This window comes from Dipodomys merriami, unplaced genomic scaffold, assembly GCF_024711535.1.
Source record: "Dipodomys merriami isolate MVZ:Mamm:240054 unplaced genomic scaffold, mDipMer1.0.p SCAF_62, whole genome shotgun sequence".
NCBI classification, from domain to species: Eukaryota; Metazoa; Chordata; class Mammalia; order Rodentia; family Heteromyidae; genus Dipodomys; species Dipodomys merriami.
This window is the reverse complement of record NW_027206202.1, coordinates 1,226,580-1,501,107: the sequence shown is the minus strand read 5'-3', so window position 1 is coordinate 1,501,107 and position 274,528 is coordinate 1,226,580. Positions and strand designations below refer to the sequence as shown.

The window sequence follows — 274,528 nt, the reverse complement described above, 5'->3', positions numbered from 1 at the left end:
CTGGCGAGTAGACAAGCTGGGTAGGTGCCTCTCAAACTTTATTAAGGGAGACTTTATGTTTGTATTGTGCATTAAGAGAATAGATGTTCTGGACAATGACAGAACTCCAGTTCAGACCTTGATTTTGCCATTTAGTAGCACTAAAGCCTTGGCTTGCCAGGTAACTTTTTTCTTTTTTTCTCGGTTGTGGGGCCTGATCCCTAGGCCTGGGCTCTGTCCCTCAGCTCTTCAGCTGTAGACTAGTGCTCTACCACTTGAGCCATGGCACCACTTCTGGCTTTTTCTGCTTATGTGGTGCTGAGGAATCGAACCCAGGGCCTCATGCATGCAAGGCAAGCACTCTACCACTGAGCTACCTTCCCAGCCAACTTTTTTCTATCTCAGTTTCCTCATTTATAAAATGGGCAAGATAGCTAACACAAAGGATTGTGATTTCTTTCTGTTTGTGTATATGCCAGTCCTGGACTGGAAATTAGGGCCTGGGCACTGTCCTTGAACTTTTATGCTCAAGGCTAGCACTCAACACTTGAGCCAGAGCTCTACTTGTGGCTTTATGGTAGTTAACTAGAGATAAGAGTCTCATGGACTTTCTTGCCCAGATTCACTTTGAACCTTGGTCCTCAGATCTCAGCCTCCTGAATAGCTAGGATTACATGTTTAGACAGTTTCTCACTATGTAGCTCAGGCTGGCTTTCAACTTTTAAGGGCAGGGGTTACTGGTGTGTGACACTGTGGAAATTTTGAATGAGTTTTAAATGAGACCATTGTTGTGGGAAATGAATGTAGCTCAATGGTACAGTGGTTATGTACTATGAACAATGCCCTAGGTTTTATCCTCAGCAGGCCCACAAAAAAAGGTGTGCTTTTATTATTTACTTATTATTTTGCCAGTCCTGGGGCTGGAACTCAGAGCCAGGGCTTCTTTTTGCTCAAGGCTAGCACTCTTAACACTTGAGCCACAGCACCACTTCTGGCTTTTTCTGTGTATGTGATGCTGAGAAATCGAACCCAGCGCTTGGTGCATGCTAGGCAAGCACTCTACCACTAAGCCACATTCCCAACCCAAGCTCTTCAACAAAGGAAAATAAGAGGAAAAAAAGCACTTAGCACACAGTTCCTGGAACATAGTGAATACTCAAAAAATGGAATCAATTATTAACAATTAGAAAAGTAAGCTGGGCACTGGTAGCTCATGCCTGTAATACTAGCTCCTCAGGAGACTGAGATCTGAGGATCATGGTTTGAAGGCATCCTGGGCAGGAAAGTCTATGAGACTTTGTCACTAACCACCAAAAAAGCTAGAAATGGAGCTGTTGCTCAAGTGATAAAGTCCCAGCCTTGAACAAAAGAAGTGCCCAGTACAGTACCAGCACACATACATACACACAAGTAAATTAGAAAAGTAATGGCTAAGGATGCAACTAGGATGTTGACCATAGTTACAAGAATTTAAGCAAGAAGACAAAAATTATTCATTTCTTATTCCTGGATTGTTACTGTACTTAATTCTCCCTCTATAGTGCCCCATTGTTGCAATTCAGATATTTATTATAATTTTTAAGTCTACTAGTTGTAGAATATAAGACACCCACAGGCCTTTAATGATAGCCTGCACTGGTATTTGTCAAGTTTCTGTTGCATGTGTACTATCTTATTCACGGTATTCTATTAGTGCTCTTAAAATGGATTCATAATGTTTTGTTAAGTAAATTTACCTTCATCTAAACAACCATATTGGTGAAATTGTGAGTTTCGAGTAATCCATGGTTTTTCTAATGTCCATGAAATAAACACATAATGATTATAAGAAGATAGAAAATTTCCCACACACGACCTAGAATGTTATTGTATCTTACACTGTGGCCACCGCAAATTGGGAAACTTTGAACTTATGTCCTCAAGACCTTGAGACAGGATAAACAAATGAGTAGCCCAGAGTCTTAGTAAGCTAGAATCAGCTTCTAACCAAGATTCTTCTTCAAGCACCAAGAATCAAGATTCTTCTTTTTTAAAAAAAATTAAATTAAGCTGGGCACTGGTGCCTCACACTCATAATTCTAGCTACTTTTTTGCCAACTCAGGCAAAAAAGTCCTCACGAGACTCTTACCTCCAATTAATCACTCAAAAACTGGAAGTGGCTGGGTGCTGATGGCTCACACCTATAATCCTAGCTACTCATGAGGCTGAGATCTGAGGATCGAGGTTCAAAGCCAGCCTGGGCAGGAAAGTCTGTGAGACTCTTACCTCCAATTAACCACCAGAAAAATGGAAGTGGCACTGTGGCTCAAGTGGTAGAGTGCTAGCCTTGAACTGAAGAGCTCAGGGACAGGGCCTGGGCCCAGAGTTCAAGTCCCACGGCCTACAAAAAGACATAAAACAAACAAACAACTGTATGTGGTGCTGTGGCTCAAGTGGTAGAGCATTAGCCTTGAGCAAAAAGAGGCTCAGGGACAGCACCCAGTCCCTAAGTTCAAGCCCCCAAACCAACAAAACATAAATAATTAAAGTTTTGATATTTAAGTAGTTGTACAAAGGGGTTACTATTCAACAAATAGGTTGATAAGTATAATACATCTTGATCTTCGTGCTTATGTGAAGAATTTATTTGTTGTCCATGTCAGTGAAGTCAATAAGAAGTCCCCAGGGTGCACCAAAGTCACCTTAAAGAAGGGTGCCAAGGGAAAAAAAAAAAAAAGGGCCAGAAAAATATCAATGTAATGAAAAAAGTTCTCTTCACAATGGCTGAAGTGTTGGAATAAACCCTGCATGTCAAAACCAGGCCAAGACTGGCAAGTGTGACCTTGCACTGAGGCTGTGCCAGACCTGCAGTGGGGAGTTTCTTGATTTAAAGTATCCAGTTTTATTTTAACTTGAATCTCTCTTGGAGAAAGTCAGGGACTTGGAGTCCAGCCTATTCCAGCTTAGTGGTGTCAATTCAGGGAAGCATTGTCTCCTGGTTGCCCCTCGATTATGAAATTTGCTTCCTTCAGTCTCAGGCTTCTCTACCAAAAAAGAGGTAACACCTGACTAGGAGAGTGAGTGCAATAATGTACATAGAGTAGTGTTGTCAAAGCTTAATACTGTGGCATTAATGGCAGTCCCCTCCCCACCTTATGGATATATTCCAAGACACCTCCTAGTGAAACCCTGAAACTTTACATATACTATGCTTTTTTCCTAACTATGCTTTTTTTCCTAACTGCATATCTATAATTACTTTTTCTGTGCCAAAATTGGGGCTTGATCTCAAGGCCTTGCTCTCTCATTTGGCTTATTTGCTCAAAATTGCCACTGTAGTTGGGCACTAGTAGCTCACATCTATAATCCTAGCTACTTAGGAAGCTGAGATGTGAGGATCAAGGTTCACAGACAGCCCAGGCAGGAAAGTCTGTGTGAGACTCTTATCTCCAATGAACCACCAGAAAACCAAAAGTGGCACTGTGGCTCAAAGTGGTAGCCTTGAACAAAAGAGCACAGGGATAACACCCAGGCCCAGAGTTCAAGCCTCATAAAAAAAAAAGAAAAAAAAATGGGGAGGGGAACTGGCACTGTACCATTTAAGCCACATTTCTACTTCCAAAGTTTAATTTATAAATTAAAAAAAGAGATTAACAACCACTAGAACAATAGAACAATTATAACAGTATGCTGTAATAAAAATTACTTGAAACTTACAGATTGATTTTTTTTTTTTTTTTTTTGGCCTGGAATTTCTACTAGATTTTTTTTTTTTTTTGTCTATTGTGGGGCCTGAACTTTGGGCCTGGGTGCTGTCCCTCAGCTCTTCAGCTCAAGGCTAGTGCTCTACCACTTGAGCAACAGCACCACTTCCGATTTTTTCTGCTTATGTGGTACTGAGGAATCGAACCCAGGCCTCATGCATGCAAGGCAAGCGCTCTACCACTGAGCCACCTTCCCAGCCCCTCCACTTGGTATTTTCTGATCATGCTTGACAGCATTGAAATAGGAAAGTCAAATCACGCATGAAGGGACTGTTGAATTATTATTATTATTATTATTTTATTTATTTATTTTGGTGGGTCGCGGGGCTTGAACTCTGGGCCTGGGCGCTGTCCCTCAGCTCTTCAGCTCAAGGCGAGCACTCTACTACTTGAGCTACAGTGCCACTTCCGGTTTTCTTGTGGTTTATTGGAGAGAGGAGTCTCACGGTCTCTCCAGCCCGGGCTGGCTTTGAACCGCGATCCTCAGATCTCAGCCTCCTGAGGAGCTAGGATTACAGGCTTGAGCCACCAGCGCCCGGCTTTATTATTATTATTATTATTAGTAGTAGTAGTATATGGTTAAAATTAGCCATTTGCTAATTTTTCAATTTATTTTGATTCCCAGTTTGAATTCAAAGTTAATTTTTTTCCCAACTTTTTTTTGTGCTGACCGTGGGACTTGAACTCAGGCCCTCAAACTCTCACTTGGCTTTTTTTTGCTCAAGGCTGGCATTCTTACCATTTGAACCACACCTCCACTTATGATTTTTGGAGGTTAATTGGAGATAAGAGTCTCATAGACTTTTCTGCCCAGGCTAGCTTTGAACCAAGATTGTCAGACCTCAGCCTCCTCAGCAGCATGGGCCAGAGGTACCTGGTACTCTCTGATCTTGATCTGTCCATCTGTAGCTTCAGAAAAGCAGTTAATTATCCTCTTTTACCATGTTTCATCATCTTTAAACAGGATAACAACAGAAGGAATACACCAGGTGCTGGTGTCTCATGCCTATAATCCTGGCTGCCCAGGAGACAGATCTGAGGATCGCTGTTCAAAGCCAGCCTGGGCAGGAAAGTTGGTGAGATTCTTATCTCCAATAAACTATCCCAGAAAAGCCAGAAGTGGAGCTGTGGCTCAAGTGGTAGAGCACGAACCTTGAACAAAAGAAGCTCAGGGAAGTGCCCAGACCCCAACTTCAAGCCCCAGGTCTGGCACAAGGGAAAATTTAAAAAAGAGACTGGATATGAGAGATGCTAACACAGTCTTGACCTTAATATATGCCAGAGATTTCCTTCAGTTATGAATTAGTGCTCTTAATTGCTTGACCCACCCTAGATACTCATTACAGTTTTCCTGGGCTGAGCATTCTTTTGAGCCACAGCTCCACTTCTGGTTTTCTGCTTGTTAATTAGAGGTAAGAGTCTGGAGCCCTTTCCCAATCAGACTGGCTTTGAACCATGATCCTCAGATCTCAGCCTCCTGGGTAGCTAGGATTACTGGTGTGAGCCTGCTCCCAGCTGAGCATTCCCTTTTCTAAGGAAGCAGAGCCTCATCATTCCGATTTGCTGTTAATACAAAATGTTTCCTTTTACCCACCTCCTACAAAGCTATCCTTTTTCTTTCTTTCTGGTTTTATCTCTCAAAACTCTTAGCTTCATGAAAGTGGCTCATTTCCAAATATTTTCATTTTAGTCCTCAGAATACCAGTTGTTTTTTTTTTTTTTTTTAACCATTGCTCTTTTCTTCACAGCTTAAAAAAACAAAAGGTGCTTACTCTTAAAAGTCGGTCAAACGTCCTGGCCCAGGATGTCACTGTCCTTGTTTCTTCTCAGATTTGGTTGCTGGCTGCTTATCTTGCTGTCCCAGATTTTCTGTGCCCATTCTCTGGGTGATCTTCTCTCATCTCAAGGCTTTAAAAACCACCTGGAGGTTGACAGCTTCTCAGTTAACATCTCCAGTCCTGAGCTCTAGATGTGTCAAGAATTGACTGTCCACAAAGCCCCAAACAGATCTCACCTCACAACCTGCTCTTCCCATCATCTTCATCTCTATAAATGACAGCTTCTTCAATAGTTGCTAAACCCACCCCCCAAAAAAACCTTTCATTATTCTCTTTATATACCACTTCGAATCCATTATTATTAAATCTTCTGTCATAAACCACAGCCAGAATCCAACTTCCCACCAAATCCACCTTCCACTTTGGTTTCTTGGATCTAAGCTATGTCATATATGTCTGTGTGTGTGTATACATATATATATATATATGTTGTATATATACATACATTTACATATATATGATACTGTAAAGAGGGGTTACAGTTACATGAGCAAGGTAATGAGTCTTTTCCTATAAAGCATTGTTACCCCCTCTTGGTTTTTCCCTACCATCCCTTTCCTCCCCACAGCTATGTCTTCTTTTATCACTGACTAGCCTCCTTATGGAACCCTTCTGCGCCTTCTGCTCTCCATTTTCTTGTGGAGCCTGTTGATCTAAGGGTGATCTAGTTAGCCACTTCCCTGCTCAAAACTCTTCATCCCTTCTAATAGATCCCCACCTTTAACCAGGCCCATAAGGGTCAGGGCACACTCTCCCTTAGATTTTTTTTTTTTCTTGCTCAAGGCTGGTGGGCTACTACTTGAACCAAACTCCACTTCCAGCTCTTTGCTGGTTAATTGGAGATAAGTCTCTGCAGATTTTCCTGCTTGAGCTAACTTTGAATTGTGATCCTCGGCTCTCAGGCTCCTGAGTAGCTGGGATTACAGGTGTGAGCCACTAGCACCTGGCTCCCCATCTAATTTACACTAGAAGCCAGTCAGTACTGTGGCTAATTTACTCTTCTGCCTCCATCTCTCCATTTTTCTCTTCTCCCCTGATGTTACTCTATCGCTAAGGTGTTTTGACAACCCTATTTAAGTTTCCAGCATCCCTCATCCGTTCTTCCTGAAAGGAAGAAATGTTAAAATGCTGTCTTCTTACTTAGTACTGAGTCCTCAGTGCCCATGACACATTCTGGGACATTTCAACTGCCCAATAAGTATTTGCTGCATTAGTACGAATAGCTGGAAAGCCAGCAGGCATGGTGATGTGTTCCGTATGCAGCGAAGACACACAACCCCATTTACCTATCCTGCTGGCACGGCTGTGTCCTCAAAGAGGTTGACCCGGGTGTCCGGCTCCCGGGGGCCTGTGGGTCAGGGCTGACACGTCCTCTCCTCTCCCCGCAGGTCCCGGGCGAGATGCCAGCGCCGTCCGCCGACCCCGCGCGCCCCCACGCGTGCCCGGACTGCGGCCGCGCCTTTGCGCGCCGCTCCACGCTGGCCAAGCACGCGCGCACGCACACGGGCGAGCGGCCGTTCGCGTGCACCGAGTGCGGCCGGTGCTTCTCGCAGAAATCAGCGCTGACCAAACACGGCCGCACGCACACGGGCGAGCGGCCCTACCAGTGCCCGGAGTGCGACAAGCGCTTCTCCGCCGCCTCGAACCTGCGGCAGCACCGACGGCGCCACACGGGCGAGAAGCCGTACGCATGCGCCGACTGCGGCCGGCGCTTCGCGCAGAGCTCCAACTACGCACAGCACCTGCGCGTGCACACGGGCGAAAAGCCGTACGCGTGCCCGGACTGCGGACGAGCCTTCGGCGGAAGTTCGTGCCTGGCGCGCCACCGGCGCACGCACACGGGCGAGCGGCCGTACGCATGCGCCGACTGCGGCACGCGCTTCGCGCAGAGCTCGGCGCTGGCCAAGCACCGGCGCGTGCACACGGGCGAGAAGCCGCACCGCTGCGCCGTGTGCGGCCGGCGCTTCGGCCACCGCTCTAATCTGGCGGAGCACGCGCGCACGCACACCGGCGAGCGGCCCTACCCGTGCGCGGAGTGCGGCCGCCGCTTCCGCCTCAGCTCGCACTTCATCCGCCACCGTCGCGCACACATGCGGCGTCGCCTCTACATCTGCGTTGGTTGTGGCCGGGACTTTAAGCTTCCAGTCGGCGCCACGGCCGCCACCGCCACCGAGCGCTGCCCGGAATGCGAGGGCAGCTGAGCCGCCCTGGTCCTGCCTCGGCCCGGGGAGACTGCGCTGCACCGACCTGGACGTGTGGCTCCTCCCGCGCCCCTGCACCTGGGCCCGGGAGAGGATGGGGCCGGCCGGCCTGGCTGCTCTGGAACTCGGGGTCCCTGGGAGCCGTGGCCCACCCCCATCACTACAGTCCCGTGGCCTGTGTTAGTGAATAAAGTATTGTCTTCACGAGGATGGGATGATCTCCAGCCTGGGTGTTAGAGAGCTGGGTGGGGCCAAGCCTACAGTCTGGAATTGAGTTATGGGTGTGGCCATCCTGTGTGTGTGTGTATATGTATGCACGCGTGTGTGCTGGTGCTTGAACTCAGGGCCTAGATGCTGTCCCTTAGCCTTTTCTCTCAAGGCTGGCATTTTACCCCCTTTTAACCAACACTGCACCACAGTTTCTAATCTCTTTATAGATCTAGTGGGAGGTTTGCCTGAAATCCCACCGAGATTTTTGCTAGAACCCAGACTCTACCCTGCAGGTATGAGGCACAAGGATATGTGGGAACTGGGAATTGAGGCACCCTCTCTGGCAGCACCTGCTGAGAGAGAGCCTCCTTGGCTATACAGGAAGAAATCTGGAGGTTACACAAAACCGTTTATTGGGAGAGAAAACACTTGGGAGGCAGCTGCAGAGGTTCTGGGCCTCAGACATCTGGAAATAGAGCTCGCAGGCCCGTTGTTAGGAAAGGGGGAGATGGTTCCATGTTGAGATGTAGGTCCCAGTCCTGTATTTCTAGGTTGAGGGTTCATCTGCAGGCCTCACATTTTGGTCTTCAGAGATGGCTCCATGAGGCAAGTCTGTATACTTGCAGGCAGAGCCACGGGACAAGTGAACTGGGTACCGTCGCCGGTTGGTGTCCATTTTGGAGAGAACTGCTTGGGGAAGATCGACATGACAACGGGCTGCTAATGCTACCAGATAGATGAGGACATCACTAAGCTCTTCTTGAAGGGCTGCTCGTTCCTTCGGGGGCCAGGCATGGGGGCCAGGCTCTGCATCAGACTTCCACTGACTGGGGACAGAACATGACAGATAGAGATTGCTACTAAATAGGACAATGGGCCACACCTCCCTTGGTAGTGTATAAGTGTGGGGGAGAGACCCCATGGATAAAAGCTATACCTCACCAGGTGCTGGTGGCTCATGCCTGTAATCCTAGCTACCCAGGAGGCTAAGATGAGGATCAAGGTTCAAAGCCAGTCCAGGCAAGAAAGTCCGTGAGACTCTTATCTCCAATTAACCACCAGAAAACGGGAAGTAGCACAGTGGCTCAAGTGGTAGAGCACTAGCCTTGAGCTAAAGAGCTGAGGGACAGTGCCCAGGTACAGAGTTCAAAAAAAAAAAAAGCTATACCTCTGTGTTTCTACCTGAGTCAGGGGGTGGCCAAGAGAATACTTTACTTGTTGGAGCTTTGGAGTCTTATTCTACTCTCTAGCCCAATCACTGGCACTCCAGAGCAAACCTCAGACCTTGAGCATCACAGAAGCCTTTTAATTCATCTTCCTAATGCACTCCTCTTTCTCATTGTCCACCAAGTCACTGATGACTTTGCCTCATAAACAAGCAAAATTGTCACAAGGACTTTGCACTTAGTGCTCCCTCTGCAAGCCTTTTCTCCTGCTCTTTTTATTTATTTTTGGTCAGTCATGGGGCCTGAACTCTGGGCCTAGGCTGTCCCTCAGCTCTTTAGCTCAAGGCTAGCACTCTACCACTGGAGCCACAGTGCCACTTCTGGCTTTTTCTACTTATGTGGTACTGAAGAATCGAATCCAGGGCCTCATGCAGGCAAGGCAAGCATTCTACCACTGAGCCACCTTCCCAGCCCTCCTGCTCTTTTTAGATTCTTCCTGGGCTGGCTCCTTCTTCTTTGGGTCTCAATTCAGATGTCACCTCTTCAGAAAGCCTTCCCTCTGTTACTTCCTCACGTCCTGTGTTACTTTATAAAATTGTCACAGTGTTTTGAAAACTCTCACACAGTTAATGCCAACTGATCTATAAAAAATGAAGAGCCTAGACCAAACTAGTAGCTGAGATTTGAGGACTGAGGTTTGAAGCCAGCCCAAGAAAGTCCACGAGACTCTTATTTCCAATGAACTCTCAAAAGAGTTATAAGTGGAGCTGTGACTCAAGTGGTACAGCGCTAGCCTCGAGCAAAAAAGATCACAGATAGTGCAGACCTTGAGTTCAAAACAAAAACAACTAAGGGGCAATGATTCAATCTATCCTGTGACAAAGTGGTCTTTGGATCACCTGTCCAAACTCCAGGGTTCTCTTATCCATCCTTTCCCACCCTTCTCCCCCACAGCACCATCTCTTAAGGAGTAGATGCCTCCACCATTACACTCTAACAAAAAGCCTGCATTTACTCACAAGAGTTCTGCCAGCTCTCCCACTTCTCCCACCAAGGCCAGGAGGAGGTTCCGAGGTTGGTGGAATTGGTTCCAGTCCCGCTCAGCAGCAAACTCTGCATGTAAGCGTCGGCTGGAAAAAAATAAACAGGCAAGCAGAAGTACAAGCTCAGGATTATGGGGTTAAGCAGCAGGTACCCCAGTGATATTTAAAGGGGGTATGCGCTAGGAAGCCAGCAGTATACCCCTGTAATTTTAATTACTCAGGAGGATGAGATCTGAGGATCAAGTTTCAAAGCCACCAGGGGCAGGAAAACTCTGTAAGACTCTTACTCCCAATTAACCAGCAGAAACCAAAAGTGGGGCTGTGGCTCAAGTGGTAGAGTACCAGCCTTGAGCAAAAAAAGTAAGGTACAGTACTCAGGTCTCAAATTCAAGCTGAAGCACTAAATAAATCAATGGGATTAAGGATTCTGTCAAGTAGTTTCTTTTTTTTTGGGTCCGGTCGTGGGGCCTGAACTCTGGGCCTGGACACTGTCCCTCAGCTCTTCAGCTCAAGGCTAGCGTTCTACCAACTGAGCCACAGCGCCACTTCCGGCTTTTTGTTTATGTGGTGCTGAGGAATCGAACCCAGGGCCTCATGTATGCAAGGCAAGCACTCTACCACTGAGCCACCTTCCCAGCCCCTGTCAAGTAGTTTCTTAGATGCTTTGAGCATGTCACTGCCTCTTTCACCATAAGCCAAGCCTAACAATAGTATTGTTTATTATGCCATCTCCTGCCTCTAATATTCTTGTTTCCTCTACCCAGAATGTCCCTATCTCTGCGCATTGGTTTGTTTTATCCAATGCTACAGCCACTTCCTCTAGGAAGACTTCCTTGATTTCCTCCAGTAAGAAGTAATGTCTCCCCGCAATGGACGGTCCATCTGCCCCTGCCCAACACCCCCCCCAACTCCAGATGGGCAGAGGCAGTATCAGATCTCGTTAACCGCCCCCAAACTGGGCATCACCCCACTTCGTCCGCTTCAGTTGTGCACTGCTGAGCCCGTTTTGCACACGACAAGGTTCAGAGGTCAACAGGGAGTAGGCGGGGCCCGAGCACAACTGAGTTTTCTTCCCAACCACGTGGAGGTGGAGGGGCCCTCCCCAACAAGGGAAGGGGTCACCCCCCGACCTCAGGCTGCTTACATGTCCTCGAGCGTGGGCTCCGGGCTGAAGCTGAACGAGCCGGCAGCTGCAGTGCCATCCTCCCGCTCCTCCCCACGCGCATCGCCCCCGGCACGGGACATAACGCTCAACCCCTGGCAGACGCCACTACACAAAACCCCGCGCCACGCTCAGGGCCCGCCTCCGAGGCTCCTGGCCAATCACAGGCGTTCTCCATTCCTTCACAGGGCAGAACCGGAGGTAAAACCAATCATTGACGTGGGTTTTGGTACAACCCGCCTTTTACCCACACTGGACCAATCAGAAGAAGCTTCAAAGGTTGCACTATTAAACTCTCACCCTCGAATTCTTCCGCCTAAGCGGAACCTCTTAAAGGGAGAGGTACCAATTTGACTCCGGAAAGAGACTAGAGCGCAACGCAGAGCGCAGGCGCTTTACTTGCCTGGTGGCGTCAAGCTGAGCCCTAAGCCAAGCGGCAAGTGGGTTATGAACTGGATGGGAAAATCCTATAAATGAAGGACCTTACGCCTAGGGACAGGAGAAACTTTCTAAGTCTAGCTCGCATTCTATTTGAATGAGATTGAAGGAAAAGAGGAAGATGGTCAGCAAGGACTAGGACCCACTTTTATTTTCCTACCTCAGATGTGTCTTTAGTTCAAAGAAGTTACACTCCCTCCCCATCCTTGTCCCAAGGAAAAGAATCATTCAGTCGTCCTTGAATAAAAAATGGTTCTAGATTATCCAGATGCTATCCTATAGAGAGGTGGCATTCAGGTCTAAACTTCAGGATCCTGGTACTACTCTGTGGATCTGGAATTGGAAATTTTAGGTACCTCAACCCCCACCCTTCAGGAACTTCCCCAGGATTATTGTTGCTGATTTTTTTGGGGTGTGTGTGCCAGGCCTTGAAAATAATAGAATTTCACATTAGAAAATCACTTACCCTCGGAATTGTGAAAGCATTGTCTTTTAGCTCCCAGTCTTCATGGTAAGTAAGACAACGTCCTTAATCATAAACCTTTAAATCACGGCAATTAGAAGCATGAGCTCTGGAGTTAAGACTTTCTGTGTGACTTAGCACACAATGTTTTTCTTTTCTTTTTCTTCTTTTGCCAGTCCTGAGGCTTGAACTCAGGGTCTGGGCACTGTCTCCGAGCTTCTGTTGCTCAAGGCTAGCACTCTATCACTTGAGTCACAGGGCCACTTCTGGCTTTTTCCCTGTATGTGATACTGAGGAATTGAAGCCAGGGTTTCATGCATGCTAGGCAAGCACTCTACCACTAAGCCACATTCCCAGCCACATTGTTTTTCTTTTCTGGACATATTTCTTAATCTTCCAGCACCTTAACTTCATTTGCAAAACAAGGTTGTTGGAATTTTGAGTTAATACATCTAAAGCACTCAGTGCCTGGCACAGAGCATACTGTGGAACCATTTGCTGTTGTTTGGTAGTGTCCCTTTATCGCTGGCATATTGAAATTTAATAAAATAATATAATATGCTTCATTTTTTTTTTTTTTTGGTGCTGGTACTGGGGCTTGAACTCAGGGCCTAAATGCTGTCCCTTTGCTTTTTCCTCAAGGATGGTACTCTATTGAGCCACACCTCTACTTACAGTTTCTTGGCTAATTGGAGATGTGTTTCCTGGAGCTGGGTGCTTGTGCCTCAAAGGGTGTCTGTGGCTCAAACTTGTAATCCCAGCTACTCAGGAGTACTGAGATCTGAGGATCTTGGTTTGAGCCAGCCTGGGCAGGAAAGTCCATGAGACTCTTTTTTTTTTTAATTTTTTTTTATTTTTATTTTTTATTTTTTTGGGTCCAGTTGTGGGGCCTTGAACTCTGGGCCTGGGCACTGTCCCTCAGCTCTTCAGCTCAAGGCTAGCGCTCTACCACTTGAGCCACAGCGCCACTTCTGGCTTTTTTGCTTATGTGGTGCTGAGGATTCGAACCCAGGGCCTCAGGCATGCAAGGCAAGCGCTCTACCACTGAGCCACCTTCCCAGCCCCGTCTATGAGACTCTTAATTCCAGTTAACCTACAAAAAGGGGTAGGTGTCAGTGGCTCGCATCTGTAATCCTAGCTACTCAGGAGGCTGAGATCTGAGGATCGTGGTTTACAGCCAGCTCCAGCAGGAAAGTCTGTGAGACTCTTATCTCCAATTAACCCCAGAAAACCAGAAGTGGCACTGTCTCAAATGGTAAAGCACTAGCCTTGAGCTGAAGAGTGCAGGGACAGCACCCAAGCCCAGAGTTCAAGCCCTATGACCAACCAAAAAAAAAAAAAAAGCAAGAGCAAGAAAGGGACAGTCCCACGCCAAGTCTAAGCACCAGCATCTCCCCCCCTCCAACCCCCCTTCCCCCCACCCCCGCCCCATTCCCTGTGTGTGTTCACAACAGAAAAGGAATCTCATAGACTTTTCTGCCCAGCTGGCTTCAAACTACAATCCTTGGGTCTAGAGTTCTGAGAATCTAGGATTACATGTATGAGCCATCAGTGCTCAGCAGAATTTTTATTTTTCTTTAATTTATTTATTTTCAGGTCCAGTTGTGAGGTATGAACTCTGGGCCTGGGTGCTGTCCCTCAGCTCTTCAGGTCAGGGCTAGAGCTCTACCACTTGAGCCACAGCGCCACTTCTGGCTTTTTTTCTTTTTGCTTATGTGGTACTGAGGAATCGAACCCAGGGCCTCAGGCATGCAAAGCAAGCACTCTACCACTGAGCCACCTTCCCAGCCCCTCAGCAGGATTTTTATTTGTTCCTTCTTGCTACACTGGGCATTGAACCTGGGACCTTGTGCATCCTAGGTAAACACTTAGCTACCTTGCTCCACTTAATGGCTAAGTTGAGGAAGAGGGTGGGCAGTCTCATTTTTTCTTGCTTTGTCCTCTGCTGTGCCTGGTGTTCCTGACTGCCCCTTTCCCAGGCAAGAGGTGAGTCACCTGTGTAATGGGAGGAGTTTGAGAAGTATAAAGATCTAATTAAATTGCATAAAAGCTTTCAACTGTTTTCATCCTTAGCCCTGACCCCCTCACCTTTCTAAGCACCTCTGGAGCCTATCAGTTTACTTCCTGTTGGTCTCCCCTGGCAGCTTCTAAGGCTTATCCCTCTCCCAGCCCCTTCCACTTTCCAAATCTTTCCTTTGCTATTTTTCCTCCTGCCCTTGGATTCCTCAAGTATATATCCATTTTCAGTCCCTTTGTGTCATATCAGGAAGAAGATACAAATCTAAATCTGGGTATTAAACCTTCCGGTCCAGGATGAGAGAAAATAACTCTTTCCACTTTGCTGGATTCTAAATGTATCAACAAGTTTAGTTGATAAGGCCAAAAGCTTGAGAATCGCCAAGAAGCAAACATTAGCCAGACAAGTTTTCCAACAAAGTCCCTTTTATTTATTAAACCAAAAGAAATTAGTAATTAAATCACCAGGAATTTTTCAGCACAATATTTAACATCTTAATGACCACCAAGGCCTGGGCTCTAGAGCTTGCTCTGCCTCTCCCAGTCCTTACCGGGCTTTAGAGGGAAAGACATCATTAATAGAGACCAAGTCAGGTGGTTGCATGTCCTCCTTTCCCAGTCATTGGACAAGCTGCTCAACTCTTGTCCAGAGTAGGAAAAGAGACAGTTCCTCAGAAAAAAAATCTAATAAAAGAATTTGACATTGCATCATAAGATTTCTCTTAACAATTTAGACTTATCAATAGTATTGGTTCAAACTCATTTGCTTCTCATTTTCATGTTGCAACTTAGTTTTTGTGTAGGTAATTCTAATAATCTCACCCCCTGTGCAGAAATGAATCAACCCAGTGCAAAGACAAATCCATCAAACTGGAACAGCTTCATCTTCATCTTGCTTTCAAAAGAGAAAGCAGGTTTTGGCTTTTTTTTTTTTTTTCTGCTCCTCATCTATCTACCCAAGAGATGAACACATGTCCCTACCCCTCCCACCCCCAAGTTCAAAATGTTACTTCTGGCCTTGGAATGTACACACGGGCAGCTTTTGATGACTTGATTCGAATCACCTAGACAGGGCAGCTGGAACCACTACGCAGGCAGGCTTCTTTGGAAATTTCTTAAAATCAACACTTGAGACTCATCCATCATCGTGTACAAAGGCTTGAAGTTCCTAACAACTTCTGCTATTCCATCTCACGAATTAGGCTCAGAGGAAGCGTTGGAATTATCAGGAGCAGCAGCAGCAGCAGTGGCACCACGAGGTAGAACCTCAATAACTCGAGGCTTATCAATGATCCGAGCCGTCCTGTTTCCCTTTTCCACGATGCCGACAATCCAAGCTTGGTGACCCTCTCCATACTTTGAAGATTTGATTTCAGAACAGAAGCGGGCTGCCTGTTCTCTTGGCAGACAAATGAGCAGTCCTCCAGAGGTTTCAGATGAGGTTCCTTGGAGGAGTCCGAACCGCCCACTGGCCTTGCTGACGGCAGCCATCTTGGCGATGATTGGCAGATTATGAATGACAAATGACACCTCGTTTCTCTGCTGTTTGGCCAGATTCTGAGAGTGTCCCAAGATGCCAAAGCCTGTGATATCGGTGGCTGCATGGGCATTAAATGTGTGCATTAACCCAGCGGCAGTTCTGTTCAGGGTAGCCATATTGAACATGGCTTCCTGATAGGCCAGCTCGACTTCCTCTTTCGAGACTACCATCTTTATCTTACCCCACCTTTCGGGGTTATCCAACCATTGGTGGGCATTGACGGCAACCTGGGTTCCTAAGGGTTTGGTCAACACGAGCACATCCCCTACCACAGCGCTGTCAGGCATGATGAATTCATTGGGCTGACATACCACAGTGGCCACCCCACCGATGATAATCCAGGGGTTGACCACTGTCTGTCCACCCGTCACTGCGGTCCCTCCCTCCTCAGCAGCATCCCGAAAGCCTTTGACCATGAGCGGTGTCACCTTCTCTCGTTCCTCCTCACTCATACTCTGGCTGACGCTGAGTAACATTAGCATGTTGTCACATTCAGTAATGCCCATGGCGTAGAGATCACTCAGCACGTTGGCACACGCTATTCGCCCCATCATGTAAGGATCTTCGACCAAGGGGTAAAAGAAGTCAGTGGTCTGTATCAGCGACAGACCCCCGTGCCTCAGCGGGATGACGCACGAGTCCATCCCAATGCTCAGGGTGGGAAAGGCTGCGGCGGCTTGCAGGCCAGCTTCCTGGGCCACCTCATCGAGGCTTCCAACCAAGCCGGGGCCCAGCGGGGGCCGCATGGCCGGCTGCGTCAGTCCCTCCAGGAGTTTGAGCAGCGTCTCCTGGGGGACCTTGCAGCCTCAGCCCTTCATGCCGGAGAAGCCCGTCAGCCGCCAAGTCGGGCTGAGGCCCAGGGCTTGGGGCTCAAAGGGCCGGTAGCTCGAAAAGCCCCGGCCCAGAGACAAGATCGCCGGGCCCGAGGAGCCTTCCGCCGCCGCCACCACCATCGCCGCCATCGCCTCGCCGCTGGCGCCCGCGGCCGCTTCTGCCATCACTGCCGGCCTCGGCCGAGACAGGAGGCGGGGAGGAGAGACGGCTTTCAAAACAAAAATGCTACTCGAGTTAGCGTGAAGTAACAGTCAGATATTACCCGAAGAGCTGGCTCCCTCACGCGGCCCGCGCGGCACGACCACAACGCGCGACTCACGCCACACCGGTGCCTTCCGGAGCCAGAAGCCGCCGGCTTCCTCTATTTATAGAGACCTGGTGATTGACACATGCGCCATCCAATGAAGACGCTGCCCCCCCGAGAGAGGCGGGCGCTTTCACTCCGAAAGGTGCTGGCAACTGCCGGGTTGCAAAAGAAGATCCCGGCGGGGGTGGCGGGACGTCACGTGCGTCCCGTTCGCCCGGCTTGAAATTTAAATGATCTCTCGGGAGTGGCGGGGACCGAAGTCCAGAATTCTTGCAAGCGAAGGATGACTAAGTGATCTCGGCCAAGGTCGTTTGACCGCACACACGAAATCGATCGCGTAGAAAAACAGCCCTGGAGACACAACCCGAGAGATTAAGGCAGCAAATGGCGACATCCACACAGCGGAACCCGCGCGCAGCTCCGCGACACTTCGGGCGGGAAGGTCGGACCCCGGGCTGGGCGCCGAGGCTCCTCCTGCCACCCAGTGCTCTGTGTCACTTTCCCTCCCCAGCATCAATTCATTCCTCTGTGCAGTGGAAAACCTGACCTTATCTAGGTGCGCTCTTATTCAAGCTTCTGCATGTCTCTAAGTTTGATTTATTAATGTTTATTAAAAAAAAACACACCTGGGCTGGGAGCTGGTGGCTCCCACCTGGAATCCTAGCTACACAGAAAGCTGAGATCTGAGGATCTCAAGTTCAAAGCCAGCCTGGGCTGCAAAAGTCAATGAGACTCTTCTCTCCAATTAATCACCGCCATACCTGAAGTGGAGCTGTGGCTCCAGTGGTAGAAAGCTAGCCATGAACCAAAGGGCACCATGACAAAAAACAAAACAACAACAAAAAGAAAAACTCTGCACAAAGTACTTTTGACCCAACAGTTCCAGTTCTAGGATTGTATCCAACAGTTCTATGCATCCGTGTGGGATACTGTATTTATTGTTGTACTGATTGCATTATCATCTTAATAACACGTGAAGTGCTTATCAATCATGATTAAACTAAATGATAGTGTTAAGTGAAGTAGGATGGATAGAGAGATGAGGAGACAGGGAAAATATATTATTTTCAAGAAATAGCAAAAGGTCCAGATTGAGAAGTTAAAAAAAGGAGTGAACTGAAAAAAGCAACTAAGCTCGCTTCCCACCATACCTACCTCCTTGTTAAATTACAAGGTTAAGAGATATGCTTCTTTGAAATGGTAAAAATCTGAGAACTAGAGAGAAATATGGAAAGGGAGACACTGATCAAGATGCATTGTACTAACAGATGGATGAAGGGATCAAAAAAATGTGGCATATGCCCATCAGTATCTACTCAGGAGACTGAGATCTGAGGATCATGGTTCAAAGCCAGCCCAGGCAGGAAACTCTGAGACTCAGAAAACCAGAAGTGGCACTGTGGCTAAAGTGGTAGAGTGCTTGCCTTGAGCTGAAGAGCTGAGGGACAGCATCCAGGCCCAGAGTTCAAGCCCCACAACCAACAAAAAAAGAAAAGAAAAGAAAATGTATATACATACAATGGAATTTTACTCATCCATTAGAAAGAATGTTATTTGCAGAAAAATGGACAGACTTGGAAAAAGTATGTTAAGTGACATAAGTCAGACTCAGAGAGAAAAATGGCATGTTTTCTCTAATATGTGGAAGCTGTATCTAAAATACAAACATAATGATAACAAATACAGAGTTCTGTGCATATATACACAAACTGATGGTACACTTAGGGGAGGAATCAAAATGAATACCAGGTAGTGAAAACATGTTTAGGGGGAGGACAAATGGGAGACACACGAATAGAGGAATAGGCAGTCATTACAGCCAATGTCATTATGTAAAAACTGAACTATGGCCAGATGTTTGTAATCCTAGCTACACAGGAGGCTAAGATCTAAGAAACCTGATTCAAAGACGGCCCAGGCAGGAAAATCTGTGAGACTCTTATCTCCAATTAAACATTAAAAAGCCAGAAGCAGAGCTATAGCTCAAGTGGTAGAGTGCTTATCTTGGGCACCAAAGCTCAGGGACAGCAAGTTCAGAGGCCCCAAGTTCAAGGCCCAGGACTTGAACAAAACAAATACAACAAACACAACTCAACTATGTAACTTGAAGGTAGGATGGGAAGGGGAAAATGGGGGAGAACAATTAAAGGAGTAATGTCTATGAAGATGTAGTATACTCATAAGCTAACTTATGGAATTGTAACCTTTTTGTACAACTACCTAATAAAATAAAAGATGCATTGTACTTCTGACCTGTTGAATTTTTTTTTAACTTTTTTTTTTTTGGGGGGGGGTCCGGTCATGGGGCCTGAACTCTGGGCCTGGGCGCTGTCCCTCAGCTCTTCAGCTCAAGGCTAGTGCTCTACCACTTGAGCCACAGTGCCACTTCCGGCCTTTTTCTTTTTGCTTATGTGGTGCTGAGGAATCAAACCCAGGGCCTCATGTATGCAAGGCAAGCGCTCTACCACTGAGCCACCTTCCCAGCCCCTGAATTTTTTTTTTTAAACACAAAACCAAAATAAGTGGTTGGGTAAAGACAGATTGGAAAGTATGTCTTATAGAAGGAAGTCCTGCAGGCTACCTAGGTCTTGGATGGGATAAAGAGTCACTAGTCTGACATGACTATAGGTATTCTCCCAGCTCAGAAAGCAAAAAAGCTACAGATAGAGACTCTTGTTTCCTGTATGAGGAGCAAGAAATGTTTTTCTTTATTTCTTCTTCCTTTAGCTCTGTTTTTTACTAAAGCAAACCTTTTTAAAACTTTTTACCTTGTGGGCTGGGAAGGTGGCTCAATGGTAGAGTGCTTGCCTTGCACCCATGAGGCCCTGAGTTAGATTTTTCAGCACCACATAAGCAGAAAAAGCCGGAAGTGGTGCTGTGGTTCAAGTGGTAGAGTGCTAGCCTTGAGCTGAAGAGCTCAGGAACAGCGCCCAGGCCCAGAGTATGGGCCCCATGACCGACAAACAACAACAATAACTATAACAAAACAACTTTCTACCTTGTGATAGTCTCCTTTTTGTTAGACACCCTGAAATGCTTTTCAGGAGTGGATCTCAAGAATTTGAAGTCTTTGGGCTGGGAATGTGGCTTAGTGGTAAAGTGCTTGTCTACCATGCATGAAGCCCTGCGTTTGATTCCTCAGTATCATATAAACAGAAAAAGCCAGAAGTGATGCTGTGGCTCAAGTGGTAGAGTGAAAGCCCTGAGCAAAAGAAGCTCAGGGACAGTGCTCAGACCCTGAGTTCAAGCCCCAGGACTGGGAGCTAGGGGCCGTCATCTATCCTCTGGTAACTGATATAGCTCAGTGGTTGAGCCTAATATACAGAAGGACTCCAGCTCAATTACCATAACCGCAATAGCAAAATAATAAGAAGTAATTATGAGACTCTTTATACATTAGACATTATGTAACTGTAAAAAAGTAAAAATATGTAAGTTGAGAGATAATACAGTTTTAATAGGCACAACCTTAAATTCTTTTTTTCTTTTTTGGTCAGTCGTGGGGCCTGAACTCTGGGCCTGGGCGCTGTCCCTCAGCTCTTCAGCTCAAGGCTAGCGCTCCACCATTGGAGCCACAGCGCCACTTCTGGCTTTTTCTGCTTAGGTGGTGCTGAGGAATCGAACCCAGGGCCTCCTGCATGCAAGGCAAGCACTCTACCACTGAGCTATCTTCTGAGTAGTTTATTGCAGATAAGAGTCTCACAGACTTTTCTGCTCCAGCTAGTTTCTAACTGTGATCCTCAGACCTCAGGTTCCTGAATAGTTAGGATTACAGGTGTGAACCACTGGCACCTGGCTATAAATTTATTTTTAAAAGTAATTGAAGGAAATGAAAGATCACATCAAGCTTAGAGTCAAAACAGGAATTCAACCTGCTCCAAAGACCAACTGGGTTAGGTTATACTGCTTATTATATATATAAAGAGAAACAAGTCAACATTTGCATGTATGTGAACCAGTATTGGTGCATATGGCACCAGGTATTGTTAAGAGGTACAGTCTTAAATGATAAAATTTGTTCAAAAGCAAGAGAATTGGGGCCAGGAATGTGGCTTAGTGGTAGAGTGCTTGACTAGTGTTAGCGAAATGAGCTCCCTTCCTTAGTCCACGCCTTCCCTTCTCCACAGCTTAGCATGCTCCCTTCCTAAGCAATACTAGGCCCATGTAGTAAAGGCAGTAAATAATCAATTTCCAACCCCTTTTACCTTGGGATGGCACTTCTCTGGGGGCAGCTACCACAACAGGAGCCACTTAAAAGTGATCTTCAGGTCTAGGCAGCTGCAGGACCCTTATCTACTATTTAGATGGCAGCCATAGATCCAAGTCCGCCATGATGAAGCCCCTGGCCCACATGTCCACACCAGAGTCTCCGCCTTCTAGCCTCTTCTAGCGCCTCCTAAACCTCCTAGGTTATATAGGTCACCTCAGACAATAGCTTCTCCCTTGTGAGAAGGGGTCTTGCCGGCCCCCTTTTCCAGCAATAAACCTTTTTTTGTTCTCTGTACCTGGATGTCTGCGTGATTCTCTGGCAAAGTCTAATAATCTTTCATCTAGCATGAACGAAGCCCTGGGTTCGATTGCTCAGTACTGCAAAAACAGAAAAGGCTGGAAGTGGTGCTGTGGCTCAATTGGTAGAGCATTAGCTTTGAGCAAAAAGTTGAGGAACAGCGCCTAGGCCCTGAGTTTAAAACCTAGGATTAACGGGGAAAAAAAGAGAAGTTTTAAATAACAACTTTGTGGGGGGGGGGGGGAGGGGGCGTAGGCGGTTTGGTCCTAGGGCTTGAACTCAGGGCCTGGGTACTGTCCCTGAGCCTCTTTGTGCTCAAGTTTAGCATTCTACTACTTTAGTCACAACACCACTTCCAATGTTTTTTCTGAGTAGTTCACTGGAGATAAGAGTCTCACAGACTTTCCTACCCAGGCTGGCTTCAAACCATGATCCTCAGATTTCAGCCTCCTAAGAAGCTAGGATTACAGGTGTGAGCCACCAGTGCCTGGCTTTTTTTTTTTTTTTTTTTTTTTAAGTAACTGGTGGCTCACGCCTGTAATCCTAACTTCTCAGGAGGCTGAGGATCCTGGTATCAAAGCCAACCTGGGCAGAAAATGAGACTCTGTTCTCCAATTAGCCACTAAAAAGCCAGAAATAGAGCTGTGTCTCAAGTGGTAGAGTGCCAGCCTTGAGGGAAAAAATGCCAAAAGACAGTGTCCAGGCTCTGAATTCAAACTCTGGAACTGGCACAAAAGAAAAAAAAAGATTTATAGAATAAAATAACAGTGATAAAATAACAGATATAGGGACAAAAAACATCATATTATTATTATTATTTTCATTCTAGGTTCACACTTTACCACTGAGCTCTACCTCCCTCCCCTACAACCAACCTTTGGGATTTGAGCTGTGTCCTTGAGGAAATTCTAGTGCACGGAAGCTGCATTTCTATAAACTGAAAGGCCAAAGCCCCAAAGGCAAAAAACAACTTTGTAAAAATTGTGGCTATAAAGCACATGAAGGATCCTTCTCTCTCTAAGGGGAAGGTATTAATCTGTAATCACTTCACCTGAGTTAAAAAGTGACTAAATCAGATGTTGGTAATTTGCTCTTGGTTCTTTGGACTTTTCCCTCTCGATTACAACTGGTAATTATTTGTTTGTGTAATCTGCTCCACTCAGTCACAAGTTCCACCAAGCAGGGCTGCCTTGTTTTGTCCTAGCATTTTTGCATGGTAATAACCACTGGTGAATGAATACATCCTTTTACACAGTTTATACCATCTCGTCTACTAGCTGATGAGCTAGAGGTAAGCATTTTGCATCTATTTATGCCCTCATTCAATTCTCAAAGTAGCCCCAGGAAAATGGCTTTCTTCCTTCCTTCCTTCCTTCCTTCCTTCCTTCCTTCCTTCCTTCCTTCCTTCCTTCCTTCCTTCCTTCTGTGGTGTCACTATGTAGTTCGGGCTGACCTTGAATGTGGGATCCTCTTGCTCAACCTCCTGAGTACTTGTGAAAGCACAAAGAAAGGTCTGGGGTAGGCAATCAGGGGAAAAGCTCCCCTCCAACAGGGGTTCTGCATCCCTCTCCATGGCCCAAGACATCACATCACCATGACCTTGAGAAGTCACACACTGGAGGCCCTTGGGCATCATTTCATGGCCCATTTTTCCACTTGCATAGGAATACCAGGCTGATTGGATCCCTGAGGGGTGTGTTGGAATGGGCACCCAATCAAAAGGCATGGAGTGCTTGTACAGGCTGCATGGGGCCTCTGATTGGGTTTGTGGACTGCGTGACCCTCAGTCTGTCCAATGAAGGAACTTTAGCTCTCCCCTAAAGATACCTTATTTGCCCCTGTACAATGCACCCCTAGGTAATACCCTCCTTTGGGACCCCTCCAACTTAGCAGGAGCTCTGTTTATCTTTTTCTTCAATAAATCTTTTCCATTGTATTTTTTTCTTCTAGGTCTGGGGACTCATTCTTTGACACCAGAGAGACAAAGATTCCAGGTGTTGCAGTTTTTCAGTACCCCTTGGGATTTTAGGGGTGCACTAGCACACCCAGCCAGACTTCTGTTTTACAGAAAAGTAGGTCTGTGAGAAGTGAAGAGTCTTGTGTTTGTAAGAGGGGTGGGTAACAACTAGGATCACAGTGAGAATGCAAACTCAAGTCTGACAGACCTCAAGACTCCTGCTCTACCTCCCTCCTGGGACCACCCAATGATACTAACCACCCCACATCGTGGCCTTAACCCTTCCAGGGCTCTTCTAGGGTACAGTTTCATCCACCAATTCTTTTTTTTCCAGTCCTGGGCCCTGAACTCTGGGCCTGGGTGCTGTCCCTCAGCAATTCAGCTCAAGGCTAGTTACTTTACTACTTGAGCCACAGAGCCACTTCTGGATTTTTCTGCTTATGTGGTGCTGAGAAATCAAACCCATGGCCTCATGCATGCAAGACAAGCACTCTACCACTGAGCCACCTTCCCAGCCTGTCATCCACCAAATTTTTTTTATGGCTAGCTCATTGCTACTTGAGAGCAATGTTCACTTGATGAACACAAAGTTATGAATTTGTCTTGGCTAGAGATCAACTCACTGGGGCTTAGAGTTACAAGGTTATGTCCCTTTGGGCTGGTGGTCCATACAGGCCTCCCCAGAGGAATCTTAGTGACATCTCATGAGTATTGGAAAGAATCCCTTTAATCTTTATCTTGTTTCTTATTGAGATCCAGTGAGCTATATTTCTCATTTGGACTAAAGCATGTGAGTCAATGAAGCATGGGTTTAGATATGAAATCCCCGCCCCTTCCTCAAAGGCTCAAGTGTTGAAGATCTGGTGCCTACCTGGTAGATTCAGTCAGGAAGAGGTGATTGACCTGAGTTCATTGACCTTGGTGGTGCATGCCTGTAATCTTAGCTACTCAGAAGGATGAGTTCTGAAGATCAAGGTTCAAAGCCAGCTTGAGCAGAAAAATCTCTAACCAGCACAAAGGTAGAAGTAGAAGATGCACACGCATGCGAACGTGCAGGCGCGCTCACATACACACACACACGCACGCACGCACGCACACACGCACGCACACACACACACCCCACATAAGGAGGTGATTGAATCATAAGGGCTCTAGCTTAATCAATTAATTAATCCACTGATGGATTCATAATTTGATGACTTTATTTTTTAATGACTTTATTGGAATGTGGTAGAAACTAAGAGGTAAAGTAAGAATGTCACTGGTAGCCTGTTTTTTTTTTTTTAATTTCTCAGTGATTTAAATACTTCTGGCATATCTACATGTCATAGTCATATGAAACTCTAAAAACACTTATTATAAAAACCTTATTAAGATGGTTTGATCATTTGCCAGTGACATATCCTTATTTATTTATTTATTTATTAGTTGGTTGGTTGGTTGGTCATGGGGCTTGAGCTCTGGGCTTGGACATTGTCCCTGCACTCTTCAACTTAAGGGTAGCACTCTACCACTTGAGCCACTGCACCACTTCCTGTTTTCTAGTGGTTTTTATTGGAGATAAGTGTCTCAAGGACTTTCCTGCCCGGTCTGCTTTTTTTTTTTTTTGGGTCTGGTTGTGGGGCCTGAACTCTGGGCCTGGGCGCTGTCCCTCAGCTCTTCAGCTCAAGGCTAGCACTCTACCACTTGAGTCACAGCGCCACTTCCAGCTTTTTTCTTTTTTTGCTTATGTGGTGCTGAGGAATCGAACCCAGGGCCTCGAGCATACAAGGCAAGCGCTCTACCACTGAGCCACCTTCCCAGCCCTGCCCGGTCTGCTTTGAACCATGATCCTCAGATCTCAGCCTCCTGAGTAACCAGGATTACAGGCGTGAGCCACCAGTGCCTGGCTTGATATCCTTATTTTGAAAGTTTCCATTGTGGGCTGGAAAGGTGGCTCAGTGGTAGAGCGCTTGCCTTGTATGCCTGAGGCCCTGGATTCGATTCCTCAGCACCACATAAGCAAAAAGAAAAAAGCCAGAAGTGGCACTAGGGCTCAAGTGGTAGAGCGCTAGCCTTGAGCTGAAGAGCTGAGGGACAGTGTCCTGGCCCAGAGTTCAGGCCCCACGACTGGACCCCCCAAAAAAGAAAGTTTCTATTGTAATATCCATCAAAATGCATTCTTGCAGATAATCAGTAGTTGTGTGTATGTGTGTGTGTGTGTGTGTGTGTGTGTGTATTTGTGTCAGTACTGAGGCTTGAGCGCCTCTCGCTCTTGGTATTCTTCCTGTAATAATCTTTCTGTTATCATGGGAGAAAAACAAAAAAAGACAGCTTAGTAAAAAAAAAGGAAATTTAGAATAAGTTGAGATTCCATTTCCCAGAGAAAAGTAGAAGTACATTTACATTTTTAATAAGAAGTTATTTTAGATATTTTCTTGTATGTAGACAACATTACCTCTCACTGAACACTAGAGGGCACCCTAACACCTTCCACCCCATGTGCTCTGGGTATATACAATTTTACGTTGTTTTTTTTTCTTCCCTCAGCAAAAATAGCATAATCAAATTTGTTTCTACAGATTGAATGTCCTTTATTCAAAAGTCTTAGGACAATTGCATCTCACTAAAATATACAACTTCTATTGTGTGTCTGGACAATTGCATCTCACTAAAATATACAACTTCTATTGTGTGTCTGTATCTGTTAAAGATTAACTAATAATAAGCCAGACATTGGTAGGGCTTACCCTGTAATAATAATCTCAAGAGGCTGAGATCTGAGAATCATGGTTCAAATCCCGCCTGGGTAGAGAAATTCACGAGATTCTTAACTCCAATTAACCACTAAAAAGCTGAAAGTAGAGCTCTGGTTTAAGTGATAAAACACAAGCCTTAAGCAAAAAAGTTCAAGGATGATAGCTGGACAATGATGGTTCACACCTGTAATCCTAACTATGCAAGAGACTGAGATCTCAGGATCGTCGTTCAAAGCCAGCCCAGACAAGAAAAGCCATGAGACTCTTATCTTCAATAAACTACTCAAAAATAGGGGGTGGTGCTGTGGCTCAAGTGGTACAGTGCTAGCCTTGAGCTAAAGAGCTGAGGGACAGGGCTGGGAAGGTGGCTCAGTGGTAGAGCGCTTGCCTTGCATGCCAGAGGCCCTGGGTTCGATTCCTCAGCACCACATACGCAAAAAGAAAAAAGCCGGAAGTGGCGCTGTGGCTCAAGTGGTAGAGCGCTAGCCTTGAGCTGAAGAGCTGAGGGACAGCGCCCAGGCCCAGAGTTCAGGCCCCACGACCGGACCCAAAAACAAACAAACAAACAAAAAACAAAAAGAGCTGAGGGACAGCTTCTAGGCCCAGAGTTCAAGCCCCTACAACTGACAAAAACATATATATATATATATATATATATATATATATATATGTATATACATATATATAAATATAAATTTAGGAGTGTAATACATCTCCCATCAGTCTCCCTCTGTGTGTGTGTATGTGTGTGTGTGTGTGTGTGTGTGTGTGTGTGTGTGTGTGTGTGTGTGTGTGTGTGTGTGTGTGTATATAATTTTTTTGGGGGGGGTTCAAAACCTGGGCTGGCTTTGAACTGAGATCCTCAGATCTCAGCCTCCTGAGTAGTTAGGATTACAGGCATGAGCCACCGGCGCCCAGCTTCTGAATATATTTTTTTAATATTTATTTTTCCCTAGTTTGTTTTATTATTGGTAAAGGGGTTTGAACTCAGGGCCTTGCATATGCTAGTTGGTGTTCTACCATTTCAAAAACACCTCCAATTCTGGTTTTTGCTGGTTCATTTAGAGATAGATTGTAGCAAACCTTTTTACCCAACCAGGCCTCAAACCTCAGTACTCTAGACCTCAGCCCCCTAAGTAGCTAGAATTACGGGTGTCAGTGACCCACCAGCTCCTAGCTAAGGTTTATTTTTGGGGGGAAGGATGGGAAGGTTACCAGTCCTAGGGCTTGAACTCGGGGACTGGGTGCTTTCCCTGAGCTTCTTTGTGCTCAAGGCTAGCCTTCTAGCATTTGAGCCACAGTGCCACTTCCAGTGTTTTCTGCGTAGTTTGTTGGAATTAGAGTCTCATGGACTTTCCTTCCTAGGCTGGCTTTAACCAGGATCCTCAGATCTCAGCCTCTTGAGTAGCTAGGATTACAGGTGTGAGCCAGAGCCACCAGTGCCTGGCCTAAAAGATTTAGTTTTCTTTCTTTCTTTCTTTCTTTTTTTTCTTTTTTGTCGGTCATGGGGCTTGAATTCTGGGCCTGGGCGCTGTCCCCGAGCTCTTCAGCTCAAGGCTGGCACTCTACCACTTGAACCACAGCACCACTTCTGGTTTTCTGGTAGTGAATTAGAGATCAGAGTCTCATAGACTTAACTGTTTGGGCTGGCTTCAAACTGTGATCCTCATATCTCAACCTCCTAAGTAGCTAAGATTACAGACGTGAGCCACCAGCGCCCGGCTTCTAAGGTTTAGTTTTTAAATAAGCTAAGATATTGGGTGCCAAAGCAATTTGAGTCCTTAATTGACAGCTGCTGCTAGACTCTTCCCTGATGCCTCAGTTTCTTCCAGGGAAGGATCATATGCCAAGCAGCCAGCTGGATTGCTCCATGGACACCTTGAGGAAGCTACAGAGCAACCACAGCTGCTTGCTGCTGAAGCACATCTTTGGTTCCTGAAGGCAATGTTCAGCCTTAGCTGTTTCAAACAGCTTCCAGAGGTTTTCTTTTCCATCAGAAGATTCAGTGAACTCTACAGTACCCTGCAGCCTTTTCTACCTATGCCAGAGAAGCACTTCCCCTGATGGCCCAACTAGAGGCCTACGATTGGCTCAAACACAGTTCTTCATTTGCATGAGGGGCTGCTTTACTTGGTGCAAGGGTAGTCTTTCATGTGATCTTCATTTGCATGAAGATCAGGCCCTCTTGCCACACTCCTTTTCTATCTATATGAACAAGCTGTTCAGTTCACTTTGGGTGAGAGCAGTAGCATCTAGAGGGCAGTCAGAGCAGAAACAATGTGAATTGTGGGCCTAGGTTAAGTCCAGATATATTAGGCAGGAGAGCTGTAACCCTTGTTGCTTTAAGGCTGAGGTACCCCTACCAGAGGCCTTTACAAATGTGGTAAAACTAGAAGGTGCCATTTGCTGCTTCCTGTCTCCCTTGCTGCTGGAAGCTGAGAATTATACTAGCTGACAATTGCTGGGACCACTACTGATTAATGCCCTGAACAATAAACCTCCAACGTAACTGCCCAGAACTATAGTTCTCTGGTTTCTAAAGCTTAGAACAATAAGTCTAGTCCAGCCTCAGTTGTCAACCACACCACCCATGGGCCTTCCTGGAACTCTACCCTGGAGACTCGAGAGCTGACGCCCAAGGCCATAGCTCTCACCTTCCTTCAGTCACAAGTGACAGAAAGCTTCAGCTTGGTATATGGGGCAAATGTGAGAAGCCCTTGTGAGTCATCTCTTGCCATGACATTGAGAGAGGTGGGGGGGGGGGGGAGAGGGAGAGAAGAGAGGAGAAACAGTTATAGAAAAATGGCATAGATCTCAGGAAGTGGAAGATATATAGACAGAGAATGGCAGGATGGCTTTGAAGATGTAGAGGATGGAATTATGTGATAATTGGGGGGTGGGGGTGGGGCAGAGCCTTCAGGACAGAGCATTGACCATGGCCAAGACTCCAGTGGAGCCAACCTAATGTGGGAAAGAGGAAGTAGTACAGGATGGGTGGCAAAGGAGAAATGAGGGAGATCAGGGGCAAGCCATGAAGGACTAGAATGCGCAATGCCTTGTGGTCCCTGGGAAGGCCTTGGTCTTTGACTCTGAGTAGGAGAGGAATCATTAGAGAGAAGTGCCATGACCAGCCTGGTTGCAAGGTGAGGGTAGGCAGGGCGGCTCCTGAGGAAGTCTTGGGCACTGGTGGTTTGACTGAGTGTGGAGACACTGGAGAGGATGAGATCCAATGATGGCGTTTTAATTTTTTGTGCTGACACCAAACACAAAGCTTTGTGCTCTACTAGCACTTGGCATTTTGCTCAAAGCTGGCACTCTACTACTTGAGCCATAGCTCCACTTCCAGCTTTTTACTGGTTAATTGGAGCTAAGGATGTGCCAGACTTTTCTGGTTTCGAATCTTGATTCTCAGATCTCAACCTCCTGAATAGCTAGGATTACAGGTGTGAGCTACTGGTACCCAGTGAGATCTATTCACTTTGTGGCACTTTGAAGCAAACAGAGACAGGAAAGAATCTGGATCTCAAAATCTCCTTCAAACACACACTGTAAATGACCAACATGTCTCACTAGGCCCCGCCTACCAAAGGTTCCATTACTTCCCACAGTACCGCAGGCTGGGGACCTTTAGCATATAAGCTTTGGGTGGGGGGGTGGACATGTATGATCCAAACCACAGCATGGAGTAACACTGAGCTTCATCTAAGAAACAAATAAGCTTGGTGACCCGCCCAGCCCTACAGTCCCCATTTGAGAACTTCCTGATCCAAGCAAGATGGCCAGATGCTGGGTTCCTGTCAAGGACAGAGATAGGACTGGAAAGAATGCTCACCTAACATACAAAAGGCTCCCAAAGTTTTTTTAAAAAATCAAAATAACTACCAAAAACTAACAAACCTAGGGACTTGGAATGTGGCTTAATAGTAGAGTGCTTGCCTAGCATGCATGAAGCCCTGGGTTTGATTCCTCAGTACCACATACACAGAAAAAAACCGGAAGTGGGACTGTGGCTCAAGTGGTACAGCACTAGCCTTGAGCAAAAGCAGCTCAGGGATAGTGCCCAGGACCTAAGTTCAAGCCCCAGGACTGGGAAAAAACAAACAAAACAAAACAAAACCAACCAGCAGCGCTGTGGGAGTGAAGCTGAGACAGACTTCCTTCCTTGCTCACAAATAGGATGCAACACCCACTATTTTGTAACTTGTAATTTTCCAACTCTCGTTATCTTTATCATAATCTTTCTATGCTAGTACATGCAGGGCTATCATATTTTGTTAAAGTTTGAAAAAAAAGTTGGTATTCTATGATTGTGTGTGTGTGTGTTTGTGTGTAATTTTTTTTTTTTTTGGGTCCGGTCGTGGGGCCTGAACTCTGGGCCTGGGTGCTGTCCCTTAGCTCTTCAGCTCAAGGCTAGTGCTCTACTACTTGAGCCACAGCGGCGCTTCCAGCTTTTTTCTTTTTGCTGATGTGGTGCTGAGGAATTGAACCCAGGGCCTCATGCATGCAAGGCAAGCACTCTACCACTGAGCCACCTTCCCAGCCCTGTGTGTGTAATTTTTGAGACCAGTTCTCACTTCGTAGACTAAGATAGCTTGGAACTTAGGATCTTCCTGCCTCTACTTCCCAAGTGCTAGGATTACAAGTATGAGCTACTACACTCATTAAATGGATATATTGAATTGGTTAACCACCTTTTTTTTTTGTTGTTGTTGTTGTTGGTTTGGGGCCTGAACTCTGGGCCTGGATGCTGTCCCCTCAGCTGTTCAGCTCAAGGCTAGTACTCTACCACTTGAGCTACGGTACCACTTCCAGCTTTTTCTGCTTATGAGGAATTGAACCCAGGGCCTCATGCATACAAGGCAAGCACTCTACCACTGAGCCACCTTCCCAGCCCCCCAACAATTTTTTTTTTGGTCGGTCGTGGGGCTTGAACTCTGGGCTTGGACCCTGTCCCTTAGCTCTTCAGCTCAAGGCGAGCGCTCTACTGCTTGAGCCACAGTGCCACTTCTGGTTTTCTAGTGGTTTATTAGAGATAAGAGTCTCCCGGACTTTCCTGCCGGGGCTGGCTTTGAACCATGATTCTCAGATCTCAGTCTCCTGAGTAACTAGGATTATAGGCGTGAGCCACCAGTGCCTGGCAACAATTTTTTTTTTTTTGTATGAGTATGTAGTGCTAGGGATGGAAAGCAGAGCAGTGCATATATTAGGCAAGTACTCTGCCATGGAGCTATAGCCCATCTTCCATCTTCCTTCATTTAGTTTTTTAAAATGTATTAAAATAATTCCTGGGGACTGGGAATGTGGCTTAATTGTAGAGTGCTTGCCTAGCATGCATGAAGCCCTGGGTTTGATTCCTCAGTGCCATATACACAGAAAAAGCCAAAAGTGGTGCTGTGGCTCAAATGGTAAAGCACTGGCCTTGAACAAACAAACAAAAAAGAGCTCAAGTACTGTGCTCAGGCTCTGAGTTCAAGCCCCCAGGACTGGAAAAATAAAGAGATTTCCTGAGCCAGGTGCTGGTGGTTCATGTCTGTAATCCTAGCTACGCAGGAGGCTTGACTTGAGGATCCTGGTTCAAAGCCAGGCTGGGCAGTAAAGTCCATGTGACACTCTGATCTCTTATCTCCAATCAACTGCCAAAATCCTGGAAGTGGATCTGTGGCTCAAGTGGTAGAGTACCACGAACCTTGAGCAAAAAAGCTAAGGGTAGGGCTGAGAAGATGGCTCAGTGGTAGAGTGCTTGCTTTGCATGCATGAGGCCCTGGGTTCGATTCCTCAGCACCACATAAGCAGAAAAAGCCAGAAGTGGCGCTGTGGCTCAAGTGGTAGAGCGCTAGCCTTGAGCTTAAGAGCTGAGGGACAGCGCCCAGGCTCAGAGTTCAGGTCCCATGACCGGACCCCCCCCCCAAAAAAAAAAGCTAAGGGCAGTTTCCAGGTCCTGAGTTTAAGCTCCAGGATGGGGACATGTACACAATTTTTTTTTTGTCTTGGAAGACCCTTGCTGCATTGGAGCAGATCTTAGGAGGGAATTTTAAAGCACTTGAGGTTTTGTTTTATGGGGAACAGTAGATTCAACTTGATGTGTGAGTCAAGAAAGCATATTCTAGCCAGGGACCAGGGGCTCAGGGTTGTAATCCTAGCCACTTAGGAGGCTGAGATCTGAGGATCGAGATTTGAAGCCAGCTCAGGCAGGAAAGTCAGACTCTTATCTCCAATTAATCACAGAAAAAGCAGGACATGGTGCCCTAGCTCTAGTGGTAGAGTGTTAGTCATGAACAAAAGGAATTTAGGAACAGCCTCCAAGCAGAGAGTTCAAAGCCCAGGACCAGCAACAACAAAAAAGCATCTTCCCTTATGGGCAGAGCTGCAGGAGATGCCATGGCTCTGGCTGGGAATTCTGGTTCCTGGAGAACAGGTCTTGTAGTAGGAACATAGAAGGGCCTTGTGTGAGGTAGAGGAGGAAAATACTTTTGCTATTTGAAGGTTTTCCAACTCTGAAATGATGTTATTAGGCAAAGGTATGGAGAAAGATAACACAATAGACTGGAAGTGATGCCTTAGAGTTTTTGTTTTGTTTTGTTTTGTTTTGTCAGTCGTGGGGCCTGAACTCTGGGCCTGGGCACCGTCCCTCAGCTCTTCAGCTCAAGGCTAGCACTCTACCACTTGAGCCACAGTACCACTTCTGGCTTTTTCTGCTTATGTGGTGCTGAGGAATCGAACCCAGGGCCTCATGCATCCAAGGCAAGCACTCTACCACTGAGCCATCTTCCCAGCCCCAAGAGAATATTTTGCTGATAGAAGAATGTATACTTCAGGTCAAGGGGACAGGCTGATTTGAGAGACTGAAGGAGGAAAAGAGGCTAGAAGGCTAAAGAGAGAGTTTAGACCAAGCCATGAAATTATTAACTTTTGGGCTGGGAAGGTGGCTCAGTGGTAGAGTGCTTGCCTTGCATGCATGAGGCCCTGGGTTTGAGTCCTCAGCACCACATAAGCAAAAAGAAAAAAAGCCGGAAGTGGCGCTGTGGCTCAAGTGGTAGAGCGCTAGCCTTGAGCTGAAGAGCTGAGGGACAGCCTTCAGGCCCAGAGTTCAGGCCCCACGACTGGACCCCCCCCCCCCAAAAAAAAAAAACAAATTATTAACTTTTGTCACTGTAACAAAGTGCCCCAGTAATCAACTTAAAAAGAAGAGGGGTTTGGTACATTACTTGCCTAGAATGTGTGAGGCCCTGATTTCTATCCCCAGCACTAAAAAGAAAAAGAAATAAGAAAGAGTTAATATTTATTTTGGCTCATAATTTCAGAGGTTTCAGAACTGGATACTTTATCTTGGCAGGCAGAAGAAGTATATAATAACAAGGAAGTATAAGGTTCCCATGATTCTAAATTAGCTATGTATAGAGGAAGTCACTGAGATTGAAGAAATTTGTGTGTGTGTGTGTGTGTGTGTGTGTGTGTGTGTGTGTGTGTGTGTGTGTGTGTGTGTGTGTGTGTGTGTGTGTGTGTGTGTTTGGCCCAGGCTTGCACTCTTAGCTTTCTTGCTCATGACTGGTGTTCTACCACTTGAGCCACACATCCAGTTCAAGATGTATGCAGTACTGGCCTTGAACTCAGGGCCTTAGTCTCTCACCTAGCCTTTTCTGCTCAAGGCTGATGCTCTACCACTTGAACCACATCTCCACTGCTGACTTTTTTTTTGCCAGTCCTGGGGCTTAATCTCAGAGCCTGGGCACTGTCCCTGAGGTTGTTTTTTTTTTTTTTTCTCTCTCTCTCAAGGCTAGCGCTCTACAACTTGAGCCACAGCACCACTTCTGGCTTTTTCTGTGTATGTAGTACTGAGGAATCGAACCCAGGGCTGCATGCATGCTAGGCAAGCACTCTACCTCTTAGCCACATGCCCAGCCCCCACTTCTGACTTAGAGTAGTTAATTGGATATAAGAATCTCTTGGATTTGTCTGCCCAGGCTGGCTTCAAACCTCAATTCTTAGATCTCAGCCTCTTGAATGGCTAGGATTACAGGTGTGAGCCACCAGTGCCTGGCGATTTGTGAGGTTCATTGCAAGAATATTGTCTCTCTCTGTTACACAGACATACAATCAGCCACATGCCATGGGCTAGTCATGAAGCTCCTAGAGTAAGATCACCCAATAACAAGGGAGACCTAAGGGTTATTATCCTTGGAAAAATCCCTACCTGTGGTATGCTCAGCTGGGTTCTCCCTCAGAAAATCCAGGGTGAGTTTCTAGAACTTTAGAATGCCCACTTATCATGAGATCACAAGGGGCCTTTGGAAAAGGGTGGTGGTCCCCAGGTACTATGAGTCCCTTTGTGGGGGGCGCTCAGGGATTCCCTCTGCCCTGAGGCCCAGGTTCTTTCTCTGCAGGAGGGAAGACAGGGAAAGGGGCAGTGTGGTAACCTACATACATCTGTCACATCCATCCTTGCCAAAGGGCCTGTGTCACCGCACCAAAGAGGAAGTGGTGGGTGGGGGACCGGGGCAGAAGACAGGAACTGCATTGTCAGCAGCAAACTTGTGGGCATATGGAGAGAGAGTTTTAGTCCTTGGGTATCCTGGATTTGCAGGTGGTCAGGCCTGGTGACATGGAATGGGGAACTTACAAAGGGGTAGAGGTTCCTAGTGTTTTTCTGGTTAGAGTTTCGCTGCCCTCTACCTGTCCCTAAGCAAAAGGAGAAGTTCTATGCTGCCATGCCCTTGTTTTGTGACTTCTAAGAGCCACGAAAGAGAAAGTAGTTTTGTTGTTGTTGTTTCTTCTGGTCCCCAGGCTTGAACTCCGGGCCTGGGTGCTGTCAAAGCTGTAACTCTGCTACCCCTTAAGCCACAGCTCCACTTCTAAGAGTTTTACTATCAGCTTTTGTTGGCTGGAACTAGGGACTGCTTAGCAAAGGAGGGCAGCTCTATGAGTTATTGTTTTTCTGGTTTTGTAGAACTTAATTTCACGGAAAGGATGGGAAGGGGAAACAAAGGAGGAGGCTACATTGCTTGATAATAAATGTACTCATTATCTTGCCCATGTAATTGTAACCCCTCTGTATGGTATTTTCACAATAAAAAAAAAGAACTTAATTCCTCCCTGATGACATTTATTTCTCTGCATGATTCTGATCGTGTTTGTATGTGCACCAGTATGGGGGTTTGAACTCGGGGCCTTGTGCTCTTGCTTGGCAAGGCTGATGCTCTATGACTTGAGCCATAGTTCCACTTCCAAATTTTTTTTTTTGGGGGTGGTGTCAGTCGTAGGGCTTGAACTCTGGGCCTGGGCGCTGTCCCTCAGCTCTTCAGCTCAAGGCTACCACTTGAACCACAGCACCACTTCTGACTTTTTCTTTTCTTTTGTTTTCTGTTCTTTCTTTCTTTCTTTTCTTCTTTCTTTCTTTCTTTTTTTTGGTCATGGGACTTCAACTCTGGGCTTGGGCGCTGTCCCTCAACAATTCAGCTCAAGGAGAGTGCTTTACCACTTGAGCCACAGTGCCACTTCTGGTTTTCTGATAGTTTTTTTCTTTTCTTTTTTTTTTGTCGGTCGTGCGGCTTGAACTCTGGGCCTGGGCGCTGTCCCTCAGCTCTTCAGCTCAAGGTGAGCGCTCTACCACTTGAGCTACAGGGCCACTTCCGGTTTTCTGGTGGTTTATTGGAGATAGGAGTCTCACGGTCCCTCCTGCCCGGGCTGGCTTTGAACCGCGATCCTCAGATCTCAGCCTCCTGAGTAGCTAGGATTACAGGCGTGAGCCACCAGTGCCCGGCTCTGATAGTTTTTATTGGAGATGAGTCTCATGGACTTTCCTGCCTGGGCTGGCTTTGAACCGAGATCCTCAGATCTCAGCCTCCTGAATAGCTAGGATTACAGGCGTGAGCCACTGGCACCCGGCCTGGCTTTTTCTACTTATGTGGTGCTGAGGAATCAAACCCAGGGCCTCATGCACACAAGGCAAGCACTCTACCTTCCCAGCCTCCACTTCCAGTTTTTTTTTGTGGCTAATTAAAGATAAGTCTCATGGGTTTTCCTGCATAGGCTGGCTTGGAACTTCAATCCTCAGATCTCAGCCTCCTGATCAGCTAGGATTATAGACGTGAGCTACCAGTGCCTAGCACTTTTCCTTCCTTCCTTCCTTCCTTCCTTCCTTCCTTCCTTCCTTCCTTCCTTCCTTCCTTTCCTAATTTCTGCTGGGGAATGAATCCAGGGCCTTGCCCATTCTAGGCAAACACTTTACCACTAAGCCATACCCTCAGTTCCTCAGCTTTTGTTGTTTTGAAACAGGATCTCATTACATGGTTTAGACTGAACTCATAATCCTCTTGGCATTCCCTCCCAAGAACAGGGATTACAGGTATGTTTTCCTCTCCTGTTTCCAGGAGGGGCAGTACTGGGGTTTGAATTCAGGGGCCCTGCACTTGCTAAGCAAACACTCTGGCACTTAACCCTGACTTGATCACTGATGCCTAGTTTTCCTCCTAGTATTCTCAGAGGTACAATCAGATCATTTTCTCTCACAAAGGAGGGACAACTAGGTCACTGGCTCAAGTCTTAGAACAAGGATTCTGTAGACCTCTCATTTGTCATTCCCCTGTAAGACAACCCAATTGGGTCATTTTCATGATTGTGCCAGGAATAGAAGTGAAGGCAGGAATGATAAGTGAAGGCAGCCAGAAGAGGGCCACACCTGTAGTGTTCTGTCTGTGGCTACTGTCAATCAAGCTATCCCTGCTGTTGATTGGCTGTCACCAAGATGACATCATGCCCAAAGCTCTTACTGGGCTAATTTCCACAGTAGGAGGTTCTAGTATAACCCAGGCTTTAAATTTCACAGATTCTTCTCCAGGGCACTGACCTGTTTGAAGGTTTATGAGACATGGTTTGTCTAGAGTGTGACAGATAAGAGATGGAATGAATGAGGCCCCTGAGAGCCAGGCCCAGGAGTATGAGTGAACTTGATCTCGTGTGTGTGTAGATTCCAGGCAGTTGTCAGAGGGTTTGTATTTGTTTGTTTGTTGAGACATGGTCTCAGTAGGCAGCCCAAACTGACCTTAAACTCATGATCCTTGTGTCTTTAATAAGTCCTGGAGCCCAGAGTTGAAGCCCCACCACTGACAAAACAAACAAACAAAAATTAGTGCTGGAGTTACAGGCAAGTACCACCAAGCCTGACTTGTCAGAGATTTGGTTTGTTTCTTTTTTCTTTGCCTATCCTGGGGCTTGAACTAGGGCCTGGGTGCTGTCCCTGAGCCTCTTTGTGCTCAAGGCTAGTGTGCTACTCCTTGAGCCTCAGTGCCACTTCTGGCTTTTTCTGAGTAGTTATTAGAGATAAGAGTCTCATGGGCTTTCCTACCTGGGCTGGCTTCAAACCATGATCCTCAGATCTCAGCCTCCCGAGTAGCTAGGATTACAGGCGTGAACCACCGGTGCTCAGCAAACCAGGGTTTTAATGTAAGAAAACTGACATGTGCAGGTGTCTCAAGGTTAATTGGACGGTACTTGTAAGGAAGGAAACAGAGTAAGGGAAGAACTGTGGTCACGACAAATAGTGGTGGGAATGGAAAAATGTTGGAACGAAATGAATGGGAGTGAAAGACTTCAGAAGACCTGACTACTTAACAGGCTGAGTTATGGGGCAAGAAATGCATCTTTACTAAGAAAGCACGCTGTGTGTAGGTGACACACGCAGCCTCAGGACTTCCCCACGCAGTCTCAGTCTGAGAACTTGGTGGCTGAATTGTTCAGGGAAAGCACCAGTTTGCCTCTATTTGATCCCCTGACTTCTTATAATTCTTTTGGCTTCCTTGAACCTTGTTACTTCCTCAGTTTTATAGTTCTCAAACCAAAAATAGGAAAGAAACAAAAATAGGAAGAAAATGTTCTTTGCTATATTTCAAATAGATGGGTCCTTCCAAAACATATATGTTGGAACTTGTTAGGTTTTTAAAAAGAGGTAGCCGAGTAAGAACAGCACCACGCACGTGGTATTCAGGTAAGAGGTAGGTTTATTCAATAGACCTGCTGGGACCAGGCCAAGTTGGCACTCCATGTGGCTGGGAAAGGCCTGGGAAAGACCTGAGAAAGAGAGAGAGCTGAGAAAAGAAGTGGGAAAGAAAGAGAGCTGGGAAGGAAAGAGCTGAGAAAGAGCGTCTGGGCCTGGGCTAGGCCTTATCTAGGGTATGGGCAGAGAAAGGTGTGGCCACATCAAATTCAGATGTGACCTCAGCAGATGCAGATGTGACTTCTTCCAGGTGTGCCAGTTGCCTAGGTAACACAGGTACTAGGTGGAGACTTTGCTGCAAGAAGGGTGGAGTCTTTTTACCATCCCTGAGCGGACCTTACAGAACTTTAAACCTAAGGGATGGGATTAATGCTGAATAAAACATTATCTACTATCAAATTTGTTTTTTTTTGCTTTCTGCCATTTATGAACACAATGACAAGATCCCTTCTTTTCTTTTTTGTTTTGTACCAGTCCTGGGGGCTTGCACTCAGGGTCTAGATGTTGTTCTTGAGATTTTTTGTTCAAGGCTAGAGTTCTACCACTTGAGCTATAGCTCCACTTTTAGCTTTTTGGTGGCTAATTGGAGACAAGTGTCTCATGGACTTTCCTGCCCAGGATGACTTTGGACTGAGATCCTCAGATCTCAGCCTTCAGAGTAGCTAGGATTACAGGTGTGAGCCATTGGTTCTCAGTTGTCCTATTTTCTTTTCTGTTTGAGATTACAAAGCTGTGCCGGGCACTGGTGGCTCATGCCTGTAATCCTAGCTACTCAGGAGGAGATTTGAGGAATGTGGTTTGAAGCCAGCCTGGGCAGGAAACTCCATGAGACTCTTTTGTTTTTTGTCAGTCGTGGGGCTTGAACTCTGGGCTTGGGTGCTGTCCCTGTACTCTTCAGCTCAAGGCTAGCACTCTACCACTTGAGCCACAGCACTACTTCTGGCTTTCTAGTGCTTTATTAGAGGTAAGAGTCTCACGGGCTTTCCTGCCCGGAATGGCTTCAAACCTCAATCCTCTCTGCCTCCTGAGTAGCTAGGATTACAGGCTTGAGCCACCAGCACCCCGCTTCCAGGAGACTCTTTTTTTTTGGGGGGGGTCCGGTCATGGGGCCTGAACTCTGGGCCTGGGCACTGTCCCTCAGCTCTTCAGCTCAAGGCTAGCGCTCTACCACTTGAACCACAGCACCACTTCCGGCTTTTTTCTTTTTGCTTATGTGGTGCTGAGGAATCGAACCCAGGGCCTCAGGCATGCAAGGCAAGCGCTCTACCACTGAGCCACCTTCCCAGCCCCCAAGAGATTCTTTATCTCCAATTAACCACCAGAAAACTGGAAGTGGCACAGTGTCTCAAAGTGGTAGCATGTGCTAGCCTTGAGCAAAAGAGCTCAGGGATAGCACCAATGCCTGGAGTTCAAACAAAAACAAAAAAACAAAACCTACAAAGCTAAGTGTAAGGTCTGAACAGCGACACCTTTTGGCTAAGTTTCCACCCAGTATCTGTTACCTAGGTAACTGACAGATCTGGAAGCAGTCACCTTCCCCCCCCCCCCCAGGTCACATCCTGGGCCACCTCAGGTCACATACCTACCATCTGACCTTAGGGGTGTCCCAGACCCTGAGGTCACATCTAGATCCAGTGTGACCACAACTTTCCCCCACCTGGCCACACCTCTTCCTGTCCCTGGCCTAGATAAGTTCTGGCCCAGAGGTGGGTTCCCCCCGCCCTTTCCATTTTAGCCATGCTTCTCCACCATTCTTGGCTAGGGCAGTAGTTTGGTAAGTAAACTTCTGCCTGAATAGCGTGTGGTGTTCTCTATCTTTATCTATTTAATATACCTTACACTAAGGAAGCTACAAGGTTCTAGCTACAATCTGGGAAGGAGAGAGGGAGCCCTTACCAGGTACTAAACTTTGGGAGCTTGGTTTGATCTTCTTTCCAAACTCTACAACTAGGAGAAATAAATTCCTATTCTTTATAAATAACCCATTTGTGCCTGGGAATGGGACTTAGTGGTAGAGTGCTTGCCTAGCATGCATGAAGCCCTGGGTTTGATTCCTCAGTACCACATACACAGAAAAAGCTGCAAGTGGCACTGTGGCTCAAATGGTAGAGTGCTAGCCTTGAGCAAAAGAAGCTCAGGGACAGTGCCCAGGCCCTGAGTTCAAGCCCCAGGACTGGCAAAACAGCAACAACAACAACAAAGTCATAGTTCCACTCTCAGCTTTTTGGTGGTTAATTGAAGATGAAAACCACAGGAATGGCAGAGAGATCGTCAGTCTTCTAAGATACTATGTAAGGGTTTGTAATCGGAATATGAAAAGAAATACAGAATCAAGAGTAAAGACCATTCTGATGAGATCTTAGATGGAATTGAGGGAATATGTTATTGGAACTTAGAGGAAAAGTCACTCTTATACAAAGCAGTAAGTAGCTTGGCTGAACTGTGTTTGTGTCCCAGTGTTTTGTGAAAGGCAGAATTGAGGAACTATGAGTAAGGTATCTGATGGGAAAAAAAAAAAATCTCTAAGCAAAGTGTGAAAGGTCCAGCAGGGCTTATCTTGACTGTTCATGGAAGAGAGAAATGAGTGAAAGTCAGAATTTACAATCGAAAGGGAAGCAGAACTTTAAGACTTGGAAAAATTTCAGTCTAGCTAAGTTAAGGATTCTTTAAAAAGCAAAGGAGCTGGGTGCTGGTGGCTCATACCCATAATCCTAGCTACTCCAGAAGCCAAGATTTGTGGTTCCTAAAGCCAATCTTGGCAGGAAAGTCTGAGGACTCATATCTCCAATTAACCATAAGAAAACCAGAAGTGGCACTGTAGCTCAAAGCGGTAGAGCACTAGCCCAAGCCCTGAGTTTGAGCCCTATAGCCAACAGCAACAACAAAAAAGTAAAAAGGACATTTGGCCAGGTACTGGTGGCTGATGCCTGTAATCCTAGATACTCAGGTGGCTGAGATCTAAGGATGTGCAAGTAGAGCTGTGGCTCAAGTGATAGAGCACTAGCGTTGTACAAAAAATACTCAGGGACAACACCCAGGCCCTGAGTTCAAGACCCAGAACTGGCACCAAAAATAAAGCGAGTTCAGAAAACAGTTTCAAAGATATATGAAAAGGAGATTCATAAGAGTAGGAGAAATCCAGGTGGTATTTATCCAGAAGTAGAAGGAAGAAACAGAAAACATGTTGGGGATTTTTTTGGGGGTGGGGAGAGGGTAGTCCTAGGGCTTGAACTCAGGGCCTGGGCACTGTCCCTGAACTTCTTTTGCTCAAGGCTAGCATTCTACCACTTGAGCCACAGTGCCACTTCTGGCTCATTCTTTTCTTTTCTTTTTAAACTTCTAGCTTTTTCTGTTTATGTGGTACTGAGGAATCGAACCCAGGGCTTCATGCATGCTAGACAAGTACTCTACCACTAAGCCACATTCCCAGCCTTCCATTGCATTTTGGAAGCACATAATGTGTTGGATTTTCCAGACTCACAGCTAAAGATTTCCTTTTTGCCTGAGGATAATTCCCCCTTAAGTCTTAACCCAAATTCAATTTACAGGATAATTAGACGAGGCTTTGGATTTAGACTGTAAAGTTGATGCTGGTAGAAGTTAAGGTTCTGGAGACTATTTGGGGATGGAATGAATAGATCTTGTTAGCGAAAAGGACAGGAATCAAGGGGGCACCGTGTAGAATGCTTTGGTGTAACTATTGCTGCTGGTACACTTAAAGCTTTTTAGAAATTTAAGCCATAATCCAAGTACCTTAATTTCAAAGATAGCCTAAAGGAAAACCTTTGCACTGGGAATGGCTGACTTGACTATTAATTCTGGGTTAAACACTCTGTAGTGAGATCAAGAGCTTTTCCCAACACATTAAACCTGTAATGCTTAACTATTAGAATTAGCCTTGGGCTGGGAAGGTGGCTCAGTGGTAGAGCACTTGCCTTGCATGCTCAAGGCCCTGGGTTCCATTCCTCAGCACCACATAAGAAAAAAGCCGGAAGTGGCGCTGTGGCTCAAGTGGTAGAGCGCTAGCTTTGAGCTGAAGAGCTGAGGGACAGTGCCCAGGCCCAGAGTTCAGGCCCCACGACCGGACCCAAAAAAAAAAAAAAAAGAAAATAGAATTAGCCTTATTTTTTTTCTTCCTAATGAGGAATGTGTGGCTCCAACTATTAAATATTTATTTATCTATTTTGAAGTCACAAACACCTTTTATCCAACTATTAAATTTTTATCCAACTATTTTCAATTTTTTTTTTTTTTAGATTTAAGGATGAGGGTAGTTAATGTGTGTGTGTGTGTGTGTGTGTGTGTGTGTGTGTGTGTGTGTGTGTGTGTGTGTGTGTGTGTGTGTGTGTGTGTGTGCATTGAACTCAGGGCCTGAGCGCTATCCCTGAGCTCTTCAGCTCAAGGCTAGCCCTCTACCACTTGAGCCACAGTGCCACTTCCGGCTTTTTCTGTTTATGTGGTGCTGAGGAATCGAACCCAGGGCCTCATGTATGCGAGGCAAACACTCTACCACTGAGCCACCTTCCCAGCCCTGGTAGTTAAAAATGTTGTTGTTGTTGTTTTGAGATAGGGTCTTGTTATATCATTCAGACTGTCCTCAAACTCTCTCTCCATCCTATCTCAGCCTCCTGAGTCCTGGGATACAGATATGTACTGTAAGGTCCACTCTGGGAAGGTGAGGCAGGCTCCTCCCTCCTCTGCCCAGTACCTGTGTCACCTAGGTAACTGGCACACTTGGAGGTCACATCCCAGGCTGTCCTCACCGGACCTGGGGAGGGTCCCAGGCCCTGAGGTCACATCTGTATCCAGTGTGGTCTTACCTAGCTGCGCCTTCTCCCCTTCCCTTCCCTACTTAAACCCAGGTCCGACCTCAGCCTGTCCCTTCCTTCGGCCATGTAGTCTTCATCTTGCATGGCAGGGGCAAGCAGTTGGGTAAAATAAACTTATCTTCCTGCCTGAAAGCAGGTGGTGTTTGCTTTACCAGCTACCTAATGAAGCCTACATATTTAAATAGCTCACATGTACCATCACACCTGGCTCTCCCCTTCCTTTTCCTTCCCTCCCTTCTTTCTTATTTTTAAAAAATTCTATTATCATTAGTAGCTGTACATTTAGCAAAGCAGTTTATGAGTACAATACGCCTCGATCAATATCACCTCTTTCAACATTCTTACCCATCTCTCTCCCACCCACCCCTTCCCTCACCCATTTTTATTTTAAAAGGTATCATTGAATTTTTGTCTGTATTCCCCCACCCCATTTGTCTTTTTTTTTTTTTTTTTTTTGGGTCCGGTCGTGGGGCCTGAACTCTGGGCCTGGGCGCTGTCCCTCAGCTCTTAGCTCAAGGCTAGCGCTCTACCACTTGAGCCACAGCGCCACTTCCGGCTTTTTTCTTTTTGCTTATGTGGTGCTGAGGAATCGAACCCACGGCCTTGAGCATGCAAGGCAAGCGCTCTACCACTGAGCCACCTTCCCAGCCCTTGTCTTTTTTTTTTTTTTTTTCTTTCCTTCTGTTGAGTGTGTGTTGAGGATCAAATGCTGAGCCTTTGTAGATGCTAAGCAAGTGCTACTCCTCACAAACCACTTTCTCTGTTTTCTCCACCTTACCATAGGGTTTGAATTTAAGAAGGTATAGCTTCAGAACAAAAGAGTTTGTTGTAAATAAGAACTGCTTAGGAAGGATCAAAAAAGTCAGCCTGAATTATCTGATTTTGTTGCTTTTTTGTTGTTGTTGGTGTTTTTAGAGATTGAACTCAAGACCTGTGTTTACTCCTAGCTCTCTGCCACTAGAGCCACAGCGCCCAGTGAGAATTATCTTATCATAACTGAAATTTTTAAAAATAGGCTGATAGCATCTAATTACCACAAACCATCTAGTCATGGTTGCCGCTGGCTGGCAGTAGAGGTTAGAATGGATCTGTAAAAGCATTCCCCAGGGCTGTGGCTGAGTATATGATCTGGCCTGTTCAACTGGATTTTTTTCAGCACAAGGAGAACTGGACAATCTGAAAAGCTTGCCTACTTTTCCGTAAGGAAAAACAGTTCTTCTATCCTGTTGTGTCATGTTTTGATATCTTTTTTTATTTTTATTTTTTGTTGATAGTGGGGCTCGAACTCAGGACCTGGGCACTGTCCCTGAGCTTTTTCACTCAAGGCTAGCACTCTACCACTTAGAGCCACAGTACCACTTCCAGTTTTCTGGTGGTTAATTGGAGAAAAGAATCTCATGGACTTCCCTGCCTGGGCTGGCCTTGAAACCACAATCTTCAGATCTTATCCTTCTGAGTAGCTACAATTACAGACCTGAACCATGAGTGCCTGGCTTAATTTTTTATGCTTTTTAAAAGTTTTTGTTTTGTTATTTGAGACAGAGTTTTGCTATGTATTCCAGACTGGCCTTAAACTCTTGTATATATGCTGGTACTGGGGCTTTAACTTAAGGTCTCTGTGTGCTCTTGTTACTTTTTTCCTTAAGGCTAGAAGTGTTAAGCCACAGGTCCATTTCCAGCTTTTTCTTGACTAATTGGAGATGAGGCTCTTCAATTTGTCTGTCCAGGCTGACTTGGAACCTCTATCCTCATATTTCAGTCTCCTGAATAGCCAAGATTACAAGTGTGAGCTATGGCGCCTGACTCTAACCTAGAGGAACTCTTGTTTTTCCTTTCTCAACCACCCTAGGGCTAGGATTACAGGAGTGCATCCTATTGCACCTAGCTTTAAGTGGGTTAATGGTAAAGTTATAATCCTCATTGAAAGAAAAAAAATTGAGGGGCTGGGAAGGTGGCTCAGTGGTAGAGCGCTTGCCTTGCATGCCTGAGGCCCTGGGTTCGATTCCTCAGCACCACATAAGCAAAATGAAAAAAGCTGGAAGTGGCGCTGTGGCTCAAGTGGTAGAGCGCTAGCCTTGAGCTGAAGAGCTGAGGGACAGCACACAGGCCCAAAGTTCAGGCCCCACAACCGGACCCCAAAAAAAAAAAAAGAAAAAAAATTGAGATAATAGAGAAATGTACAATAAAACTTATTCTGCAGAAATAACTAAAGTCTGTTAAGCATTATTTCAGATTTTAAGTGTACACAAATAATTTTCTTTTATTGAGATAGAATTCACATAATAAAACTCTCCATTTCAAGGTATACAATTCAGTGGTTGTGGTTGTGGTTTTGTGTGTGTGTGTGTGTGTGTGTGTGTGTGTGTGTGTGTGTGTGTGTGTGTGTGCTGCTCCTGGAGCTTAAACTGAGGGTCAAGGCTCTAATCCTGAGGTTTTTTGCTCAAGGCTAGGACTCTATCATCTGAGCCACAGCTCTACTTCAAGCTTTTTGCTGGTTCATTAGAGATTAGTGTCTCATGGACTTTCTGCCCAGGCTGGCTTGGAACAGAGATACTTAGATCTTAGCCTTCTGAGTAACTAGGATTACAGGTGTGAGCCACTGGAGACTAGCTACTCCATTCTTTTTATGCACAAATATGATATTGTATAGAGTACTCATGCATTATTTATCTATTTGTCCATATTTTGCTTATCTATCTATTAGATGCTACACATATGGGGTATAGCCAGTATTTGTCCAGGATGCACAAGTGTGGTTTGTTTTTTGTGGTACTGGGATTTGAACCCAGGGCCTCCTGCTTGCTAGGCAGGCACTGCTACCACTGAGCCAGGACTCCAATCTGTCAGGATGAATAAGGCTGCTATTACCATTTATGTATAACTTTTAAAAAACTATTTATTTATTTATTTATTTAGTCAGTCGTGGGGCTTGAACTCTGAGTCTGGGCACTGTCCCTCAGCTCTTCAGCTCAAGGCTAGCGCTCTACCACTTGAGCCACAGCTCCACTTCCGGCTTTTTCTGCTTATGTGGTGCTGAGGAATTAAACCCAGGGCCTCATACATTCAACGCAAACACTCTACCATTGAGCCACCTTCCCAGCCCCTAAAATTTATTTTTATTATAATGAGTACATTTCTTTTTGAATACTTCCTCCCAATTTTTCCATCCTGAGCCCTCTCCCCCTGTGTATAACTGTTTGTATAAACACAGTTTCAGTTCTTCAGGATGTATACTTAGGAAAGGAATTGCTGGTTCAAGTGGTGACTGTTTTAACTGGCACTCTGAGCCACTCTGCAAGCTATGTTAATTTTTTTGAAGAACTCTCAAAATGCTTTCAATAGTAGCTTTGTGTGTGTGTGTGTGTGTGTGTGTGTGTGTGTGTGTGTGTGTGTGTGTGTGTGTGTGTGTGTGTGTGTGTGTGTGTGTGTGTGTGTGTGTGTGTGTGTCCTGGGGCTCAGGACCTGAATGCTGTCCCTGAGCTTGCTTGCTTGCTTGCTTGCTTGCTTTTTTTTTTTGTAGGTTGTGGAGCTTGAACTCTGGGTCTGGGCCCTGTCCTTCAGCTCCTCAGCTCAAGGCAAGCACTCTACCACTTGAGCCACAATACCACTTTTGGTTTTCTGAGTGGTTTATTGGAGATAAGAGTCTCATAGCCTTTCCTGACCTGGCTGGCTTTGAACCTGATCCTCAGATCTCAGCCTCAAGGCTAGCACTCCTACCACTTGAGCCACAACTCCACTTCTGTTTCTTAATGGTTGATTGGAGATAAGAGTCTCGTGCTTTCCTGCTTGGACTAGCTTTGAACTTTGATCCTCCGATCTCAGCTTCCGTGGTAGTTAAGATGACAGGTGTGAGCCCTCAAAGCTCAGCTGCAGCTGTGGTATTTATATTCTCTCTGTCATTGTATCAGAGTTCCAACTGCTCAATAACCTCATCAGTTCCTCTCTCTCTCTCTTTCTCTTTCTCTTCTTCTTCCTGCCCCCTTTCTTTTCTTTCCTTTTTGAGAATTCTAGCCATCCTAGCTGGTGGTATCTCACTGTGGCATTGATGTGCATTTCTTTAATAACTAATGACGTTAAACATTTTTTTCATGAGCCTGTTGATCAGCTTTAAAGAACTGTCTACCCAAACCCTGTGTTCATTAAAACAAAACAAAACCCACCACAGATTATTTAAAGAATAAATAACAGAGCCTGAGGTGCGGCTGAGTGGTTGAGCACTTGTCTATCAATTGACATGATGGTCTGATCCCTAGAATTACAAAGGGAAAAAAAATGAATACTGGGGGGTGGGGGAGGGTGGAAAGGGATAGGAAGGGGAAACAAAGAAGGAAGCAACAATGCTTGATAAGAAATGTACTCATTATCTTGCCCATGTAATTATAACCCCTCTGTACGGTATTCCCCCCCAAATATATATATATATATATATAAATTAAATATATACAGATATATAATATAAATTCAGATGTTACACAAAATAATTTTTAAAGTCAAAGAAATTTTTAAGATTAAAAAAAGTATTCCATAATTTTTTTTTTTTTTGGTCCGGTCATGGGGCCTGAACTCTGGGTCTTGGTGCTGTCCCTCAGCTCTTCAGCTCAAGGCTAGCGCTCTACCACTTGAGCCACAGCACCACTTCCGGCTTTTTTTTCTTTTTGCTTATGTGGTGCTGAGGAATCGAACCCAGGGCCTCAGGCATACAAGGCAAGCGCTCTACCACTGAGCCACCTTCCCAGCCCTATACCATAATTTTATAAAGAAAAACAAAAAATAAAACTAGGTGTTTTCAAATTGAAGAGTTCTCTATATTTTCTGTATAAAAATGTCATATATATGACTTGCAAATATTTTCTCCCATTCTATCCATTTGACTCTGTTGGTGATGTTTAGAACTAAGATTAGTTATGACATATACCATTCTGTAACTTGTTTCTTTTCCCTAGCAGGGCATAATGAATGTCATTCTGTGTCAAGAGAAAGCTGCCTCATGCCAAGTAGCTATAATCCTTGCTACTCAGGAGTTTGAGATCTGAGGATCAAGATTCAAAGTCAGCCTGGACTGTAAAGTCCATGGGATTTTTTTTAAAATCTCCAATTAACCAGCAAAAAGCCAGAAATGGAGCAGTGTCTCACAAGGTAGAGCACCAGCATTGAACAAAAAAGCTCAGGGGCAGCATCCAGGCCCTGAATACAAACCCCAGGATTGGCACAAAAAATAAAATAAAATAAGGGCTGTTACATCTCCCCGCCCCTCACCCTGTCTTCTGTTCTCCATGCTCATTCTTTTTCATGGCTATGTAAAACTCCACTACAGATGTAGCTTCCTTGACCAGCCCTCTACTGGGCTTTGAAGAATTTTCAGATGACTTTTTAGTGGGACTTGATACAGCTGCTCTTGAGCCCAAACGGCCACCTAACCACCACACTGTCATCTTCTCTGCAAGTAGACAGAGAAAATATATCTATAACCTGCTCACACTTCCTCTCTGAACCTAGTGGTTTCACAATCACTACAGGCACACATGCCCCTCCTACCTCTGCTCAAAGTCACTAGTCTGGTGTTGGGTGAGAAATTTCTATATTGCAAGAGGCCCCCAGGGCATTGTCATTTCCCTCTTTCACGCAGTGTAGGCTGCCAGCAAATCTAAAAGGCCTGAGACTGAGGCCCGGGTCCAGTGTGGGAAAGATGAACTCCTGTAACACCACCATCAGGCGGCTGCTGTCTGGTCTCTTTCTGTTCGGTAGGAAATTGGGGGAAGAAAGGGAAGGGGACTGGGGTTTGTGACCAGGAAAATTGCAGGGCTCTGTGGTGGATCTGGAGATAAATAACCAGGGGCTGCTCATGGGGTGGATTGGTGTAAGAAATCCTGGAGAGGGACAGGGAAAAGAAAGGAAGCCAGCACCCAAAACACAGGCAGAGTGTGGAGGGAATTAAGGAAGAGCTGGGGGGCTGGTAGCTCATGCCTGTAATCGTAGCCAGTCAGGAGACTGAGATCTAAGGATCAAGGTTTGAAGCCAGCTGGGGCAGGGAAGTCCATGAGACTCTTATCTACAATTAGCCATCAAAAGGCTGAAAATGAAGCTGTGGCCTTGAGCAAAAACAGTTCAAGGATAGTGCTCACACCCTGAGTTCGAACCCCAGGATGGGTACAAACAATCAGATAAATAAAGGCAGATGCTGAATCAGGTATGGAATGGGCACATGTAATCCCAGTATTCAAGCGACAAAGTGTGAGGATCAGGAGTTCCAGGTCAGCCTGGGATATATAGGGAAACCCTGTCTCAAACAACTAAAAAATTAAGACAGTTAATGAGCACATAGGAGAATGCTGGATTCAGATGCTCCTGCTGGTATTCCGTCTCTGATTGGTCTTAAGCCAGACCCTTTGGCAGGCCTCTGACTCTTCATCTGAGCAAATGAAGGTTCTGATATCCCAAGATGCTGTGAATTAAGTTCAAATTCGGGGGCATGGCAGGTTGAGAAAACAGTTTGGAGTTTTGCAGATGACTGAGATGGTGTGTGTGTGTGTGGTGTGTGTGTGTGTGTGTGTGTGTGTGTGTGTGTGTGTGTGTGTGTGTGTGTGTGTGTGTGTGTGATCTAAAGGCTCAGGGAGTGACCCATCTTTGAAGGGGTGGGGTTGGGAGAGCCTCAGATGACAATGCGTCTTGAATCTCAGAGGCTGATATGTGTGTTCTCAGATGCCTCAGGCCCATGTCCCCCCCAGAAGGAGTGGATGAGATTGAGCAACCTATCTGGGGTATCCCCATCTGGGCTCAAGTCGGGGAACCATGGTCACCCTAAACCTCAGGCCCTTCCGTTGTGGGCTCCTTACTCAGGGCCTCCACCTTCTCATTCTTTCTTGTTTGTTGATGGACAAAAGAGAAGTTGTGTCTCTCTCAGGCCTTGAGAAGCGTTTCTGGAGCCCTGGGTGGCAGAAAGGGGGAGCTCCATGGTCCTGAGGGTCCAGAGGGTCAGGACCTGGCTGCACTGAAGGCCTTCATGTGTATCTTGATTGAGGGGCGGGGAGAGGAGGGCCTGGGTACCGGGCGCGTGGACAGCAGCCAATCAGCGCCCGCTCTGTGAGTGTGTTGAATGCGGTATCAATGCAGTAGGGGGGCTGGGGGCAGGTGTCTCCGGAGTCAGGGAAGCTGTCCAGACCGGAAGTACTGATCTCCCTTTCTCCCCACGCAGTGTTGGCCTCGAGCTACAACCTGGACGTGAGGCACGTGCAGGAGTTCTCCTCCCCACACGCGGGGAGGCACTTCGGGTATCGAGTCCTGCAGGTTGGAAACAGGTGAGCTGTGGGGGCCCCCTCAAGTCCTTCCTGACCTGTAGAGTGCAACCTCAAGGCCCAGCGTTCAGGCCTACATGTCACACGGCCAGGAAATGTAGCCATGCTTTTTGTTGTTGTTTTGGTACTGAGGGGCTTGAACTCTAGGCCTTGAGCGCTTTTTGTTGTATGTGTCAGTCGTGGGTCTTGAACTCTGGGCCTGGGCGCTGTCCCTCAGCTCTTCAGCTCAAGGGCAGCGCTCTACCACTGGAGCCACAGCGCCACTTCCGGTTTTTCTGGTGGTTTATTGGGTATGAGTTTCATGGAGTTTCTTGCCTGGGCTGGCTTTGAATCGTGATCCTCAATCTCAGCCTCCTGAGTAGCTAGGATGACAGGTGTGAGCCACCAGTGCCCAGCAGGCCTTGAGCTCTTGCTTGGCTTTTTTTTTTTTTTTTTTTTCTGTCTCTCAAAGCTTTACCACTTGAGCCACAGTCCAAGTTTTGTTTGTTTGTTTGTTATTTCTTTGCTGTTTAATTGCACATAAGAGTGTCACAGACTTTTCTGCCCAGTCTGGCTTTGAACCCAATCCTCAGATCTCAGCCTCCTCACTAGCTAGGATTTATAGGCATGAGTCACCTGTGCCCTACTGCTGGCATTCTTTAGAAACAGGAAAGGCTGTCAAATAATAGAATAAGGACTTAAGTGTCATTTAAGTGCCAAATGAGAAGCACCATGACCCCTAAAACATTTCTGTGTGTCCTATGGTTGATATGTTTTCTTTTAGCTTTTTAAAATTAGATCTGTTTTATGTAGCCAGGCCTGCCTGGAACTCATGAACTCAGTCTCCTGAGTGCTAGGATTATAGGTGTGCACTACCACACCAGTTTACATTCTAGTAGAGTTTTATGAGGCAGAGATTTGGCCTCTTTCTTCTTCTTAGTGCATACTCCAGCCTAAGTAAATAGTACATAAGTCATAAATGGCTTTTGAATTGATGACTGAACAAACCAACTCAGCAGCCTTGGGCAGATTATTCTCTGGGCCTCAAGTTTTCTAGGCTTCCATGGGAAAAGACCCTTAACTTTCTAGAATTCAGGCATATGGCTTGTTAGTCCAGTGAGTTCTCGTCTCATGGCTTGGCATGCTCCTTTCCTAGGGAACACTAGACCCATTTGAAAGAGGCAGTAAATAATCAGCCTCCAACCCCCTTTACCTTGGGATGGCTCTCCTCTGGGGCATCTACCACCATATAAGGCACCAAGAGCCCCTTAGAGTGACCTTCAGGTCTGGGCCACTGCAAGGCCCCTTATCTACTACTTGGGCAGCAGCCATAAATCCTAGCCACCATGATGAAGCCACACATCCACACCAGGATCTCCACCTCCTAGCTCCTTCTAGGCCCTCCTAAACCTCTAGGTTATATAGGTCACCTCAGACAATAGCCAGCGCTTCTTTTCACTCTTCTCTCTTGTGGGAAGGGGTCTTGCCAGTCCCTTTACTGGCAATAAACCTTTTCTTTGTTCTTTGTACCTGGATGTCTGTGTGGTTTTTCTGGCAAAGTCTAATATACTTTAACATGGCTATTTCTCGGGAACTTAGGAGCAGTCTAAGGAGGTCTCCCGAAAAGCAGGGGGAGTATTGCTTTGATAGGGAATCTGAAGCCCCAAAGAGTCAGGAGTGGGTGGGTAAAGGCCTGGGCAACTACATCTCTCAGGTGAGTTTTCTCCTCAGGGTTGTCGTAGGAGCGCCAGGTGAGGGGAACAGCACTGGAGGCCTCTATCAGTGCCAGCTTGGCCGGAAACACTGTCTTTCAGTTAGCCTGAGTGGTGAGTAATTGGTGAGAGGAGTGGGCTTTCAGGGAAATCGAGGCTGGCCCCAACACTCCTGGATTGCCTGAGTTCTTCCAGACCAACCTTCTGGTATCTACAGGTTCCAACTATACTTCCAAGTACCTGGGAATGACCTTGGTGGCAGACCCCACACGTGGAAGCCTTTTGGTAAGAATTTTGTACAGGGATGATAGAGAGCTTAAGAAACTCAATATGGAAAGAGGAGGTTGTGGGTGGGGAGAGGGAGCAGAGGAGCACTTGCTGAGTATGTGCAAGGCTCTGGATCTGATCCCAGCACCAGGAGAAAATAAACAATTGATGTGTGGAATGAGGGAAGAAGTACATAAATTCAAGATTCCTTAGAAGGTTAAAGGCATCTGAGAGCTTCATTCAGTCTTTGATGAGAACCAACTATTAGCCAGTTATTTTCAAGATCCTACTAACTTCAAGAGTTATTTATATTGACCGTGTGTGTGTGTGTGTGTGTGTGTGTGTGTGTGCTGAGTGTGTGTGTGTGTGTGTGTGTGTGTGTGGTGTGGTGTGTGTGTGTGTGTGTGCTGAGACTGGGGCTTGAACTCAGGACCTCAAACTCTTGATTGTCTGGTGCTCTACCACTTGAAACATACTCCCAGTTTCAGGGGGTTTTTTCGTTTGTTTATTTGGTTTTTGTTTTTTGCCAGTCCTGGAGCTTCAACTCAGGGCCTGGGCACTGTCCCTGAACTTCTTTTGCTCAAGACAAGCACTCTGCCACTTGAGCCACAGTACTACTACCAGCCTTTTCTGTGTATGTGGTACTGAGGAATCGAAGCCAGGGCTTCATGCATGCTAGGCAAGCACTCTACCACTAAGCCACATTCTCAGCCCCAGTTTCAGGTTTTTGGTGGCTAGCTGGAGATGAGTTTCTCAAATCTATCTATCCAGGCTGGCTCTGAGCCACAATGTTTAGATCTCAGCCCCTGAGTAGTTAGGATTTATAGACATGAACAACTGGCCCCCAGCATTTTTTTTAACATGAAATATATGTGATCATTGATATACAATGTGATTTTTTTTGGTGCTATACCTTTTAATGTCCCAGTGTTTATATATTTATGCTTTGAGTTTTTTTTTTTCAGCTTGGCTTTGTTTTGACACAGGGTCTCACTACACAGCTCAGATTGATCTTGAAATCACTATATAGACCAGGCTATGCTTGAGTTGTAATCGCCCTACCTCTACCTTCTGAGTGCACCACCATGCCCTGCCTGATCTAGTGTTTAACTGTACCTTGTTTATGAAGATACTGCCAGATAGATATCAGGCATTGTGCTAGTTGATTTTTTTGGTCGGTTGTGGGGCTTGAACTCTGGGCTTGGGTGCTATCCCTGGGCTCTTCAGCTCAAGGAGAGCACTCTACTGCTTGAGCGCTCTACTGTTTGGAGATCAGAGTCTCACGGACTTTCCAGCCTGGGCTGGCTTTGAAACACAATCCTCAGATCTCAGCCTCCTGCATAGCTAGGATTACAGGCGTGAGCCACCAGCACCCGGCTTGTGCTAGTTGTTTTGTGGTTGTTTTTTTCCCCAGTTGATTATGGGGCTTGAATTCAGGGCTTGGACACTGTCCATGAACTTTTTGCTCAAGGCTTGCACTCTACCACTTTGAGCCACAGCTCCGCTTTTAGTTTTCTAGTGGTTAATTGGAGATAAGAGTGTCCCAGACTTTCCTACTCGGGCTGGCTTTGAACTGCTAAACTCAGATCTCAGCCTCATGAGTAGCTAAGAGTACAGGTGTGAGCCACTAGCACCCAGCTATGCTAGATTTTGATAGAGGAAGTTATTATATATATAATATGACTTAGACACTATAACTTGCAGTCAGGGGATAGAAGTATGGCTCAAGTGGTAGAGTGCTTGCCTAGGAACTGCAGGCTGGCAAGAAAGAGTTGCAAGTAAAGGAAGCAGCATTGTGTCTTCTGTGGTTTGACATATGCAGAATGTTTGATGGCACCAGTGGCTCACACCTGTAATCCTATCTACTTAAGAAGCTGACATTGCGGTTTAAAGCCAACTCAGGCAGGAAAGTCTGTGAGATTTTTTTTCCCCTTATTGGTCATGGGGCTTGAACTCAAGGCCTGCGTGATCAAGCCTTACTCTCTACCATTTGAGCCATGGAGCCACTTCTGGTTTTCTGGGGGTTAGTTAAGAAGTCTTAAGGATTTTTCCTGCCTGAGCTGGCTTTGAATTGCAATCCTCAGGTCTCAGCCTCCTGAGTAGCTAGGATGACAGGTGGGAGCCACTGGTGCCTGGCTCCATGAGATTTTTCTCTCCAATTGCCTTGAAAAAGCTAAGGGACAATGCTCAGGCCTTGTCTTCAGACCCCAGTACCTGCACAAAAAGAAAGAAAGAAAAAAAGAAAGAAAGAAAGGAAGGAAGGAAGGAAGGAAGGAAGAAAGGAAGGAAGAGAAACAGAAACAGAGGCAGAGAGACACAGAGACAGAGACAGAGACAAAGAAGACAAAAAGAACGTGTGATTGGGAATGGGAGGGCATGGTGCCCCACTGTACGCAGTATCAATGAGGAAGTGAGGAGTTTAGATTTTATTTATGGGCGGTGAGATCTGTGGCTTAGAGCCTTGGCAGTAGGGATGGAGGGATGAGTATGAGAGATCTCATGGAGGCCGAATTGCCTCTCTTTGGTAACATTGGTACAGGAAGTGACGGAGGGGGGCAGGATTCAGAGTGGGCTCATTCTATGCTGATGATGCCCAGAAGACACAGAAGAAAGGGAAGTCTGAACCTGTTTTTCCTTTGCTTCCTTCAGGCCTGTGATCCTGGGCTATCTCGGACGTGTGACCAGAATACTTATCTGAGTGGCCTGTGTTACCTGTTTCCCCCAAATCTGGGGGGACCTGTGCTGCAAGGGCGTCCTGGCTACCAAGGTATGGAATCCACTGGGCTCACAATACCTCTAAGTAGCTGCTCCTCTGTAGGAAGCAGCACAGGTGGGCCAGACACTGGAGATGGGTCTTCAGGTTCCTCTGTATCTGGCCTCTGCAGAATGCATCAAAGGCAAAGTGGACTTGGTATTTCTGTTTGATGGCTCCCGGAGCTTACAACAAGGTGAATTCCAGAAAATTGTGGACTTCATGAAAGATGTGATGAGGAAACTCAGCAACACGTCTTACCAGGTGACTGTACTAGTTGGGCTCCTTGGTTGCAGGCAGTAGCTGCCTAGCTGAACTGGCAGATGGAGCATGTGTGGATGGGTCGCCAGACGCTACAGGGTAGGACCCATACCTTTACCTCTGACTGGGATAAGAACAAGGGAGTTCTGTCTTGTTTTCATTTCTCTCTTTCTTTCTTTCTTTCTTTCTTTCTTTCTTTCTTTCTTTCTTTCTTTCTTTCTCCCTTCCTTCCTTCCTGTCTTTCTTTCTTTCTCTCTCTTTCTCCCTTTCTCTCTCTTTCTCCCTTTCTCTCTCTTTCTCCCTTCCTTCCTTCCTTCCTTCCTTTCTTTCTTTCTTTCTTTCTTTCTTTCTTTCTTTCTTTCTTTCTTTCTTTCTTTCTTTCTTTCTTTCTTTCTTTCTTTCTTTCTTTCTTTCTTTCTTTCTTGTTGGTCATGGGCCTGAACTCTGGGCCTGGGCGCTGTCCCTCAGCTCTTCAGCTCAAGGCTAGCGCTCTACCACTTGAGCAACAGCTCCACTTCCGGCTTTTTCTGTTTATATGGTGCTGAGGAATCAAACCCAGGGCCTCAAGCATGCAAGGCAAGCACTCTACCCCTGAGCCATCTTCCCAGCCTAAATAGGCTTATTGTCTTTTTTTTTTTTTTGTCCTGGGGCCTGAACTCTGGGCCTAGGTGCTGTCTCTGAGCTCTTCAGCTCAAGGCTAGTGCTCTACCACTTGAGCCACAGCACCACTTCCTCATTTCTGTTTCTTCTGTGCTTCTGTTTCCCTCTTCCCTTTCTTGCTATCTTTGTCAATTGTCTCCCTCAGCTTTGGATAACATGGGCCTGTGGAAAGCTCTTAAGTTCACATGAGTTCCTCAAGAGTATTTTAGCTTCCTTTCAACCAACTCCTTCTTCACATTCCAGATGTTCAGAGATGAAATTCTGACCTAGCCTAGCCTCTGCTTAGGGGTCTGTCTCACACACATGGATCTACTGGGCGCTACCCCATACTGGTGAGGTAGACAAGTGCAGAGACCCAGAGCTTAGCACACAGCTCTGCACAGGGAAACAGATGTTTTTAAGAATTTGTTTTTTTGCCAGTCCTTGGGCTTGAACTCAGGGCCTGGGCACTGTCCCTGGACTTCTTTTGCGCCAGGCTAGCACTCTACCACTTGAGCCACAGTGCCACTTCCAGCTTTTTCTATTTATGTGGTATTGAGGAATCAAAGCCAGGGCTTCATGCATGCTAGTGCTTGCCTAGCTTACCACTAAGCCACATTCCCAGCCTAAGATTTTTGTTCTCACTCTTATTGTATTTTGTTTCATCTTCCAAAGAATAATTGATTTAAGGCAGGGATGTGGAGTTGGGTCTTGCAGAAGAAGTAGCGATTGGAGCAGACAAATGGCAAAAAATCTGAGACAATGTAGCTTTTTTTTCTTTCTTTCTTTCCTAGTTTGCTGCTGTTCAATTTTCCACATCCTACAAAACGGAATTTAATTTCTTAGATTATGTTAAACTGAAAGACCCTGATGTACTGCTCGCCAGTGTAACCCACATGGGCCAATTGACCAACACCTTTGGTGCCATCAACTATGCCGTGTGAGTTTCATTTGAAGAGAGGATAGGGCCATTTGTTTGGTGTGTGGGAAGTAGCTTCTTCCAGCTCTATGATGTAGAATGTAGATCACTACACTGAGGGTAAGTTTTACTGTGTGAATTCAAGGGAAGGTGTCAGGCATGGTAGCACACACCTGACGTCCCAGCTGAGGCGACTGAGACAAAAAGATTGTGAGCTCCAGGCCAGCCGAGGCAATATAGCAAGTTTGAAGCAGGCTATGAAAGGAGACTTTGTTAAAATAGCAACAGCAAAATACCCCAAACCTGCCTTGAGCCAAATACAGTGGTACAGGTCTATAGTCCCAGCTGCCCAAGAGAATGAGACAGGAGGATCACTGGAACCCAAGAGTTTGGGATCAGTCTGGGCAATACATTAAGATCCATCTCAAACTGGGCACTGGTGGCTCATGCCTATAATCCTAGCTACTCAGGAGGTTGAGATCTGAGGCTCGAGATTCAAAGCCGGCCTGGGCAAGAACGTATGTGGGACTCTCTTATCTCCAATTAACCATCAGAAAACTGGAAATGGCACTGTGGCTCAAGTGGTAGAGCGCTAGCCTTGAGCTGAAGAGCTAAGGGACAGTGCCTAGGCCCAGAGTTCATGTTCCATGACTAACCAAAAAAAAAAAAAAAAAAAAAGATCCCATCTCAAAAGGAAAAAACTTAAAATAAAACCTTATTTTTCAATATTAAAATAGCCATGGGAACTGAGACTGATTTGGGGAGAAGATAATTTATATTTCATTTCATCTTACAACCCCCCTTCCCTCCCCCCCCCCCACATTCAGTTATAAACTAGAAGAAAAGATCACCACACACTGGTGGCACATACCTATAATCCCAACTACATCAGAGGCTAAGAACCTGGAGGATATTAGTTTAAAGCCAGCCCAGGAAGAAAAGCCCATGAGACTTTTATCTCCAATTAACCAGCAAAATGCTGGACTGGTGGTGTGGCTCAACTGGTAGAGTGCCAGCCATGAGCAAGAAATCCAATTGAATTTAAACCCCAAGACTGCCCCCCTAGCAAAAGTTTCAGTTTTTCTCCTTTGTCAAGTTCACATAGTTCAATTTAAGGCAAACAGTGTTTGCTATACCTCTCATGACTCCATGTGTTTTTCCTGCTAGTCTGGGGTTTACCTGGTCTGTCAGATCCATGTCATTCACTCTCTCTGTAAACAGCCCTGGTGGGAATATGGTGAAGCTATATCTACTCACAAACTAGCAACCTCACCAGCTGCCAGTGGCTCACACCTGTAATCCTAGCTACTCAGGAGGCTGAGATCTGAGGATCACAGTTAAAGCCAGTCCAGGCAAGAAAGTTGGTGATACTTTTATCTCCAATAAACTACCCAAAAGCCAGAAGTGGAGCTGTGGCTCAAGTGGTAGCATGCTAGACTTGAGCAAAAGAAGCTCACCGGATAGTGCCCATGCCCTGAGTTCAAGCCCCAGGACCAACAGAAACGAAATCAAACCAAACAAACCTAGCAGTCAGTTCCTCAATGCAGATGAAACACCTCAATTCCAGTGTCCAGCATAGAAAATCTTTTTTTTTTTTTTTTGCCAGTCATGGGGCCTGAACTCTGGGCCTGGGTGCTGTCCCTCAGCTCTTCAGCTCAAGGCAACCACTCTACCACTTAAGACACAACACCACTTCCAGATTTTTCTGCTTATGTGGTGCTGAGGAATCGAACCCAGGGCCTCAAGCATGCAAGGCAAGCGCTCTACCACTGAGCCACCTTCCCAGCCCCAGGATAGAAAATCTTTTTTTTGGGGGGGGGTCCGGTAATGGGCCTGAACTCTGGGCCTGGGTGCTGTCCCTCAGCTCTTCAGCTCAAGGCTAGCGCTCTACCACCTGAGCCACAGCGCCACTTCCAGCTTTTTTCTTTTTGCTTATATGGTAGCTGAGGAATCGAACCCAGGGCCTCAAGCATGCAAGGCAAGCGCTCTACCACTGAGCCACCTTCCCAGACCCTGGATAGAAAATCTTAATGTCCAGAGTCCACCCAGTCCTGACCTACATCCACTTTATGTTGTAGTCACATAACACACAGGTCAAAATTGGTGTCCCACTTCTGCGGAAAGAAGTCATAGAATAAACTTTTCTCAAGTGGGCAGATTACTCACACCTATAATCTCAGCTACTAAGAAGGCAGAGATAGCAAGATTTTTATTTGAGACCAGGGTAAAAACAGCATGGTGGTTCATGCCTGTTATCCCAGTGGGTAGAGATAGAAGGATTAAAATCTGGGCTGGGAAGGTGGCTCAGTGGTAGAGCGCTTGCCTTGCATGCATGTGGCCCTGGGTTCGATTCCTCAGCACCACATAAGCAGAAAACGCCAGAAGTGTCACTGTGGTTCAAGTGGTAGAGTGCTAGCCTTGAGCTGAAGAGCTGAGGGACAGCATCCAGGCCCAGAGAGTTCAGGCCCCACAACTGAACAAAAAGAAAAAGAAGGATTGAAATCTGAGGCCAGTCCTGGACAGAATCCCGAGCTCTATATGAAAAATAACTTAAGCAAAAAGGGCTGAGGGTTGACTCCAGCAGAAAAGAACTTGCCTAGTAAGCTGAATGCCCTGAGTTTAAACCCTAGTACCAAAAGGATGCAGACAAAGAAGAAGAACAAGAAAGGAAACAATTAAGTTCATAGAGGAAGGGGTCACAGGAGGTGAGAAGACTCTTACAAAGTGTCAATTGTGGGAGGAAAAAGCAGCAATCATGGGAACTTAGGTCATCAACCCTTCTGACTGAGTGGCTTTGGGCTAGGAATCAACCAATCTTTTCTATAGAGAGACAGATAGGAATCATTTTATAGCCATTTCTGCCTACACATAGCTTCCCTTGCATACTTTTCTTTGTTTGATTTTATAATCCTATAACAATATAAAAACCATTCTTAGATTGTAGACATAAAAAGAACATGCTGCAGACTGGATTTAAGCCCGTGTGTGTTGGGAAGGTGGATTGCCATATTCTAAATTCTGGGAAGACTGCATCAGAATATGGGATGAAACATATAATTAGATCCCTGCCCTCTGGAGCTTGACATTTCAGTAGGTGAAAGGAATGTAGAAAATAGAATGCATAAGAAAGTTAGAGGCTGGGAATGTGGCTTAGTGGTAGAGTGCTTGCCTAGGATACATAAAGCCCTGTGTTCAATTCGTCAGTATCACATAAACAGAGAAAACCCTAAGTGGCTTTGTGGTTCAAGTGGTAGCTTGCTAGCCTTGAGCAAAAGAAGTTCAGGGAAGCCGGGCGCTGGTGGCTCACGCCTGTAATCCTAGCTACTCAGGAGGCTGAGATCTGAGGATCGCGGTTCAAAGCCAGCCCGGGCAGGAGAGACCGTGAGACTCCTATCTCCAATAAACCACCAGAAAACCGGAAGTGGCGCTGTAGCTCAAGTGGTAGAGCGCTTGCCTTGAGCTGAAGAGCAGAGGGACAGCGCCCAGGCCTAGAGTTCAGGCCCCACGACCGACAAAAAAAAAAAAAAGAAGTTCAGGGAGAGCCCAGGCCCTGAGTTCAAACCCCATGACCAACAAAAAAAAAAAGAAAGAAAAGAAAAGAATCTCATAGACTTTCCTGCCTAAGTCTATAAGAATTTCTGTGTGTGTGTGTGTGTGTGTGTGTGTGTGTGTGTGTGTGTGTGTGTGTGTGTGTGTGTGTGTGTGTGTGTGTGTGTGTGTGTGTGTGTGTGTGTGTGTGTGTGTGTGTGTGTGTACCAGTACTGGAGCTTGAGCTCAGGGCCTGGGTGATATCCCTGAGCTTATTCACTCAAGGCTAGCACTCTGCCACTTGAGTCACAGCACTGTTTCTGGATTTTTAGTGGTTAATTGGAGATGAGTGAATCAAGAGCTTTTCAGGGTTGATAATAGATTGCTAAGGGGGCAAGAGGCCAGTTAGGAAGCTACTAAAAACTGCACATGAAAGACAGTTGTGCTTTGAGCCAGGCAGGAATCCACAAGTGGGGTCCATGACAGACCGTGTCCATGTGGATGGGAGCTGGGGAAACATTGTATACCAGAGACAAAGCCAGAGGTCTCTTTCTTTCTTTCTTTCTTTCTTTCTTTCTTTCTTTCTTTCTTTCTTTCTTTCTTTCTTTCTTTCTTTCTTTCTTTTCTTTCTTTCTTTCTTTCTTTCTTTCTTTCTTTCTTTCTTTTCTTTCTTTCTTTCTTTCTTTCTTTCCTTCTTCCTTCCTTCCTTCCTTCCTTCCTTCCTTCCTTCCTTCCTTTCTTTTTGTCAATCATGAGGCTTGAATTCGGCCTGGGTACTGTCCCTGAGCTCTTCAGCTCAAGGTAAGTGCTCTACCATTTGAGCCACAGTGCCACTTCTGGTTTCCTGGTGGTTAATTGGAGATAAGAGTCTCACGGACTTTCCTAGCTTTGAACCGTGATTCTCAGATCTCAGCCTCCTGAGTAGCTAGGATTACAAGCATGAGCCACTGGTGCCTGGCTGAAGCCAGAGGTCTTGATAGCAGGTCTTGACATCTGTGGTCAGGTGCTTAGCTTAGTTGCTGTTCCCAGTAAGAGCTGTGGTAATCTGACTTGCTCAGGAGACCATGGACAAGGCAGGAATTGAGCCTTAATCTTTTTTTTTTTTTTTTGTCATCGGTCGTGGGGCCTGAACTCTGGGCCTGGGCACTGTCTCTCAGCTTTTCAGCTCAAGGCTAGCGCTCTACCACTTGAGCCATAGTGCCACTTCCGGCTTTTTCTGCTTATGTGGTGCTGAAGAATCGAACCCAGGGCCTCATGCGTGCAAGGCAAGCACTCTACCACTGAGCCACCTTCCCAGCCTGAGCCTTAATCTATTTTATATCATGTGTACTGATCTTTTCTTTCCCTTCCCCACCTCTAGTGGTATTGGAGTTTAGCCTCAGGGTCTTGGGCTTGCTAGACAAGCACTATACCACTTGGGTCACACCCACAGCCCTTTTTGTTTTCCTTCTTTTTCAAATAGCGTCCTGTTTATGCTATTGCCAGCCTGGATCATGATCCTCCTGTTTATACTTCTCTTGTAGCTAGGATGGAATGTCACCACCTCCAACTCTAAATTGCTTGAGATGGAGTCCTTCAGAATGTATTTGCTTAGGCTGGGCTTGTATTTAGAGTTTCGTGATCTTAGCCTCTGAAGTAGCTAGAATTGTTAACAGGCGTGAGCAGCTGCTTGCTGAAGATGCTTGCTCTGGAAGGATGACTCAGTTTCCCTTGGCTTCCCAGCCCAGTTGTGTGGGGGTGATTTTCCCATAGAGAGCATCTCCAGCTGGTGAAAGGCTGATCATTGGAAAGGGCATGGTTGGGATGGAGAGGAGATAGAGCCCCAGAGTCACTTCTTTAAAAATGCTCATCTTTGCTACCCATGAGCTCTGGGATGCCCATTGGCTTTCTTGCCTTGAGGGAAGGGGGCAGCAGCAGAAGGGGCTCAGAGGAGAATGGCAAAAGTGTGCAAGACAATGATGTAAAGACTAGGGTGTGGGGGACCTTAGGCCTGGTTTGGGGAAGTCTCTCAGACACCTCCTTTCCTGGACACAGGACACAGGTGTTCCGGCCAGAGCTGGGGGCCCGGCCAGATGCCACCAAAGTGCTCATCATCATCACTGACGGCGAGGCCACTGACACTGGTAACATTGATGTGGCCAAAGACATCATCCGCTACATCATTGGGGTATGGGCGCCAGGCCCTTGCAGCTGCTCCTACCTCACTGTTTTCTCTCCTAGCCCCCAGCCCCCTGGGTCCCCTTTGTCCCTGAGCTAAGTTCTTGTGACCATGAGACGTGTCAGCTCTTCAGTCTTCACTCTCTCACAGGTTGGAAGGCATTTTAAGACCACAGAGAGTCAGGAGACACTGCACAAATTCGCCTCCAAACCCATAGAGGAGTTTGTAAAGATTCTGGACACATTTGAGAAGCTGAAAGATCTGTTCACAGAGCTGCAAAGGCGGATCTATGACATCGAGGGTGCGTGTCAGACCCTGAGAGAGAGGGGCCTGGGGTAGAATGCTCGGTGGTAGCTCATATTCACATTGGATAAAGACAGTGAGCTGGATGTTAGCAGGTCACACCTGCAGTCCTAGCTACTCAGGAGGCTAAGACCTGGAGGACTGTGGATGGTGATTTAAAACCAGACCAATCAGAAAAGACTTCCAGGCTCTTCTAGGGAAAAAAAAGGGGGGGGGTTGGGGGAGACCTGAAGGTGTGTCTCAGGTGGTAGAATGCCAGTCATGAACAAAAAAGCTGAAAAAGAGCATGAAGCACAGAATTCAGGCCCTGGTACCAGCACAAGAAAAAAAAAAGGTTGGGGGAGGAAGGAGGGAGGGAGGGAGGGAGAGATACACAGACAGAGACAGATAGAAAGAGAAGAAAGAGGATCCAGACCCAAGTGATGGTAGTGCAGATGATCAGAGAGCTAGATAGGTATATCTTTTTTTTTTTTGTTGGTTTTTTTCTATTGTTATTATAAAGGCGATGTACAGGGGGGTTACCTTTATATAAATCAGGTAATGAATACATTTCTTTTTTTTTTTTTTTTTTTTGGTTGGTTGTGAGGCCTGAACTCTGGGCCTGGGCACTGTCCCTCAGCTTTTCAGCAAGGCAAGCGCTCTACTTGAGCCACAGTGCCACTTCCAGGTTTTTCTGCTTATGTGGTACTGAGGAATCGAACCCAGGGCTTCATGAATGCAAGGCAAGCACTCTACCACTGAGCCACCTTCCTAGCCCATGAATACATTTCTTTTTGGACAGTGCCACTCCTTCCCTCACTCTTACTCAGTTTTCCCCTCCCATCCCCACTCACAAGTTGTATAGTTCATTTTCAACATAGTGTCTTAGTGGGCACACTGCTGCATTTGTTCACCCTCTGTCTCCCCATTTCTGTGCCCCCTTACCGTCCCAAAGATAGAGGGGGGAGAACAAACAAGACAAAGAGAAGAAAAAGAAAAAAAATTATTTTGTTTCCATTTCCTAGAGTTCATTCAATAAGTTATTATTTTAGATGATCAGAGAAACAGTGGCCTTGTACCTTTGTGTTCCTCCCCTAAGTGTGTCCTCCATTGGTCTCACTGTGTGTGAGTGCCTAGTGTCTGGTATCATTTATCAAACATTTTAGATCTAGCTCCGGCAGAGGGGAGGAAACATGCTGTTTAGACAGGCATACGTTGAAGACAGAGCCATTACGATTTGGTATACTAGAGACAGGATGTGGTGAAGGCAGAAGCATGCTTGATTCTGGGTTCTTAGCAACTTTTGTAGGTGTGATGGGTGGTGGGGGGGTGGGGAGGGGGCTGCCATCTGTAGACATGGGAAGCCTGGGTAGGAACAGAAATTGAGGGCTACATCTCAGACGGTTGGTATCCCTGGAGTTAGACAGGGGAAAGCCCCTCGGTGTGAAGGTCACATCCCTCGTGTCCCTCTTCTGTTTGATTCCAAGGTTCACATTCATTCTTTGTACCATGATCCATGCTGACTGTCCTTCCCCCTTCATGCTCCCAAGGGCATCACTGTTCTTACTGCTCCTTGGTTCCAGTCTTTTCCTTAACCTTGTCCCTCAGGCACCAGCAGACGGGACCTGACATCCTTCAACATGGAGCTGTCATCCAGCGGCATCAGCGCAGACCTCAGCAAGGTAAATGTGAGCTGTGGTATGCCACCGAGATTCAGCTGGCTCAGGAGGATTCTGACCCATTCACCTCCTTTCCTGGACAGGGCCATGGTGTCGTGGGGGCAGTTGGAGCCAAGGACTGGGCCGGGGGCTTTCTGGACCTGAAGGAAGACCTTCAGGATGCCATGTTTGTTGGGAATGAACCCCTGACACAAGAAGCAAAAGAGGGTTATTTGGGTAAGTACTTTTTTGTGTTTGTTTTTTTTTGGGGGGGAGGGTTGCTGTGTTTTGGTTGGAGGAGCCAGAGTATTGCTCTGATTGGCTGTTGAAATAATGATGCAGCCTGGGAATGTGGCTTAGTAGTAGAGTGCTTGCTTCGCCTGCAAGAAGTCTTGGGTTCGATTCCTCAGTATCATATAAACAGAAAAAGACAGAAGTGGTGCTGTGGCTCAAGTAGTAGAGTGCTAGTCTTGAGGAGAGAGAGGCTCAGGAACAGTGTCCAGGCCCTGAGTTCAAGTCCCATGACTGGCAAAAGCAATTAATTAATTAATTAATGATGAAAGGCAGGTGATGGTGGCTCATGCTTGTAATCCTAGCTACTGGGGATGCTGAGATCTGAGGATCATGGAAGTCTGTGAGTGGTAGCCTTGGTAGTCTGTGGAAAACACAGGAAACCAGTTCAAGCCCTCGTATACCACCGCCCACCCCCTAGAACGAAGTTATTTAGAGCCGAGTATGGTGGCACAAGCCTGTGATCCCAGCACTCAGGAGGATAGGGCAAGAGGATTGTGAGTTAGAAATCGGCCTAGGTTATATATATTGTGAAGCCATTTTGCAAATAAAAACAAAACGAATTGGTTCTCTTGGGGCTGGGAAGGTGGCTCAGTGGTAGAGCGCTTGCCTTGCATGCATGAGGCCTTGGGTTCGATTCCTCAGCACCACATAAGAAAAAAAGCCAGAAGTGGTGCTGTGCCTCAAGTGGTAGAGCGCTAGCCTTGAGCTGAAGAGCTGAGGGACAGCGCCCAGGCCCAGAGTTCAGGCCCCACAACCGGACCCAAATAAATAAATAAATAAATAAATAAATGAAGTGGTTCTCTTGATGTTGAGCATAGAGGAAATTGGTATGGTCAATCCATGATTGCTATTGCATCTTTCTGCCACATGATGGTACTGTTGAAGGTTACTTGGAAATAAAAGTCTCATTCCTTCCCATGCTGGCTTCAAACCTCAGTCCTCAGATCTCAGCCTTCTGAGTAGCTAGGATCACAGGTATGAGCCAATGGTGCCTGGCTTCTTTTTTTTTTTTTTTTTTTTTAAACAGGGTCTGGATGTGTATCCTAGGCTGGCTTCAAATTTGAGATTTTTTTTTTGTTGGTCGTGGGGTTTGCGTTGTACCACTTGAACCACAGCACCACTTCTGGTTTTCTGAGTGGTTTATTGGAGATAAGAGTCTCACCGACTTTCCTGCCTGGGCTGGCCTTGAACTGAGATCCTCAGATCTCAGCCTCCTGAGTTGCTAGGATTATAGGTGTGAGCCACCGGTGCCCAGCAGATTTGAGATCTTCTATCTCAGTCTTCTGAATCCCAAGATTATTGACATGTGTTGCCACCACACTTGGCACCTGATTTATTTTTAATATTCACATCAGTTTGGTGTTCTTCCTAATATGTCAAATTCATTTTATTATTAATTAATTAATTTAAGTATTTGTACAAAGAGTTTCAGTTTCAAAAGTCAGATTATGAGTATACTGCACCTTGGGTTTTGTTTTGTTTTTTTTAACCGATCCTAGGGCTTGAATTCAGGGCTTGCGCTCTGTCCCTGAACCTCTCTGGGCTCAAGGCTAGTGCTGTACAAATTGAGCCACACTGCCACTTCCAGCTTTTTCTGAGTAGTTTATTGGAGATAAGAGACTCATGGCCTTTCCTGCCCGGAATGGCTTTGAACTGTGATCCTCAGATCTCAGTCTCCGGAGTAGCTAGCCACAGGTGTCTGGTGTATAATGCATCTTGATCAATACCACCCTTTCTACTGTTCTCCCACATCTCATTTAAGTTATTTATTTTTATTTATTTATGTCAGTCTTGGGGCCTGAACTCCGCGTGGGCTCTGTCCCTCAGCTCTTCAGCTAAAGGCTAGCACTCTACTACTTGAGCCACAGCACCACTTACGGCTTTTTCTGCTTATGTGGTGCTGAGGAATTAAACCGAGGGCCTCATGCATGCAAGGCAAGCACTCAACCACTGAGCCACCTTCCCAGCCCCTTAATTATTTTTTTTTTTTTTTTTTTTTTTTTTTTTTTTTTTTGTCGGTCGTGGGGCTTGAACTCTGGGCCTGGGCGTTGTCCCTCAGCTCTTCAGCTCAAGGCGAGCGCTCTACCACTTGAGCTACAGCGCCACTTCCGGTTTTCTGGTGGTTTATTGGAGATAGGAGTCTCACGGTCTCTCCTGCCCGGGCTGGCTTTGAACCGCGATCCTCAGATCTCAGCCTCCTGAGTAGCTAGGATTACAGGCGTGAGCCACCAGCGCCCGGCTCCCTTAATTATTTTTTTAAAAGTCCATGCCATCTCCCTTACCAGCCCTCAGGTGAACTGTGCCTTGTTCCTTTGGTTCACAGTTTGGGTGCAGCATTGGGCCATGAGGTTAGGACCTCAGCTGCTGAGAGCATGTGACTTCTTTCTCAGGAGACCTGCAGGCATCTTGATTATGAGTTTGATTCCTTAGACCTTTTACTTGGCGTGCTAACTTCTGTCAGAGTCCTTTGCATTTCTAAGGTGCTCTGTCTGTCTGTCTGTCTGTCTGTCTGTCTGTCTCTCTCTCTCTCTCTCCTCTTTCTCAGGCTACACAGTGACCTGGCTGCCTTCCCGAGGACCCACATCGCTGCTGGCAGCCGGAGCCCCCCGTTACCAGCACGTGGGTCAGGTGCTGGTGTTCCAAGAGCCAAAAGATGGGCAACACTGGATCCAGGTCCAGAAAATAAGCGGAACCCAGGTAAACACAGCCCAAGGGCCATCTGCCGGTTAAGGCAAGTGTAGCACGGGGGCATTCCCCATTTCCTTCAAACCCCTGTCCCCTTTCTGCATGTCAGTCCTGTCACAGGTGCTGCTCACAGAACCCTCTGTAAACCTGGTCATCCCACACTCCCTCTTAAGAAGCTGGACCTCCAAGAGCCTAGTTTGTTTTAATTCCCATAGGCTTTCAGGGTAAACCCAGGATTTTAACCTGCCTCTGAACGATGGGAAAAATGGAGTTGGTGCAGTTCTTCCACAGTCATCTTCCTCTCCCTACAGATTGGCTCTTATTTTGGTGGGGAGCTGTGTAGCATTGACATGGACCAAGATGGAGAGGCAGAGCTGCTGCTGATCGGAGCCCCCTTCTTCTATGGGGAGCAAAGAGGAGGCCGAGTGTTCATCTACCAGAGAAAACAGGTGGGAACCAGGACCTTGGGAGAAGCAGAAAGATGCACCGGCCTCAGTTATTCTGAGGGGCTTTTTCTTGATTATAGGTTAATCGTATAAATGAACAAGTCCTCCTTAGGGGGGACTATATGCAGGGCCCAGTGCTGACAGTTGCATGAGTTCTTCACTAACTAGCTTTTGCAGGGCTGCATCCTAGGGACGTCTGCTGTGACTGAGGTGCAATCTGTCATCTCCTTGCTTCTTCCCAGCTGAAGTTTGAGATGGTCTCAGAACTACAGGGAGATCCTGGCCACCCCCTTGGGCGCTTTGGAGCCACCATCAGTGTCCTGACAGACATCAACGGGGATGGACTGATGGATGTAGCCGTGGGAGCTCCGCTGGAGGCACAGGGGACTGTATACATCTTCAATGGGCAGCATGGCGGGCTCAGCCCTTATCCAAGTCAGGTAAGTTGCCCCATCCACCCATGAAACATCGTTCTAGGAACCTGGAAGCTCCAAGCCCAGGCCCCATCCCGGGCCTGACTTCTGCCTCCACCTTGTCCTCTCCCAGCTCAGCATGAATTTCTCTCTTGCTCCCAGCGAATAAAAGGGTCCCAAATACTGCCAGGAATTCAGTGGTTTGGACGCTCCATCCATGGGGTGAAGGATCTTGGAGGGGATGGCCTGGCAGATGTGGCTGTAGGGGCAAAGGGCCAGGTGATTGTGCTGAGGTAAGATTCCCTCCATCCACCCCCCCCCCCCAATCCCCTGATAATCTCAGCTTTCAGCCTTTGAGTAGGGAACTGAGCACTGTGCTAGATGCTATTTATTTATTTATGCCAGCTCTGGACTTGAACTCGGTGCTGTCCCTGAGCTTTTGTGATCAAGGCTAGTGCTCTACCACTTTGAGCCACAGCTCCATTTCTGACTTTTCAGTTGTTAATTGGAGATAAAAGTCTCACAGGTTTTCTTGCCCAGGCAGGTTGATACTTTCTCATCACCTGCTGTGCCTTTTGCTTTTTTCTGGAGATACTGGAGTTTGAACTCAGGGCCTTGCATTTATCTGGCTCTACCACTTTTTTTTTCTCTTAATTTTCTAATAGGGTCTCATATTTTTTTCAAGGAGGATAGGAAATAAGACTAGAGAGACAGACAGTATGGTGTAGATAACAAGTAGGCTGGGGCTGGGAAGGTGGCTCAGTGGTAGAGCGCTTGCCTTGCACGCATGAGGCCCTGGGTTCGATTCCTCAGCACCACATAAGCAAAAAGAAAAAAGCCAGAAGTGGTGCTGTGGCTCAAGTGATAGAAGAGTTGAGGAACAGTGCCCAGGCCCAGAGTTTAGGCCCCACAAGCAGACCCCACCCCCCAAAAAAAAACAAATAGGCTGAATTTTATTCTAAACATCCTGTAGCCTCATTAGATGACTATATACATGAAGCCCCTCATAAGATCCCTGTTTACTATTAGCTGTGTGTGTGTGTGTGTGTGTGTGTGTGTGTGTGTGTGTGTGTGTGTGCTGGTCCAAGATCCCTGTTTACTATTAGCTGTGTGTGTGTGTGTGTGTGTGTGTGTGTGTGTGTGTGTGCTGGTCCAAGATCCCTGTTTACTATTAGCTGTGTGTGTGTGTGTGTGTGTGCTGGTCCAAGATCCCTGTTTACTATTAGCTGTGTGTGTGTGTGTGTGTGTGTGTGTGTGTGTGTGTGCGCGCGCGCGCACGCGCGCGCGCGCGCTGGTCCTGGGGGCTTAAACTCGGGTCCTGGACACTGTCCCTGAGATTCTTTTTTTCTCAAGGCTAGAGCTCTACCACTTGAGCCACCACAATACTTCTGGCTTTTTCTGAATAGTTTATTTGAAATAAGTATCTCACAGACTTTCCTGCCTGGGCTGGCTTTGAACCACAGTCATCAGATCTCAGCCTCCTGAGTGGCTAAGATTACAAGCATGAGCCACCAGTGCCCGTCTATTATTAACTTTTAAAATTTTACAGTGCTGGGGATCAAAACCCAGGGCCTCATTCTTGACAAGGACAGAAGCGGCTTCAGTCCTAACCCCTATGGTTTCTCTTTTTATAAACGTTTTTTTTTTTTTTTTTTTTTTGGTCAGTCGTGGAGCTTGAACTCTGGGCTTGGGCCCTGTGCCTTCGCCCTTCAGCTCAAGGCGAGTGCTCTACCGCTTGAGCCACAGCATCACTTCCGGCTTTTTAGTGGTTTATTGGAGATAAGAGTCTCACAGACTTTCCTGCCTGGGCTGGCTTTGAACCGCGATCCTTAGCTCTCAGCCTCCGGAGTAGCTAGAATTACAGGCGTGAGCCACCAGCACCCAGCTTTCTTTTTATAAACTTTTAATTTGGAGGGGCAATACTTAGGTTTGAAATCTGAGCAGATGTTCTACCATTTGAGACATGCCTCCAAACCTTCTTTGCTTTATTTTTCAGATAGTCTTGCACTTTTCCCTGGGCCGGCCTTAGACCACAATCCTAGGATGATAGTTACATGCCACCACATCTAACATAGTGATTGAGATGGCGGGGGCGGGGGGGTGGGGGAAGAGGGGGGAATCTTGCAAACTTCTTGCCTGGGCTGGCCTCGAACTATATTCCTCTCATTCTGTCTTGAAATAGCAGACATGGGCTAGCAGGCATGAGCCACTGCACCTGGCCAAATAAAACAAAAACAAAACACTTTTTTTTATGGCCAAGGCTTCACAAGGCTGCTAGTAGTACAGCAGGGAGTGCTGCTGGACTGTGTCCATAGTTGTTGTGGGTGAAAGGAGACAGAGGAGTAGAGGTCAGCTTTCAGAAAGGAGAGGCCTTTGGACTCTGCAGGATGGAGCCCAGGGCTGAATGTATGATTGAGACCAAGGGAAAAACATGGCATTTTCCTGCCCTGCAGCTCCCGGCCTGTGGTGGACATCGTCACTGAGATGGCCTTCTTCCCAGCCGAGGTCCCGGTGCACGAGGTGGAGTGTTCCCACCTGGACAGTCCCAAGAAGAAGGAAGGCATTAATCTCACAGTCTGCTTCCAGATGAAACTTCTCATGCCCCAGTTCCGAGGTCAGGGCTGTCCTCCTGCTCCCCATAGCCACTGCCCACCCCGAGCCCGGCCGGTGTTCCCAGAACTCCCTCACCATCCACGTCTCGTACTTTTCACCAACCCAGGTCGCCTGCTTGCCAAGCTCACCTACACCTTGCAGCTGGATGGACATCGGACCAGGAGCCGGGGGATGTTTCCTGGAGGCGGAAACCATCTCAGCGGGAACACAACTGTCACCCCAACCAAGTCCTGCCAGAAATTCTGGTTTTACTTCCCAGTAAGGAAGCTAGTGCTGGGGTTCTGGGAAAGTCTGGATGCCAGCCACAAGCAGTGCAGGGCTCAGCTCTGTCATTGTCCAGCTGGGTGCCAGGCCTTGTTGATCCCTCTGCATTTGCTATTTCCTCTGCTGTGCAATCGTAGGGACAACATCTCAAGTGTCTTTTATTCTAGGCTTTACTGTATTCACTTAGGCATTTGGGGGGAGGGCGCCCATGTGTGCATGGTGTGTGTGTGTGTGTGTGTGTGTGTGTGTGTGTGCATGCATGCTGGTTCAGGGCTTAAACTCAGGGCTTGGGTGCTGTCCCTAAGCTTTTTTTTTTTTTCCCCTCAAGGCTATCACTCTATCACTTGAGCCATAATTCTACTTCTGGTATTTTTGGTAGTTAATTGGAAATAAGAGCCTCATGGGCTTTCCTGCCCCAGCTGGCTTCAAACCATGATTTCCACATCTCAGCCTCCTGAGTAGCTAGGATTACAGGCATGAGCCACTGGCACTTGGCTTGAAGCTTTTTAATACTGGGGCCAGAGTTTGTACTCAGGACCTCACATTTGCTAAATACATACTCTACTACTTGAATCACACTCTCCTTCCCCCCCCCCCAGGAAGTAGTATTTTAGGATAGAAAACTAGGTTAGGTTAGTCTAGTTTTCTGGAACCTTATTTTGCAAACTTTGATGATGTCTGCTTAGAACAGTTTGGCAAAGATTGAGGGTTCTCATTAGGACTAAATGAGAAATAGTGCTGGGATTGACTAATGATGTCTGCCATGGAGCTGTACCTGAAGAACAGAAGTTTATGCTTTGAAGTATCACAGGTACAGTATAAACACATGATATGTTGTGAATGGATTTTCAATGCTGGCAAGTAGTGAAAAAACATTTACTACTGATAAAGCCTTAGCCAAGTACTAGAATTTCATTGTTGGTAAAATGCAGACAAGGCAGACACTCAGCTGGAACTATGATGAAGGCTAGACATGATATAGATTGTATTCTTCTCATCCTCAGGTCTGCATTCAAGATCTCATTTCCCCCATCAATGTCTCTCTGAATTTCTCTCTGTTGGAGGACGAAGGGACACCAGGGAGCCCAAGGATGGTAAGAAGAGATTGGCTGAAGACTTGCGGGATAGTAGAGGAAAGTAGAAATTTCATTTGTGGAGAAGTGATACATGAGTCTTTGGCTATAAGCAACAGAAACTAAATATGGCTTACATAAGCAGGGGAAAAAAAGATTTGTAAAAATTTGCATTTAAAAGAAATTTGAGCTGGGCCCTGGTGGCTCACTCCTCTAAGCCTTGTTCTCAGGAGGCAGTGATCTGAGGATCAAAGTTTGAATCCAGATCTGGCAGAAAAGTGAGGCTTATCTCCAATTAATCAACAAAAAGCCAGAAGTAGCTTAAGTGGTAGAGCATCAGCATTGTTAAAAAGCTAAGCAATGGTCGAACCACTACTAAATATCCCCATGCTGCTGATTCACATGTATGGTGTATAACATGTGAACACCGTTATGTTACAGACTGTGATAGACAATTTGCTCCAGGAAAGTTAGAATGAACTTGTGACTTTAAATGAGCATCATTATTCTACAATACTGTGAAATTCCAGAAATTATGTAATCACTTAATCACAATAAAAAAAAAAAAAAGAACCTCGGAGAAGGTAGGGAGGGAAGGGATGGTAGGGGGAAAACAATGGAGGGGGTAACAATGTTCAAGAGGAAGTGTACTCATTACCTCACTCATGTAACTGTAACCCTCTGAATAGTATCTTTACAATTAAAAAAAAAAAGCTAAGCAAGAGCAGAAGATCCTGAGTTCAAGTTCCAGTACCAGCACCAGAAGTAAACAAGTAAATAAATAAAGTTTGAAGAAGCAAACAACTTTTGGAAGAAAGGGAATAGTTGATGATGGTCGGTTCTCCAGGCCCTTCAGTGAACCTACTCCAGATCCTTGACCCACTGCAGCCCCCAAGAGTGCCTGTTTCTCAACATGTAAATTCCAGAGAACTTTAGAGAGGGTCTAGCTCTGGGCTCGTCCTTTATTGGTGGAAGACAGGGCATCTTGATCAGCCTCCTTGCCCATGTGTATTCAGCGTCGGTGAGCTGTCACGGTGAGGAGGGACAGCGCTGACTGAGCCCTGCTCTGTGTTAAGGCACTGGCTTCCCTGAGCCAGTTCATAAAAAGTGCCTTTTAAAAGTCTGCTTTGCCAGGTGCTGGTGGCTCACGCCTGGAATCCTAGTTCCTCAGAAAGCTCAGATCTGAGAATCCCAGTTCAAAGCCAGTCCATAAAATCTTATCTCCAATTAACTAGCAAAAAGCCAACCGTGGAGCTATGCCTCAACCTTGAGCGGAAAAGCTAAGTGAGAATGCAAGATTCCAAGTTCAAGCCCTAGTACCAGCACGAAAAATAATAAAATAATAAAGAAATAAAAAACTGTCTTTTCTATAAAAGGCAGGGATAGGCAGGTGTGGTAGTTCTATGCCCCCAAGTCAGGGTTGGCAGACTTTATCTGGAAAGAGCTTTATAATAACTGCTATTGGCTCTGCAGGCCACGTGGTTTCTGTTGCAACCAATCAGCTTTGCTTCTGCAACATCAGAGTCACACCACAGGAAGACCAGAGGGTGTGGCTGAGTCCTAGTAACCCTGTATTTACTAAACAGGTGGGGGCCTAGTGAAGGCTTCCTATCTAGATTGCTTACCCTGCTCTAAACCAGAAGCCTTGGCTTCAGTGCTCCACCTGTCTGGGCCTCCTGCTGCTCAGGCTCTAGCCATCAGGTGCGCACTGGAGGGCAGAAGAAGAGTAGTATTTCCTAAACACTCTGCCTTAACACTGTCACTGAATCTCATTGGTCAGAACTTAGCCCCATGATCATTCCCAGCTACCTTAGAGACTCTCTGGTTGAGGCCGTCTGTGGGGATATTCCACTAGACAAAAAGTAGAGGTTCTGCTTGAAAGAGCTGACAACGAAGGTGTAGGGATCACCGGTCCTGCCACAGGCAGTAAGACAAGGCCAAACTACGCAATGTGGAAGCTGAGGGAAAATACACTTGTGATCACTGTCAAAGCCAAAAAGACTTCCCGGGGGAAGTGGCATTGGTTCTGGCTCTTGGAGAAGGGATAGACTTTGGTTAGATAGTGAAGCGGGGTAAGATCAAGGGAAATGGTCAGGTGGACCTCACTTCTGGCAGAAAGATGGCTGAGCAAGTTGAAGGCCCCTTGTTCCTGGGGTGATGGGACATTGAGTGTCCGTGTTGAGAATGGTAGGGAGGAGTCAGCAGAGATCACCAGGACTTCAGTGGGTCAACAAGACTCTGGAGACTGCCTGGCAAGTCACCTGAAGGTAGAGGAGGCTGGATTCTTTCGAGAATATACCAACTGGTAACTCATAGCATCCTTCTAGGGTCTTATTACCCTTAGAATTAAAGGCCTTTCCCATGAGAGGGAGTGAGGTGTCCCAAGTCCCTGCCTCCCACTGGCAGTACCGCCAGAGGGGAGCTGCAGAGCCTAGGCACAGGGCCAGCCCTGTGGAGGTACTGGCTCTTGGTAGAAAGGCCACAGCCATTCCAGCTGCCCACTTCCTCTTCCTGAGACTCACTAAACCAGCAGAACTCTCCTGTCTCCACTCCTTATTCAGATCAAAGACATGCAGCCCATCCTGAGACCCTGGCCACATTCAGAGGTCCTGGAGGTAAGGAGGAGGGAGGGCATTTGGGGATTTAGCTCAGTGGAAAAGCAATTGCCTGGCCAGTACAAGGCCCTGAGTTTGTTCCTGAGCTCTGGGGGGGGTGGAAGGAGGGAGGAGGCAAGAGGGAAGAAGGGCAGATGCAGGCTCGGCCCAGCTTGGCCCCCGCTGGTCTGGAGCCTGAGTCTCCCAGTCGTGTCTTCTTGACTTTCAGATCCCTTTTGAGAAGAACTGCGGGGAGGATAAGAAGTGTGAAGCGAATTTGGCGCTGTCCTTGCCCACCAGGTCTGTAGAGCATCTACCTCTCAATTAGGCTCTGGTTTCCTGAGGATGCCAAAAACACTTTGGATTAGAGTTCTCTCTTGCTTCTCTCTAACCCCTGAATATGTCAGCAGGGGATGTCACCGCTTCTCGGGGCCTCAGTTTCCCCTCTCTGAAAAGCACCAGGCAGTGTAGTGCACATGCCTGCTACATGGGAGGCACGGGTAGGAGGACTGCAGTGTATGTAGGCTGACCTGGGCAAAAAATGGAAGTCCCTGTCTGAAAAAAGTAACTATAGCAAAAAGGAGATGGAGGTCTAGCTCAAGTGGTAAAGCGCCTGCCTAGCAAGCACAAAGCTCTGAGTTCAAACCTCAATATCACACACACACACACACACACACACACACACACACACACACACACACACACACACACACACACACACACACACACACACACACAGAGGAATAAATTCAGTCAGGCTCACACCTGTAATCCTAGCTACTCAGGAGGCTGAGATCTAAGGATTGCAGTCATAGCCAGTCCAGGCAGGAAAGTCCATGAGACTTTTATCTCCAATGAACTACACAGAAAAAGCCAGAAGTGGTACTGTGACTCAATTGGTAGAGTGCTTGCCTCAAGCACAGAGAAGCTCAGAGACAGTGCCCAAGCCCTGAATTCGAGCCCCAGACCTGGCAAAACCAACAAACTGCAAAGGAATAAATTTGTGTCCTTATGATGATACGTGTACACAGGAGCTTGTTTCTTGTAACCTACTAGATCCCTTGGTTCTGAAGTGCTCACTTCAGTCCTGCTTGCTTCCTCTTGCCTCTGCAGATCCATATTCCTGCTTCTGACACCCTCTGCCAGCCTGGCTGTGGAATGGCTGCTGAGTAACCAGGGAGAAGATGCCTATTGGGTCCAGCTGGTCCTGGAGTTCCCAAGTGGCCTCTCCTTCCGCAAGGCAGAAGCGCTGAAGGTGAGCTAGACCGCTGCTGGCGCTGCGATTCCTACAGGGGCCCTGGCTGCCTCCTTGGACCTCAGGCAGCCAGGATGGTGTTGGGAATGCAGAATCTGAGGGCCACCCCCTTAAGTTCCCAGTACCCCCTTAAGTTCTGTGAACTGAGGCACACATTTTACCTTCTTAGATCCACATTTTTTTTAAAAAAGTGGGGATACCCACAATTTAGTGAGTGTCTTAGGAAAGGGGCGTGTGGAAGAGGGGCAAGGGTAGTGTGCAGTACACACAATGACCTGCTCTCACTACCTCAGAGAGGGGCCAGTGTCTATGAGCTGTGTCTCAAACTTTTATTTTAAAATTAGTATGATTTTTTTCTTAAAAAATAAAAAGATGGTCATGGCTACGCAATAGTGGCTTACACCTGTAATCCTAGCTACACAGGAAACTGAGAGCTAAGAATCTACCTTCAAAGCCAGCTTGAGCAGAAAAGTTCATGAGACTCTTATTTCCAATGAACTAGCAAAAATTTGAAAGTGGAGGTATGGCTCAAGTGGTAGAGCACCATCCTCGAGCAAAAAGCTAAGAAGAGGTCTGGGAGGGTGGCTCAGTGGTAGAGTGCTTACCTTGCATGCATGAGGCCCTGGGTTCAATTCCTCAGCACCACATAAGCAGAAAAAGCCAGAAGTGGCACTGTGGCTCAAGTGGTAGAGTGCTATCCTTGAGCTGAAGAGCTGAGGGACAGCGCCCAGGCCCAAAGTTCAGGCCCCTCAACTGACAAAAAAAAAATGCTAAGAGAGAGCATGCAGGCCCTGAGTTCAAGCCCCACTTCTGGCATACACATACACACAACAAAGACATTTATTTAGTTGTTTATTCACTATTTTTTGTGTGTAGGCTAGGAGTCAAACCTAGGGTATTGTACATATTGGGCAAGTGTTCTACCACTAATCTAAACCCATAGCCCAGAAATTACTGCTTTCAATCTTTTGGTGTTTTTCCTTCTTACTTTTTTTTGGGGGGTGAGGGTCCATTGTGGGGCCTGAACTCTGAGCCTGGGCTCTGTCCCTCAGCTCAGCTCAAGGCTAGAGCTCTACCACTTGAGCTACAGAGCCGCTTCCAGCTTTTTCTGCTTATATGGTGCTGAGGAATTGAACCCAGCAAGCACTCTACCACTAAGCCACCTTCTCAGCCCCCTTCTTACTTTTCTGTATATAGTTTCATATAGTTACACACACACATATACACACACACATTTCAGTTGTGTGATTCATTTAGCAGTGTACTTACCTAGCAAGCAGAAGGCCCTGAATTCAAACTTCTGTTGTGCTGGCACTGATAGCTCACACATGTAATCCTAGCAACTCAGGAGGCTGAGATCTGAGGATCATAATTCAAAGTCAGTCTGGGCAGGGAAGTCTGTGAGACTGTATCTCCAGTTATTCACCAAAAAAAAGCCAGAAGTGGAGCTACACCTCAACTAGTAGAGCCAACCTTGGGCAAAAAAGCTCAGGGACAGAATTCAGATCCTGAGTTGTGATAAATGTTATATAAATGTTACCATTTAAAGCTTTCCTAAGCCTGTAGCTCATTGGCATTGAGTATACATACCCACATGGTTGTACAGCTATCTATTTCCAGAACTTTTATATCACCTCAAATTCTTTTTTTTTTTTGTCAGTCATGGGGCTTATTTATTTATTCATTTGGGTCCGGTTGTGGGGCCTGAACTCTGGGCCTGGGCGCTGTTCCTGCGCTCTTCAGCTCAAGGCTAGCACTCTACCACTTGAGCCATAGTGCCACTTCCCACCTCAAACTCTTTAAGCAATGTCTCCTTTCTCCCTGCCTCTGCCCCCATAACCTCTAGTCTACTTTCTGTTCCTGTGAATGGGCATTCACTAGGTAGTTTATAGAAACAAAATGATTCAGTATTTGTCTTTTGTGTCTAGCTTATTTCATGCAGTGTAAAGTTTTTTGCTTTTTGTTTTGCTTTACTTCATTTTTTTATTTTAATTTTAATTTTTTGTGCCAGTCCTAGGGCTTGAACTCAAGGCCTGGGCCCTGTCCTGGAGCTTCTTTTGCTCAAGGCTAGCACTTGAGCCACAGCTCCACTTCCAGCTTTTTCTGTGTATGTGGTACTGAGGAGTTGAACCCGGGCTTCATGCATGCTAGGCAAGCGCTCTATCACAAAGCCACATTCCCAGCCCTATTTCGTTTTTTTAGACAGAGTTTCTCTATATTGCCCAGGCTGCCCTCAAATTCCTAGACTCCAGTGAATCCTCCTGCCTTTGCTTCTCAAGTAGCCAGGACTGTAGATGTGTACCACTATGCCCTCCTGTGCGCCTGATTGATTTGCTTCTCTGAGAACATTCCGTGGGCCGGGCGCCGGTGGCTCACGCCTGTACCCTAGCTACTCAGGAGGCTGAGATCTGAGGATCACGGTTCAAAGCCAGCCCAGGCAGGAAAAGTCCATGAGAATCTTATCGCCAATAAACTACTCAGAAAACCGGAAGTGGCACTGTGGCTCAAGTGGTAGAGCACTAGCCCTGAGCTGAAGAGCTGAGGGACAGCGCCCAGGCTCAGAGTTCAAGCCCCACGACCGACAGGAGGGCTGTCAGGGAACCCTGAGCCTCATCCACTGACAAGTCTCTGTTCTTTTGCTGCCAGCCACACAGCCAGGTACCTGTGAGCTGTGAGGAGGGCCCTGAGGAAGCCAGGCTCCTGACCAGGGCGCTCTCATGCAACGTGAGCTCTCCCATCTTCAAAGCTGGCAGCTCAGTAAGTGCTGCCCATCCCTCCCTCCCAGCCCCCGGCCACAGCTGGTGGAGGGGAAGGGAGTTCTTGGCTCCCAGGAGGGAGAAGGTGGTTCACCAGGAAGGGACCTCCCTACGGCACTGGGGCCTCAGACAAATCTGGGACTGGGTCATTCATTCACACATGGCCTGACTCTCTGCGGCCTCACTTTTCCTTATCTATACAATGGAGCCCAGTGTTGAATCTGTGGTGAGCACTTGCTCTGTGTTCACTGCTAATCTAGTGCCTGGGCTGGGGCTGTGAGGTCCCCTCGTGCCTCCCCCTGAAAACCCATGTCTTCCCTCTCCTGTCCTGCCAGGTTGGTGTCCAAGTGATGTTTAACACCCTGATGAACAGCTCCTGGGGGGACTTCGTTGAACTACGTGGCACTGTGCATTGGTGAGCAGCCCCTATATCCCTGCACTGGCTTTTGCCCCCTCCCAGCCTGGCCACACCCCTTTAATGCTGCCCCCCACCTGCCCCACGCAGCCGGAATGAGGACGCAGGTCTCCTGGAGGACAACTCGGCCACCACCCACATCCCTGTCCTGTACCCCATCAACATCCTCGTTGAAGAGTGAGTCTGAGCCTCGTCCACCTCTTCTCCCAGTCAGTCTCCCCCGCCAGGGCCCAGCCTCATGGCCCAGGGTTCCCCTCCCAGCCCTGTTCCTTTGTTAACGCTTGGGTGGGTAGGCAGAAAGAACTGATCCCAACCACAGCCCCCAAAGTCTTCAGTGCTGCAAAGATGGAGCCCTCGAAGAGCTCTGAGTCAGTAACATTCACCCGGGAAAGGAAAAGCCATGTCAGATGTGCACACTGGCTGGCTGCTGGCTGTCCCTGGGGCTTTCCACTCCTCTGAGCAGCTGCGTCTTTCCTCATCCTCCTAATGAACACGCGCTCAGAGAAGGCATGTGCTTGCCCAAGGCCGCATGGCTTGGAACCACTGAAGTCTGCATTGAAGGCTGATCCCAGAGCTGTGAGCCAAGCTCCTGACTGCTTCCAGCTGCTCTGCATTCTCGCTAGGGGCCAGCAGTGCGAGGGAGGCCTGAGAAAGGTTTCCACAGTGGCATCTTGCCCTCTGGGAGCCTGTGGTTCACTCAGACAGCCCAAATGCAGAAGCGATGAATCTTTGCAGGCTGTAACAGGAAGGACTCCTGGGGGTGGCTAGTGGGATGTTCTGGTTCATAGAAAAGGAAAACTAGGAAGGTAGAATGTTGGGTTTTGTTTTTTCAAGTTGGCTCAGTGAGGTGAGGACAGAGACAGTGTCTGAGCTCAGCTGTCCAGTGCTTCTGAACTCAAGTGCCAAGTGGAATGATACTGATAGAAAAATTAGAGCCTGAGCTAGGTGCTGGTGCCTCATGCCTCTAATCCTAGCTACTCAGGAGGCTGAAGTCTGAGGATGGTGGTTCGAAGCCAGCCCAGGCAGGAAAGTCCATGAGACTCTTATCACCAATTAACCACCAGAAAACTTGAAGTAGAGCTGTGGCTCAAAGTTGTGAAATGCTAGACTTAAGCAAAAAGAGCTCAGGGCCAGGCACCGGTGGCTGATGCCTGTAATCCTAGCTACTCAGGAGGCTGAGATCTGAAGATCGTGGTTCAAAGCCAGCCCGGGCAGGAAAGTCCATGAGACTCTTATCTCCAATAAAAACCACTAGAAAACCGGAAGTGGCACAATCGGTAGAGTACTCGCCTTGAGCTGTAGAGCTCAGGGACAGCACCCAGCCCCTGAGTTCAAGCCCTATGACCAATAAAAATAGAAAATTAGATCCTGGCAGGTCAGGGCAGGTGAGAAGAGATGCAAGTTTCGTGGAGAAGGTGGAGCTCGGCCTGTGGTCTGAATGATGGGGACAGGAATAAAGGTGCAGGGGTGGGGGTAGGGAGCATGTGGGCTCCACTGAGGGCAGAGGTGGACAAGCAGTAGGAAGGCAGCCTGCTTGGACCTGGGGCTTAGACCTGATCTGGCAGGAAGCAGGGAGCAAGGTCAGGTTCTGAGCCAGCAAACAGATGAGAATTGTGTGAGGGAGGTCAGCTGCAAGGATGCTGGGGGAGGGAGGCAGAGATCCACCTGTGGGAGGCGCAGGACCAAAAGATGGTGGAGACACCAGTGAGGTAGCATGCTGTGGGGAGGATGCAGTCCGCAGGCTTGGCCCATCCCCAGGTTTCAGGGCTTCCCCTCTATGGGACATAGTTCCAGAGGGCTGACATGGTACCTGTGTGGTCCACAGCCCAGAGCTGGCAGCTCCTAGCCTTCCTTGGAGCGCCTAGCTCCTGTTGCCATCTCTCTACTCATGTCTCTGCCCTTCTCTTTCCACAGCCAGGAAAACTCCACACTGTACATCAGCTTCACCCCCAAAGGTCCCAAGATCCACCAAGTCCAGCATATCTACCAGGTATGAATTGAGATTTGAACTGAGAGCCTCCCTGCTTGCTAGGCAGGTACTCTACCACTTGAGCCCCATCCCCCCAGCCCTAGAACCTAGGTTGTATTTATGTATTTATGTACTTATTTATTTATTGTGCTGGCCCACTGATTGCAGGCTTGAACGCAGGGCCTGGGCGCTGTTCCTGAGAATTTTCATGCTCACAGCTAGTGCTCTACCACTTGAACCAGAGCTTTACTCCTAGCTTTTTGTTTTGTTTTGTTTTGGTGGTGGCTAATTGAAGAGTCTCATGGACTTTCCTGCCTGAACTGGCTTTGAACCCTGATCCTCAGATCTCAGCCTCCTAAGTAGCTTGGATTACAAGTGTGAGCCACCAGCACCCGGCTGAACCTAGGTTTTTATCCAAACATTTTGAGCTCTTGTTCTATTTCAAGTCCTTTACTAGGTACTGGGTCCCTGAGTGTTCACCAGCCCCCCAGGTTTGTGTCTGGTGCTTTATAGATGCAGCCCCTACACCACATGATCACCCCTAAATTTTCCACAGCATCCTGTGCAATTCCAGAAGACAGGCTTTGATGTGCTCTCATACGCATGAGAACTTTGTGTTGTGCACTAGTCACACAGATGAAAGGGAAGGCAGCATTTGGCAATCCAAATCTGTGAACTTGACCTCCACATTCATGTTCTGCCTTTTCTCACGTAGTATGGCTAGTGGTCTTGGACAAAACCTGGTGCTGCCCTGGCACCCCCATGTCTCTCCTGCATACCTAACCCATCCTCATATTGAAAACCCTGACTCCATCTCTCGTAGTTAATTTGACCTGATGCTTCTAATGTTAGTCCTTCTTTTTTTTTTTTTTTTTTTTTTTTTTTTTTTTGGTCGTGGGGCTTGAACTCTGGGCCTGGGCGCTGTCCCTCAGCTCTTTAGCTCAAGGTGAGCACTCTACCACTTGAGCTACAGCGCCACTTCCTGTTAGGCCTTCTTAACTGACTGATACCTTACAATGCTCACAAATGACCCAGAGCTGGTGGCTCACACCTGTAATCCTAGCTACTCAGGAGGCTGAGATCTGAGGATTGTGATTCAAAGCCAGTGTGGGCAGGAAAAAGTCCATGAAGTTCTATGTCCACTTACCCACCATAAAACTTAAAGTGGAGCTGTGGCTTAAAGTGATAGAGCTCTAGCCTTGAGTGAAAAAAGCTCAGGGACAGCACACAGGCCCTGAGTTCAAGCCCCATGACCAACAACAACAAAAATGCTTACAAAACTGGTGCCAGTGGCTCACTCCTGTAATCCTAGCTACTCAGGAGGCAGAGATCTGAGGATCACGGTTCAAAGCCAGCCAACAGGGAAAGTCCGTGAGGCTCTTATCTCCAATAAAATCCACTAGAAAACCAGAAGTAGTTCTGTGGCACAAGTGGTAGAGTGCTCGCTGAGCTGAAGAGCGCAGACAGCACCCAAGCCCAGAGTTCAAGCCCCACGACCAACAACAAAAATGCTCACAAATGTGTGTTGGATGAATATACAACAAAGACCTTCAAATTAAATGTATATTTCCCAGCTTGACCTCTCTGATATATGTCTGTGCTACGTTTGCATCACTTTTTTTTTTTTTTTGTCGGTCGTGGGGCTTGAACTCTGGGCCTGGGCGCTGTTCCTGCGCTCTTCAGCTCAAGGCAAGCGCTCTACCACTTGAGCTACAGCGCCGCTTCTGGTTTTCTAGTGGTTTATTGGAGATAGGAGTCTCACGGTCTCTCCTGCCCGGGCTGGCTTTGAACCTCGATCCTCAGATCTCAGCCTCCTGAGTAGCTAGGATTACAGGTGTGAGCCACCAGCGCCCGGCTCATTTGTATCACTTTTGAACACATTTCTATGTCTCCTAGTCTTGGGTCAGGTAGCTTCTTTATAAAAAGTATTTAGGAGCCAGGTGCCTGTGACTCATGCCTATAATTCTAACTACTCAGGAAGTTGAGATCTAAGGATTGAGGTTCGAAGCCAGCCTGGGCAAGAGAGTCCATGAGACTTAAAAAAACAAAAACAAAAACAAAAAAACCTCCATTTCCTGGAATTCGTTTGATAAATATTATTTTATATGATAGGCATTGTGTCTTTGTGTTCCTGGGACTCTTACTTCCAATTAACCAGTAAAAAATCAGAAGTAGAGCTATGCCTCTAACCTAGAGCAAAAAAGCTCAGGGACAGTGTCCAGGCCCAGAGTTCAAACCCCAGAACTGGCACACACACAAAAAAGAAGAAGCCAGGCACCGATGACTCATGCCTTTAATCCTAGCTACTCAAGAGGCTGAGATTGAGGATCATAGTTCAAAGCCAGCCTGGGCAGGAAAGTCCATGAGACTCTTATCTCCAATAAACTGCCAGAAAACTGGAAGTGGCACTGTGGCTCAAGTGGTAGCCTTGAGCTGAGGAATTGAAGGACAGCACCCAAGTCTAGATTTCAAGCCCCATAAATGACAAACAAAGAAGAGAAGAAGAAAGAAGGAGGAGGAGGAGGAGGGGGGGGGGAGGAGGAGGGGGGGAGGAGGAGGAGGGGGAGGAGAAGAAGAAGAAAGAAAGAAAGAAAGAAAGAAAGAAAGAAAGAAAGAAAGAAAGAAAGAAAGAAAGAAAGAAAGAAAGAAAGAAAGAAATCCGGAAATGGCTCTTCAATGCAGTTGCCAAAATAAGTCTTTCCCAGCTTCATTGTACTACTAATCTTTGTATCTGTCCTTGTTAAATATTTATGCATGCATGCATTCATTCAAAAGACTCCTTTTTTGGCTGGAGGTGTATCTCCATGGTAGATAGGATGTTTAGGATGTACAAAGCCTTGGGTTCAATCCCAGTTCCAAACAGAAAGAAAAGTGACCTTTTTTGAGATCTCCTACCTGCTGGGTATGGTGGCAAGCAGGAGGGAGTTGGAGATGACCTCAGAACTATCTGTCCTCAGGAAGCTGCAGATACAGCAGCCCCTGGACTGTCCAGAGAGGTATGGACACAGTGCTGTGGGACCTGAGGGAGAGCGGCCCCATCTTTGGGGCATCAGCCAGACATTTAGAGGCAGAATGGGGACCAGACTTTTCAAGATGGACGAGGACTTTTACATGGCAGCCTGTGAGGGTGGAAGCAGGTGTGACACTTTGTGCGCATGGTAGTCCTTTGCGCCTCAACCACAGAAGATCCCACAGCCCACAGAGTAGGAGGCAGTTAGGATGGTTGGCATTCAAACTGCAGTCTCTTGGGTTTTGTGTGTGTGTGTGTGTGTGTGTGTGTGTGTGTGTGTGTGTGTGTGTGTGTGTGTGTGTGTGTGTGTGTGTGTGTGTGTGTGTGTGTACCAGTCCTGGGGCTTGAATTCAGAGCCTGGGCACTGTTCCTTGGTTTTTTGCTCAAGGCTGGTGTTCTACCACTTGAGTCACAGCTCCATTTCAGGCTTTTTGATGATTCATTGGAAATAAGAGTCTCACGGATTTTTCCTGCCTTGGCTGGCTTTGAACTCTACTCCTAAAATCTCAGTCTCTTGAATTGCTAGGATTAAGGTAAGCCACCGGCACCTGAATTAGTCTCTGTCTTCTGTGCCAGGTAAGGATTCAGCCTTTTCTCCACGACCACAGCATGCCCCTCCTGGAAGCCTTGGTGAGGGTGCCACAGCCGGATCGCGATGGGCCCATCACTCACACCTGGAGAGTACAGATGGTGAGCATCAGCCAGAAGAAGGGAGGGGAGACCACCCCGAAGTCGGAGGCTGGTTCAATACAGAGTTGGAGGTGGGGAGGGAATAAGGATGGATGGATCGAATCCCATAGACTCAGTGAAGTCTGAAACCACCGAGGGAGGAAAACTGGGTCACGTGGGTCTTATCTGGAGTGAGAAGAGGCTTTGGGGGCCAACTGGATATCTTCCCACCCCCCAACATTCCTAGGAGCCTCCTGTTACCTGCTTTCCTGAGGATCTGCAAATACCGGTCAATGCAACTGAGGTATGTGTGTATGAGCACTGGGGAGGGGGCAGGGGCAGGGCGGGGGGGGGGGGGGAGGCCCGGGCTCTCTGACTCCTCTGCTCCTGGCTTCAGTCTTGTCTCCCTGGAGCCCAGTTCCGCTGCCCAGTAGCCTTCAGGCAGGAGATCCTTGTGCATGTGATCGGCACCGTGGAGCTGGTGGAGGAGATCGAGGTAGCATCTGCTTGAAGCTGGTAACGGGAAGTGGTTGGGAAGTCACCCCATCTTTCGGTTTTATCTTGATGACAAAACAAAAAAATCTCCACATATACACAGATGCAGATGAAAGAGCCATGACTTGTTTGAAATGTGCCAGCTTGGTTTTGATATAGAATCTTGCTATGTAGCCTTGGCTGACTTCACACTTAGAATCCTTCAGTCTTCTTGTGGTGGGATAGCAGGCGTGCACTACCATTCTTGGTTAGCTATCATGGATAGCTCCTATGTGTTCGACATGGGAGAATTTCCCCACTGTCGTTAATGGGGAACGGCACATTAGAATACCATAGGAGAGCCGAGTTGGTGTGGGTTGTTTCACTGCGCACGCGCGCGCGCACACACACACACACACACACACACTGCATCAAGGAGGGCAGAAGTCCACGGGACCCCCTTCTGATACCTTTTCACTCTGCCCACAGGCCTCCTCCATGTTCAGCCTCTGCAGTTCCATCTCCATCTCCTTCAACAGCAGCAAGCATTTCCATCTGTATGGCAGCGAGGCTGCGCAGTCCCAGGTATCCACCGCCTCAAAGCCCGGGACAGATGGCAGAGGGTCTCAGGACCCCCAGAGAAAAGCTTGCGTGGGGGAGCTCTATGGGAAAAGGAAGGCTGGAACCTCCCCACGTCAGCACTGTGGGCCACAAGGAAGCTTCCGCCCCATGGGGGCAAACCGCTGGCCAGGCAGCCTATCAGAAGCGCTGTGACTCAGATGTCAGCTAAAGATGAGAGTCCTAGAGAAGCTTAGGGAATAGCCACCAGCCCCGCAGTCAGTGCAGAGAGAGGCTGCTCTGTGCAGGCAGCAAGCACAGAGCCCCGGAGTTGGGGGAAAGCAGGAACTTCAGTCTAGCCGGCAGAAGAGTATAAAAAGATAAGCAAAGCCGGGCGCTGGTGGCTCACACCTGTAATCCTAGCTACTTAGGAGGCTGAGATCTGAGGATCATGGTTCAAAGCCAGCCTGGGCAGGAAAGTCCGTGAGACTCTTATCTCCAATAAATCACCAGAAAACCAAAAGTGGCGCTGTGGCTCAAGTGGTAGAGCACTCGCCTTGAGCTGAAAAGCTGAGGGACAGCGCCCAGGCTCAGAGTTCAAGCCCCAGGACCATTTAAAAAAAAAAAAAAAAGATAAGGAGAAAACAGGAAAGGAATGTGTGTAAGCACACACACACACACACACACACACACACACACACACACACACGCATGAATGCAAGCACAGGCTAGTCTGGAGCTTCAGTTCAGCGCCTGGACACTGTCCCTTAGCTTTTTCTACTCAAGGCTAGCATCCTACTACTTGAGACATACCTCCACTTCTAGCTTTTTGCTGGCTAAATGGATATTAGAGTCTCAAAGACTTTTCTTCCTGGGCTGGCTTCAAAATCACAATCCACAGAGTTTAGCTTCCTGAATAACAATGATAACAGGTAGTGGCCACCAGTGCCAGTAGAACCAGCTCAGCTGTTTATCATGGAGCTATTAGGAAGTCATAAAGTCGTAAGCGACCAGTTGTACCAAGTCGCTGTAATAACCACAGTGGGTGACACATTGGTCTAGAGTCCCATAGAGTCTGATGCTATGGTCCAGCCCAGATAGACATCCTGAGACCTGGGCTGGGGTCTGGGGGTGAAGCCAGGTGCAGGAAGATTTAGGGGTGAGCTGGTTCTTCCCTGCACTCTTGGCACTCTCCCCCAGGTCCTCATGAAGGTCAATGTGGTGTACGAGAAGTCAATGCTCCACATCTACGTGCTGAGTGGCACTGGTGGGCTGCTGCTGCTGCTACTCATTTTCCTGGTGCTCTACAAGGTAAGAAATTTCAGGGGGGCTAAATATTGCCAGCACAGCTAGGCTGGGTGGGCACTGGTAGGACTAGCACTGGTGCAGACATGATTAGGCTTGGGAGAGGGAGGGGAAAGAAATGGTGCCTGGTACCAGATGCCAAAATGCAAAGGCAGCAGACACTATAGATCTGGTCCCTGCGGGGATGAAGGCTATACTGCAAAGGGACACAGGTAGGAGCAAGCTCAATGAGAGGGTTACCTGTGTGCTCTGGAGTCTGCCTGACTCAAGCAGAAAAGGTCATGGGAAGACCTTCTGGGGGAGGAGCTAGTATCTGAAGAAGTAGAAGTTGGAGATGAAGAGGAATGCAGGCCAGACATTCCATGTACCAACCTCAAACTTATCCAGGAGCTGGTGGCTCATGCCTATAACCCTAGCTACTCAGGAGGATGAGCTCTGAGGATCGTGGTTCCTGCCAGCCCAGGCAGGAAAGTTCCTGAGAGTCTTATTTCCAATTAACCAAAAAGCTGGAGGTGGAGCTGTGGGTCCCAAGTGGTTGAGTATCAAGCCTTGAGTGAAAAAGTTAAGGGCAGCACCCAGGCCTCAGTTCAGGCCCCAGCATACGCTCACACACTTGTGCATGCACGCACACACACACACACACACACACACACACACACACACACACACACACACACAGAGAGAGCTACCTAACAGTAAGGAAAAAAGGGAGAGCTATTTTTTGTTTTGTTCAGCTTTGTTTTGTTTAGTTCTCTAAAACAGGTTGTCACTCAGTTGCACAAACTGGCCTCAAACTCACAGTCCTCCTGCCTCTGCCTCTTGTGTGCTGAGATTATAGATCTGAGCCACCACATCTAGCTTGTACAGAGGCTTTGTGTCAGACTCCATACATCAGAGACAGCGATGTACAAGACAGACAGGATTCCCTATTGTGGGCCGGAACACATGATTATTTATTTACACCAAGTGTCTTCAGTCTCTGCAGAGGAGATTGGACTTTCACTCCCTCCATGTTTGCCCTCCTGCAGGTTGGATTCTTCAAGAGGAACCTGAAGGAGATGATGGAGGCTGATGGAGGCGTCCCAAATGGAATCCCTGCAGAAGGCTCTGGGCCTCTGGTGGAATCTGAGAAAGCCATGGATCTGGACAGTCTAATGCCCCTCCATGAGGGTGAGGCTCAGGATGGAGATCACAAGGACTGAGGTGGAGACGTGATACACGTAGAACCCAGGGCTGGACTGGCTAAACCGGGGGCTGCTCAGCCTCAGCCTGCACCTCACTATGTGTCCTTGGCGAGTCACCCTTCTCCCTTCGCCTCAGTTTCCCTGTCTTGAGCATGGAGCTCATCCCTGCCTGCATCCTCTGCAGGTACGTGGTGAGATTCTACAGGGGGAAAAGGGGAGAGAAGGACAAGAAGGCCACAGTAGTGAGAACTTAGAGTTACCAGGTGGCCCTGGCTTCTGCCAGCCTGGCTTGGTTTTCTCCCTCGCAAGGGAACTTGTGATCTAAATTTGGAGAAACTAATGTCACGACCGAAGAGGCTGCAGCCCTTGCAAGTAGAAATGTCTCTGCCTCCCAGAACTGCCTCTATGCCTGGCCTGGAAGCCCCCACTCCCTCATCTGCAGCTGGAGAGCAAATTCAGCCCTGTCACTGTATTGCTGCAGAACCTCTTGACCTATAACCAAAGATTCAATTATCTACTAAGCCTTTAGGCTGGGAAAAATTGGGCCCCATCTCTCCTGGAGAGGTTCCACTTCACCTTTGAGACTCCAGGTACTCCAGCCTTTCTGCGGAACCATGCTCTTTCCTGCCTGTCTGCATCTGCCCAGATGTTCCCTCTGCCTGGAACCATCCTATTCCAGTGCCTGGGCTCGCTTCTGCTCAGCCCTCAGATCTCAGCCCACAAGACACTTCCTCAGGGCCACCCCTCCCCCCTCCACCAGCCTAGTTCGGTTCCCTCCTTGTCCACACTGGCACCAGCCCCTCACTTCCCACCCCCAAGTTGTATTTGATCAGTGTTTAGTGACTGGTTTAACTTCTGTTCTCACGCAGTGCACTTCGGGAGGGTAGGTACTATATACCTGTCTCCCTCCCCTGGGGTTGATATATATACGTGACATAATTTCATTGGATTGAGGGTGGAGCCCTCTGCCTCTCTGCCCATCAAGCCTCAGCCTTCCCAGCCTTTCCCTGGCTCCTTCACAGCGTTCAGTGCCCCCTGGGAGACCCAGCTGAAGGTAGCGACACAGACACCCCAAGCCCAGCATCAAGCATAGTGCCTACATTTGTATCGGGTAAAGCAGGAGATACTGCCTGGTTTTCTGATGTTTGTGCTTGTGCAGCTCCAGCCAGGCTCAACAAAATAAAATTTCTTTCCCAATACCCCTAAGTGGGACCAAGATAATGACCTCTACTCTTCCTTCTATTTTCCTGCCCCAACCCCATGGTTGACCCTCAGCTATTAACCTATGCCTGACATTGGAGATGAATTCAAGACAGAGAGAGATACCAAAGAGGAGAAAAGTTAAGAGCCATTTAGAGGCTGGCAAAAAAAAAACAAACAAAAAAAAACAAACAAAAAAGAGCCATTTAGCAATTTAAGATGGGAGTATCATGTGCCATGCATATAGGATATAACTGTAATCCCAATACTTGAGAGGCTGAGGCAGGAGGATTGTGAGTTCCAGCCTGAGTTACATAGTGAGACCCTGGCCCCAAAACAACAACAATAAAGGATGCGCACTATAAGGGGCTGAGATATGATGCAGTGATCATGTTCTTACCTATCAGGCACAGACCCTGGGTTTGATCCTTGACGGGAAGAGAAAAAAGAGACATCAACCCTCCTCTTCTTTTTTCTTTTCTCTTTTCTTTTTTTCTTTCCTCTCTTTCTTTCTTTCTTTCTTCCTTTCTTTCTGTGCTGGGGCTTGGGGCTTGAACTCAGGGCCTGGGTACTGTCCTGAGCTCTTTCACTCAATCCTGACACTCTTATCACTTGAGCCACAGTCCACTTCCAGCTTTTGGTGATTAATTGGGAGTGAATGGACTTTCCTCCCTGGGGTGGCTTTGAACTCTGATCCTCAGATCTTAGCAGCCAAAGTAGCTGGATTACAGGTGTGGGCTGCCGGTGCCTGGCCCTCCTCATCATTAAGTAGTACAGAGGGGTTTCAGTTCAACGTGTCATCTTTTATATAAAGCAAGAATGGGCTGGGGGGGGGCTCAAGTAGAACTTATGCCTAGCAAATGCAAAGACCCTGAGTTCAGACCCCAGTGTGACCAAGAGGAGGGGGGAAAAAATGAATGGAAGGGTGTGGCTCCCTAGTCCCTCCTCCTTTAGAAGAAATAGTGGGGACCAGCCCCTGCTGTCTGTGTGGGACCCCCAGGGAATACTGAGTGATTAAGTGAAGCTCCTTGCCCTGCACTGGGGAAATTGCTGCAGTCATATATAAGGCAGGAAGTGAAAGGCAACATTTTGTTCCCCTAGGCATGGTCCTTTGATGGCCTTTCTTGCCCAGAGAGAGGACCGTGCTGAGCCAGCCACGCAAGACCCATGACATCCAAAGCCTGCCAGCCTCTCAGGCCCATTCTAGTCCAGACTCAAGGCACTATGGGGCTGGCTCATAGGCAAGACATCAAGAGGGAAGAAGTGAAGCCACTTTCCCAGAGTGGTGTGTGTTGAGACAGCCCCCCTAAGTAACCCAGGATGGTCTCAGCTTCCTAATCCTTCTGCTTGAGCCTCTGAATGCTAGGATTAGAGGTATGCACCACTATGCCTCGCTCAAAAAGTCCATTTAAATAAATACATCCATTTGTTGCACCATATCAGGCAGTCAAGTACAGTAAGTACTATTTGAATACACATTTAGCTGTATATAAAAACTATTTTAGCCAGGTGCCGGTGGTCTGTAATCCTAGCTACTTAGGAGGCTGAGCTCTGAGGGTCTCAATTCAAAGCCAGCCCGGGCAGGAAACACCATGAGACTCTTACCTCCAATAAACCACCAGAAAACCAGAAGTGGCACTGTAACTCAAGTGGTAGAGCGCTAGCCTAGAGCTGAAGAGCTGAGGGACAGCACCCAGGCCCAGAGTTCAGGCCCCACGACCAACAAAAAAAACAAAAAAAAATTATCTTAAATGTGAAAGTCATGGTTATTTTATTTATAATAAAATGTCCATACCAAAAAAAAAAAAATCTGCATTAGTCAGGGACAGCAGCACACACCTATTGTTTAATCCTCAGGAAGCTCAGGCAGGAGGATCGCTTGAGCCAAGTTCAGAGCCGGACCAGATAACCCATCAACTCTGCCTGACTCAAAAATTAAAAACAAAAACCTCATGATAGTCATAAAGACTTAAACAATAGTTGTTTTGTTTTCAAAAATATCTTAAAGTCTGAAAACCAAGCAAATGAACGTGTTCATTAGGTCTCTCTGGCAGATCTCGGCTAGCTGGGTTGCCTTCTCTCCGAGGTTATTTATTTGCTCATTCCCAGTTACAAGGCCCCGAGGCTGGGTGTGAGCTGGGAGTGCCATCAGGATACAGAGACCCAAGAGACTTACACGGGGCCTATTTGCCAAGCTCTGGGGAGAGGTGGAGCCAGGTAGATGTGATCTCAATGTCACATCTGCCTCTTAGTCACACAGTGACTTTGAGAGTCACTTGGCTCTGTGCCCTTCATTTTCCTTCTCTGTGAAATGAACTGCAGGGGCACCATCAGCCCTTAGGAGATGTCTCAAGCTGTGCCCAACAGCAAGTGACACCCAAGTGCCTGTCCTCAGCAAAGGTCAAGATGCCACACTCCAGAATCCCCCAGAAGCCTCTAGACTCATTGAAGGCACTAATTCCCCATGCATTCCCCACAAGAAAAAGTCTGGGTTTTGTGTAATTTTACAAACTATGGTGGTCCCAAAGGACAGCGCTGTGACAAATCAGGGCCAGCCTGCAGGAAGGTCATGGGGTCTGAAGCAGTGTGTACACCAGGTCAGATACCTGCGGGAAGGTCATGGGGTCTGAAGCAGTGTGCATGGCAGGTCAGATACCTGCTTTTGGTGGGGTTGTATCTGCAGACACCCCCTCTGTTGTCAGAGCCTGAAGAAGAGGGCTGCACACGTGGGGCAGCTGGAAAGCAGACTAGACTTGAGCCTGGGAATCGGGAGTGATTTCTGGCCAAAGACAGACCCTCTGTGATGAGAACAGAGCGCGTCATGCTGAGCATTCCCCTGGCCTGGTGGCTCTGCAGCTTGTAAATGGGCAGTGGCATCTCCTAAACATCAGATGGCATTCGCATGAAACCCCCAACATAAAAGCACTCCCCGGACAAGGCTCCGGGCCCCCCCCTGGCTGTTCAGCCCTGACTAGCCTCTCCCACTGCCCAGGGCACTGTGTACACACACATTTGAAGGACAAGTCTCTTTGACCACATAAAAGTTTTTTTTTTTATTGAACTCAAACGCAGGGGCTCCCAAGCCCAAGAAGACAAGGCAGGCTGGGGTTTGGCACTGAAGCCCAGGCCCTGCTCCCCGCCCTACCTACCCTTCTACCCCTTCCTGCCGCAACCAGGGTCTCCGCAGCTACCAATCTAAGCTACCCAACTCTAAGGAAGCCTCCCCTCCCCTCCCCCCTCCCCGCCTGGCCTTTGCCGGGCCAGACGCCCACCGGGGAGTGGCCTGCTGCCCAGCCTGCTCTCCGCTCGCCCTTTCTGGGTCTCTCCCCGGACTTCCTGCTGCCCCCCGGTGGGCGCCCTCGACCCTCTCTCTTCATAGCCCATTTCCCCATTCGTCTCCGGCGCCTGGAACTTCGTGCACGCTGGCCCCTCTGGAGCTAGAAGGTTCCTCCGGCTGGCCCTGGCTCGCCGGGGGCCACGGCTCAGCGGCGGCCGGCCGCGTGGGTCCGCTGGTGGCGGATGAGGTCGGAGCTCTGCGAGAAGGCCTTGCCGCAGTCGTCGCACTTGTAGGGCCGCTCGCCGCTGTGGACGCGGTGGTGCTGCAGCAGCGTGGAGGAGCGGCAGAAGCCCTTGCCGCACACGGCGCAGCGGTAGGGCCGCTCGCCCGTGTGCGATCGCTGGTGCTGGATGAGCGTGGACGAGCGGTTGAAGGTCTTGCCGCAGTCGGGGCAGCTGTAGGTGCGGCCTGGCAGGTGGGTGCGGGCGTGGATGGCCAGCACCGAGCTCTGGCCGAAGCGCTTGCCGCACTCGGGGCACTTGAAAGGCTTCTCGCGGGCGTGGCTGCGGGCGTGGGGGATGAGCGCCGACCGCTGGGAGAAGCTCTTGCCGCAGATGCCACAGCTGAAGGGCCGCTGCCCGGTGTGCACCCGCTGGTGGCTTCGCAGGGACGAGTTCTGGCTGTAGCACTTGCCGCACTCGGGGCAGCTGTAGGGCCGCTCGTGGCTGTGGGTGCGCTGGTGTCGCAGGAGGTAGGAGCTGTCGCCAAAGGCCTTGCCACAGTGCGGGCACTTGTAGGGCTTCTGGCCAGAGTGGGTGCGCTGGTGTCGCAGCAGGTAAGAGCTGTCGGCGAAGGCCTTGCCGCAGCGGGGACACTTGTAGGGCCGCTCGCCGGTGTGTGTGCGCTGGTGTTTGATGAGGTCGGAGCTCTGGGAGAAGGCCTTGCTGCACACCTCGCACTTGTAAGGCTTCTCCCCCGTGTGGATGCGCTGGTGTTGGATCAGGGTGGAGCCCCGGCCGAAGCTCTTCCCGCAGATACCGCAGATGTTAGGCCGAGGGCCCTGCCCACCCCTGGACCGGCCACCCCGCCGCCCTGGACCCCGGAGGGTCCCTGTCAGACCCAGGGGGTTCTGAAGCATCTCAAACTGGGGCGTCGACAACAGGGCCCCTGTAGGCATCTCAAAAGGCGGCCCTAGGGATAGAGCTCCTGTGGGCTGCTCCCCAAACCCCTGAGTAAAGGAGTCCAGGGGGTGAACTCCTAAGGGGATGCTTAAGGGATTCTTTTCCTCAGGATTCAGAAGTATCTCAGTACCTTCCTGGAATTTAGAACTCTGAGCTTCAAGTTCAGGGTTTTGGATTTTTAACTCAGGAGTCTGAGGTTCATCTCCAGAGTTTTGGGATTCATGTCCCAGACCCTGAGATTTATACCTGGGACTTTGAGAACCAAATTCAGGGCTTTGGGACTCATAACCTGGGCTCCTGGGTTCATAGCCTGGGCTCTTGGGATCATAGCCAGGGCTTTGGGGTTCATACCTAGGGCTCTGGGATTCAAACTCTGGACTCTGAGGATCTGATTCAGGGCTTCTGGGTGCAAACTCAGGGCTTGGGGGCACAAACCCAGGGCTTCGGGACTCAAACCCTGGGCTTTCAGGCTCAAACCTGGGGCTTTGGGATTCAATTTCTGGGCTTGATGGCTCAAACCCAGGGCTTTGGGGTTCAAGGCCAAAAGGTATTTCTTCAACTTCATAGTCCCCATTGCCTTCTTGCTGAGAAATTTCCTCTTCCTCATTCTCACTCGTGTTGCCTGCAGGATCAAAGAATTACACAAAACCCAGAATTTATGGGTGTCCGGAAGATCATTTGATCCATTAGTTGCCACAAACCTCTTCTGGATCCCCCCCCACACACACACACACAGAGCCATGGGCCCTTGAGCAGGTGCTGAAATCCCCACTTCTCCCCAGATCCAGAACACCCAGCCCTCCTCCCAGTCCCAAATGGCCAAGCCCCCACCCCCACCCCGCCCCTGCTCTCCCACGGACTACAGTCCCTTATCCCGCGCCCAGGTACACTTCCCGGAGGGGCAGTCCCTCACCTTTGAGGGACCCTTCGGGGCTCCCCATTTCGTCAGGACTTTGCACATCCCGAGGCTCGAGGCCCCACGGCGACTCCTCCCGCTCCATCCCAGCCAGCTCCCGGTGCAGCGGCGGTGGCGATGGCGGACGATCCTGCGACCCAGCCGGGCTGCCTTGAGATCGGAGCCCTCGCCACTCGCCCCGCTCGGCGCCGTCCGGGAGACCCGGCTGCCCAGCCCCGGGCCCCCGAGGCCGGACGTCTTGACCCCGGGCCTCTCCGGCCCGCCGGCCCCTCCCCTGCCCGCGGCCCCGCCCCCCTCCCAAGGTCTCGGCTCGCCCTGCGGCCCGCACGGGTCCCCACGCGTCGTGGGCTCGGAGATGAGGGGCCTCACCACTCGCCCTGGCGCCCTCGGCCACCGCTCCCAGCCCGAGACCCCGCCGTCTCGCCCCCCAACCTCGGGCTGGGCCGCGGCGCTCCGACCCCCTCCCCCTTCACAGGAAGTGTCCGTCCGAGGCCAGGTCCCCCCGCTGGCTCGCGCCGCGGCCTCTCTAGGAGCGGCTGGAGGTGGAAACTCGTTGGCATTAACCCTGGACTGGATGGCCCCGGCGCTGGGGTAGCGGGGGGACCCGGCGCCCCAGAGCAGACGTGGGGGGAAGGGGCCTGGACCAGTCTGCGTGCCTGTGTCCCGGGTCTCCTTCTATGCAAGGGCGCGTCTGCTGACTTCTCGGACCCAGTGTCCGTCTATGCGTGAGGCCAAGGGCGAGGCGACAAGCGAGACCAAGGTCAGCGGGCACGAGCGACGCTTCCCGGCGCCAGTGGGGGCGGTGTCTCCCTCCCCTCCCGCCCTCCCCTTCCGAGCCTGCAGGTCAGCTCCGGCCGCTCCTCGGGAACCTTGGCGGACCCCCTTTGGCCCAATGGAGGCTTTAGGGTCCGGAACCCCGTGGCTGAACTCCCAACACCTGAGAACCCCCACTCCCGCACCTCCCCTCCCTGCACCTCCCAGACTCCCCCCCACCCCTGGAGTGCTGGGACCGTTGCCAAGGAGACAGTCCCGCCTCCTTTCCAGAGGCCCCGCCCCTACTTGCCAGTGAGATCAGCGATTGGCCAATGGGACTACAGGCCTCTCCTCCACGGACGGCCTGGCGTTAACGGTCGCCAGGGAACGCGAGGCGCCTTTCTGATTGGCTGAGGGAGCTCAGGCTGGTTCCACCTCTCCGCGTCTGAAGGGTCTGTGGAAGGGAGGGGGACGGAAGTGACAGGCATCTCTCTGCGAGCTCGGCCGGTGCTCTCAAAACTTTTCCCGCGCCCGCTTGCCCTGCATAATGTATCTCTGAAGACTAAAAGCCAAGGGATCCGAGTGACCCTTCTTCCCCCGCTTCCTGCCCGCACCTCCTCCTTCCAGTGATCCTTCCACACAGGAAGCCCTTTCGTTCTCTATTAGCTCGCTTCTCTCTCCTCCGCGCCCCCCCCCCCCAATCTTCCCGAAAGCCCGAGTTTAATTCCATCTCTGGCTCCTGGATTTCCTCGCTGTGAAACAGAATTCACTTGCTGGGGAAGGTAAAAGAAGAGGAGAGCAGAACAGAGAGAAGCATCTGCACCTAAAGGTATCCAGGAACTCTTCTCCCGTCCTGTCTAGCTTGAATGAAGGCTTGTAGAGGAAGGGAACCCGAGAACACTGCCCCAGGTGCAGTCTTGAATGACAGAGAAAGTGACCCTCGAAAGACAACTTAATCATCCAATCTTGTTCTTTTCCTATCCTTCATTCCAAAACAAGTTTGGTAGCATTCCTGACCATTAATGAGCCAACTTCTGTGTGTGTGATGTAGCAGCCTTGAATTGTGTGTTTTCTTGTTGCCTAACCAAACAAATGAAGAGAAGCTGGCTGGGAGAAAAGATGGTATCTTCATTCTACTGAAATGAGAAAAATAATTTGGAGTATGCCAAGTGGTAAAAGAATGGAGAGAAATTATCTCAGTAGAGTTTACCTAACAAACACAATACCGGTAATCCCAGACTTGGGAAGCTGGGTTCAAAATTAGCCTAGGCTACATATTAAGACGTTGCTTTAAATGCCATAAAGAAAAATGCACAATGTCTGTTTATCCTAAAACTTTGTCCAGATCTCAGCTTCCTGAGTAGCTAGTATTAGAGGTGCAAGCCACTGGTGCCCAGTACTTCAGAGGATTTTTAATATCCACAGGGTCCTGGAACCAATCTTCCACAAATACAGGGAGTTGTACTGGCCTAGAGTCTTCAGTTTAGCTTATATGTGTTATGTGTATCCTATTCCTAGAAAGACATACAAAGCTATCAAATAATTTTAGAGGGTTTTAGAGTGAAAGTTGATACCTTTTTATTTCAATTAAATTTTTACCTTCCCTTTAAGTGGCCTAGTAAAACTAGGAATGAGCAATGTCGTGATGGCCTTTTCATTGTGGATGTCCATTTGGACATTGCATCTGTGGCTGAGTCTCAAAGACCTGTTACAGCAGACAGAAAAGAGAGCCTTGCCTTTGGCAGAAGTACTCATGTCAAGAAGTGAACAGCTAAGAATGGAGTGGGGCTGAAGCTTAAAGACTGATTGAATCATGGAGATTTGAGTAAGAGCCAGAAACAGAGGAGTTAGGTCTGGTTTCTGGGCCCTGGGCAAGCCTTGCAAACTTCAAAGCATTTCAATTTTAAACAGTAATTTTGGCACCTTTAATTGGCAAGCTGAGGGGCAGAGGCCACCTCTGGCTGGAGCCTGAGCTGAAAACCTGTGTTTCAAGCTGGGATTCCCCCAGGCAGCCCTTGATCCCTGGGTAGTTGCCCAGGTGTCTGCTGTAAATTAGTGTAAAGGCAGCACCGACTGCCACGGCACCTCTTCTCCTCCATGTGCCTTCGCGTGACAGGTGGCACATAAGTCAGTCTTCCAAAGAAAAACAGGGTGAACTTGGAGGGTTCGATGGAAATCTCTTCATTGCTTCTCCAGAGCATCATTTCATTTCCTGCCTCTTAAGAAGTTGTCCAGGAGTTGGGGATGTAGCTGGGGAGTGCTTGTCTAGCATGTGAAAGGCTCTGGGTTCCACAGACACACACACCAGTATGGCCAACAAACTACAAAAGGTTTTTCAGGTTGGCAAATAGGACTTCTTCCTCCCAAAGGAAGGCCAGACACACAGGGTGGATGTTGGGTGAATAGCCAAGCATACACAACTCAGCAGAGGATAAAGACCACCATGCTTCCAAGGTGCCATCTCCTCTGATCAGGGCAAGACAGACTGCTCTAGCTGGCTGCTCCATCACCTCCTCGAAGTGGAACTCTGATCACAAAGGAATTCATGGTCAAGGGTGAATGGAGGTGTAAGGTGATGGAGAGGAAGTCTGACCAAACTTGGAAAAAGAATGGTCCTTGTTCATGATGGTGGATACCTAGAGTGAAGATGTGTATTTCGTCTTTTTTTTTTTTTTTAATATATACTGGGAGTTAAAGTTGGCTTCACACTCACTGGGCAAGTACTCTACTTGAACCACACAACTGGTGCAAGATTTCTTTCTGTTTGGTCTGCAGTTCTCAGGCTGGCTTTTCCCTTGCGTGGGCTTATCACTGTCCCACGGTCGGTATCTTGTGTTTTCACAGAGAACCGGCAGACACCTCCAGAACCCCGGCTCTGAGGCTGGAAAAGAACTCACAAGTGATGTGAAGACAATAATACCCTGCCACACACCTGCAGATCCAGCCACTTGGGAGGCTGAAGCAGAAGGACCCCTTGAACCCAAGAACTTAGCACCAGCTTAAGCAACACTGAAAACCTATGTTTAAACCCTAGAATTTTTTTTGGGGGGGGAGGGTCAGTGGTTGGGCTTGAACTCAGGGACTGGGTGCTGTCCCTGAGCTTTTTTGCTCAAGGCTAGTCTCTCCCACTTTGAGCCACAGCACCACTTCCAGATTTCTGGTGGTTAACTGGAGATGTCTCATGGACTCTCTTGCCCTGGCTGGCTTTGAACTATGTTCCTCATATCTCAGCCTCCCGAGTAGCTAGGATTATAGCCATGAGCCAGCAGCAATTGGCTAAATCCTAGAATTTTGGGGGGGGGAGAGGGGGAGGTCAGTCATGAGGCTTGAACTCTGGGCCTGGGCAGAGCTCTTCAGCTCAAGGCTAGCGCTCTACCACTTGAGCCACAGGGCCACTTCCTAAACCCTAGAATTTAAGTGTACATGACCTTGGGAAGACTATGTAGCCTCCCCTAGTCTATGCCCCTAATTACAAAAGGATGGGAAATCTAGGATCTTCTCTGGTTTAAATCCCACAGGCAACTCCCCTGGTTGGGTCTCTGAAGTGACTAAGCAGGCCTGGACCCTAGCACTCTCCAGAGAAGGCCCCCATAAGACTAGAAGACACTCTCAGAGCCTTCCCTCCAAAAGCAAGAGCTAGTGCCAGCTGAGCATGATGCTGACTCCCAGCAGGTCTGTCGCTTGGATTGGTTTGGATGATTCCACCCTGCCTGCCTCCTCTGGACTGTCTTCTGCTAGCAAACTGCTGCTTTCCCCAGGCAGTTATGAAGGTGAGATGAGCTGATAAACAAGACAGTGCTACAAAAGCTCCGAGATACAAAGCTGAAACAAAGCTGGCTTTTACTTCCCTCCTGCATCCCATCACCTATAAGCTCTCCTCATACCAGGAGCCCCGCAGACAGATGTGGGGGTCGGGAGGAAAACACATTGAAAAAGGCCTGTTCTGTTCTATCAGAAACATGGGCTTAAGAAATCCACTGGCTGGGTGCTGGTGGCTCACACCTGTAATCCTAGCTACTCAGGAGGCTGAAATCTGAGGATCGCCGTTCAAAACCAGCTTAGGCAGGGAAGTCTGTAAGACTCTTATCTCCAATAAACCACTAGAAAACTGGAAGTGGTGCTGTGGCTCAAGCGGTAGAGAGCTAGCCTTGAGCTGAAGAGCTGAGGGAGGACACCATCCAGGCCCAGAGTTCAAGCCCCACAACGGAAATTTAAAAAAAAAAAAAAAGCCAGGCGCCAGTGGCTCACACCTGTAATCCTAGCTACTCAGGAGGCTGAGATCTGAGGATCTCAGTTCAAAGCCAGCCCGGGAAGGAAAGTCCAAGAGACTCTTATTTCCAATAAACCACTAGAAAACCGGAAGTGGGGCTGTGGCTCAGGCGGTAGAGTGCTCGCCCTTGAGCTGAAGAGCACAGGGACAGCGCCCAGGCCCAGAGTTCAAGCCCCATGACCGACCAAAAAAATAAATAAAATAAAGGGCTGGGAAGGTGGCTCAGTGGTAGAGTGCTTGCCTTGCATGCATGAGGCCCTGGGTTCGATTCCTCAGCACCACATAAGCAGAAAAAGCCAGAAGTGGCACTATGGCTCGAGTGGTAGAGCACTAACCTTGAGCTGAAGAGGTGAGGGACAATGCTCAGGCCCAGAGTTCAGGCCCCATGACTGACCAAAACAAAAAAGAACTTAAAAAAAAAAAAAGAGTAATGGTACACATCTGTAATCCCAGCACTTGAGAGATTAAGGGGCTAGCCAGTTGAAGACTATAATGACACCATGACTCATGAAGGGAAAATAAAATGTTGCTCACTTCTTTGTTCTTTAAAATGCAACTGAAACTTGGTCAGGGGCTGATGTACAGTCCTGGGCAGGGCCGAGGTGAAAGCAAGCTCATTTGGCTTCAGCCATCTGCTGTAATTTTATAAAAACTCAAACTGCCTTTTTTTTTTTCTTGTACCAGTACTGGGACTTGAACTCAAGGTCTCACACTCTTTTTGTTTTATTTTGGGTCCAGTCGTGGGGCCTGAACTCTGAGCCTGGACGCTGCCCCTCAGCTCTTCAGCTCAAGGCTAGCGCTCTACCACTTGAGCCACAGCACCACTTCCAGCTTTTTTTTTTTTTTTTTTGCTTATGGGTGCTGAGGAATCGAACCCAGGGCCTCAAGCATGCAAGTCAAGTGCTTTACCCCTGAGCCACCTTTCTAGCCCCGGGTCTCACACTCTTAATCAATTTTTTACTCTGCCACTTGAGCCATACCTCCACTTCTTTTTACTGCTTAATTGGAGATAGGAATCTTTTAGCTATGTCTGCCTCAATCCTTAGATTTCAGCCTCCTGAGTAGCTGGGATTACAGCTGTTAGCCACTGGCATCTGCCTCCCAATCTGTTTTCAGGAGAAAGCAGAAACTTGGGATTTTTGTGTGAAATACTCCAATTTTTAAATTTTGACAACGTTGCCTGGAAGGATCTAAGTATAGGCAGCCAAAGGCCCTGTTCTGATAGAGCCATTCATTTGAACTTCCCAACGGGGTAACTGGTCAAACAATTTGCCTCAATTTGCTTTCCTACCTCTGAATGGAGAAACTGTGCTGCCTCCCAAGTGAAGTTCTAGCAGGGTTTCTCAGGTCACCTCTGTGTTGCAGTGACAGCTCCTAGAGCTTGGGCCACAGTCCCCACCACCAGTTCTTGATAGAAATTCTGTAATCTCCCTGGAGGTCAGCCATACAGGTTCATGACTCTGTGCCCATGTAGGACTTCAGGCAATGTCTAGATCTCTACCCGCTCCCCCCCTCCTTTTAAGGCCATGCCCTACATTCCTGGAATATCTCTGGATAGTGCTGGAAGCCCACAGGTGGGTCCAGGTCTCCTGGGTCAGGGGCCAGTGGCCCAGGGAACCCGCTAGATCCTCGGCTCCCGCGGGTCCCAGCGCCAGGGCGATGGACCCACTGATGCTTGGCCATGGCTGACTTCTGGCCAAAGCATCTGCCACACTGAGGACAGGGATAAGGGCGCTCGCCACTGTGAGTCCGCCTGTGGGCTGCCATTTCTGAACTCTGGCGGAAGCAGCGTCCACAGTCTGGGCAGGGGTAGGGCTTTTCGCCGGTGTGAGTGCGCATGTGCCGCCTGAGGTCTGACGCATGGGCAAAGGCTCGGCCGCAGTCAGCACAAGGGAAGGGGGTCAAGCCGCTGTGCACCCGCTGGTGCTGGTGGAGGGCGGAGCTCTGGCTGAAGCAGCGGCCACAGTCGGCGCAGCAGTAGGGCTTCTCGCCAGTGTGGACCCGCAGGTGCGTGTTGAGGGCGGAGCGCTGCGTGAAGGCCCGGCCACAGTCAGGGCAGCGGTGGGGCCGGTCGCCTCGGTGGATGGCCCGGTGCTTGCTCAGGGAGGAGGCCCGGCCAAAGCCCTTGTTGCAGTCAGGACAGTGAAAGGGCTTCTCTCCGGTGTGAGTATAGAGATGCTCCACTAGTGTGGAGCGCCAGGCGAAACTCTTGCCACACACATAGCAGCCATGACGCTGGTCTGCTCGGGGGACAGAGGGGTGGGCTCGGAGTGGGGGACGACCGCGGTGAGGTGCTTTGGCTACTGCCTCCAAGCCCTGAGGGAGTCCAGCAGAAGGGAGTCCCAGACCCTGCATCCCAGGTGGCCCAGGGTCAGTAGAAAGTTTCTCCTGCAGTGCTTCCACTGGTTCCCTTCCTCGCTTCTCTTCCTTGTTTCTGGAATCTGCTAAGCAATAGGAGGTACACTCAGACTCTGGTGTAGCCTGGTCCACGAACTCCACACCCCTTATCAATGACAGACCTCCCAGACATAACCACCTCTGGGCCCCAAGGCTGCTCCTTGGGGGGGGGGGGGTGAAGCTGTGCTGGATCATGCAATGAGTGGACAGGAGGCAGTGTGTGACAGTGTCTAAGCCAGATCATTCAGGATGAATCAATGTTGCAGAAAGCAAGAATGGCATAATAAAAGGCATGCCTGAGCCACCAGTGGTTCGTGCCTGTAATCCTTATTCACAAAGCTGAAATCTGAGGACTGTGGATCAAAACCAGCCTGAGCAGGAAAGTCTGTGAGACTCTTTCACCACACACACACACACACACAGGCTTGAATTCTGGGCCTGAGTGCTGTCCTTGAGCTCTTCAGCTCAAAGCTAGCACTATACCACTTGAGCCACAACGCCACTTCTGGTTTTCTGATGGTTAACTGGAGATAAGAGTCTCACGGGGGCTGGGAAGGTGGCTCAGTGGTAGAGCACTGGTCTTGCATGCTCAAGGCCCTGGGTTCAATTCCTCAGCACCACATAAGCAAAAAGAAAAAAGCCGGAAGTGGCGCTGTGGCTCAAGTGGTAGAGTGCTAGCCTTGAGCTGGAGAGCTGAGGGACAGCGCCCAGGCCCAGAGTTCAGGCCCCATGACCGGACCCAAAAAAAAAAAGAGTCTCACGGATGTTCCTGCCTGGGCTGGCTTTGAACGGCGATCCTCAGATCTCAGCCTCCTGAGTAGCTAGGATTACAGGCATGAGCCACTGGTACCCAGCTGAGATACTCTCTCCAATAACCACCAAAATGTCAGAAGTGGAGCTGTAGCTCAAGTGGTAGAACACTCACCTTGAGCACAAAAGCTCAGAGACAGCAGTCAGGTCCTGTGTTCAAGGCCAAGGACCAGCACACACACACACACACACAGCATGGCTGTGGCTGGCACTGCCTGGTCCACTGGGACCTTGACACTGCAAAGGTTGACAGGAAAAACTAAAGAAACCAATGGAATCAGAGAACGGAGGTGGTAGAAGAGGCAGAGTAACGATGCGGAGCTCAGTGACACACTGAAGTGCTCAGTGCAGAGATCTACAAGTTCTCGCACGGCAGCAGCACCTGAAATCACAGCCCCCTTCTAGACTGAACTACGGGAGCTGGGCAGCGGCAGGGCACAAGTGGCCTTCGCTGCGAAAGCAATTCAGAGCTGAGGACGGTCACGAGGAGGCAGACAAGTCCCCACGAGGAAACCATACTTCACCTGGGGCTGTGCCCGCCTGACACCTGGCCACCTCCGGATCCTGGGCATCCAAACCCCACAGTTCAGCCTCTTCCTCTACCCAGGAGATGAGCGCTGGCTTGGTGCCTCCTTTTCCTGCAGAAAAGAACGCAAAACCCACGCTGCCATGAGGCTGCCCGCACTCGACGTGCAGCACCCAGGGAGGGCATGGAGGCTCCTGGGCCCAGGACGCGGGGTGGGGGGGGGCGTGGGCCCAGGACCCAGCGCGTGGGGGGGCGCGGGCCCAGGACCCAGCGCGTGGAGGGACGCGGGCCCAGGACTCGGGCGCGGGGGGATGCGGGCCCAGGACTCGGGCGCGGGGGGCGTGGGCCCGGGCGGCGGGCCGGGCCTCACCGAGCGCGCCCAGGAGGCCGTAGGTCTCCCGCATCACGTCGCGGTACAGGGCCCTCTGCGCGGGGCGCAGACACCCCCACTCCTCGGGGGAGAAGTACACGGCCACGTCCGCGAAGCTCACGGCCCCGGGCTTCCGGCACGCGGGGCCTGCTCCGCTCGGCTCTCGGGTGGGGATCGGGGCCAGAGGCGGCGCCATGGGACCCGGCCGGCCGCCGCCGCCCCCCGGCCCGGGTGTGCGGTTCCAGGGCGGCGCCCGGCGCTCAAGAACCCCTCCCAGCCCGGCCCGACGGCCTGGCACGAGGCCTGAGAAGAGGCTGGAAGCAGCCTCTGGAGGGCCCACGAGAGTGACGAAAATCCAGAGCTGAGGGCGGGTGACACAACCTCAGAACCGGAAGAGACCTTCCTAAAGATGGCGGCGATCCGGCATCTCCCCCCCCCCCACCCCCGAACTTTGCCCTGACGTTAGTCGTGCGCGGCGCGCTGCCACTCCGGGGGTCGTGAGTCGCTTTGTCTTCGTGCCCTCAACCAAAATGGCCGCGGCAGCTACAAGTGCCAGTCTGAGAACCCGCTGCGCGGCCACTGAGTCGGGGGGGGGGCTACGACGCCTCGGAGCGCGGGAGGCGGAGCTGCACCCCCCCAGTCAGGCCTGGGCTCGGGCTCAGGCTCAGGAGAGCCCCCTTGGAAGAGAGGGCCCCTCCACGAATTTATACTCCAGCCTCAGTCCATTGCCCTCTTGCTCTTCCCTTTTTTTTTTTTTTTTTAACTTTTCTTACTTTTTATTTTTTGTCTGTCATGGGGCCTGAACTCTGGGCCTGGGCGCTGTCCCTCAGCTCTTCAGCTCAAGGCTAGCACTCTACCACTTGAGCCACAGCACCACTTCCAGTTTTTTTCTGTGATTCATTGGAGATAAGATACTCACCAAAAAAAAAAAAAAAAAAAAAAATTCTCACAGACTTTCCTGCCTGGGCTGACTTTGAACTGTGATCCTCAGATCTCAACCTCTTGAGTAGCTAGGATTACAGGCAGGAACCATCAGTGCCTGGCTTGCCTCAGACTCTTGAATGCTGGGATTACAGGTACACATCACTACACTCAATTTGTTCATTATTTTAAAAAACTGGGTGGGGCTGGGAAGGTGGCTCAGTGGTAGAGTGCTTACCTTGCATGCATGAGGCCATGCATTCAATTCCTCAGCACCACATAAGCAGAAAAAGCCAGAAGTGGCGCTGTGGCTCAAGTGGTAGAGTGCTAACCTTGAGCTGAAGAGCTGAGGAACAGCGCCCAGGCCCAGAGTTCAAGCCCCACAACCAGCAAAAAAAAAAAAAGTATTTGGTGACAGCAATCATTTCTCAGTGTTGGGGGCAAAAACAAAACCAGTTGGCACAAGAAATCTTTTTCATTTGTATCTATGTTTGAGGGTAGGGGAGACTCTGAGAAAGGACAGAAACCATTTTTTACAAGCTGACCTACTTCTCACCACTAGCACAGGTCCTGCTGTTTTTCTGCTCTGGATGTCCCACAATCACAGGATTTGATTAGATTCAAACTGAACTCTTAAAGACTCAAGGGTAGCAACTTAAGCAGTTGCTTAGCCTATGTGAGGCCCTGAATTCCTGAGGCAGGGGAGAAAGGGAAGATCACTTTCCTTTTCTTTTTTTGGTCATGGGGCTTGAACTCTGGGCCTGGGCCCTGTCCCTCAAGGCAAGTGCTCTACCACGTGAGCCACGTGGCCACTTCCGTGATCACTTTCCCTCAGCATCCCCCTGACCAAGATCTTGATCTCAAATATCACCATATCTACCTCCTAAAGCCTCCCTCCCACACGTCTTCAAACCTATCCTATCCTAGGAAGAAGACTTGGTCATTTTCTTGGGCTGGCTCAATCAGTCACTCCATTTGCAAGGCTCACTTCCTGGAAAGAACTTCATTGCCACTGCAGGTGCAGTGTCTACCAGACGTCTCTATCTCTGCCTCCTGGCAAAGGCTCCCTTTAGGCTACAGTCTGACACCCTACAGCTCTTCCGAGTTCCTAGGCAAATAGTTAATCACAGCAGAGGAGGGAGGAAACAAAAACAAAAAAACCTTGACCAGAGGAATCCTAGTGCCTGAGGCACTTACCTGTAATCCCAGCACTCTAGAGGCTGAGGCAGGAAGATCTAGGGTTCCAGGCATATATAGAAAAAAAAAAAAAAAAAAAGAAAAGAGGGGCTGGGAAGGTGGCTCAGTGGTAGAGCGTTTGCCTTGCATGCATGAGACCCTGGGTTCGATTCCTCAGCACCACATAAGCAGAAAAAAAGCCAGAAGTGGTGCTGTGGCTCAAGTGGTAGAGTGCTAGCCTTGAGCTGAAGAGCTGAGAGAAAGCACCCAGGCCCAGAGTTCAAGGCCCATGACTGACAAAAAAAAAAAAAAAAAAGAAGAAGAAGAAGAAAAAGAAAAGAAACTAAACAAACTACGCTTAAACTACCTATACACTCATTTTCTTTCTTTTTTCTTTTGGCCAATACTGGGGCTTGAACTCAAGGCCTGGGCACTGTCCCTTAGCCTCTCTGTGCTCAAGGCTAGCATTCTACCACTTGAGCCACAGCACCACTTCTGGCTTTTTCTGTTTATGTGGTACTGAGGAATCGAACCCAGTGCTTCATGTATGCTAGGCAAACACTCTACCACATTCCAGAATTCCAGACTTCATTTTCTTTTGTAACAATTTTTTTTGTCTTTTTCTTTTTTGGTATTGGCGATCAAACCCAGAACCTTGTTTGCTAGGCAAGTGCTATGCCACTGAGCTATATCCCAGCCTTATACTTATTTTCTTAAACTGTACTGGTAAACTGAGTGTTGATGACTTATGCCTGTGATCCTAGCTGCCTGAAGATTGCTGTTCAAAACCAGACTGGGCAGGAAAGTTCGAATTGGGGCTGTGGCTCAAGTGGTAGAGCACCAATCTTGAGCAGAAGGGACAGCACCTAAGCCCTGAGTTGAAGCCCCAGTACCAGCAAGACAGGGAGACTTGCATGCTAGGTATGATGTTATGTTGAACCAAGATAAAAGTTGCTGTTCTAAGTCTACACTAAGGAAGCTAGAGCCGATAGGACTTGCACTTACACAGGTTTTCTAACTTTCTGTACAGATTGTGTTCGGGACTGTAGTCAGATAAGACTCAGAGGCAGTTAGCATGGGGCAGAAGGTTTTTGGAGATAGCACTTGTGGGCATTGAAGGACAAGGCTAAATTCAGAGTTTTCAATGGGATGGTTCGTTTGTAGGTGGAAATCTGGTTTGAAGGGGCCGTTAGTAGGTTCTGGCCCTTGAAGGTCTATAGAGGTCCTTGGAGGCCACTGGAGGAGTTTGGCAAGGGAAACTGATGAGGAAGGAATCGTGGTAAGCCGAGTCACCATGGGGGCAGAGTGGGAGAGAATCAGGCAAGAGGGATCTGTAAGCTCACATCTTGTAACCTCTTCCTTCTGGGTTCTGGGTTCAGGCCTGGCCTTTCCCAGCATTTAAGACCAGGACCAAGAGGTCCTCCGCTCCAGGGAGGGGCGCGGAGGAATCCGAGGATGGAAGGAGGAGACGCTCTAGGACGGCGAGAAACGGCGGTTACGCAACTCTGTGGTCATGGAGCCGGGAAATGCTGACGCCCTGAGAAGGTATGGCAGCGCCCGAACTTCTTTTCGTGGTAGAGAAAAGCATTTTAATAGCTCATATGTCTATGTATTTTTGACCTGGTTGGTTCTGCCTCGAAGTTGTCTTCTGTTGCTTTTTCAATGACCTGGGCTAGGGAGGGGCCTTCTTGCCCATAGTTAAGATGGCCGCAGCTGCTTCGGCTTCTGAGCTCAGAGTGATGTCAGCTGCTTAGAGTAGGGGAAAAAAGGGGTCCAGAAGGGATTGGTGTCTCCGTCTCAATTTATGCAAGAAGGCCCAGTCAGTGTTGGTCTTGAAAAATACATTTTTTTGCAAGCTTGTTTCACATTTTTTTCTTTTAACAAAGTACCAATGAATAATAGTATATTTCTCATAACCTAGTATTTATTAACCAAATTCCCTCCCTCCTTTTTGCGCCTAGGATGGAACAAAGGGTTTTGTCCTTCTAGACATATCTATGTGATATTGCCACAAGGTGCTTGCATTAGCCGAAGACACTGGGCAAATATTTTTCAGTCCCTTAAGGTTCAAGGTCATTTTTCAAAATTTAAAGGTAAAGCCTGGGTATTACCCAAGATCAAACAGTTCAGAGTCCTAAATGCCCTTTCTACTTGTCCTGCACTGCCTCCTACAGGCCAATTTCAGAAAAGGCACAGTGAACACTTCCACTGTGCTGACCTCTGCTGACCATGTGAAAACTAGATTTTTCATTTTTTCAGGAATTACACGAGTTACTAGATGACAGGACTTCTTTGTCTCCTTGTTTCACAGGAGGAATAAGGGGATTACAGTGTGATTTAAGATTAAGAGCATAGGTTTCAGGGTTGGAGTGCTAGCCAACAAGCAAAAACTTCAGATAAACCAAGTTTGAGTCCCAGTCTCAGATGAAAGAAAGAAGGAAGGGAGGGAGGGAAGGAGGGAGGGAAGGAAGGAAGGAAGGAAGGAAGGAAGGAAGGAAGGAAGGAAGGAAGGAAGGCAGGAAGGAAGGCAGGCAGGCAGGCAGGCATGCAGGCACTGGTGGCTCACACCTCTAATCTTCTCAGGAGGCTGAGATCTGAGGATTTGGTTCAAAGCCATCCAGGGCAGAAAAGTCCCTGTGAGACACTTATCTCCAAGAAACACCCCCCCCCCCCCAAAAAAAAAAAGCCAGAAGTGGTCCTGTGGCTCAAGTGGTAGAGTGCTATCCTTGAGCACAAAGAGGTGCAGGGACAGTGCCTAGGCCCTGAGTTCAAGTCCCAGGCCCAGCAAAAAAGAAAGAAAAAAAAAAGGAAAAGAGAATAGACTACAAGCTGGGGGATGTTCATAGCCTCTCTCCTATTGCCGTGGCCTGAACTTTTCCCCACCACGCTTTCTCCTGACTCATGGGAAGAACAGTAGCTGCCTCCTCCTCCCAACAGCACTGTCTGGCAGATTGTCAGCCAGGTGAGTCAGAGTTTGCCTCTGGGTGTCCCTATCCTAGCCCCAATCATGTCTTCCCTATAGCTGTGTCTCTGAAGCCTAGCACAGAATCTGCAAAGGCCTGGGATGGCATTTACTGAGTGAATCAATGAATGAAGGAGGTCATGTTGGTTTAAATTTGAGCCAGAGTCTCACTGTACCATGCTGGCCTGAACTCTCCATCCCCTTGCCTCAGACTCCCCTGAGTGCTGGGATAACAGGAATGGAATGACACCACAGCTTGTTTTGGCTTCATCTTCAGAGTGAAACCAGGTATCAGCCTTGCTGGGGCACTCAGATCCCTGTACAGATTCCCCCAGCTGGGAAACACTGAGTCCTACACCTTGATTCCCCAACCCAAGTTGTTTGCCCAGATCTGATTTCTCAGAGGAAGTGATAGAAAAATCTAGGCTTTTCTACCCAGGGTCCATTTCTATCCTTGTTGTCAGATAGCAGTGAAACTTGGAGAACAGCGCTTCCTTTCTCCAAGCCTCAGTTTACTTACCTGCAAAATGGCTGCTGTTGGCCATGCCTACCTTGGCAACTTCTTTCTTCTTTCTTCCTCTTCTTCTTTCTCCTCCTTCTCCTTCTCCTCCTCCTTCTTTCCTTCTCCTCCTCTACTTTGTGCCATTACTGGAGGCTTGAACTCAGGTCCTGGATGCTGTCCCTTAGCTTTTTCACTTGATGGTTCTCTCTAGGCTACATCCCTAGGTTCTCTTTATTTATTTATTTTTGGTCCGGTCGTGGGGCCTGAACTCTGGGCCTGGGCGCTGTCCCTCAGCTCTTCAGCTCAAGGCTAGCACTCTACCACTTGAGCCACAGCGCCACTTCCGGCTTTTTTTCATTTTTGCTTATGTGGTGCTGAGGAATCGAACCCAGGGCCTCAGGCATGCAAGGCAAGCGCTCTACCACTGAGCCACCTTCCCAGCCCCCCTAGGTTCTCTTTATACTTTCTTTTTTTTTTTTTTTTTTTTGTCGGTCGTGGGGCTTGAACTCTGGGCCTGGGCGCTGTCCCTCAGCTCTTCAGCTCAAGGCGAGCGCTCTACCACTTGAGCTACAGCGCCACTTCCGGTTTTCTGGTGGTTTATTGGAGATAGGAGTCTCACGGTCTCTCCTGCCCGGGCTGGCTTTGAACCGCGATCCTCAGATCTCAGCCTCCTGAGTAGCTAGGATTACAGGCGTGAGCCACCAGCGCCCGGCGTTCTCTTTATACTTTCTATAGTATAAATTATGGACAATAACTCATTCAACGATGTTTATTGAACATTTACTACGTCATACATATTATTATCATTTCAGACATCACAGCACCTTCTGAGGTAGATATTATCATCTTCCTTTCACAGGTGAGGGAACTGAGAGGCCCAGGGAAGCCTTGTGACTTACCAGGAGTCCGTTAGTGGATGAGACTCAGGGTTGTCCCTTGCATCTGTACTTTCCGCAACAAGCTGTCCAGCTTCCTGCTGGTGACAAGTAGTGAGGGCAGGACTTTGCCCTGACTGAGCCCCTCCCCATAGCTGGTTTCCCTCTTTGCTTACTTCTGAAATAGATAAGGACTGAGTGGATGTTCTTTCCAAAGAGGATGCTCTTCAACCCGGATAATGTAAAAGTGTCAGCTACTTATGTTGTTGGAGCGATACTAAGGAAAAGTTCAGGATTTCTCCCTTCCTTCCTTCCTTCCTTCCCTTCCCTTCTTCCTTCCTGCTTTCCTGCTTTCCTGCCTGCCTCCCTCCCTCCCTCCTTTCCTTCCTTCCTTCCTTCCTTCCTTCCTTCCTTTTTGCTCCTTTCTTCCTTTCTTTGGTGGTGCTAAAGATGGAACCAAGAATAGGTTACATTTTATCACTGAGTTACAACCCCAGCCCTTGGTTTTTTTGTTTTTGTTTTTGTTTTTGTTTTGTTTTGTTTTTGGGGGGGGAGACGGGACAGCGTCTTCACTATGTAAGCTAGGTAGCCTGGCCTGGAACTGGTGATCCTCTGCCTCAGTGCTGGGATAGGATCCTAAGTGTGCACCATTATACTGGGTTGGTTTGGTGTGTGGGGATGGGGGGGGGGGATGTGTGTGTGTAGAGCAAAAGACTAGGGGAGGGGAGGGGATGTCAAGTTTAATCTATTGGAATCTTTACAGGCACTTTTCTTTTTACAATATGGAAACTTGAGGGATCCCTGAGGGATCCCCAAAAGAATGAACTTGAGTTCCCAAGTCCCTGTCTGGGAGCCACCCCTCTGGGCCCAGTGAGTCTTAGATGCCAAAGCCAGGCTTTGGCTCCAACCTGCCTCAGGCTCAGCTGCACTCCTCGAAGATGTCCGGATAGTGTCGAAAGAGCACAGGTGGATCCCGGTCGCCACGCACGGGGGCCCGAGGCACAGCCCGGATTCCAGGCCTACGACCCCGCCGGCCCCCGGAGCAGGAGCGGTGGATCCACTGGTGTGCCTCCACGGCGAACTTTCTCTTGAAGCGCATGCCGCACTCGGGGCAGGGGAAAGGCCGCTCGCCAGAGTGCATGCGCCGGTGGCTGACCAGCAGCGAAGGGTAGGTGAAGCGGCGGCCACAGTCAGTACACACATGGCGCCGCTGGCAGGCCTGGGCATCCACCCCGGGCACTGCCACAGGGGGTTGCGCAGTGGAGACCTGGTCCCGGGCTTCTTTCCTACGCTGTGCTCTGGCTGAGGTCTTGCTGACAGCTGAGTCACGTTTGTGTTTAACCAGCGGTTTGGGCTTCTCCTTCCCAGGTCCCAAGGCTTCTGGCCTTCCCTTGGGTTCCTCTTCCTTCTGGTTTGGAGCATCGCCTGGGAAACGAGAAGAAATTATCCTTTAAAACATTAGGGGTGGGGGAGGGAGAGAGGCCAGTGTCTCATGCCTGTAGTCCTAGCTACTCAGGAGGCTGAGATTTGAGGATCGCAGCCAAGGGCAGACAAGTTCGTGAGACTCTTCAATAAAAACTACTCAGGGAAAAAAAAAAAGCACCCCCGGCCCAGAGTCCAAGCTTCTGGCAAAACAAACAAACAAAAAACCCATTGTGCATCAGAAAATAGGATGCTTTTATTTCTGGTGCAGGGGTGGGAAAAATACCCCCCAGTGACTAACATGCAGCTTTTGGCAAAAGGTCAACCGTTGTCTCTTTCCTCTAGGTTTAAATGGTGAAAACTACATTTAAGTTCCCAGAGGCTTTGGGAGAATCAGTAGATGCATGTTTGTTAAGCTTATCAACAGTGACTAGTATGCCTTCTTCCTTTTCTTTTCTTTCTTTTTTTTTTTTTTTTTTTGTTGTTGTTTTGTGTGCAGGGTAAGATTCACTTTAGATTCACTCTGGAGAGGGTGAAGAGAAAGGAGCCAAACTGCCAACATTTGGGCATTGCCTTTTTGCGATTTTTTTTTTCCTGGCTTGAGGAATGAAAATGACAGACCTGAAGCCACTTCCATTGTGTGTGTGTGTGTGTGTGTGTGTGTGTGTGTGTATTTTGTACTAGGGCTTTAAGTCAAGGCCTAGACACTGTTCTCTCAAGGCTAGTGTGTGTGTGTGTGTGTGTGTGTGTGTGTGTGTGTGTGTGTGTGTGTATTTTGTACTAGGGCTTTAAGTCAAGGCCTAGACACTGTTCTCTCAAGGCTAATGTTCTGCCATTTTAGCCATAGCTTCACTTCCACCTTTTTGGTGGTTAATTGGAGATTAAGAGTCTCAGGAATCCAGGTGCCAGTGGCTCACTCCTGTAATCCTCGCTACTCAGGAGCCTGAGATCTGAGGATCCCAGGTCAAAGCCAGTCAGGGCAGAAAAGTCCATGAGACTCTTATCTCTAATTAATCACAGAAAAAGCTGGAAGTGGCCCTGTGGCTCCAGTGGTAGAGCGCTAGCCTTGAGCAAAAAGGAGCTCAGGAGAAGTACCCAGGCTCAGAGTTGGAGCCCCAGGACCAACCAAAAACAAAGTATCAGGCAGTGAGTCTGGCTTTGAATTAGGATCCTCGGATCTCAGCCTCCTGAGAAGCTAAGATTACAGACATGAGCCACCAATGCCTAGCTCTTAGGGGACATTTTTAGTTCTTGGAAGAGAGTGAGCGATGTTTTCTTTCAGAGACATCTGGAAAACTTCGAAGTTTTAGTTTTCAGCTCTTGATCTACTCTGGTCTCAACCTATGACGACTGTCCCAAGTTCGAAAACTTTGTTCTAGTTTGGTTTTCTTTCTTTCCTCTTCTAGTATCCAATGTCGTTGGGCTCTTTTATTTTCTTTAGGGGTGCTGGGAATTTGGGGACCCTGAAAGAAAACTGCTAAACAGGAAACTCCAGACAACCAAGTTGGGGGGGAGGGGTCCCTTGGAACAACCCCTCACCTCGCAGAGCTCCTCCCAGGTTTTCCCCCTCCTCAGGATCCTGAGCGGCGGGGTTCCAAGCCTCACTCTCCCCTTCCATCCAAGAAATGAGAGCTGGTTTGGGGCCAGGGAGTCCTGGGAGAAAATAGGGATCACATTGCTGGCTTGCAAGGGTGTCGTGGGACGTTGGCATCCCCCTGCGGGGGCGAGGGCACCTCCTCCGAATGCATGCTCAACCTGAACGGGGTCTGCAACGCTCTTGCGTGAAGGAAGCAGATGCGGGATGGAAAGACTCCCGAGGGGTACCCGAAGCCCTGGGCATGGGAGGCGGCTCGTGCTGTTGGGTGGAATGGTGCGGGATTAGGGCTCACGATCCACTCGTGCCCTGTGAACCCGGGTGAGGGAGGAGGGGGGCTCTGACCCGGGGCCTCACCGAGCGCGCCCAGGTGGCCGTAGGTCTCCCGCATCACGTCCCGGTACAGGGCCCTCTGTGCGGGGCGCAGACACCCCCACTCCTCCGGGGAGAAGTACACGGCCACATCCGCGAAGCTCACGGCCCCGGGCTTCCTGCAACCCAGCGGCGGCTCCCCGGGTCCCAGGGCCAGCAGCGGGGCCGGAGGCGGCGCCATCGGGGCTCCGGGCCCCGGGCAGAGGCCGCCTCGTCCCCGGGACCACCGCCCCCTGCTCCCGGCCTCAGCTGTCGCCGTCCTCGGGAAGGGCGGCCCGGGCCCAGGCTCCGCCCCGCCTCGGTAACGGAACGCTGCCGGCGAGGCGAACCGAAGTCCAGGACTGGCAGCTGGGGACGCGGGAGAGCTGATGGGGACAAATAAAACCCCTTGATGTTTTCATGGCCGTTAGGACTGAGACCCCCCGTTAAAGGGCCCGGAAGGCGCCTTCAGAAAAGATGGCGACCACCTGGCTTCAAGTGCCACTGCTTGTAGTTCAGGGGCTGGTGTCTGAGAATATCAAATATGGCTTCTTTTGTCTCAGCCTCCCGTCTGCCCTTAAATTCAGTGGCTGCTACAGGAGATTTTTTTTTTCTTCCCCTTTTTCTTTTCTTCCCGTGGAACTGGGAAGTCTAGGAAACCTTCTTGCCTTCAAGAAAGATGGACGTGCCCGCAGCTTCACACCGTTCTCCCCGCTTGTCTGTGTATACCGGCCGATGATTGGCTGGAACTACGGAAGACACTGTGCGCTGATTGGTTCCTGGCGGGGGCGCGGTTGAAAAAAGATTCTCAGGGCTGAGTCCCGAGGAGGTCCTCCAGCTGGGTAGTTACTTGGGAGCTGCGTCTACAACCGCCTTTCACCTGACGACGGACGGGCATTGGGATCTGGGACCTGGGATCGGGTCCCGGCTCAAGCTTGCAGACGCAGCAGGTACAGCTGCCGAGGGTAGAAGCCAGGGTATGGATTGGCAACTGCAAAAAGCGGTGGTACTGGGGCTTGAATTCAGAGTCTGAACACTTGCCCTTAGCTTTTTCACCCAAGGCTAGCGCTTTATCACTTGGGCACAGCTCAATTATTTATTTATTCATTCATTTGGCGGTTAATTGGAGGTAAAAAGGCTCAGAGAATTTCCTTCCTTGGCTGACTTCGAACCTTAATCCTCAGATCTCAGTCTCCTGAATAGTTAGGATTACGTAGACATGAGCCGCCACTCCTCAGACTCCTTAAACTCTTGAATGTTTGAAGATTTGTATAAGGAGGAACCTAGCTGTTTTCAAACTTCAAAGACAACTGGGTGACTTTATCATATTTTATCTTGAACAATACTATGAAGTATTGCCATTGGCTCCATTCATTATAAGGCAGTAGTGTTGGATTATAGGCTTACAGTCACAGAATATGTGGAGGCTAAGTTTGTTTGGAATTCAAGTCTGCCAATTCAGGAGAGGCTATGTAGTGAAATAAAAACCTTCAGTTTTTTTCTTTCCCAGGCGTGGGCTTGAACTCAGGGCCTGGGCACTGTCCGTGAGCTTCTTTTGCTGAAGGTTAGGCACTCTACCACTTGAACCATAGCACCACTTTTGGCTTTTTCTGTGTATGTGGTACTGAGGAATGGAACCCAGGGTTTCATGCATGCTAGGCAAGCACTCTACCACTAAACCACATTTCCAGCCCTAGTAATCACTTTTTGAACTATGGGGTTCAGAGAGGTAGCCATTGTTAAGACAGGTTTGAGTCAACACCTGTGTGGATGTATTTATTCCTTCAAGTTTCCTCTTCAATAGTAGGATGCCAAGATCTAAATAGGTCAGGAAAGCCAGCCATTCAATTGTTTTTTGTTTTTTGTTTTTTTTTAATTGTATTTTATTTTATTTGAGAACATGCTGTACAGAGGGGCTACAATTACATGGGCAGGATAAATGTTTTTTGTTTTTTTTAATAGTATTTTATTTTATATTTATTTATTATTTATTTTGGGGGATCCGGTTGTGGGGCCTGAACTCTGGGCCTGGGCGCTGTCTCTCAGCTCTTCAGCTCAAGGCAAGTGCTCTACCATTTGAGCCACAGCACCACTTCCAACTTTTTTCTTTTTGCTTATGTGGTGCTGAGGAATTGAACCCAGGGCCTCATGCATGCAAAGCAAGTGCTCTACCACTGAGCCACTTCCCAGCCCCCAGCCATTCAATTGTTAACATAGTAGATCATTACAATAAAAAAATAGACTGAAGGTTTTTCCCATTATAATCCTAGCTACTCAGAGGTGTTTGGGGTTTTTTTGGGGGGGGAGGGGGGTCCAGTCGTGGGGCCTGAACTCTGGGCCTGGGCGCTGTCCCTCAGCTCTTCAGCTCAAGGCTAGCGCTCTACCACTTGAGCCACAGCGCCACTTCTGGCTTTTTTCTTTTTGCTTATGTGGTGCTGAGGAATCGAACCCAGGGCCTAAGGCATGCAAGGCAAGCACTCTACCACTGAGTCACCTTCCCAGCCCCAGAGGTGTTTTGTTTTGAAGCCAAGCTAGACAGAAAAGTCTGTGAGACAACATCTCCAGCAAAAAAAAAAAAGCCAGACTGGGGGTGTGGTTCAAGTGGTAGAACACCAGCTGTGAACCAGAAAGCTAAGTGAGCTTGAAGCCTGGAGTTCACATCCTGGTACTTGAAAAAAAAAAAAAAAAAAGACTGAAGAGACTATGCCTTGATTTCAACTGTCATCACAAATAATTTACTCACAATGTTCCCCAGCATTGTATTTCCAGTTGTTTTGGCCTGAAAACTCATCTTTAGCCAACAGATGCAAAATCCAGAGACCCATGGATAAAAAGACATGCCAACCATTCCCTCAAAAACAGAGAAACCAAGCTGGGCACCAGTGGTTCATGCCTGTCATCCTAGTACTCAGGAGGCTGAGATCTGAGGATCGTGCTTTAAGGCCAGCCCGAGCAGGAAAGTCCGTGAGAATCTTATCTCCAATAAACCACTAGAAAACCGGAAGTGGCACTGTGGCTCAAGCAGTAGAGCGCTCGCCTTGAGATGAAGAGCTGAGGGTAAGTGTCCAGGCCCAGAGTTCAAGCCCCATGACTGGGCAAAAAAAAAAAAAAAATAGAGAAACCAGTCCTGAAGTGTATTAGATTTCATACTTTTGTGTATTCTGTACAGAATGCGCAGAGGGCAGAAGGGTTCCCCCTCCCCCCCTGCCCCCCCCCCAGGCCACTATCTCTATAGTCACCCCCAAGTTTCCTGGGGTGAGCTACTCCTGTGGGACAGACTCACAATTCACAATGTGCCCTCTATCCCAGGATGGGTGTGGTCTTTTTTCTTAGACTGGCATCTAAGTGACCTAGTTTCTGAGGCTAGAAAACAGTATTCAAAGGGAGAGAACAGTCCAGAAAGAAAGGCCAGCTAAATGAATGGTCTGCAGTGGATTACCTCCAAGTGGATCTTCAGGAGCTTTGTGAGTGGAAGTCTCCAGAAACAGGGTTCAGCTTTCAGTTTTTAAAAATAGAAAAGGTTTTAGTTCTAATTTTTAGTACCCTTAGCAGTTTATGAATACAGTCTGATAGTACAGCTTTGCCACTCTCAAAGCAGTTGAACTAAGCCCTGAGTCCTCCATGCTTCCAGAACCTTCTTTTCCTGAGATGTTTCTTGACTCATCTCCCTCATTTATAAACCTGTCTCTTCCTTTCCAGAGAAATCTGATCAACTTGGGTAAGCCCTTTTACCCACACTCCTGGAATATATCCCAAAAGTAAACAAGGGGATCTTGATCTTCCCCAAACACATGTGCTCTGAAAACTGATGCAGCCTGTGGCCACCTCAGCCTCTCCTCACCAGAGCAAGGAACCTACTAATATGCCTTCAGCCTGCATTCTTGCAGCTTGTGCCACACTGGCTGCAGGAGGATGGGCCGGACACTGAGCAGCAGAGAGGGGAGTATGTGAAGTGGAGGCCTCAGACCAGGCAAGGATAGGTCTTCTCACCTATGATCATGCCTGTGGCTGGCCAGCAAGTAGGGTTAGGTGCAGTGGCTCTTGCAGTTGGGGAATGGGTAAGGGTTCTCCCTCGTGTGAGCCCACCATGGATGGCTAAGAAGGCCAGAAGTGGCACCCATCCTCTGAGCATGGGTAGGGCTTTTTCCCAGGAGTGGGTGAACCAGAGCTAGAGCAGTGCGGGGAGAAATGAGCCTGGCTGATCACAGGAAAAAGGCCTCTCCCTGGTATAGACCCAGTGGTAGGTAGCTGACCAAAAGGGAAGGGTAGCTGAAGCTAGGGCCACAGTTGGAGTAAGAGTAGGGTGCTCTGGCACCTGGAATGTCCCTGAGCCCCATGGCTTGATGGGGCTCTACCAAGGGGTGGGCACTTCTAACAGAACTAGAACCAGGTAGCATGCCAGCTGGCAGCCTCTCCTGGAGAGGCTCTTTTTGTTTTGAATTCTTCTTCAACCCTTCTTTCTCATTCTTATTTCAGGATCCTGAGATGGGGAGAAAGAGAACCTGAAATGGCAGTGTATTCCAGGATATACCCTAGAAGAGAGATAAACAGAGTACATGGCCCTCTGGGAGCTTGGTTGAGTGGCGCCACAGGAAGCCCTGAAAGCTACCCTGGAGTGCAAGCAAATTCCATTGTCTGAGTATAAACATAGGAGGATCATGAACATTGGAGAGAGTGGGAGAAGAGTCAACAATACTGAATCCCAGCTCTGTTTCAGGCACTAAGGACAGCAGTGGTCCCAGTCATGGACCTTTCAGGCTGGAACCTGATTGAAGAGTATAAAATCTTCATCAAATAGACTTAAATGACCCTCCCTGCTGCCATTTAGGCCATCACCAATTTGGTGATGGACTGGAGGGAAGACTTGGGAACATTTGTTACGACATAATGGCTTCAGGGAAAATATTCTGCCTTTGTTTTAACATCTGATGAGCCAAGTGCTGGTGGCACATGCCTGTAATCATAGCTACTCAGGAGGCTGAGATCTGAGAATCAGGATTCAAAGCCAGCCTGGGCAGGAACTTCCATGAGACTATCTCCATTAAACCACTAGAAAACCGGAAGTGGCACTGTGGCTCAAGCAGTAGAGCGCTGGCCTTGAGCTGAAGAGCGCAGGGAGAGTGCCCAAGCCCAGAGTTCAAGCCCCATGACTGACCCAAAAAAAAAAAATCCAGAAGTGCTGTGGCTCAAGTGGTAGAGCACTAGCCCTGAGGAAAAACAAAAATCTATGAAGCATTCTCACCCACATTGTGATCTACATGATATCCAAGAATAACACAACTTCATTTTATCACACTCCAATTCCTTGACTTCTCAGGACACTCTAAGTCTATTTTGCATTAAACTGAAGTTATCCAGTATGAGCGATTGGTTCACAATAGCTGTTCTCTCCAGCTGTCTTGATGTCAGAACTTGGTTAAGGTGCAGGAAAACTAAGGCGACTTCGGTGGGGGCAGTGTGCACTGAGAATGGGAATTGGGTTTGAAATAAAGTCCCTGTTACCTTTCCCTGCCCCAGCTGACAGCTAGTGGGCTCTCTCCCTCTGGATCCTAGGTTTCTGAGATCCAAATCTCCCACCTCTTCTTCCACCTGTGAGATAAAAGCAGGTTTGAGGCCTGAAAATCCTGCAAAGGAGAAAACTGAGCTTAGATCGGAACACACATGGGGCATGGAGGGGATGAGTCGGTTTCCTCGGTGGCCTCTAGGAACACATTACTGGAGGATCTAGCCCTCATCCAGCGCTTGGGATCTTGTCCTGGTATCCGGAAGGCCCTCTGTGGCCCCGCCTCCTCGGAATCCCGCCCTTAACCAACATGGTGCCTCTCTGGCGTCAACATCCCTTGCTTTGCCCTCTGCCCTTACGTGTGGAAGAGGAGACATTGACTGGAGGTTGGCTCCCACAGTTCAACCGACTGATAGATAACGTGCGTTGATTGGACAGTGCCGCGGGAAGAAGGAGCGCTGTGAATGGTCTTTCCGGAGCGGCCTGTTTAAAAGGCTGAGGCTGAAGAAGCCACAAGCCGGGGGAGTGGCGGGAGCCGCAGAGACACCCGGGCTGGGAGAAAGATGGATTGACGCTGCTCCCTTCTTCGATGAAATTTCTTGCAGACAGGTCCAGGTAGCCAAGACTCCCTGGTGAGTAAACTGAGACCGGTTTGGAATAAGGTATTGTTACCTGATTTACAGCAGTCCTTGGGATGGGTATAACACACACACACACACACACACACACACGTTACTCACATCTCATTAAATTTATTTGTGTAATGGAAGTGTATCTGTTTTTATTCAGACTTTGTATTCTGCTCTGAAATAAATGGGAAGGAGTGACTGATCAAGAAGCACTAGATGGGGGGCTGGGAAGGTGGCTCAGTGGTAGAGCGCTTGCCTCACATGCACGAGGCCCTGAGTTCGATTGCTCAGCACCACATAAGCAGAAAAAGCTGGAAGTGGTGCTGTGGCTCAAGTGGTGGAGCGCTAACATTGAGCTGAAGAGCTGAGGGACAGCACAGGCGGGGAGTTCAGGCCACACAATGGGGGGGGGGAAGCACTAGATGCAGAAATAGATGTTAAATGATAACCCCCAATCCAGGCACAGGTGGCTCACGCCTGTAATCCTAGCTGCTTGGGAAGCTGACATCTGAAAATCGCAGTTCGAAGCCAGCCTAGGCAGGAAAGTTTGTGAGACTCTTACCTCCAGATAACCAGCAAAAAGCCAGAAGTGAAGGTATGGTTCAAGTGGTAGAACACTAACCTTGAATGAAAAAATCTAAAGAGAGAAGCCCTAGTGTCAGCGGGCATGCACCTATGTGTGTGTGTGTGTGTGCGTGCACACACACACACACACACACACACACACAATGTACAACTATTTGAAGTTTAGAACAGAAAAATAGAAATTGCCAATTGTACAGGCTAGGAATGTGATAAAACACTTAACCTAGCATTCATCCTGGCACTTATCTGTGCAAGACCCCAAGTTCCATTCCCCAGCAACACACATAGCAATTGGAATAATGCAAATTCTTAGTTTGATATAACAATGTTAATTCCTTTGATGTAATCTACAAAAACTATAGTACAAAGCCGGGCCCTGTAGCTCATGCCTGTAATTCTACTTGAGGCTGAGATCTGAGGATTGTGGTTCAATGGCTTTTCCCTGGCAGGAAAAATCTATGAGACTTTTACCTCCAATAAACCACTCAGAAAACCCAAAGTGTGCTGTGGCTCAAGTGGTAGAGTGCTAGCCTTGAGCTGAAGAGTACAGGGGCAGTGCCCAGGCCCAGAGTTCAAGCCCCATGACCAACAAAAATTGCTGAAAGGATGTTGAGCTCACTGGATACTGGGCATGGATCATGTCTGCAATGGGCCCTGACTGGGCGTCACAAAGAGACTAGGAAATCGATCTCATCTTTGTACTCCACAGACCACAGGATAGAAATTGGCTATCAGTGGCTTCCAAGTTTTATGAAGTACAGTCCATGCTCAGAGGAAGTTATAAAATTCCTACAGGAGGAATCATGTGTGCTAGCCTGTTTATGTGAAACTGGTAAGTTCCAACACAGAAGGCTAATGAAAAAGGTATTGGTTTACATCCCAACGGGTCTTTGCTCAGGCAGGGTGTTTCCCTGGTCCGAGGGGCTGTATCTTAACATCAAACTTTTTCTCAGTCCAGAAAAACTAGATATACATTTTTTAAATAGTAATTCCACAAGAAACCTAATTCATTCATCAGACTTTTAATGACACCCAATGTGGATTACCCCTTCCGGGAAAGCAGTTATCCAAGGAGAAACAAACAGTTCCAATGACAACCTGCTGAACACCTGAACAGAGGCAATTACAAAATGCTATGTTCTCTAGTCAGTCTCCCTCTCTGAGGATGAGATCAGAGCTGCAGGAAGAAGCAAAGAAGAGTAGAATAATGACCCATTCCAGCTGTTGGAATGAGTCATGTTTGGAAATTCCAATTTGATGCAGCTGCCCAAGGTAAAGGGGTCGGCTATGTTCACACTGAATCATAAAGCTTTATTTAGGAGGCATATCACAAAGAGTAAGAGACTGCTTCCTGGCCCCACTGGAGGTCAAGGAGGGAGGGAGGGAGGGAGGCGTGGACAGTTTTATGAAACTCTTCTTTGTATTCAATTACCTCTCTACCTTCCTTAATGATCTCACTTTATGGGGGAAAAAATGCTGACTGAGGCCTCATGGAAGAGAAGAGTAAGATCCATTAGTCAAGAATCTTCCAATTAGCTACCTAGATTTATTCCAAGTCCACCAGATGAAGTATAGTAATCCAGTCCCGTTTTTACCTCTTGCAGCTAGACCATAGGTCCCCCATAACACCACACTTCTCCCAGAGTTTACTGTGCTTATGTTTCATGCCCAACTTGAGCCAGTTTTCCAGAAACAAGGTGGAGAAGATTTAGCTTTATCACATTTAAAAGGTCAGGGCAGTTAGATGTCTGTCAGCCAAGAGACCTCTGGTTTGCAGTTTCCCCTAAACCAGTACAGCCTGGAGTTGCTAAAAATCAGTGCAGACCAGGAAGGTGTACAGTGAACAAGGTATGCTGTCTTTTTACTTTTATATGACAAAGCAACTTTTTTTTTTTAAGGCCTATTCTGAGGCAGATGAAGCATGGAACTGAAACCATCTGTGAGTCGTGGAGCTTGAACTAAGGGCCTGGACACTGTCCCTGAGCTTTTCTGCTCAAGGCTAGTGCTCTACCACTTCAGCCACAACTCTACTTCCGGTTTTATTGGCCGTTATTTGGCGGTAAGAGTCTTAAGGGCTTTTCACTCCCAGCCTGGCTTTGAATCACAATCCTCAGATCTCAGCCTCCTGAGTAGTTAGGATGACAGGTCTGAGCCACTAGCACCCAGCTTGAAACCATCTTTAGGGAGTGATTAACCTAACATAGTGACACAGACCTGCAGTCCCAGCTATGCAGGAGGATATCTTGAGTTCAGGAGTTAGAGACCATCCTTGGTGAGATCCCATTCTCCAAAGGAAATGAATTATTGCAATTTAACCTGGCAACCTAGAGGCAAAGTAGTTGTGGTTATCTTAACAGCTGCCATGTAGATGAAGTATGAAACATCATATAGGCCAGGTGTATAGAGCAGGACATGGTACTTCACCTCCTAAAGATCAGCATGATCCCACAATGAGATGACCTGCCTTGTGAGGTAGTGAGCTCCCTGTCAAAGAAGGTGTACAAGCAAGCAATAGATCACTTGGCAGGAGTGTTGTAGAAAGTGGGCTAGACCAAGTTTTTCAGTTTGGTATGGAGACAGTAAGGAGCAGGTGCCACTCCTGACTGCATGCAAGGGGACAGAGATTAACTGTCTGCAAACTAGAAAAGCAGCCTTGAAATAGATGGGGCAACTTTTAACCCAGTACCAGTTACACAGATTACTTCAGAAACTAACCCAATAATGTCCCATCTCCGAATGGGACTGTTGTAGGTTTAGTAAGGCATCCGGTGTAGTGGAATATACTAAAGTTCCGATGTGTACGCTAGGAGGCCTGGGTTTTAGTTCTGACTCTGCCCTGTATGGCCTAGAGCTCTGCCTGCCTTTTCCCGGACTCTTCTGCGAAGATGAAGTGAACCAGCCGATCATCCTTTCCATCCTAAAGGGCGCCGCCTTTCTGGCTGGGGCCCCCCACGGCGGATCTAGGGCTCCGGTTTGGGACCTTGGGGCTACACTTATGAACCGCCAGAGACCACCTCTGGCGGAAGCATCGCCCACACTCGAGGCAGGGGAAAGGCTTCTCCCCGGTGTGCAGGAGCTGGTGCTGGGCCAGGTGGCTCCACTGGGCGAAGCGCTTGGAGCAAAGGTCACAGGCGTAGGGCCGCTCGCCCGAGTGCACGCGCCGGTGGCTGGCCAGCAGCGAGGGGTAGGCGAAGCGGCGGCCGCAGTCCTCGCAGGCGTGCAGCTTCTCCTCCGTGTGCGTGCTGCGGTGGATGGCGAGGGAGCCGCTCCGGCGGAAGGCACGGCCGCAGTCGGGGCAGGGGTAGGGCTTCTCCCCGGTGTGCAGGAGCTGGTGCTGCAGCAGCGTGCTGCGCTGGGAGAAGCGCGCCTGGCAGTGCTCGCAGGCGTAGGGCCGCTCGCCTGAGTGCACGCGCCGGTGGCTGACCAGGCGCGAGGACGAGGAGAAGCGGCGCTCGCAGTCCGGGCACGGGTAGGGCTTCTCGCCGGTGTGGATGCGCTGGTGGATGACCAGGGCCGTGCGCTGGCGGAAGCGGCGGCTGCACTCTGGGCAGGTGTAGGGCTTCTCGCCCGTGTGCGTGCGCTGGTGGATGGCCAACAGGGACGGGTAGGCGAAGCGACGGCCGCAGCTGGGGCACTGGTGCGGCTTCTCGCCCGTGTGCGTGGTCCGGTGATTGGCCAGGGAGCGGCTCCTGCGGAAGCAGCGGCCGCAGTCAGGGCAGTGGTAGGGTTTCTCGCCGGTATGGATGACCTGGTGTTGGGAGAGGTTCTTGCGCTGGGAGAAACGTTTGCCACACTGGTCACAAACGTAGGGACATTCACCGGAGTGAGCCCGCCGGTGACTGACCAGCAGGGATGGGTAGGAAAAGCGGCGCCCGCAATCGGGGCACGGGTAAGGCTTCTTCAGGTTCTGGGCACACTTGTGGCTCTCCAGGGCGTGGCTATCGGGGAAAGTGCAGCCACAGTCGGGGCAAATGGGACCCCCAGACGTCTGCCTGGGGACCAGTCGAGGTTTGCTGGGCCTCCGCCCTCGTTTCCCCTTCCGGGGTGCCTCCTTAGGTGGGAGTACGTCCTTCTCCCCATTCTTCCTTCTGGTCTCTATAAGGACATGGAGAAAAGTTAGTTTTAACCACTACCAGCCTTCTATTCTTGCCTATGACAATACAGGTTATAAAACCAACACACTCAGTCCCTGTCCTCAAATGTTGGTGTCAGAGACAGCTAAGTGTGAGACACTCTTATGGAAACGAGGAGGGTACTGAGCCAGCTCGGAGGTCAGGGAAGAGAAACAACATTCTTTGGAGTGTGGATGTAGTTCGTTGTTTATGAAGACACAGTAACAGGAACAGAAGGAAGTCAAAATCCTACCATGCTCCCCATTTACTCTGTAGAAGCCATGCTTAATTTCTTCTGTGTTTTGCTTTTTTGTTTGTTTTGTTTTGCCAGTCCTGGGACTTTAACTAGGGCCTGGGCACTGTCCCTGAGCTTCTTTTGCTCAAGGCTAGCACTCTCCCACTAGAGCCCCAGCGCCATTTCTGGCTTTTTCTGCTTATATGGAACTGAGAAATCAAACTCAGGGTTTCATTCATGCTAGACAGGCACTCTACCACTAAGCCACATTGCCTGCCCTCTTCTAATACACTAATACACAAATACACTATTCCTACTCTTTCTTACAGAAAGACAGCATGTATACCCTTTATAATAATTTACTGCACCTTCATTATTTCCACTTATACACTAAAGATCTTTTTATGTCAGCACATGTACTTATTTTGAAATTGTAAAAAACAAATCTATGTGTTAGGCAAATGCTCTACTACTGAGTCCCAACTCCACTCCAACTTTTTTTCTTTTTCTTTTTCTTTTTTTTTTAACAGTGCTGGGGTTTGAACTCAGAACCTTGCCCTTATGTGGTCTGCCACAGAGAAGGCCTGTAGCCTTCTCTGCTTTAGATTGTTTTTGATAGGGTCTCATGTTTTTGCCCACCAGCTTCAGACCAAGATTATCCTATGTCTGCCTCCCAGGTAGCTATAATTAGAGGCTTGTTCTCTCTATTTTTTTTAAAAAAAAGTTTATTCCTTTTTTCTTTAATACATAATTCTCACTATGTAGTCCAGACTGGACTCAAATTCTGGATCCTCCTGCTTCAGCCTCCTGAATGCTGTAATGCAGTGTATGTATCCCACTTGCCATAACAGTGTAAGAAAGCCTGAAATGGGCTCTCTCTGGCCCTTGCTTCCAAGATGATGAAAAAAAGAAGGAACAACGGTCGAGCCAAAAAGGGCTGAGGCCATGTGCAGCCTATTAGCTGCACAAACTGCACCTGATGCATGATGCATGCCTAAGGACAAGGCCATTAAGAAGTTTTGTCATTCGGAATATAGTAGAGGCCACAGCCGGTAGGGACATTTCCAAAGTGAGTGTCTTCGAAGCTTATGTTCTTCCCAAGCTCTATGTGAAGCTCCATTACTGCGTGAGTTGTGCCATTCACAGCAAGGTGGTCAGGAATGGATCTCGTGAAGCCCAGAAAGATCGAACACCCCCACCTCAATTTAGATCTGTTGGTACTGCTCCACAGCCTCCACCAAAACCAATGTAAGGAGCTGGATACTTGCAGACTTCAGAAAACCTGTCTTCTAGGGAAAACAAAAAGAAATAAAATGGAAATTATACTTAAGAAAGAAAGAAAGGGGCTGGGAAGGTGGCTCAGTGGTAGAGTGCTTGCCTTGCATGCATGAGGCCCTGGGTTTGATTCCTCAGCACCACATAAACAGAAAAAGCTGGAAGTGGTGCTTTGGCTCAAGTGGTAGGGCACTAGCCTTAAGCTGAACTGCTGAGGGACAGTGCTCAGGCCCAGAGTTCAGGCCCCACGACCGACAAAAAACAAAAAACAAAAAACAAAACAAAAAAAAAAAAAAACAAGAAAGAAAGAAAGAAAGCCAGCCTGAAATGGGGGGCTGGGAAGGTGGCTCAATGGTGGAGTGCTTGCCTCACATGCATGAGGCCCTGGGTTCAATTTCTCAGCACTACATAAACAGAAAAAGCTGGAAATGGAGCTGTGAGTCAAGTGGTGGAGAGCTCGCCTTCAGATGAAGAGCTGAGAGACAGCACCCAGACCCAGAGTTCAAGCCTTACGACCAACCAAAATAACAAAGCCTGAAATGGGACAGGCGCCTGTGGCTCACACCTATAATCCTATTCAGGAGGCTGAGATCTGAGGATCATTGCTGAAAGCCAGTTCTAAACAGACAAATCCTTGGGGCTCTTATTCTCCAATTAACTAGCAAAAAGTTGGAACTGGAAGCAGAGCTCAAGTGGTGGAGCACCAGCTGAGTGAAAAAGCCAATTGGGAGCAGAAAGCCCTGAGTTCAACCCTTAGTACTGGCACAATAAATACGTAGTGTAAAATTGTATGTTATTTATGTAGTTATGTACCTATTTAATATTGCATAAAATGATTAGATATGAACCTCTGAGATATACCCTTGACATTCGAGAACCTGGCAGAGAAAGTATAGTCCACGGTTCCATTTGCTTCTGTGATGGAAGCCTTGTCTTCCACTACTTAAGGTCCTGCTGCCATAACTGCAAGAGGGGGCTCAGGCATCCATGCAGTGTTACCCCATAACCCAAGCCCAGAAATGGATACACTTAGGGTCCCTCAACCAGGACCCAAATTCAAGGAAAGGAGACAGGAGAGGAGGCAATCTTTCCACTTGCTCATTTATACAGTGGGGTACTGCAGGTGGTTATTTAAAGACTGATCGAGGAATCTGCACGGTGATCGACCCTACACCACCAGAAACAATATTCTGAAATGAGCAGAATGGGACCAAGGTCTGGCCCTGGCCAGACCGAACTCTGGCCTGAGTTATAACGTTAACAGGAGGGCTGCAGACTCTCCAAGGTTGTTTGTTTTGTTTCTTTTTCTTTTACCACTCACTTCTCTGGACTGTTACCCCTTTCCGGTACTCCTGTGGATCTAGAGCAGCCGGTTCCCAATTCTCGGTATTTCGCTCCAACCAGGAGATGAGGGATGGCTTGGGACCTGCACACCCTGGGGAAGGAGAACTAGTCAGAGGGTGAGCCTCGAGATCACCAACGACAGGTGCACCTGCCGCGCCCCTGCCCCTCCCCTAACAACCAGATCGCGGCCCGGCCGTTCCCAGCCCTCCTCCACCCCCGCCCCCCGGCTCCTCCGTCCCCCTCGGGCCCGCGGAAGCGGATTGGGCCGGGCCTCACCGAGCGCGCCCAGGAGGCCGTAAGTCTCGCGCATCACGTCCCGGTACAGGGCCCTCTGCGTGGGCCGCAGACACCCCCACTCCTCCGGGGAGAAGTACACGGCCACGTCCGCGAACTTCAAGGCCCTCGGCCTCCTTCCCCTTCTCCGGCTAGGCCGGGCCTCTCCTGGCCCCGGTGCGGGGAGCGGAGCCGATGGCGGCGCCATTGGACCCGAGAAGCTGGCCCCACGGCCTGCCCCGTCCCGGCCTCGGCCCTTGGGCGCGGAGGACCCCGAGGTTCAGGAGCCTCGGCCGGACTGGGGCTGAACGTGGCGGGAGAAGCCCGGAGGGAGTCGGAGCCGCCCGCCCGCGGGGCTAACGGAAACCTCTCGTTGTAATTCAGGAAACTCCTAGCCGAACTTGGGGGAAAGGCACCGGAAGATGCCTTCAGGGAAAATGGCGGCGCTGCTACTGCACCGCCTTTGCCTGGAACACGGGCAGCTTCCAGCTATCGATTTTATTGACCAGAGCGCCATGCCGGCTTCCTAACCTCTTTGCCCTAAAGTGTAATGGCGCTGCAAGCGGGCCTCGCGCCCCTTTTCCCCGCCCTTCCTATTGCAACTGTCTATTGGGCAGAAGCTGAGCATCGAGCGTCCTGATTGGTTGATGGCCACAGCGGCCCGTTTGAACGAAGCCAACGGACGCGTAAGGGCAGGAAGCTGGACCGTGAGTGTAGGGAGAGTGCTGCGAGATCAGAAATGAGTTGCGGGGATCTGGGATCGGGGAAGAAACTCTCCCACTGTTTTCCACGGCTCGCTTGCAGATTTGTAACCGTTTTTAGTGCAAAAGGCCCCAACTCCGCGAGTCCCAAACTCGGTCACTAGAGTATACCCGCTTAGAAAGGAAATTTAATCATCGCGGCGAGGGAAAAAACGAAGGAGTGATCCCGTCCCCTCCCCATACCATCTTCTAGAGGCTTACAGAAACTGAAGTTTTGTTTTGTTTTTGGTGCCAATCCTGGGGCTTACACTGGGGCCTGGGCGCTGTCCCTGGGCAGTTTTGGTCAAGGCTGGAGCTTTACCACTGGAGCCAGAGCGCCATTTATAACATATTAGAGTCTATTGGAGGTAAGAGTCTCAAAGACATTACTGCCTGGGATGGCTTTGAACTACGATCTCAGCCTCTTGAGAGCTAGGATTACGGAAGGAGCCCGGCATCATATAAGATTAAAAAATATATATTATTATAAAAAGTGATGTTCATGGGCTGGGAAGGTGGCTCAGTGGTAGAGTGCTCGCCTTGCATGCATGAGGCCCTGGGTTCAGTTCCTCAGCCCCACATAAGCAGAAAAAGCCAGAAGTGGCTCTGTGGCTCAAGTGGTAGCGTGCTAGCCTTGACTGGAGGAGCTCAGGGACAGTGCCCAGGCCCCAAGACCGACAAAAGAAAAACAAAAAGTGGTGTACAGAAGGGTTACACTTACATAAGTCAGGTATATTTTAAGTTTTAAAGGGAGACCAAGGAAGGGTCTGAAGTATACACAGCTGATATAGCAGATAATCTTGGCTAGATCAATGGTCTGATTGATCATCTTTGTTCTGGTTTTGCAGAAATTTTAGGAAAGTTGTTACAGCTGGCATCATTTGAAAGGAGCAATCTGGTTCCAATGAAATGATTGTTCCTGCCCTTGGGTGCCTCATCATTAAGATAATTGGGGCCTGTTTTGAGAAGCCCCTTGCTGTAGCTTCTGCTGGTTTCTATCCCCCTTATGAAGTTATTTATTGGATCAGCCGTGTCCTTCCTGGAATCCAAGGCAACTGCGAGAGAAACTTAAGAGGAAAAGTTTAAAAAGCATAAATAGAGGCCCAGAGAGGAGCAAAGTAGGGTTAGGCCAGTGATCAATGTCCTCCTTTGAACTTAGCTTGTCTCTGAAAGAAGGAAGGATTTAAGTTTGGCCAGAATGAGCAGAAATCACCCTAGATTCTTTTTTGTGACTTTCTCACAGGAGCATTTGCTTTGGATGATGGTTACTGTCTATGTTGCCCTTTTGGGAAGAGATTTAACTTTAGCGTTTTCTGAAAGCAAACACCATGCCTGCTAGATTATTAGACTTTGCCAGAGAATCACGCAGACCTCCAGCAAGCCCCTTCTCACAAGGGCAAAGTGAGAATCACCAGCTATTGGCTGAGGTGACTTATATAACCTAGGATGTTTAGGAGGGGCTAGAAGGGGCTAAGAGGTGTGGACGTGTGGACCAGGGGCTTCATCATGGCAGACTAGGATTTATGGCTACTATCTAAGTAGTAGATAAGAGGTCCTGCAGCTGCCTAGACCTGGAGCTCCTTTTGCCTTATATGGTAGTAGCCTGCCCAGGAGAAGGGTAATCCCAAGGTAGAGGGGGTTGGAGGCTGATTACTGACTTTACTACAGGGCCTAGTGTTGCCTAGGAAGGGAGCATGCTAAGCTAGTGGAGACGGGAAGGAGTGTACTAAGCTAGGGGAAGGTAGCTCAAGGCATTGTTTCATCTTACTCTTTTTTTTCTTTTGTAAGTGGGTGATTAACATGGTTTTACAGAAATCTCAAAGGGATTTCATGAGTTTCCAGAAGCATATAACACTAGTTAGGAGGAAGAACAAAAATCTAAACATGAGAGCAACAAGCCTTTATTTTCTTTACCTTTGTACAAAGCATCCATCCTTTGTACTATCTTGATTTGCTTATTAACTAAGAAAACCCCTGAGCCTTTGATGTCTTTTTTTTTTGGTCAGTCATGGGGCATGAACTCTGGGCCTGGGCACTGTCCCTCAGCTCTTCAGCTTAAGGCTAGTGCTCTACCATGTGAGTTACAGTGCTATTTCCAGCTTTTTCTGCTTATGTGGTGCTGAGGAATCGAACCTAGGGCCTCATGCATGCAAGGCAAGCACCCTACCACTGAGCCGCCTTCCCAGCCCCCTTTGATCTCTTCTTATGTTCAGTTTTCTGGATGAGTGAAAATCTTGATTTGGGTGAGAGAAGGTTCTAATCCCCTGCCTATGGCTCCTGCCTAAAATCCCAGCTACTCAGGAGGCTGAGATTTCAGATCATGATACAAAGCCACGTGGGGAAAAAAAAAATGGAGCTATGACTAAAGCTAAGGGATAGCATCCAAGCCCAAAGTACCTGTGTGCACAAGCACGCGCACACACACACACACACACACACACACACACAAATTTGAGGTCAAGCATATCAAGCAGTTTCTAACTTCTGCCCACTCTCTTTTTCCTTAAACTGTGCTGACCTCTACTGGGTCCTGAATAATCCTTTCACCTCTCAGCCAGTGAGGATCCTTCATCCAGATGCTGAACCTAGTGCTTGTCCTTAGCACTAAACCACTGACTCTTAACAGTGGGTCGTGCTGCCCCCTAGAGGTTATTTTGTGAATTACCAAAAGCAGGAATTTTGGTCAAGGCATAGAGGGATGTATATTGTATTCATGCAAGAACCCAGGGATATTAGTTTTCCAATACAATGACAGTCTTTCTAGCTGAATATAAAAATGTCCTCCTAGCAGGGTGCTGGTGGCTCATGCCTGTAATCCTAGCTACTCAGGAGGCTGAGATCTGAGGATCAAGGTTCAAAACCAGCCTGGGCAGGAAAGTCTGTGAGACTCTTATCTCCAATAAACCACTAGAAAACTGGAAGTGGCATTGTAGCTCAAGCAGTAGAGCGCTCGCCTTGAGCTGAAGAGCTGAGGGACAGCACCCAGGCCCAGAGTTCAAGCCCCACAACTGACAAAAAAAAAAAGTCCTCCTCCATCTGGGAATGGGGCTTAGTGGTAGAGTGCTTGCCAAGCATGCATGAAGCCTGGGTTCGATTCCTCAGTTCCACATAAACAGGAAAAGCCAGAAATGGTACTGTGCCTCAAGTGGTAGAAGGCTTGCAAAAAAAGAAGCAAAGAGAAAGTACCTAGGCCTTGAGGTCAAGCTCCAGGACTGGCAAAAACAAAACAAAATAAAAAATGTCTTCCTCTTATCATTTTCAGAACACCTATGGACATTTTTGTAGGTGAGAGAAAGTTTATAATAAAACCTTAATTTATTTTTAACATTTCATTTTAAAACATATGGCCAGGTGCCAGTGGCTCAGTCCTGTAGTCCTAAGTACTCATGAGGCTGAGATCTGAGGATTGCAGTTCAAAGCCAGCCTGGACAAGAAAGTCTATGAGTCTCAACTCCAGTTAACCACCAAAAAGCCAGAAGCTATGGCTCAAAGTGCTAGAGTGCTAGTCTTTTTTTTTTTTTTTTGGGTCCGGTTGTGGGGCCTGAACTCTGGGCCTGGGCGCTGTCAATCAGCTCTTCAGCTCAAGGCTAGCGCTCTACCACTTGAGCCACAGCGCCACTTCCGGCTTTTTTCATTTTGCTTTATGTGGTGCTGAGGAATCGAACCCAGGGCCTCAGGCATGCAAGGCAAGCGCTCTACCACTGAGCCATCTTCCCAGCCCTAGAGTGCTAGTCTTGAGCACAAAAACAGGGATAGTACCCAGACCTTGAGTTCAAGCCCCAGGACTGGCACACACACACACACACACACATATACATACATACATACAAGGACTAAATTTCCAATGCCAACTGTATTTGAGACACAAACACGCTAATCAGTTTCCTAAAAGTGTTATTTGAAATACTTAGAAAACTCATTGTAGTGCTTTTGTTTCCATCTAAACATGAACACATTCCTTCCCCCACACACACCTTTTTTTTTTTTGTCGGTTGTGGGGCTTGAACTCTGGGCCTGGGCGCTGTCCCTCAGCTCTTCAGCTCAAGGCAAGCGCTCTACCACTTGAGCTACAGTGCCACTTCTGGTTTTCTGGTGGTTTATTGGAGATAGGAGTCTCACGGTCTCTCCTGCCCGGGCTGGCTTTGAACCTCGATCCTCAGATCTCAGCCTCCTTAGTAGCTAGGATTACAGGCGTGAGCCACCAGCGCCCGGCCCACACACACCTTTTTTCCCCCCTGGTACTAGGGCTTTAATTTGGCCCAGGCATGTCCCTGAGCTTTTTTGCTCAAGGTTGGAGCTCAGCCACTTGAACCCACAGCTCCACTTCTGGATTTTTGATGCTTAATTGTAACTAAGAGTCTTACAGACAGCAGGGTGCTAGTGCCTCATGCCTGTAATCCTTGCTACTCAGGAGGCTGAGATCTGAGGATCACAGTTCAAAGCCAGCCTGGGCAGGAAAGTCCGAGAAACTCTTATCTCCAATAAACCACCAGAAAACCAGAAATGGCGCTGTAGCTCAAATGGTAGAGCACTTGCCTTGAGCTGAAGAACTGAGGGACAGCGCGCAAGCCCACAGCTCAAGCCCCATGACCACCACCACCAAAAAAAAAAAAGTCTTACAGGTTTTCTTGTCCAGGCTGGCTTTAAACTGGGATCCTCAGATCTCTGCCTCCTGAGTAATTAGGATTACAGATGTGAGCCACTGACACTCAGCATACACCTGCCCAATCACAGGAAAAAACGGAGAGGGGAAGGACTTGAACATGTGTTAGAGGAGAGGCAAATTCTTCCCACTGTAACTATCATAAAGAGAACTCTAAAAGTTATAGGAATATCAACAGCAAGGAACAGCCATTACCCCTCAGACAAATAGTGGCAAAACCTCCACCCTCCAGGGTACTGAGGTCCAGAACCTTTGGGAGAGGACACTGAAATTGCTGCGGTGCCACGCTAGAGGAACTTTCTGAAATCTTCACTCTTGAGTGCCAAGGAAAACTGCTCATTGAAGAGTATTTCACTGAGCAGCCCCATACCAGAGCTCTGAGAGGAGAGTATGATGAGTAGCTGCTGGCCACCATCAAGGCAGCACCAGTGGTGCTGGAGCTGCCAGGGAACAGCTGCAACCAGGTAGCAAAACCCTAACAGAAATGTGTCTCCAGTAAAATGATGTGATGCCTGGGTATGGTATGGTTTGGGCACAGTGCTTGCTTAGCATGGATGAGGCCCCGGGTTCCATCCCAGCACCCCAATAAAATAAAATAGGCCAAGATCTATTTCGCAGAGGGGGGGGCGGGTTAAAAGATTTGAGGCCTTGGAGTATGTATTTGAGGCTGGTTGAACTCAGTATACAATATAATCTGGGGATAAATTCCCAGCACCACACACACACCAGACAGTGTTGGTGCATATCACTCAGGGGGCTGAGACAGGAGGATAATGAGTTTGAAGCGATAGGAATTCCAAATTACAGTCAGGTGCTATATCTCATGTCTTTAATATTCTAGCTACTCAGAAGGCGGAGATATGAGGATGGAGGTTCCAAGCCAATCTAGCCAGACACAACCTGAGAGGCTCTTATCTCCAATTAACCACCAAAAAGCCAGAAGTGTGTGTGGTTCAAGTGGTAAAGCCCCAGCTTTGAATGGAAAAGCTAAATGAGAGCACAAAGTCCATGAGCCCCTAGTTCAAGCTCCAGTATTGCTCTCTCCTAACTCCCCCAACAAAAGTATAAAGAAGTGAATCCAGACCTTGGTGGTCTGGAGTGAGGGCCCAGCATTGCCAGAGAGGATCTTAAATGTATTTTCATTAAGGTTTTGTTTTGCCTAGTACTAGAGTTTGAACTCATGACCTTGCATTCAGGCTGCTAGCTCACTCATGGCTTGGGCTCTACCACTTGAGCCATGCTAGCTTTTATTATTACGACTACTACTGGGGATTGAACTCAGGGTCTCACACTTGGGAAGCAAGCACTCTAGGAGTTAAACCACACCCTAGTCCAGTTAAACTCCAATTTTTAGACCCACTAACACTTCAAATTCAGGCCCTAGGGCTGGGCACTTTCTAAAGACTCTCAGCCCCAGCCCTGTAGCTACTCCCTTTGCCCTTGGTATGGTTGAAACTTCAAGAACTAGCAACTCAAAGATCAGCTTGGCTGTCGGTTGCTGGTATGATGCCTAAAATCTTAGCTACTCAGGAGGTTGAGATCTGAGGATCTCAGTTTGAAGCCAGCTTGGGTGGTAGGTACCTTCCAGAGACTATCACCAGTTAACCAGCAAAAGGCTTGAAATGCAGCTGTCACTTATATGGGGCAGAAAAAGTTAAAGAACAGAGCCTAGGTATGAATTCAAGCCCAGGTATTGGCATACACACACAAATTCCAGAGGACCCAGTTGACCTCCTAATACAGAGATATTGTAATGTTTACAATGTCACTTGAATCCTGAGTCCTTGAGGAGAGTGGGGGAGTCTTCACTTTACACTCTTACTGAATGGGCTCTCTGCTTATTAGCCTATCTCCTAGATTTTCTAAATTCCTGAGAAAGAATTATTCTGGACTAGGAGGTACCTCCCCACCCTGATCTTAGACCTTAAACAGTAGGCTTTAGCCAACCTGTATGGTAGTTGTTCAATAAAGGGACTTGGAGGTGTAGGAAGTGGTAGAGCATTTGCCTAGCAAGCATGAAGCCCTGAGTTCCAACTCCAGTACTGTCCACCCTCACCCCGACAAAAAAAAAAGTTCCAGGTGTGGCAATACACACCTACCATCCCAGCTGCTCAGAAGGTAAAGAGTGGGAGGCAGAGACTGGAAGGATCTCACTTTGAGGCCAGCAGGAGCAAAAAATAAGATCCTCCAGCTACATGGAGGGAACAGCAGCCCTGGCTAGCCGAATTTTTAAAAAAAAAAAAAAAAATCAGGAAAAAATGGCTGGGGCGGGGAGGGAGGGGGCGTTGCTCAAGAGGTAATGCTCCTGCCAGGAACGCACAAAGCCTGGAGCTCAAACCCCAGTAACAGCCGGGGAAAAAGAAAAAACAAAAACTGGACATGGTGGTGGGGCACGTGGAGGGAGGCCGCGGGGGGACACAAAGGCTTCAGTGACTCCAAGGTGGGGACGGTGGTCGGGGCCCGCGGGCGGCGGACGCTGTCACAGGTGGTCGGGCCGCTCACCCTCACCGCCGCCCAGCCCAGATTCTTCCCGGATCTGAAGGCGAGGTGGAGAAGCGCGAGAGGGTGTAAAATGGCAGGAGGCGGGGGCGGGTGGGGAAGGCTCGGCGAGGCGAAGGCCCGGCGGTCCCCACCCACCCATCCACCCATCCACCCCGGCAGCCCTGCGTCTTTGACCTTGGGTGTTCCGCCATCCCCGGCTGAGGAAGCCCGGCCCGGGCAGGATGTCGCCTCCCAGGTGGCCGCTCTAGAATACTGGGAATTTCACAAGTCGTTACCCTGGGGGGGGGTCGACGTGTAGAGACCCAAGAACCAAGGGAGAACGTGGAGGAACGCTAGCTTCACTATGGTGGTGTCAGTAGCTCAATAAACCAACCCGTAGTCTTTGGCCACAACTCTGGTCGCCGAGAGGTTCGTCCCAGGCTATTTGCCCTCAACCACGATGGCGGCGTCAACCAATTTGGCTCCGTGCCCTTAAGTAGGATGGCCGCTGGGCGGCTTCACTTATTTTCGCCCCACTCCGGAAGACCGGGGCCGGCGATTGGGCGGTGCCCGGCGACTCGCCGAAGAAGGCTTCCGCCGGTTGGACAGGGTTGGGCAAGGCTGCTTTTAAAGGAGCCGGCGGTGGGAGCTGTGAGACACCGGGGTCCGCGGGAGGCGGCGGTGAGCGGCGCGCGGGGGAGGGCACCGGCTGTCTGGGAGAGGGCAGGAGGCGGGCGGGGAAGGAAGAGCTGGAACCCTCTGGTCTCGGGCTCGGGAGGAGGCCGGGCGGGGGCAGGGCGGGGGCTGGGGTGGGCGGGACCTCCCGGGATGGGAGGGAGGGTATCTGCCTGACAGTAGATCCCCCGGGATCCTGCCTGAGTTCCGCGATGCCCGAGGTCGGGCCGCGCGCGGCTGAGTGGAACTTGGGTGAGCCGAGGCTCACCGGGGAGGAGGAGCCTCGCGCGGCTGCTCGGATGGGAAGGAGTGCGCTGTTGGATTCTTTCCTGGGGGATCCGGTCTAGGGGAATCTGGTGGGCGGGAGGGCTGTCCGTGTGCTGTGTGTGGAGTGTGTGTGTGTGTGCCGTGTGTGTGCCACTGGCTGAGAGGGGAGGAGGATCGAAGAGGGAGCCAGCGGAAATACAGCCTTCCAGCATCGGGATCCCAGCGGATCCCAGGGAATCTCAAGGGCGGAACCTGCGGGGACAAAGGCTCAGGAAGGCTCGGGCCTCCGCAATACCAGAGTTTCGCGGCAGGTGCCAGGCAGTGCCCGAGTGATCCGCTGATCGAGCCGGCGGCAGCGGGAGGACGCCCGCTCCGGGCGGCCTGAAGGGGGCGCCCTTACGCTCCCCAGGGCTCCAGAGCCTGTGGGCTTCCCGGAGCCGCAGGCGGACCATGAAGGGTGGAGCCCCGCGGGAGGGACCGGCCCTCACTCCCCGCTCCCCTGCTCCCCCCTTGCCCCAGGCCGCAGCCTGGGATCCCCCAGGGACCCCCTGGATCCGCCGCTTCCCCCATGGACTTGCCTGGGGACTCCAGGTGAGAGCGCACCCCGCCCGCCTGTCTTGAGCCCGGGAGACGGGGATCCTGGCTGCTGTACTGGGAAGCTACAGAGCCAACGACAGGTTTCAGGCGACTGTCCTCTTCTTTCTTTTACTCTCCAGCCAGTCTAACCAGACGAATTTGTGTCGTCAGCCCCTGACTCGAGCATTATGGGGAGCCAGAAGCCCGAAAAGACCGAGGCTGCAACAGCCTGTAGGGGTCCCTTCGCCCCTGGAAAAGGCATCTCGGCGGGTCCTAGCCGTGGTGCTGGAAGATATCATGGCTACCCACATGGTGAGCTCCCTGAACTGAAAATCTCCCCCAGCAACTTTGGTCAAGACCAGAGTCAGACCAGATCCCGAGGAGGATACTGATGTGATTCTCATGTCCATCGCCCAGGCAACTTCCTTAATGCTAGGGTCCTGCATGGCTCCCACTAATGCCACCTCCGTATCGCGCTGGGTCCACATTTTGTACAGTTCTGAAGTCTAATGAACATTTCCTGCTGAGCACAGGTGCTCACACCTGTAAATCCTAGGTATTCAGGAAGCTGAGATGAGGATCAGGGTTCAACGTCAGCTAGGAAAGTCCTTGAGACTCTTATCTCTAATCAGTCAGCAAAAAGCTAGAAGTGGAGCTGTGGCTCAAGTGGTAGAGCACTAGCCTTGAGAAGGAGAGGTAGAAGGAACAGTGCCCAGACCCTGAGTTCAAGTCCCAGTAAAGGCACACACACACACACACACACCTGCATTTTTTTTCTTTCTTTTTCCTCCAAATTCCTGGTTTAATAAGGGCTTGTTTATTTGAGAAAAAAATGTCCCAAACATCAGGCTGCATTTTTTTTTCCTTGAGAAACATGCTGATATATTTGGTTGTACTGCACAGATGAGAAAAACTGAGATTCAAAGTAGGACAGGGGAGGGGGCGTGCTGGGAAGGTGGCTCGGTGGTAGAGTGCTTGCCTTGCATGCATGAGGCCCTGGGTTCAATTCCTCAGCACCATATAAACAGAAAAAGCTGGAAGTGGCACTATGGCTTAAGTGGTAGAACACTAGCCTTGTGCTGAAGAGCTCTGGGACAACACCCAGGCCCAGAGTTCAAGCCCCACAACCCACAAAAACAGGACAGGGACCCCCCCCAAAAAAAAATTACCGTCCTTTTTTCAGTTCTCCAAACAACCTGAGAGAGATTACCTACAGCACACCTGTAGCTTAGGATGCTAATATTAATCTGACCTCTAATTCAGATAATCTCACCTCTTCTTTAAGGATCTGAGTGAATTCTAGCCACAATCTCTGTCAACTATGTGTCTCAGAACATTGTTAGGCAAAGGGAGACTTGAGTAATCCAACCTCATTCCAGCACTTCTTTTTCTCCTAGCACCCCTTGGTTCCCCAAAGGGATACATCTGTCCCACAACACCACAGCAAACATCAGGATTCTGTGTGCAGTCAGTCACTTGCCTCTCCACCTCAAGTCAAGTGGTCCTCACAGGCCAGGTGAGCATGGCGAGGAGAGAGAATAGGCTGGGGACACAGCTGAGCCCACTGATGTTCCTGTTCCTTTTCTAGGCCTCCCGATTCACTGCATTTGTGTCGAGAGCCCTTAAGCCGAATCCACAGGTCCTCTTCTACTCTAAGGCTGCGATCACAAACAACCCCTGGCCCAGAGGAGAGCGCTTCACAAAAGGTGGACCAGGGCCCCCAATCAACCCTGGTAGTGGTGTTGGAAGACATTACTAGTCCCAGACTCCAGGCTGAGGTATGTTAACTGGGTTGAGAATGTCAGGTTCAGCTGGGGCAAGCACTCCAGTGAGGATAGAAGACAAGGGGAGGAGTTCTGCATCTGGGTTGGCTTTCTCTGGGTTCTGCATCTGGGTTGGCAAGGACACTAGTATTTTAGGTAGCACATACTACACCAAAGCAAAGAATATATAGAAAGAAGCTGGGTGCTGGTGGCTCACACCTGTAATCCTAGCTACTCAAGAGGCTGAGATCTGAGGATCAGAGTTTGAAGCCAGCCAAGGCAGGCAAACCCAAGTGACTCTTTTATCTCCAATTAATCAGCAAAAAGCTGGAACTGGAGCTATGGCTCAAGCAGCAAAGCACTAGCCTTAAGCAAAAAAGCTAAGGCATAGTGCTCAGGCTCTGAGTTCAAACTCCAGATCCGGCCAAAATAAAACTACACGAAAAGGTCTTTGGTATGCATCCAAGCAGATACGGGGGCCGAATGAATCAAGACATAGAATGAGGAGGCCAAAGAGGGCTTCCTTGCCTTCTCACAACTTCCCTATTTATATTCAGAGCTACGCCAGTGACAGCCCCAGCCTCTTCTCTGCACAAAGGTGAGAGGGCTGGGGAAGGGATGATCAAAGTCATCATCCCAGTAGCTGAGGCATTGGGATTTATGTATCATTTCCTTCTTTGTAGCACCTCCAGAAGCCCTAAGGGACAAAGGAAGTGCTGGCCTAGGTGGGATCTGGACTCCGAAGCTCCCCCATCGCCCCTCCATCCCAGAGCTGAGCCCGTGACAATGGCTCACCAGCTCCCACCCACACTCGGAGACTCTCAGCCTCCATCCCAGCCATCTATCCTGCCTGGGGACCCTCCACAGAGCTCACTACCAGGTGAGGACTCAGGGAGAAGGGATGAAACTTAGGATCTGGAAATCCTAGCTAAGCTTTGAAAACTCAGGGTCAGAAGTGGGTATGGGCGTAACCCCTCCTAGGGCAGAACATAGTGCAGGAACTGGTATTTCGACTTCACAGACATGTGGTTTGACTCCTCATTGCAGGACTTAATTTTTTGGAGTGGGCTCATTCCTCTGTAGACAATAATGAGTGTGTAGGGGGAAGGGGTCGAGACAAATGAGGTGTGAGGCTTAAAAACCTGCAGTCGGGGAATGCCACCTGTGACCCTGTCCTTTCTACAGCCCCAGATCCTGTTCTGGAGCCCCCATCGACCCCACCACCGTCCAGCCTCTTACGCCCTCGCCTCAGTCCCTGGAGTTTGGCCCCCCTTTTCCGTTCCGTCCGCTCTAAGCTGGAGAGCTTCACTGATATCTTCCTCACACCCAACAAAATCCCAAAGCCCCCACCCCCATCACCCCCCATGAAGCTAGAGTTGAAGATTGCCATCTCTGAGGCCGAGCAGTCCAAGACTACCAAGGAAACTGCAACTGTCAGCCCCCGGCCCCCGATCCACCAATGGCGAACTCAGGGCTGTAGTACCCCAGCACCTTCCCCTAAGCTCTCTCTAGGCCGAAGCCACTCCTGCCCTGATTTGGGGCCTGCTGGCCCAGTCAGCTACACCTGGCCCCCTGCTCCACCCCAGCCAAGCCGGCCAAGGCCTCGGCGACACACTGTGGGTGGTGGGGAAATGGCCCGAGCCCCCCCACCACCCCGGCCCTGTCTCCGGAAAGAGGTCTTCCCTCTTGGAGGAGTGGGAGCCTCTCCTCTCACCACATCTTGTTCGTCCACTGCATCCACTTCTTCCTTCTCTGAACCAGCAGAACCCAGGTAGAGCCTCCTGGAAGCCTTGGCCACAGCCTGTACCCAGCTTCCTTCCCTGAGTGTCCAGTGGGCAGGAGGTGGGGTTTTGTAGTGATTTCTGTTCTTGAGCTTGACCTTCTTTGTAGGTTGGGTTCAACCAAGGGGAAGGAAACAAGAGCCTCCAAGGACCAGGTGCTTTCAGAACCAGAGACCAAGGTAAGAATACAGATGATGGGGGCTGGGAAGGTGGTGGAGTGTTGCCTTGCATGCACGAAGCCCTAGATTCGATTCCTCAGCACCACATAAGTAGAAAAAGCCAGAAGTGGCGCCATGGCTCAAGTGGTAGAGCACTAGCCTTGAGCTGAAGAGCTGAGGGACAGAGCCCACGCCCAGAATTCAGGCCCCATGACGGACAAAAATAAATAAATAAATACAGATGATGAGCAGGAGACAAGTGAGGGGCTGAGCCTCGGCTTCTTTTTCACCCCCTTCTCATCTTTACAGGCTATGGGAAAGGTTTCTGGATTCAGAATACGCCGGACACCAGTCCGTCCTCAGCTAAAGCTCACGCCAATGGGGCTCCCTCGACCAATCAGGTGAGTGGGTCACCAGGCAGAGAAGTTGGTTTAGCCAAGCAAGCAGAAGCTTATACTCCCCTGAAGTATGGCTATATCTCCTATCAGGACCAAGGTCCAGGCTGGGGAATTCAATTTGGTATGGACAAGGTTTGTGCTTAGAACTTCCTGTCTGCCTCAGATAGCACTCACTAATCCTGGCAAGTCCCAGAAACTCAACTACAAATCAGCCCTAATGGAGTCCTTTAAACTCTGCTGGCCTGTGGTTTCTTAGTGGCCTCTGCACTTTGCTCTCAGGTTGAACAAGAAGGAGTTTAGCTTGGAAGAAATTTATACCAACAAGAATTATCAATCGCCAACAACCAGGAGGTGAGATACTTGGAAGGTTTTGAAGGTGATACAGGGAAACTAGAACCAAGAGCCATGTTGGTAAACAGCTGCTCTCTCCCTGCTTGATCCAGGACCTTTGAGACCATCTTTGAGGAACCTCGGGAGCGCAATGGGACTCTGATTCTTACCAGTTCAAAGAAGCTCCGGCGGGCTGTAGAATTTCGGGACAGCAGCCTTCCTCGATCCCGCCGGCCATCTCGTGGCATCCGAGCTGCACCTAGCAGGACCCTTACTCCCAAGGTGTCACCCAGCAAAGATGTGGGAGCCCTGCTACAGCAGCGTCTGGAGGAGCTTGATGCCTTGCTCCTGGAGGAAGAGTTGGATGGGAAGCAGCCCCATCAACCCTAGGAGCTCCAGCTGTTTTGTCCCGCCATCCATCCTGGAGGGGAAAACCTCTGAAGCAATTATATTTTTTTCCTCTATATTTCTAAGTAAAGTTTTCAATATGTTTGATTCTTTTGTGTCTCTAGCTAAGTTGGAAATTGACCATACTGATACTTTTCTATGTTGTCTGGAAAAGTGGGGGTAGGGAAGGGAGCAGGAAAAGATGAGGGACAAAGAAACAGAACTGGTCATTGAAGATCTACTCTTCTCCAAAGCATAGGGCTGGGTTTGGAACTCAGTATCTGTGTTTGCTTCACTTGCACCCTATCAATTGAGCCATGCTTCCAGTACCACTTTTTAATGTTTTGTATGTTCTGGGGCTTGAATTAGGCCTGGGTACTGTCCCCAATCTTTTCTGCTCAAGGCTGTATCTCCACCACGTTGAGCCACAGCTCCACTTCCTTTACTAGTTATTTTGGAGACAGACTTTTATACCACCTCTGGATATCAGCTTCCTGAATAGCTTGGATTATAGGCATGAACTACCAGCACCAGGCCCCAAAATAACTTTTTATTTGTAAATTCTGAGAAGGATACTTCTGAATGAGACCTGGGATCCTTGTCAGAATTTTCCCATGCCATTTACATCAAATAGGCTTAAAGATACAGAGTAAGCTAAAGCCTTGAACAAGATAGTCCTGAATCCCTTCCAACTTGCAGACTTGGGATGCCAGAGCAAAAGCTAAAATCAAAGTCCTAGTGCCAATGGCTCACTGTAATCCTAGCTACTCCCGAGGCTGAGATCTGAGGATGGAAATTTGAAGCCCGCCCAGGCAGTCAAGTTAGCACCAATTAACCACCAAAAATGCCTGGAGTGAAACGGTGGCTCAAGTGGCAAAGTGCTAGCCTTGAGCGAAAAAGCTAAGGGTCAGCCCAGGCCCCGAGTTCTGGCCCCAGTACTGGCACACACACACACACACACACACACACACAATAATAGCCTGTCACTGGTAACATAACGTAGCCCTATGAAAGAATTAGGGTTAGGGTGAGCATGACACATTAAAACGGGTCAGTCAGTGGCACTGGCCATCTTTCACGTGGAGTCAGTGGAATGCTGGCCAGAGATGGCTGGAACCAGGATCCTAAGCTGCTTTACCCGTCCTCGGTAAAACGTGCAGATAGCAGCGTGTGCAGAGAATTGCTACTACCAAATGAGTTAAAAGGAGCTCAGGTTGCTCCGTCCAGCACTCTAACCCCGCTGTAACCCAACGCGGTCTTCCCACACTCTCAGGCACTAGAAAATAACGCGAGGCCTTGAAGCCATCTGACACCGCGGAGCGATCCACGAAGGAAGCCCTGGGGGTGGTGCGGTCACCGGGCGCATGCGCAAAACGCCAAGCGACGAAAATCGGAGGAACTGCCCGTAGAACCGCACCTTCCGCAGCCGCGCGCCGCCAAGCGGCCAACTGCCCCCTACGACGAACTCCTCGCCCAACTCCTCGCCTGAACGCCGTCAGAAAGAAGCCAATAAACGAAGAGTAGGAAGAGGCGGGGCTACCGGGGGAACCACCCCAAACACCTACTTCTAACCAGTCGAGTCACAAGACTTGGGAGAGGGCGGAGCTAACCTGATGTAACCCAATCCAAGATTTGAGGGCGGTTACATATTACCCACTCCCCAGCTCTTGACTCCGCCCCTCGCCTTGACGCACATTTGCCCACCTATCAATGACTAGGCCTGTGCGGGGGGAGGGGAAGGGGGCGGAGAGTGGGAGGAGGCAGAGAGAGGAAGGAGGCGTAGGCTGAGGAGGAAGAGGGAGGAGGGGCAGGGGAGTCCTGGCGGAGAAGAGGCCTGGGACTCCAAAGGAGACAACAGGAAGATGCGCTGGAGTTTTTTCGCGGCCCAACGGTCGTTCCGCATCCCCTAAAGCACAAGTTAGGCAAAGACGGAAGAAAAGAGGAAGAGACTTTTATGTCGGCGTACAGAGGAGCTACACCCGTCACCGTTGCCTCACATCCGGGGCTTTGGAGGGCTGGCCCCGGGGCCCCGCCCCCCCTCGCGCCTTTCATGGCGAACGGAGGCGGAGGATGGAAAAGCTGGGTCCGGAGAAGGCCCCTTTAAATCTTAAAGGGGTGGCCACCGATCTCTGCCGACTTGAACGCTAGCCTTAAAGGAGAAGCTGTCGAACCGAAGATTGACAAATCGTGAACTCTGCTGTTGGGAGAACCGGGGCGATTGGTTTTTCTCTTCTCTACTCCCGCCCCACGGAAGAAGTCCTTTAAACTCAGCTTAAAGGGGAAGTGGCTGCTTGTGGAGGAGTAGAAGCCAGCTCTCGAGCTCTTAAAGGATCGGCCTGCTGTTAGAAGGACCCTGGACTCCTTAAAGGGGTGGCCTCTTTTAGCCGGAGGACTTGAGACACTTTTAAAGGGAAGGTCTGCGTTTCGGGTCGAGCTTTCGGCCCCTTTTAAAGGGGTGGTCCTTCCTCTTCCTCGGGGAGACTTGCCTCGACCCCTGGCAGGGGGCGGCCACCGCACTAGGCCGGCCGGACACCGGCGGGTCGTCTTAAAGGGGCCGGGGGCTGGACAGCTTGAGGACTCGCCTTAAAGGGACGGCCGCCCCGTTTTCGCCGTCGCGGCCCCGCCGGCCCCACAGGGGGGGCCCTCGGGCTTGTCGCCCCGGGGGCGGCGCCGGCTCTCCGGGCCTTGGCCTTGGGGCGAGTTCGGGGCCAGCAGATCCTGCTTTAGAGGGGAAGCCGGGGCCTTCTCTTCCCTGAGCCGCCGTCAGCACCGCGCCTGCGACCCCCGGCCTGCGGACAGGCCACTCCGGGCCCCGTCGCCTCCGGATGCGGCGCTGAGGGCCGTCGCCATGGAGACAGCAGCGGCCGCAGCCCCAGGCCCGGGCTGGGTGGCCGAGGGGGAGCGACGGCGGCGGCGCTGCTCGCGCCGGGACCGAGACCGGGAACAGCGGCGCCGCCGCGGACCGGGCGGCGACGCGCCCCGGGCCTTGCTGGCCGCCCCGCGCGGCTCTTCGTCGTCGTCGTCGCCGCCGCCGCCCGCCAGGCCCTGGTCCTCCGCCTCGTCGGGTGAGCGGCCCGGGGGCCCGAGGCGGCGGCGACCTCGTCCCAGACCGCGGCCCCCGCGGCCCCGAGCTCGGAAGCGGCCCGCCGGCTCGGGCAGCCGTGGGGAAGAGGAGGAGGAGGAGGAAGAGGGGGGCCCCGACGACGGAGAGGCCGAGGAGGAGCCGGAGGAAGAGGAGGAGGAGGAGGAGGACTTGATCGATGGCTTTGCCATCGCCAGCTTCGCCAGCCTCGAGGCCTTGCAGGTAAGGCCTGGCGGGACGGGGCCTGGGGGTCCGAGGGGCAGAGCAGGCACCGTGCCTTGGGTGGGGGAGTGGGGGGGGGGTTGCTGCCACCCAAACCAGAGCGACCGGCTCCTCTGGCCGGCCTCGCCCCACCCTAGGGTAGGAGGAGGTAGAGCAGTTAGTCTCCAGGGACCAGCTGGGTCACCAGCCAGAGGCGCTTTGGAAGCCTGATCACCCCTAAAAGAGGTGGGAAGCTTTCATTTTCCATCCACGTCAGTCCCACCTCCTCCTCCACAGAAGGATGCATCTCTTCAGCCCCCAGAGCGACTGGAACATCGGCTGAAGCATTCTGGGAAACGGAAGAGGGGGGGCTCCAGTGGGGCCACTGGGGAGCCAGGGGACAGCTCTGATCGAGAGCCTGGCCGGCCCCCTGGGGATCGAGCCCGCAAATGGCCCAATAAGCGGAGAAGGAAAGAGGTGAGCTCTTCCCAGATACACATCCTCTAAAACTGACAGGCATAGTGTCTTGACTTATGTCCAATCAGCAGTACCACTGCCCACTCTAAACAGTGATCTCAGTCTTTAATGCAGAAAAGAATGCAAAACCAGCCAGAGTGCCCCCCCCCTCCTTTTCAGGTCTGACAAAGAATTATGTACAGTCAGATTCACCTGCTTGTGGTTGGTATTATGTCTACTTCAAACATGCTAGTAATTCAAGACACATCTAAAGGACTTGGTTGAATGATAAATCAGTTAAATGTGGTCCCTTTCCTTCCCTGGAGGTGGTGGCAGTGGACAAGTAAACATTTGGGCCACGATTTGGGAGGCTACATAAGGTGGGGATTTGGGAGCAGTGCTGCAGAAACCAACATGAGGAAGCCACTCATTCGGCCTGGGGGATGGGCAGAGGGTTGTGGTTAGGGAAAGCCCCCTATGATGTCTTACGCCCTGAAGTACAGTCAGAAGTTTGCTAAGAGGAGAAATGGAGAAAAGCTGTTTTGAGCAAAGGCACATAGATGTGAGAACCTGTTGTTCTTAAGAGCCTGGCAAGCACATTGGGAATGAGAGAAGCTAGAAAAGCATGAGGGACCTTGAATACTGAACTGGGAGTTGAACTTTTGTTGAATTGCCTGGATATCTAGTCATCCTGCCTTACCTCTGGACTCTGGTCTTCTCAGGCCTTCTCTCGCCATTCTCTGGAAGCTGGATACATAGTAAGTGCTGTCCCCCTAAATTGGCCTCTCCTCACCCCTTGTATTCCACTTTTCTTTCCTTTCCTGACACCTCTTTTTTTTTTTTCCCTCTTCCCAGTGTGATGCGGAAAGTGATCTGGATGAGAGGGTGAGTGGGGCTGGAACTTGTTGGGTGGGCAGTGTCACAGCCTATCAAATAGACTATAATTTAAAGACCTTCTGAATGCAGCAAAAGCCTCCTTTTGAGTGGGCAACATGAATTAGGTTGAGCCAGGAAGACTAACTGCAAGTCTTGGTATGGCATCTTTTCTAAAGAGCCATCACCATTTCTTCATGGTAATCCAGAGTGGTTCTTCCTAGCCATTAGTCCGCTTATACTGTAAGGTTTTTTGAATGAGGAGTCTGAGCAAAGACAAGCCGTAAGACATGAAGCTACTTCAGTGTCATTGAAGGAGCTCTTCCATGTAGGTGAATTTCAGTTTATTATTAGAGCTTATTTGCTTATTCTGAGCTAATGTATCCTAGGAAATAATGCTATATCCATTTACTTCTGTAAGTAACTCAGTTTGTACTTACTGATGTTTGTCTCATTTTCCTTCAGAAGTTTTCTGGGCATGGAGTATGATGACCCAGAGAACCGTCTGTCCAAGGGGAGTGGCCATTTTCCTGCCACATGAAAATAGGGATCCATTCTCAAGAGAATTTTAAGTCTAGGTTTTTAAGGAGTCTCTAGGTTTCATAGTATTAGCAGCTTAGTTTTTTGCTAAGGCTAGGGAGCCAAACTGATGTTTAGGCCAGGTGGGCCTAAGGCCTGTCTGACACTTTGATTTGCCTGCTTTTTGTTACTAAAGTGCTGCCTTGATTCAGTCTTCTTGGACTAGCAGATTTTTTTTTTGTTTGGCTCTGCTGCCCCACTTCTGTCTCCAGGCTTAACTCCCGCTAGAGCCCAAAGTCCAGTGATAGAATAGAGTTGCTATCACCCCCATACCTAGCCGGCTCCCGAGGCTATGGGCCTTCCTAGGTGGAGGCCTGGCTTGACTATAACTTAACCATCTTCCTACCTTCTCTGCCAGGTCTCTGATGATGACCTCGACCCATCCTTTACTGTCTCAACCAGCAAAGGTTGGTGCCAAGGGCTGGGATGGAGGCAAGCGGGAAGAGTTGGGTGAGCATGAACTTCAGCTGAGCATGTCTGCTGTCCTGCCCTCACAGCCTCGGGGCCCCATGGCGCCTTCAATGGGAACTGTGAAGCAAAACTCTCCGTGGTCCCTAAAGTGTCGGGCCTGGAGCGGAGCCAGGAACAGCCCCCAGGGCCCGACCCGCTGCTAGTGCCTTTCCCCCCAAAGGAACCACCGCCTCCACCAGCCCCTCGGCCTCCTGTCTCACCCCCTGCACCCTTGCCGGCCACCCCCAGCCTGCCACCCCCACCCCAGCCCCAGCTGCAGCTTCGGGTCTCGCCATTCGGCCTCCGCACTTCTCCCTATGGCAGCAGCCTGGATCTCAGCACTGGCAGGTGAGTGACTCAGGTAGCTGGTCTGATCTGGAAGGGCCTGGTTATTTGGCTCCAAACCCTTGCATTCTTTGATGGACATGGGATGGGGTGTGGCGTGAAAAAGGATTCTGAGGCTAAAAAGTTTGAGAGACACTGGGTGAAATACAATTTCAGAGATGACTCTAGGACTTATCTGGGCAATCAATCCTATTGGTGCCATTTCCAGGTTTTATTTTCTGGTGAGAATTTCTTCTAAAGCAAATCTGCTAGGAATAGTGCTCTTTGGAATATACTTTGGGAAATTCTGACATGATACTTAAAGAGTGCTGGCTTTGGTGTCAGTAAGACCCGGATTCAAATTATTCTTCTGCCACTTACTGGCTCTGTGATTTCTGACAAGTCATTTAACCTCTGAGCCTCAGTTTCCTCTTTCCTACAAAATGAAATAATAACGGTACTTTCATCCTAAAGCTGTTGTCTAGCTAATTCGGAGTAAATACAGTGTTTCCGAAAGCGTGTATACTCGTCACAAGTGGGGACTGGGGATGATGCCAGGTCTCACCTGAGTTAGCTCTAAGCTAAGTCACAGGTTAGCTTTTATGTGCTTTAGGAAAACAAGGCTAGTACCGCAACTTGAGTTTACGTGGTACTGCTTGGGGTGAGGCCAAAAAAAGAGTGAGTTGTAGAACTTGCATAGTACAGATGGTTGTATGGCCGCAGCAGTGTTGAGAAGTGGTGTAAATGCGGGAAACTTGCCATAGCTTATAAAGCAGTGCCAGCAGCTGGCCTACAGTAAATGCTCACCAAAGGGTAAGGAATCGTTGATACTGTCATTATTGTTGCTCTTTCTGTTGTCATCATCATTGTTATTATTGAGAAAACTAAGGCTCAGAGGGGGGCAGTGACTTGCTCAAGGTTTCCCGTGGTGTTTGTGGCAAGATGTGCCTAGAATTCCATCTCCTGATTCCTAGGACAGGCCAGTGTGGTTGTTCCACTGTCTTAGGGTGGGAACCCAGGTGGCCCAGTGTAATTAGACATCAAAATGAATGATCTGTTTGGTGCTGTGATTGAGTCAGAAAAGGGAAAGTCATATGGCCAGAGATGGCAGAGGTAGAAGAGAGGGGGTTTGTCGAGTATGGGAGGCACCTCAGTCTGAGGCTGGGTTATCTGAGGGAGTTCTGCCATCTCCTGTGTTGGAGAAACAAAGTATTATCACCCAGGCTTCTGACCCCCTCCCGTCAGAGCTGGCACCTCCCACTTCCTCACTCATCTCCCCACTTCTCTCCCCAGCTCTTCACGGCCGCCCCCCAAGGCCCCGGCCCCTCCCGTGGCTCAGCCTCCCCCCTCATCATCCTCTTCGTCCTCCTCCTCCTCATCTGCCTCCTCCTCGTCCGCGCAGCTCACCCACCGGCCCCCAACGCCCTCACTGCCCTTGCCTCTGTCCGCCCACAGCTTTCCTCCCCCGGGCCTGCGGGCCCCCCCTCCACCCCACCACCCCTCCTTGTTCTCCCCTGGCCCTCCCCTGCCCCCACCCCCACCCCTGCTGCAGGTGCCAGGGCACCCTGGGGCCTCAGCCGCTAACGCCCTTTCTGGTGAGTGTGGGGTCCTGGCCGGGGGGTGGGGGGGCCATGGCTCTGAGCTCTGGCCCAGTTGGCTTTAGGGCCTCTGGGCCTCAGCCTACAGCAGTACTTGAGGAGGGAGTGAGTGGCTCAAGGCCAGAGGGAAGGCGAGTCACTGGGGCCTAAGGAGGCTGACATGGTGGCAACAGATACGAAAGCCTTCTCCCCTCCCTTCCCACAGAGCAGGACCTGATCGGCCAGGACCTGAACTCTCGCTACCTGAATGCCCAGGGTGGCCCTGAGGTGGTGGGAGCAGGGGGCTCAGCCCGGCCCCTGGCCTTCCAGTTCCACCAGCACAACCACCAGCACCAGCACACCCACCAGCACACCCACCAGCACTTCACCCCTTATCCCCCGGGCCTGCTGCCACCCCATGGCCCCCACATGGTGAGCTCCTCATTGGGCTGGTGATGAGGCTCAGAGGCCTGGGGGAGGGCGTGGCTTCAGGTCAAGGCCCTGGGTCCCTCGCCAGCAGCTTACTCTTCCCTTCTCTTCCCTAGTTTGAGAAATACCCAGGAAAGATGGAAGGCCTTTTCCGACATAATGTGAGTGTGTGTGAGTGTGTGTGATGTATGGATATGGATGTGTCCATGCATGCATGTGGCCCTGACTGTTGGGGTCCAATCTTTAGCTCCAGAAGCCAGAGCCTTAAGCCTGGGAGAGCTCCAAGGGGATGTGGGGAGGTAGGAGGGTTAGGGTGGAGGCCCGAGGACTGACTGATGGGTAGACCAGATCCGGACTATACCTCCACCCCCTGCTTGGACTAGTCCCCTTCTCTCCACAGCCGTACATGGCCTTTCCTCCCGCAGTGCCCGGGCTCCCTCCGGGCCTCCCGCCAGCTGTCTCCTTTGGCTCCCTGCAGGGGGCCTTCCAGCCCAAGGTGAGCCTCCAATCCAGCCATACCACTGCCTCCCACCCCTTATAGACTCAAGCATCCTGGATCTCCATGCTTTTCTTCCCATTCCTCCAAACCTGTCTAGCTTCTTGCCCTCCTTTCTGGATCCAAGTTTGTTTTTTTTTTTTTAATTTTTTTTTCCATTGTGCTGTTTCTGTGTCCCAAACATAAGATTCTTTGACTTGTGCTAGTCCTGGGGCCTGAACTCGGGGCCCAGACACTGGCCCTGAGCCTTTTTGCTCAAGGTTAGCACTCTAATACTTGAGGCACAGCTCCAGTTCCTAGACCCAAGTTTTTGTATAACCATGCTCCCTCTCTGTCCCATCCCCCAGCTTGGTTCTAGACCCCCTTTTTTAATGCTTGGTGCCAGCTCTCCTGTCTAATTCCTCCACTCCCCTTTCCCAGAGCACGAACCCTGAGCTGCCACCACGACTGGGGCCAGTGCCAAGCGGGCTCCCCCAGAAGGGGACACAGGTGAGGGGGTCAGGACAGGTCCTGGGGAAGCTAAAAGGTATGTTGAGGGGAAAGTAGGAGAGTTAACCATTGACTCCTCCCTTTAATACACAATCAGAGGTATCCCTAGGTGTCTACAGAGAGAGGATTTCTATAAATAACAGGATTTCCCAGGCATGAGAAATAGGAGGCTTATTATGTGGGCCCAGGAATAAGGTAATAATAGGGAAATGGTTTTATTTTTGGTGCTACTGGGGATCAAACTCAGGGCCTCACCATTCCTAGCGTACATTCCGCCACTGTTACATCCCCCAGCCGAAGGACAGTAGATTTTGTGGAGCTTCTTGAATTAGGTCAAATTTAATTTTTTGTTCCCCAGATGACATAGTGGGAAGCCCTGTCCACAAAGCTGTCCCTTTGAGAAGTGGCTGAGGAGCCAGAGATTTGGTTTTCTCTATGCACATGTAGCAGCCTTAGACTTGAAGGCTGTAAGAACATGGTTGAGCACTGCATGTGTTTCCTAAGGGCTAGAGTAGACCAGCGTTTTCCAGCTTCCTTGAAAGGTGTTTTTTTTTTTTGTTTGTCTGTCTTTTTTTTTTTTAAGATAACTTACTTAAATTGACGCTTCCAATATATAATACTGCTCATTGAAAGACCTATCCTGCCTGCCTGTAGCAACTTCCTCAACCCTCTGAGCAGGGCACTTTCCTGGGGAGGTGTTGGAGGAGAGATGGCTGGAGTGGGAGAGAGAGGACAGAGAAGGGGATTTTGACCCCAGAAATGTTGAAGGGAGTCAGAGACTCAGGGAGGCAGCTAGGGGCAAATAGATGCTATGGATATGAAGCACCAAGGTTAGTGAACACGTGTGAATTGCCTTCAATCTTTCCTTTGCCATCCCCAGATCCCCGACCATTTCCGGCCACCTTTGAGGGTGAGTTTGTTGAGGACCTCAGGCTGCATGAGGCTGGGGGCTGGTGTTTTATAGGGCATTCTGGCTAAAGGGTGGGAGGGTTCCTACTTGGGAAAGATGAAAAGGTCCAAAACATGGAAGAAGCCAAATGTGACACAATAGAAAGGGAAGGTCTTTGAAGTCACAGACCTCGGCTCAGATATAACTGGCCATGGGACCTTGGGCAAGACAGTTTTATCTCTCTGAGCCTCAGTTTCCTAGACTTTAAAATGAACCTGGTCATCTCTTGGTTGTAGGAATGGTGAGTAGGGACGTTGTGTGGCAAGGCTGGGCTCACGGCCAGGCCTGGAGTGGGTGATGAGTGAATGTTCTTTGCTTCCCTTTCCCTTTGGTCATCCATCTGGGGCGACAGAAACCAGGGAAGTGGTGTGCCATGCACGTGCGCGTGGCTTACATGATCCTGAGACACCAGGAAAAGATGAAGGTACTGGGGCCGGAGGGCTGGGGAGAGTGGGTCTGAGAGGCAAGGATGGCCTGAGCTCTGGGGCAGCTGCATTCAATGGAACTCTGTAGAATCTTGGCCAGAAACATTCTCTCCTGTCTCATCACTGCTGCACAGTGTGTTCTTTGGTTAATTCTGGGATGATGATCAGAGAGGTAGAAGTAGAGGAAGAGGATAGCAGCTAAGCTCCTTCTCAGTGTGAGCCAGCCCTTGGAAGGGAGCTCATGGTGGGAGAACGACAGTAGGGACTTCGTAAGAAAGAGACAAGAGAAAAAAAATTGAAACACTTCTGGCCCTGGCTCTTCACTCACCTATTTGCCCTCTCCCTGTGTCTCACACAGGGTGACTCCCACAAGCTTGACTTTCGGAACGACCTCCTGCCCTGCCTTCCGGGGCCCTATGGGGTCCTGCCCCCTGGGCAGGAACTCTCCCACCCGGCCTCCCTCTTCACTGCGACTGGTGAGTCTGGCCAGCCCTCCCAGGGTCTGAGATTCCCCACCTATGGCCCAAGGTCCACCTTGTGCCAACTCAGCCTCATGAGTTTCCCACGTCTCTGCCCAGGTGCCGTCCACGCTGCAGCCAACCCTTTCACGGCAGCTCCCGGGGCCCACGGACCCTTCCTGAGCCCCAGCACCCACATTGGTAAGAGCCAAGGGCATGTTGGGCATCCCAGGCCTTGTCCCCAACTTCCCAGATGTTCTGGAGCTACAAGATGGACATCAGACCCGAGAAGCAGCTAGAATGGGGTGGATTCTGGTTCCATTTGCTTTGTGGCCTTGGGCAAATTACTCGACCTGTTCTGAGCTGTGAGTTCCTTAGCTATAAATAAGTGGCAAAGAGCAGTGACTCCCTCTTTCTGCCATAGCACACTCTGTCTCTGAAATAGCCAGGAATAGAGGAGTAGCATGCTACCTGGCAGAGGAAAGGGGGAAGGGGCAGCTAGCTGTGCAGGCTCAGAGGAACTTGGCAGGTTTCTTGGGGGAAGATTTAAGCTCGCGATGGGTGGACAAGAAGGAGTTGAGCTTGGATGGAAGCATTTCTGGCTGCAGTTCCCATGGGCTAGTTGTTCTACCAGCTGTGACACATTCATGAAGTGAGGGTGAATCTGGGAAGGGCTCTGCATGGGAGAGAAGACAGCTGAGATCTTAAGGCCAGTAGCTTGCTAGTGTCAAGGTCTGCTAAATGGGTCCAGGTGGCTAATGTTAGGGAATGGGAATAAGAGCTTGATCTCTAATATCAGAACGGCCCTGGTTTGTGAGTACACCTCACAGTTTGATGACCTTTGACAAGTCATTTCACCTCTCTGAGCCTATTTTATCATTTGAAAGTGGGAATACTCCTGTATCCTAGTGCTTGGGACACTGGGCTAATGAACAACATGGTACACGTCAAATCAGTGCCTTGCCTGGTCCAAGGAAATGTTTAGGACTCCTGGCCTGCTTACTGATTTGCCTCTTCCCCCCATTTCTTTGTTCCTGCTCACAGTTTGGTGCCCATGCTCTGACATCTCTCCTTTTCCCCCCCCCCCCAATAGATCCTTTTGGGCGTCCCACAAGCTTCGCCTCCTTGGCTGCCCTCTCCAACGGGGCCTTTGGAGGCCTGGGCAGCCCCACATTCAGTGAGTGCTGGGTGGGGGTGTGCAGAGGGTTCTGGGCGGGGGCGGGGGGGGGGGGATTTTTCACTTATCACACAGGATCTGGAGCTTCTCACTCCTGGCCCCTATGGCTTTCTATTTCACTATCTGCCTAGACTCCGGCGCCGTCTTTGCCCAGAAAGAAAGTCCAGGGGCCCCACCAACCTTCGCCTCTCCCCCAGACCCGTGGGGCCGCCTGCACCGCAGTCCTCTGGCGTTTCCTGCCTGGGTCCGGCCCCCTGAGGCCGCCCGGACACCAGGCTCAGACAAGGAGCGGCCTGTGGAGCGGAGAGAGCCTTCTATCACCAAGGAGGAGAAGGATAGGTATGTCTCCCTGTCCTGCCAACATGCTGCTCTCGCCGTCCTTCAGTCTTCTGGAGCACCTTCATTATTTCCTTATCTCTGCCTTAGGGACCTCCCTTTCTCAAGGCCCCAGCTCCGAGTTTCTCCTGCTACTCCTAAGACTCGGGCTGGTGAGGAAGGGGCACGGCCAGCCAAGGAGTCTGTGCGAGTAAAGGAAGAGCGGAAAGAAGAGGCTGCTGCCGCCGCCGCCGCTGCTGCCGCCGCCGCCGCTGCTGCCGCTGCCACAGGGCCTCAAGGCCTTCACCTGCTGTTCGAGAGGCCCAGGCCACCCCCCTTTCTGGGCCCTAGTCCACCAGAGCGCTGTGCAGGCTTCCTGGAGCCAGCCTGGTTGGCAGGGCCCCCACGCCTGGCCAGGCCACCTCGCTTCTATGAGGCCGGTGAGGAGCTGACTGGACCTGGGGCTGTGGCTGCTGCCCGCCTCTATGGTCTAGAGCCTGCTCATCCACTGCTATACAGCCGCTTGGCTCCTCCACCGCCACCCGCCGCGGCCCCAGGAACCCCTCACCTTCTCAGCAAGACCCCACCAGGAGCCCTCTTGGGGGCACCACCTCCACTTGTGCCCGCCCCCCGGCCCAGCTCTCCACCTAGGGCCCCTGGCCCAGCCCGGGCTGACAGGTGAGGGGAGGGGAGGGACCAGCAAAGCTCCATTCCCCTTTTCCTTTTGATAAGGCCCTGGGCCTGAGGTTTTTGAGCCAGTGCTGGAAGGCAAAGATCATGACCCTCACAGCCATCTCTGAGGTCATGGGCCTGGGAGTAGAACTCCAACCCCCACAAGGTCAAGTATCCTATGGACCGTGGGGACACTGGGAGGGTAGAGGCCACAAGCCTCTGGAGAGAGGTGTATGTGTACATGAGAAGAGGGGTCATTTCAGAGGTCATAGCAGACGACCTCCTGAGGTGCACCATCATCCCCTCTAGGCCCTTGGCCTGCCTCCCCAAGGGCTCACTTAGCCAGAGGCCAAAGTGCTCCCTCCTCTTCTACCATCCAAGTCCTTGTGCCCTTCTAGGGCTGGAGGATGAAGGGGCTAAAGGAAAGGGGGTTCCATGTACATATTTATCACCCCTTCTATATAGCCCCCAGACCTTTTGTACATTTTTACAGGGGTGCCCCTCCCAATGACCCCTTCCTGGTTAATTAAATCCTCAGACTGGTGCTGTGTTCCTAGCCTCTGGCCTCTCTGTGGGGGGAGGGGGGGTCACAGGGGAAAAGCTGGGAGGGGACAAGTAGTAGCCCCAGGGCTTGTCCCTGGGGATACATGGGGTCCAGCCAGAGGCAGACCAAGTAGGGGGAAGGACCCTAGGGACCTAAGCTAGAGGGAAACACACTGTCAGCCCAGGTTCTCCTCAATGAGTTCTGTTAACTTTGTCCCCAGCTCTAAAAAGCTCAACCTTCAAGCCTCAGACGCCACCTCTTAATGGCTCAGTCCCCACCCCTACCCCATTTCCAAGTGCCCCCAGGACTCCTGGGCCCTGCTCCACAAAACCCTGTCCTAGGCTGGGGGGTAGGGGGCAAAGAAGGTCACCATGTACCACACACCAAAGAAGGGGGTTGGCCCTGGGGTGGGCAATACAGGCAGCTTCTTCAGCAGCCTCACGGCAACAGCCCCAGCCTTCCCAAAGCAGCAGACGCCTCCAGGCTGGGGCCCAACCTAGAAGGCAGGGCTCAGTTTAACAAACCATAACGTTGACTTTTTTCCCCCGGTGGGGCTTATTCTGTAACATGACTTGCGGATATTTATATAAAAATGAGTGGTTACAATGAGGCCCCCTGGCTCCTCTTTGGGTCTGTATGGGTCGCCTGGTGTGGGTTGGATTGGGTCTCGCTATAAGGGAGGGATGGGGACAATATGGCCACGTCCTATGTTTTCCTTCTGTCCTGCATTGGAGGAGTTCTGCTTCTGGGTGCATGGATTGGTATTAGGTGTTGGTTCTCTACAGTGTAGGAATACATATATAAGAATGAAGCCATCTGGAAAGACATTGAATGTAAAACATCAAATTTCCCCTTTTACCATTCTTCCCCAGCCCATTCCCTTCTCAAGAGGTTGCCACTGTTGAGTATTTGGTGTGTGTTCATCATATTTCTTCCTGTGTGTTTGCCTGTATACACATGTATAGTTACATTAGATAAGATCTGTAATGGTCACTAATTGTATTTGCCAAGTACTACATAGTCATTCTATTTTCTTTCTTATTTGTCAGTTCTGGGACTTGAACTCAGGGCCTGGGCACTATCCCTGAGTTGCTTTTGCTTTTTTGCTCAAGGCTGGCACTCTATCACTAGAGCCACAGCGCCACTTCCGGCTTTTCCTGTTTTTGTGGTATTGAGGAATCAAACCCAGGGCTTGATGCGTGCCAAGCAAACATACTACCACTAAGCACTCTACCACTCTACCACATTCCCACCACCTACGTGGTCATTCTAAAGCATGCAAACACTAATAGTCTAGTACAAAGAGCTAGGTGCTGGTGTTTACTCAGGAGACTGAGATCTGAGGATCATGGTTCAAAGCTAGCCTGGGTCAGGCGCCCAGTGGCTCATGCCTGCAATCCTAGCTACCCAGGAGGCTGAGATTTGGGGATCATGGTTCAAAGCCAGCCCAGGCAGGAAAGTCCGTGAGGCTCTTATCTCCAATTAACCACCAGAAAACTGGAAGTGGCGCTATGGCTCAACTGGTAGAGTGCCAGCCTTGAGCTGAAGAGCTCAGGATATCGCCCAGGCCTCTAGTTCAAGCCCCAGGATGAACAGAAAAAACAGTACAAAGAAAAAGTGTCCTGTAATCCCAGCTCTCAAGAGGTAACCACTGTTAATTATATCAAGGGTAAATTCCTCTTCTATATGACTAAGTTGTTTTTGGTTGTAGTTTTGCTGGTACCGGGGTTTGAACTCAGAGAGCCTTGAAGCACTTGTTCACCTTTTTCAATCCTGGCTGGCACTTGAGCCACACTTCCATGCTTGTTCATTGGAGAAGTAAGAGAGAGATTTGTCTGAGCAGGTTGGCTCTAAACTGTGATTCTCAGATCTCAACCTCTTGAACAACTGGGATTATAGACACAAGCCACCAGTGTCTGCCGTGATTAAAATATTTTTGGAAAGTAGGATTGTGCCTGTGAAACCAATTTGCAACCTCCATTTTGCACTGAGCATTATTGCTTTAAAAAAAAATTTTTTTGGAGTCTTGTTATGGTGTTGAACCTTCCATTTTCCCTCCTTAACCTCCCAAATAAGTGCTGGGATAAGAGGTGGACACCCCTATGCCTACTGAAGTAAAAGACTCTATAATTGCACAACCAGACTTCCCAGATCTCTCCTCATACCTAAGATTGGGTCTTTTGATCACTTATGTTTCTGCCTGTGTCTTCAGCACCCAGATCAGAAACTCCCTTTTCCCTGCTTGAACTGCCTTTTATTCTTTCAACCACTATTGATTTAATCCATCATGCCAGGCACTGAACTGGTGGCAGGAGACACAGGGGTAAACAAATCCCAGCCTTTCTGGCACTTAAATTCTACTGTGAGAGATCAGCAAATATGCTGCCTGAAGAGGCTACAGGGTAAGAATGTTGAAGGGCTGCCTTTCTTGTCCTAACCACTATGCCCTATTGATTCCTCTTCTGTGATCCAAGCTTGGGGCAAATCCTCAGGCAGAGTTAAAATGACAGTCCAGAAAAGACTGTTAGCATTTAGGAGAAAGCTAAGCAAAACTCTTTCACCATAAAGAGGCTGGTATTAGGAAATGGATTTCTTCACTCTGAACAAGTTCACATAGTAGCTATGTTTTGTTGTATGGTTGGGTGTTTTTGTTTGTTTTTGTGACAGTCATGCTGTGTGGCCCAGACTTGTCTTCATCTCCAAATCCTGCTTCAGACTCTCAAGTGCTGGGATTTACAGGCATGAACTACCATGCTTGTCTTAAAATGGAGTTTTAATAGTCATTTCTTAGCATTACTATATAAATCTTGTGAGTCAGTAAGTAAAACAATGTCATTTCTATTGCTGATGTGTTTCTGATCAGAAACTCTTTTTAGAATCAGATTTAGAGAGATGTGATGAAGGAGAATGTTGACCTACATGCAGTTTGTGTAGGAAGCACATCTTTCATAATTGGCTGTGAAGTGGGCAGAATCTATTTGAGGGTATAGGGTGGAACAGGGAGCTAGAGTTGGGAAAGAGCACAGACAGATAGACTAACATCAACTGACCCTGGGCTTGACTTAGGCTCTATGATTTATGTGCAGGTGTAGATAATATATATGGTGAGAAAACAAGGGAAATGACAATACTGATCCACAGGTCCCTGTGAAACCTCCAGAGGATGTGCTGAGCACAGAACTTACAACACAGTGAACATCTGATCATCTGAAAGTTATTATATTGTAAATAATTAGAAATAATGGTGGAGTATTTGCTTATTATGTGGAAGGGCTTGTATCCCCAGCACCATAAAGAAAAAGAAAAAGGGCTGGGAAGGTGGTTCAGTGGTAGAGCGCTTGCCTTGCATGCATGAGGCCCTGGGTTTGATTCCTCAGCACCACACAAGCAAAAAGAAAAAAGCGGGAAGTGGTGCTGTGGCTCTAGTGGTAGAGCGCTAGCCTTGAGCTGAAGAGCTGAGGGTCAGCGCCCAGGCCCAGAGTTCAGGCCCCACAACCAGACCCCGAAAAAAAAAAAAAAAAAAAAAGGGAGTAATTTCCCTGTTTTCAGGAAGAATGAAACGGAGGTAGCTCAAGTGGCAGAGCAGTTGCCTAGCATTAAGCACTAGCTAGGTTCAATCTTCAGTGAAGTTAAAAAAAAAAAAAGGGGGGGCTGGGAAGGTGGCTCAGTGGTGGAGCGCTTCCCTTGCATGCCTGAGGCCCTGGGTTCGATTCCTCAGCACCACATAAGCAAAAAGAAAAAAGCCAGAAGTGGCGCTGTGGCACAAGTGGTAGAGCGCTAGCCTTGGGCTGAATAGCTGAGGGACAACGCCCAGGCCCAGAGTTCAGGCCCCATGACCGAACCCAAAAAAAAAAAAAAAAAAAAAGATGGAACATGGAAGTTCAGAGAAGTAACATGACATGGTACAATTTGGTTCATTTGGATAATCAATACAATGTTAACTTCTCTTGCATGCCATACTATCCTTGTTTTTGATGATCTTTGTGGGTTTATGGGGGTGTTGCTGGGGTTTTTTGGTGTTTTTTGTTTTTGTTGGTAGTGGAGCTTGAACTCCAGGCCCGGACGCTGTAGCTCAGCTCTTCCGCTCAAGGCTAGCACTCTACCACTTCAGCCACAGTGCCACTTCTGGTTTTCTGGTGGTTTATTGGAGATAAAAGTCATGGACTTTCCTGCCCGGGCTGGCTTTGAACTGTGATCCTCAGATCTCAGCCTCCGAGTAGCTAGGATTACAGGTATGAGTCACCTGTGCCTGGCTTGCTGGCTTTTTTTTTTTTCTTGTCAGTTGTGGGACCTGAACTCTGGGCCTGGGCACTGTCCCTCAGTTCTTCAGCTCAAGACTAACATGCTACCACTTGAGCCATAGCACCACTTCTGGTTTTTTCTGCTTATGTGGTGCTGAGGAATCAAACCCAGAGCCTCATGCATGCAAGGCAAGCACTCTACCACTGAGCCACCTTCCCAGCCCCTGGACTGTCTTTGAACCATGATCCTCAGATCTCATCTTCCTGAGTAGCTAGGATTACATGTGTGAGCCACTGGTGCCTGGAGGTTGCTGGGGTGTTTTTTTTTTTTTTTTCTTTTGTGGGCTTTTAAAATGTTTGTTTTTCGCCAGGTATGGAACTCAGGGTACTTGTGCATGCTATGCATTCATATTACCACCAAACTCTGTCCCAGCCCCACCCACAGCATTGTACATATTAATAGAGCATTGCAGTATTTATACGCATGCTGTGATAGTTAAGTCAAGCCTATCTATATCAAACCTTTCTTTCATTCCTTCCTTCCTCCCTCCCTTTCCTTCCTTTCTTCCCTTCCTTTCTTTCTTTCTTCCTTTCCTTCCTTCCTCTCTCTCTCTTCCTTTCCTTTCTTTCCTTCCTTTCTTTCTTTCCTTTCTTTCTTTCTTTCTTTCTTTCTTTCTTTCTTTCTTTCTTTCTTTCTTTCTTTCTTTCTTTTTCTTTCTTTCTTTCTCTCTCTCTCTCTCTCTCTCTCTCTCTCTCTCTCTCTCTCTCTTTCTTTCTTTTTTTCTTTCTTTCTTTCGCCAGAACACAGCTTGAACTCAGGGACCCAAAGTTACTCCCACTTCTTCCCTCTTTGCACTCTTTGGAAGAAAGTCTACTAATCCCCTTTTTGAAGGCCAAGTATTTGCATATGTAATTAAGATCTTTTTCCCCATAGATTTATCTGCACCCACTTACTTATTCAGTCATTTATATTAATCTAGTTTCCTGGATATTTATTTGATACTGCAAATTATAATCTATTATTCCTTATGATGCTCAAATTCTTCCAGTTCTGACTTGTCTCTGTCCCTTAGACATATTTTCCTTATTGTAAGGGGGCTAGATTTTTTAAATTTAACTTAATTTGTTGGTCCTGGGGCTTGAACTCAGGGCCTGGGCACTGTCCCTGAGCTTCTTTTTGCTCAAGGCTAGCACTCTACCATTTGAGCCACAGCACCACTTCTGGCCTTTTCTGTGTATGTGGTACTGAGGAATCAAATCCAGGGCTTCATGCATGCTAGGCAAGCACTCTACCACTAAGCCACATTTCCAGCCCAGGGCTAGATTTTTCGAACACTGACTTTTACTTTGTTATTTTGTGTGTTTGGAATTTTGGGTCCTGCATATATATATACATATATATATATATGTACATATATATATACATATATATACATATATATATACATATACATATACATATATGTCTCTTGAAATTTAAAAACACAAAACTGCTTACATCAAGAATTTAAAAGTTTTGGGCTGGGAAGGTGGCTCAGTGGTAGAGCGCTTGCCTTGCAAGCCTGAGGCCCTGGGTTCGATTCCTCAGCACCATATAAGCAAAAAGAAAAAAGCTGGAAGTGGCGCTGTGGCTCAAGTGGTAGAGCGCTAGCCTTGAGCTGAAGAGCTGAGGGACAGCGCCCAGGCCCAGAGTTCAGGCCCCACAACCGGACCCAAAAAAAAAAAAAAGAATTTAAAAGTTTCTTTTCTTTCCCTGATCACCCTCACCATTGTAAGTTCTCTTTTTTTAGTTGATTTCTGGTCTATTCTCTAGGATTCTTTCTTTTGTTCTTTTAAGCAAATGTCTACATAAGTATCCATTGTTCTACATACTGCATTTTTGAAGTAACTATCTCCTTCAGACCATTCCATTTCAGTGCATAGAAAGCTACCTTTTTTTTTTTTTTTTTTGGTCCGGTCGTGGTGCCTGAACTCTGGGCCTGGGTGCTGTCCTTCAGCTCTTCAGCTCAAGGCTAGCACTCTACCACTTGAGCCACAGCGCCACTTCCGGCTTTTTTCTTTTTGCTTATGTGGTGCTGAGGAATCGAACCCAGGGCCTCAGGCATGCAAGGCAAGCGCTCTACCACTGAGCCACCTTCCCAGCCCAGAAAGCTACCTTTTTAAACTCTGCATAGTGTTAAGCCATTGTAAGACTATACTCCAATATATTTAACCAATATCCATCAAGAAATGTTTATGATGGGCTGGGAAGGTGGCTCAGTGTTAGAGTGCTTGCCTTGCATGCATGAGGCCCTGGGTTCAATTTCTCAGCACTACATAAGCAGAAAAGGCCGGGAGTGGTGCTGTGGCTCAAGTGGTAGAGCACTAGCCTTGAGCTGAAGAGCTGAGGGACAGCGCCCAGGCCCAGAGTTCAGGCCCATGACTGACAAAAAAAAAAAAAGTTTACGTTGTTTCTAGTCTTTTAATAGAACTAAGAGGGTTGCAGTTTATATCCCCATCTTTGTGCACATGAGCAATCTGCAAGGTAATTTCTAGGAAAGAAATTGCAGAACCAAAGAGTACATGCTTTCAGAACCCAGATAGATACTTGTCCTCTACAAACTAGTATGAGAGGATCAGTCTCCCTGCTAATGATGAAAAGTAGCAGCTTTGTGTATGTGTTTGAGAGAGAGAGAGAGAAAGAGAGAGAGAGAGAGAGAGAGAGAGAGGTGTGTGTGTGTGTGTGTGTGTGTGTGTGTGTGTGTGTGTGTGCTGGGCCTTGCTTTTTTTTTTTTTTTTTGGTCCGGTCGTGGGGCCTGAACTCTGGGCTTGTGCGCTGTCCCTCAGCTCTTCAGCTCAAGGCTAGCATTCTACCACTTGAGCCACAGCGCCACTTCCGGCTTTTTGCTTATGTGGTACTGAGGAATCGAACCCAGGGCCTCGAGCATGCAAGGCAAGTGCTCTACCACTGAGCCACCTTTCCAGCCCTTTTTTTTTTTTTGCTGGTCCTGGGGCTTGAACTCGGGAACTAGGCACTGTCCCTGAGCTATTTACTCAAAACTAGTGCTCCATTTGAGGCACAGTGCCACTTGTAGCTTTTTCTGTGTATGTGGTACTGAGGAATTAAACCCAGGGCTTTATGCATGCTAGGCAAGCACTCTACCACTAAGTCACATTCCCAGCCCAGGGGGGCTTGCTTATTTATGTATTTTATTTATTTATTTTGGCCAGTCCTGAGGCTTGAATTCAGGGTCTTGGCACTGTCTCTGAGCTTCTTTTGCTCAAGACTAGCACTCTACCACTTGAGCCACAGTGCAACTTCTGGCTTTTTCTATTTATGTGGTACTGAGCCAAACTCAGGGCTTTGTGCGTGCTAGGGAAACACTCTACCTTTAAGCTACATTCCCTTAATTCAGGCCTTCCCAATCTCACTTGGCTTTTTCCACTCAAGGCTGGAATTTTACTACTTAAACCACACCTTCACTTCTAGCTTTTTGTTGATTAAGTGAAGATAACATCAGGAGTGCTAGGAAGGTGGCTTAGTGGTAGACTGCTTACCTAAGATGCATGAAGCCCTAGACTCGATTCTTCAGTACCACATAAACAGAACAAGTCAGAAGTGGCACTGTGGCTCAAGTGGTAGAGTGCTAGCCTTGAGCAAAAGCAGCTCAGGGACAGTGCCCAGGCCCCAAGTTCAAGCCTCAGGACTGGATTGAGATTCATTTGTTTTGGTTGTGGGGCCTGAACTTTGGGCCTGGGCATTATCCCTGAGCTCTTCAGCTCATGGTGAGTGCTCTATCACTTGAGCCACAGCGCCACTTCCGGCCTTTTTTATTTTTTTGTGCTGATGTGGTGCTGAGGAATCGAACCCAGGGCCTCGTGCATGCAAGGCAAGCGCTCTATCACTGAGCCACCTTTCCAGCCCTTTTCTGGTGGTTTTTAGAAATGAGAGTCTCGGGCTGGGATGTAGCTCAGTGGCAAAGCGCTTGCCTAGCAAGTGCAACGTCCTGGGTTCGATCCCCAGTACCAAAAAAGAAAAGACCAAAAAAAATACAGTTAAAAAAAAAAAAAAGAAATGAGAGTCTCATGGACTTTTCTGCCAGGGCTGGCTTTGAACTGTGATCCTCAGATATCAGCCTCCTGAGTAGCTAGGATTACAGGTGTGAGCTACTGGCACTCTGCTATATTGAGATTTGGGATCACAGTTAGAAGCCAGCCTTTTCAGGAAAGTCTGTGCAACTCTTATCTCCAATTAAGTAACAAAAAGCCAGTAGTGGAGCTGTGGCTCAAGTAGCAGAGTGCTAGCTTTGAGCACAAAAGCCCAGTGATAGCTTTCAGGTCCTTAGTTCAACTCCCAGGACACACACACACACACACACACAACACACACACACACACACAACACACACACACACACAACACACACACAACACACACACACAACACACACACACACACAACACACACACACACGCAACACACACACACACAGAGTTGGGTTTGCCAGGTGCCAGTAACCCATGTCTGCAATCCTAGATACTCTGTGGATCCATGACTTTTTTTTTTTTACTGTCTTGGGGCTTGAACTCTGGGCCTGGACACTGTCCCTAAGCTGGTTTTTTTTTGTTTGTTTGTTTTTGGGTCTGGTCATGGGGCCTGAACACTGGGCCTAGGCGCTGTCCCTCAGCTCTTCAGCTCAAGGCTAGCGCTCTACCACTTGAGCCACAGCGCCACTTCTGGCTTTTTTCCTTTTGCTTATGTGGTGCTGAGGAATCGAACCCAGGGCCTCAGGCATGCAAGGCAGCCAAGCACTCTACTACTGAGCCACTTTCCCAGCCCTCCTAAGCTGCTTTTTGCTCAAGGCTAGCACTCAATCACTTGAGCCACAGCTCCACTTGTGGCTTTTTCTGTGTATGTCAAACCTAGACCTTCATGTGGGGCAAGCACTCTACCACTAAGCCATATTCCCAGCCCCATGAGATTCTTTTTTGTTGTTGTTTTGTCAGTTGTGGGGCTTGAACTTTGGGCTTGGGTGCTGTTCCTGTGCTCTTCAGCTCAAGGTGAGCACTCTACCACTTGAGCCACAGCACCACTCCCTGTTTTCTGGTGGTTTATTGGAGATAAGAGTCTCATGGATTTTCCTGGCCAGGCTGGCTTTGAACTGTGATCCTCATATCTCAACCTCCTGAGTAGCTAGGATTACAGGTGTGAGCCACCAGTGCCCGGCCCCCATAAGATTCTTATCTTCAAATAACTACCAAAAGGCCAGAAGTTGAGCTGTGCCTCTACCCAGGGCCTTGGGAACCACAGCTCTACTTCTGGCTTGTGTGTGTGTGTGTGTGTGTGTGTGTGTGTGTGTGTGTGTGTGTGTGTGTGTGTGTGTGTGTGTGTGTGTGTGTGTGTGTGTGTGTGTGTCTTGTGTGTGTGTGTGTGTGTGTGTGTGTGTGTGTGTGTGTGTGTGTAATTGGGGATAAGAGGCTGGCTTTACACCAGTATCCTCAGATCTCAGCCTCCCAAGTAGGTAGGTATGAGCCACTAGTGCCTGGCACACTATTACTTTTTCTTTTCTCTTTCCTCCCTTCCTCTCTCCCTTTTTCTTTCTCCTCACTATATTGCTCAAGCTAGCTTGAAGCTCATAATCCTTCTGCCTCAGCCTCCTGAGTGCTGTGATTACACGCATACCATACCACACTTGGCAGGGACTCATCAATGGGAGATTGAAAGGCACTTTTGTTATGAGGACCCCCACGGGACACAGATATTTCCACTGCAAACCTAGGGCTGTTGACAGAATCCTGGGAGCTGGCACAGGCCTTCCTGGAACATTTCTAGCATCATCATCATTTTGGGTTGTGCCCTTGATATCCAGAGAAAATTACACAAGTTATGATGAAAACGCCCAAGTCAAGACTGGTGAAACTGGCTTGTGGATATTCAACAACCAACACTGGGAAACTGAAGCCAAGGAGAATAAAAAGGCTGAGTGGGGAATAGCCAATATTTTGTTATGTCCTTTAGGTGAGCTAGCCAGAATGGGTCGGCTCCAGAGTGACCCAAGCAACCCTCCTATAATACTATCTACATGCCAAGTAAAACACCCTCCTGTAATGAGACAGTTGACAATTGCCATAGTAGTGACTGGAAACAACCATAAAAGGAGTCAAAGTAGGAAGTGTACACATGTGTGGGTGGGGCTGAGAATCTACACTTAGAAGACATGAATATTCCTCTTTTATTAGCCTATCCCTCCCCCTCATAATGTCCATAACCTCTGATTCCCCAAGGGTTGAAAAATCCATTTGTAAGTTTATCTCCCATTTCTATTCTAGGTGAATAATAAAAGTATTGCAAGGGCCAGTGACTCACACTTGTAATATTAGCCACTTAAGAGGCTGAGATCTGAGGATTGTGGTTCAAAGGCAGCCCAAGCAAGTGACTGGAATTAAATACATACAAAAAAGCCAGGAATGGAACTGTGACTCAAAGTGTTAGAACACTAGCCTTGAACACAAAAGCTCAGAAATAGTGCCCAGGCCCTGAGCTGAAGTCCAAGACTAGTACAAGCGTGGGCACGCACGTGCGCTCGCATGCGCGTACACACACACACACACACACAATAAAATACATAGTAGAGGGAATGAGGTTTTACTAGTCAATTCTTGGAAATGTCATAAATTACAAATCATCCAGGGCTTAGGATGGGGAGAGAAATGAGTAAAATGGAGAAATAGAAGCTGGGCACCAGTGGCTCATGCCTGTAATCCATCTCAAGATTGTGGTTTGAAGCTAGCCCAAGCAGAAAAGTCCCTGTGAGAATTATCTCCAATTAACCACTCAAAAAGTAGAAGTGGAGCTGTGGCTAGAAGTGGTAGAGTGCTATCCTTGAACAAAATTGCTCAGGGACAACTCCCAGGCCCTGAGTTCAAGCCCCACATCTAGCAACAACAACAGAGAAATGATAAGATGCAAGAATACTTGCCTAACAAGCATAAGGCCCCGCTTTTTTTTTTTTTTTTTTGTTGGTTATGGGGCTTGAACTCTGGGCCTGGGCGCTATCCCTGAGCTCTTCAGCTTAAGGCAAGCACTCTACCACTTGAGGCACAATGCCACTTCCAGCTTTTTCTGCTTATGTGGTGCTGAGGAATGGAACACAGGGCTTCATTCATATAAGGCAAACACTCTACCACTGAGCCACCTTCCCAGCTCAATACCCTGGGTTTTATCCTTACTACTACCAAAACAAAACAACAAAACAAACCAATTAGGCTGGCATCTGTGCTTCACACCAGTAATGCTAACTACTCAGCTGGGATCTGAAGATTAGGGTTCACACAAGTAATGCTAGCTACTCAGAAATTTGGGATCTGAAGATTAGGGTTCACATCAGTAATATTAGCTACTCAGAAAGCTGAGATCTGCAGATCAGAGTTCAAAAAGTCATCCCTGGCAGGAAAGTCCATAAAACTCTTATCTCTAACCACCAAAAAGTTGGAAATGGAACTATGGCTCAAGTGGTAGAGCAACAAAGCTCAGGGACAGTGCAAAGGCTCTGAGTTCAAGCCACAGGACTGGCAGCAGAAATAAACTAGTATAGTGGACAAGAGTTGGTGGCTGGCTGTCCAGTTGAAGAAGGCATTGCCTTCATTTCTAGTTTGACCAACTAGATGGATGGTGGCTCACTTCCTCAAAGCAGAAGGAAAGAGGATCAGGTTTTTGTTTCAGAAAATGGGTTCACTTTTAGTGTGTCAGTACAAAGGCTTGAACTTAGGGCCTGGGCTGCTGCCCCTGAGGGTTTTATTTTTTTTATTTTTTGCCGGCCATGGGGCCTGAACTCTGGGTCTGGGCGCTGTCCCTCAGCTCTTCAGCTCAAGGCTAGCGCTCTACCACTGGAGCCACAGCGCCACTTCCAGCTTTTTCTGTTCATGTGGTGCTGAGGAATCGAACCCAGGGCCTCATGCTTGCAAGGCATGCACTCTACCGCTGAGCTATCTTTCCAGCCCCCCCTGAGGGTTTTAATGCTCAAGGTAAAGAGTCACAGTTCCAGGGCTACAAATGTGGCTTAGTGGTAAAGTGCTTGTCTAGCATTAATGAAGCCCTGGGTTTGATTTCTCAGTACCTATAAACAAAAAACTGTAAGTGGTGCTGTGGTTCAAGTGGTAGAGTGCTAGTCTTGAGCAAAAGCTGCTCAGTGACAGTGCCCAGCTCTGAGTTTGACCACCACCAACAACAAAAAGTTATAGTTCCACTCCCAGCTTTAACTCTGGGCCTGAGCACTGTCCCTGAGCTCTTCAGCTCAAGGCTAGCACCTTACTACTTGAGCCACAGTGCCACTTCCAGCTTTTTCTGCTTACGTGGTGCTAAGGAATCGAACCAAAGGCCTCATGCATGCAAGGCAAGCACTCTACCACTGAGCCACCTTCCCAGCCCCTAGTTCACTGGTAAAATCAACTATCTGTAACACTGCTAAGGTAAAAGAAGTAATGCACCAAAATAGTGTAGTTGAAGGTAGTTATCTTTACTCTTCTATTCTCCTAACTATTCAGGAGACTGAGATCTGAGGATCGCGATTCAAAGCTAGCCCAGGCAGTAAAGTCCGTGAGACTCTCATCTCCAATTAACCACCAGAAAACCGGAAGTGGCTCAAGTGGTACACTGTTAGCCTTGAGCTGAAGAACTCTGGGCCTGGGCTTTTTTTTTTTTTTGGTCGGTCGTGGGGCTTGAACTCAGGGTCTTGGCACTGTCCCTGAGCCTCTTTTTGCTCAAAGCTTGCTTTTGGTTTGTGAGTGGTTAATTGGAGATAAGTCTCATCTGAACTTTTCTGCCTGGACTGACTTCTGTCAGTGGTTGCTCCTCAGATCTGAGCCTCTGGAGGGAACATTACAGGTGGCAGCCACTCCTGCCCGGCTTTTCTTCTTCTTATTTTTTTTTATTTTTTGTGCCCATGGGTCTTTTGTGCCCATGGGCCCTGGGTCTTGAATTCAGAACCTGGGCTCTATTCCTTACAGTTTCCTCTCTCAAGGCTGACACTCTACCTTTTAGCCACCTATTCTACGTTTCTGGTAGTTCACTAGTAGTGGACTTTCCTGCCTGGGCTGGGCTGGTTTCGAACTGCAATCCTCAGCTCTCAGCTTACTGAGTAGCTAAGATCACAGGCAGGTGACATCGGCGCCTGACCTCAAAGGTTCTTTTTTTTTTTTTTGTCAGTCGTGGGGCCTGAACTCTGGGCCTGGGCGCTGTCCCTCAGCTCTTCAAAGCTAGCGCTCTACCACTTGAGCTACAGCGCCACTTCCGGCTTTTTCTGCTTATGTGGTGCTGAGGAATCGAACTCAGGGTCTCATGCATGCAAGGCAAGCGCTCTACCACTGAGCCACCCTCCCAGCCCCTCAAAGGGGTTCTTAACCCTAGAAAGTTTGCTAAGGGATAGAGCCGGTATTTGGCAGTTATCGAGAAACCATCTTCATAAAAAGCAGCAACGCTGCAAAAGCGGGCTGCCGTCGGAGTCGGAAGGGCCAATCTCCACTGCTAATTTTCTTCATTTCACTGGCTGATCTACAAAAAAGAAATAGAAAGGGAAGCGGCGGTGGCACCCGCAATGCAGCTCGAGACTGCTTCAGTCGCAGGGGTTGAGATGGCTGGTGCGGGACCGCGCCGAGCCTGGGGGCGTACTACACCTCCCAGCGTGCCTTGCGCGCCGAACAGCGCCCTACGCTCACAGGCGAGCCTCCCCGCCCCCAACCTCCAGTTACTGTCTCTCGCGAGAGTACCGGCCGCGCCGGCGGTAGCGGTAGCGAGCCGTGCTGGTTGTGGTTGGTGGTGGTGGCGGCCGAGACGGCGGCGGCCATTTTGGTGAGGCCTCGGGAGCAGCGGCGGCAGTTCGCTGGGAGTAGGGGGCTCCCTTTTCTTCAGCACACTGCCTGCGTCTCCGCGCCGCGAGAGGAGACAGTGGAGGCAAAGCGGCGGCCGTAGCCGCGGTTCCCCGGGGAATTTAAAAGGCCGTGAAGGCGTCGGTCAAGAGGGGGCCCTCCCCCCTCCTCGGCGGGAGGGGGGTGGTGCGCACGCCCCCGAGGACGCAGGTAAGAAGAGGGAGACAAGATGGCGGACGCCCCACAGTGCCCCTCCCCCGGCCGGCAACTGCGCGCGCATCCCCGCTGCCGCCTCCCTCCCACCTTCCCGGGGTGCTGCGCGCGCACCTCCTGCCGGGGCCCGGGGCCGGTGCGCGAGGCTGTCGGCGCGCGCCCATAGAGACAGGCTGGGCGGCCTAGCCGGCAGGCGCTGAACCGCAGCGCGTCTCCACTCCCCGCGCGCCCTTCTGCGCACGCGTGCCTGAGCGAGCGAGTCCTGAGGACGGACCCAGGTGCGCTCTTGCCCGCCCACCTCAGTCCCCTTCAGGGGCGCGCGGGAAGAGGAAGGGGGGCGTGGGACGCGTAGTCGGGGCGCACGCCCATCGTGTCCAGTCTGGGCAACTGGACCTGGCACGAGCCCTCTCTCCTCGTAGCCTTTGGCCGTGTGGCAGTGTGTGTGTGGGGTCCTGGCGTGCGTGGACGAGGGGTTGCCTGGTCCGGCGGTTCTTGGGCGCGTGGGTCTGGGTGCTGGCGGGAGCCCCCAGGTCGTGCGCGCCGCCGGCTTGCTCCGCCTCCAGCCGCGCACGCGCAGGCCCCTCCCCCAGGCTGGCGCGCACGTTGGGTGGGGTGGGAGTCCTGGAGAGGGCGGGACTCTTAGGATTGGTGGCACCTTGGGCCGAGGTTAGAGGTCACGTCGGGTCATCGAGTCGGAGGGTTGGGGAGACTGCGGTGAAGGGTGGGTCAAGAGTTCAGGCTTCTTGGGAGTCTGGTTCCCTTGGGTCCTAGGAATCTGTTGTGGAGGTTGAGCGAATCAAGGCAGCACCGTGGTTAAGGGATTTCCTTAAACACTGGGAAAACGCTTCCGGGCCTTGTGTGGGTTAACCCTGCCTGTTTCCGGTGCATGGTCCTTCGCTGTGAGGCCTTCCTCACATCTGCCAGCTCTTTAATATTTCTCGATGAAGTGCTAGGGTTTCAGGAAATATCTTGTGGAGCCGGTAGAGGATTAAAAGGGTTCTGAGATGAATCCTGGGTAGATTCTCCTGTAACCAGGAGCACTCCTGGGAATTCCATTCTTGTATCCTGATTGTTGAGGAAAGCAAGCTACCAGGTAGCCAGCATCTTTTTTGAGCTGCTGGACATGGCATATTTTTGGTTTAAGTTTGTCCACACTGCAATTGGACTCTATTACACTTAGGTTTTTACACTTGATCTTGTATGTATGCAACATTTTTTACACTTGATCTTGTATGTATGCATCATTTCTTCGCTGTTCCTATTACAGGAAGAATAGCAAATTCTCTGTTCACAAAATATAGTTTGCTTTTATTTTTTTGAAGCATGAGCCTTCCCTACTACTTTGCCAGCTGATTTGGGAAATATTTAAAAATCTCAGGAATCTGGAGCACATTATAAACTTAGATGAACATTGGCAAATATGAGGGTTTTTTTTTTCAATACTGGTACTTGAACTTAAGCTCAAGTCTTCCATCTTGCTCAGAGCTGATACTCTACCTCTTGACCCACACTTCCAGCCCAGAATTTTATTGTTAAGGAGATAGTCTTGTATATGTTGAACCATGATCCTCTGGGTCTCAGCCTCCTCCTGAGTAGCAAAGATTATAGGCATGAGATACTGGTGAGCACTACTGTGTGTTTATTTCTCAATTCTGGTTTTCTTCCATTTTGTTTTAGGTGTGATCCTTCTCATTACGGCGGCACCGTGGAAGTGCAGACTTTCACAGGGGGTGTGGTCTCAGCTCACACAGGTGAGGAGTGTTTAGATACCATTTTATATGTTGATGCTAATGGAAAAAAAGTGTATGAAATGAGTGGAATCACAGTTCTATATTTCTGGGTTTTTGCTCTCAAGAACTATGGAAATATTTGCATGTGAATTTCTTTTTTTTGGGGGGGGGGTGGTCCGGTCGTGGGGCCTGAACTCTGGGCCTGGGCGCTGTCCCTCAGCTCTTCATTCAGCTCAAGGCTAACACTCTACCACTTGAGCCACAGTGCCACTTCCGGCTTTTTTCTTTTTGCTTATGTGATGCTGAGGAATCGAACCCAGGGCCTCTGGCATGCAAGGCAAGCGCTCTACCACTGAGCCACCTTCCCAGCCCCTTGCATGTGAATTTCTGTGGAGGCTTTTTATTTTGTTTTGTCTTTGTTTTCTAGCCCTGGGGCTTGAACTGAGGGCCTGGGCTCCATCCATGAGCTGTTTGTTTTTTGTTGTTGTTGTTGGTCATGGGGCTTGAACTCTGGGCCTGGACACTGTCCCTGAGCTCTTCACCTCAAGATAAGCGCTCTACCACTTGAGTCACAGCATTATTTGCGGTTTTCTGGTGGTTTATTAGAAGTAAGAGTCTCACAGGCTTTCCTGCCTGGACTGGCTTTGAACCACAATCCTCAGATCTCAGCCTCCTCAGTAGCTAGGATTATAGGCGTGAGCCACCAGTGCCCAGCTCCGTGAGCTCTTTTGCTCAATCCTAGTGCTCAATCACTTGAGCTACAGCTCCATTTCCAGTTTTTTGTTTTTGTAGTTCATTGTCAAATCTCATGGGATTTCCTACCTGGGCTGACTTGGCACTGTAGTCCTTATATCTCAGCCTCCAGAGTAGGTAGGATTACATGCTTGAGCCACTCAAGCCCAGCTATTAGGGATTTTTGATACTGATAACAAACTGGGACTGTGGATGGGTTGAGAAAAACCTGATTGCCTCGGAAACTACCATGAGACTACCTAGCCCTTAAGTTATTTGTTTTCTTTGAATCTCATTTTTGAACTTATAGAGATAATATTGGAGTTTAAGTCCCATTTCAAGCAATGATTTGTTCTACATACTTTTATTTTCAGTGTTTGGGAGAAACTATATAATCATTTTGTATGTTTTGAAAGGTACCTGGTTCACAAGTTAGGAAAAAGGATCTTATTGCTTTAGAAATGTCTTTTTTTTTTTTTTTTGGTCGGTCATGGGGCTTGAACTCTGGGCCTGGGCGCTGTCCCTCAGCTCTTCAGCTCTACGTGAGCGCTCTACCACTTGAGCCACAGCACTACTTCCAGTTTTCTGGTTAATTGGAGATAAGAGTCTTACAGACTTTCCTGCTTTGGCTGGTTTTGAACTGCAATCCTCAGGTCTCAGCCTCCTGAGTAGCTATGATTACAGCCGTGAGCCACCAGTGCCTGGCTGTTGGTGTGTTATTGTTTTTAAATGGGGTTTCATTATGTTTCCCAGGCTGGTCATCAACTCCTAGGCTCAGTTCCTTCACTGAAACTTCCCTAATAGCTATATGTGCGTGCAAGTACTACTGTGTTTACCATAATGTTTTCCTGTGTTTTTTTTTTTTTTTTTTGGTCGGTCGTGGGGCTTGAACTCTGGGCCTGGGTGCTGTCCCTCAGCTCTTCAGCTCAAGGCGAGCGCTCTACCACTTGAGCTACAGCGCCACTTCCGGTTTTCTGGTGGTTTATTGGAGATAGGAGTCTCGCGGGTTGGCTTTGAACCGCGATCCTCAGATCTCAGCCTCCTGAGTAGCTAGGATTACAGGCGTGAGCCACCAGCGCCCAGCTTTTCCTGTGTTTTTTTTTTTTTAATTCTGTATGTGGTTGTATACGTGTATGCATGCACATACGTTAATACTGTTACAGGTGCTTGAACTCAGCCCTTTTTGCACTAGTCTTGAGCAAAACAGCTCAAGGACAGCACCCATGTCCTGAGTTTAAGCCCTAGGACCGGCACCAAAAAACACACATACCAGGTGCTGGTGGCTCAAGCCTGTAATCCTAGCTAGTCAGAAGGCTGAGATCTGAAGATTATGGTTCAAAGCCAGCCCAGGCAGGAAAGTTCCGTGAGACTCTTATCTCCAATAAACCTCTCAGAAAACCAGAAGTGGTGCTTGTGGCTCAAGTGGTAGAGTGTTAGCCTTCAGTTGAAGAGCTCAGGGACAGTGCCCAGGGCCAGAGTTCAAGCCCCAAGACTGACAAATTAACAAAAAACAAGCACCCACAATAAGCCAAACAACTTCAATGTCCTTTAATTCATTTCTATCCTACTTTTAGGTGCTCCAGAGACTGGTGGACCTGAACAGAGGCTGGGAGGCCCTGGTGGGCCCCGGGCCCTGGAAGGCGGGTCCCGGTGGCTGGTGGCCCAGAATGAGGCCAGCTCCCAGTATGCCCTGCAGCCGGACGCCAGCCCCTCGGCCTGCAGCAGTGGTAATAACAACCCAGCTATTCTTCAGGCATCCAACAAGGAGCCTGGGAGTGGGACCATGCAGAGCAGCCCCTCCCCTGCTCATCCTCAGCTCCCAATTCTACAGACACAGGTTTGAAAGTGGGAATGGTTCCATTTCTATTTCTGTTTTGTGCGTTGCTGGCTTTGAATCAGAAGTTGCAGGTCCTAACTGAGCCTCTTTGTCTAGAGAATCTTGGGTACTCAGATGGATAGAACTGTAGTGTGTCAAACATCTTGGCTTGTTCAATGGACTAGAATAGAATAATATACATAAAACAGTACGTGCTAATTGATACTTTTTTCCATCATTTCCTCTTTTCTAGATGGTGTCGGACGGCATGACAGGCAGCAATCCTGTGTCCCCTGCCTCATCTAGTTCCCCAGCCTCTAGTGGGGCAGGTGGCATCTCCCCCCAGCACATAGCTCAAGATTCTTCTTTGGATGGACCTTCAGGCTCCTCAGATGGTGCCACAGTGCCCCTGGAAGGGCTCAGCTTACCCCAGGCTGCTGACTTGGCTAATAAGGGCCCAAAGTGGGAAAAGAGCCATGCAGAAATTGCAGAGCAAGCCAAGCATGTACGTATTGGGAAAGTCTGTGAGGATTCTTGGGAGTCATCTTTTAATACTCAGTCGTGTCCCATGGGTATTTTACATGTCTCTGTTTCTTGTAGATTTAGGGGATAGGCTCTATCTTAGCTTATGTCCTGTTAAGTGTATGCTTAAATTCTAAGATTCATTTTCCCTTTTATTTATTTTGTTCTGTCAAACCCAGGGCCTCATAAATGTTAGGCAAGTGCTTTGCTACTGAGATACATCCCCAGCCCAGATATTTTTAAGATAGAGATATCTGATCTAGGCACAGTGGCTCATACCTGTAATCCTACCTACTTTGGAGGCTGAGATTTGTGGATCTTGGATTGAGGCCAGCCCAGGCAGGAAAGCCTGTGATACTCTTAATTTCCAATTAAGCACCAAAAATGAAGTGGCTCTACTATGACTCACGTAATACAGTACTAGCCTTGAACACAAAAGTTTAGGGACAAGCTGGGCACTGGTGGCTCACACCTGTAGTCCTAGCTACTCAGAAGGCTGAGATCTGAGGATTGCAGTTTAAACCCAGCCCAGTCCATGAGACTTTTATCTCCAATTAACCACCAGAAAACCAGAAATAGCGCTGTGGCCCAAGTGGTAGAGCGTTCACCTTGAGCTGAAGAGCTCAGGGACAGCGCTCAGGCCCAGAGTTCAAACCCCGGGAGAGAGACACACGCAGGCACACACGTGTGCGCGCAAGAAGCTAAGGGACACTACCTAGGCCCTGAGTTCAAGCCCCAGGACTGACACTAAAAAAAAAAAAAAAAAAAAAAATTTGTTACCATATCTGTTACCATGCTTGTGTTTTTTTCTTCCTGGGATTTTCTGGGGATTGAAAACAGAGCACATTTTTGGCAAGTGCTTATCTACAGCTTTATAGTGAAGTTAAAATTCAAGGAAGAATTAGACATGAAAGTACTTTGTAAACTTTGATGCTCTTAAGACTTACTAATTTCTACTTACTTCTATTCTGCTGCCTGTTAAGTTTATCCAGTGGTAAGTGTGGTAGTCCCTGGGTTTCTGCATCACCTGGAAGCTTATTAGAAATACATATTCTTGGTACTATTCATTTAAAATTTTGGGATGATACCTAGCAATATTTTAAAACTTCAGGTCATTTTATGCATGCTTAAATTCGAGATCCACTGCTATCCATGACTTCCTTTATTTTGTCCTCCCACCATCAGGCTAATTCTTTGCCTCATCTCTATCATTTTCCCCAATTTAACATTTATCTTGAGGGATTTTCCCTTTCCAAATTACAGCTTGTAATGCTTCTATCCCAGCCTCCCTAGTGCTGGGATTATAGTTGTATATCAGCAATTTGGCCCTGTGCTGAGGTTTTTGCTATTATTTGTAGTCCTTGGGTTTGAATTTGGGGCTGTGCCTCTTTTTTTTTTTTTGCCGATCATGGGGCTTGAACTCTGGGCCTGGGTGCTGTCCTTCAGCTCTTCAGCTCAAGGCTAGCGCTCTACCACTTGAGCCACAGCGCCACTTCCAGCTTTTTCTGCTTATGTGGTGCTGAGGACTCAAACCCAGGGCCTCATGCATGCAAGGCAAGCACTCTACCACTGAGCTACCTTCCCAGCCCCTCTTTTTTTTGTTTGTTTTTTTGAGCCAGTACTGGGATTTGAACTCAAGTCTTAGCTCTGGCTGACACTCTGGCTTAGCATTTTCATTCAAGACTGATGCTCTACCACTTGAGCCACATCTCTGCTTCTAGCTTTTGCTAGTTAATTGGAACTTTGTCCAGTTTTTTTTTTGCCTGGGCTGTCTGACTTTGTAAACTGGCATTCTCAGATCTCAGGCTTCTCAGTAGTTTAGGATTATAATCATGAACCACTGGCAACTGGTGGGAGCTTTTTCTCTTTAGCTGTGCCCCCAGCCTTTTTTTAAATTTAGTAATTTTTTTGTTATACCCAACCACTGTTGTCATATATAGCTTTTCAGTAGTTTTTGCATGAAAAGCAGTGTTGGCAACCATTTTTTTGTGGGGGTGGAGGGGTAAGGGTGTTTATTTTGTTTCTGTTCTGTGGTAGGTATTGAACACCTGGTCTTATATGTGTTGGGCAAATGTTCTAACATGAAGCTACAAAGCTAGCAACCTTAAAAGTATATTTGAAAGCAAAAATGATTGTATAAATTAGACTCTATAACAAATTTATAAGCCTAATACAGCTTAAACATTACTCTGAGGAAATATAGTTCTATTGTTTTAAAGAGCCCTTTTATATAGAATTTAAAAAAAGGATACTTGTATTCTTTGCTTCTCTGGGAGATGTTTCTCACTCATGTCCATGGGTTACAAACAAATATTGTGTGGAATAATGGAAAAAGCATGAAATCTGGTGTCTGGAGTTCTTAGACCTGTTTTTGATTCCCAGTTCTTAGCTCCATTCTGTCAGAGAAATGATTTTAATCTCTTTGGTCCTTTTTCCTTCATCTGAGGAGAACATGAAACAGCCCTCTAAGTGCTTAAGAATTCAGCTTTTATGTCCAGGAACTTTGTTTTGTTTTTTTTTCCCTATCAGTTATGGGTCTTGAACTGAGGGTCTGGGTGTTGTCCATGGGCTTTTTTTTTTGGGTCCGGTCATGGGGCTTGAACTCAGGACACTGTCCCCCAGCTCTTCAGCTCAAGGCTAGCACTCTACCACTTGAGCCACAACACCACTTCCGGCTTTTTTTTCTGCCTATGTGGTGCTGAGGAATCGAACCCAGGGCCTCATGCATGCAAGGCAAGCGTTCTACCACTGAGCCACCTTCCCAGCCCGTCCATGGGCTTTTTTACTCAAGGCTAGCTGTCTAACTTTGAGCCACAGTGCCACTTCTGGTTTTCTGGTGGTTAATTGTAATAAGAGTCTCACAGACTTTATTTTTGGACTGGTTTCAAACTGCAATCTATAGATCTCAGCCTCTAAGTAGCTAAGATTACAAGTGTGAGCCATCAGTGCCCAGCTTCAGGAACTGTTGATTGACCTAGCTGCCCCTTCTTAGGAAGCTGAAATTGAGACTCGGATTGCTGAGCTTCGGAAGGAGGGATTCTGGTCACTGAAGAGGCTACCGAAGGTGCCAGAGCCTCCACGGCCAAAAGGCCACTGGGATTATCTGTGTGAGGAGATGCAGTGGCTCTCTGCTGACTTTGCTCAGGAGCGCCGATGGAAACGGGGTGTGGCTCGTAAGGTATGTACTCAACTGGGTCAACCTTTCAAGTGTGCTTTCCTTTGATAGTTGGGTTATTTGGAAAGAAACCAAACAGAACAGTGTGGTCCTTTTTGCTACTTGTAGCACTAAGAGGAAGCTCCTACATCCCTGATTTTTTTCCTCTTCATTGTTTTTTTTTTTCTTTGTCGGTATTCAGGGCATGGACGCTGTCCCTGAGCCTCTTTGTGCTCAAGGCTACTCCTCAACCACTTCAGCCACAGCACCACTTTGGCTTTTTCTGATTAGTTTATTGGAGCTAAAAGTCTGGGGGACTTTACTGCCACGAGTGGCTTCAAACCATGATCCTTAGATCTCAGCCTCCTGAGAAGCTAGGATTACAGGCATGAACCACCAGCACCCGGCTTCCCTGGATTGATTTCTTTGCCTTTTGTTGGGTGGTTGATAAGGAGCTTTGCCTTTTTCAGTTGTTTGTTTTTTTTGTTTTTTCTTTTGTGCCAGTCTTGGACATTGTTCCAAGAGCTTAATTTGCAGAAGGCTAGCATTCTACCACTTGAGCCACAGTTCTACTTCCTTTGGCTGTTTTTGGTAATTGAACTGTGATCCTCAGATTTCAGCCTACTGAGTAGCTGGGATTACAGGAATAAGCCACCAGTGTCCAGAGGCTTTGAGTATTTTTATGTTTGGTCTTTATTGCCATAGGTGGTACGCATGGTGATCAGGCACCACGAGGAACAGCGGCAGAAAGAAGAACGGGCTCGGAGGGAGGAGCAGGCCAAGCTTCGAAGAATTGCTTCCACCATGGCCAAGGATGTCCGGCAGTTCTGGAGCAATGTTGAGAAGGTAAATAGTAGAAATTGAGAGAGGGAAGTGGCCTTAGGAGTGTAGGTTGGCATGTTAGTAGGAATGATCAAAAATTTTCCTTGAGGTATGAATATGCAACTTAAAGCAACTATTATTGTTTTGGACTTTTCTAGTATGGAGTGCTGAGGAAGAAGGAAATACTTGGTAAATCTTTCCCACCTTTACATTTAAAAATCTAAGGGCCCAGTACCTCTTTTCCCTTTTTTTTTTTTTTTCCAGTCCTGGGGCTTGAACTCAGGGCTTTGGCACTGTCCCTGAGCTGCTTTTTGCTCAAGACTAGCAGTCTACCACTTCAGCCACACTTCTGGCTTTTTCTGTTTATGTGGTACTGAAGAATTGAACCCAGGGCGTCATGCATGCTAGGCAAGCACTCTACTACTAAGGCAGGCCCAGCCCTGCTTTTTTTTTTGTCCTGGGCCTTGAACTCTGGGCCTGGGCACTGTCCTTCAGCTCATCAGCTCAAGGTGAGCACTCTACCACTTGAGCCATAGCGGCACTTCTGGTTTTCTGGTGGTTAATTGGAGATAAGAGTCTCACGGACTTACCTGCCTGGGCTGGCTTTGAACTGGCATCCTCAGATCTCAGCCTCCTGAGTAGCTAGGATTATAGGCATGAGCCACTGGCGCCCAGCATTTTTTTCTTTTTCTTTTTCTTTTTTTTTAAGCTAAGCAATCTAGTTTTTTTGGTGCCACTCCTGGGGCTTGTATTCAGGGCCTGGGTATCAGAGTTTACGTTGGTAAAGGCTAGCATTCTACCATTTGAGCTTTGTTTGGATACTTTAGTGGAGATAATAGGTTCACAGGCTTTCCTGCCCAGGCTGATTTCGAACAGCAATCCTCAGATCTCAACCTCCTGAGTAGCTAGGAGTACAGGTGTGATCCACTGGCCCCTGGCTTAAGCAATCTGTTCCTTTATGGTGTTTTAATACATAGATACTTGCACTGTTACTGTTTACCCTCCATCTTTTTTTCCCCTCTCTGCTTCATATTCCTACATACTCCTATAATCATGTCCTTTATATATGTGTGTATGTGTATATATTATGTAGGATTATACATATTACATGTCCATGAACATGTTTCTTTTAGGTCTAGCTTCCACACATGAGTGTAAACATGATAATTGGCTATTCATATATTCCCTGTCCATATGCTTACCAATTCCATCCATTTTCCTCCAGATTACATGATTTCATTTTTCTTGATGACTGTGTAATATTTCACGGTATATATGTACCATATCTTCTTTATTTATCTGTTGTTGGATACCTTAGTTGATTTTATTGTTTATTGTGAACAGTGTTGCAATAAACATGAACATTGATTTGTACTCCTTCAAATATATGCCCCATGGTTGTATGATAGTGTCATAGTGTCATAGGCAAGGTCTAATTTTATCATTTGAAGAACTTCCACATGGATTTCTTTTTTTTTTGAGGGGGGGGGTCTGGTTGTGGGGCCTGAACTCTGGGTCTGGGCGCTGTCCCTCAGCTCTTCAGCTCAAGACTAGCGCTCTACCACTAGAGCCACAGAGCCACTTCCTGCTTTTTTCTTTTTGCTTATGTGGTGCTGAGGAATCGAAGCCAGGGCCTCAAGCATGCAAGGCAAGCGCTCTACCACTGAGCCACACTTTCCCTTCCACATGGATTTCTACAGTGGTTGCTCTAGTTTACATTCCCATCAGTAATGTATGACAATTCCTTTTTTTCCCTCTGAATCCTCACTAGCGTTTGTTTTCTTCTCTCTCTCTCTCTCTCTCTCTCTCTTTTTTGTTTGGTGGTGAGGCTTGAACTCTGGGCCTGGGCACTGTCTCAGCTCTTCAGCTCAAGGCTAGGACTCTACCATTTTTGCCACAGTGTCACTTCCCGTTTTCTGAGTGGTTTATTAGAGATAAGTCTCATGGACTTTCCTACCCAGGCTGGCTTTGAACTGGTTAGCTTTGAACCAAGATTCTCAGATCTCAGCCTCCTGAGTAGCTAGGATTATAGGATTATAGGTGAGATCCACCAATGCCCGGCTTCTTTTTTTTTCTTTTTTCTTTCTTTCTTCTCCTCCCCCCCCCCCCCCCCACAGTGTTTGCTGCTCCTGGGGCTTGAACTCAGCAGGGTCTGGGTGCTGTTCCTAAGTTTTTGGGTGGCTAACAGAGATATGAGTCCCTTAGACTTTCGTGGTCAGGCTGGCATTGAACCACAATCCTCAGATCTCAGCCTCCTGAATAGGTAGGATTACAGGAGTGAGCCATCAATGCTTATTGTTTGTTTTCTTGATGATTGCCATTCTGACAGGTAAGATAGAATTTTACTATACTTTTCCTTTTTTTTTCTTTTTTTTTTTTTTTTTTGGTCGGTTGTGGGGCCTGAACTCTGGGCCTAGGTGCTGTCCCTCAGCTCTTCAGCTCAAGGCTAATGCTCTACCACTTGAGCCACAGTGCCACTTTTGGCTTTTTCTGCTTATGTGGTGCTGAGGAATTGAACCCAGGGCCTCATGCATGCAAGGCAAGCACTCTACCACTGAGCCACTTTGCCAGCCCTATACTTTTCCTTTTAAGCCTGGCTCTCTACCACTTGAGCCACACCTCTACTTCTGATTTTTGCTGATAAATGGGAGATAAAATAGTTTCTCAGACTTACCTGCCCAGAGTGGCTTCAAATCATGATCCTCGAATCTCAGCCTCCAGAGTAGCTAGGATAACAAGCATGAATCACTGACATTTAATTCTGTATTTTCTTTATTATTTTTTTTGTGTGTGTGGGGGTGGTCAGTTGTGGGGCTTGAACTTTCCTTGCTCAGCCTGGCTTTGTACCATGATCGTCAGATTTTAGCCTCCTGAGTAGCTAGGGTTATTGGTGTGAGCCACAAGCACACTGTCATTTGTCAATTCTTGTTTTTATTTTCTGGGCAATTAGAGTTCTGTTAAAATTACCTGAATCCATAACTTCCAGGGTTTTTCTTGTTTTCTTGTATTAGATATAAAGTTTCTGGTCTTACTTTGAGTATTTTGATTTTTTGGAGTTGGTTTTTGTGCAGAGTGACACATAAGGGTCAATTTTCAGTCTCCTGCAGGTGATAACTAGAGACTTTCCTCCAGTGTGTTTTTGGCTCTTTTGTTGAAAATTAGATCATACAGTTGTGTAATTTCATTCCCAGGTCTGTTTTTATGTTACTATGGCCATATAGTATAATTTGAAGTTTGATCATTATGATGCTTCCAGCATTGTTCTTTTTACCCAGAATTGCTTTTGCTATTAATGCTTCTATATAATTTTTTGGATTTTTCCTATTTCTATGAAGAATTGACATTGAGATTTTGATTAGTATTTCCTTGAATCTGTAGATTACTTTTAGGAGTATTGACATTTTCTCTCTCTATCTAAGTTATCTAATTGTGGGGCTTGAACTTAGGGCCCTGTCCTTGAACTTTTCTACTCAAGACTAATGCTCTACCACTTTGAGGCACAGCAACCACTTTCAGTTTTTAAGTGGTTAATTGGACATAAGAATTTCATGATCCTCAGGGGCTGGGAAGGTGGCTCAGTGGTAGAGCGTTTGCCTTGCATGCTCGAGGCCCTGGGTTCGATTCCTCAGCACCACATAAGCAAAAAGAAAAAAGCCGGAAGTGGCGCTGTGGCTCAAGTGGTAGAGCGCTAGCCTTGAGCTGAAGAGCTGAGGACAGCGCCCAGGCCCAGAGTTCAGGCCCCACCACCAGACCAAAAAAAAACAAAAAGAATTTCATGATCCTCAGATCTCAGTCTCCTGAATAGGATTACAGGTGTGAGCCATCAGGATCCAGCCCCTGAGCTTTTTTTTTTTTTAGTCATGGGGCTTGAATTCTGGGCCTGGGTATTATCTCTAAGCTTTTCTGCTCAAGGTGAGCACTCTTAACACTTGAGCCACACCACCACTTTCTGGTGGTTAATTGGAGATAAGAGTCTCACGGACTTTCCTGCCCCAGCTGGCTTTGAACCACGATCCTCAGAGCTCAGCCTCTTGAGTAGCTAGGGTTACAGACGTGAGCCACTGGCGCCTGGCTGGCTCTAAGCTTTTTAATAAGAATTTTATGTTTTGTTGAGGCTTTTATTTTGACTTCATAAAAGTATCTGAAGCAAACAAACAAAAAAAGACTCAATAAAAAAATAAGACTAGAGAAAATAATTGTATGGCTGGGTGCCAGTGTAATCCTAGCTACTCAGGATGCTGAAATCTGAGAATCGTGGTTCAGAGCCAGCCTGAGCAGGAAAATCTATGGGACTGTTTATCTCCATTTAACCACCAGAAAACTGGAAGTGACACTCTGGCTCAGGTAGTAGAGTGCTTGCTTTGAGCTGAAGAGTGCAGGGACAGTGCCTAGCCCCAGAGTTCAAGCTTCAGTACTGACAAACAAAAAAGAAAAGAAAAGAATTGTATAAACTAGCATTCATATCATATCTGGTCAGCCTTATATGCATGTTAGGAGTTATGTATGCCAAAATTGAGTAGTAGTGTTATAAACAGTAAAACAAGTAACTTCCATGAATTTACTGTAAAAATACTGCCAATTACTTAACCTAACAAACTTGAAAGGATCTAGATAAGCCCACTTTTTGTGTGTGTGTGTTAAGTAGGGACTGAACTCAGCCTTAAGCATGCAAGGCAAGTGCTTTATTAGTGGACTACATCTGTTGCTTCAGATAATTTGCAAATCATCTATAGCTGTTTGATGTGTTGTTCCCTTTCTGTTTTCCTCAGACATATTCTAAAATGATGAGCTCCTTAAAAACAACCTTAAGATTTTTTTTTTTAATTCTCCTAAATGGTTTGTGGCCTGGCTAGAGCCACTTTCAGTGTTGGGTAAAAGTATAAAAATTAGGGGGTTTGTTGGTGACTGGTCTGTTTCATGGTTATTGCAGGTTGTGCAATTCAAGCAGCAGTCCCGGCTTGAAGAAAAGCGCAAAAAAGCTTTGGACCTGCACCTAGACTTCATTGTGGGACAAACTGAAAAGTACTCTGATCTACTGTCTCAGAGCCTCAACCAGCCACTAGCTTCCAGCAAAGCTGGTTCCTCCCCTTGCCTTGGTTCTTCCTCAGCTGCCTCTAGTCCTCCGCCCCCTGCTTCCCGGCTGGATGATGAAGGTGTGTGTTATCTCTGGTCCTGTTACTCTTCCCCATGTACCCTTTCCTGAGCTGAAAAACCCACCCTGTGGCTTGCAGGGCCCGTGGACTTTGTGACCTTGTTCTCCTGCTATAGATGGGGACTTCCAACCCCAAGAGGAGGAGGAAGAGGATGATGAGGAGACTATTGAGGTTGAAGAACAGCAGGAAGGCAATGATGCAGAGACACAGAGACGTGAGATTGAGCTGCTTCGACGTGAGGGAGAACTGCCATTGGAAGAGCTGCTTCGTTCCCTCCCACCTCAGCTTCTGGAAGAGCCTTCCAGTCCCTCTCAAACCCCCTCATCTCATGATAGTGATACCCGAGATGGACCTGAAGAATGTGCTGAAGAGGATCCCTCTCAGGTGGTGGAGGTATAGGTAGAAGACATGGAGGGAGGAAGGCTCAGAGTGGGAGTATAGAGAGAGAGGTACTAGTCTGAGTCCTGGGCTTACTGTGGGTTTTTTTTTTCCCTACAGTTTATTCCAGAAATGTAAGAAGAGCTCAATACTCACTAAGCTACTTTAATGCATTAAAATATTAATATTTAGCTACTGTACTAGATTAAAATTAATAACTACATTATCATCTTCCTATTGCCTTGTTGGATGTCTTCAAAGACATTTTTTTGTGAAGTGGAGATGTGGCTCAAATGGTAGAACACCAGTCAAAGTGAGACCGTGAGGCCTTGAGTTCAAGCTCTAGTACCAACACTCCAAAAAACAGTGAAAAAGATTTTTATAACATTCTGTACCTATCTCTGATAAAAATTACAAGTAGAAATAAAGGCATCTCTAACTTGTAAAGAAGCATATTTCAGAAACATGGAGATGTATATTTTATTTATTTATTTTTTCTTTTTTTTTTTTTTTGCTTGACCTGGGGCTTGAACTCAGGGCTTGGGCACTGTTCCTGAGCTGCTTTTTGCTTAAGGTTAGCACTCTACCACTTGAACCACAGACCCACTTCTGGCTTTTTCTGTTTATGTGGTACTAAGGAATTGAACCCAGGGCTTCATGCATGCTAGGCAAGCATTCTACCACTAAGGCACATTCCCAGCCCTTCCCTGACCTTTTTTGCACAAGGCTGTAGCACCACTTCAGCCATAGGTTTCACTTAGGGCTATTTTGGTACTTAATTAAGGAGATAAGAATTTCATGGATTTTCCTACCTATGCTGGCTTTGAACTACAATCTTCAGATCTCAGTCTCCTGAGTAGCTAATGGGCATGAGCCATCGGTGCCCAACCCATTCATTCATTCATGAGATTGGAACTCAGCTCCTTGCACTCTTGCTTGGCTTTTTCCTCAACGCAGGCACTCTATCACTTGTACTACACCTCTACTTGTAGCTTTTTGGTGGTTAATTGGAGATAAGAGTCTCATTGACTTCCTGCCTAGGCTGTCTTTGAACTGAGATCCTCAGATCTCATACTCATGAGTAGCTAGGATTACAGGCATGAACCATTGGCACCAGGTACAGTAATATTTTAGAAGGAACTAAAGTAAAAATAGAAGAGAAGGTTTCTTGCTGTTTATTGGTGATTGTTTTTGTTGTTAAATAGTTCTTCTTTTTTGGTTGGTTATGGGGCTTGAACTCAGGGTCTAGGCACTGTCCCTGAGTTTTTTCACTCAAGGCTAGTACTCTACCACTTTGAGCCACAGCTTCACTTTTGGTTCCTGGTGGGTAATTGAAGGAAAGAGTCTTACAGACTTTCCTTCCCAGGCTAGCTTTGAACCATCATCTTCAGATCTTAGCCTCCTGAGTAGCTAGGTTTACAGGTGTGAGCCACCAGTGCCCAGTTTTGTTATAATAATAACAAGTCGTGGGGCTTGAACTCTGGGCTTAGGCGCTCAAGGCAAGCGCCCTTACCGCTTGAGCCACAGCGCCACTTTCATTTTTCGAGTAGTTTATTGGAGATAAGAGTCTCATTGACTTCCTGCCTAGGCTGTCTTTGAACTGAGAGCCTCAGATCTCAGCCTCCTGAGTAGCTAGGATTACAGGTGTGAGCCACCGGTGCCCTGCTTGTTATAATTCTTAGCAGATAATTTTTTTTTTTTTTTTTGGGTCCAGTTGTGGGGCCTGAACTCTGGGCCTGGGTGCTGTCCCTCAGCTCTTCAGCTCAAGGCTAGCGCTCTACCACTTGAGCCACAGCGCCACTTCTGGCTTTTTTCTTTTTGCTTATGTGGTGCTGAGGAATCGAACCCAGGGCCTCATGCATGCAAGGCAAGTGCTCTACCACTGAACCACCTTCCCAGCCCCTGTTATAATTCTTATAGTTAAGGAAAGTTGTTCTATCATTTTGGAATAATAGCTGGGAGAAATGGGTTTGTGGCAAGTTCCAGCCTTTGATTTGGCAGGGTTTCTGATGCTATGGTAGAGGGTTGTGTGTGTGTATGTATGCACGTGTAGCTAGGATTACAGGTGTGATCCACTGGCACCTAGCTCTTATGTGGTTTTTTGGCTCAGGTCTGATGCTCTACCACTTGAATCACAGCTGCAGTTCAGCATTTTGCTAATTGGATACAGAGTCTTATAGTCTTTGTTCATCCTGTCTTCAAACTGATCTTCAGATCTCAGCCTCCTGAATAACTAGGATTACAGGTGTGAGCCACCAGCACCTGGCATTTTTTTTTTCTTTTGTATTAGTTACATAGGGTGGTGATTTTGTTACATTTCCACACATGTTCACACTATATTCCCATCAATCTTACTCTCAACTTTTATTCTCCATGCTTCTCCCCCACCCTAAGTCTTCAAATGAATTCATTGTTCAATTTTCATAGTTACAAATCTATTTTGGCAGTATTTAACCACTTTCATCATTCTCAGAGCCCAACTTTCTAGTACCTACTGACAGTCAACTTTTCTTTTCACACCTCCTATCCCCCTACTAATCAAAAGCTTTTACTGAGTTTATGTTGCCCTCATACTTGTCATGTATTACTCACCTTGTTTCTTTTCCTTTCTCCCCTCCCTCTGAGTAGTCCCTTAGTTTGATTCATGTTCTATGTTTTTTTGTTTTTTGGGGGGGAGGTTGGTCATGGGGCTTGAACTCTGGGCCTGGGCACTGTCCCTGAGCTCTTCAGCTCAAGGCTAACACTCTACTACTTGAGCTACAGCACCATTTCCAGCTTTTTCTGTTTATGTGGTGCTGAGGAATTGAACCCAGGGCCTCATGCCTGCGAGGCAAGCACTCTACCTTCCCAGCTACCTTCCGAACTACCCTTCCCAGCCTCATGTTCTATGTTTAACCATATAAATACTTAGTTATAGATATATATACATATCTACATGCCAGTGCTGGGGCTTAAACTCAGGGCCTGGGCACTGTCCCTGAGCTTTTGCTCAAAACTAGCACTCTACAACTTGAGCCATAGCAATATTTCCAGCTTTATCCGTTTATGTGGTACTGAGGAGTTGAACCTGAAACTTCTATGCATGCTACACAAGTACTCTACCCCTCGGCCACATTCCCAGCCCAAGAGTTTACTTTTTAGTTTGTTATGTGCTTTTTTTTTGTTCTTCTTTTTGGGGGGAGATCGGTTTTGGGGCTTGAACTGTGGGCCTGAGCACTGTCCCTCAGCTCTTCAGTTCAAGGCTAGTGCTCTACCACTTGAGCCACAGTGCTACTTCTGGTTTTCTGAGTGGTTTATTGGAGATAAGAGTCTCACGGACTTACCTGCCTGGGCTGGCTTTGAACCACGATCCTCAGATCTCAGCCTTCTGAGTAGCTAGGATTGTATGTGTAAGCCACGGTGCCTGACGCTGCTATGTGAGTTTCTCTTGGTCTTATTTTCCTGTTCTGTAAAATATCCTTAATATTTTATTGGATTATAATTAGGGATCTGGGATGATTACTTCAAAATCTCTTCTAGACCTTTGGTCCATGTGTCTGGGTTGGGGCGGGGCGGGGGCGCTTTAATTACATAGCACTTTCACAGATCCTCCTCTAGGAAGTGGGGTTAGGATTTGGTAGCTGGTGCTGAAAGAAAATCATCCTTGATTGCATCCTTGCCCTGGTATTGTGCCAGTGGCAGCTGTCACTCAACGGGACAGAGAATTTTCTCATGTCTTCTTTAGCATATGTCTTCCTTCTGTTGCTCTAACTTTTCATACCTTGTTCACAGGTAAAGCCCTCACCTTCAGTCACACAGTGCAACAAACAGCCTTGGCATCCAGAGGAAGATGATGAAGAGTTTACTGCCAATGAGGATGAAGGTTAGGCTTGTTCTCTTTATCCTGTTTAGAGCTTTTTCACCTATTTGTATTAGATTATGTCTTATATCTCACTCTCCATTTATATTACTTCATTCTCTTTCTAGCGGAAGATGAAGAGGATACCATAGCAGCTGAGGAGCAGTTGGAAGGGGAGGTGGATCATGCCATGGAACTGAGCGAATTGGCTCGAGAAGGTGATATTCACCGGATGTTTTGCTGAGCATCTACTTAGAATTCCACTGTGGAAAACATTGGGGATAAAGAGATAATACTGTCTAGTCCTCCAGCTTGACTGGGTACTCTGTATCTTCCTTGTACAACTTTAGCTCTAATGACAAAGATAAAGCTGACAGTGATAGACTTATAAGGAATAAGTTTCTTAGGAACTTCTAAGTACAAAATGATGAGAGTGTATGATGGAAATTTGAACAAAGTTATATGGATATTTATACAAGGAATCTCTAATAAGACCCTGACAGTATTTAACCTAAATCAATCTCTCTCTTTCTCTCTCTCTTTATCTCTCTCTCTTTTTTTTTTTTTTTGCCAGTGCTGGGGCTTGAACTCGGGGCCTGGGTACTGTCCCTGAGCTGCTTTTGCTCAAGGCTAGCACTCTAACTTGAGCCACAGCGCCACTTCTGGCTTTTCCTGTTTATCTGGTAATGAGAAATGGAACCCAGGGCTTGATGCATGCTAGGCAAGCACTCTACCGCTAAGCCACATTCCCAGCCCTTGACCTAAATCTTAAAAGAGTCTACCAGGTAATGTCCTTCCAGGAAGAAGGCAGCTCCTCCCACGGTTGTAGCCTAGGTTTTTTTGGCTTGGATTTGGTAATGGGTACTGAAAGTAAACTACAGTTTTTCATTAAACTTTCACCTGGTAATATCTAACAAATAGCTAGTAATATGAACTGATACCACCTAAAATTCCTTATAGCCACCAAAAGCTTACCATTCATTTCCCCACCAGGTGAGCTATCTATGGAAGAGCTACTACAACAGTATGCAGGAGCCTATGCCTCTGATGCCTCTGCTCCAGGCTCTGGGAGTAGCGATGAGGATGAGGAAGATGAAGATGAAGAGGTTGACACTAACAGTTCTGACTGTGAACCAGAGGAGGCGACAGAAACTGAAGAGGCAGCTCAAGAGGATCAAGAGGATAGTAGCAGTCAATCAGGTGAATGTGTAGTTCTGAGAGAAGTGGGGAGGACAGGTGTTTGAGGAACAAGTTCTGAACTTTGATCTTGTGATTTAGACTCTGATGAGGAGCAGAGTGAGGATGAAGAAGATGAGCATTCAGAGGAGGAAGAAACGAGCAGAAGTTCCGAATCAGAAGAATCTGAGTCTGATGAGTCTGAAGATGCACAGTCACAGAGCCAAGTAGATGAAGAGGAGGAGGAAGATGATGATTTTGGGGTGGAGTACTTGCTTGCCCGGGATGAAGAACAAAGTGAGGCAGATGGAGGTAGTGGGCCTCCCACTCCAGGGCCTACCACTACTCTAGGCCCTAAGAAAGAAATTACTGACATCGCTGCAGCAGCTGAAAGTCTCCAGCCCAAGGGTTACACCTTGGCCACTACCCAGGTATCCCAATGCTTCAATGTCTGCTTTTTCGTATCTTGACTTTACTGTTTCTAGTGACAGATGCCTCAGTTCAATGTGGTAATAACCTCTTTTTTTTTTTCCTCGTCAGGTGAAAACTCCCATCCCCCTATTACTACGGGGCCAGCTCCGGGAATACCAACACATTGGACTCGACTGGCTAGTTACTATGTATGAGAAGAAACTCAATGGCATTCTTGCTGATGAGATGGGGCTGGGGAAGACAATCCAGACCATCTCCTTGCTTGCGCACTTGGCTTATGAGAAAGGTGAATAGGCAGGGCCCTTCTTGGGGCCTCTTGGCCAATTCCCTGGCAAACTTGTTTAGTGGTGATTCAGCTGCAAGAAGGTGAAGTAGGTGGATCCAGTGGCTCATGCCTGTAATCCTAGCTGTTGAGGAGGCTAAGATCTGAAGATCAAAGCCAAGCTGGCAGAAAAGTCTTTGAGACTCTTGAATTAAACACCAAAAAGCCGGAAGTGGAGCTGGGCTCAAATAATAGAGCACTATTCTTGAGCACAAAAGAGCTCAGACAGCATCCAGGCTCTGAATTCAAGGCCCAAGACTATTCTAAAGTAAAGGTGAAATATTTTCTCCCTTACTGATCTATTGTAGCTTCATTGACTCTGGCCAGTAATTCCACAGGAAGAACTGTGCAAGTGCTAGTACTCTTCAGAGGCCAGTAAAGGAGGTATTCATCAGGGTTATACTTAAGGAACCAGGATTGCAAGGTTTAGCCTTATTGTGTCTTCTCCTTTTGTTAAACAGGTAACTGGGGTCCCCATTTAATAATTGTTCCCACCAGTGTGATGTTGAACTGGGAGATGGAGCTGAAACGTTGGTGCCCCAGCTTTAAAATCCTCACTTACTATGGAGCCCAAAAAGAGAGGAAGCTCAAGCGGCAGGTTTGATCCTTTATGTAATCACTTCCCCACATTGATGCCTAATTTGTTTTTAGGCCTTTAGATAGGCTTCTTTACATTTTTTGTTGAAACCTTGTCATTTTTTTCTAATTCCATTGTTTGTTGCTTTCTTTGACACCCTGCCCCCCCCCCCCCCCCCACTTCAGGGCTGGACCAAGCCCAATGCCTTCCATGTGTGTATTACATCTTACAAGCTGGTGCTGCAGGACCACCAGGCCTTCCGCCGCAAGAACTGGCGATATCTCATTCTGGATGAAGCTCAGAACATAAAGAACTTCAAGTCCCAGCGTTGGCAGTCTCTGCTCAACTTCAACAGGTTTGTGGGAAGCTTGGTCTGGCCTGAATTCAGGGTCAACTCCTGGGTCGAGGAATTTATTAAAGATATTAAAGCTGGGACCTTCCTGATCATCCTTTCTGATTCTCTTTATCTCTTTCAGCCAGAGACGTCTACTTCTGACAGGAACTCCCTTGCAGAATAGCCTCATGGAACTGTGGTCTTTGATGCACTTTTTGATGCCCCATGTCTTCCAGTCTCATCGAGAGTTCAAGGAATGGTTCTCTAACCCTCTAACTGGCATGATTGAAGGCAGCCAAGAGTATAATGAAGGTCTAGTCAAACGCTTGCATAAGGTAGGGCTAGCAATAGTTCTTTGAGATATTGACAATATATATAAGGAGTTAAGAATAATGTCTAGGGCTGGAAAGGTGGCTCAGTGGTAGTAGAGTGCTTGCCTTACACACATGAGGCCCTGGGTTCGATTCCTCAGCACCACATAACCAGGAAAAAGCTGGAGGTAGTGCTGTGGCTCAGTGGTAGAATGTTAGCCTTGAGCTTAAGAACTGAGGGACAGTGCCTAGGCCCAGAGTTGAGGCCCCATAACCGACCAAAAATAAAAAGAATAATGTCTATTAAATCTTTGGAGGAAAAAAAAAAAGAATAATGTCTGTTAACTCTTTGGAGAAAAAAAATGTCTATTAAATCTTTAGAGAGAAAAAAAGAATGTGTATTAAATTTTTGGAGAGAAAAACTTTCCCCAAAGGCTAGCACTCTACCACTTGAGCCACAGCGCCATTTCCGTTTTTTTTTCTTTTTGCTTACGTGGTGCTGAGGAATCGAGCCCAGGGCCTCAGGCATGCAAGGCAAGCACTCTATCACTGAGCCACCTCCCCAGCCCCCTTCTTCAGCTTTTTAATAAAATTTTTTTTTTAGTTGTGTGACTTGAGCTCTGGGCCTGGGCACTGCCTCTCAGCTCTTCAGCTCAAGGCTAGCACCCTACCACTTGAGCCACAAGCACCACTTCTGGCTTTTTTCTGCTTATGTGGTGCTGAGGAATCGAACCCAGGGCCTTATGCATGCAAGGCAAGCACTCTACCACTGAGCCAACTTCCCAGCCCTAGCTTCTTAAGCTTTTAAAGAACAGTATCTTTCAGCATTCTGGTCCCTGTTTTTTTCTTTTTTTCCTTTTTAAAAATTTTTCTCTTCTTTTCCTTTCTTCCTTCCTTCCTTCCTCCCTTCCTTCCTTCCTTCCTTCCTTCCTTCCTTCCTTCCTTCCTTCCTTCCTTCCTTCCTTTCTCACTTTCTCTCTTTCTTTCTTTCTTTCTTTTGCCAGTCCTGGGGCTTGAACTCAGGGCCTGGGCACCGTCTCTGAGCTTTTTTTGCTCAAGACTAGTACTCTTAACACTTAAGTCGTAGCACAACTTCTGGCTTTTTAAATTTTTTTATGTGGTAGTGAGGAATGGAACCCATGGCTTCATGCATGCTAGGCAAGCACTCTACCACTAGGACACATTCCCAGCCTGTGTTTTTTTTCTTAATATATATGTGTTTCAGGCATACTTGTTGATTGTTGCCTGTGTGGTAATGCCTTTTTAGTTTATTTGTAATCACTTGAATTTCTAGATTCCTGGAGCTGAATTTTAATCAATTTATTCTTTCTCTTTTTTCTTTCTTCCCTCTTTTATATGAGGGATTGAATCCAGGGCTTTGGACTTGTTAAGCAAACAAACATTGTACTCTTTGAGCTGTATGTTTACTTAGTTCTATTGCTTTTATTATTTTTTTTAAACTAGGTCCTGCTAACTTCATTAGATTGGCCTTGAACTTAAAGTTCTGCCTCTGGTATACCAGGGGTTATATGTGTATGTACCACATCAAACTCTTGAGTTGGTGTCTTTTTTTTTTTCCTTTGGTCTTGGGGCTTGAATTCAAGACCTGGGTGTTGTCCCTGAGCTTTTTTGCTTACAATGCCACTTCTGGTTTTCTGGTGATTAATTGGAGATAAGGGTCCCAGACTTTCCTGTCCTGGCTAGCATTGAACTTGATCCTCAGATCTCAGCCTCCTAAGTGGCTAGGATGATAGACATGTGGCACTGGTGCCCAGCTGAGTCACTATCTTTAATTGGAAAATTCCTCTTGAATTCATTCTGTCATCAACCACATATCTGTTATTCTTAGAACCTATTAATTTTTTACTCAGATTATTTCTGGTTATAACTCCCATCTTAGTTGTACCACCATTTGGTTAAAAACAACACAAAAAAAAGCTAGAAACCAGGAAATCTTCCTAAATTACTAAACTCCATTTGCCTTTTTTCCCTCATTTCCTTTATGTTGTATATATTGAAAACTGTACAAGGCCACTATCAGGGCCACTTCTTTTGGTTGTTTGGGTGCTCTGGATTACACTATGGGCCCTATGAGCATATTAACTCCCCAACCCCCATACCACTGAGCTATACATGCATCTCAAGGCATAAATTTTATTCTCAGGTTCTCACCTGTTTTTATACTTTCTTGTTTATTTTTTGAAATTGTGTCTTGCTGTGTTGCTCAGATTGTCCTTGACCTTCTAGGTTCAGGTGATTCTTGTGCTTCAGCTTTCTGAATATCTGAGACTATAGTCATATAGTTCACAATGCTTGGCTTCGTTTCATAATCTTAGGAACTTAAGTCACTCCTCAAAATACAGTTTAAATAATCTTTCCTGTGTAGTTTGTGGTTTGCTTTCAGTACTTTGTATCATTTTTGTATGTTATGGTACTGTTATCTTTGTGTAAGTCTTCAGCAGACAGTAAGTTCCTTTTGAAAAGGGATTGCATTTTACTTACCTTTGTGTGGCTCATAACTAATAAGCCTCATAACTTCGTGATTGCAGATGAATTAAGCCAGTTCTTGACCAATCACCAGGCCAAGACTCACCTAGAAGGGCTCAGCTATGGCTTAGTGTCCGCCCTTCCGTCAGCCTCCTTCATATTTGCTTTTAGGTTTTGAGGCCTTTTTTGCTGCGCCGCGTTAAAGTGGACGTTGAGAAACAGATGCCCAAAAAGTATGAACATGTTATCCGCTGCCGACTCTCCAAGCGCCAACGATGTCTCTATGATGACTTCATGGCACAGACCACGTAAGGGAGAACAGAGGATGGGCTCTAGGACCATGAATAGGAGTGCAGGTGGCTGTCATGATGTCTGATTAATTTTTGTTTCCCCAGAACTAAGGAGACACTAGCCACAGGCCATTTCATGAGCGTTATCAACATTTTGATGCAGCTGCGAAAAGTCTGCAACCATCCAAATCTTTTTGATCCTCGACCTGTTACCTCTCCCTTCATTACCCCAGGCATCTGTTTCAGCACCGCCTCTTTGGTGCTAAGGGCCACTGATGTCCATCCACTCGAGGTAAGTAGTTGTTTTTAAGCTTAGTAGTTCTTACCCCAACTTTTAGATAGTTTAATATTCTACAGCCATACTCTTCCCTTACGTTCATCCTCAATGCTGTTCCTAGTTTCATCATTTTGTTCCGAGATGACTTTTAGCAAATTTTTTAACCTACGTTTCCTTCCCCATCAAAATGGAGATTATAAGATAAATCCTGCAGTGTGTTTGAGAATTAAATTAACTTTTTTTTTGGGGGGGGTGTGCAAGTTGTAGGGCTTCCACTCAGGGCATAGGTGCTGTCCTTGAGCTTTTTTGCTTAGGGCTAATAGTCTACCACTCTACCACTTGAGCCAGAACTCTACTTCTGGCTTTATTGATGGCTAATTGTAGATTAAGCTCCTGAGTAGCCAAGATTATATTCAGGTCTGAGCTACCAGTGCTCGGATTTTGTTGTTGTTGTTGTTTTGGTCAGTCTTGGGTCTTGAACTCTGGGCCTGCGCACTGTCCTTCAGCTCTTCAGCTCAAAGCTAGCGCTCTACCACTCGAGCCACAGTGCCACTTCCGATTTTCTGGGGGGTGTATGGAGATAAGAGTCTCATAGACTTTATTGACTAGGCTGGCTTTGAACCTCGATCCTGGCAGCTGGCTACCATTAGGTAGCTAGGCTGGACAGAAATGACATCTTCCTGCCTTAGCTTTCTTAGTGCTAAGGTTACAGACATGCATGACTATACTGTAATGATGGTTACAATTAATGATGCTATGAACATAAACAACTATGTTTATTGGCTCCTGCTGTTCTTTGAGTATATGCTCCAAAATGTAATTTTTTTTTTTTTTTTTTTTTTTTTGGTTGATCATGGGGCTTGAACTCTGGGCTTGGGCACTATCCTTCAGCTCAAGGCGAGCGCTCTACTGCTTGAGCCACAGAGCCACTTCCGGTTTCTAGTGGTTTATTGGAGATAAGAGTCTCGTGGACTTTTCTGCCTGGCTAGCTTTGAACTGTGATCCTCAGATCTCAGCCTCCTGAGTAGCTAGGGTTACAGGCATGAGCCACTGGTGTCCCGCCAAAACGTAATTATCATATAATAGCTATTTTTCACTTCTTTTTTTTGGTGCTAGTCCTAGAACTTGAACTAAGAGCTTGAGGCAGTCCCTGAGTTTCTTTGTTCAAGGCTAGCATTCTTTCACTTGTCTTTTTGGTGGTTAAGCATCTCACAGGCTTCCCTGCCTGGGCTTGTTTCAAACCATGATCCTCAGATCTGAGCCTCCTGACTAGTTAAGATTACAATTGTGAGCCAACAGCACCTTGCTGTTTTTCACTCTGGAGGAGGTACTTTAGTGTTTATTTTTTATAGCAGCTTCATATTTTAAATTCCAGCTACAGTGTTACAGGAGTTTTAATTTTTCTAAATCTTTCGAAGGATTTTTTTTTTTAGCTTGTATTTGAATTTAGCATTATGCTTGGCTAGTCAAGTGTTCTGCCATGTTAGCTATGCTTCCAGCATTGTTTGGTTTAGGTTGGTGTTTGCTTAGGCATTGTATTCTGTGGCTGTTCTGAAATGAGATCTACCTACAGCTTCCTATATATAATTGAGACCGTAAGGTGCATGCTGTCATATCTGTCTTAGTTGTTGAGATGAGGTCTGACTTTTTTGCCTGTGTGGGTCCAGAGCTTTCATCTTCCTGATCTTTACTACTTGAGTCTCTGGCATTAAAGATGTATACCACTGCATTTTGCTAGGAATTTTTTTTAGTAGCATATTAATATTTGTAAAATGCCTTATTTCAATTTGGTTTGCATTTCCCTAAATATTAGTATTTAGCATCTTTTTCATGTGGTTATTGGAATTATTACATCTTTGTTTAGAAACATGTCTAAGACTTCTATTGTTTTGTTTTGTTTTGTTTTTTTTGCCAGTTATGGGGCTTGATCTCAGGGCCTGGGCACTGTCCCTGTGCTGCTTTTGCTCAGGGTAGCACTCTACCACTTCTTGAGCCGCAGCGCCACTTCAAGCTTTTTCAGTTTATGTGGTACTGAGGAATTGAACTCAAGGCTTCATGCATGCTAGGCAAGCACTCTACCTCTAAGCCATATCCCCAGCCCTTTGTTATATTTTTTAAACTGTTTTGTTTTTTTACAGATGAGTTACAGTTCTTTGTGTCAGACTTTGGTAGTTAACACCAAGTCAATTGTATGATTTGCAAATAACCTTGTCCCATTGTGTGGGTTGTATTTTTAGTCTTGATAATACCCACTGATACATAGAAGTTTTGAGTTTTGATGATCATTTTGTCAGTTTTGTTGTTGTTACTGTTACTACCTGTGCTTTTGGTGTCATTATCTGAGAAATCATTGCAATTGTGCTTTGTGTTTCCCCTTGGGCAGCGGATAGACATGGACCGGTTTGACCTTATTGGCCTGGAGGGTCGTGTCTCCCGGTATGAGTCTGATACGTTTCTGCCTCGGCACCGCCTCTCCCGCCGGGTACTGCTAGAGGTAGCTACTGCTCCTGACCCCCCACCTCGGCCCAAGCCAGTCAAGATGAAAGTCAACAGGTACCGGTACTAAGGATTAAGGGATGGGTTCTTAGAAAAAGTAGAGGGGTTAGGAATAGGAGGAAAGAATTGAAGACTAGATTAGGATGTTTATGGTATGAGTACAAAGTACTGTGGAGAGACTGGGGGAGAGAATAATTGGAAGAGAATTTTAGGAGGGGTTCCTGTGTTTGTCCCCAGTTTTTGTTTTATTTGCTTCCCCTATTGGCTGGGTGCTTTTTTTTCCTCCCTTTCTCCTTTGGATCTTTTTATCCCCTCTGACTTTGCAATCTTTCTACTTTATGTTCCTTATTCTCTCTTTCTTTCCACCCACCCCTTGTTTTCCTCATAGGATGCTACAGCCAGTGCCTAAGCAAGAAGGTCGCACAGTGGTGGTAGTGAACAGCCCACGGACGCCCCTTGGCCCTGTCCCACTCCGACCTCCTCCAGTCCCTGAGCTCTCAACCCAAAATACTCCTAGCCTAACGCCTCCAGTGTTGCCAGCGCCATTGATGGTGTCTGCCTCACCTGCTGCATCCTCACTTGTTCCTGCATCCCGGCCCCCTGGACCTGTTCTTTTGCCTCCTCTGCAGCCTAACAGTGGTTCTCTCCCCCAGGGTGAGTTGAAAAAGGGCCAAGGTTAATGGTCATAAATTATTCAGACTAGAAAAGAAGTAAAATGCCTGGCTAGCCGGGCGCCGGTGGCTCATGCCTGTAATCCTAGCTACTCAGGAGGCTGAGATCTGAGGATCGAGGTTCAAAGCCAGCCCGGGCAGGAGAGACTGTGAGATTCCTATCTCCAATAAACCACTAGAAAACCGGAAGTGGCGCTGTAGCTCAAGTGGTAGAGTGCTCGCCTTGAGCTGAAGAGCTGAGGGACAAGTGCCCAGGCCCAGAGTTCAAGCCCCACAACCGCAAAAAAAAAAAAAAAGAAATGCCTGGCTGAGGTGATTTTACACCTGTAATCCTAGCTACTCAGATCTGAGATCTGAGGATTGCCATTCAAAGCCAGCCTGGGCAAGAAAGTCCATGAGATTCTTACATCTAACTAACTACTATAGAATGCCAGAAGTAGAGTTGTGGCTCACGTGGTAGAGCACTGGCCTTGAGTGAAAAAGCTATGAGACAGCGCCCATAGAGTTCAAGCTCTAGTACTGACACAAAAGGCAAAAAGGAAAGTAATGAAATTAAAAGGTTTACAAAGCTGATTTGTGGGTAATGATATAGTGTTCAGTAGGCTGTAAAGGCTATTATGGAGGTTTCTGGGACCAGGCTATGACATGAGGATGTATGTGATGAGTTTTTGGTTTGTGTCTACAGTGTTGCCATCTCCCCTGGGGGTTTCGAGTGGCACTTCACAGCCTCCCACACCAACCCTGTCCCTGAAGCCAACTCCACCTGCCCCAGTTCGTTTGAGTCCAGCCCCACCCCCAGGCTCCTCTAGCCTACTGAAACCCCTCACAGTACCTCCAGGCTATACCTTCTCTCCTGTTGCTGCTACTACCACCTCTATCACCACAGCGACTACTACCACCACAGCAGTGCCAGCTCCAACTCCTGCACCACAGCGTCTCATCCTGTCTCCTGAAATGCAGGCTCGCCTGCCATGTAAGTTCCCAGGGCTCTTTGGGAAGGGACTTGATATGGATGACTTAACAACTAGGAGCTAAAGAAGAAAAGAAACATGAAGTTCTAGCCAACAAATGTGTGTGTAATATGTATAATATGTATGTGTATATATATATATATATATATAATATGTATGTGTATATAATATATGGTTTAAAAGTACTTTGTAATAACCATCAGTGAATTCAGTCTAGTGGGAGAAATTCAAAGATGAGTAAATAGTGGTAAGCTGAGAAAAAGAAAAGTATTTGGAGGACTGGTTAGGTAGTGCAGTGGTAGAATACTTACCTAGTATTGTGAGCCCTGGGTTCAGTCTGGGGCTTTGGGCTGCTCTCTAATCTGCAAAAACAATTAGGGGGAAAAATTGTGGTAAAAGGGTAGAGTAGAGCAAGAGGTGGTTATTTACTTAGTCTGGTATATGACTATTAGAGAATGTAAAGGATATTTTATTGGAAACAAGGGGGGATTGGAAAATGTGCAGAGTAACATATCAAAAACACAAATACTGGGTGCAGTCTTAGTTTAATGAGCATGGCAAATTATGGGAAAGGTTTAGAGGAACTGGAGACTAAGGGAGAGGTGTGTGGTGCATGGGGATCTGAGGAGTATGACCAGGATGAGCCCTGTGTACAGTAAAGCCTTCTCTGTTTTAGCCGGTGAAGTGGTCAGCATTGGGCAGTTGGCCTCTTTGGCACAACGTCCAGTGGCTAGTGCCGGGGGAAGCAAACCTCTCACCTTCCAAATCCAGGGCAACAAACTGACTTTGACTGGTGCCCAGGTGCGCCAGCTTGCTGTGGGGCAGCCCCGCCCGCTGCAAAGTAGGTAAAACCCACCCCCTGTCCTGCTTATTTCTTCTTTTTCTCTGTCCTTGTTTTTTAAAATTTACTTTTATTTTAAAATTTTTTCATGGCACTTTTAAATCACCTGACTTTGTGTTTCTTTTCCTGGCTTTTAATGGGCAGGCCAAAGGGGAATAGAATGGTTGGAAGGGGTCTTTTGATAAAAATAGGAAAAGGTCATACTCAGAATTTACTCTCTGTTATTTCTCTTACTCTGCCTCTGCTCTCCTCTGGCTGATAGGTGCTTCTCTCTCTCTTCTCTCTTCCTTTCACCCAGGGAATGTGGTGCACCTGGTGTCAGCAGGGGGGCAGCACCACCTCATCAGCCAGCCTGCCCATGTGGCCCTCATCCAGGCCGTCGCCCCGACCCCTGGCCCCACCCCTGTCTCTGTGCTGCCTTCTTCGACCCCCAGCACCACCCCTGCCCCTACTGGCCTCAGCCTTCCGCTTGCTGCTAACCAGGGTGAGGCTCCTGGCCTTCCTACTTAGCCCTTGCTGGCCTTGATCCTTCCAGGCATGCCTTGGTCTGCTATCATCTAGCCTTGCCTTGGTATTGTTTTCCCATGTCAAAATCTCTAATATCTGTTGCCACCCTTTCTTTCCCCTGGACTTCTTCCATTCTTTGGGTCTCCTGTTTCTTTTCTACCTTCCTCTCAATGTAGCTTCCTCTTGCAGTGCCATCATCCATGGTGAATAGTACAGGCGTGGTGAAGATTGTAGTGAGACAGGCCCCTCGGGATGGACTGACTCCTGTTCCACCGTTGGCACCAGCACCTCGACCTCCGGGTTCTGGGCTTCCAGCTATGTTGACTCCACGCCCCACATTAAGCCCTGGCAGGTTACCCACACCTACTCTGGGTACTGCTCGGGCCCCCGTACCTACACCCACTCTGGTGAGGCCCCTTCTCAAGCTGGTCCACAATCCTTCACCTGAAATCACTGGTGAGTCCATATGGCTGAGGCCAGAAGTTTTTTCTAGGAATGCAGATGAAATGGATAGTCCTGAAGATTGCTTAGTCACAGCAGATCTCTTCCTCATAGGCATGCTCTCCTAACTTTCAGTTGGCCTCAGAAATAGGGTACCCAAGTTCTGACTTAATCCTAAAATATACTTGTTGGAATCTTGAAGGAGAAAGAAATGTTAAGCAGTCCTGTTCTGAAGTTTTGACCCTATGTGGTGGGAATGAAGGCTTTCCGGGAAATAATTTAGCTTGGGAGTAAGAGGAAAGATAGGACTAGGAAGTAGAATGTATAGGAAAGAAAATTTCTGAAGCTAACTCAACTTCTGTCTCCACAGCTTCAGCACCCGGAGCTGCTCCCATGACTATATCCTCTTCTCTTCATGTGCCATCCTCACTTCCCGGGCCAGCCTCGTCACCAATACCAATGCCTAATTCCTCTCCCCTTCCTAGTCCTGTGTCGTCTACAGTGTCAGTCCCCGTATCATCTTCCCTTCCCATTCCTGTCCCTACCACACTTCCTGCCCCTACTTCTGTTCCCCTGACCATCCCCATTTCAACCTCCTTGCCTGTTTCAGCATCAGGCTCAGCTCTGTTGACCAGTGCAACTCCAGCACTGGCACCCATTGTCTCAGCGGCTTCTGGGCCACCTCCATTGGCATCAGCTGGGCCTTCTCCATCAATGTCAGCCTTGACTCTAGGTTTGGCTGCAGCTCCAGCCCTGTCCCCACCACAGACAGCTGGTCATCCTCTCTTGTTGGCTCCCACTTCTTCACATGTTTCAGGGTTGAACTCACCTGTGGCCCCAGCATGCTCACCTGTACTGGTGCCAGCTTCTGCTCTAGCCAGTACTTTCCCATCAGCGCCAAATCCAGCTCCAGCTCCCCTTCTGGCTCCGGCACCTTCTGCATCTCAGACTTTAGCCAACTCTATGGCTCCTATGATGGCTTCACAGACAGCAGTCCTGGGTCCTTCTCCAGCTCCTCTGACTCCTCTTCCAGTCCTGGCTCCATCGCCAGGCTCTGCTCCTGTCCTGGCTTCACCGCAGACTCCACTTCCAGTTATGGCTCCGTCATCAGTGCCAGGAACCCCTTTAGCCTCATCTTCACTGGTGTCAGCTCCAACTCCTGTGTTGGCTCCAGCATCAACTCAGACTATGGTACCAAATCCAGTTCCATCGCCTCTCTCAAGCCTGGCTTCTACGCAGCAGACACTGGCCCTAGCCCCAACCTTAGCATCCACTTTCAGCGGCTCGTCTCCATCTCAGACACACTCTTTGGGGACAGGGAACCCTCAGGGCCCCTTTCCAGCTCAGACATTGTCATTGACTCCAGTTTCATCCCTGGTACCACCTGCAGCCCAGACACTGTCTTTGGCACCAGGAGCACCACTGGGTCCAACACAGACACTGTCTCTGACTCCAGCACCTCCTCTGGCTCCAGCTTCTCCTATGGGACTGGCCCCAGCTCACACACTGACTTTGGCTCCAGCATCGTCATCTGCTTCACTCCTGGCCCCAGCTTCAGTGCAAACACTGACCTTGAGCCCCACCTCTGTTCCTGTGCCCACCCTGGGAACAGCTGCAGCTCAGACCCTGGCACTGGCCCCAGCTTCCCAGGCATCTTCCCTTGTGGGTGCAGCTTCTTTGCCTGTCACCATGGCAAACCGGCTGCCTGTTGCCAAGGATGAGCCTGAGACACTGATGTTTCGCTCTGGTCCCCCCAGCCCTCCCTCCACTGCTACCTCGTTCAGTGGCCCCCGGCCTCGACGGCAGCCCCCACCACCACCTCGTTCCCCTTTCTATCTGGTAAGTTTTACTTCCTCAAAGGAAGTTGTGTCTCTTTGGAATATTGGTAGAATGGATAGAACAAAATGATGTCTGTTTTAACTTGGCAAATTACAAAACTTAGTGGGACCATGTACTCCAGTGATGTTTGGACAAGTTCCTTCCCATTTGTGGGTTAATCCCATCCTCTCTAACAACTTTATCTCCTGCATTTCTCAAGATACATAAAAGATCAAATGTGATTTTCCTCTCCGAGTGTGCCTCTCCCTACTCTATGATGAGGATTGAACCAACCACCTTGTGCCTCCATTTGGTCCACATACCCCAAGACTAAATATGGTTGTTTGTTTTGCACTAATACTGGGGCTTGATAGAGCCTCTCAGTCCAGCTTAGTGTTTGGTGTTCTTACTACTTAGTCATAGCTCCCCCTTCTGGCTCTTTGCTGGTTAATTGGAGGTAAGAGTCATGTACTTTTCTACCCATGCTGGTTTCAAATCTTGATCATCAGATTTCAGCCTCCTGAGTAGCTAGGATTGCAGATGTGAGCCACTGGCACCCAGCTTAAATGTTTGCTTTCTTCTTGGTGGAGGAGGTTGAACCCAGGGGCCTCACCCATGCCAAATAAACACTTAGTTTAGGTGAGATCTATCATACCTAACAAACGTCCTTTTTTTTCTTTGAGTACTACAGCTTTAATTCAGAGCCTCTCACTTTGGCTTTTTTCTCTCAACCTACCATTATCTGCCACAGAAATTTCTGTCCTTTTGCTTATTAATTGGAATAAGAGAGTCTCATGAATTTGCTTGCCTGGGTTAGTGAACGGAGATCCTCAGATTTTAGCTTCCTGAGTAGCTAGGATTATAGGCGTGAGCCACCAACACTCAACACAAATGTACTTTATTTTTAATTTTTTTTCAGTTTCATGGGTTCTATTGGTGTATATTAAATTGTACATTGTATGTACAATTGTACAACTGTACAAATGTAAATTTTACATTGTTTATTGTATGAGGTTTCATCATGACATTTTCATACATACATTGAACGTGATTTTGTGTATGTACTTCTTGATCACTGTTGCTTAGGATGGCAACAAGTGATTGTTCTGCCTTGGCCTTTGGAGTGGCTAACACTACAGATATGTACATTACTTTACCTAGCTACTCAAATGTGATTTAAAAAATAATTCTCACTGATGTATTCAAGCCCTTTTTGTTACCAATGATCTCTTTGCTTCTTGCTCACAAGGAGTTAATTGTTGGAATGTAATTGCTTTATTTTACAAATGAGGAAACTCATGCTGATTCTATTGCTTTTTCCTCTTCCCCTTAAGAGGCAATCTTCCAAGACAGCAAGACTGTTTTCAGTTGCTAAAATGATCTGGATCTGATGATCAAGTATGTAGAATTGATAGATGGATGTTATGATGGAATATAACTCCCTATAGTTCCTGTGTCTTGGATTTTGACAGCCAACTGACTTTTACCTCCATAGTGACAAACAGGCAATAAAGGGAACTTTTATCTTGTTTGTTCATGAGATTTCTCAGTCATTTTTTCGCTTTAGTTCTGTATGTATGTTAAACTTACAGACCATCTTAGAGTGATAACCCAGAAACTAATAAGAAAGGTATAGTGAAGCCTTCTAGACCTTATGTCTTTATGAAACTTGCTGGTTATTTTCCATTAAGCCCCCCACATTCCACTTTTGGTATTTTCCTAATACCACCAGGTTTGGCCCTGCCTTGTTGAAAATAAAGTACTGAATTTCCATATTTCCATTGTTTGGCAAGTGGATAGGTAGATAGTAGCTCTTGACTTTTTTTTTTTTTTTTTTTTTTGCCAGTCCTGGGGCTTGCACTCAGGGCCTGGGCACTGTCCTTGAGCTTCTTTTGCTCAAGGCTAGCGCTCTACCGCTTGAGCCACAGTGCTACTTCCAGCTATTTCTGTTTATGTGGTATGGAAGAATTGAACCCTGGGCTTCAAGATTTTTATTTAAACTGTACTTCAGGGCTGGATGTCTGGCTTAGTGACAGTACTTGTCTAGCTAGTATGTTTGAGGCTGTGCATTCAAGTTCCAGCATTGCAAAAAAAAAAAAAATATATATATATATATATATATAGTTCAAGGCTGAGGTTGTAAATGCTTTAACATGCAGAAGGTCTTGGGTTTGACCCCACCAGCACTGCTTCCACCAAAAAAAGTATATACTGTCTTGGTACTGGTGGCTCACGCCTACAATCCTAGCTACTCAGGAGGCTGAGATCTAAGGATCACAGTTCAAAGCCAGCGCAAGCCAGAAGTGCAGCTGTGGCTCAGTGGTACAGAGCAAGTGCTAGCCTTGAGCAAAAGAGCTCAGGGATGGCCCTAGGTCCTGAGTTCAAGCCCTAGGACCACGACCAAAAACAAAAGTATATGCTGTTTGATGTTTTAGCTTATTGAGTGCATTGTGCAACCAAAACTATTAGCATTTTAGAGCTTTTTCATGGGTCTAGAGAGAGTTTATTGTATTCCTTAAGCCTCTCATCCCCTCCATTACTCGTATCCTGCATAACTATTTGTATGTATATCTGCTTATGGAATCATTCTTTCCTCACCAGCTTCTTTGCGTGTCTTTTGTGTGTGTGATCTTGGGGTTTACACTCGGCATGGGTGCTTTCCCTGAGTCTTTTTGTTCAAGCTTAGCACTCTTACCACTTGAACCACAGCTCCATTTCTGGCTTTTTTTGGGGGAGGGGGGCAGGTAAATGGAAATAAGCCTTACAGACTTCCTGTTCATGCTGGCTTTAAACTGTAATCCTTAGAGTTCAGTTTTTTAAGCTAGGAATACAGTCCTGAGCCACTGTCTCCCAGCTTGAATGTCTTTTTTTCTTTTTAATGCTGTAATGGTGCTTGAGCTTTGGGCCTTGCAACTCTTGCTGGGCTTTGTTGCTCATGGCTAGTGTTCTACCACTGAGACATGCCTCTAGTTCTTTTTTTTTTCTTTTTTTTTTTTTCGGGTTAGTTGTAGAATACCCCAGACTTTTCTGCCTGGTCTGGGTTCAAACTTTGATCCTTAGATCTTACTCTCCTAAGTAACTTGGATTATAGGTGAGAAACATTGGCTCCTGGCCAGGTTAGTGTGGTTTTGATTTGTCTGTTTTTTAAAAATTTTGAGTAATAATTCATTATATAAGAGATTATTTAGGGTAATACATTCTTTACTTTTTTATATCAGTCATGGGGCTTGAAATCAGGGCCCGGACGCTGTCCCTTAGCTCTTTTTGCTCAAGACACTCTTATCATTTTGAGCCCACAGCACCACTCTGGTTTTCTGGTGGTTAGCTATGGCCTTTCATGCCTGGGGTGCCTTTGAACTGCAATCCTCAGTTTTCAGCCTCCTGAGTAGCTAGGATTATGGGTGTGAGATACCTTTGCCCAGATATATACATATTTTTCTTTTTCTTTTTCTTTTTTTAATACGTGTTTTTCTATGGACATATGTTTTGATTTTTCTTCGATAGAACTGGGAGAAAAGTTGCTGAGATGTATGGAGGAACTGCCAAACTATTGGAGGAACTGCCACCCTTTTCCAAAGTAGCAACAGCATTTAATATTCTTGCAGTCTGTGAGGGTTTCAGCCTAGCCAGGCTAGTCTTGAATTCCTGATTTCATGAAACCCTCTTGTCAGCCTCCCAAGAAGCTGGAACTACCTGCATGTGCCATCATGCCTAGTTTGTTCATCCTGGTTTTTGTTTGTTTGTTTGTTTCATTTTCCTTTACAGCTTACTTCAACAGTACAGACTCTTGCCACAGTTTCTCTAGTGTTGGGAATACAAGCCTGTCCTACCATGCCCAAATTTGTCCTCCCTGCCCCCCTCCTTCTAGTTTTCCAGCTTGCTTGCTTGCTTGCTTTCTCTTCCTTCCTTCCTTCCTTCCTTCCTTCCTTCCTTCCTTCCTTCCTTCCTTCCTTCCTTCCTCTTTCTTTCTTTCTTTCTTTCTTTTTTTCGCTTGCTTGCTTGCTTGCTTTTCCTTCCTTCTTTCTTTTTTTTTAGTTTGTACTAGTACTCAGGCCCTCATGTGCTCTTGCTTATTTTTCTCCTCAAAGCTGGCAGGCACACCTCCACTTGTTAATTGAGAGAGAGCTTTATAGACTTTTCTATGTAGACTGGCTTTGAATTGCACTGCTTAGATCTCAGCTTCCTCAGTAGCTAGGTTTGCAGGTGTAAGCCATTAGCACCTGGCTAACTTTGTCTCTAATTGTAACTATCTTAATGAGTTTGATACGGAGTATCATTTTGGTTTTAGGAAGTGATGCAGTGGCTCAAGTGGTAGAGTGCTTGCCTTGAGCTGAAGAGCGCAGGGACAGTGCCCAAGCCCAGAGTTCAAGCCCCGTGACCAACAAAACAAAACAAACAATCATTTTGGTTTTAACTTGGATTTCTAGGTTGGCTAGTGTAGAGCATCTTTTTGTGTGTTTTTAGGCCATTTGTGTATATCTTCTGTGAGGAAATACCCATTCCTGTCCTTTGCCCTTTTTAAAATAATTGTTTAATGTACTCATAATGGTGCCTAATCTCAGAGCCCGTACACTGTCCCTTTTTTGTTCATTTGAGCCACCCTCCGTGTCTTAACTTTTTGGTAGTTAATTGGAGATATTTCATGGACTTTTCTGTCCAGGCTGCCTTTGAACCTTGATCCTTAGATCTCAGCCTCCTAAACTAGGAGGCATAAGCCAGTCATCCTTTTTTATTTTTATTTTTATTTTACTTCTTGTCTGTTTAAGGCCACCACTTGAAGCATAGTTCCACTTTAACCTTTTTGTTGGTTAATTAGAATCTGAGTCGCACCAACTTTCCTGCCAAGGCTAGCTTTGAACTGTTATCCACAGATCTTAGCCTGCTGACTAAGATTGTAGGCATGAACTACCAGCTCTGGGCTTTGTCCTTTTGAATTTTATTAGTACTGGAATTTGAACTCAGGGCCCTGTTAGACTTGATAGGTAAAGGCTCTACTATTTGAGCCATGCCTATAACCCTGCTTACATTATTTTTCAGATTGAGTCTTATATTTTTTTCCTGGGCTGGCATGATTCTTCCAAGCTTGGATGACTACCATGGTACCATCACACCCAACTTTTTAGTTGAGATAATGTCCCACTAATTTAGGCCTGTGTTAGTCTGAAACCACATTCTGCCCAATCTCCATTTCCCAGAAAGCAGGAATTACAGATTTGAACCATTTCCTCCCACTCCACTTTAGTCTTGGGACTTGAAGTCAGAGCCTGGGTGCTGTCTCTGAGCTGCTTTTTGCCTCAGGCTAGTGCTCTATCACTTGAGCCACAGCTTCACTTCCAGCTTTTTGCTGATTAATTGGAGTCTCATGGATTTTCTTGCCAGGATTGGCTTTGATCTGTGGTTCTCAGATCTCAGCTTCCTGAGTAGCTAGGATTATTGCATGTGGCTATTTTAAGTTTTAAAATTTTTGAATGTATTTTGGCTCCAACAACTTTTTTCAAATGTATGAATTTGTTTTCCCTATTCTTAGCCAACTCCTTCCTCATTTATACAACATCCCATGCCAAGAGGTGAAGCTTTAGCTACGTAGTTGAAAAATGAATATAAGGGACACTCTTTTTTTTTTTTTTTTTTTTCCTTTTCAGGATCAATTCATAAGGTACAGTTTTTTTGTTCACTTTTGTTTTGTTTTTTGTTTTGGCTGTATGAGTAGCCATTCTGTGCTTTGGTCAGTGATTTGAGGAAAACTTCTAATAATTGTTTTGGACCCACAAAAAGAAAATAAGGTGTTCTAGAGTTAAATGCTGCATACTGTAATTCCCACAAATCTTATAAACTGTTGGATACGTAAATCTTAACTTTGGATATTGCAAGCATTCTACTCTGTTAATATACAAGAGAAGATACTTTTGTTTTGTAGACAGATTTAGCATTGTGAAAGAAAAAGTTCTTAATGACAGTTTAGAAAACAAGAAAAATCAGGGTTTGGGTTTTTTGTTTTGTTTGTTTTTTGGGTTTTTTTTGGGGTCCAGTCGTGGGGCCTGAACTCTGGGCCTGGGCGCTGTCCCTCAGCTCTTCAGCTCAAGGATAGTGCTCTACCACTTGAGCCACAGTGCCACTTCCGGCTTTTTTCTTTTTGCTTATGTGGTGCTGAGGAATCGAACTCAGGGCCTCAGGCATGCAAGGCAAGCGCTCTACCACTGAGCCACCTTCCCAGCCCCTTTTGTTTTTTGTTTTGATGGTCATAGGCCTGAATTCTGGGCCTGGGCACTGTCCCTGAGCTCTTCAGCTCAAGGCTAGCGCTCCTGTGGTGCTGAGGAATCAAACCCAGGGCCTCATTGCATGCAAGGCAAGCACTCTACCACTGAGCTACCTGCCTAGCCCCGGGTTTTTGGTTTTTAGAGATTATGCTGGTGATTTCCTTCTAGGAAAGACTTAAGTGTTTTTAAGATTTTTTTTTTTTTTTTTTTTTGCCGGGCACCAGTGGCTCACACCTGTAATCCTAGCTACTCTGGAGGCTGAGATCTGAGGATCATGGTTCAAAGCCAGCCTGGGCAAGAAAGTCCGAGAGACTCTTATCTCCAATAAACCACTAGAAAACCGGAAGTGGTGCTGTGGCGCTGTGGCTCAAGTGGTAGAGTGCTCACCTTGAGCTGAAGAGCGCAGGGACAGCGCCCAAACCCAGAGTTCAAGCCCCACAACCGACCCAAAAAAAAAAAAAAAAAGATTTTTTTTATAAGTATGCATTACTTGTACAAGAGGCATTAGTGTACAAGAGGGATTTCATTGTAACATTTCCATATTTTGCTTATAACCTTATCACCTCTATCACACTCCTTTATCCTCCCTGTACCCTTCTTAAGACAATTTCAACAGGTTTAATTCTCTTTTCATACATGCATATAAAGTATGTCTACTATATTCACCCTCAAGGCCTCATGCTTGATTAGCAGGTGCTCTACCACTTAAGCCACATCTCCATAAATTTCATTTCTGAATTAGCATATAAGAATTTAGGTTTTCTATAGAATTCTGATGTGAACTTTTGAGTACACTGTTTTTGTTTTGTTTTCTTTCTGTTGTCTGTAGGATTCTCTGGAGGAAAAGCGGAAGCGACAACGGTCCGAACGCCTGGAACGGATTTTCCGACTTAGTGAGGCTCATGGGGCCCTGGCTCCTATATATGGGACTGAAGTCCTGGATTTTTGTACCCTGCCCCAACCTGTTGCCAGCCCCATCGGCCCTCGTTCTCCTGGCCCCAGCCACCCCACCTTTTGGACTTATACTGAGGCTGCCCACCAGGCTGTTCTGTTTCCCCAGCAGCGACTAGACCAGCTATCAGAAATCATTGAGAGGTTGGCATAGCTAAGTGCTAATGGGGAGTGGGTCTTGGGGTCTCAAGAGTAGATGATAGTGCTCAGGATTGGTGACGGTACTAACCTTTGGGGTTATTTCAGAGTCCCATCTTTTACACTCTTGCCTTTTTCCTTTCACAGGTTCATCTTTGTCATGCCTCCTGTGGAGGCACCTCCCCCTTCCCTGCATGCCTGCCACCCACCTCCTTGGCTGGCCCCCCGCCAGGCAGCCTTCCAGGAGCAATTGGCCTGTGAGCTTTGGCCCCGGGCTCGTCCTTTGCACCGTATTGTGTGTAACATGCGCACCCAGTTCCCTGACTTGAGACTCATCCAGTATGACTGCGGTGAGTTCATTGGCTAGTTCAAGACTTTTGACCTCTTTTTGTACCTTATAGCAAGACTTATTTTGGATGCATGCATCAGGTCTCTAGGGATTTGTGTAAAGCATTCAATTTTTTAAATTATTCTTATGGACACAATGGAGAAATGTACAGGGATTGATGAACCATTGTTTTATGAACATTTGGGATATAGTAACAACTAAGACAGCATTGCACAGAGATTTTACATTTATAGGACAATTTGTGGTAGTGTAGGACTTCGAGTTAATAGTAAATTTTTGACTGAAAGAGAACAAAGACTGGACACTGATGGGTCATGCCTGTAATCCTAGCTATTCAAGAGTCTGAGATCTGAGGACCCTGGTTCAAAGCCTTAGGAGCAGAAAAATTGGAGAAACTCTTAGTCTCCAGGTAACAACTGAAAAGCAGAAGTAGGTGCTGTGGCTCAAGTGACAGAGTGCCAGCCTTGAGCAAAAAACTAAGGGATAGCTCCCAGGTCTCGACTTCAAGTCACCCAGTACTGCTGTATGCACACACAGAATATAAAGACTCTCAGATAAAATGCATTTGCCTGGTAAATAACAAACTGACTAACAATGGCTTAAACCACTAGAAGAACATCTGTTGTTCATGAAAAATTCTGAGGAGTAGCATATAGCTGTTTTATCAAATTTATATTTTCATAGACCCCAGGACCTTTTTAGTTTTTGTTTTTATTTCCCCCCCCCCCTCCCCCTGCCTGTCACTCTTAGCTGTTACTTAGTTTTTTGTTTTTGTTTTTTGGGTCCAGTCGTGGGGCCTGCACTCTGGGCCTGGGCGCTGTCCCTCAGCTCTTCAGCTCAGGGCTAGCGCTCTACCACTTGAGCCACAACGCCACTTCTGGCTTTTTTTTTCTTTTTGCTGATGTGGTACTGAGGAATCGAACCCAGGGCCTCAGGCATGCAAGGCAAGCACTCTACCACTGAGCCACCTTCCCAGTCCCACTGTTACCTAGTTTTATTTTTTAAATAAACTCAGGAGCTGGTGCTGTCCCTGAGTTCTTTTGTGAAGGGTAGCATTCTACCACTTGAGCCATAGCTCTACTTCTGGTTTTCTGGTGGTTAATTGGAGTCTCGTGGAGTTTCCTGCCTGTGCTGGCTTTAACCCATGATTCTCAGATTTCAACCCTAGCTAGGGTTACAGGTGTGAACCACCAACTAGTTCCTTCCTGTTTGTTCTCTTGCTTGCTTCTTCACGGTAAAGTAGCTCCAGGAAGCCAATGGACTTCCTCTAAGCAGGAAGTAAGTGGTTGAAATAAAAGCATTCATTCTTAGAACAATGTTTAATTGTTCTTTTTTGTGGGGTGGGGCTTGAACTCAGGTCTTCGGCACTGTTCTTGAGCTTTTGTGCTGAAGGTTAGTGCTCTACCACTTGAGCCACAACTCCAATTCCTGCTTTTTCTGTAGTTAATTGGAGATAAGAGTCTATTGCATTTTCCTGCCTAGGCTAGCTTCAAACGATAATCCTTAGATTTCAGCCTAAATAGCTGGGATTATAAATAAGCATGAGCCACCAGTGCTTGCTGAGATGTATTTCTGGGAAAGAAAGTTTTCACAGGGACTGGGAAGGTGGCTCAGTGGTAGAGTGCTTGCCTTGCATGCACGAAGCCCTGAGTTCGATTCCTCAGCACCACATAAACAGAAAAAGCTGGAAGTGGTGCTATGGCTCAAGTGGTAGAGCACTAGCCTTGAGCTGAAAAAGCTGAGGGACAGTGCCCAGACCCAGAGTTCAGGCCCCATGATGGACCAAAAAAAAAAAAAGAAAGAAAGTTTTCACAGTCCATTGACTAGAACTGAACCACATTCACATCCCTAGGGTAATCACTGAAAAAGGGGAAGGGCAGAAGAAATATGGTTTATTTAGATCAATCATGATTTATTTCCTGGGGTTGGATGAGGCCTCACTCCCCTAGGAGCAAAGGATCTCTGGCTGGTGTCCACAGTATTCTATCAGTTTCTTTTGCCCAAAAGTGGCTGTTGGGATACTAATGATTAGTTTCTGTCATAATAAATAATTCTTTGTAATACTTGAGTCTTTGGTAAAAGTGTTCAATCTGGTGATAGAGTCGCTGTGTTCTATCTCCAACACTTACCTCACTCCACTACTCCCACTCTCCCCCCCCCCAAAAAAAGGGGGGCCTGGGCATGATGTTATATACCAGTAGTCTAACTACTAGAGAAACTTGGTGATAATATCAGAAGTTTGAGACCAGGCTAGACAAAATAGGGAGACCCCATTAAAAAATACTCAAGCTGGGAACTGGTGGCTCATGCTTGTAATCCTAGCTACTTAGGAGGCTGAGATCTGAGGATCACAGTTCAAGGCCAGCCCAGGCAGGAAAGTCAGTGAGACTCTTATCTCCAATAAACCACACAGAAAACCAGAAGTGTCACTGCTGGAGCACTCACCTTGAGCCCTCAGGCCCAGAGTTCAAGCCCCATATCACCACCAGGAAAAAAAAAAAGAAAAGAAATTAATACTCAAACTGGCTTTTAAAAAATATAGAAGTGGGCTGGGAACGTGGCTCAGTGGTAGCAAGTGCTTGCATGAGGCCCTGGGTTTGATTCAACCTCAGCACCACATAAACAGAAAAAGCTGAAGTGGGTGCTGTGGCTTAAGTGGTAGAAGGTAGCCTTGAGCTGAAGAGCTAAAGGACAGCACCCAGGCCCAGAGTTCAAGCCCCATGATGGACAAAAAGAAAAAGAAAAATATTCAAGTTTTTTGTGTTGGGCACTGGTGGTTCATGCCTATAATCCTAGCTACTCAGGAGGCTGAGATCTGAGGATCACAGTTTGAAGCCAGCCTGGGCAGGAAAGTCCATGAGACTTTTTTTTTTTTTTTTTTGGTCAGTTGTGGGCTTGAACTCAGGGCCTGGGTACTGTCCCTGAGCTTCTTCGTGCTCAAGGCTAGTGCTTGACCACTTGAACCACAGTGCCACTTCTGGTTTTTAAGTGGTTAATTGGGAACTTTTCTGCCCAGAACGCTACAAATCACGATCCTCAGATCTCAGTCTCCTGAGTAGATAGGATTACAGGCATGAGCCACTGGCACCCAGCCTGACTGACTCTTACCTCCAGTTAATCACAGAAAAAGCGAAGCCAGAAGTGGTGCTGTGGCTCAGATGGTAGAGAACAAAGGAGTCCAGAGACGGCATCCAGGCCCAGAGTTTAAGCCCCAGGACTGGCAAAAAATAAAACATAGAGAAGTTATTTGTGTTTGATGGAGGGTTGACTAGATAAGAATCCCCTCTTGGGCTGGGAAAGTGGCTCAGTGGTAGAGCGCTTGCCTTGCATGACTGAGGCCCTGTTTGATTCCTCAGCACCACATAAGCAAAAAGAAAAAAGCCGGAAGTGGTGCTATGGCTCAAGTGGTAGAGCGCTAGCCTTGAGCTGAAGACCTGAGGGACAGGGCCCAGACCCAGAGTTCAGGCCCCACGACTGGACCCAAAAAAAAAAAAAAGAATCCCCTCTTTTATGGTTCTGATGTGTGATTTTCAAATCCCTGTGTATAAGCTACAACCATAGGTGTCTATTCTATGAGTCTGTTTTGGTTTCAGCTGGTATGACTTTTTTTTTTTTTTTTTTTGTCAGTCGTGGAGCTTGAACTCTGGGCCTGGGCGCTGTCCCTCAGCTCTTCAGTTCAAGGATAGTGCTCTACCACTTGAGCTACAGCACCACTTCCGGGTTTTCTAGTGGTTTATTGGAGATAAGAGTCTCTTTGGGGCTGGGAAGGTGGCTCAGTGGTAGAGTGCTTGCCTTGCATGCCTGAGGCCCTGGGTTCGATTCCTCAGCACCACATAAGCAAAAAGAAAAAAAGCCAGAAGTGGCGCTGTGGCTCAAGTGGTAGAGCACTATCCTTGAGCTGAAGAGCTGAGGGACAGCACCCAGGCCCAGAGTTCAGGCCCCACGACCGGACTCCCAAAAAAAATGTCTCACGGACTTTCCTATCCGGGCTGGCTGTTCCTTGAACCATGATCCTCAGATCTCAGCCTCCTGAGTAGCTAGGATTACAGGCGTGAGCTACTGGTGTCCGGCTTCAGCTAGTATGACTTTTGTAGTACTTAAAGGTGTCTTGCTGCCCAGTCTCTGGTGGCTCACACCTGTAATTCTAGCTACTCAGGAGCCTAAGATCTGAGGATCACGGTTCAAAGCCAGCCAGAGCAGGAAAGTTATCTCCAATTAACTACCAGAAAACTGGAAGTGGCGCTGTGGCTCAAGCAGTAGAATATCCTTGAGTTGAAGAGCTCAAGGACAACACTCAGGCCAGACCCAGAGTTCAGGCCCCATGACTGACCTCCCCCTATATCCCCCCAAAAAATGTCTTGCTAATAAACTAAGAGATCAGGGTTTCTTTTGGTGGTGATCTGTTGATACCTGTATCCCTAGTGAAACTCAGAACTTAGATCCCTGATAAGAGTACTCTCTAAAAAGGGGAATCTATAAGGGGAAAATATGTGTAAAGTAAGTATTTTTGTTCAGTAGGCTGATTAAAGCCTTGGTTAAAGCCTTAATTACTTTTCACGTATAGCTTTCCAGTACTACGTATTCTCCCCCTTTCCAAAATGGAGAATTAGTTCCTTCTACCTCTTCGTATCTCTTCAGGAAAGTTGCAGACATTGGCAGTGCTGTTGAGACAGCTCAAGGCAGAGGGCCACCGGGTGCTCATCTTCACACAGATGACCCGAATGCTGGATGTATTAGAGCAGTTTCTCACTTACCATGGTCACCTCTACTTACGTCTGGATGGGTCTACTAGGGTTGAACAGAGACAGGTAACCAGGACATTTTCAACTCTTTACAGCTTAGCTTTGGCTCTTTTTCTTAATCCTTGGATTTTCGGAAAGGGCCCTCCAAGGTTACTTGGACCATTTTTGAAGTAGATCTCTAAATAGCATTTTTTTTTCTTCCCCCTTCTAGGCCTTGATGGAACGGTTCAATGCAGACAAACGAATATTCTGCTTCATCCTTTCAACTCGAAGTGGGGGTGTAGGCGTGAACCTGACAGGAGCAGACACTGTTGTTTTTTATGACAGTGACTGGAATCCCACAATGGATGCTCAGGCCCAAGATCGTTGTCACCGAATTGGTCAGACTAGAGATGTACACATCTATAGGTAATTGATTGGTCTTCCTTACTTTTTGTTAGGAAGGCATTGATATTTGTCTGTTTACACCTTTCCTCCATCTCCTCCTAGGCTTATTAGTGAGCGGACAGTGGAGGAGAACATCCTAAAAAAGGCAAATCAGAAGAGAATGTTAGGAGACATGGCCATTGAGGGAGGCAACTTCACCACAGCCTATTTTAAACAGGTACATGGCAGAAGAGAATTGCTGTGTTTATAGAAATGCTTCCTGCTTGCTAAAGAGCTGCTGCTTTGGCCCCCACAGATCTTTCAACAAGAGGAACTTTTCATACTTCTAAGCCTCATAGGTATAGACGTAAGAGTAGCACTCTGTTGGTTAACGTCTTAAAGATCTCTTCTGTTGTATCCAATAGCAGACCATCCGAGAGCTGTTTGATATGCCTCTGGAGGAATCATCCGGCTCATCTGTACCCTCGGCCCTTGAGGAAGAGGAGGAAACTATGGCTAGCAAACAGACCCATATTCTAGAGCAGGTGGGTACGCATAGAGTTGCTGCTTAACATGTTTCTATGTTTCTTCTCTTTTTGTTCATCCATGGAGGAAAGAACAGTTTCTGCTCTTTTCCAGATTATAGTCAGCCTTCGCTAGTGTGTGTGTGTGTGTGTGTGTGTGTGTGTGTGTGTGTGTGTGTGTGTGTGTGTGTGTGTGTGTGTGTGTGTGTGTGTGTGTGTGTGTGTTTACTGGAACTTGAACTCTGTGCCTCATCCTTTTGTGTTGCATATCTGGTTTTATCTAAACTTGGCCTTGGATTTTTGCCATAATGAAATCATAGATAAAATGTTTTTTAAGTGTTTTCTTTGTCTTCTGTATATTCTGGAAGGCCTTGTGCCGGGCAGAGGATGAAGAGGATATTCGTGCGGCTACCCAGGCCAAGGCTGAACAAGTGGCTGAACTTGCAGAATTCAATGAGAATGATGGGTTTCCTGCTGGTGAGGGAGAAGAGGCCAGTCGCCCTGGAGTGGAGGATGAGGAGATGTCCCGTGCTGAGCAGGAGATTGCTGCCCTTGTAGAACAGGTCAGTGTTGGATCTACTAGTACTTGCCTTCATCCTTCTTTTTTTTCCCCTACACTTATGGTGCCTTTTTCTGTCATATGTGAGTGATAATAAACAAGGTGATTGGGCCTTGGGCACCAAACCCCTTTGTTGATCACCTCTGTATTTTCCTGTAGCTGACTCCCATTGAGCGCTATGCCATGAAATTCCTGGAAGCCTCATTGGAGGAAGTGAGCCGAGAGGAGCTCAAGCAAGCGGAAGTGAGTATTTCTGGGGAATGAGACTTTGAGTGGGAAGCTGTTAATTGCTACACCTTTTCACTTTTCTTGCCTCCTGCTGACCTCCTTGGGTTCTGCTGTTGGTAGGAACAAGTGGAAGCTGCCCGCAAAGACCTTGATCAAGCCAAGGAAGAGGTGTTCCGCCTACCTCAAGAACAGGAGGAAGGGCCAGGGGCTGGGGATGAGATGTCCTGTGGGATTGGTGGAGGCAGCCACCGGCGCAGTAAGAAAGTCAAGGCTCCTGAGAGGCCGGGGACTCGTGTCAGTGAGCGTCTTCGTGGAGCCCGGGCTGAGAATCAAGGGGCAAACCACACTCCTGTCACGTCTACCCATCATACCCGTAGTACCTCCACACCCTCTCGTTGCAGCCCTGCCAGGGAGCGAGCTCCCAGGCCAGTGCCTAAATCACGACCTACTCCAACTTTAGTTCCTGCTACAATTCCTGCCCCAGTCCCTGCCCCAATTCCCATTTCAGCCCCAAATCCAGTCACTGTTCCTATCCATAGCTCACCTTCTTCCCCACCTCCTCCAAAGATTCCTCCCTCTTGTTCTTCTCCTGCCTGTACCCCTCCTCCTACCTGTACCCCTCCACCACCTCATACCCCACCACCAGTCCAAACCTCTCTCCTAAGTCCTTCCTCTCTTGTCCAGCTCGATTTGCCTTCTCTTCCTGACTCTCCCCCAGTCACGAATCCCCCTTTGAGCTTGAGGCCTGAGCCAGAACTGGGTACACAAGCTTTGGCATCTGTGGAGACCTTGGAGATGGCTGGTGTGACCAATTCTGGGAGTTCCCCGCTTACTCTTGTACCCCCGAAGGATCTGCTGCCAGTTGCTGTTGAGATCCTACCTGTGTCAGAGAAGAACCTTCCTGTCATTCCTTCTGCACCGAGTCCAACCCTGGAGGCTGGCAGCATCCCCAATGGTCAAGAGCAGGAAGTCTCAGATCCTGCTGAGGGACCCATCCTCACAGTACTGCCTGGCAGGGAGGAATTGCCCACCAGTCGGAGTGAGAGCAATGGGCTGGAGCTCCCACCTTCAGCAGCATCTGATGAGCCACTTCAGGAGCCACTGGAACCTGACAGGAACTTGGAAGAGCTGGTAGAAGTTCGGACCCTAACCTCCAGCCCAGAGAAGCCACAGGAACTTGTTACAGCTGAAGTCACAGCTCCATCCACCTCTTCTTCAGTCACCTCCTCTCCCGAGGATCCTTCACCTGCCCGGCCCCCTCGGCGTCGCACCAGTGCTGATGTGGAAATTAGGGGTCAGGGGACTGGCCAGCCAGGGCAACCTCCAGGCCCCAAAGTGCTTCGCAAGCTGCCAGGACGGCTTGTAACAGTAGTAGAGGAGAAAGAACTTGTGAGGCGACGGCGACACCGGGCAGCTGTCAGCACTCTAGTACCTGGGGTCTCTGAGACAAGCACCAGCCCAGGAAGCCCATCAACCCGCAGCATGTCAGGGCCAGAATCCTCACCTCCCGCTGGCGGGCTCTGTGAAACTGCTCCCACATCCTCACTGCCCACCCCAACCCAACCACCCTTCATAGCTCGTCGTCGAATTGAGCTGGGGGTGACTGGTGGGGGCAGCCCAGAGAATGGAGAAAGGGCACTGCTCACCATCACTCCCCCTGCTGTGAAACGTCGGAGGGGGAGGCCCCCAAAGAAGAACAGGTCGCCAGCAGATGCTGGCAGAGGGGTGGATGAGGCTCCTTCATCTTCATCTACATCAAAGGGAAAAACCAACGGGGCTGATCCAGGCCCTGGAGCTGAAACGCTCATTGTAGCCGAGCCTGTCCTAGGGCCCGATCCCTTTCACAAACCAGAGCCCATCATTCTGTCACCTGTGGAGAAAAGAAGGCGGGGGCGTCCCCCTAAAGCAAGGGAATTGCCCATCCCTGGGACCATTTCCTCTCCAGGAGATGTCAATTTAGAGAGCCGGACACAGCCACTCCCACTACCATCATCCCTGCCACCACTCCCACCACTGCTAGCCTATCCCACTGCTACTGTCACCAACACTGTCACCACTGTTACCATTTCAACATCCCCACCCAAACGGAAGCGAGGCCGGCCTCCTAAGAATCCATCATCACCTCGGCCCAGCCAGCTCCCTGTCTTGGACCGTGACAGCTCTTCTGTCCTTGAGAGTTGTGGATTGGGAAGGCGGCAGCAACCCCTGGGCCAGGGAGAGAGTGAGGGTAGTTCCTCTGATGAGGATGGAAGCCGTCCCCTCACTCGCCTGGCCCGCCTGCGGCTTGAAGCAGAAGGGGTGCGAGGACGAAAGAGTGAAGGGTCCATGGTGGTGGCTGTAATTCAGGATGACCTGGATCTAGCAGATAGCGGGCCAGGCGGGTTAGAACTGGCACCTCCTGTGGTCTCATTAACCCCCAAATTGCGTTCGACCCGGCTGCGTCCAGGGTCTCTAGTCCCCCCACTAGAGACTGAAAAGGTGCCTCGCAAACGGTCAGGAGCTCCCCTTGGTGGGAGTCCTGGGCTAACAAAGCGGGGTCGTCTGCAGCCCCCAAGTCCCCTGGGGCCTGAGGGTTCAGTAGAGGAGTCTGAGGCTGAAGCCTCAGGTGAGGAAGAAGACGGGGATGAGACCTCACGCCGCAGGCCCGGCCCCCGCAGGCTTGCTGGGACCACCAACCAAGGGGACCAGCGCATCCTACGCAGCAATGCTCCTCCCCACCTGTCTGGCCCTACCATTAGTCACAGAGGCCGAAAGGCCAAGACGTGAGTGGACTGCCTTCTCCCAGGCTTTCCACCACAGCCGTTCTCCCTCCATGACCAGGCCTGACTCTTAACCACTACTTGAAGTCTTTTGAGGGGGAAAGCCTCCAGGGAGACAAAGAGGCCTTCTCCCTTTCACCAAAGTAGGGAGTAGGCAACTGGTTGTCATGGAATGGGCTGATCACAATCCCCCTCCCTCCCACCCCTTATGGCTGGGCAGTGTTAAGGGTGGCAAGATAGTCTCTGTCCCCACCCCCTTGTACTTGATTCCCCAGCTATCTTTCACAGCCCCATGCCCTTAGGGGGACGGGGAGGGGCTTCTCTACAATGAGTTTTTTTTTTCTTTTCTTTTTTTTTTAAGAAGAAAAAAAATAATAAACTTAGTTTCTGTACAAGCATCCGCGTAAGGAGGCTTCTGATTTTCTGGTCTGGTGGAGGGCTGGGTGGGAACTTCGGCATCATTTTTCCCTCCTTTCCCTCTTGCAAAGGCCATAATACTGATCTGCAATCCAGGATTGTATACCACTGAGGCTGAAATTTCACCTCAAGAAGAGGGAAGATTGGCAAAGCTGACCTCCTGGTAGAGTGTTTCCCAAAAAGTTTTAGTTCTAAATTAGGAGAACGTATTTATCCTCTCTCCTAATCCCTTCGTTATGTGAAGCTCTTTGATGCCTCAGTCTGCCCTTCTTTTAACCCTTTGGCTCAGATGCTTCCTTTCACTCCTTTCTCCAGAAGGCAAGCAGCCTACCTCTTCTTGCTTCATCCCAGGGCCCTACACAGCGTTCCATCTAGCCAAACTGGTTTGAGTCAGCCACACCCCTTTCCCAGCTCCTGGGGCTCTTCAGAAGGTGGCTGGCCACCCAACCCTAGCCCTGGGTGGGGCTTGGAGCCCCGAGTCTGCTCCTCCACCCAAGTCAAATCAAACCTGAGGCTGGAGCTGAAACTCTCAATCCCTCCAGGCCTATAGCCAGGTAAGAGCCCCTGTTTACATTTTCTAACCTCAACCCCGTTACCCCTCTATGGGTGCTTTATGTTTACTTCAGCTGAGTTACTTATACCTATTCCCCTGCAGTTTTGTGGCATACACCTTCACTTTCTGCTTGTCTGGCCTCTTTCCCCGAGTCTGTCTGTTGTATTTGAGGAATCATAGATGGTTCCGTTTTGTTTAGGCTTTAAGGGAATGGTTGGACATAAGATTGAAGAGGGTTTTATGAGGAAGGCCTGAGAAGATGTGAAATGAGTAGGGCATCATTATGCAAGTTTCTATGTGGAGATGAGGTCATTTGGACTCTTGTTAATCTGATTATGTAGGTTAAAATGGGGGAGAAGAGGTGGCAAGGAGGCAGTCTAGAAAATAAGGTACCAGCTTGGGGGAACTAAGGTCTTTTTGATGTTCAGGTTCTTTAACTGTTTAAAAAGGAGGAGGGGCTTATATCGTAGGCCTCTCCCCTGGGTTACATGTCTTCCCCACACACACACTTCTATCCTTGGGATTGCTTATATGTGAAATGGCTGCTTTGAAGAAGGTTGCAAGACCTAGGATCTTGCTAGGTCCTCAGTACTTGGGAGTGGTCTCTGGGGAACTTAAGGGGCCTTTGAAATACAGTTTAAAATCACTTGTTCATGAGCCATGTATGCTGTAATTCCAGCAATCCCAAGCTAAGCTAGGAAGATCGGAATTTTAAGGGCCAGCCTGGACTATGTAAGATGCTGCCTTAAATGTCTTCAGCTTTGAGCTTCTTTTCTGGTCTGAGTCACTCACTAGAGGAATTTCCCAGTGAGGCAGCATTCCGAAGACTTGGGCCAAGCTTTCAAGACAGCATGCTTTAAGAGGGGTGGAGTTACAGCAAGCCAGTTCAAGGGCTTATTGTTGGGCTTACAAGTGCCTTGACTATCGCCCACAGGTGATGGAGGACGAGGAGAAGGCAGTGGAGAGCTTGGTGAGCAACACAGAAGCTGCTCATTCTCCATCCCCCATCCGTTGCTGCTGGCTCCGCCTTCGCTGTTTGGCAGCCACTAGCATTATCTGTGGCTGCTCTTGCCTGGGAGTCATGGCTCTTGTGTTTGCCATCAAGGTGAGGAATACAGTTCTGTGGGAGCAGGGGTGGGAATAAGGCAGTGGTTTTATCTGACCTGTCTGTTGGTCAGACAGTAGGTAAATAGCTATCAGTGCTTGGCTCTGGGCCTCAAGCCAGAATAAGGTGTGATTACTGTCATCAAAGGACCATGCATAGCCTAATAAAATAGGTAGCTATGAAAATGGGTAATATTAATAGTTCATCAGTAGCAGGAAGCATAGAGTATCTTGGGAGCCAGGAGGGTTTGTGTGTGTATGCATACGTAGTAGAGCTGCTAGCTAACGAGGCATTTTAGGGGAGGTAACAAAAAATAACCTTAAAAGATGAATGAATGAAGTGAAAGGTCATTCCCAGTAAAGTAAGTGGTAAGACCTTGACCATTAGTTCAGTATGGCTGGTCCAGTGAGAGTAAAAGATGAAATCAGGATCCAGATTTCTGAGAGCCAATTTTATGCTTAGGAACCTTTACCTTCAGTACTTAAGAGTCATGTTAGGAGTTTTGCAAGGGGAGAGGGGCATGGTCAAATTTGTTTCAGAAGGGTCTACTCTTGAGTTAAGTGTTGGTGGTTTACACTTGCAATTTTAGCTATTCAGGAGGCTGAGGATCAAAGTTCAAGGCCAGCATGGGCAGATACATTTTTGAGACTTAACCAGTCAACCAGCAAAAAGCTTAGAAGTAGATCTGAGGCTAGAATGTCAGCCTCAAGTGGAAAAGCCAAGTCCCTGAGTTCAAGCCCCCTTGCTGATATCAAAAAGGAAAGGTCTGTTCTCAAGGCCTCCCTCAGGGTGAACTGGTAGGGGACAACACTGGAGAATTGCTAGGGGTCAAGACTGGAGGCAATATGTCACATTGGCAGCAATTTCAAGGAGTAATGAAGCATTGATGAGAAGGCATCATCTGGATAGGTAGCTTTTGTTTTTAGTTAGAGTGTGTGTGTGTGTGTGTGTGTGTGTGTGTGTGTGTGTGTGTGTGTGTGTTTAAACTCATCCTCACATGTTCTAGGAAATTAACACTAGCATATTCCACCTGCACATAATTTTTTTTAAATGCCAGTGTGTGTGTGTGTGTGTGTGTGTATGTGTGTGTGTTTAAACTCTCATCCTCACATGTTCTAGGAAATTAACACTAGCATATTCCACCTGCACATAATTTTTTTTTTAAATGCCAGTCCTGGGACTTGAATGGGGAATTAAAAAAATTAAAAGTTTTTCCAAGGTAATCTTCACTACTTGGGAAGCAGGGGCAGGAAGATTTCAAGTTTAAAGCCAGTGTGGTCTGGGAGCCATGGCTCATATCTAATTCTAGGGAGGCTGAGATTTTGTTATTTTTTATTTTTTTGTCAGTCGTGGGGCTTGAACTCTGGGCCTGGGCGCTGTCCCTCAGCTCTTCAGCTCAAGGCGAGCACTCTACCACTTGAGCTACAGCGCCACTTCCGGTTATTGGAGATAGGAGTCTCACGTTCTCTCCTGCCCGGGCTGGCTTTGAACCTCGATCCTCAGATCTCAGCCTCCTGAGTAGCTAGGATTACAGGTGTGAGCCACCAGCGCCCAGCGAGGCTGAGATTTTTAAAGGATCCCAGTTCAAAGCCAGTCCAGGCAAGAAATTCTGAGACTCTTAGCTCTAATTAACCACCCAAACGTTGAAGTAAGTTGGGCGCCGGTGGCTCACGCCTGTAATCCTAGCTACTCAGGAGGCTGAGATCTGAGGATCTCAGTTCAAAGCCAACTCAGGGAGGAAACTCCATGAGACTCTTATCTCCAATAAACCACTAGAAAGCTGGAAGTGGCGCTGTAGCTCAAGTGGTAGTGCTCACCTTGAGCTGAAGAGCACAGGGACAGTGCCTAAGCCCAAAGTTGAAGCCCCATGACCAACGAAAAAAAGACTAGAAGTAGAGCTGTAACTCAAGTGGTAAAGTGCTATCTTTGAGCAAAAAAAGCTTAAGGAACAGTGCCCAGATCCTGAGTTCAAGCCCTAGAACTGGCACAAAAATAAACTAATCTGGATTAAGATACTGAGATTCTGTCTCAAAAACAACACAAAAAGGGCTAGAGGATAGCTCAAATGGTAGATGCAAGGCCCTAAGTTCAGTCCCCAGTACCAAGGAAAGGGAGGTACTTTTCAGGCTGGAGATGTAGTTAAGTAGTAGAATGCTTGCTGGGAATATAGGAGGTCCTAGGTTTAATCCCTAGCAATGCACACAGGCACACACACAATATGAGACCTTGTAACCTAACCAGGGCCACCTTGGAAAGTAGGCAGGGTAGAGATATATACCTTTACAGATGAGGTATGAGAGACATACTAGAAAGGAAGATAATATGTTAGAGTGTGAGGTTATAAGCTGTGGTGGATGGTGGAGTGGAGCGGGACTGTGGGTACTTTGGGGCAGAAGCAGGGGAAGAACCTAACCAAGAACCTGCCCCCACAGGCAGAAGAGCGGCATAAGACAGGCCGGTCCGAGGAAGCAGTGCACTGGGGGGCCAAGTCCCGGAGGCTCATCCTGGCTAGCTTTGCTGTCTGGCTTGCTGTCCTTGTTCTGGGTCCCCTGCTGCTGTGGCTGCTCTCCTACACCATCGCTCAGGCTGAGTGACCCGGGGTGGCCTCTGTTGTGTCAGCTGAGACCTCCTGAATCCAGTTGGATAGTGCAGCACTGCTCAGTTCTGGTGACAGCTGTGGTCCTTTCTGGCTGGAAGGATGGTACCTGTCTCAAAGGCCCTTGAAAGAGCTCATCTAGCCCTTTATAAAAGAAGGGCAGCAGCTGAGACTGAGGAGAGGTCCACTTACTCTGTTCTTCCAGTGCCCTTACCTTCTGTCTCCCTTGCCCCACTACATCCTAGGGGCCTCCACCCAGAAATGATTGAAGACCAGGCCTGATTTTATTAGATGTTTTATAATAAAAAAAAAAAAAACCTTTTTTGTTGGTAAAATGTTCCAGTCTAATTGCTTTTTTCTTTTCCCTGGGTTTTTGGTGAGAGTCAGACTGAACATCTGACTGATAGCTTAAGCCTGCACCTGGCCTCTAAGCCTCACCTGCCTAGGAGCTCCAAGAGAAAGAAAGGAAGGGTTTTGTTTCTTTGGCAAATTTCCCTTATTGTGAAAACCCTAGCTTCTTTATACATAAACAGACTTTGAGGCCAGAAAGGAAAAACAGTAGCAGTAACTACTATTCAGAGTACTGTCAGGCTGTGTTCTAATAAAGTACTTTGTTTCTTCCCTCCTAGTAACGATTCAGTAGTAGTTTCTATTATTCTTTATAGTTGAGACTATAGGCGCAGATTCATCGAGATCATTCAGCTAATAAAAGGCTGATACAAACTGGTGTCAGTGGCTCACTCCTGTAATCCTAGCTACTCTGGAGACTGAGATCTGAGGATCCTGAGGATTATGGTTCAAAGCCAGTCCAGGCAGGAAAATCCCTGAGACTCTTTTATTTCCAATTAGTCCCCAAAAACTGGAAGTGACACTGTGGTTCAAAGTGGTGGGGTGCTAGCCTTGAGTAAAAATAGCTGGACTGGGCTGGGAAAGTGGCTCAGTGGTACAGTGCTTGCCTTGCATGCATGAGGCCCTGGGTTCGATTCCTCAGCACCATATAAGCAGAAAAAAAAAGCCAGAAGTGGCACTGTGGCTCAAGTGGTAGAGCGCTAGCCTTGAGCTGAAGAGCTGAGGGACAGCGCCCAGGCCCAGAGTTCAGGCCCACGACCAGACCCCCACCCCCCAAAAAAAAAACTGGACTGAGGCCAGGCCCTAAGCTCAAGCCCCAGGACAAAAAAAAAAAAGGCAGAACAAGATTGAACCAAGACAGTTTGGTTCCAGATCTGAGAGGGTTCCAGATCTGGAAAACAGTTAACAAGCACACTTTCTCTTGAGCCTCTGATTCAGATCATGGTTCTGGACACAGTTGAGGGGCTCCATATGGTATCCAAAGACAGTATAGGTATCATTTGGCCAGAGAGCTGACATGTTAGAAGCCTAGCCAAACTGGCTTTTATAGTGTGTTCATTCTTTTTGTTGTTGTTGGTCATGGTGCTTGAACTCTGGGCTTGGGTGCTTTCCCTGAACTCTTCAGCTCAAGGTTAGCACTCTACCACTTGAGTGACTGCACCACCACTTCCAGTTCTCTGGTAGTTAATTGGAGATCAGAGTCTCACAGACTTTCCTGCCTGGGCTGGCTTTGAACCGAGATCTTCAGATCTCAGCCTCCTGAGGAGCTAGGATTACAGGTGTGAACCACTAGCACCTGGTTTTTGTTTTTTGTTTTTTTTTTTTGTCGGTCATGGGGCTTGAACTCTGGGCTTGGGTGCTGTCCCTCAGCTCTTCAGCTACAGGCAAGCGCTCTAACACTTGAGCTACAGCACCACTTCCGGTTTTCTAGTGGTTTATTGGAGATAGGAGTCTCACGATCTTTTCTGCCTGGGCTGGCTTTGAACCAAGATCCTCAGATCTCAACCTCCTGAGTAGCTAGGATTACAGGCGTGAGCCACCGGCACCCTGCCCCTGGCTTGTTTTTGTTTTCTTTTAATGGTGGTAGGGATTTGATTAAGATGAGCTGCCACCTCAGCCCTTGACCTGTATATTTATTTATGTGCTTTTTTGTAGTTTTTTTAAAGTTTAATAGTGCTGGGGATGTAGCTTTGGTAGAGCATCTGTCTAACATGCTCAAGTTGATTCCTAGCACTTCAAGAACATAAAACAGTGGTGGTGGTTTATGCCTGTAATCCTAGCTTCTCAAGAAGATGAAATCTGAGGATCAAGGTTGCAAGCCAGCCTAGATAGGAAAGCCAGTAAGATTCTTAGCTCCAGTTAACCACCAAAAAGCCAGGGCTATGGCTCAATGGTAGAACACCAACCTTGAGCAAAAAATCTAAGGAACAGTATTCAGGCCCTGAGTTCAAGCCCCAGATGGAAACCAAACACAAAACAACACAATATACAGTTAACACAAAGCCAGCATGTGAAATCACCAATGAGGAAACTTAAACTTCTTGTCCCTTTATGTGGTTGATTCCAAAGTGTTGGAAACGTTGAAAGACGAAATTTATTCTGTTCCCCCACAAGTAGTCCTTTTTCATTGCTGTTAGCCTGTGCCTAGGTGATAGTCACAACTATTTGTTGAGTATTTAGTGAATATCAGGAGTGAGCTGGCTTCGGAAGTCATTCCGGGAAGAATCTCGTGTGCGTAGAACAGTTTCACACAGTCCGAGCGCTTTAGGGAAGGGTGCAAGCGTAATCCCCGTCCGCTGCCGCCACGGAACCAGGCAGCTCGCTCGCCCATCTTAATTCCGCGCCAAACGAACAAAGGGGTCTGAGCTGCAAATGGGCGTTTCAACAGCTAGCGTCCCCACCAAGAGAGCACTTGGAACTAACCTGTTACTTCAGATTCAGATAAGAAAGCTGGGTAGAGATGGGTCAGGGGCCTGCTCAAATTCGGGAACTGGCGGCCAGGCGGAGTGCAGCCTCCAGACGACCCAGACATGGGCACTTCCGGGTAAACCTAACTTCCGGGTCCCATTCCTGGCCGCTGACGACATTTGATGGCAAGCCCCGCCCTCTGCGGTAGATGGTTGGCTAGATCAGAGATTTTTCCCTGTGGTGGCGGCCTTAGGGAACTTTGAACTCCAATGCTCACTCCAGCCCGAGGACTTCCAGCTCCCAATTGGACTGCTAGTTTCCAATCCAAAGGATCGCTGAACCTTAGTCTTCCGGCAGCGCTGGCCATTGGCTGTTACGGTGAGGGCGGAACCTTAGGTCGTCCCGGGTACTACTGCGGGGAAAGCCAAGGATTAAAACGCGGCCCGGAAGCCGAGGGGCTTCAACTAGACCCCGATCTTGTCGCCGCCCCTGCGGGTGAGTCTGCGCGAGACCCTGTGCCCCCCGCCCCCCCTCAGCGATCTTTAAGTGCGCCTGCGCGGCAACAGCCACTCGCCCTTGAGCCTTTTCCCCCTTCTTCCTGGCCGCCTTCTCCCCTCCCTCCCCCGCCCCCTCCCTCTCCTGTCACCTCTCCCGGCCCTCAGACCCTCCAGTGGAGTCTCCCCAGCCCCATCCTCCCCCTGCCCCGCCCCTATTCCCCCAGGACCCTGGCGCCCCAGCCGCAGGGACTGCGCCTCAGGGAGCCGCGATGTGCGTCCTCTCAGAACCTGTGGGCCTCCCTCCCCTCACTGCCCTCGGTTTCCTCCACGCAGACCCCCTCCTCCTTCAGAATGACGCTGGACGTGGGTCCGGAGGATGAGCTGCCTGACTGGGCTGCGGCCAAGGAGTTTTACCAAAAGTACGATCCGAAGGACGTCATTGGCAGGTGAGCCGCAGCAGGAAAACGAAGGTCCTCAGAGGTCGGGTCCAAGCCAGGATGCACACAGTTCCATCCGAGGGCTGGATAGATGGGAAAGGTCAGTGGTCGGTGGAGAACCTTTAGTAACTAGACTGGTATTCTAAGTTAACCCTCTCCCCTCCACTCCACGAATTCACTTATTTATGTATTCAGCAAATGTGATTAAAGCACCCCACTGTGGACCATACTGAAGCTAAGCACTGGAATTGGAGTAGAATACATGTTCAATTCTCTAAGAGAAGTAGCTGAAAGAGGGTATCAAGATGCCTGGGCACCTGGATGACTCACGCCTGTAATCCTAGCTACTCAGAAGGCTGAGATCTGAGGATCAGGATTCATAGGCAGTCCAGGCAAAAATGTCATGTGAGACTCATCTCTAATTGACCACCAAAAAAATGCTGGAAGTGGAGTTGTGGATCAAGTGGTAGAGTGCTACCTTTAACAAAAAAGCTCAGCGATAGCACCCAGACCCTTGAGTACAGCCGCGGGCACACACACACACACACACACACACACGGTATCAAGATAGGTAGGGGTCCGCGGGCACGCGTGCACACACACACACACACACACACACACACACGGTATCAAGATAGGTAGGGGTCCGTGGGCATGCGCGCACACACACACACGGTATCAAGATAGGCAGGGGTCCGTGGGCACGCGTGCGCGCGCACACACACACACACACACACACACACACACATACACACACACACGGTATCAAGATAGGTAGGGGTCCGTGCCAAATGCTGTGAAGTTCCAAAAAACCATACCTGCCAGGAGTTGTGATCTTTGCTCTGTTTTTTTTTGTTGTTGTTTTGTTTTCTATTTTTCGTCGGTTGTGGGGCCTGAACTCTGGGCCTGGGCACTGTCCCTCAGCTCTTCAGCTCAAGGCTAGTGTTCTACCACTTGAGCCACAGCACCACTTGAGCATTTTCTGCGTATGTGGTGCTGAGGAATTGAACCCAGGACCTTATGCTTGCATGCAAGGCAGATACTCTATCACTGAGCCACCTTCCCAGCCCCATGCTCTGGGTTTTGAAGTAAGAATAGAAGTCCAATATGTAGAAATAGGAATCATATATGTAGAAGGCCTCACCTGTAGTGGCAGCTGGCAAGAAATAGGGTTTCTGTCTTTCTAGAGTTTGCACTTTTTAACAGGAGAGACAGAATAAATAGAAAGAAAAAGTGGACAGTGTAAGTGCTAGAGAGAAAATTATTAGGGAAGTAGAATGATTACTGAAGTCTACTATGGATAAGAAGATCTGGGAAATTTTCCTTAAGGAAATGAAATGGGAATATATGTATATGTTGTGTGTATATGTTGTGTGTTTCTGGGCTCAAACCCAGGTTCTTGCACATGGTAGGCAAGCACTTTACCATTGACACACAGCCACATGGCCAGAGAAATGAGTTGTGAGACTGAAGGATGAGAACAGGTTGACCATAAACTGAGACAGGAGATATTCCTAGCAGAGGGAACAGTAAATATGAAGGCTTACACCAATGGCTAGAATATGGTAAGAGTAGAAGGGTCAGGGAACCATGGCTCATGACTGTAATCCTGGACACCCAGGAGGCTGAGATCTAAGGACCAAAGTTTGAAGTCCCACCTGGGCACAAAAGTCTGAGAGACTTATCTCCAATTAACCACCAAAAAGGTAGAAGTGGAACTGTGATGCAATTTGTAGAGTCCTAGCCCTCAGCAAACTCAGGGACAGTACCCAGGCTTTTAGTTCAGTTCGCAGTATATATACTCCAAGGAAAGAGATCAGTGTAGGATAATTGCTTAGCCTGAGGCTCTAAATTCCATCTCTAGGTTCATACATACACACACCAAAAGGATAGTAACCTTAAACATCTTGCTAAGAAGTAAGAATACACATACTATGATAAAGAAATTAGTCTGGAAGTATTGATTTGATTGATTGAGTGAGTGAGTGAGTGAGTCAAGAGACCCACTGTGTAGCTCAGCCTGGATGGAACTCAAAATTCTCCTGCCTCACCCTCCTTAGTATTGGAATTACAGTTGTGCTTCACAATACTAGCTTTGTTTATTTTATTTTATTTCATTTTATTGTGCTGGTCCTGGGCTTGAAATTAGGGTGCAGGCACTAATTCTGAGCTTTTTTGCTCAAAGCTAGCACTCTAACTACTTGAGCCACAGCCCCACTTCTCAAGGGCTTTTCAGCCTAGGCTGGCTGCAAACTGCTATCCTCAGATCTCAGCTCTTGAGTAAGCTAGGATTAGTGCAGCTATTTGTTTATATTATACAATGTTGGTACATGCTATGCAAGCATACTATCATTGAACTGTACCCACATCCCAGGTCTGACAGTTAAGGACATGAGCAAGGCACTGAGAAACAATTTGGGCTTTGAATACAAAGATCTGGATAATCATGAAACATAGTAGGAAGGTATAATTACTAAAGAGCAAATGCTCTTTTCAAAAAAAAATGAGTTTTTTATTGTGAAAATACTGTACAGGGGGGTTACAAGAACAAATGCTCTTAAGGTAAAAAGTTTATTATACCAGAGGAGGAAGTAGTCTCTTCCTATTGAAAAATAAACATAGAATCTGTAGAGGTAGCATTTAGTTCAGGCCTTAAAGCAGGGATTCTTAATTGGATGATTTCAGGTGTCTTTAAACCTCCTTAAAGATGAGTAATCTAAGCTGGACTCCTATGACTCACACCTATAATCCTAGCTTCACAGGAGGCTGAGATCTGAGGATCATGGTTCAAAGCCAGCCTGGGCAGGAAAGACTGTAGACTCTTATCTCCAATAAACCTCCAGAAAACCAGAAGTGGCGCTGTGGCTCAAGTGGTAGAATGCTTGCCTTGAGCTGAAGAGCTGAGGAACAGTGTTCAAGCCCAGAGTTCAAGCCCCACAACCGACAAAAAAAAAAAAAAAAAAAAAGGAAAAGTTGAGTAATCTATTACTAAATCTATTACTGAAGTGGGAATCAAGAAAGTAGAGGGAGACAGGGAATGTGGCTTAGTGGTAGATTGCTTGCCTAGCATGCGTGAAGCCTTGGGTTCAATTCCTCAGTACCACATAAACAGAAGAAAAAAAAGCCAGAAGTGATGCTGTGGCTCAAGTGGTAGAGCACTAGTGTTGAGCAAACAAAGCTTAGAGACAGTGCCCAGGCCCTGAGTTCCAGTCCCAGGACTGGCTGGAAAAAAAGAAAAGAAAGTAGAGGGGGAAAAGAGGGAAAGATGAAGGGAAGAAGAGAGGGAGGAAGGGGGGCTATTCTAGAAGCTAAAAGGTTCTGTCCTACTTGATAGAGCCAAAACTGAACATACCTATGAGCTGCTGCGTTTGGTCTGAAAAGCAATAGTTCTCATTCCCTGATTTAATTAGATATGGATGACAGCATTCTAAACAAATTAGTAGGTGAGCAAATCCATGGGAGTCCAAGAAAACACACAGCAGTAAGGCCATGTAAAAGGCAGCCGAGGAACCAACCTAAGAAATGTGGAGCAATCCGGACGCTGGTGGTTCATGCCTGTAATCCTAGTTACTCAGGAGGCTGAGATCTGAGGATCACAGTTCAAAGTCAGCCCGGACAGAAAACTCAGTGAGGCTCTTATCTCCAATAAACCATTAGAAAACCGGAAGTGGCACTATGGCTCAAGCGGTAGAGTGCTTGCCTTGAGCTAAGAGCTGAGGGACATCGTCCAAGCCCAGAGTTCAAGCCCCAGGACAGACGGATTAAAAAAAAGAAATGTGTAGCAATTTACACCTGAACCTGAGGTACTTGTAGGGCCATATGGAGTTGATGATGTGGTCTGAGCAAGGAAATTTTTGTTCCTCTTTAGAAAGAAAGCCATGGACTGTGAGTGTGTATGTATGTTTGTGTGTTGGTATTGATATGGGGCTTGATTTTAGGGCCTGGCACTGTCCCTTAGCTTTTTCACTCAAGGCTGCTGCTCTACCACTTCTGGCTTTTTATTAGTTAATTGGAGATTATAGTCTCTTGGGCTTTCCAAGCTAGGTAGCTTTGTACCTTGAGCCTTAGATCTCAGCCTCCTGACTAGCTAGGATTATAAATTCGAACCTCCAATGGGCTTTCTTATAGATGCTTTTCAAGATGATCACGTTCACATTTCAGAGTTACAGAACTGAAGCCTAGAGACTGTATGTCATTGTGTCAATTGGTGGTAAATTGGGGCTGAACTAAGATCTAATTCTCAACTTTGGTCTTCCAGCTACCAAAGACTCCATGTCTCTGTGATTCCTTCTATATTTGAAGTTATTGTAGGGGAACTCTGGGATTTGGATGGGGTGATCAGAGAAATATGAGTAGCAGGTGATTTCTTTCCCCTTCCTGTAATGGAAAGGTTCTGAGGCTCAGTGTAGAAAGGCCTTGCCTAGGTTTACCCATGAAGGGAGTGGAGGAACCTAGATTAAACCCAGATCTTCTGTTTGGTTAGCAAAGTGCCTGACTATGAAGCTATTATAGGTGAGGGTGAGTTTTTCTGGTGGTTCCTTGTCCAGAGTCTTAAGAATCTGGTGCAGAGAGTATGAGGCTGCTGAAGCTTTAATCTGTATGAGACCCTGACTTGTGCTGTGGTCTGATTCTGGCAGAGGAGTGAGCTCTGTGGTCCGTCGTTGTGTTCATCGAGCTACTGGTAATGAGTTTGCAGTGAAGATCATGGAGGTGACCGCTGAGCGGCTGAGTCCTGAGCAACTGGAGGAGGTGCGGGAAGCCACACGGCGAGAGACACACATTCTTCGCCAGGTCGCTGGCCACCCCCACATCAGTGAGGCTGCATCCCCTGTTCTTGCTGACAGCCCCACTGTTTACTGGCCCTGCCCCCAGCCCACACCCCAATGTTGCCTCTAGGCCTTTCCTTCTCTTCCTCCTGGCTTTCTGCCACCTCCCAGGAGTGTGGCCAGACTTTGGGTCCCTACTGCCACCTTCCTTCCCAGTAATAGCCCACTGTTGCTTCAGGGTGGAAATCCTCCTGGAATATGTATCTCTCCTTCCATCTGTCTCTGCCTTTCTGCCTTTTTCCCCAGTCACTCTCATCGATTCCTACGAGTCTTCTAGCTTCATGTTCCTGGTGTTTGACTTGTGAGTATCACCCTGCCCTGTCTGAGAAGCCTCTTCCCCACCTCTATATATGGCTCCAGCCTTATAGCTTAATGGACCACTGTGCTCAAACCCCCGTATCTGTTCTAGGCAGAGACCTGCCTCCCTGCCAGTGCGTGGCCCTTTCTGAAGGTGCCTTCAGTTAGTTTATAGAAATGATTTTCTGCCAACTCTCAGAAGTAGTCCCATTATACCACCTTAAGAATTTTGCAAGACAATGACCCTTTTGAGGATTGAATCAGAGTTGCAGGTGTTATTATTTTTATTTTTTGTCTGTCCTGGGTCTTGAACTCAGGGGGCTTGGGCACTATACCTGAACTTTTACACTCAAGGCTAGAACTTTACCACTTTGAGCCACAGCACCACTTCTGGTTTTTCTGGTAGTTAATTGGAGATTAGAATCTCATGGGCTTTCCTCCCTGGGCTGGCTTCAAAATGTGATCCTCAGATCTCAGCCTCCTGAGTGGCTAGGATTACAGGTGTTAGCCACTAGTGCTCAGCTCCAAGTTGTAATAATGACTTCATTTTTTTTTCTGGTTTTAAGGCTTGAATTTTGGGCCAGGGCACTTTCCCTGAGCTCCTTTCGCTTAAGGCTAGTACTCTACCCCTTGAGCCACAGCACCACTTTGGGCTTTTTCTGTTAATTGGAGATAAGAGTCTCAAAGACTTTCCTGCCCAGGCTGGCTTCAAACTGTGATCCTCAGATCTCAGCCTCCCAAGTAGCTACCAGTGCCCAACTATAACTTCAATTTTAAAGATACAAAAACTAAGCACAGTTTCAAAATAAAGCTGTATTTTGTTTTGGTAGCAACTGAAATCTTGGCCTGTATCACCAAAAGAGCCACTTTAAGATACTTTTTAGGTACAGCTATTCTCAGATAATAAGAACCTGCTGTGACCTAAAAGAAACAATGTTTTTACTTCCCTAATTTCCCACTCTTTCCTAATTGACTTTAAATGAATTAATCCAAATAAAATCAGGAGAAAAATGAAAAAAAAAAAAAAACCTGCTGTGAATTACTGTCACGAATCATTTCTTGCTAGAGTAGCCTCCACCACATCATCCATACTCTGGCCAACTCAATAGCCAAATTGCCCCTGTCATCCATTTTACTAGAGTGCTTTTTTGTTTTGTTTTTGATGCTGGTCCTGGGGCTTGAATTCAGGGTTTCAGCACTATCCTTTAGCTTTTTTTTTTTTTTTTTTTTTTTGCTTTTTGCTTATGTGGTGCTGAGGAATCGAACCCAGGGCCTCATGCATGCAAGGGAAGCGCTCTACCACTGAGCCACCTTCCCAGCCCTCCTTTAGCTTTTTTTCACTCAAGTTTGGTGCTGGTGCTCTACCACTTGAGCCATAGCTCCACTTCTGGCTTTCTGGTGGTTAATTGGAGATAGCCTCATAGACTTTTCTACCGTGGCTGGCTTTTAACTTCAGTCCTCAGATCTCAGACTCCAGAGAAGCTAGAATTAAAGGCATGAGCCAGTAGTGCCCAGCCAGAGTGCTCTGTCTGTGAGTGTTCCTCAGGGGAATCTCTTGGCACTGGCCTTTCTGTGATATTTTATGTGAGCACTGGCTTACTTTCTCAGCACCTCTGTGGGGGTGTATATTCTCCTCCTGTGCCCCTCCTATTCCTTAGGATGCGGAAGGGAGAGCTGTTTGACTATCTCACGGAGAAGGTGGCTCTCTCAGAAAAGGAAACAAGGTAAGGGCAGAGCCTGCAGCCCCTGGGATGAGTTGGGGGTAACAGTTGGGGTGAGGAGAAGCAGAAGAGATTGCACCTCCCCCAGGTCCATCATGAGGTCTCTGCTGGAAGCAGTGAACTTTCTCCATGACAACAACATTGTGCACCGAGACTTGAAGCCTGAGAATATTCTCCTAGATGACAATATGCAGATCCGGGTTTCAGACTTTGGGTTCTCCTGCCACTTGGAACCTGGCGAGAAGCTTCGAGGTGAGGGATCCAGGTCCCTAAGAAGCTGGGGAGGGATCAAGACTCAGCCTGAAGTTGTTTGGCTGGATCTGAGCACTGAGTCCCAAACACCGCAAAGTATCTTCTGGATTCAAAGCCTTTTGTGCAACTCAGTGCGCTGCCTGATCTGGGAGGATGGAGTCAGATGGGTACTCAGCTGGCAAAGGGAAGCTAGAAGGAAAAAGCTCACTGATTGAACCTGAGAGATATACAGAGGAGGGACCTCTGTGGCTGGGCTTGTCCCAAGAGGGAGGGCTCAGCAGCATGTTTGGGGTCTATATAAGACCACAGTGTGCCTTTTCAGTATTGTGAAGACCCGGATCAAGTCTAGATAACCTGATGTCACCTCTTACCAGGGAGCTGAAGACAGCCTCACCCAAGGTTATGGCAAGAAGTAGTTCCAATGCAAATGGGAAATCTTGAGCAAAACTCAACTGTGAGAATCTTTTGAGCTTTTATTTGTGCTGCTAACAGGGCTTGAACTCAGGGCAATGTGTTCTCCTTTTTTTATTCATGGCTTGAATTATACCACCAGTTCAGATTTGTTTTGCTAGTTAATTGGAGATAGCCTTTTATTTTATTTTATTTTTTTGTCAGTTGTGGGGCTTGAACTCTGGGCCTGGGTGCTGTCCCTCAGCTCAAGGCAAGTGCTCTACCACTTGAACCACAGCACCACTTCTGGTTTTCTAGTAGTTTATTGGAGATAAGAGTCTCATGGACTTTCCTGCCCGGGCTGGCTTTGAACTGTGATCCTCAGATCTCAGCCTTCTGAGTACCTAGGATTACAGGTGTGAGCCACTGGCACCCAGCTGTAGATAGATAGCCTTTTGAACTATTCTGCCTTGGCTGGCTTTGAACTGAGATTCCCTGAGGATCTCAGGTTTAGCTTCCTCAGTACAGTAGCTAGGATTGCAGGCATGCATCACCATCACCCAGCTTCTCAGAGCTTTTGGTATTCTATCTGTCCCTCAGTGGCTTTATTGGATCTATTAGTAGTTTAGCTATACAAGACACTGATGTAGACAACCACACCAAGCCTTTTACATTCTGCTTCTGTAAGTCTTCTCAATAACACTTGGAGATAAAATTTGTATCTTTCTAGACGTATCTTGTTTTAAAGCTATCAGATGACTTGTCCAAGGTCATTCTGTCAGAATTTGAACTTAGGCAGTCTGAACGAAGCTCATACTATTCATCTATGGACTCATGAATGCTATGTTTTTTTTATTTCTCTCTGGGCTCCACATACATTTTCCTCCTTGTAGAATCATCTCTACTTTGCCTCCTCCACTGCCTTCCTTGGCGTAAGTGATATAGTCCTCCTCTGCTTTATGTTCTTATATATAGTCTTCCTTTATGACCTACATCTTACTCTATTATTGTTAGCTTTTTGGAAGACAGTGAGCTCAGTAAGAGCATATTCACTACTGAGTCTTTAATAGAGTTCATGCTACATTCAATAAATACTTGGTGTAGGAATAAAATTCCCAAGAATGTAATGGCTTTCCCAAGAAAGCCTTTTTTTGTTGTTGTGGTGCTTGAACTCTGGGCCTGGGTGCTGTCCCTCAACTCTTCAGCTCAAGACAAGCATTCTACTGCTTGACCCCCTTCTAGTTTTCTGGTGGTTTATTGGAGATGAGTCTCACAGACTTTCCTGCCCATGCTGGCTTTGAACCTCGATCCTAAGATCTCAGCCTCCTAAGTACCTAGGATTACAGGCGTGAGCAACTGGCGCCCGGCAAGAAAGGCATTCTTAATTTAGGCCTGTTAACATTTCCCGGGAGTGTGTCATGGGACAGTTTGGAAATTACTAGAATGGAAGAATTGGTGCTTTTTTTGTTGTTGGTAGTGGTGGTCATGGGGCTTGAACTCTGGGCTTGGGTGCTGTCCCTGCGCTCTTCAGCTCAAGGCGAGTGCTCTACCACTTCAGCCACACTGCCACTTCTGGTTTTCGAGTGGTTTATTGGAGATTAGAGTCTCACGGAGTTTTTCTGCCCGAGCTGGCTTTGAACCGTGATCCTCAGATCTCAGCCTCCTGAGTAGCTAGGATTATAGGCGTGGCCACCAGCGCCCAGCAGAATTGGTGCTTTGAAGTGGTAGAAGAAACTAAAACATACAGTATTTGATCAAGTCATAGAAAGCTCAGGGCTTTATGAGCCTACACTTCATACTGACACCAAGATGGGAAATCTGAATCTGAATCAGGGGAGGGTTTGATTTTGGTTTATTTTTGTCAGTCATGGGGCTTGAACTCAGGGTCTATACTGCCCTGAGGTCCTTTTGCTCAAGGATAGTGCTCTAATGCTTTCAGCCACAGCATCACTTCCAGTTTTCTGTTAATTGGAGATTAACTTTCCTGCCCAGGTGGCTTTGAACCATGATCCTCCAATCTCAGCCTCCTGAGTAGCTAGGATTTCAGGTGTGAGCCATCAGTACCCAGCTAAGGGAGGATTTTAAACAAGGCCTTACCCAGTATGTTCTTTAAAAAGTCCCACAATGAGAGGGTAGGTGTACTGAGAGGTTCTCTACAGTAGTCTGATCAGTGAGGGGCCTAGCTAGGCAAGGGGGTAATAAGGGCAGACCTTGAGAGACTCTTTTGGTAGACTCTCCTTATGAGTGGTAGAGCTGGCTTGACTGGGAAGTTAAAGGAGGCAAATGATATGGTTGGGTAGGACCAGGCATTGCTAGGAAGTCCACGAGGGGCCCTAGGCAGTATTTGGGTTGTTTTAACAGGAGTAGTGGCTAGTTCAGAGGCTTGCAGGACACAAGCAGGAACAGAATCATAACACAGGACAGCAGTGTTGAGGAGGCTCCAGCAGAGATCTGGTGCTAAGAGTCCTGGAGAAGGTTTGTTGAACCCCTTCAGTCTCTGCTCTCTCTCCCCAGAATTGTGTGGAACCCCAGGGTATCTAGCTCCAGAGATCCTTAAATGCTCCATGGATGAAACCCACCCAGGCTATGGCAAGGAAGTTGACCTGTGAGTTTCTGGCATCCCTCTCCCTCCTCTGTGTGTACTGTCCTTTATATTTGCCTGTTACCTAATCCTAATCATGGTCTCTTTCTCAGCTGGGCCTGTGGGGTGATCTTGTTCACTCTCTTGGCTGGCTCACCACCATTCTGGCACCGGCGCCAGATCCTGATGTTACGCATGATCATGGAGGGCCAATACCAGTTTAGTTCACCTGAATGGGATGATCGCTCAAACACCGTCAAAGACCTGGTGAGCTGGGACCATAAGAGGTCCATGGGGAAGGCCCAAGATCTGCCCCTCATGCTCTGGGGTTTCCCCTAGATCTCAAGGCTACTACAGGTGGATCCTGAGGAGCGCCTGACAGCTGAGCAGGCCCTACAGCACCCTTTCTTTGAGCGCTGTGAAGGCAGTCAAATCTGGAACCTCACACCTCGCCAGCGTTTCCGGGTAAGACATAGAGTGGCAGGGTCTACATCTGCCTATGCTGTAAACATCTCTGGGCTGGATGTTCCACTGGAGCTCACACTGCCTTCCTTCTCAGGTGGCAGTGTGGACAGTGCTAGCTGCTGGACGAGTAGCCTTAAGTACCCACCGTATACGACCGCTGACCAAGAATGCACTGCTGAGGGACCCCTATGCGCTGCGGCCAGTGCGGCGCCTCATTGACAACTGTGCCTTCCGGCTCTATGGGCACTGGGTGAAGAAGGGTGAGCAGCAGAATCGGGCAGCCCTCTTCCAGCACCGGCCCCCTGGGCCCTTTCCCCTCGTGGGGACTGAAGAGGAAGCGGACTCCACTGCTGTTGCAGAAGATGAGGCTGCACTGGCATTGGGCTAGAACCTCAGCCATGAGAAGTCTCAGGAAGCACAACTCTCCAAAAGGAGGGTCTGTCAAGGTCTGGCCTCAGGACCCCCCTTGTCTAGCTAGGCCCCTCACTGATCAGGCTACTGTAGAGAACCCCCCAGTATACCTACCCCCTCAGGCCAATACTTGCAGATCAGAGCTGGAGTGGAAAGAAGCCACTCAGAATACCATGCTCAGCCTTGTCAGTACTGCGTCTGAAATAAAATCTGCTACACGCCAGGGAAAGCAAGTGTCCCAGGTCTGCTATCTTTCCTGTCTTCCACAGTGAAGCCTAGAAGGTTGCTTAGGAGAAAGGCTGAGTGTGGGGCGCTCTGGCCCAGGTTTTTATTGGTGAGAATTCTGAAGATCACTTGGTCTTGTTCTTGCCTTTGCTGGGTGGTGGCTGGTTGGGTCGCTCCAGTGCATTCAATTTGCTGTTAAGCCTGTCCTCACTGGCCTTAAGTTGTTCCTCCATCACCTGCTGGAGCTGTCCCAACTCCTTATTCAGCTGAGTCTTGATGTAGGTTTGGAGGGTACAGACCTTGTCTGCAGGGGTGAAGGAGAAGTAACAAGTAGGGGATACTTGTCCCTAGCTATGGAAAAACAATCCCACAGGCTACATAGGAAGAAATATTGCTGTGACTTAGGAAATGTCAGCCAGGCCCTTCTGTGAGCCACAGTTGGGCACAATGGCTATGTTGGACTTTTGGAATCAGATTCTAGAAGGCATTATCACAGCACCACTCCCTGCAGCATCAACCTCTTCTGGGATGACCAGCTGCTGGTCCTGGTAGCTTAATAGCTACCTGACTAGCTGTTTGGCCTTAGGCAGGTTAGTGATCTTCTCCACTCCAGGTAAAATGTGGTGAATAGTCTTGAGATCTAGCATGTAGGACTTGGTACACAGTGTTGCCAGATCTCTGTTGGTATTGTTGTTGATGGTTTTCTAATCATCCTCTTCCTGGAGCCACCTCTTTTGCCCTACCCCCTCCCAGAAGCAGGTGCTCTTATTTGTCACTGTGGACTTCTGCATTAGGAATCAGAGAGAACACTGAAATGGTGCAAATCCGTTCTTTCACAATGGCTCTGAGTTACAGGGTTCCCTGACACCCCTAGTACTCACTTGTCTTTTGCTCTAGCTCCACTTCTTCCTCTGGTTCTTCTGCCTCTGGGATAACTGGCTCTTCCTCCACCTCCTCTTCACCACTGCCTTCTTTCGCTATAAACCAGAAGCGGGAAGAGGCATTGGCCCCAGCCATGGCCTAGCCTCTGCCCTTCTACTCTGGTACATATCTTACCCTCTAGCCAGGGCTTAACCGGCTCTAGCCCTACGTAAGCCAAAGAGAGATCCAGCCGCACCTGGGAAGAGACAGGAAAGAGGAGGCTAAGAGAAAGGCACCTGCCCTGAGGGAAAAGGAAAGATAGAGGGGCTGGGAAGGTGGCTCAGTGGTAGAGCACTTGCCTTGCATGCATGAGGCCCTGGGTTCGATTCCTCAGCACCACATAAGCAAAAAGAAAAAAGCTGGAAGTGGTGCTGTGGCTCAAGTGGTAAAGCGCTAGCCTTGAGCTGAAGAGCTGAGGGACAGTGCCCAGGCCCAGAGTTCAGGCCCCATGACTGGACTCAAAAAAAAAAAAAAAAAAAAAGGAAAGATAGAGACAGCCTCTTGCAAGCCCATTGCCAGTACCTGGGGTGTGAAGACGTATTTGTAGAGCTTGAAGTGGCGGAAGTAGGTGTTGACCACATAGTCGGCTAGTGCCAGCAGCTGTTCCTCCTTAAAGAGGTCAATGCTGAAGGGGGGACGCTGTGGTTAAGGACTAGGAGTTAGAGTGTCAATAGCTTCCTGAAGCCTGGCCCTTTTCTAAGAGCCCAGCTATCTAGGAGCAGGGTGATGGCCTTCAAAGAAGCATGATGAGCAGGAAATTAGGTTAGACCCTGTCTGGGAAAGGGTGATGGGTACTCCAGGGTACTGACCCTGACTCCATGGCAAAAAAGAACACTGGTAAAGTAGCGGTAGCATTCCTCCACGTTGCCCAAAGGGGTTGCTGGTAGGGAAAGCAAGGTGCAGCCATGAGTTCTTCTCCCTCTTTTTTTAATCCCTTCATTTCTTAAACTTCAATGTGAGCTTCAATGGTGGACAGAGCTAAGCTTAAAGTCTGGCTTGTTCCCTCAAACTGACTTAACTGACCCTTGCTACATACTGTTTGAGGTCTCAATAAGACAAAGTCCTACCTTTAGGAAGCTTATACTCTAATGGAATGATAAGTAAACCAGGGAATAATATTTCAGCTATTATCAAACATCCTCAAGAGGGAAAATATAAAAACTATTTTATTGAGCAGAATGGTAGACATTTACATATTCCTCAGCACAGTCCCACAAAGTTAGTGCTGTGTAACTTATTGATAAGAAAACAGGATTTCAAAGGCAATAACTGGCATGCAATAACAGTACTAGTTATGGCAGAACAAAGATTCAAGGTGGTAATCTCCCTACTTCTGCCCATGGTCATTTGTGACAGCCCAACTTTGAACTCAAAACTTTCTGGTAGCCACCTCCCTCTCACCAACACAGGCCTTGTGAAGATCTTGGAGCATGGCACAAGCCGCTGACATCTGCTCTAGTGAGAAGCCCTGCTGGCGGCAGAAGATGAGTGCGTAGGAGAAGAGGTCCAGGGTGATGGCATCCCGCAGGCTCTGTTGAGGACTGCCAAGCTCCAAGAGCTCAGCCAGTACCCTTGGGAGGGAAAGGAAGGAGTGACAAGTCATTACCCTACATTCATCACATCTTCCCTCCCTGAAAGCTTTCCCCGCCCCCTCCCTGTATAGTCCCATACTCCCTCATCTCCTCTAGGGTGGTTGTCTTCTCCAGCCTTTGCATGGAGTGAATATCCAGATATTTCCTGTCAGATGAAAAGGAGAAACAGAATCGATGGCTAGTATACAAATGTTTCATAACAGGACTATCTGGTTACTACACCATCAGACTGGAAATCAGGAGGATCTAAGTTTTAAGGTTGAGCTTTTTGGTAACACTGTTTAACTTTTGGCAAGTCACTTAGCTCTGTGGGCTTCATTAGAGTAAATGAGGGATGTGGCCTAGATGATACCTAAGAATTTTCTCCATTTATAAAGTGTATAGCTACAGGCTGGGAAGGTGGCTCAGTGGTAGAGCACATGAGGTCCTGGGTTTGATTCCTCAGCACCACATAAGCAAAAAGAAAAAAGCCGGAAGTGGTACTGTGGCTCAAGTGGTAGAGCGCTAGCCTTGAGCTGAAGAGCTGAGGGACAGCGCCCAGGCCCAGAGTTCAGGCCCCACGGCCTGACACCCCCCCCCCAAAAAAAAAAAAAGTGTATAGCTAGGAAGTGAGTTACTGTCCGTACAACTTTTTTTTTTTTTTTGCCGGTTGTGGGGCCTGAACTCCGGGCCTGGGTGCTGTCCCTGAGCTCTTCAGCTCAAGGCTAGCACTCTACCACTTGAGCCACAGTGCCACTTCCAGCTTTTTCTGCTTATGTGGCGTTGAGGAATTGAACTCAGGGCCTCATGCATGCGAGGCAAGTGCTCTACCACTGAGCCACCTTCCCAGCCCTGTACAACTATTTTGCTGTATGATCCTGGTGAAATCTCTACTGTTGACTCATTTACACCCTCAGTCCTTGTCTGTTTGCTCTCATTACTACTTGAGACTGAGGAGTCTGGGAAAATGTAGAATTGCAACTATAGCCTCAGTCTCATCTGTAAACTGGGACTGCCCCTGGACAGGACTGGTTGGGGGGGGGGAGGGTCACTAAAGGAATAATGCATGTATGAAGTGTAACTTTTCCCCAAAGTTCTTCACACTCACCACATGCAGATTGCAGGCTGGGGCAACGGTGGCTGTGGAAAGAAGGCGAGTTGATTGAGGTACTTGGCCCCTATGGGTTGTGAAGTTCCAGTGGAGCTAAGCACTGCGTGCTTTCTCATTTCTGGAACTACAGGACAAAGAGGGCAGCGCTGGGTTTCACAAGCCCTAAGTATTATTTATAGCATTTTAACAATCTGATCACACACACCCTTACCTCATTTTACCAGAGTGATTGGAGAAAGCTCCCGAATTAAGTTACTAAATGTAATGAAACCTGGCGGGTTTTTGTTTGGGCATAAAAACCAAGGGCCGTTGGAAGTGGCGCTGTGGCTCAAGCGGCAGAGCGTTCGCCTTGAGCTGAAGAGTGCAAGGACAGGGCCCAAGCCCAGAGTTCAAGCCCCACGACCGACCAAAAAAAAAAAAAAAATCAAAAACAAAACCAAGGGCCCTGCACGCTGTCCCTGGGCGTTTTTGCTCAAGGCTAGCGATCTACCATTTTGGCCACAGCTTCATTTCTATCATTTTCCCGGTCAATCGGACTTTCTTGCCCCGGGCTGGCTTCGAACAGCAGTCCTCAGATCTTAGCCTACTGAGTAGCTTGGATAACAGACGTGAGCCCCTGGGCACCCGGCCAAGGGTGAGGCTATTATAACCATTCACGAACGGATCGCTGCGTCCTGCTCTCACCGGGAATAAGTTGGCTGTAGGGTCGTCCATCCCCACAGAGGCGGAGGCCGCGGTGACCGAATCGCTCCGTGTCCCCGTTCTGCTCCTCATGGTTAATCCACTCACTGAGCTGCGACCCTTCTCTAATTCCCGCTGCAGTTCAGAGAGGTGTTCAGACTCCGACGGCACCCTCATTCCTAGGACGTGGTTGGACTTAGAGCTAATCATCTTGTCCTCGGTGCAGAGACTCCCAGGGCCAGGTTTGGAGTACAGATCTCCCGCAACGACTGCTAAGTCCTGGCGCGCCCGCGATTCTCAGCCAATCAATGCGGCCCTGGGGGTGGACGCAGCCAATCCGCGGTGAGGGCGTCTTTCGCCCTCCTCCGTGGTGACCGTTGCTAGGGGGGCTTTGGAAGGAAAAAGGACAGGAAGAAGGAAGGTAACAATTTCAGACACCCTCCAACCACGGAGAAGATACGCGTATTCGTAATAAGATGCAAGTGCCCACCTAGATGCCCCCTTGAAAGGTGCTGTTAGCAGGGCTGGTTCAGTGCTCAGGGAGGGAAAGCGGAGTGTGGTGACAGTTACTATGGAAACCACCCTCTGGCCAATCACTGAGAGAAAGTAGAAGCGTTCAGGATGAAATCACACGACTCGACAAGAGGAACCCAGCGCGACCAATAAAAACAGGAAATGGAGGCGTCTCGCCACATCCGGTACCGCCTCTGGCGCCTGCGCCGTAGTCCTGGGAGGCCGGCGACGTCCGGTGAAATCCAAGATGGCGGCGCTCGGTTGAGTGTGCTGTCGGTGAGGCCCCGGGGCCCACGGAGGCTGAACTCCGCAGGTGTGCGCAGCGGAGGCGGTTCGGGGGTTCAGAACACCGGCCACTTCCACGTCTCTGTTCTCTGTCTCTTCCAGGTGACAGAAGTGTCGCCCCCGTCCTCCTGACGCCCCGCGAGGGACCTTGCGCCGCTCCTCGCCATCGCAATTATGTCTGGGCCCGGCAACAAACGCGCCGCCGGCGACGGGGGCTCAGGGCCCCCTGAGAAGAAGCTGAGTCGCGAGGAGAAGACTACAACCACTCTAATTGAGCCCATTCGGCTTGGGGGCATCTCTTCCACGGTTCGTGGGCTCTTGCTAAAATGCCATATTTCTGGTCTCCACCCAAATTGTCCAGAATCTTGCTGCCAGTTTTCCAAGCTTAGCAAGGTCCGCTTTACAGCACATAACAAGAGGTTGACAAACAGGACCCCAGAGAGCGTGTGACTTTTGTAAAAACAAAACAAAAAAAAACCAAAAGCAAAAAAAACAAAACCTTCAGAGTTGCAAAGGCAGAGAGGCTTGGAAACAGAAGACTAGCCTTCTCGTGTCTGAGCCTCTTTTAATCCTCTCTTCTAACCCTTCCAGTTGCTCTTCTCTGTCTCTAGGTTTCTGAATCTTGCTTGAAAATGCCCTGGGCCCTTCTTGTTTTCTGTCGTAGGAGGAGATGGACTTGAAGGTTCTGCAGTTCAAGAACAAGAAACTGGCGGAGCGGTTGGAACAGCGTCAAGCCTGTGAAGACGAACTCCGAGAACGAATTGAAAAATTGGAAAAGCGGCAGGCCACAGATGATGCCACTCTCCTAATTGTCAATCGCTACTGGGCCCAGGTGGCTTGTTTTCCACCATCAGCTGCAAATTCTCAGCCCTTCTGATCAAAGAATGTCACGTTGGAAATGAATGAGAGATTCATAACCTTTCTGATGCTTTCTCCCTTCAGCTGGATGAAACTGTGGAAGCCCTTCTCCGATGCCACGAGAATCAGGGGGACATGTCTGCAGGGACAGAGCCACCTGGGGCTCAGGAGGGACCTACTCGCGATGTGATCCCTCTCACAGAGCCAGGGACTTCGGATCTAAGGGGTAGGGCAGATCTTAGGAACTGGAGAGTTTATTTTCTGGGAAAGGTCTTGGGGAGGAGGTGGCCTTTGAGGACAAATTCCTAAATCCCCCACTCTACCTGCAATCTCTGAAAAACTGATTTCATGTTTGGGAATCAGCAAAGCACAGTAGGTAAGAATAAAAGGACTTGAGTCTAACTTGATTCAGAATGTTATTCATATTAATACTTGAATAGTGCTAAAAGAATAAATGTATTTGATACTGTTCTAAACCTAGCCAGATGAGAGTCAAGCAGAAATACTGTTCATGTCACCAGGGAGGAAATTTTTATTTATTTTTTTTGGGGGGGGTCCGGTCGTGGGGCCTGAACTCTGGGCCTGGGCGCTGTCCCTCAGCTCTTGAGCTCAAAGCTAGCGCTCTACCGCTTGAGCCAAAGTGCCACTTCCGGCTTTTTTTCTTTTTGCTTATGTGGTGCTGGGGAATCGAGCCCAGGGCCTCAGGCATGCAAGGCAAGCGCTCTACCACTGAGCCACCTTCCCAGCCCCGGGAGGAAATTTTTTAAAAAATAATTTTATTGCTAGTTAAGATTTTTTCTCCTGTTGTGGGGCTTGAACTCAGGGCCTAGATGTTATCCTTGAGCTTTTTCACTCAAGGCTAGCATTCTCCCACTTTCCACCACAGCACCACTTGCAGTTTTCTGGTGGTTAATTGGAGATAAAGAGTCTCATGGACTTTCTTGCCCCTGTGATCCTGAGATCTCAGCCTCCTGAGCAGCTAGGATTATAGGTGTGAACCACCAACATCTGGCCTGGAGGAAATTTTTATAAATCATAAAGGCATTGGGGCCCCTCAATGGGAATCAATATGGTATGAGTGTATGGTTGTAGTTTAGACAGAGGAAGTGATTTATCATTTCTGTACCCTTGAGGAAATTACTTCCCTAAACAGTGGTGCCACTTTCAAGGTGCAGATAATTGCACTACAGATTTTGTTAAATGAGCCATGGAGTATTGAAGGGCTTGTTCTGGAGCTTGGTACTGTCTGGTGGTCATTGCTACTGTTATTTTCATCAGTGTCTGTTTCTCTCTCCTAGAGGCCTTGCCAATGCAACTGAGACCTCCTCTTAGTGAGCCAGCCTTGGCCTTTGTGGTAGCACTGGGTGCCAGCAGCAATGAAGAAGTGGAACTGCAACTTCAGGGACGGATGGAGTTTTCCAAGGCAGCGGTGTCCCGAGTAGTAGAGGCCTCAGACCGCCTGCAGCGCCGGGTGGAGGAGCTCTGTCAGCGAGTATACAGCCGAGGTTAGTTTTTAGTACCCCTCTGCTAGAGTTGTCTGTCTCCACTTGCATCTTTGTGCCCATCCCTCCCCCTCTAGATTCCGCTAATTTCTCATGTTCAGGCAGTAAGCCATCTTCATGGTGGAAAGAATTAGTCTATGAGATGGGAATTCCAGCTTTCATTTATGGAATTGAACTCCAGAGAAATGGGTGGAGGAGGGGTGTGTGTGTGTGCACACATGCACTGCTCCTGAAACAAGGCCTCAGCTTTGTCCTTGAGCTTTTGTGCTCAAGGCTAGCTAGCACTTTACTATTTAACACATAGCTCTGTGGCTGGGAAGGTGGCTCATTACTTGAGTGCTAGAGTGCTTGCCTAAGACATAGCTCCACTTCCAGCTTTTTCCTGGTTAAGTGGAAATAAGAGTCTCATGGACTTCCCTCCCCAGTTTGGCTTTGAACTATGATCCTCCAATCTCAGTCTGCTCAGTAGCTAAGATTATATGCATGAGCCACAAGTGCCCTGCTTCCAGCTACAGGCCTCTGCAGAACATAGTGTAAACTTCAGTGGCAAGTAGTGATCCATAAGCAGAGCAGCGAATGCCTAGGTGACAGTCTTTTCCCAGCCTTAGTACTGCCTTCCTAGCCTGTGCTTTCTGGGAAAATAGTTCCATTTTCTGAGCTGCTTTCCTTCTCTGTGCAGTGGGGATAAAGACTCCTGGCTTTGTCATGAAAAATTGGCAAGATAGCTGGTGGATCACACTATACATAGCAGATTCCAGGATGAGTTAGTTCTTGCCCCATTGCCAAGGGCTTGGCTCTTACCTGGGCCTTGCCTTCTCAGGGGATAATGAACCCCCCAGTGAAGTGGCACGGGCACACACCCGGGAGCTGGGCCGTGAGAACCGGCGGCTGCAGGACTTGGCCACTCAGCTCCAGGAGAAGCATCATCGCATCTCATTGGAGGTGGGACTTGGTTTTGAGGGGATGGAATTAGAACTGGGGCAGGGTTTGGGTTAAATGGGTACTTGTGGATCTCAAGAAACTAAGTCCTTTATCTAAGTATCTGTTTCTCCATTGTATCTAGTATTCTGAACTCCAGGATAAAGTAACATCATCAGAGACTAAGGTGCTTGAGATGGAGACAACAGTGGAGGACCTGAAGTGGGACATTGAGAAGCTGCGCAAGCGAGAACAAAAGCTCAATAAGCACCTAGCAGAAGCCTTGGAGCAGGTAAGGCTGCAGGGCTAGGCAGATGATGCCAGGCCTGGTGGCTTTGGGCCCTAGCTTCTGCTTTTCATATCCATCTTCATATCCATGTCTCTTCCTTCCACAGCTCAACTCTGGGTACTATGTCTCTGGGAGCTCCTCAGGCTTCCAGGGGGGTCAGATCACACTCAACATGCAAAAGGTGAGCAGCAGCATGCTTTTTGCCATGTCATAGCATCATCTTTTTCTCAACTGACATCTATCTCTGAGCCCTGTCCCCGTCACTCCTGCAGCTCTTTAATTCCCTTATTAAATAATTCCTAAACACGTAAGTGCTAGGCTCTAGGCATATTGGAGAGGACATGATAGGTTAAAACTTCCATAACAGCACAAAGAGAAAACACAGAGAAGAAATGAGGAGCATAGTAGAAGTCTATTGGCATTCTGTGGCCCCCACACTGTTTCCCCTTTACTTCAGCTATTACATCTGGGTTTGTTTTTTGGGGGAAGGTGGTTACTAAAGTTTGAACTCAAGTCTTGCCAGGCTTTGCCACTTGTATTGTGCCCCTGAGTTTTCTTCAGTCTTAAGAACCTTAGTCCTTACTCATGTAACTGTAACCCCTCTGTACAGCATCTTTACAATTAAAAAAGAACCTTAGTCCTTAGTATTTAGCACTCACATACAGAATTTTTCTCCCACTTGTCTGGGGCCCCTTAAGAAAGCCGTTTGCTTGGGGCTTCAGAATTTACCAATGTTCTACACTTGGGTTGTGGGAGATGAGAAGAACATGTCACCCTCGTGGCTCTACTATCACAGCCTCCCTCCCCTCCCCCTCCTTAGTTTGAGATGTTGAATGCAGAGTTGGAGGAAAACCAGGAATTGGCCAACAGTCGTATGGCAGAGTTGGAGAAGTTGCAGACAGAGCTTCAGGGGGCTGTGCGGACGAATGAACGCCTCAAGGTAGGCTGTGGTTGTGGGTGAGAGGATATGGGGATACAAGGTAGGGACTTAGTCTTGAATCCTCTGGCCTCATTGAATCATTTGTGGCATCTTCACTTCTAGGTGGCCTTGCGGAGCCTTCCTGAGGAGGTGGTTCGTGAGACAGGGGAGTACCGAATGCTGCAGGCCCAGTTCTCCCTGCTCTACAACGAGTCTCTACAAGTGAAGACCCAGCTGGATGAGGCTCGGGGACTGCTGCTGGCCACCAAGAACTCCCACTTGAGACACATTGAACACATGGAGGTATGGCCCTGGAATTCGTTGAGAGCCAGACCCTTAAGGTGGGTCATTCCTGGTTTTTTGTTGTTGTTTTTTGTCGTAGGGCTTGAATTCTAGGCCTGGGCGCTGTCCCTAAGCTGTTCAGCTCAAGGCCAGCACTCTACCGCTTGAGCCACAGCGCCACTTCCAGTTTTCTAGTGGTTTATTGGAGATAAAGAGTCTTACGGAGTTTTCCTGCCAGGGCTGGCTTTGAACCGTGATCCTCAGATCTCAGCCTCCTGAGTAGCTAGGATTACAGGCGTGAGCCACCGGCACCTGGCTTTTATTCTTGTATTTGTAGGCCCTGCATGCTTGCCCAGAGTCCCATGGGCATAGATTTCTTCCTAAGGCCTGGGGTGGGGCTGAGAGTTACGAGGATCTCTTAACACCACGCCCTATAGAGTGATGAGCTGGGGCTGCAGAAGAAGCTGCGCACGGAGGTCATACAATTGGAAGACACGCTGGCCCAGGTGCGCAAGGAGTATGAGATGCTGCGCATTGAGTTTGAACAGAACCTAGCTGCCAACGAGCAGGCAGGTATGTGGTGAGACTTAATAGAGCTGGGCACTTATTTGGGGGTATTGGACCATGCTAGGGGTGGGGGACAGGTGTTGCTTGTGCACACGCAAGAAGTTAAGCCCCTTGGGCTAGGAAGGTGGCTCAGTGGTAGAGCGCTTGCCTTGCATGCATGAAGCCCTGGATTCGATTCCTCAGCACCACATAAGCAAAAAGAAAAAAAGTTGGAAGTGGTGCTGTGGCTCAAGTGGTAGAGCGCTAGTCTTGAGCTGAAGAGCTGAGGGGCAGCGCCCAGGCCCAGAGCCGCCTCATGAGAGGACTCCCCCCCCAAAAAAAAAAAGAAGCCCCTTCCTTTCACAGAGCCTTAGCAACCTGGGGCAAATGAATACCCTAGAGGGCACCCAGATTTAGGATTACAGGCTAAAAGGAAGTAGACCCAGCATAACTCCTTACAACTCAGGAGCTCCTGAGTTGTTGTTTCTGGGCTTCTCTGGCTTCTGGTGTCTCTCTGAGATACTTGTTTCACAAGATTTCTTTTTTGTTATTGTTGGACATGGGGCTTGTTGAATTTGGAGCCTGGGCTGTCTCTGAGCTCTTTTGCTCTAATGCTGCACCACTTTGAGCCACAGTGCCACTTCCAGTTTGCTGGTGTTTAATTGGAGATGAGTCTCCCCACCTTTCCTGCCTGGTCTGGCTTTGGACCATGATATATTTCTCATATCTCAGCCTCTTGAGTAGCTAGGGTTACAGGCATGAGCTACCGGCACCCAGCCACAAGATTGATTGAGTACCATCAGTCATCTAGGCTTTCAGGTTGTGCCAGTGGATAGAACAAGGAGAATCCCTGCCATTGTGGGGCAGTTCTAGTAGAAGGAAGACAGCTAATAGAAGAGAAATGAAATGTGTATATTAGTGATAAAGGTATCCAAAAATATGAATCAGGAAAGGTAAATACAGTATCCAGAGAGAGGGTGTTGCAGTTTGGGATTGAATACAGGCATATGTAAAGGAGATGGTGACATTTGTCTAAGCTTCTGAAAGAAATTCATGAGCATCTGTGAATGTTAGTTAACTATTCCATTGGAGGAGATTGGGAAATATTGAAAAATCTACCTTAGCAAAAATAACAAACAGGCAGTGTCACTTTCACTTTTGGATGAGTTTTCTTCAAGTCTACATTATTAAGCAAAGGTGAAACCTTTAAAGCCTCAGGTCTCCACCCTCCTGCACAGTAATGATAATGATTGGTTCAGCCTCTTCCCCTGATGAAATGTTGGGGCCCTAATGGGAGACCAGTGTGATAACCTTATTTCCCTCCCTTCCCCAGGGCCCATCAACCGGGAGATGCGCCACCTGATTAGTAGTCTCCAGAACCATAACCACCAGCTAAAAGGGGATGCCCAGCGATATAAACGGAAGCTTCGAGAAGTTCAGGCTGAGATTGGCAAAGTGAGGAGGGGGGGAATGCCCATGAAAGGCCCTGGCTAGACTCCGGGGAACACTGGCTTATTTCATCCCTGTTCCTTTCTCTCTGCAGCTCCGGGCCCAAGCCAGTGGCTCTACCCACCCCATCCCCAACCTGGGTCACCCAGACGATCCTGGCCTTAGTGCCCCAGCTCCAGGGAAAGAAGAGTGTGGTCCAGGCCCTGTGGGTACCCCTGACAGCAGAAAGGAGATGGCTTTAGTGCCTGGTGCCACCACCACTACTTCCTCAGTGAAGAAAGAGGAGCAGGTCCCCTCAGAAGAGGATGCCCAGGCCTTAACTCCTGGAGCCCAAGGCCCCTCTTCCAGGGGTCGAGAACCTGAGGCCAGGCCCAAAAGAGAACTTCGGGAACGAGAGGGGCCAGGTGTGGGAACCCCACCTGTAGCCTCAGCTCTCTCAAGGGTGGATCGAGAGAAGGCCAAATTAGAAGAAGCCAAGAGAAAAGAATCAGAACTACTCAAAGGTCTCCGAGCAGAGCTCAAGTGAGGCCCTATTGCTGTCCCTTCCTAACTCTGACAAGGGACCTGTCACCCAGCATACTGAACCTGCCTCCTATACCCTTCCTAGGAAGGCCCAGGAGAGCCAAAAGGAAATGAAGCTGCTGCTCGATATGTATAAATCAGCCCCCAAGGAGCAGCGGGACAAGGTGCAGCTCATGGCGGCTGAACGCAAGGCCAAGGCCGAGGTGAGGGCAGCCAGGGTTGATGTGATATGCTGAGGGGCATGCTGCAGCCTTCTCACCAGAGCAGGCCTAGGTCAGGAAGCAGTAACAGAGGTCCTTCCGTTACAGGTTGATGAGCTAAGGAGCCGTATCCGAGAACTGGAAGAGAGGGATCGAAGGGAGAGCAAGAAGATTGCCGACGAGGATGCCCTGAGGCGCATCCGTCAGGCTGAGGAGCAGATCGAACACCTGCAGCGCAAGTTGGGTGCCACCAAGCAGGTGCATTCCCCTGTAGTCTCCTTGCTTCTAATATTGGCTTTCCTAGCTTCTAATAGGTGCTTCCAGCTGTGGTGACACTTAAGTAGCTTCATCCACTCTCTATCTTTGTCACATTTCCCTGTGGTTCTCCACCAGCATCTTGTCCACCAGCACTTTGCTCTTGTCTGCTTGCAGGAGGAGGAAGCTCTGCTGTCAGAGATGGATGTGACAGGTCAGGCCTTTGAGGACATGCAGGAACAAAATGGGCGGCTGCTACAGCAGTTGCGTGAAAAGGACGATGCCAACTTTAAGCTGATGTCAGAGCGGATCAAGGCCAACCAGATTCACAAGTTGCTTCGAGAGGAGAAGGATGAGTTGGGCGAGCAAGTTCTTGGCCTCAAGTCCCAGGTATAGCCATCTCAGGGAAGAGCTTGAGGGTGGAGCTGGAGAGGTAGGGCTCCCAGCACTGAGGCCCTTGTCCTCAGGTGGATGCTCAGCTGTTGACCGTACAGAAGCTGGAGGAAAAGGAGCGGGCCTTGCAGGGCAGTCTTGGTGGTGTGGAGAAGGAACTGACGCTGCGTAGCCAGGCCCTGGAGCTCAACAAAAGGAAGGTGAGGTTGGCCTGTGGGGAAAGTGGTCTGGCTCGTAGCTCCCAGCCAAATCTGATATGGGCTGGAAGCCTGCAATGCATCTTCAATCACATAGGAATGTGCTAGATCCTGTGCCTAGTACTTGACATGCTCAGTTATATTTTAGGTTCAAAGTAATTCTACCATGATGGTGTTTGTTATCACTCTCGTTTTATTTATTTTATTTTTTAATTGTGACTGTGTGTGTGTTGTGCTAGGACTGGGGCTTAAACTCAAGGCCTGTGCATTATCCCTGACCTTTTTTTTTTTTTTGCTCAGGGCTTGTGCTTTACACTTGAGCCACAGCTCTATTTCTGGCTCCCCCCATCCCTCCTCTCTCTTTGGCGATTAATTGGAGACAAATCTCACAGACTTTCCTGCCTGAGTTGGCTTCGAACCTTGATCCTCAGGTCTTAAGCCTCCTCATTAGCTAGAATTATAGGCATGAGACACAGCACCTGGCTCTCACTTCCACTTTTTTTTTGGGGGGGGGAGGGGAGGGGTCCAGTCATGGGGCCTGAACTCTGGGCCTGGGCGCTGTCCCTCAGCTCTTCAGCTCAAGGCTAGCGCTCTACCACTTGAGCCACAGCGCCACTTCCGGCTTTTTCTTTTTGCTTATGTGGTGCTGAGGAATCGAACCCAGGGCCTCATGATGCAAGGCAAGCGCTCTACCACTGAGCCACCTTCCCAGCCCGCACTTCCACTTTTAATGGGAGAAACTGTGGCTCAGGGACTTGCTGAAGAAAGAGCAGAGGTAGGAGTTGAGTCCATGCCATTCTCACTCCTAGATGCATGTCATATCCATTCATCCACCAAGTGACGAATGACTTAATTGGCAGTGGTGGTACCTGCCGCATAATTGTATTAAGTATTCAGAAGTTGCATGTTGGTGACTCACTCCTGTAATCCTAGCTACTAAAGAGGCTGAAATTCAAAGAATTTTAGTTTGAAGCTAACCTTAGTAGGAAAGTCCATAAGACTCTTATCCCAAAATAAGCAAAAAGCTGGGCTATATGCATGGCAGAGTACCAGCTGTGAGCAAGCATACCAAGCACAATAGAGGCTCTAAGGTTGAAATCCTGCTACCAGCAACAGTAACAACAAAAAAGCCATACAAACAGAAACCTCTATCCAGGTACCAGTGGCCCACGCCTATAATCATAGCTACCTAGTAGGCTGATGATAACTGTTTGAAGTTATCCAGTAAAGGAAAGTCTTATGAACCTGTTATCTCCAACTAACAATCAGAAGGCCAGAAATGGAGTTGTGGCTCAAATGATAAAGTGCTAGCCTTCAGCACAAAAGCTCAGGGATAGCACCCAGGTCCTAAGTTCAGGATGGGCATTTGAAAAAAGAAAAGAAAACCATAGAAAACAATCTAGTTTATGGTATAGTATTCAGATTAACTTTGATTTTCATCTTACTGTGTGACTATTTTATCTAATTCATTCATTTAGCATTTTCTATGTCCCTGATATATACTAGATTTCACGAAGGAGTTCCTCTCTTTAAAGGCTGGGACATCTTGTCTTGAGGGGTAGATAGCAAGCTAGTAACTCCACAAATAATGGTGTTACAGATCACAGACCGTCATGTAAGGAAACTGAGGTGGTGCCTGAGGAATTAAAGGGAAAACAGATAATGGCCCACTGGGAGCTCAGAGACTAGGCAAAGCAAAGGCCAGTTGCTCATGCCTGTAATACTAACTCCTTATAAGGCTGAGATCTGAAAGTCAGTTCAAAGTCAGCCTAAGCAACAACGTCCATTAGACAATCTCTCCAACTAAGCAGCAGAAAGCCAGAAATGGAGGCATAGCTCAAGTGGTAGAACAGCAGCTTTGAGCAAAAAGTGCACAGAATAGGAGCACACCATGAAGTGAATAACAGTTGGGAGGATGGAGCAGGAGGAGGTACAACAGGGTCACAGAGTGCAGATGTCACCTGAATGTTTTGATGCATTAGTGTTTCATGCCTCTGCTAACTCAGACAAATGCACTTCTCCTTCCTTCCACCCTCCTCAGGCTGTGGAGGCGGCCCAGCTGGCTGAGGATCTAAAGGTGCAGCTGGAGCACGTGCAGACCCGGCTAAGGGAGATCCAGCCCTGCCTGGCAGAGAGCCGGGCTGCCCGAGAGAAAGAGAGCTTCAACCTCAAGAGGGCTCAGGTGTGTGCCCCAGAGAGAGCAAGTGAGCTAGTGTTGGTACCTGGCAGGCACAGAGCTCCAAGATGAAGTCCCTTGCACTGAGCCTTTCCTCTCTCTGCTCCAGGAGGACATCTCTAGGCTGCGACGCAAACTGGAGAAGCAGAGGAAGGTAGAAGTTTATGCAGATGCTGATGAAATCCTGCAGGAGGAGATCAAGGAGTATAAGGTGGGGCTTCTGGTTGAGTAGTGTCACTTCAACCCAGGGATTATAGTGAGGAAGTTGGGAGGAGTTGTCATGGGTATTTTGGAGACTCTGGAGGTAAGGTAGGACAGCAGAAAACACTGGAGTCAGTTGGCCAAAGGCTTGTTGGTTACATGCCATGTACCAGGTACTGTGTGTACCCAGCTATGAAGTGGGAAGACTGAGACCCTGAGACCAAGCAAGGAGAGGTGGGAAAGGTAGTCAACTAATTCTCCCATTCCAATGATGAGTGATATGATATCAGAGACCACATGGGTCATGGGAACACTAGGGAATCCCTTAAATACCTGGAGGTGGAAGGATTCCTGCCAGAAATGTCACTCTAGATCGATCTGAAGAAAGGGCTGTCCAGGGAAAATGGGGATGAATGCATTTAGGAAAAAGGAAAGAGAAAATACGTATAAAATAATGAGAGTGCTGGTCAGAGCTGGCCACTGGGTTGGAGGAGGGAATGGAGGGATTGGACAATGGCAGATCCCAGGAGAGTGTCAGCAGCTAGGTTGACCAGCTTGTCTTTCCCTGTGGGGAGTTTGGAGATTTTGAAGCATATTTCTGTCTTGGTTTTCTTTTGGGGTTGGGGGTAGAACCAAGGGCCATATACATGCTAATAAGCACAGGCTCTACCCTAACCAGACTCCAGGCTCATCAAAGACTTAAACAGGAATGACATATGTGTTGCTGGGTTTGGTCTGGAGGCTAGAGGCAAGGAAAATTTGTGTGTGTGTGTGTGTGTGCTGGTCCTGGGGCTTGAACTTGGGATCAGGGCACTGTCCCTGAGCTCTTGCCTGAAGCCTTGCAATCTGTCACTCGAGCCACAGCTCCATTTCCAGCTTTTTGGTGGTTGAGGTTAGAGTCTCATGGACTTTGAATTACAGTCCTCAGATCTCAACCTTCTGAGTAGCCTAGGATTTAAGGTATGAGCCACTGGCGCCCAGAAAGGGATGGAAATTTTTAGGCTATTACATAAGTCACTGTAGTGAAAACTAGTATTTAACTAGTTGAAGGTATTGGAGATAATAGATGGGCTTAGGAGGTACATAGGAGACAAAATTGCTTGGACTTAGGCATAGATTGGCAACTTAATGAGGGAAGGACAGTGCTGGGGAGACTCTTGGCTCTTAGATTCAGTTAAATGAAGTAAAAAAGAAAAAGAAATGAAGTGAATGGTAAGTACCCCCTTGTGAGTTAGGAAGACTGCAAGAGCAGCCCATGGCAGGCAGTGTATAAGGATGCTGAGATTGAGGTACCTGGAGGCCTTAAGAGAATGGAGGAGCCAGGCGCTGGTGGCTCACACCTGTAATTCTAGCTACTCAGGAGGCTGAGATCTGAGGATCACGGTTCAAAGCCAGCCCTGGCAGGAAACTCCATGAAACTCTGATCTCCAAAAAAACACCAGAAAACTGGAAGTGGCGCTGTAGCTCAAGTGGTAGAGCGCTAGCCTTGAGCTGAAGAGCTGAGGGACAGCGCCCAGGCCCGGAGTTCAAGACCCACAACCAACAAAAAAAAAAAAAAAAAAAAAAAAGAAAGGGAGAATTAGAGGCAGAGGTAAAAGGCACACATGACTGGTCACCCAGGGAGAGTTTGTGGCATAAAAAGAGATCCTTCTCTCCCTTTAGGAACCTCAAAGCTTAAGTGACAGGCAGAGGAAGAAAAGCCTAGAGATTGGAAGGATAGTGATATACAAGGCAGCAAATGAACTATGCCATGAGAGAAGCCCGAAGCCCTTGTGACTTGGTAGTCTTGGTGGAAATGGCCCCTGGGCTGGGAGAGGGAAGAGGTCAGAGCTGTGCTCTAAGCCACTGGAGTGAGGAAGGAGGTCAGTTGACTCTTATGGCAGTTGGGCCTTGGAGGGACAGAGATGCTGGTGGCAAAGTCTTGAGGAATCAGGAAGAAAAATGCTGGGAAGGCTGGACACAGCTGGCATTCCAAGCAGGCCAAAGGAGTGTTGAGCTATGCTTGTTGCTAGGTAATATCTGTTTGGAGTTAAAAGACAAGCCCTTCTTGGTCTGACCTCATGGCAGGTGGGAGGTGTTGGGCTAAGTGTATAGCCACAGCAGTTTCCAGTCCCAGCAAAGGTCAGCCTGGTTGAGGGTAGAAAGCACATTTCTGGTGGCACTGTGATACCCAGCTGTGACCTCACAGGTAGACAGGATTGGAATTTTGCCACAGAAAGCCAGTGGGGCAGGAAATGAAACTCCAGTTTCATAGTCTCAAAGGATACCTACTTCTTTCTGGTTTTGAGACCTTGGTGTTTAAGTGTCAGTGCCCTACTCTGTAGAATGTTGATTCCCACCTATGAGGCTATAGTGAAGACTGCTACATCTACTATTTGGTGGGTTTTGCCTGAACTGCCTCCAACTGTCAGTTTACAGTCTGGGCACTGGGAAGTTATTCCATGCTGGGTGCTGGTGGCTCACACCTGTCATCCTAACTACTCAGGAGGCTAAGACCTTGAGGATCTCAGAGTTAGCCCAGGCAGAAAAGTCCATGACATTCTTTTTGTTTGTTTTTTGAGTCCGGTCGTGGGGCCTGAACTCTGGGCCTGGGCACTATCCCTCAGCTCTTCAGCTCAAGGCTAGCGCTCTACCACTTGAGCCACAGCGCCACTTCCGGCTTTTTTCTTTTTTGCTTATGTGGTGCTGAGGAGTCGAACCCAGGGCCTCAGGCATGCAAGGCAAGCGCTCTACCACTGAGCCACCTTCCCAGTCCCGCCATGACATTCTTATCTCCAGTTAACCTGCAAAAATGCTGAACTGGATGTATGGCTCACATAGAGCCATACAAGTAGAGCACCAACTGTGAGCAAGAAAGCTGAGAGCACAATGTCCAGAGTTCAAACCCCAGAGCTGACTCACGCAAGCCCACGCACAATTATTCCAAGGTTCATGCCTTTACCTATCCAGGCGCGGTTGACCTGCCCTTGCTGTAATACCCGCAAGAAGGATGCGGTCCTTACCAAGTGTTTCCACGTGTTCTGCTTCGAGTGTGTGCGGGGCCGATATGAGGCCCGCCAGAGGAAGTGCCCCAAGTGCAATGCAGCCTTTGGCGCCCATGATTTCCACCGTGTCTACATCAGCTGAACCTGAAACTTGGGGAACTTTTGGAAGACTCATGGACCTAAGGGGCTGCTCCTCCCCACCCCAGGTTCAGTGGCCCCTCCATTCCATACCCTTTAGCCCCAAACCCCTGGCTGTCTAGTTGGTTTGGTGGCACTGGTGCATGCTAACGGGAGCGGGATGAGCCAGGCTCAGTTCCATCCTTTGCTGAAGGGCAGAGCCGCAGCTCATGGGGCTCTCCCTGGGACCCAGAACACTCAGCTGAGCTAGAATCGGGCCCTAATCTTGCTCCTGTTTTCCACAGACCCATCCAACCCCTAAGGAGGGATTCCCCACCCAGGAGGAGGCTCTCTACTTGCCTACACACAGTAAGGAGCAGGAATGGGCCAAGGGCTCAGCTTCTTGCCTAAGACAGGCCCTGGGTTCCTGGGACTTTCTAAACCCACTTACCCACCAATCCTGGACAGGGCTTTGGACACTGGTGTGGCTCTTGTGCCAAGAGCTAAAGGAGCTATCCCCTGAGAGCACTATCCTTATTTCTGGGAAGCTCTGCAGTTGCTGTGGTCACCATCCTCTTGGAGTGCTGAACTGTGATCACGTTTCTCCTAACCAACTCCCAATCTCTGCTGCTCTCCCAGGCCCACCTAGCTCTACCCCATGCATCCCACTGGACCCTCACCTTGCTTTCATCCTGGTGGCCTTAACTGCAGTGTAGGTGAAACTTCCCAGGAGGGGGAGGGGAAGACTAGCCGCAGCCACTGGGCCAACTTCTGATCATTCCAAGTAGAAGAGCTTTACAACACCGTGTGACTGAACCTGTACTAGGGATCCTGTGCACCTTCCCAGGCTGGCTCCGTGGTCTATGAAAGCAGCACCAGGGGGTGCCTGGGAGAGGCTGCTGACAGAAGCTGACAGATGCAGGGACCCATTTGGACACTGCTTGTGCTCGAGATGTCTTACACAGGCAGTTAATTGTTACAAATAAACATCCAGCCTTCAACCTGCAGAATAACCAGATATCCCAGGTTTTCATTGCTATGTCTGACCTAGGGGGTGAGGGTCTACGCATGCATCAGCGTTCCCTCCCTCCCCACCAGAATACTAGGACCAAGCAGCACTCAAGTTCCCAAATGAGCCTGAGGTGCAGCCAAAAAGCTGCAGCTGGCCACGCCCCCGGCGGTTATTGGCTGTCAGGATGCTACCGTCTCGCACAGCATCCTGGGAAGTGTGGTCCTCTTCCCCTACCCCGCCCCCCGCCCTGTGTGTTCTGTGGACGACGTCTCCGGAGGCGGGGGTTGGGGTTCGGGTGGTCAGAACCCCTCGGCGTTCCCCAGCGGCTTCGCTCGCCCTAACCTAGAGACGCACGGGGCAGGACGCCTTCGTCAGGAGACTTGCTTCATTGAGCCTGCGCGGCCTGCAGCGCGCCCGCGGATCAGCGCGTCGTGGGCTCAGCAGGCCGAGCCCCTGCGGCCCTGGGACTGGCACCGGGATCCGCCGCGGGCGGGGCTGGTGTGGGGGCCGGGCCCGTGCTCACGGCCTTGGTGGCGGCCATCGCACCTTCGCAGGGCAACGTAGGTTTGGCCGTGACGCTTTCGTGCGGACTTGCCGCTTTGTCCGCTGTGGAAGTCCGCCAGGCTCCCGGAGTTTTGGCGGGGCCGCAGCTGCTGGTCCAGATGGGACTGGAGACGGAGATGCGGGCTGCGGTGGCTTCGGACGAGGAGGTGGCGGTGGCGGGGACGCTCGTGGAAGCCCGGGCCGCGGTGGGGGATGACATGGGGCCCCTGAGCCAATGTCCGCGGCTGGAGGCTGGAGCGTCCGAGCGTCCGGAGCGCCGCGCCGGCCAGGGCTGGGAAAACGCAGGGCGTTGCATCACAGAGACGTGGGCACCGGCACCCTGCAGAGGATCGGTGTCCGGGACTGGCGCGGGAACGGGCCGGGCGCAACCAGCCCCCTTTCCTGTAGCCCTGAACTAATGCAAGTAGTAGCTGCACATCGGGTGCCCCCAAAATCTGTGCGCCTCCACATCTAATACTAAGATAGGTATCAACCCTTCTCAAGGTCAAGCCCAAGGGAATGGGGGGAAATTCCCAGAATCTCAGTGTCTGATGCCACAACAGCAGAAACAATAAGTTTCCGTTAAGGTGAGCCTCCAGGCGCTGGAGGGACTCACCTTTGATGGTTGTCAGGAGGTTTGAGCTCTTAGTAGCCCTAGTGATCTCAGTGGTGTCCCGGGGTCACAAGGATAAGGAGGCCAGAACTCTTCTTGAGGGAACAGATGGCATCCCTGATTTGGATGTGCCTAGTGCCTGTCTCGGCCAGAAATTGACCAGTGGAACATTTGACTGGGATCACTTCCAAAACTTCCACTGGGTCCCGTGGTGCTACACTAATCTGGTTTTTCTTGTGTTCCTTGCCTTCTGCTGGTCCTATTCCCCCACCACTTAACTAGATCTCTCCTTTCTACCTTCCTCTATCCCTATACCCCTATTCCTCCAGCCCAGTCTAGGAAGCCACCACTGTTTACAGGTGGAAAGGAACATGGCATTCTCAATCCTTCAGTAACATCTTTTCCCTAAGCTCCTCAAAACAAGACGCCCATTCTCTGCCCTCTGCTCCCTCCCTGATTTCTTTAATCTCCTCTAAGCTCACACCTGACTGTGTGCCCCATTTATCCCGGCCTCACTTCTGACCTTTCCACAGGACTGTGTCTCCTGAGACAACCCCACAAATACACACTTGAGTCACTTCCTCCTGAGTTATACCTGGCCCTCTGCTGTGGCAACATCATCACTGGGTCCACAACCTCTTCCGCTAAGACTGAACCAACCCCTGTGCCCTGGTGCCTGCAGTCTCCCTGGAGTTCCCCCTCTTTCCTGAGGAAGACTCCAGCTCTGATGTAGCTCAGTGTCCTCAAAGGTGGAGTCCTAGGGGTGTGGAGAAGCCTTCATTACTCATCTTTCCATAAGAAGCAGGTCCCGCCTCTCGCCTGCTGCACCTTCCCACCTCCCTTTCTAGGTGGGGAAAGAAAAAGGAGACAGCTTGCAATGGGATCAAGGGCAGAGAGGCTCAGAACACACTTTCCTGCTTAGAGAAAGAGTCCCCAAGAGAGAGGTGGAGTCAAGTGATAGGCTAGAGCCAGGCAGCCACTCGGGGGCCACAGTCAGGCTCTGGAGACAGCTCTGAAGCAGGCTTGGCATTGAAGACTGCTTGGAGCAGCCCCAAAGAGCCCAGACAATGTGGAGCCCAGGCTAGGCCCAGGCAGGCCCAGCCCTGAGGAAGAAAGGTTTGTCTGGTGCAATACCTGTTTGCAGAATGCCTAGCTGGTCTGGCTTTCCTCACTGGCTTGCTTGTATCTTGGGCAAGTGGCAGCCCTTCCCCAAACTCAGCCTCTCCACAGGATCTATGGACAGGGAAAGGACAAGACAAGTCTCAGTCCAGAGAAGGAGCTGAGTCTGGACCCAGGACACCAGAAGAGGTGGCACCAAGGGGGTGGGGGTGGGGTGACGAGCCAGTGAGGCCACCCTGGGCCAAACAGCTGAGCCTGAGTTGCCAGAAATTTGTCCCCATACACTAGTGTTGGAACTAGGTACCAGTGAGAGTGGTTCCGTTCTGTCACCAGGTCATGAGATTTCTCCCTGTCCTGCAAGGGTGTGTGTGTGCGCGTGTGTAGGTCTGAGACTGGAACTAGAACTCAGTACCTGTCACTTTTGCTCATTGGCAAGTGCTCTACCAACTGAGTCACTCCTCCAACCCCAAAAATGTGGATTTTAGTAAACTCTATAAAGCTACTGAACTTGCACAAGCACTGGACAGGGACCCTAGAGGCCACAGGTTAAAGGATGGGCCTGGAACTGCATCTAGCTTAGCGGTCACTCATGAACTGGCTCTGGGAGGACAAGCTGGGCTTGTTAGAGGCTGGACGGAGAAGACAAAGAACACCTGGGAAATCTTATTCCCTTTATTCTCTTCAACTAATCAACATGACCACCGGTGACACGACACTTATCGACACATAACACTCAAAAGTGGGGCCTCTCCACTTCCCTGGGGGACAAGTCAGGTGAGCAGGGGTTCCCTTGTTATAAGAGCCAAGGAGTCTGGGAACTGCTCACTTCAGGGGGAGTGCCATGGGAACCCCCATCTCACGGTTATGATGGTTTCAAGTTTCCCCCATTCAGGATTCACACCCAGTTCCCATCTGACCTCATCCACAGCAGCTTCAAGTTGCACCCTAAACTGAGATCACTTTGTCCCTCCTTCCCTCTGCTTTCACCAATGGCTCTGCTGCTGGCTGTGGGGATCCTCCCGCCTGTACCCCTACCCCCCAGCACTTGGGGCCCAGCCCAGAGGTGGGGAAGAGGGTTTGACTACATTCATTACACCTTGCAGACTCAGTTCTCTTGGTTCTGTGCCTGAATTGGTCGGACGGACAGATGCTGGGCGCCACAACCTCCTCAGTGAGGAGCCTCCTAAGATAAGAGCTGGATCTGGGAAGGAGGTGGCCAAGAGGGCAGGCTTCACTCAGGGTCCCCCATTCTGTTTCCTAGTAGGAAGCCCCAGATCCCACCAGCCTTGTCTACATGGTTCATTTGGCACCGGGGTCGACCAGCTGTCACCTGTCCCCACAACATGCGAGCATCCTACTAAGTACGCTACACTCTAGTTCTCAACAGGCTACAGTCTCCTCGACTACACTGATCACCTTCCCCCAGACTGGCCTCTGAACCCCAAAAGCTGTTCCCCAGCACGCTTTTGGGAACAGATTCTCAGACTTCTATCTGAGGGAATCTGCTTCTAGCTTTAAATTTGTCTCTACAACTTGACTTCTGTTACCATCTTAGAGGGGTTATAGGCTTAGACTCAGAGGACTTTCTCCTCTTTGTCTTAGGGACTGTCCCCCATTTGTTGACCTTTGTCAATCTGGAGACGCGCAGGCAGGGCTCCCTCCCGCGGTGGTGGGCTTTTACCTGGCACTTGGGTAAGTGGGGGCTTTTTGTGACTGCGATCAAGGCTCCCCTCTCCCCACAGCCATAGAAGGCCTGCCTCACCTCCCCAGCAGGCTGGGTGGGGAGGGGGTGGTTCTCCCACAATGTTCTAGATTCAGTCCTTTGGGGGGCAGGATAGATGAGAGGATGCCGGGTTTTTCACCTTTAGAACCTTTACGTAATGGAATTAGAGGTTTCTCCTCCACAACTTTGCAGGAATGTTAGGGCATCCCTTTTCTGGGTACCCATCTCCTGAAGGGCCCCTCACCTGGCATCTTGATCCTATTATTCCAGGACAGTGTCACTGGTGTCAACACGGAGTCGGGGAGCAGCACTTCCCCTCTGCCCCATCTTGAAGGGACTCCAGGGCTGGGGGTGGGATGGGCTTCTTGCTGCAGATGTTTCTTGCCAAAAATTTCATCCATTCCACCTGGTGATCATCTCTCCTTGGTCATAAGCTGCAGTCACGTGAGCAGGCTTGGCTGAATTTCTGAAGTGTGTCACACTGAGTGGTGTGAAGAGAGATGAGGCCGGCAGGACCGCGTTTCTCCTCATCCATTTCCCTCTGAAGGTTTCAGGCTAAGAGAGGAGCTAAGGGGATGGAATTTGTCCCTTCCCAAGGCCAAGATGGAGCTGGGTCATTCCTGTCTCCGACAGGCTCAAGTACTGGATGGGGAAGGTGGCTAGGCTTCCGCTGGACTCTTGAGGGACTCTGGTCCAGTCGGAGAGTTGGCTCATCCTTGCCATATGAAAGGCTGAGGTGGGAAATCAGGTTGCTGGTCAATCAAAACTTTCTGTTCTGCCATCTTGTTGTCCCTTGTTGGCCACAGAGAAGTCAGGGAGGACAAGCCTGCAACAAGCCTTGAGTCTCTGAAGCGATTCTCCCTCTCTATTGAGGACAGCAATTGGAGGAAATTTGCTGCCACTGAAGCAAGTATGGTGGCAGTTAGATCGCAGGGAGGAAAAATAAAACAAAAAAAAACCCCAAAACCAAAAACCTGATCGTGAGACCTGAGATTGTGAGGGAGGCCCCCTCCAGGGTGGAGGCCTCTCAGAGTAGACATTTCCAGCTGTGCTGGGGAAAAGGTGATTCCACCCAGCTCGTGAGAGTCTGGGGCGGGATCTGCTTGCACTTGAAGTTTAACAAGCTCCCAAGGAAGGGAAGAAACTGGCCTGGAGTTCGCTGGGTTCCAACTGAACTGTTTCTCCACCTTGCTCTGTGTCCCTCCAAACACTAACGGAAATTCCTCCTATTTTTATTTTATTTTATTTATTTTTGGTGGTGGTGGTTTTCCACTATTCCTACACTGTTTCTTTTTACTGCATTCCAAACTTCAGCCCTTAAAAAGGCTTGAGATCATTGCCTGCCTTCCCCATTTTTGGGCTCTTGTGGATTCCCAGATTCCATGGGTCTCTTCCCCACACACAGTTCACCTAAGATTAACCTCTTGTATCCCAAAGAACCCTCAGTGTAACGGGATGAATTAGCCCTTTTCTGGTTGCTGTGGTTTAGCTCCTCTGTGGGCTTGAAAGCTCCTCATTTGTCATCTTCCAGTTCCACCCATTCCTCCACTATCCCCCCAGCTGAGCTTTGTCTTCAGTGTAAGTGTCCAAGGTGGCTGGGAGAAGTGGAGCAGGTGTAGGGAGGGCGTAACCCTATGCATTCTGGGAGTTACCCTCTCAAGTCAATGCCACGCTGTACCACCCTGGCCCTATAGGATCTGGATACGGTTTTATGGGGTTCGTCTAGAGACATATTGGGACCTCTTCCTACAATTAATAGGGCTTTTGTCCACTATGGTTTATAGGGTTTTTCTGCTACAGACTTAAAGGACTTTATTTTCCTACATAGGTATAGGGTTTCTAACCCAACAGTTTTTCTCTACTGCCTTACAAGTGATTCCCACGGACAATTTTATAAGGATTTCTCATCACTGGTGTAAAAGCACTATTTTCCCCAGGGTTCTTTCCCTCCCGCTTCTCTACAGGAAGATTGGGTTGTCCTCCTTCCCCCCACTTGTTATGTCTGTGTGGGGGGTGGTGTGTGGGGTGGGGAGAGTGGGGGAAATCCAGTGCTCCTCTCTCTAGAGAGAGGCCCCTGGTCTCCAAATCCATCTCACAGGGAGACACCCGGGTGACAGCTCCCGTGGAGGAGGAGGGCGGCCACTTCTGTGAAGCCGTCTCCACACTCCGGGCACAAATAGGGCTTCTCTTCCAAGGGGGCTTTGGGGCTCTCCCCTTCCCCGTGGCTGCTGCTCGGGGCGGGGGCGGGGGCCCCTCCCTCCGCTGCCTGGCTTGTGGATAGGCTGGCTGGCTCGGGCAGGGGGTCCTCGGGCCTGGGGGGCTTTTCCTGGGTGTGGGTTTCCTGGTGGCGGAGGAGGGCCAGGCGATCAAGGAAGGAGGCCCCGCAGTCGGAGCAGCTGTAGGGTCGGGCCCCGAGAGGGCTCCTGAGGTGCTCCAGGAGGACGGAGGAGCTCTTCCCCACCTCGGGGTTCTTCTGGGACTTCCGGCCCGCGTGGACTTTCTGGTGCTGGAGCAGCTCTGAGCTGAGGCCAAAGCTCTTTTTGCACTCAGGGCATTTAAAGGGCTTTCTGCCGAGGAAGGGGCTGGGCGCGGACCCTTCCCCGGGGCCGGTCCTCCCCACGCCGCCGCCGTGCGTGAGCTGGTGCTGGAGGAAGGCCGCGCGATCCGGGAAGCTTTCGCCACAGTGGGAACAGATGTAGGATTTGGAGGCCAGCAGCCCCCCCAGCCTGTGGCCCAGGCCTTCCTGGGCCTCGGACGCTTTCAAGGGCGGTCCCGGGGGGTCCGCTCTGCCCTCTGCCGCCCCGGGGTGGGAGTTGCCTCCGAAAGGGAGCCTCGGGGGGCGGAGCTGGGGGGGCTTGGGGGCGGGGGGCGCGGGGAGGCCGTCGGCGTTCTTGTAGGGGTTCTCGCCGATGTGGATCCGCTGGTGCTGCATGAAGATGCCCTCGTCGTTGAAGCCCTTGCCACACACCAGACACTTGTGCGGTTTGGCTCCGGGCGGCGGGGTGAGCAGGGCGGGGTCCCCGAGGCCCAGCAGGGCGTCGCCCTGGGCTCTCCGCGCGGGGGCCTTGCCCCGCTCGTGGATCACCCGGTGCTGCTCGAGCTCGTGGGCCTCCAGGAAGGCCTTGCCGCAGTCGGAGCACACGAAGAGGTTCTCGTCCATGTGCGTGCGCACGTGCGTGATGAGGTTGGAGCTCTGGCTGAAGCTCTTGCCGCACTCGGGGCACTTGTAGGGCTTCTCGCCGGTGTGCGTGCGCCGGTGCTGGATGAGGTGCGAGCTGCGGATGAAGCTCTTGCCGCAGTCGGAGCACTTGTAGGGCTTCTCGCCGGTGTGGATGCGCTGGTGGCGGATGAGCGTGGAGCTCATGATGAAGCTCTTGCCGCAGTCGGCACAGATGTAGGGCCGCTCGCCGCGGTGGATGCGCTGGTGGTTGATGAGGTTGGAGCTGACGCTGAAGCTCTTGCCGCACTCGGGGCACTTGTAGGGCCGCTCGCCCGTGTGCGTGCGCTGGTGGCGCAGCAGCGTGGCGCTCAGCGTGAAGGTCTTGCCGCACACGGGGCACTTGAAGGGGTCCTCGCGCAGGTGCGTGCGCTGGTGCTTGATGAGCGTGGAGCTGTGGCCGAAGCTCTTGCCGCACTCGAGGCACTCGTAGGGCTTCTCGCCGGTGTGCGTGCGCTGGTGCTGCGTGAGCTCCGAGCTCTGGATGAAGCTCTTGCCGCACTCGGTGCAGCGGTACGGCTTCTCGCCGGCGTGGATCTTCTGGTGCTTGAGCAGGTTGTGGTTCTGGCCGAAGCGTTTGCCGCACTCGGGGCACTTGTAGGGCTTCTCGCCCGTGTGCGTGGCCTGGTGCTGGATGAGGTCGGAGCTGCGGTAGAAGGCGCGCCGGCACTCGCCGCACTTGTAGGGCTTCTCGCCCGTGTGCGAGCGCTGGTGCTTGATGAGGTTGGTGCTCTGCGTGAACGCCTTCTCGCACTCGGTGCACTTGTAGGGCTTCTCGCCCGTGTGCGTGCGCTGGTGCTGCACCAGGTTCGAGCTCCAGCTGAAGCACTTGCCGCAGTCGGGGCACTTGTAGGGCTTCTCGCCCGTGTGCGTGCGCTGGTGCTGCACCAGGTGCGAGCTCTGCGTGAAGCTCTTGCCGCACTCGGAGCACGTGTTGGGCCTCTCGCCCGTGTGGATGCGCTGGTGCCGCAGCAGCTTGGACCACTGGCTGAAGCTCTTCCCGCACTCGTTACAGATGTACGGCTTCTCCGCCCCGGCCGGCCGGCCCTGCACCAGCTCCCGCAGACTGGGCTCGCTGGCGGGGACCACGGCGGGGCTGTTCCACGTGGTGAGCGTCCCCCACTGCCAACTGGCCTCGCAGGCCTTGGTCCACTCGGATGGGGAAGGCACTGCTTCCGGGGCTGGGGGGTCGCCCGGGGTCTGGTGGTCTAAGGGGGTGGGGGAGTCCCGGGGGGCTGGTGCGTCCTTGGGTTCTGGACTCTGAGCTGGATCTCCCAGGATGATCTCCTCCCCAGCACTTCCCCGCCGAGGGCTGTCCTCTTCATTCCCACTCTCGGCACCTACAGACAGAAAGGGAGTCTCCAGCCCCCGGCTTCTTTCAGAACCCGGGCTCTGGCCTCTCTTCCCTCCCCGGCCACTTTTTTCCCCCCGAGTCTGGGCCCCTCCCTGAACGGGGATCCGGCGGTGTCTCTCAGGACTAGCAGTCCCTGCTCTTGGCCCTCACCTCTGTGAGCCTCATCTGGACTCTCTTCAGGAGCCTCCAGATCCGGGCCCCACAGCACTGTCTCGGGCTCCATCCCACAGCTCAGGACTGCGAAGGCTTCAGGGACCCTAGGGGAAGAGAGAGGTGGGCACAGGGTGGGAGATGATTCTATTTATTCCTCGGAGCCTCACTGTATCCGTTATGCCTTCTTCGACAGAACAGAAAAAAATGAGCGAAGCCAGAGGTCGGTGGCTCACACCTGTAATCCTGGCTACTCAAGAGGCTGAGATCTGAGGATGGAGGTACCAAGCCAGCCAGGGCAGAAAAGTCTGTGAATCTCTTATCTCCAGGTAACCAGTAAAAAAACCAGAAGTAGTGTCGTGGCTCAAGTGGTAAGCGTACTAGCTTTGAGTGGAAAACTGAGAGCCCAAAATCCTCTGCTCAAGCCCAAGAGGAGAGGGGAGAGGAGGTGGGGGGGGGGGGAAGAGGAGCACTGGTTTTTCACTGTGACCTCTTTCACCCTGTAGGCCTGATTGCTTCTCCAGATCTTAAGATCACAACTAAGCAAGTCAGTGAATTTAAGAGTGCAATTAAAAACTCATCAGTCATAACCCTTTGAACCCGGACTGGGGGCTTAGAGAAAATCTAGCACTTACAATGAAGAGAGGTTCTCACCCTATACCTCTAATGCCCAGAGGCTAAGAAACCTGTTATTTTGCGAATTAGAGGAAGCTCATTAAGGCACCAATTTTCCTCCTTAATAGGGCTGCTAATTGAGACCAATAAACTTTCCCCTTACAAGCCCCAGAGAGAACTGAGGCTGAAACTAAAGGGTTAAAGAAACTATCCTCTCCCACCTCCCCACCCCCAATTTCCCAGAGGGGACAGGAGCGCATCAAAATGACTGGGCCTGGGCATTCACCCATTATCTAAGTGCAGAAAGAGTCAGGCTAGAGGTTGGGGCAGGGAGGTTGAAAGTGAGGGGCCTCTTCAGGAGCCTCTGGGGAGGGAAGCAGAAAGGAAGGAGAGGTGGACAATTGTGGAGGGCACTTGCAGGGCACAGGGCGCCTGCTGAAAAGCCCCCATTTCTCTCACCCAGGCTTCCCAGGAGCAACCCCGTGAGGAGACTCAGGACCCAGGCTGTCCATTGTACAGATTAGTAAACGGAAGGACTTCTCCAAGGTTCCAGGCTGGGAGGCCACAGTGCTAGGACCACAAATGCAGGGCTCTGTATGGCGTCGTCTGCCCCCATCTCTGAGAACACGAGGTGACCTTGGGAGTCATGTGAGACTCAGACTCATAGGGCTGCTGGCAGGAGCCAGAGAATGGGGACGAGCAAAACTCTGGCCCTGAGAATGGGTTGGAGAAATTCCTGGGAGGAGAGTTCCCTTGGCTAGAAAAGGAGGAGCTGGACTCAGTGACAAAGGCCTGATAATCTGTGTCTGTGATAATGGAGATCAGACTGAAGCCATTGAAGCCACCATTACCAACACCCTGGGAACCTTCCTTCCTCTCTCTCTCTCTCTCTCTTTCTCTCTTTCCATTTTAATGCCTAGGACAGCACCGAACCCATCATAAATGCTCAGTAAACATTTGCACGAGATGAAATGAATGAGCTCCATGCACCCTTACTCCTGGAAAACCCGCTGTTAGGTTCAATTCCTTTAAGGAATAATTGCCAAAGGATTGTCAGCAAAGAAACCCAAGTTCGCAGTGACCAGCCCGCTCCCTGGGGAAAACACAGCCAGCTGTCACTGCCTGAAAGCCGTGAGAAGATTCCAGGATGAGAGACCGAGGCCCAATAGCAGAATGCCTGGAGGAAGACTTCTCCCAACACTTAGACCCTCGAGGGATGCCTCAGGAGTGACCTACATCCACCACGTAGGCAGGGAAGGGCAGGGCAGGGGGCACCTAGGTGGACGGATGGGCAGCGCGGGCAGACAGACAATGGTGCACAGGGGGACCCAAGGAGGCAGGTGGAGGGGCCGGCGGGCCCCTGCCGAGGAGCAGCAGGCGAGACAGCAGTTAGCTCTGAGGAAGTCAATCCATTTCTTCATAGGGGTAGCAGCTTGACCTCGGAGACACCTCCCCTCCCCGACCTGCCAGGGACTTTGGGGAGGTGGAGGCAGGACGCTCTGAGGAGGCCGGGAAGGGTGGACGGGACGGGCGAGGGCTCCCGCGGGCTCCACTGCCAGATCCACAACCCGTTGGTCCCGAGTGGGAAGGCGAAGGGTTAATGGCAGGCCACATGGACCAGGCAGGTGGGAAGGGGGGTGCGGGCGGGCCGGGGGACGTCGCGGCGGCCCCGCGGCGGGGAGAGGAGCGGGAGCGGCCCAGGGTGACCCGGGCGGGCGGCGGCGGGCCCCCTTCCCGCAGCCGGCTGGACCCCGACGCGCGAGTCCGCCGGGTGAGGAGCGCGCTCCCGGCCCGCGGGTGCGGACCCCGGGCCTCCTGCCGGGCTCGGCGCCCGGAGCCCCGGTTCCCGGCCGGCCGCCCGCCGCCCCGCGGCTCTGCCCGGAACGCCCGCGCCCCTCCCCCACGGACCCCCGCTCCCACAATCCTCCGCCGGCCCGGGGGCCCCCACCCTGCCCGGCGGCGGGGGAGCGGGGGGCGCCCCCTCCCGCCCATTGTTCCCCGCGGCCGCCCCGGGCCCTCGGGGCCAGCCCCCCCCCGCCTTCCCCCCCCCCCGACCCAGGCGTCCCCAACTCACGGCTCTGGGGTCTGGGAAGCAGCCCGAGGGCGGATCGGGCCCCGGGGGACGTAACCCCCGAGCGCCCTGTCCCGGGGGGGGGAGGGCGACCGGACGCCCCGAGCGCTGGGGTCCGGCGCGCGGGGTGATTCCAGGCTGAGGACCCGGGGACCAGTTCAGGGTGACTGGGACGGAGCAGGAAGTGACCCCAGCTTCCCGGGCCCCTCTAGCCTGGAGTCAGAGCATCAGCTCTATGGGATTTAACCCTTTGCTGCCCGCAGCCTGGGAAAAAAAAAGAGTGGGCCGGAGGAGCGCGGGGGGCGGCGACGGCGCCCCCGACCCGACCCCGCGGGAAGGGCTCCCGGCACCCACAGGCCAGCGAGGGTCTCCGGGGTGGGGGCCGCTGGCCATCCTGCAGGGGTTCCCCGCCGGCCCCGACGCCCCGGTGGGTCGCAGATCCGCTGGCTGCCGGTGGTCCCCCCGGGGCGGGCCTTTGTCCCCACTCACCCTGCCGTGGGGCGGGGACGCCCGAGTGCTGGGGTCCCGCCCGGGCGGGCGCCGCGGACCCCGGGGTAACTCGCTACAGTCTAGAAAGGACTGAAATAAGTCATGGCAAAATGATTGCGAGCCGGGGGCCGGGCCAGCAAGGATTTGCCCCTCTTCCTCATCAGATGCCCTTAGAAGAGGAAACTGAGGCCCAGGGTGGCAGCCAAGAAACCAGTGGGGAGGGATTCTCTGATAAAGGAGGGTGTGCGTGGGGCCCGCAGCTGGCGGGGGAGGGCAGCTCGCCACATGGAGGAACCTCCAGAAACTCAGGAACAAGGCCAGGGTTATGCAGTCCTGAACCCCATTTCCTCCTTCCCACAATCCCAGGAGGCAGGATTGTCCATCATGCCCATTTATAGATGAGGAAATCAAGGCATGAGAAATGAAGACACAGGCTTAAGACCACGCTTAAGGGATGAGGAGCCCTCAGAAATGAACAACAACAACAAAATTGAGCTTTCCAACCTCAAGAAGTCTGATAAGGAGCTGGGCACCGGCGGCTCACACAGGTAACTCTAGCTTCACAGGAGGCTGAGCTCTAGGGATCAAGGTTCAAAGCTAAGCACAGACAGGAAAGTCCTTGAAAATCTTATCTCCAAGTCATTAGCCACCAGTGGAGTTGTAGCTCAAGTGACAGAGTACCTGTCTTTAGCAAAAGAAAACTAAAGGACTATATGCCCAGGCCCTGAGTTCAAGCCCCAGTTGACACAAGTTTGATAGGAAGTCAGAAGTTGGGGTACAAGCCTGTAGGAGGCAGAGGCAAGAGGATGGAGACAAGCCAGCTTGGGCATCAAAAGACCCCGTCTGAAGATAAGAAGTGTGATTGTGTGTATGTTGTATGTGTGGCAGACACAAAGGAATTACAAAATGTGGAAAAAGTTTCCCCAACCAGGAAAGGGAGAAGGGGTAGAACAAACCAGAGAAACCTAGAGCTGGGAGAAGGCGGAAAGCCGCACCCTGGAGGCTCATAGAAGAGGGTAATTAGGCCTACACAGTTTTTGTTTGTTTGCTTGCTGTTTAAACTGAATTAATTGCGGCACTTACACATCAGTACATAAAAGCCAGGCACAATGGTGCACCTGCACCTTGCCCCAGCTTGAGGCAAAAGATCACCTGAGCCCAGGAATTCAAGGCTACTCTGGGAAGCAGAGTAAGATCCTATCTCCAAGAAAAGTTTCTTCACATAAAAATAAGGATTGTCCTGCTTCTTGAGAAACTCCAAAGCTATGATGACATGACTACATAACCCAAATAGTTATTCAGTGTGTGTGTGTGTGTGTGAGAGTGTGTATGTGTGCATTTGTGCATGCATGTATGCACGTGCAGCAGCAGTCCTGGGGCTTGAACTCAGGGTCTGGACACTGTCCCTTAGCTTTTTCACTCAAGGCTGGTGCTCTACCATTTCAGCCACAGTTCCACTTCCAGCTCTTTGTGGTTAATCGAAGATAAGAATCCCAAGGACTTTCTTGCCTGGGCTGGCTGTGAATCATAATCCTTAAATCTCAGTCTCCTTAAAGGCATGAGCTACCAGTTCTGGTTTCAGATCATGAGATCTGGAGGTCTTGGATATTCTGACTGCAAATCTGGGGCTTTTTTGCTTTTTTTTTGGGAGGGGGGAGCTTGAACTCGGCCTGGGCGCTGTCCCTCTGCTCTTCAGCTTGACGCTAGCGTTCTACCACTTGAGCCATGATGCAACTTCCAGTTTTCAAAGTGGTTTATTGGAGATAAGAGTCTCCTAGCTGAGGGGCTGGGAAGGTGGCTCAGTGGTAGAGCGCTTGCCTTGCATGCCTGAGGCCCTGGGTTCAATTCCTCAGCACTGCATAAGAAAAAAGAAAAAAGCCGGAAGTGGTGCTGTGGCTCAAGTGGTAGAGCGCTAGCCTTGAGCTGAAGAGCTGAGGGACAGCGCCCAGGCCCAGAGTTCAGGCCCCATGACTGACAAAAAAAAAGAAAAAGAGAAATCATCAATATGCTAAATAGAAAAATGGCTTATTTACAAATTTTAAAAATAATGCAGAATAACCCAAAATGGACCAAAGACAAGAAGTTTAAGATTTTTAAACTATATAACTGTTAGGAAAAAATATGGAAATCTTCCTAAGCTTGGATTTGGCAATGGTTTCTTAGGTACTGATACAAAAGCACAAGCATCAAAAGAAAAACGTATCCTAGCTTCTCCGGAGGCTGAGATCTGAGGATCCTGATGTGAAGCCAGCCAGGCAGGAAAGTGCATGAGACTCTTATGTGTCCAATGAGCCACCAAAAAGTCAGAAGTGGAGGTGTGGCTAAAATAGTAGGGCACCAGCCTTGAACACAAAAGCCAAGGGTCAGAGCCCTGGCCCTGAGTTCACACACACACACACACACACGTGCACACACCAGCACAAATGGCCAATGAGCACATGAAAAGAACTCATCATAATTAATCATTAGGGAGATGCAAATCAAAACCACAATCACCTCAAACCTACGAGGGTGGTTAATAGTGACAGTCTAAAACAGGTGCCCACAACTTGTAACTGTAATCCTAGCTACTCAGGACACTGAGATGTGAAGACTGAGGGTCAAAACCAGCCTAGGCAGGAAGTCCTTGAGACTCTTATCTCCAACCAACACACACACACACACACACCATTGCCAAAAAAAAAAAGTCGAGGTGTGACAAGTGGTGGAGGGAGTCTTTTTTTTTTTTTTTTTTTGGTGGGTCGTGGGGCTTGAACTCTGGGCCTGGCTGCTGTCCCCCACCTCTTCAGCTCAAGGCTAGCACTCTACCACTTGAGCTACAAAGATACTTCTAGTTTTCTCAGTGGTGTATTGGAGATAAGAGTCTCATGGCAGGCTGGGAAGGTGGCTCAAGTGGTAGAGCACCAGCCTTGAACTGAAGAACCCAGGGACAGAGCCTAGGCCCAGAGTTCAAGTCCCACAACCCACAACCAACAACAACAACAAAAAAAGAGTCTCATGGTCTTTCCTGCCCGGGCTGGCTTTGAACCATAATCCTCAGACCTCGGCCTCCTGAGTAGCTAGGATTACAGGTGTGAGCCACCACTCCTGGCTGGAGGGCCAGTCTTCAGGAAAATATCTAAGGGACAGCAGCTGGGCCAAATATTGCAGAGCAGGGGTCTGTAGCAGGGATCAGTATCATAAAAGAGAAAACAGCAAAGGAAAATTGGGTTTGGGGTGAATAATGAGTGATAGCATGAAGCTTGCTAGAGCTTGTCCACAAAACAAAGTTCTGTCTAAAACTGCTAAAAATAGCTTGCAGTTTAGTAGAGTCTCTAGAGGCCTAGGGAAATAGTGGTACATAACCATAGGAGACTTCAGGGTAGGTTCTTCTTTGAGTCCTTACCTCAATGGTATTTTGTGATGCAAAGTACACCTTCCACCCTGTCCCTTAGTTCTGGACCCAAAGCATCTGAGACAGCCAGTAAGTAAAGCCCTAGACATGTAGGCGACCAAGTATGGTTGCCATGAGGTTACAGTCATCGTTTATTTTCTTCATTCATTCCTTTTTTTGGGGGGGGTCCGGTCGTGGGGCCTGAACTCTGGGCCTGGGCGCTGTCCCTCAGCTCTTTAGCTCAAGGCTAGCACTCTACCACTTGAGCCACAGCGCCACTTCCGGCTTTTTTCTTTTTGCTTATGTGGTGCTGAGGAATCGAACCCAGGGCCTCAGGCATGCAAGGCAAGCGCTCTACCACTGAGCCGCCTTCCCAGCCCCTTCATTCATTTCTTTTGTGCTGGTACTGGGGATTGAACTCAAGGGCTCCGGCTGTCCTGTGACAGCTCAAGGCTGGCACTCTGCTACTTGAGCCACACCTCCACTTCTGGCTTGTTGCTGGTTAAGTAGAGAATTTAAGTCTCAAGGATGTTTCTGCCTGCACTGGTTTCAAACCATGATCCTCACATTTCAGTTTCCTGAGTAGTTAGGATTGATTATAGTTGTGAGCCTCAAGCACCTGGCTTGCAGTCATACTTTTAAAGCTCCTCTTACAAATCACACATCACAGAGTGCCACTTTTTATGCGTATGTGTGTGTTTGTGTATGGGGGGGGGGTCCTGGAGATTGGACCGTGCTTGTGTTAGGCAAGTGCTATATCCCTAGTGCAGAATGGCACATTTTAAGAAGTGGTGTACTGCTGGGTGCCGGTGGCTCACACCTGTCCTCCTGTCCTCCTAGCTACTCAGGAGACTGAGCTCTGAGTTTCACAGTGAAAAGCCAAGCTAGGCAGGAAAGTTTGTGAGACTCTTATTTTCAATTAATCACTTCCAGAAAACTGGAAGTGGCACCATGGCTGAAAGTGGTAGAGCACTAGCCTGGAGTGAAAAAGCTGAAGGACAGCGC

At 48.6% G+C, this 274,528-nt stretch overlaps 14 protein-coding genes, 1 long non-coding RNA gene and 1 other non-coding gene across 40 annotated transcripts in view; 9 read left to right on the top strand and 7 right to left on the bottom strand.

Moving 5' to 3' along the window:
* The window catches only part of LOC138814972 (zinc finger protein 771), a 14,327-nt gene extending 6,355 nt beyond the window's left edge, over positions 1–7,972 (top strand). For 2 of the 3 annotated variants that reach the window (XM_070004136.1, XM_070004135.1), the window contains one exon: positions 6,950–7,972. In XM_070004136.1, coding sequence (XP_069860237.1) covers positions 6,950–7,762 — 813 coding nt within the window. In that variant the 3' untranslated portion in view covers positions 7,763–7,972. Of the gene's footprint in view, positions 1–4,718; positions 4,800–6,949 lie in introns of those variants that run through there. The other variant, XM_070004137.1, reaches the window with a different exon arrangement.
* A 402-nt stretch (positions 7,973–8,374) lies between these two features.
* LOC138814890 (dCTP pyrophosphatase 1-like) lies at positions 8,375–11,462 on the bottom strand. Its single transcript, XM_070003986.1, has 3 exons — positions 11,326–11,462; positions 10,158–10,268; positions 8,375–8,799 (listed from the first exon to the last, which is right to left on the bottom strand). The coding sequence occupies exons 1-3, from the start codon at positions 11,424–11,426 to the stop codon at positions 8,520–8,522; spliced, it is 492 nt and encodes a 163-aa protein (XP_069860087.1). The 5' UTR covers positions 11,427–11,462; the 3' UTR covers positions 8,375–8,519.
* Positions 11,463–14,668: 3,206 nt separating this feature from the next.
* LOC138814969 (selenide, water dikinase 2-like) lies at positions 14,669–16,979 on the bottom strand. The gene has a single exon (XM_070004131.1). It carries the CDS (start codon positions 16,796–16,798, stop codon positions 15,452–15,454), a length of 1,347 nt encoding a protein of 448 aa, XP_069860232.1. The 5' UTR covers positions 16,799–16,979; the 3' UTR covers positions 14,669–15,451.
* A 31,587-nt stretch (positions 16,980–48,566) lies between these two features.
* LOC138814968 (integrin alpha-L-like) lies at positions 48,567–89,606 on the top strand. Its single transcript, XM_070004130.1, has 31 exons — positions 48,567–48,702; positions 50,154–50,256; positions 51,964–52,058; positions 52,162–52,229; positions 54,861–54,978; positions 55,097–55,227; positions 56,658–56,803; positions 62,345–62,477; positions 62,619–62,769; positions 64,359–64,432; positions 64,513–64,645; positions 67,248–67,399; positions 67,699–67,836; positions 68,076–68,273; positions 68,409–68,539; positions 70,700–70,860; positions 70,966–71,117; positions 72,128–72,217; positions 74,758–74,811; positions 75,020–75,090; positions 75,904–76,045; positions 78,692–78,802; positions 79,137–79,216; positions 79,307–79,393; positions 81,131–81,206; positions 84,772–84,885; positions 85,112–85,168; positions 85,262–85,360; positions 85,828–85,923; positions 87,097–87,207; positions 88,230–89,606. The coding sequence occupies exons 1-31, from the start codon at positions 48,648–48,650 to the stop codon at positions 88,401–88,403; spliced, it is 3,501 nt and encodes a 1,166-aa protein (XP_069860231.1). The 5' UTR covers positions 48,567–48,647; the 3' UTR covers positions 88,404–89,606.
* Positions 89,607–92,621: 3,015 nt separating this feature from the next.
* On the bottom strand, positions 92,622–104,458 carry LOC138814874 (zinc finger protein 768). Its single transcript, XM_070003965.1, has 5 exons — positions 104,086–104,458; positions 103,714–103,827; positions 101,518–102,426; positions 94,957–95,274; positions 92,622–94,665 (listed from the first exon to the last, which is right to left on the bottom strand). The coding sequence occupies exons 1-5, from the start codon at positions 104,279–104,281 to the stop codon at positions 93,068–93,070; spliced, it is 3,135 nt and encodes a 1,044-aa protein (XP_069860066.1). The 5' UTR covers positions 104,282–104,458; the 3' UTR covers positions 92,622–93,067.
* Positions 104,459–110,353: 5,895 nt separating this feature from the next.
* LOC138814966 (zinc finger protein 688-like) lies at positions 110,354–114,508 on the bottom strand. 3 transcript variants are annotated; one of them, XM_070004128.1, is made up of 4 exons: positions 113,895–113,971; positions 113,699–113,798; positions 113,483–113,596; positions 110,354–111,946 (listed from the first exon to the last, which is right to left on the bottom strand). In XM_070004128.1, exons 2-4 carry the CDS (start codon positions 113,781–113,783, stop codon positions 111,441–111,443), a joined length of 705 nt encoding a protein of 234 aa, XP_069860229.1. In that variant the 5' UTR covers positions 113,784–113,798; positions 113,895–113,971; the 3' UTR covers positions 110,354–111,440. The 3 variants fall into 3 exon arrangements, with proteins under 3 accessions (XP_069860229.1, XP_069860228.1, XP_069860230.1); XM_070004127.1 differs by lacking the exon at positions 113,699–113,798 and having other exon boundaries at positions 113,895–114,508; XM_070004129.1 differs by lacking the exons at positions 113,483–113,596; positions 113,699–113,798 and having other exon boundaries at positions 113,895–114,508.
* A 31-nt stretch (positions 114,509–114,539) lies between these two features.
* Positions 114,540–120,124, top strand: LOC138814967 (uncharacterized). 3 transcript variants are annotated; one of them, XR_011368141.1, is made up of 4 exons: positions 114,540–114,838; positions 116,644–116,945; positions 117,588–117,606; positions 118,365–120,124. It is a non-coding gene; the product is annotated as an uncharacterized lncRNA (long non-coding RNA). The 3 variants fall into 3 exon arrangements; XR_011368140.1 differs by having other exon boundaries at positions 117,588–117,858; XR_011368143.1 differs by lacking the exon at positions 117,588–117,606 and having other exon boundaries at positions 114,588–114,838.
* A 2,179-nt stretch (positions 120,125–122,303) lies between these two features.
* Positions 122,304–128,375, bottom strand: LOC138814964 (zinc finger protein 689). The gene is made up of 3 exons (XM_070004126.1): positions 127,848–128,375; positions 127,549–127,662; positions 122,304–124,700 (listed from the first exon to the last, which is right to left on the bottom strand). Exons 1-3 carry the CDS (start codon positions 128,050–128,052, stop codon positions 123,523–123,525), a joined length of 1,497 nt encoding a protein of 498 aa, XP_069860227.1. The 5' UTR covers positions 128,053–128,375; the 3' UTR covers positions 122,304–123,522.
* Positions 128,376–136,345: 7,970 nt separating this feature from the next.
* LOC138814963 (proline-rich protein 14-like) lies at positions 136,346–142,171 on the top strand. 4 transcript variants are annotated; one of them, XM_070004123.1, is made up of 12 exons: positions 136,391–136,409; positions 137,190–137,261; positions 137,387–137,558; positions 138,644–138,762; positions 138,835–139,024; positions 139,567–139,607; positions 139,693–139,889; positions 140,195–140,780; positions 140,900–140,969; positions 141,258–141,349; positions 141,626–141,697; positions 141,790–142,171. In XM_070004123.1, exons 2-12 carry the CDS (start codon positions 137,239–137,241, stop codon positions 142,064–142,066), a joined length of 1,839 nt encoding a protein of 612 aa, XP_069860224.1. In that variant the 5' UTR covers positions 136,391–136,409; positions 137,190–137,238; the 3' UTR covers positions 142,067–142,171. The 4 variants fall into 4 exon arrangements, with proteins under 4 accessions (XP_069860225.1, XP_069860224.1, XP_069860223.1 ...); XM_070004122.1 differs by lacking the exon at positions 136,391–136,409 and adding an exon at positions 136,571–136,655; XM_070004124.1 differs by lacking the exon at positions 137,190–137,261 and having other exon boundaries at positions 136,346–136,409.
* A 1,312-nt stretch (positions 142,172–143,483) lies between these two features.
* Positions 143,484–156,169, top strand: LOC138814962 (autism susceptibility gene 2 protein homolog). The gene is made up of 18 exons (XM_070004121.1): positions 143,484–145,367; positions 145,644–145,823; positions 146,525–146,560; positions 146,658–146,687; positions 147,613–147,661; positions 147,752–148,052; positions 149,322–149,623; positions 149,832–150,037; positions 150,151–150,195; positions 150,435–150,530; positions 150,951–151,019; positions 151,900–151,929; positions 152,321–152,392; positions 152,752–152,869; positions 152,972–153,052; positions 153,945–154,028; positions 154,160–154,367; positions 154,455–156,169. Exons 1-18 carry the CDS (start codon positions 144,912–144,914, stop codon positions 155,023–155,025), a joined length of 2,934 nt encoding a protein of 977 aa, XP_069860222.1. The 5' UTR covers positions 143,484–144,911; the 3' UTR covers positions 155,026–156,169.
* Positions 156,170–169,567: 13,398 nt separating this feature from the next.
* On the top strand, positions 169,568–224,204 carry LOC138814961 (transmembrane protein 265). 7 transcript variants are annotated; one of them, XM_070004119.1, is made up of 35 exons: positions 169,568–169,852; positions 171,533–171,606; positions 173,892–174,154; positions 174,387–174,638; positions 177,648–177,833; positions 178,515–178,655; positions 183,562–183,784; positions 183,900–184,177; positions 187,934–188,024; positions 188,129–188,218; positions 188,994–189,200; positions 189,279–189,607; positions 189,717–189,894; positions 190,392–190,528; positions 190,693–190,862; positions 190,984–191,176; positions 193,811–193,947; positions 194,035–194,221; positions 196,590–196,759; positions 197,091–197,356; positions 198,059–198,346; positions 199,021–199,185; positions 199,484–199,669; positions 199,882–200,148; positions 200,504–201,972; positions 209,038–209,303; positions 209,445–209,647; positions 214,285–214,454; positions 214,600–214,796; positions 214,878–214,992; positions 215,180–215,299; positions 215,647–215,841; positions 215,997–216,080; positions 220,729–220,899; positions 223,332–224,148. In XM_070004119.1, the coding sequence occupies exons 3-35, from the start codon at positions 174,101–174,103 to the stop codon at positions 223,491–223,493; spliced, it is 7,347 nt and encodes a 2,448-aa protein (XP_069860220.1). In that variant the 5' UTR covers positions 169,568–169,852; positions 171,533–171,606; positions 173,892–174,100; the 3' UTR covers positions 223,494–224,148. The 7 variants fall into 7 exon arrangements, with proteins under 7 accessions (XP_069860220.1, XP_069860216.1, XP_069860215.1 ...); XM_070004115.1 differs by lacking the exons at positions 220,729–220,899; positions 223,332–224,148 and adding an exon at positions 216,186–219,222 and having other exon boundaries at positions 169,576–169,852; positions 183,900–184,168; XM_070004114.1 differs by lacking the exons at positions 220,729–220,899; positions 223,332–224,148 and adding an exon at positions 216,186–219,222 and having other exon boundaries at positions 169,576–169,852.
* On the top strand, positions 187,733–187,864 carry LOC138815099 (small nucleolar RNA SNORA30/SNORA37 family). The gene has a single exon (XR_011368159.1). It is a non-coding gene; the product is annotated as a small nucleolar RNA SNORA30/SNORA37 family (small nucleolar RNA).
* Positions 224,205–226,667: 2,463 nt separating the features above from the next.
* Positions 226,668–238,358, top strand: LOC138814959 (phosphorylase b kinase gamma catalytic chain, liver/testis isoform). 3 transcript variants are annotated; one of them, XM_070004109.1, is made up of 10 exons: positions 226,668–226,747; positions 227,083–227,195; positions 231,824–231,999; positions 232,259–232,313; positions 233,968–234,033; positions 234,119–234,282; positions 237,187–237,277; positions 237,367–237,520; positions 237,593–237,718; positions 237,813–238,358. In XM_070004109.1, exons 2-10 carry the CDS (start codon positions 227,101–227,103, stop codon positions 238,104–238,106), a joined length of 1,221 nt encoding a protein of 406 aa, XP_069860210.1. In that variant the 5' UTR covers positions 226,668–226,747; positions 227,083–227,100; the 3' UTR covers positions 238,107–238,358. The 3 variants fall into 3 exon arrangements, with proteins under 3 accessions (XP_069860210.1, XP_069860211.1, XP_069860212.1); XM_070004110.1 differs by lacking the exon at positions 226,668–226,747 and having other exon boundaries at positions 226,858–227,195; XM_070004111.1 differs by lacking the exons at positions 226,668–226,747; positions 227,083–227,195 and adding an exon at positions 227,204–227,286.
* LOC138814960 (cilia- and flagella-associated protein 119-like) lies at positions 238,349–243,253 on the bottom strand. Of its 2 annotated transcripts, none has more exons than XM_070004112.1 (10): positions 243,129–243,253; positions 242,642–243,027; positions 241,955–241,986; positions 240,947–241,012; positions 240,677–240,846; positions 240,085–240,155; positions 239,798–239,914; positions 239,411–239,471; positions 239,236–239,331; positions 238,349–238,658 (listed from the first exon to the last, which is right to left on the bottom strand). In XM_070004112.1, exons 2-10 carry the CDS (start codon positions 242,846–242,848, stop codon positions 238,480–238,482), a joined length of 999 nt encoding a protein of 332 aa, XP_069860213.1. In that variant the 5' UTR covers positions 242,849–243,027; positions 243,129–243,253; the 3' UTR covers positions 238,349–238,479. The 2 variants fall into 2 exon arrangements, with proteins under 2 accessions (XP_069860213.1, XP_069860214.1); XM_070004113.1 differs by having other exon boundaries at positions 242,642–242,954.
* Positions 243,254–243,381: 128 nt separating this feature from the next.
* On the top strand, positions 243,382–258,257 carry LOC138814956 (E3 ubiquitin-protein ligase BRE1B). 2 transcript variants are annotated; one of them, XM_070004106.1, is made up of 20 exons: positions 243,382–243,464; positions 243,539–243,742; positions 244,101–244,268; positions 244,379–244,520; positions 245,593–245,799; positions 246,617–246,738; positions 246,860–247,006; positions 247,110–247,184; positions 247,824–247,943; positions 248,046–248,225; positions 248,642–248,777; positions 250,084–250,205; positions 250,294–250,721; positions 250,807–250,924; positions 251,030–251,179; positions 251,354–251,566; positions 251,644–251,769; positions 253,808–253,948; positions 254,052–254,153; positions 257,093–258,257. In XM_070004106.1, the coding sequence occupies exons 2-20, from the start codon at positions 243,611–243,613 to the stop codon at positions 257,267–257,269; spliced, it is 3,006 nt and encodes a 1,001-aa protein (XP_069860207.1). In that variant the 5' UTR covers positions 243,382–243,464; positions 243,539–243,610; the 3' UTR covers positions 257,270–258,257. The 2 variants fall into 2 exon arrangements, with proteins under 2 accessions (XP_069860207.1, XP_069860208.1); XM_070004107.1 differs by having other exon boundaries at positions 243,388–243,427.
* On the bottom strand, positions 258,240–269,826 carry LOC138814958 (zinc finger protein 629-like). 6 transcript variants are annotated; one of them, XR_011368135.1, is made up of 6 exons: positions 268,050–268,147; positions 266,976–267,082; positions 262,499–266,811; positions 260,547–260,645; positions 260,008–260,169; positions 258,240–259,139 (listed from the first exon to the last, which is right to left on the bottom strand). XR_011368135.1 is itself a non-coding variant. In XM_070004108.1 (3 exons), the coding sequence occupies exons 1-3, from the start codon at positions 268,100–268,102 to the stop codon at positions 264,347–264,349; spliced, it is 2,625 nt and encodes an 874-aa protein (XP_069860209.1). In that variant the 5' UTR covers positions 268,103–268,147; the 3' UTR covers positions 261,115–264,346. The 6 variants fall into 6 exon arrangements, 1 of the variants encoding a protein (XP_069860209.1); XR_011368138.1 differs by lacking the exon at positions 268,050–268,147 and adding an exon at positions 269,665–269,826 and having other exon boundaries at positions 258,240–260,169; XR_011368134.1 differs by having other exon boundaries at positions 258,240–260,169.
* Positions 269,827–274,528: the final 4,702 nt, after the last annotated feature.

Coding starts and splice junctions, on each gene's coding strand:
- LOC138814890 (XM_070003986.1), bottom strand. CDS start 11,426: ATGTCCCGTGCCGGGGGCGATGCGCGTGGGGAGGAGCGGGAGGATGGC. Junction 10,269..11,325: donor GAGCCCACGCTCGAGGACAT/GTAAGCAGCCTG, acceptor ATTTTTTTCCAG/CCGACGCTTACATGCAGAGT. Junction 8,800..10,157: donor GGAGAGCTGGCAGAACTCTT/GTGAGTAAATGC, acceptor TTCTGTCCCCAG/TCAGTGGAAGTCTGATGCAG.
- LOC138814968 (XM_070004130.1), top strand. CDS start 48,648: ATGAACTCCTGTAACACCACCATCAGGCGGCTGCTGTCTGGTCTCTTT. Junction 71,118..72,127: donor AATTCTGGTTTTACTTCCCA/GTAAGGAAGCTA, acceptor TCTCATCCTCAG/GTCTGCATTCAAGATCTCAT. Junction 87,208..88,229: donor TTTTCCTGGTGCTCTACAAG/GTAAGAAATTTC, acceptor GCCCTCCTGCAG/GTTGGATTCTTCAAGAGGAA.
- LOC138814874 (XM_070003965.1), bottom strand. CDS start 104,281: ATGGCGCCGCCTCTGGCCCCGATCCCCACCCGAGAGCCGAGCGGAGCA. Junction 95,275..101,517: donor TCCAGAGATATTCCAGGAAT/GTAGGGCATGGC, acceptor TGCGGGCCGCAG/GGCGAGCCGAGACCTTGGGA. Junction 94,666..94,956: donor CCCCGAAGGGTCCCTCAAAG/GTGAGGGACTGC, acceptor TTGATCCTGCAG/GCAACACGAGTGAGAATGAG.
- LOC138814966 (XM_070004127.1), bottom strand. CDS start 114,090: ATGGCGCCGCCTCCGGCCCCGCTGCTGGCCCTGGGACCCGGGGAGCCG. Junction 113,597..113,894: donor CGGCCACCTGGGCGCGCTCG/GTGAGGCCCCGG, acceptor ATTTTCTCCCAG/GACTCCCTGGCCCCAAACCA. Junction 111,947..113,482: donor CCTGGGAGGAGCTCTGCGAG/GTGAGGGGTTGT, acceptor CTCGTTTCCCAG/GCGATGCTCCAAACCAGAAG.
- LOC138814964 (XM_070004126.1), bottom strand. CDS start 128,052: ATGGCGCCGCCATCGGCTCCGCTCCCCGCACCGGGGCCAGGAGAGGCC. Junction 127,663..127,847: donor CGGCCTCCTGGGCGCGCTCG/GTGAGGCCCGGC, acceptor CTCCTTCCCCAG/GGTGTGCAGGTCCCAAGCCA. Junction 124,701..127,548: donor AGGGGTAACAGTCCAGAGAA/GTGAGTGGTAAA, acceptor ATGTCCTTATAG/AGACCAGAAGGAAGAATGGG.
- LOC138814963 (XM_070004123.1), top strand. CDS start 137,239: ATGGACTTGCCTGGGGACTCCAG. Junction 137,262..137,386: donor GACTTGCCTGGGGACTCCAG/GTGAGAGCGCAC, acceptor TTTACTCTCCAG/CCAGTCTAACCAGACGAATT. Junction 139,890..140,194: donor TCCACAGAGCTCACTACCAG/GTGAGGACTCAG, acceptor TCCTTTCTACAG/CCCCAGATCCTGTTCTGGAG.
- LOC138814962 (XM_070004121.1), top strand. CDS start 144,912: ATGGAGACAGCAGCGGCCGCAGCCCCAGGCCCGGGCTGGGTGGCCGAG. Junction 146,561..146,657: donor CTCTGGAAGCTGGATACATA/GTAAGTGCTGTC, acceptor CCCTCTTCCCAG/TGTGATGCGGAAAGTGATCT. Junction 153,053..153,944: donor GAGCCCCAGCACCCACATTG/GTAAGAGCCAAG, acceptor CCCCCCCAATAG/ATCCTTTTGGGCGTCCCACA.
- LOC138814961 (XM_070004114.1), top strand. CDS start 174,101: ATGCAGAGCAGCCCCTCCCCTGCTCATCCTCAGCTCCCAATTCTACAG. Junction 191,177..193,810: donor TAGTCAAACGCTTGCATAAG/GTAGGGCTAGCA, acceptor ATTTGCTTTTAG/GTTTTGAGGCCTTTTTTGCT. Junction 199,670..199,881: donor TCCGCTTGCTGCTAACCAGG/GTGAGGCTCCTG, acceptor TTCCTCTTGCAG/TGCCATCATCCATGGTGAAT.
- LOC138814959 (XM_070004109.1), top strand. CDS start 227,101: ATGACGCTGGACGTGGGTCCGGAGGATGAGCTGCCTGACTGGGCTGCG. Junction 227,196..231,823: donor CCGAAGGACGTCATTGGCAG/GTGAGCCGCAGC, acceptor TGATTCTGGCAG/AGGAGTGAGCTCTGTGGTCC. Junction 234,034..234,118: donor CTCTCAGAAAAGGAAACAAG/GTAAGGGCAGAG, acceptor CACCTCCCCCAG/GTCCATCATGAGGTCTCTGC.
- LOC138814960 (XM_070004112.1), bottom strand. CDS start 242,848: ATGATTAGCTCTAAGTCCAACCACGTCCTAGGAATGAGGGTGCCGTCG. Junction 241,013..241,954: donor CAGCCTGCAATCTGCATGTG/GTGAGTGTGAAG, acceptor TTCATCTGACAG/GAAATATCTGGATATTCACT. Junction 239,332..239,410: donor GGTTAAGCCCTGGCTAGAGG/GTAAGATATGTA, acceptor TCTGGTTTATAG/CGAAAGAAGGCAGTGGTGAA.
- LOC138814956 (XM_070004106.1), top strand. CDS start 243,611: ATGTCTGGGCCCGGCAACAAACGCGCCGCCGGCGACGGGGGCTCAGGG. Junction 250,925..251,029: donor AACGCAAGGCCAAGGCCGAG/GTGAGGGCAGCC, acceptor CTTCCGTTACAG/GTTGATGAGCTAAGGAGCCG. Junction 253,949..254,051: donor TCAACCTCAAGAGGGCTCAG/GTGTGTGCCCCA, acceptor TCTCTGCTCCAG/GAGGACATCTCTAGGCTGCG.
- LOC138814958 (XM_070004108.1), bottom strand. CDS start 268,102: ATGGACAGCCTGGGTCCTGAGTCTCCTCACGGGGTTGCTCCTGGGAAG. Junction 267,083..268,049: donor GTTGCTCCTGGGAAGCCTGG/GTGAGAGAAATG, acceptor CTCTTCCCCTAG/GGTCCCTGAAGCCTTCGCAG. Junction 266,812..266,975: donor TCCAGATGAGGCTCACAGAG/GTGAGGGCCAAG, acceptor TTCTGTCTGTAG/GTGCCGAGAGTGGGAATGAA.